At 41.9% G+C, this 288358-nt stretch overlaps 3 protein-coding genes and 1 long non-coding RNA gene across 6 annotated transcripts; 2 read left to right on the top strand and 2 right to left on the bottom strand.

Annotated features, from left to right (window-relative positions):
• Window positions 1–23553: 23553 nt before the first annotated feature.
• On the bottom strand, window positions 23554–27606 carry NKX6-1 (NK6 homeobox 1). Its single transcript, XM_062575106.1, is given in 4 exon segments — window positions 23554–24601; window positions 26101–26273; window positions 26924–27422; window positions 27424–27606. Coding segments are annotated over 4 exon segments (1110 nt in total). The 3' UTR covers window positions 23554–24346.
• A 20283-nt stretch (window positions 27607–47889) lies between these two features.
• On the top strand, window positions 47890–78414 carry CDS1 (CDP-diacylglycerol synthase 1). The gene is made up of 13 exons (XM_062575105.1): window positions 47890–47961; window positions 57190–57317; window positions 60367–60463; window positions 62956–63053; window positions 64422–64561; window positions 66474–66532; window positions 68494–68576; window positions 69976–70063; window positions 71087–71155; window positions 71987–72139; window positions 74574–74693; window positions 76634–76737; window positions 77986–78414. The coding sequence occupies exons 1-13, from the start codon at window positions 47890–47892 to the stop codon at window positions 78113–78115; spliced, it is 1341 nt and encodes a 446-aa protein (XP_062431089.1). The 3' UTR covers window positions 78116–78414.
• An 8215-nt stretch (window positions 78415–86629) lies between these two features.
• On the bottom strand, window positions 86630–104865 carry LOC134140226 (uncharacterized). Of its 2 annotated transcripts, XR_009958363.1 has the most exons (9): window positions 104756–104865; window positions 104414–104647; window positions 100741–100868; window positions 95430–95687; window positions 94253–94353; window positions 93889–94126; window positions 89756–89983; window positions 88023–88406; window positions 86630–87492 (listed from the first exon to the last, which is right to left on the bottom strand). It is a non-coding gene; the product is annotated as an uncharacterized LOC134140226 (long non-coding RNA). The 2 variants fall into 2 exon arrangements; XR_009958364.1 differs by lacking the exon at window positions 94253–94353.
• Window positions 104866–105312: 447 nt separating this feature from the next.
• Window positions 105313–282549, top strand: WDFY3 (WD repeat and FYVE domain containing 3). Of its 2 annotated transcripts, none has more exons than XM_062574355.1 (66): window positions 105313–105391; window positions 137640–137734; window positions 154174–154384; window positions 161512–161635; window positions 171950–172059; window positions 172916–173077; window positions 174793–174985; window positions 177916–178102; window positions 181325–181491; window positions 184378–184845; window positions 186152–186250; window positions 192375–192568; window positions 194885–195342; window positions 202348–202525; window positions 203680–203894; window positions 205415–205527; window positions 207822–208053; window positions 209972–210072; window positions 211094–211312; window positions 215300–215481; window positions 216601–216832; window positions 219811–219971; window positions 220631–220742; window positions 221133–221323; window positions 223382–223534; window positions 225982–226055; window positions 226154–226315; window positions 227744–227838; window positions 229614–229734; window positions 230822–231039; window positions 235706–235896; window positions 237234–237368; window positions 238941–239120; window positions 241172–241405; window positions 243304–243403; window positions 246713–246873; window positions 247530–247759; window positions 248609–248718; window positions 248890–249072; window positions 250381–250538; window positions 251539–251616; window positions 252661–252888; window positions 254332–254385; window positions 256688–256856; window positions 257118–257281; window positions 260125–260273; window positions 260549–260669; window positions 261033–261118; window positions 261524–261604; window positions 262139–262193; window positions 262543–262662; window positions 263477–263594; window positions 264774–264880; window positions 265417–265570; window positions 267444–267535; window positions 267842–268054; window positions 270906–271053; window positions 271730–271884; window positions 272929–273087; window positions 274286–274465; window positions 275508–275690; window positions 276134–276230; window positions 277283–277615; window positions 278220–278331; window positions 278682–278879; window positions 279701–282549. In XM_062574355.1, the coding sequence occupies exons 3-66, from the start codon at window positions 154205–154207 to the stop codon at window positions 279819–279821; spliced, it is 10458 nt and encodes a 3485-aa protein (XP_062430339.1). In that variant the 5' UTR covers window positions 105313–105391; window positions 137640–137734; window positions 154174–154204; the 3' UTR covers window positions 279822–282549. The 2 variants fall into 2 exon arrangements, with proteins under 2 accessions (XP_062430339.1, XP_062430338.1); XM_062574354.1 differs by having other exon boundaries at window positions 235706–235941.
• Window positions 282550–288358: the final 5809 nt, after the last annotated feature.

Genomic DNA, 288358 nt, shown 5'->3' with positions numbered 1-288358 from the left:
GTTCTAGTAAGGATAATTAAAGAAGGAGCAGGTCAGCAAAAATTCAGGCCTAATGGCTTCAACAAGCCGAAGCAGAGAAAAGAACATTCTGGGTGCTTTGTGTTATAAATATCCTATTTTTGACTCGTTTTCCTCATTCTAGTGAGAAGATAAGTTTTTTTTGGGGGGGGGTCATCCGTGTTGTTTAGGCGGTCCTTCTGTGCGTCTTGCATCAAGCAGCTTGCCACCGGGCTGCAGGGCCACCGCCGTGGGGGTCCAGGACCGTGCGTGGACACGCGGCCGGCCCCCGCCGCGGCGCCCGAGTGCCTTCTAGCGCCGATACCTGCCGCAGCTCTCCGTGCTGGCACCGTGGGAAAGCGCGCGAGCGAGGAGGGACGGGGACAGGCGGTGGCAGGCAAGGTCTCAGCGGGGTCCAGCCATCGCGCTGATTAATCGTCTCCGGGCAGCAGCGACTTCAGAGGAGGCATCTCCCTGAGAAAGTCTCCATCTGCGCCGCAGCCTCTCAACACCAACCTACCATTAACAAATATGTTTGGGCTTGTAGGGGCGACCGGGGAGATTGGAAAAGATAACAAATGGGTTCAAAGGCCCAGGCTGAATGGCGTGATTAAAGTACGGCCTTTGGGCGTAACGCGCAAGGTTACCCAGATAAGGTAAATTCGGGCGGCTAAGGCAGCATCGAAACGGGAAGCGATCGTGAATTCCTTGGCGGGAGGAGCAGTCCGCCTTCTCCTACGCGTGCACGCACCTGCGCAGAGGCGTTGGCGTTATTCATTTAAGGTTGCCGACTTTTTGTGAGCTTCTGCCAACATCCCGCAGATTGCTTTTCGTGCCCGACTGAAGAGCAGCAGGGGGAATCGCTCGGTAGTTGATGTCTGTCCTGATTCTATCACTTCTCCTTCTCCAGCTTATATTTTATTATTTATTATTTGTATTAATAACTATATATATTCACTATCATTTACACTTATTGTTTATTTATGGTTATAACACACTCATCATACAATATTAACCAACCTATATCACTGCCATTGATGGCTGTTTTTTTCATTACCCTTCATAAATATTTCAGCGTAGTCTGCCCAATTCTTCTATTTTAGAAAAGCTTTCAAAGTGCTGTGTTGTAAAGTATTATGAATACTAAGGTGAACATCCAAATTCAGTTCATTACATCTCCTCAGGCTTACTTAGATTTGTGTTGCAACAAATATTTTGTATGCAAATGCGTACTGATACCAAGACTCAGCAATATACGTACAATCACGTTGTTATTGAACACGCTATGATTTAATTGCCCCTTGCTTGGGAAATTAGGATTGGAGGGTTCAGGTTTGTCCTTTTCTTATTTTGTGAGAACAGTGGAGGCTTTGGTTTTACAGTCAGGTTTCCTAGGAAGTTCCATATCTTAAATTATCTGATGGTCACTGTTGCTCTTCCTTCATCCTTAGGAGCAGAAGAATTGCTTTACCGAATCAAGCTTACTGGGTGTAGTATCTTGACGATACAAGAAGACAGGGGGAAAAAACCTATGCAGTGGGCAATTTAGAGACATACTAATGCCTTTCTGTTAAAAGTTGGCTTGCCTGAGATAGGAGAGATTATGTCCCATCCACAATTCTTCAACCATTCTCCAGCATAGGGTGAAGAATAATTTTTATTACAGGACGCAGTAATGTAGCTAGATAACTACGATGGTTACAGTTATAATCGCATTGCGAAGCAATCCTAATTTATCAAGCTACAGGCTATCAAAGTATCTCGTTAACCAAAAGGCTGTTAGCCTGGTCAATAATTGCAGAAGGAGGAAAGATTTTAAAAGATCTCATCTCCCTTCCACAAACTGCTGCTGTATCTCCTGGGAAAAGAAAAAAAAAAAAAGAAAAAGAAAAGCTGCTACAGCACAATCCAAATTTCTCCCAGCTAGAAGTCCTTCTCTGTGGAGCTCTCACCCCAGAAGTCCTGGGTTTCTGAGCTGGGACAGTCATTGAGGCCGGTTAAACTCTTTCTTGGGGGGTTTCCAGCTCAAAAACCGGGGTGTCCTCCACTCTTGTGCTGCGTTAGTTACCGTGCGTGGGGATGTCTCACCCCTTGTTCCGGATGGGACCTACGGGGCGCTGTGGCAGCCCTTGTAACGACTTAGCTGCTCGCCTCTTTCTCAGCTAAACCACTGTGCATCCATTATCGCACCACCGTAAGCTAATCATCGGAGAGTGAAGCCCGTGGGGAGCTGGGGTCTGTCCTCCTGCTGTTCCAGTCAATGCTCGGATTGACTTTGCCGGGCGAAGGCTTTGGGCTGCTGCTGAAACGGGGGGGGGGGAGGAGCGCAGCCCCATTTTGGAGGCCCTTTGAAAACACGCCATGGTCAAAGTGTGCCAGCAGGATCGGCAATGTAGACCAGATGTGTGTTTTGCAAATTAATGAAATGCCTTTTGAAATGCTTTTAAGTAAATGAGAGTTAAATTCGCCCTAATTGCATTAGCCTCTGCGGAGAGCGTTGTCTGTTCGAGGTCGTTTTGGCCTGGCTGGCAGATGCATTCAGCACCTTGCAAATCAGGGTCGTGGTGGATCGAAAGGAGGCTCGGCGGCAAGAGGGTTTAAGCAGCGCGCGGATCCCGAAGGGCGAAGAGCACCCCCCGAAGCAGAAGGGAGTTCCTCTTTCGACTGCCACGAGCTCCGAGTCGGGCTGCGCAGGAAAGGAGGGCAAGGCCCGGTCCCGAAGGGTGCTCAGCGCTTTTTGGGGCGTCTCAGACCCCGTTGCTCCCGGGGAAGTCGGTGGGAGCGGAGGGATGAGCGCTGGTTGCCGAGGGGCCATGAGGATCTGCTGGCCTGGAGACCTGGCAGGGACTGAGGGGCAGGAAGGGAGCTGGAGGGAGCAAATGCGAGACATCAGACGGCTTCTCCATCACCAGGGCTACCTGCTTCATCTTCGTCTTGGTCTACTTTCTTTTTTCAGATGGCACTTTGACAGAAGATTAATTCAAGTCAGCTGCTGAAAATAATTATTGCATTATGGGAGCAGTAATCATTATTTAGAACATGATTAAATATGTCTGCGTCTATTGACTCTGCCTATGATTTATGTATTTGTTTAGTCAATAGTCTAATGTAAATGATGTAATTAATTATAGATGGTGGTGTCAGGTCATTGGTAAAAACAATCTGATGAGAACAAGGCCCGTGTTTTTTCCCTGACAGATGCAGGGCGAGGGAGGGAGGGCCGGGCAGAGTTGAGGGAATTCCAGGGGAACTTTTTCATGTGTGAATGGCGGCTCGGATCTCGATTTGCATGTTGTCTTTCTCTTGTTCGGCATTCGTTTAGAAATTGAAATAACTTGTTAAGCAAAGGGGAAGGGAACACATGATTGCAAAGAGGACGCCTGGGAGTAGCGCCGGCGCGCAGCTAAAGAGCCAGCTGCTCCCGAACACGAGAGAGCGTGCCACTATCATTTACCGCTTCATAAAATTAAATGTTTTCCAAATTAAATCAGTAGGCAGCATGCAGGAAGACCTACTATCTCTAATAACAATTTTTCAATCAATATCGGGGGCCCTGCTGATCTGAAATCGGAGCGGAGGAGCCTGGGATTGGCTGGGGAGGGAGAGGGAAAACGGGGAAGGGAGGAGGTGGAGGGGGAGCCGAGCGCTGCAGCTTTCAATCAACCCAAAAGTTAAAAAAAATATATATGCATGGTGGATTCTCCATCACTGTGAGTCTATTCCCCATAGATTTTTCTCTTAACTGATAATTCGGTCAGTCACATTCCTCAGAGGGAGGTCACGGGTCACCCCAGCCCCTGTCAGGCCTCAGAGAAACCATTTCCATTTTAATGCCACAGCTATAATCTATCAAAGATGTGATGTACAAGATACAATGAATTTAAGTGGTCTTCATATATCACCGAGCTTTCATGCCTTCACCTGGGTAATAGTCTGAATTACTCTCCCTACCTCACAATCTGTCACCCCCAGTAAAATAACTGCCACACTGGTGTTAATGGCAGGTTTGTCCAAATTGGGGCCATGCTAGCCGAGGACATTATACATCATAAACTTTAGCATTCAGTGCTTAGCCTGGCGCTGTCAACAATTTACAATTATTCTGTAAATACTTCGACGGAGTTGTTCTGCTCATGTTTTTATTTATGGGAGCTAAAATAAATGTGGTTGGACCACCACCGAGCACATCTGCTCATGCAAATGCACACATCGCCGTACGCCCCTGGGCACGAGCAAAGCTCGAGCAAGGTTTTTCCCAGGGCTGAGCAGTTACTGACCTGGAGACTGCTGGGCATCCGTGAAGCTACAAGTCTCCGTAGCAGCTAGAGAATATTAACAGTTCTACTAATTGCAAGACCAGGTCAGTCCCACTTATCAGTGCCTGGTGACAGAGTTGCTGTCTATGTCTGTATCAGCGAATGCCTGTATGTTAAGTGGGATATCTTTGGTTCCCCTTCTGTAAGGAAATATTTAGAAGGTACCATCGAAGTTCTTTGATGAGCCCAAGCTTCCCCGTAACTTGTGCCCAAAGCTGTGCAGCCCAAATCCCTTCTTTTATTCCTAGATCTTGGAGAGCTCTCAGTGGTCGGAATTGCTATAGCAATTAACACTGCAGGTATGATTACGTCTGTGGGAACAGGGACTTCTTGTTTTGTCTTAAATGAGACAAATGGGTGGTTCAAGCCTAGCAAGACAGAAAAATTTCAGCATCCCACAGAGCATATGGACTGTTGGGTTGAAAGCTGGGAGAGCTCTGCTCCAAAATATATCCTACTGTGATGGGGAGGTACCAGTCAACAGCGACAAATGGGTCTGGCTTAGGTAAAAATTGGTAGAGGTGAATCAGAGACTTTGATGCTGCCACGGGGATGCTGAAAAGATTCTCGGGATGTTTGAGTATCTTTTTAAGCTGTTGAAACTGCTATAAACTGGTCATTTCCGATCTTTTTTTTTCTTTATCTGTTCACCTTCATTCTTTGACCATATCCTTCCGGAAAACATTAGCCCAAAGTTAAGAGTCTTGCATGTCAAGGGAAGGCCACCTGCAACGTGTTTAGTTTTGCTGAAATCCAGCGCAGAAATGATGTTCTTCGTACAGGGCTCGGACAGTATGCGGGGCCAGAAGAATTATTCCCTGCTTTAGCTATCTCCCCACTGTAAATTAGAATAATGTCACTGTTTGCTGATAAGCTACTCTGCGGTCCCCGTCCCAATGCAGGTGTCTCTAGTCCAGCTTGTGGTTAAGGTGGCTGTGGCTGGTCTGATACGCTCAGTAAGCAGTAGACTCTTTTGAAATTACGGCTGCTGTCCGTGGGTTTATCGTTATATTTGTTTACAGATAATAGGTTGGAAGTTACTGAATGTTCTCAGCGTCTGTAATCTTTAGCTGGAGACTTTAATCGGAGTCTTCTGCGCCTTTAATCCCGTGGCATCGCACAGCAACGAGAAGCAGCTGAGATCGCGCGAGGCACCCTCGGCAAAGGCGGCGCTGACGGCGAGCGTCGCATCCTAACGTCGCCGTGGTGCAGAACCGGTGCGGGCAGAGAGCGGGGCTTTCGCAGCGGGAGGCCGTTAAGCCTCGTCCTGCCCTCGCGGCCGTCGCCGCCCGCTCTGTCCTCGGCGACGCCTTCCTTCGGGAGGATCGCCGGCGAAGCGTGCAGGCGCGCGGTCCGGGGCGGTTCGCTCCAAGGCGGTCGGCGGCCGGCGCCGAGAACCCGCAGCGCGATCTGGAGAGGAACGGAAAGCGAGGGAGTTTAAGGGAGTTTTTTTTTTTTTTTTTTTTTTAATAAGCTTGCATCTCGTTTTCCAGCTTTCCGGTTTTTTAATTTCAATTTAAGGTTTTAAGGCGTAGGATTTAAGGTGGAGGTAAAGTTTAGTAGCAAAAGCCCCTCAGGAGGCGAGAAGCTGGTTTCTGCTTTCCTCAGTAAATGCGCAGGTTGGCAAAGGCAACACACGTGCTGATAAAGCGTGGAGCTGCGGGCAGAGTTTTTCCTGTGGGAAAAAACAACTTACCTTGTAAAAAATGACACAATGACTGTGGTTCCTCCGTGACCCCGGTGTTTGCTCACTCCAGAAGCCACAAAGCTTTTCTCAGTCTTTCAGGGTCAAATCAGCCAACAAAAATCAAGCTGGGATATGCTGTGGTTTCAGCCCCGTGTCTTTTGTATAATGCAACCTCACAACCTGTCTCCTAGTATCCGGGTGTTAATGCGTCAGAGAAAATATTTGCTAAGTTACGTTTTGTCCTAGACATATCCAGAATATTTTCCGTAGGGAATATAATGCCGCACTGTCTCTGTTAACTTAATGTGCATAGTGATAGCTGCAACACCAAAGAAATGTGCAAATAAAAGATTATTTGTAATCTTTTTAATGGAAGAAAGCACTTAATTACATCCTTTAGCTTCTATAGGACTGGAGTATATCCTTAATTTTCTGCACACTTTTGAGTACTTTCCTAAATCAGGATCTCAGTTTCCAGCATTCTGCTCTTTTATAACTTGGATGTCATTTACAATAAATTTAAGTCTTTTCTTTTTTGACTTATTATGCTGATCTATGACTTCGCTTCCGTTTCGTCCTATTAACTGGAACTCCACTGCATCATGAAATACGTTCCTCATACTTTCTCCTACACAGTGAGAGAAAAGCATAGATAAACATCATAAATTGCAAGCCGTTGCTCAAAATCTTCCTACAGATCTCAGAAAAGGAGAAGGAAACCAAATACTAAGCAACGGCTACTTGTTAAATTGTGTGGTGGCTGCATGGAAGAGGAAATGGGACTGGGCATTAAGTGGTGCGTTTGATGGCACCGAATCCTGCCTCTAGTATTCGTACATCCAGAAGGTAGGAGGCTGTGGAAGAAAATCGCCTGACCTCAGATCAGGTAGAGATAGTATAAAGTGCTGATGTCTGTCGCATCTAACCGTATTACGTTCTTTAACGCGTGGGCCTCCAGATGAAATGCTGCAAGCGGTGGTGACCTTTTCCCAGCACTCCTACTCAGTGTAACCAATGGACTTGTTAGAGTAAATAGTCCATCTTTCCACTTGCGCTGACCTCAAAGTTTCCCACAGAACATCAGGTGAATCTTGCTTCCCTTGAAGATTTTAGAAAATAGAGTTGAGCCAGATTCAGTCCAGCTGTAAGGCAGCAGCTGCTAATGTGGACTAAGAGCCTTAAAAATACGGTAAAATCAGATCTCCCTCTGTGTTTGTGTAACCTCTGAATCTTTTGCAGTTCACCCGTGACTAATTCTTGCGCATCCAAAAAAACTGCTCATTTCAGAGCAGCGCTCTTCGTAGCTGGAAGCTGCATTCGGGGGCCTGGTTGCCCCTTCCAGCCCAAAGTCCGTACGCAGTGGCAGCCCGTTTTACTCGGTCCTGCAGACGAAGAGCAAAGCGCTTTGTGCCCGGTCCCGAGGGGGATTCTCGCAAGAAAGCTGCAGGAAACGCAGCTTAAGTAGCGGCAGTTACGCAGCTTAATGCACGCTACCTGTAGAAGAGTTCGCCATTGCCTTTCTCCCAGCCTGGCTCTGCCAAGATCCACATTCCCGCCGCGGAGGAAGCCGGGGAGAGATCATAAACGATGAGGCAGCAAAAATACGAGGACGGAAAAATTGCACGGAGCCACTGATAAAGAAACAAATTCAGTTTTTCCCAAGTCAGAGACATTTTTATTAGGAGTTTAATACTTCAGTACGGTGCAGATATACAGCATGCATATTCTTTCCCAGAATTTCACCCTTAGTTCAGATTAGAATTTGCCAATAAAGCTCCAGTAATGTTTTTCTTTTAGTAGTGACACTTAACAAAATAATTAGGCAATTAATTGCCTAACTCCACAAGGAGCAGCAATTATTTCTTTTACTTAAAACATGTAAAAAGCTGTGTCATTTATTGATGGAGAGTCGCATAATATTCCGCGGCGGAACAGCCCTCTGGAGACATTACCCTATATGCTGTGAATGCATTTTGAGAATAATAAACAAAACTCAGCTAAATCTTAAACGGGCTCGTTCCTGTATTTAAAAAATACTGCCATTCATTACAATTATTTATTGTTTATCAGTGCGCAGGCGACCGCAGCCAGGCGAGAGTGACCTGGCCGGGACCCCCAGGAGTTTCGCGGTCGCAAACTCGGTTCTCAGGCAAACGCCTGAGCAGCAGTTTTCGCGCTACGATGCAGCGGAGGACGCGAGCACGGCGGCACTCGCGGGAGCCAAGGCCTTTAGGTTGCGCTTCCACGGCGCGTTCTTGTGCCTTTTGCTGCCTAATTTGGCCTATATTTTATTTTTTATTATTTTTTTTTTTTTTGGCAGCCTAGAGCCGAGCGGGGCGCTTTACGCCCGCGGAGCGTCTGTGTTTCCGAACCCAAGCGCCAGGAGGGCTCGGGCTGATGCCTCTCCCAGCGCCCGCGGCGGATTATTAATGCGCTCCGGTAGCTGTTAATTTCAGTTTGCCGGGATGATTTATGGGGAGGGAAAGGAGAGAGACATAATCTAATTGAGATCAGAATCGCCGCTCCGCTAGAGGAGCCCCGGCACGGACCCTGGCCGCGGCAGGATGATTAATATCTAATAAGCAAATAATCCGTTAAATTATTACAAACGTTCCTTTTGGCAGCTCTTTTGTTGCCGCCGGGGAGAGCGAAACAAGCAAACAATATTAACAGAAGCCCCCGTTCCATCCCCTGGCAGCGCGGAGTATTAAAACTGTGTTTTGCACAAGGGTACTTTTGTTTTTCAGCAAAAAAAAGGAAAAGATCCACCAGAATCCTTGCGGGATCGAACAAGACGTTTTGCTTGACCAAGAACGAAATGTTTCTTTCATTTTCGGGCTTTTTTTTGTAATCAGACGAAATTGGTTTTCCAGAAATGTTTGTTTTCAATGGACAACGTAAGCGTGCTCAGAAATATTAACTAAATGTTAACCAAAATTTTCCTGCGGGGTTGACGGGAATAAAAAATATTTGGGTACACAGAATAATTTCTCCTGGAAGGCATCTTCGCCCAGCCCTCCGACTTCAAACTTGGGCCAAGTTGCTCGGGGCCTCGTCCGGTCCGGTCCCGAATCCCCCCGCGGACGGAGGTGCCGCAGCCTCTCCAGGCCCCCGATCCGGCGTTCGGCTACGTACGCCGTGAAGTTTCCTCCTTCTACCTACTGGAGACTTCGCTGGCTGCTGCTTGCGGCTGTTGCCTCTCGTCCTTTCACGGTGGTTCCCCCCAGTCTGCTCCGGTTTGGCGATGGGGATTTCTCTTCGGTGGATGCGTCGAACCGCCGTCCGGGGTTTGCCTCGTCTCTCCCGCTCCCCGGGCTTCGGGTCCCGCTCCCAAACCAGGTTGTTCTCCACCGGCGTGAGTGGGCAAACCTCGCTTCGCTCGCCGGCGCAGATCCACGGGGCTCTTCCGTTTCCTCTGATCCCCGATTTCCATTGACTTCCGTAGGATTTGGCTCTGCCTTTGCGTTCTCTGCTTTGGCTCGTCCTGCTTCTCCATGGTCTGGTAAAGAACGAGGGCTGGAGAGCGCTGGAGTGGAGATGCCGGCTTCTCGTGCGGGCTGCTCGTACTGCTCTCAGAGGCAGGAGGCAAACTTTGGGGGGGAAAGGAGGAGAATACAGCAATCAGAGAGCGGAAACGCGTGTTTTCCTCGGCAGCAGGTCGCGGGGCTGTTTTGCAGAAGCAAGTCTCCAGCTCCGTCGAGCAGTTTCCGCCGAATCCTTCCGCGCGGGTCTGTTGGCCTCCTCCAGGTAAAGTCGCGCGGGGCTCCGCTTAAGAGCAGTTCGTCTGCGGAGAGCACGGCCCGCGTACCGCTGCCAAGACCTGGCAGCGCTGGGCGGTGTCACGCCACCGCCGCAGCGGTCGTCACGGAAATTAAAACTGGCGCGATTAATCCACTGGTGTTGAATAACCAGCAGCGGAGGAGAGCCCAGCGCTTCCTCGGCATGGATAAGGAGGTAGCGAGAGCTTTTCTGCCTGTGCCCGAATGTTGTGCACCTGGTGGATTTTCAGCGGTGAACCTCCTCTTCCTGTAAATTATCACTGCTTCCCAGCTTATACCCTCTCGGGACTTCTCCAGCGTCCTACCCTAGGAGGGCCAGCACGGGCTTTTGCGAGGGAGCTGTCTTAGATCGCGCGATCTTTTAAATCGTGCAGAAGCCCCCAAAAGCGCGGGAGCAACATCAGTCAAGAACCTAAAACCATCGGCCAAAGAGAAAGTAACACGACTCCAGCTACAAAAGAATCCTAATCCCCGAATAAAGGATAACAAGATAAGCAGCAAAACTTTGGCTTTTGGTTCATGCTTTTCTAAACAAAGGCCTGCTTTACATTAACTGGATGAATACATCCAAAGAATGAGCCATCGGCTTTGAACCGGAATGCAGGAACCCTTATTCTGAGCTGACGTTATTAACCTCACTTGCAAGGAACTTCTTTTCCATTACCAATCCCCTTATTTTTGTTTTTGACTAGTTATATGTACGTATATATAAAACACATGCAAAGTCTTCCTGCCTGTTTGGAGAGAAAAATACGACATTTCTTTCTTTTTCTTTTTTTTTCCTATTCAAAGACTTGCCTCTTTCAGATGAATCCACAAACAGAACTTGGTTCAGCACCCATCAGACACACTGAAAATCTGCTGTTGACCCAGCCACATCTGCTGTCTCTTCTCTATGCCCTAGGCCAAACACCTCTGGGGAGAGGGAGAAAAAGATTGAAAAGGATCTTCCTAGACCTGTGTTCTTGTGTCCACCTTCCTCTTGTGTTGCCATTTTTGCAGCTTTGCTGTAATTAAACCAAATGCGGGCACCTTACCAGAAACCTTCAGGGATAAGAGATGACTTCATCTCTTGGTCTTCCTCCCATCTGATAGGCAGAAGTAGGCCTGTGATTTTAGGCTCCAGATTGAAGGAGAAGGTTGAGGAGCAGCTGCGTCCTCCCCCTTCGCCCACAAGACCCCCCCAGGCCACCAAGCAAGCCTGGAGCAGTGCTTTTTCTGCGGGTTGGCTCCGAAAGCGAGGGAGTTACTGAACAAGCAGCACCTTTTGACATCAAATTGGGCAAAGCTTACCAAAGCCAATGGAAAGAGTGGTCATATAGGATTAGGCTCTCGCCATTGCCTCAAAATTTGAACTAGAGTCCACTGAAACCTAAGTTTACACTTTCCTGTAGGAAAATGTCTCCTGAGAGTGAAGCCTTTCCCTCTGTTCCTCGCCCTGGAATTGCCCGGGGAGATCTCTTCTCATTTTCTGCTGAATTTAGGTTCCTGGCATCCCTGCTACCCTTAGATGTGGAGACCGATCACTCCCTGAAGTCAAGGAGAAAAATAATTGAGGTTTAAACTCTTTAACGAGCAACACTGTTAAACATGCAAAAATAATGACATAAATGGCAATAACATATGTACTTTCCTGTGACTAGCGGGGGCATTCGGCTGTAGTCAGGCACGGGAGAAGTTGTTTAAAATCATATCCCGTCCTCCGTGGGTTAACTCAGGCTGTGACCCTGTGTGCAGCTCATCCTAATATTAACTCGGAGAAACTTTTCTTGTAATCATGCGGAATTTCTGTTTGTTATTCCGAGTGCTGCGTTTGGCTCGGCTTGCTGCAGCGCGCCGTCACGGGATCCCGGCGGTCTGCGGTGGAAAGCCCCCATTTAGACACGCAGCCAAACGGGTTTTGCAGGGGTCGTTCTCTTTCACCTCCCGTCTGGGACGAACGGCGGGCTGAAGACGCTGGGGGCCTTCCTCAGTCTGTGGGGGAAATACAAAATGTGTTTGCAGGAGGGATCTGGTCGTCCCCCCAGTGCTTTCTCTGTGTTGTAGGACACCGACGCCAACCCAGTTCAAGCTGCTACGGAAACTTCGCGCTGTCAGATGTTTGGCCCTATGGGTTCAGTTAAAAATGAATGTTAGCACCACCTGCAGTGATGCCCATATATATGACATTAAGCTGGAACTTTTTCCTTAATGAGATCCTAATTCTCATGTGCGAACCGCTGATGCTAATCACTACCCACTTCACATCGCCGTGTCTCTAGCCAGAGCCAGAATCATCTGAACCGACGGAAAACTCTGCTGCCGGGTCCAGCGGGAAGCTGCAACGCAACCAGCCCGCGGCCACGCTCGCCGCGTCCGCCGAGTCCGGACCCAGCAAGGACAAGTAGCAAGGGGCAGGCATTAATGCAAAGCGGCTGCAAATTTTCCAGTGCTTTTGAGCCTACCACATAAGGCTATAAATCTCCAGCTCGAAGGTGTTCCTCAGTATTCTTTGGCAGAACTTCATCTTCGTTCTAACCAAAGGCCAGAAATAGTAGCGCAGAAGAACTTGTTTAAATAACTAAATATTTCAGAGAACTCTGAAGTTTGGTCTTGATTCGCTGCTGTAAATGGCAGTTCCTTCCAAAGGAGGCAGGAAAGGGAAGAACGTTTCATCTTTTGCATTAAAAGTCCTGGAAGGAGAAGTTCCAGAGGCACCACCTTGCATTTTAGGTGACTTGGGATCATCAGGTTTCCTTGGCCGGGTTTCTGCAGCCCGTGAGCTTAGGCAGGGCTTTGTTTTCTAGCACGGCGGCCAAAAACAGGGTTCTGGCCTCCCGTTCCACGAAGGAGCGTTTTTCTCTTCCCTTCCTTTGAATATTTCCTGCAGCGTACGTGACAGCAGAAGGAAAAGAGCGTGTGGAGCAACGACAGCCTCTAGGTTAGCAGAGCTGCGAACGGAGGCCGGTTTATTTGCAGTGGGTAGCGTTTAAATTTCTAATGCTTATATTTAGAGGAAACTAAGAAAAGCATGTCCCAAATGTACAGGAAATATTAACGCAATACCCTCTAGGTTTAATTCCTGGTAAGACAACACATGGAAATAATGCTCAATCTTCAAGTGCATCAGAAAAAATGCTTAAAAAATGCTTTCAAATTTGACTCTTGAGGAAGGATCTGAGAAGAAACTCATTCCTCTGTTGCAAAACAGAGCCACGTTACAAGGACTTATGTCAGCACAAACACGCAAGCAACACGTAAACAAAAGCAGTGCAAAGTGTGCACGGTGTTAGCTTGGTAGCCCAGAAAAAAAGGGATTCAGCACGGCTTGGTTTAATAACAGAGAAATGCGTATTTGCTCATGTTGTGCGGGCAGCAGAACTTTTTAAAGCAAATTCTGCACAGGAGGCAGGTTCAGGCGTCGTCTCGCCAGGGTTTGCACGCTGTGAACCGGCAGGGCCCGGCGCGGGCAGGGCAAGGATGCCCTTCGCTTGCTTGGGACGCGAGGCTGAAGTCTTGAGACCTGGGTGCCCGCTGCTCAGTACCAAAAATCCATGTATGTATACTTCCACCAGTGCCTGGTATTCAAAGATTTTCAGTGTTTTACTTTTTGGGGAGGGGAATTTATTGAAAACCTGTTATTTCCTGGAAGAGCTCAAACTCATATTCAGCTGTAAACAGGGTTTGAAGAGCATACCTTTGCCTGGACACCTTTGAAAATGTTGTGTGTAATTTCATTTCATCTAAACACATCTATCCAGAACAATATAATAGTAGTCACCTATCTTAGTTGGTGTTTTGACGGCTAATAGTTGACATTTGCAAAGCGTTTTGAAATTCGAGCGTCCACTGAAATGTAGATCCGTTATACTGAATCCATCCTGTGTCCGCTTGGATCAGCTAAAAGACTCTTTTTTTTTTTTTTTTTTTTTTGTAATCGGCTTGAGACACTGAAACATGACATTATTCTGTGTTCAGCTAGGCATTTCTGCTGCGTTTGCTAGTGATTTTCTGACATTGCTCCCTCTGCGTTTGTGCATTGTATGTATGCAGATATGCCTGAGTGTGTCCAGATGTCCATACAAGCAAACGTGCACATACATGTGCCCACTCATACACCTTCCTCTATACATAAGATACATTTCACTGTTCTTTTCCAGGTATGGGAAAACGTAGGAACGTCGCCGTTCTTCCAACATGCTCCTGAGCATGCAGGAGAGCAGGAGCCACTGAGCACGTGCTGAGCTCCCGTAGGATTTAGGCATAGGCCTCTGCGTTTTTCCAGAGGGAAACTCCATTGAATCGGCGCTACAGGAATTCCGAGTTGTTTCGGGAGCGAAAGCAGGGAGAGATCCACAGATTTAACGATACCGTTTGTGATTCGGGCTGGGAAAAATACGTGTCCCCGCGCTAAGAATCCCCCCGTTCCTTAGAAGTCCTCCGTGCAGCAGCACGTGAAGCTCAAGCTGCATACATCAGCAAATAACATCATTTTCAATCAATTAGGGTCTCTAACAACCTTAATGGAAGTTGGATTTGACCTTTAAAATGCAGAAATACAGTTTCTACAAGTATAATTCTTCTTATTCTTAAACTGCTCCCATTGTAAATTATGGGGCTAACAGCTGGCTTCCGATGAAGTCAACTATTAATTGTATGTTCACTACCCTGCCTCATGTAAATCAATATGAGAAATGAGCAGTCACCTACCATACAGCACAGATACAGACACTCTACCCTGGGAAGTAATTTAAGGGTGGATGTCAGACTGCTTGGAAAGGCTTCTTCGCTGTGGAGAAAACAGGACAAGGAAGAAAACCACACTCTAGAGAAAGCTCCTTGCGGGCTGCGTAGAAAAAATCTCGGGGCTCCGGCGGAGAAACAAAGCTGGTGCCGTCGTTCTTGCACAAATATCATTACCAGGATAAATTATTTTCTAAATCAGCTGACTTTGTTGCTGGGGTTGACCCTATAGGTGATGTGCTGTATAACCAGGTTATACCCTTAAATCAAGGGTGTAAATTCTCCAGAATTTTATATTCCGGGTTTTTTTTTTTTTTCCCCTCGTTCAGACTAAATTCATTATTCGCGTTATGCTCGGGAAGTTAAGTGAGTTTGCTTCAGGTTTCATCCTGCCTGCCTGAAATCATGACACAACCCGCTTTGTCCGTGCTTGGGCGTGCTTTACAAAACTGATGAACCTGGCTCGTGTGTGTGTGTGTATATATATATGTATATGTGTATATATATATATGTATGTATGTATGTATATGTGTGTGTGTGTGTGTGTGTGTGTGTGTGTATATATATGTATATGTATATGTATATATGTATATAATCTTTTTTCAGGCTTTTTTCCCTGATTGAGCAAAACCCAGGTATTCGAATTTAGTTAGATTAGGGTTCCCCCCTGCTCCTGACCACAGCCGCGTCCTGGCCACAGGGATGTACTGCAAGCTCATGAGCTGACCTTCTTTTTTATCTTTTCCCCCTAAATTTAATTCACTGCCCTCAGGCTAAACTTCACAGAATTGATGCTATGGAGTCAACAGTGATTTCTGCTAGCCAAGATCTGCCCAGTTGACTTTGTCAAACCAAGGAGAAGCAAAATATGAGAAAACTATCAAGTTTTAAGTGAACCATTACTACGTAACTGCACAAACCATGTTTTCAGCAGTAGATTGAATTATCTGTATATTGTGCTATAAATGGGTTAGGAATACAAGCAGGAGATGCCCAGATCTTTTTTTTTTTTTTTTTTTCTTTTTTTTTGGTACAATTCATATGTCGGGAACTCTTTGACAAACATTATTTCCATACTTAAATTGAGCAATGAATTGAAAGTGGCAAAGGGAAAGGGGAAAGAGAATACGTTCTGTAAGCTGGGTCTTTTAAATTGCTTTATCTATTGATAGTTTTGTCCCATGCTAAATGCAATTTCAGCAATGCGGCGAGCCCGGCCTGAAAAACTGAGCCCTAATTAAATCAGCAGCGTTTCGTTATTTGATGTGAACAATGCGAGTCTAAAACGATCTCTCCGCTGAAAAATTAAATCAAGCTTCATGCGAAGGTCTGCCGCTGCACATCGCGAGGGCTTGGGCCCGCTGCCGGCAGCAGTGCCGCCGTTTCCAGCGGAGAGGGAGCCGAGTGACGGAGGGCGACCAGCCTGGCGGGGACAGCGGGGCAAGGAGCGGCGCCCCCGACCCCGCTTCGCCCACCTTCCCTCTTCCCGGGCAGAGGAAAAAGTCGCGGCGGCGAAGGGAGAGGGGCGTGAGCAGACGCCGCGGGTCGGGACCCAAAGCCGGCCGAGCGCGCTTGCTTCGCTCATCCGCGGTTTGCAATTCCGAAGGAAAAGGGGGCGACGGCGACGACGACGAAGGGGGAGTTCACAATTCGCAAACCAATTTGTGTTGTTTCTGCAACACTGCAAAAGTGCGACTCATGCATATGCTGATGAAATTGCAATGAGAGTTTTGGCACCGTTTCATCACCTCGACTAGATTAGGGAGTAATAACACTATGGGTTTACATGTCTTCAGGAACCGCTGCAGTCGGGGGGGGAGGAGGGAAAATATAGACCTGCAATATTTATAATTCGACAAAAATTGTGCTGGCTCTACCATAAAATAACAATAATTACCGGATTCCTAAGAAATTGTTCACGGGCCGGGCAAAGGGCTTGCCCTTAGGCCCGCATTGCCTGTGGATAAATCAGTACGAAGGACCGAGTTCCTCCTCGGACCGCAGGCTGACCGTGCCGAGCAGCAGTTTAGGTCCACGTGCACGAAAGCAAGCAGTGCTGTACTCATCTCTTCGGGGTATTTTTTTTTTTTCTGTTTCATCTGCTTGTATTTACCTCCCCGGATCGAGCGACCGCGCGTCCGCCCTCGTCTCCGCTGGGCCCCTGCCACGTCCTGCGTGATGCGTCCACGCAGGCGGCTGCCTGGGCGAAGATTGGGCTCAAGTGATCGGTATTTGGGTTCCACAGCTCAAACCAGAAGCAAGACGTTGTAAGATGCTGCAGATGTTTTAATTCAGCTGGGGCACGTTGCACCCACGTATGACGCCCGTTCAGCAGCGGAGGCGGTGATGCTCGTGCCTTTCGGGCCGACGGCGGAGCCCTCGGTGGCCATCGGCAGGAGAGAGAACGAGCCTTTAAGGGAAGCCCAGGTTCGGATCAAATCCTGCCCGTTCGCTCCCGTGCCGAAACCTTTCCTGTTGCGATTTCAGGTGAAGCGGGAAATGCAAAAGTCACATTTCCCACAACAACATTCTGGAATTTTTTCGCTAGCCCCCACTCAGCCTCTCTTCTTGCTCTTTTATTGGCGGTCGTAAACTCGCAGCGGAGTTTATCCTGTAATTAGTTTAACTCTTTTATTTCCGTGGCGTGCGTGAGCCAGGGATGTAAGGCTTGCAACGTGGGCCACGTTTTTAAATCTTAGTGACTGTATCTGTCTCGGCGATTTGAAGAGCTGCAGATTGGAAAGGCGTTGATTTATATATGTGTGTGTGCGTGTGTATAAATGTATATATGTTTTTTCTATAAATTATGTATTTATACGTAAAATATTTGTCGCAGAAAATTCTGCACTGTCATTTTCAAAAGCAGTTGCTCTTTTAAAAGAAACTTCAGAAATGGAGGGGCCCAAAATCAGTGGCCACCCTTGAAAATTTCCATCTAGGTTCTCCATCTGCTGATCCGTTCCAAGTTACGCACGTACACGTGCATGTTTAGCACTATAGAGACGAATGGCATCGTACCAAACACGTGCAGGAGGAGGGGGAAGAAATCATTCCAAAGTGGTACGAGCGAAGATGTAAACGGGCGTGAAGGGGTGTAAGACGGTGAAATCCACTCGGAGAATTATTTACCTGTTTGATACCTGCGAGGTATCTGGGACATCTAATAGTATCGCTCTTGCTGGTTTATTTACTAACCGTCATAGTTATTCTTTTCATTACCTCCACAGCGTAATGGTTATTTTATGAAGGCTCATTAAATTTAATGAGACACCACCAGATTTTATTGCTTTCTAATAAAATGGGTAGGGGGAGCTGTTTTCTTTCTGATTCATGCAGCTCCAGAGTACCTTAAATAGTCAGGTATTCGGCTGGGCTGTGAGCTGGGCCCCTGGCGCTCTTGCTGGTGGCCTCGGTGGAGAAGAAAGTGGGCAATTAACAGCTATTCAAATGAAGATGTGTGCAGGGATGTACTCATATATATATGAGTATCTCTACCCGTATCTCTGTCTATCTGCCCGTATACCTTGTCCTCGGCACAAGGCCCGCTCCTGCCCGTGTTGGGTGTTGTAGGAGTGCTTGGCCGGGGGCTCACCAACCCCGGGGAGAAGGCACCTGCCAGGGTCCCTTCGGGGGGAAACGCGGAAAACCGAGCGAGGGAACAAGCGACGTCGTTGCCTCTCGTAAATGCCTTTTCCGTACCTAAGCGAGAAGACGGTCCTTTTGCCTGGAAACATTATTTCTCCAAGATAACAGCAGGATGAAATAAGAAATCAGTGAAGCTTCAGGCTAAGCTGGCGGGTGCAACAGGAGAAGGAGCTTCGTTGCAATCTTCGGCTCGCGTTTGAACCAAGCGTGCTGCGGAGAAAGGGCAAAGCGGGCTGAGCGCCTGCTCGACTTAAATCCTAATAAAAACGCTAGGGCAGAAACGCAGCCGGCCCCGGCAGGGCAGAGCGAGGCCTGGAGTAACACCGTTTTGAGGAAAGGTCCCTCTGAAGAAGGGGCTGTTTCCAAACTGTTCCTTGTGTCATCGTCCCGCCGCGTATCGCCGCGGCGTTCACGCTGCCGGGTGAAAAGTAAGAAAAGGTTTGAAGCTAGAGGGACTCCCGTAACGTGAGTTATGTCACCGACAGCGAGGTTTCCTGCCTGATATATATCCTATATCCTTATCATAAAGAGAGCAGTTAAGAGGTATATAAAAAAACCTGTCTGCCCTCATTAGAGTAAAGTTGAGTATAGTCTATTCCTGCTTTAATGCAGTGATCTAATTAACCTTTAGCCAGAATTAAAATGACCTTGAATTGGCCTCGTGACCTCCGGTGCTTAACGCTGTTAACTTTAAACAAGCTTTTTGGGGTGGCCAGAAGCAGCATCTGTTAAAACGGGCAAGAGGTCGAAGCCGTTCGCTTAAATATACCTGCTGGCTGCGCTGCCTACGGCTTTCGAGGGGACGCAAGACGCGGGTTAGCTTCGAAGGGCGGCCGTGCTCGCCACTCCGCTCGAGAAGGGTGAAAAATTGCCCCCGGAGGGGCGTTTCGCGCCGCGAGCCCCTCGCTCGAAATCCCAGCGGGCGCAGGACGTGGCTGCGCGCGCGAAGGCCGCGGTGGGCGCGACACCTCCTGCTGCGGCTCGTGTTTTTCAGGCCGGGTCCCGGGCGCTGGCGCGGTGGCCAAAGGTGCCCCCGGCGGGAGCAGCGTTAGGTTTGGCGCTCGCGCTGTGCCCCGCTCAAGCCGACGAAGCACAGGCACGCGCGGGAAAATGAGGAGATGCTTAGCTGAGTTCCTGGTGGGAACTGTGTGAAGAAATCCGCTATCAAGGCGTTGGAAAGAAAATGTAAAAGTATTTAAATGAAAACAATATCCGCCTGCGTAGATCTCTTCTCTGTCTGATGCTAAGGTGCTTAGGCTCTATGTGCAAAAGTGATTTTTGCTGATCTCTTTGAAGCAGTAACGCAACACTTAACTTGCTTTTCTTTGGGGATATTGCCATGTGTAGCGTTTGCACATTTACAGCCTCCAGCACTGCTTCTGCAGCGGCTGCTTTTTTTTTTTTTTTTTTTTTCCCCAGCCCGTAAAAACGCCGAGGTTTTTGTTGGCGCAGGAGGGCGTTGTTGTTATTATTATTATTATTATTAACCGCGTTACTACTGTTTTCTCGGTTCCCAAGTCATTTCCCAAGACCAGAGCCCTGCTTCTTTCTTCTTCTGCCCAAAGTCAGACCTTAAATGCTGGCTGTTTGTAGTACATTAACATAGTGCATTAACATTTGTAATGCAGCGATTATTTTACATAATCAATAGCATCAAGTTCCTTTTCTTGGGGACCCTCGTGTTTATTTACATTTATTCCGCACACGTCAGGTTCCATCAGGAGCAAAACCGATTTTCTCGTCCTACATCTGCTCTCAGGATAACCTTAATTCACCATAAATCTATTTGCATTCCCTCCATAGTTAGCCCGTAGGTTTGATTACCCTGTTGTGAGGTGGGAGCACCCTGGCTCCGTAGCTGTAAAACAAGTCTTTAGCGCACCGGAGTGTGAAAGAAGAGAGTGGTTATGATATTAATTGTTATTATTATTATTATTTATTGTTATTTATTTTTTGCAGCAGTTTCTGTTTATGGTGTGATGCATTTGAGCCCAAACACATTAGGTGCATTATTCATTGGGTACATTTGTCAGAACATGCATGTGTATAAAGAACTAATGATCCATATTAAATTAATGACGCTATAAAAAAGAAAAATACCCCATACATGCAGTTTATGACGGCAACTCCAGACTTTGATAAACCATAGAAAAGACCTAATCAGATGAAGCATTGGACTGTTCCGTCTCCAAAATTACATTTCTTGAAATGTGCTTGTACACAATGTTGGTTTTATTAAAACAAATTAATTCAGTCATTAAGGAATCATACGGCAAGTGTCTCATAAGTCAGGACCTCCAGTGTAACAAATTGATTAAATGACTGTGTAATAGTCTCTTTAAACAAATCTAGTGTAACAAGTTAATAGATCTGCTCAATTACCATGCTGGGGCGACGCGGATGCGGGCGACGCGCTCATTAAGCGGGGAGGGCGGCGGCGGCGGCGCTGCGCGGCTCCTGCGCGGCTCCTGCGCGCCGGGGCGCGGCTCCCCCCCGGCCCCCCAGGACCGCCGGCCCCCGAGGAAAATCTATTACCCCGCTGCCATTTTGTTAAGTGTTTGCTCCCTGTGGTGACCCTGCCACTTTATCCGTTGGGTTTTATTTTCTGAGTGCCTGTTGCCCATATGTTACTCTAATAGTCGCTATAATTCTTGGGCAATAGGGCTCGTATTTTACCGGGCTGAATTAAAAAGAATGCACTTTAATAATAATAAAAAAAAAAAAAAAAAAAAAAAGAAAGAAAGAAAGAAAAAGAAAAATAAGAGCAATACGCTAATGGCTTGACAGTGATGTATTTGCATAAAGATGAATTATACGCGCTTGCTTGACGCGACTTTTAATGAATGATTGAGGACGTGCTGCTAGGAATGAGCTTTGGGGCGCGCTGGCAGGTTGCTCCGGCGCAGCCCCCGCGGGGAGCGGGGCGCCCGCGGGAGCCCCCGGCAGCGCGGCCGGCTGGGAACCGAGGCGGTGGGTGGTGGGTGGTGGGTGGTGGGTGGTGGAGGGGGGGTGGGTCAGCGGTTCGTTAAAAGGCGGAGGTGCGGGTGGGAGGTCAGCGCTCACTGAGATCGTCCTGCTGTCCCGACTTGGCTGTCGGTCCGGGCGCAGCGCGAAACGCCGGGGCCCTTCCTACGTGCATCACCTTGCGCTACCCCACATGATAAAGGTGCTCGGGCAGCGCCGCAATTAGGGAAAACGGGAAAAAGGAAAAAAAATAAAGGAAAAAAAAAGAGAGAGTCTGCCGGCCTTGTCCGTCGCGTTGCGGCAGCGCTGGTTTGGGGCTCCGCGGCGGCGCCCGGCCCCGGAAAATAAAGTTTCCATTGCGGCGTCCCTCGCCGCTTTGCAAAGTAACTTCGTTTCGCAAGCGCTGCTCCAAAATCCTCGGGTTAAGCAGCGAGAAGTTCATCTTGGCAGCAGCTTCCTCCTCCGCGCTCAGAAGAATGCGAATGTCAAAGAACGAGGCGGGGTAAATACCGAAGTAACAGGCTTCATTTCCCCCTTCACCAGGAAAAAAAAAGAAAAAATAAATAAACGGGTGCACACAGAGAGAAAGAGATCTGGAAATCCAAAGTGCCTAGTAAAAAAAAAAGAAAATAAAACATAATAATAATTTTTTTAAAAAAGCAAGTTGTTCGTAGACAAAGCTGCCGAAATAAGCCTGAAGCGGAGAACACGGATGAAGCCTGCTGAGGCTGGAGAGGGGGGAGTCGCGTTATACCGCTTAGCAAAAAGCGCTCCCGCCCCCTCCAGCGGCCGCGCAGCCGGGCCCCGCGGCTCCCTGCGCGGGTGCGGCCGCGGCCGTGCGCGGGGTCCGGCTGCCGAGCTCCGCGGGGTTGGTGCGGATTGCACGCGTTGCATATGTTGCGTGTGTTGCGTGATGCTATATATTGCTATGTGCTATCGTTCATATTAGAGATACATTCTGAATTATATCATTTGGAATTAGTCGGTGAGCGTATGTAGCAAAGCTCTGATTTATTTTAAGGCCTTAAGCGCAGCCCCGCGTGCCCGGAGCTGAACTTTACACCTAACGCAGCCCGCTGACATTTTTGCCTCCCGTTTGCTCGCCGCCGTCCCGAGGTTGGGGGTTCTCTCTCTCTCTCCTTTTTTTTTATTTTATATATATATATATATGTATATATGTGTGTGTGTGTGTGTGTGTGTGTGTGTATAACTGAATTTCGAGGAAGGCTTCGGCTCTCCCCTGAGCCGGGTTTTGTTTCCGAAACCTCCACCGAGAAAGGGGAAGGGAAGAAAAAAGTGAGATCATACGAATAAACTGTTCTTTTCTCAAACAGCCGGGACAAAACCAGCCTAACCAAGCGATGAGAGTTGGGTTTTTTTTTTCTTTTATTCTTCCTTTTTTCTTTTTTTTCCTCCCCCGTATAATTCTGGTTTGGTAGTGCCAACTTCAACTGGTGGCCAGCTGGGTCTCTGTGTGGAAGTAAATTAACTGGAAAGCCCAAGTCAGTGCCGCAGTCAGCTGGAAAAGGGGAGTGAAAGGCTTTGTCTTTGCAAACGTGCGGAAAAATATTTTTTTTTTTTTGGAGGGGGGGAAGTTGGTAGTAGAGGGGAAGCGCAGAGAGGCTGGAGGCTCCCGGCGCGGTGGGCGCGCAGCCCCGCGCAGGCGGGCGCGCAGAGCCGGGCCCGCAGCGCCCGGCGGCAGCGCCGTGTTTTGTGCAGAAAACTACGTCCGAATTGAGGGAAGAATCTTTTTTTCTTTCTTTCTTTCTTTCTTTTCTCTAATGTCAGTGCTTCTGTTTGCTCCGCTGCCGCAGAAAAAAAAAAAAAAAGAGAGAGAGAGAAAAGAAAGAAAAAGAAAAAAAAGAAAAAAGAAAGAAAAAGAAAAAAAAAGATGATTGTTTCTGGTATGTTTAGATATGGAAATGATCAGCGCTAGATAATGAGTTTCAATTTAAAGCAGTTGTTTGGGTCCTGGGTCCAACTATTTACTCTAGACCCTTAGCTGGGCTCTTATTTTATTCATCGTTTGCTTCTTGGAAAACAGCTCCTTTGCCATAATAACGGCAACACTTTGCCCTTGACAACAGCCCGCCTTGCTCTGCTGCTTAAAAAGTTAATACAGCCTATATTCGCCTGAGGTGAACCTATCTGGGATCTATATGGAAATGATGACTTCCTCAGCCCCCCAGGGACGGCCCCGCGGGGGGCGAGGGGGGGGAAGCGCTATCAGAAAAAACGATACACTGGCAAGAGCAACTCTCCTTTTCCCCAAAGCAGAGACCGCTGATTTTATTTGTGTGGTTCTTGAACCTTCGCGGTAAAGTGGCGTTGGATAATTTCCATCATAAAAAAAAAAAGAAAAAGAAAAAAGTAAAGGAAAAAAAAACTATTGAGAATGAACAAAAGATCGTGAAATTTTTCTCCGTTTTTTTGTACCGTCGGTTTTATTATTCGATCTCTGATGAGATCAGATTATCTGTACCCTTTAGTGAAGGCAGCAGACGTCTTTAAACTGGTTTAATTGATTTATCGTTTTTTAAACAGAAAGTGCATTACATTTAACTGGTCTTGCAAAGGGCTTTTCTTCTCTTTACAAACCGAATTATTTTTAATATAAATTAATAAATGTTAAGACGCTATATCACGATATATCATCGCTATTAGCTTAAAAAAAAGAAAACAATTTACATTCTCTAGTATTCTTTATGATACAAAAGAAAACACACTTTAAAGTCAATTACAGCAACTAAATGAATTTTATATTCTGACTGAAAGTGGTTGTGACAATTCCCACCATCTACTTTTCAACACGCACTTTTATTGGAAAACGGGTTAAGTTAAAGCAAACTATGTCAACTTGCCCTCTCCCCCCTCCCTCTTCACGACAACAACCGAAAGAAAGGAAAAAAAGAAAGAAAAAAAGAAAAAGAGAAGAAGAAGTATTTCAAAAATACTAATAAATAGCATGAAGGGCGTGTGCAATTCGAGGTGGGGGAGCCGGGGCTTCCTGTCGCGGGGGAGGAGGGCCGCGGCCCGGGAGGGGAAAAGGGGGGGGGGGACACCGACGGAAGCGGCTCTTTCTATACAAAAAAAGGGGGAGAAAAAAAGGTATTTTACATTTTAAATATTCACAGTCGAGGAACGTCTCTAAGTCACCGGTCAGCGTGACTCGCGGTTTATTTACAAAAGCCGCCGGGGGCAGGCTCGGGGACGGATCCGGCCGCCCGTCGGGGGGCTCAGGCGGAGGCCTCCCCCTCGGCGGCGGGCAGCAGCAGCCCGCCGCCGCCCGGCTTGTGTTTCTTGAGCAGCTGCGCGATCTTCTCGTCGTCCGAGTTGGGGTCGAGCGGCTTGTTGTAGTCGTCGTCCTCCTCCTCCTCGTTGTCCGAGGCGCCTTTGAGCCGCTCCGTCTCCGAGTCCTGCTTCTTCTTGGCCGTGGCCATCTCCGCCGCGTGCTTCTTCCGCCACTTGGTCCGTCGGTTCTGGAACCACACCTGACCGCCGCACGCCGTCACCGGCACCGGTACCGGCACCGGCACCCGCACCGGTACCCGCACCCGCCCGCCCGCCCGTGCCAAGAAACCCCCCGTCTTTTAGCGCCTCGCGACTCTTCTTTTTTTTCTTTTTTTCTTTTTCTTCCTTTTTTTTTTTTTTTTTTTTTTTTTTTTTTTTTTTTGGGAAACTACGTTTAGAAACACCTTTTCCAACGCCAACTTCCGTCTCTCCCCGCCTCAAAAAAAAAAAAAAAAAAAAAATCGCGAGTCGTGCGATGCAAAAACGCTGACTCTTCCTTCCCCCCTCTCCCCTGCCACCGCGCCCCGACCCGACACGCGTGGCCACAGCGAGCGTGAACGCAGCCGTCCCCCAAACCGACCAAAAAAAAAAAAAAAAAAAAAACTCCTAAACCCCAGCAGCAGCCCCCCAGGCCGGAGCGAGGCTCCAAGCCCTCCAGCCCTGCCCGTGCGTGCAAACAAGCGCTTCACACTGAATCCTGCTCTGCCGGCCCCTGCCCGGTTTTATACACGTTTATCCTTCGAAAGGGCACTGCAAAGCGGGAAGGGAGGAGGCGGGGAGCGGCTATTTCCGCGCTAGCGGCTGCAGTAATTTATCCCCCGCCGTTCGGACACGTTCGCGGTGACAAACCGGGGTGCCCGCAGGAGCCCGAAAGGACGAGGCGGCGGGCGGAGGCCCCGCGCGGAGCGGACTGCTGACCTCTCCCGCGGCCCGCCGCGCTTTGGGGCTTGTAACGCAGCGAGACCCTCCACCACCCCACCACCCCACCACCCCACCCGCCGCAGAAGCATCTCGGCCCTGAACTCAAAGCGGCTCTTTCCGCGGGGGGGGGTGGGGGACACGGCGGCGGCGCTGCCTTCCCTGCCGAAAGGTAATAATGATAATAATAATTTTTTTTGCTCGGTGATGCAAAACGAGTGTGGTTTTTTTTTTTTTTTTTTTTTTTTTTTTTTTTTTTTGCCTGGGACACCCGGAAATGTTGCAGCTTGAGCACCTCGTTTTCGGAGGCAAACCCCACCGGTGTCACCGCTCCTAAGCACGCCGCGTTTGCAAGTGCCGCCTTTAAAGGCAGACGCGGTTTGAAACATCCTTTCCTCTCCTTTTCTTCCCCCCCACCCCTCACCCCCCGCTTCACGAGCGCGTTGCTGACAGTTGCCAACCAGGCCCGTTTGTACGGCCGAAAAGACGCTAGTGGGGAAGTTGGGGGGGGGGGCACCTCTCGGCGGCACCTCCCGTTTGCAACAACGTTTCGCGGCGGCTTTGTCCGTGCGCAAACGGCGAGCGCCGCCGCCCCGGCCGGGCCCGACGGCGCAGACGCCCGCCCCGTCCCTCTCGCTGCCCGATAACCGAGCTATGAGAGCGTATGTGGGTTTTGTTTTTGTTTGTTTTTTTTTTCTTTTTTCCTTTCCCCACACTCCTCCCAGTCCCAGCAACGTGTGGGCTGCAATCCCTTATCTAGCGCTTGACATGATCATCTCACCTTGACTTGACTCTCTGTCATCCCCAGCGAATAGGCTAGCCTGGCCCTCTCCGGTCCCGCTAAATATTTCGTCTGCTCAAAAGTCTTTTCCAGGGCGAAAATCTGCTGGCCAGAAAAAGTGGGTCGTGTATGTTTTCTCTTTCCGTCTTTATCCAGCAAAATTGAGCCTTGATCTGGGGTGGGGAGAGAAACGGAAGGCATGGACAGATATGTTAATCTATTTATTTAGGAAAGTGCTTAACTATCAAGCTGGCTCTCAGGGGAAAGGGGATTTTCTACCCACGGGGGAACGGATCAGTAACAAAACCGTTGCCAGAAAAACGTGGCGTTGCGAGTCTCCCGGCTCCCTCCTTTTTTTTTCTTTTCTTTTTTTCCCCCCTTTCTTTCTTTTTTTTTCTTTTCATTTAACGATCTAACACTTGAGCGGGCAAACAATTTTTTCCTCTCGAAAAGCTTAAACCAACGCCAGCTTATAAAAAAAATGGAGGAAAAAATCCTTTCTTGCGGAAAGTTTGCGCGCACATCTACACTAAGGAAATCGCCAGCTCCAGCGCTTCCCGACAATAAATAAAGAAATAAATAAAGGGAGGAAAAGTACATGGCAAGGAGGAGTTGGGGTTTTCTTTTCCCCGGGAGAAAAAGGAGTGGGGAAGTAATGATATTAAAAAAAAAAAAAAAAAAAAAAGAGAGAGAGAGAAAAAAATCCACTTTTTGTCAGAAAGAACGGACATTTCACGCGGGTTTGCGCCGACCGACGGGGAGAGGGAGCGGGAGAAACTTTGGAAGTAAATAACGGGGCGGGCGGGCGGGCGGCGGTACTCACGGGGGGCGCAGGCGAGGCGCGCGTCCCTCCACGGCGGGCTCTGCATCACCCCCGGCCAGAAGATGGGCGTCCGGCCGGGCAGCTCGGCCAGCGGCTTCGGGTAGCGCCCCGCGGCCACGGCGGCGGCGGCGGCGGCGGCGGCGGCAGCGGCGGCGGCGCCGGGGCTGAAGTAGAGGCCGGGCGGCGGCGGGGGCGGCGGCGGCGGCGGGGGCGGCGGCGGCGGCGGCGGCGGCGGCGGGGGGCTGAGGGTGCCGAAGCGGGGCAGCCCGGCCAGCAGCGCCGCGGGCGCCGCCGAGGAGGCGGAGGGCGAGGCGGAGGCGAGCGCGGCGCCGGCCAGGGGCATGGAGGGCCGGCTGAGGATGTCGTTGATGCCGTGCGGGGTGGCGGCCGAGAGCTGCGGCGGCGCCGAGCCCAGCGCCGAGAGGCCGCCCGCAGCGGCGGCGGCGGCGGCGGCGGGGGGCGGCTTGAGGCCGGCGGCGCCCGGGGAGCCGAGCGGGCGAGGGCGAGGCGGAGGCGGGCGAGGCGGAGGCGGAGGAGGAGGACGCGGGCCCGGCGGGCAGCGGGTACGCGGGGTACAGCGGCGCCTTCATCTCGGCCATGCTGTGCAGGGCGGCCAGCGGCGGGCTGCCCAGCAGGAAGGCGCTCTGCCGGGGCGCGCCGTCCATCTGCCCCAGCGCCAGCATCCCCCCGCCGCCGCCGCCGCCGCCGCCGCCGCCGCTGCCGCCGCTACCGCCGCCGCCGGGCCCCGAGCGGCGCCCCGGGCGGCCCCTAGCGCCGCGGGGGCCCTGCGGTGCCGCCGCCGCCGCGCATCCGTCCGTCCGTCCGTCCGCCCGCCGCCTCTAGCGCGGAGCTGCGCGCCCAAGCGGCGGCCCCGCCGCCCCGCCGGGCATCAGGGCTGCGCCGCCGCCGGCCCGGCGCCGCGGGAGAGGAGCAACCCCCTCGCTATGCGAGATATATATATATATATATATATATATATATATATATATGAGTGTGTGTGTGTGTGTATATACACAGCGCGAGCGTGTGTATATATATATATATATATATATATATATGCGTATAGGGAAGTTTGGGGGGCTCACAGCGGCGCGGGGGCCGTGCTCGCCGCTCCGTCCTCCCGGGCGCCCGGCATCCCTGCGCGGCGCGGTGCTCTCCGGTGCCTGGCGGGCGGCTGCGGGGCTGGCGCGGCGCGGGCGAGGCTGCGGGCGGCTCTGCCGCGCCGCCCGCTCCGGCCTCCTTTACGGGCCCGGGCGGCGGCGGGCGCGGCGGCGGCGGCGGAGGGCGCGGGCGGGGCGGGGCGGTGGCGGGCCCTGCCCACCCGCGCCGCGCCGCGCCGAGCCGCGCCGAGCCGAGCCGAGCCGAGCCACGCCGCGCCGCGCCGCGCCGCGCCCGCTCCGCCCGCCAGCCCCGCCGCCGCGCACCGCCCCGGGCCAACTTCTGCTCGCCTCGGGCTCCCTCCTCTTCTCTTCTCTTCTCTTCTCTTCTCTTCTCTTCTCTTCTCTTCTCTTCTCTTCTCTCTCTTCTCTTCTCTTCTCTTCTCTTCTCTTCTCTTCTCTTCTCTTCTCTTCTCTTCTCTTCTCTCTTTCTTACTTTTTTCTCATCTGCTCTCCTTCTTTCCTTCCCTCCTTCTTTCCCTCCATCCTTCCTTCCTCTCAGGTTTTCTATTTCTCTCATTCTTTCATTCTTTTTTTTCTCTTTCATTTTCTGTCTTCTGCTTCCCCTCTCCTCTCTTCTGCTCTTTCCTCTTTCCTTTCTGTCTACCTTTATCTTCTTCCCCTCTGTCTTTCCTTTCGTCTCTTTTTCCTTTCCTTTCCTTTCCTTTCCTTCCTTTCCTTTCCTTTCCTTTCCTTTCCTTTCCTTTCCTTTCCTTTCCTTTCCTTTCCTTTCCTTTCCTTTCCTTTCCTTTTTCCTTTCCTTTCCTTTCCTTTCCTTTCCTTTCCTTTCCTTTCCTTTCCTTTCCTTTCCATCACTTTTCTATTTCTTTTCTTTTTCTCTATCTCTCTCTCTTTCTTTCTCCCCCCCCCCCTTTCTTTCTCCTCCTCCCTCTCTCAGGAGGTCACTGGCTCGCTCGCTCTCTCCCCCCTTGTGCTCTCCCCTTCCCCGTCTCTTCCCCTCTGCCTCCCCCGCGGTGAGGGCGGTGAGCCCGAGCGGCCACGGCCGCCCTCGCAGCACCCGCGGCACCGGCGGAGCCGCACCGGGCCGGGCCGGGCTGGGCCGCGCCGCGCCGCGCCGGGCGGCCGCGGAGGGAGCCGCAGCCGCAGCCGCCGCCGAGTGGGCCGCTGCCGGCCCTGCGCTCCGCAGCCCCTGCCCAGCGCTTGCTGCTCTCCCCATCGCCTGCGGCTGGAAGGAGAAAATCCTCCAGGGCCTCCGAAGAGGGTCCCGCGTAGGGATGAAGGGGGCATAACCACACTACACAACTAAGAAAAGAAAAAGGGGGTGATGGAGGGGGGGAAGGATGCTGCAAGGCCTGTAGCCTGCGGGCAGCGTATTTCCCCGAGCGTGGAAAGGGGGATTATTCGGGGGGGGGGGGGGGGGTTCGTCTCGTCTCGGTAACTACGTATCTTAGATACGGCGGAAACGTGTTGATCCTCGGAGCGCGACTGGGTTTCTTTCTGTTCACGAATATCCCCTGTTGCTCCGAGCTGGTTTAGTTTTACTTTGCAAAGTCGCGGCAAAAGTACGCGCCTCGGGAAGCAGCGTGCGTGGCGCAGGCTCCCGCACCGCCGAAACTTTTCAGCGGCCGCGCAGCTTCGCGTCTGAGAAGCTCCCCCGCAGGTCTTGGCTTTCCGTCCTCGAGCCACTTCTCGAATAAGAAAAGGAACGGAAAAGGGGGAAAAATGGGAAAAAGGAAAGGAAAGGAGAAAGGAAAAAAAAAAAAATCTGTCCTTCTCTCAGGCTCTCGGCGGAGCGCGGGAGCGGCGGCCGCCGGGGAGGCGCCGCGGGCGCGGGGCAGCGGCAGCCCCGCAGCCCGGGCCCCGGCCCCGCGGGGCTCCGCACGGTCCCGCGTGGCGAGGAGCAGCCGCTCTGCTGCCTGGCGGCTCGCAGCGGCGAGGAGAGCGGCTGCCTTGCCCCGCCGGGGCGCGGCGGCCCGGCCTCTCAAACCGGTACCCGGACATACCAGAGAAGATTAATTTCTTTTTATTACTAATATTACTATTATATACATATTTCTGGCTCTTTCCGAGCATGGTCACGGGCAGGCACAGCGGCTCGCAGCCGGTGCGCTCCGCTTCCCAAGCTGGTGCTGGCAGAAGTCAACTGACCCGGGCTAACGGGGGTGGGGTGGGGAGCAAAGCGCGGTCTCAAAACTCGACGGCCAAACTCTCCCTTGAGTACATATGGGTAATAAATGGATGCAGTGCGATCGGGGGCGGTTCATTAATACCTGGCTACATTTCAGCGCTCCCACCACCACCACCCCCACCCCCATCGCAGATAATGCAATTACCGCGTTAAATAATAAATTAGAGGGGAACGGGCGGGCGGCCGCGCGGGGAGGGGAACTTAGGAGGAAAAGCTGCCTTTTTATTATTATTATTATTATTATTATTATTATTATTATTATTATTTGTTTGTTTTCAGCCGAGGTGCGAAAGGAAAGGAGGAGTGAGGGAGGAGAGGAGGAGCGAGCGCGCAGCGCCGCGGCGCCGCGGCCGGGACGAGCCGCCGCGGGGCCGCGCTGCGCTGCGGAGCGCTGCGGAATTTAGACACTTTTGTTGTTGTTGTGGTTGTTTTTGCAGCAGAACGGGAAAACTCGAGAATCGCCTGTTGTCTGCCCTACAGGCGGGAAAAGGATCAGGAAATCGGGACGTTTTTCCTCGGGCTTACTCCGACTCCTAATCAAGATCCGATTGCCAAGAAGCAAGACAGAGCCTAGAAATGTTATGAAGATTTGAAAATTTTCACTCTTGCCTGTAATTCACACTGCAAATGTGTCCTCTACGACGTTCCCAGTAGCAGGAAAATTGTGATGTTGTGCAAGATTCTCTACAGCAGAGCTTCTGCCAGTGATGATGAACAACCTAGGTCCATACGCTAGCTCTGTAATACTAGGGCGCTCTTTCTGCTTCCTCAAAAACACGGAGTACCCGAAGAACAGTAAAAGCTAATTGAAATAGTTAATAGGTTAATCACACTCGGTCTTATATTTATCTAATGCAGAACACTGATTCTTTAGTGATGTAGCTTGGAGGCATTATCACGAGCCAAGAAAATGAATCAGACATTTAATGGAGATGTGGAACGGAAATTTCTTGTAAGACTACAAAATTGTAAGCCAATAATATACTGAAATATAATGAAGTTATATTTCAGAAGTTATCATTAAAATTCCACGCATGAAATGTTATCCTCTATATCCTTTCACTAAATGGATAAACTGAGGCTAAGCTAGCCAGAATATTTTTTTCACAATTAAGTAAAGAAAAAAGAGGGAGAGTGAGCCAGAATTGCTGATACATTTCACCTGCTTTTTTGTCTGACTGCAAGCCCTGGGGACAGCCCAGCCAAGGGGCATCCCGGCCCCAACCAGGGCCACCTTCTCTGTGCAGGAGCATGGGGGTGGCTGAGGGGAGGCGGTGGGTGGCAGGAGGGGGACAAGCACCCCCGGGGTGTGATGGAGCCCCTGCTGCGCAAGGACAAGGAGCCGCTGAGCTTTCACACCCCGTCATGGTGTGACCCAAGAGCGTAAGGTGCAAACGCCGGGGTTCAAAGTCCACACAGAATGACAGAAGGGTTGAGGTTGGAGGGACCTCTGGAGATCATCTAGTCCAAGCCCTCTGCTCAAGCTGCATTATCTAGAGCATGTTAGACAGGATCGCATCCAAGTTGGTTTTGAGTATCTCCAGAGAAGGAGACTCCACAATCTCTCTGGGCAACCTGCTCCAGTGCTCTGTCCATACCGCGTGGGCATCCCAAGGCCCAGGAGGTCTCGACAGCATCGTGTGGATGGGTCTCCTCGGAGACACGCTGCTGAGCATGGAGGAGCTAGCAGAGGAGTGGAGGTGGGGCTAGCTCCCCATGCCGGTCTAGGGGCAGGGGTGGCCATCCTAGAGGTGCCCTCGCCTGCAGGAGCGAGCCTGAGGGGGCTGCAGCACACGCTGCTGTCGCAGCATGGGCAGCAGACACTGTGCCTCTTCAGCAAAGAGCTGCTGCACGTGGCAATCCTCTTCGCCTTTCGCGTGCGCTGAGGACGATGAAGTATTGCTGGCTGCAGGGTTGCTGCAGACGTCAGCCTGGGAGTGATACTGCTTTATGTTACTTATTTAGTCTGACCAGGCAGGAATGATTGTTGTAGGTAACAACTTCACATTTCCAGCCGGTGACGGATCCTGCGAGCTCCGCACTCCCCCGGGGCACCACGTCACTTCTGAGCACGCATCTGCGGCACTTTTTGCTGTTGCAATTCCGCAGTCTCCACATTCTGCCCTAAATGGTGTTTCCAGTTACACCGAAGTGTATCCAAAATAGCTGTGAAAGAAATCAGTGAAGAAGGCTGAGATTTCAGTTGGACTGAGTAGAAATAGCGCATGGTCAATGTTTCTTTAAAACAGCAACAGCAAAAAGAAGCGTGTTCCAGCACATTACTTGTATTTGTGTGTGTTACTGTTTCAATTTTTTTTTCTTTTTTGCTTTTCCTGAACTGGGATGTACAAGTGCTTTTTTCTTTTTCTTTTCTTTTTTTTTTTTTTTTTTTTTTTTTTCAGTAAGGCAAAATATTCTCTCCTTTCTGGGGCACTGTGAACCATTGATATTCAAACAGTCACTTTACTTTTTATTTTTTATCACTAGTCCTGACTGACCCCTGCTGGGAAAGCCAGGAAGAGAGAAGTGAAAGAGAAGACCCCCCCCCCCATCCTGCGCCGGCCTACTTTCTGGGCAGCAAGCCCTCCCCGGCATCCCCCGGGAAAAGGGCGCACTGCTCCTTCTGCACTGGACACAGGCTCCACTGGCCCCTTGGGATCTACCCGATCACTGGAGACCGCTCACAGCACCGTGCCGCTCCTTCCCCGGCTCCGGGCACGGTGATCCGCGGCCTGCTCCCAGCAGAGCAATTCTGCCCGGTTATTAGAGCAAAGGGTTTGTGCGCTGGTAAACCTTTCCATAATAAAACTCTTAAACTTGGTAAAACTTGGTGCGACTCAGGAAGCTTAACCCAGGTCTCTGAGAAGAACAAGCTTTACCGGCAAAAGACTTTTTTTTGATTGTATGGCCAGGCTTATGGGAAGGTTCCCCACACATAGCTATGCCAAATACAACTTTCAAATCCAACCACGTTTAGGTGACTTTTACTGCAGAAAACTGACTCAGAAAACTGAGTTTTTCACTCTCCATCGTTCACTGGCTTCCAGCAAGCAGGCAAGTATTTCAGGTGTAGAGCTGCTCTGGGCGTAGATTAGGATGTTGTCTCTTATCTCCATACAGCCCTATGCTTCCAAGAAGCTGGGGAGGGGAAAAGAAAGGGAAGACCGTCTTTCAGTTCTCTTTAATCCAAATAATCACACATTCCTCAGCTGAAATCCTGGCTCCTTTCCCAATGCAACACAGTTAGCTCATTAAAACCATTGTTAATCTTTGGGAGACTTCAGCCACTTAGGCCTTGCTCACACTGTTGTTGAAACTGTGCTAGCAATAACCATGTGGCATTACTGATTACCAAGCCTCTGTTTATCCAAAGTAATTAGCGCATGAAAGATTTCTCAGCGTCCTCATGTTTATTTATTCCTGCGTGGTGCTACTGAGAGCTGCAGCTGACACAAACACAAAGTTATCTTTAATGTTCTGTGGCATACAGAAAAAATATTTCTCTCTAGACCTACACTTACTAGAGAGAGAATTTGCTGCCATAAGGATGGCCCTTCCTTTCGCTGAGCAGGAGGAAAAGAAGCCCTGGGCACTGCTGTTGACCATGCGCATGTCACTCCGCAGTGCAACGACCTGCTCCGTTCCCACGTTGAAGGCAACGTTATTGGCATCGGCAGCCAGAGTCGTAGTGATATTGAGGAAAATCAGGAAAGTGGGAAGAAGAGACCGCGGGGGAGACACAGCACCCACACATCACTGTTGCTCAACCACAATTTCAAGCTCATCCACAACAAACCGGTTCAAACTATGTCTTGCCCAGGGGAGGACAGCATGCAGAGCCTGTAGGTAGGACAGAGGAAAGCCAAGAGGTCCCTGCCTGCTGCGAAGCATGTCAGCAATTGTGTCATTCATGCCAAGACTCAAAACGTTTGATCGTTTTATTGCCACATGGGATCCTGGAGTTACCTGTGCGTGCACGAGCTCTAGCTTTCCTTCCCCCTGCTTGATTTTGCAGCTTGTAGCATAGGAGTGGGAATTCTGACTACTCAAAAACTGGGTGACAAATAGAAAGATCCTGCATTTATTACAGAAAATCTTACAATTTGAATGGAGTTTGATTTGTTATTTCTAACCTCAAACAAGTTCTTGGTCTGAACTCCTCCAAACTCCAGAGATCTGTAAAGAAGAAGGGACATTTCAGTCGGTGTTAGAGGAGGAAGGTAGACTTGATGGACTCAGTGAGGACCAGATGCTTATGACTGATTAGACACGGACAACAGGGCTCACAAGGAAGAGGCTTCAAAATTCATAATCTTGCCTGATTCTCATTTATCGTAAGGCCCCTTAAGCAGCAAGTCATACTGGGACTGAAGCCTGTTTCTTAACAAAGGTCTGTTGGAGTTTTCATAAACTTTCAAAGAAGCAAATGTTTCAGACACACAAAACACTGGAAAAAAAAAAAGGAAAAAAAAAGAAAAAAGAAGAAAAAAACATGTTCCTAACACTATCGTGGCAAAGTCATAAAAATATTTTTTATCACTAGTGACTAAGGCAAGCACTTAAGAAACCTGTTAGTAACAGTCATGCTGAAAAACATGTTTTAAGTCTGACTGTCGCAGCGGGGACAAGCAATAGACGTACTTGTCCTCTTCCGTTGACCTTCGCATAGGGAGTGTGCCACCTTTCCAAAGGTAACCTCACTTCCTTTGCCAAGGAGACTCCTTCAGAGGTGTCTCCAGCTGTATTACCAGGTGTAACGGTATTGATTTAAACCCAGCAGAAGTTCACTAGTTATCCCCCTGGCTCCGGCCAGCAAGTACATCTACCCAAGCATGTTCACTTTAGCACGTCCCCATGTGGCTGTAGTCACCGGATATGTGTCCAGGTGCCACCCTGGAGTTCATGTGTGCGCTTTCGCCATACGGTATCCTACCAGATACGCTTTTAAGGCTAAAACTAATGTCTAGCTTTTCTTTGATTTCACATTAATGGCAAAAATGTATGGAAATTTAACTGACATAGCTGGAGCTTTTATATAGTTTCTTTCACTATATGAGAAAAATATATGTACAGTAGGCCATCTCTGGCCATCGATCTTTAAGTAGCCCCCTGTGGAAATCAGTGGAGAGCTTTGCTTAGAAATTGTTGGCACAGTGTGGTCCAATGTCAGGGAACTGGAAATCATTAAATTGATGCTCTAAATGGGGGTGGAGGGGAGAAAGCAGCAGCAGCTATCATTATGTGCATATTTTTATGATTTTTAGAAAGCCATATTTCAGCATTTTTCATCACATCAAAGGCTGACAGGGTTGCATTGATTAGAACATTCAAACTAAATCATAAAGAATATTACTCAGAGCAGTATACTTCGTAACATGACTTAAAAAAAACCCTGCTTTCTTCATTTCTCATTAAGCATAACGTATTGAGGAATCTCAGCTGGTTTTAGTACTGGCGATCAGTCAGAGAGCAGAGCTGGGACATGATGCATTTTAGAAAGTTTTAACTGGCTCTCAAGGAGCCACTGAATGCTTAGGATATCTGGACAGAAGCCCGTCACATTTTTTACTGTACTTCAAATACAGGTGGTTATTGGGCTGATACTTTTCCCCAAGTGATGTGGGGTAAAGCTGAGGCAGGAACTGTGGGCCAAGGCATGATCCAGGAGCCCCACAGACTGTTGCATGCAGGGTGCAAGACCCAACAGTGGATGCTACACGGTGCAACGTAGGCTTTCAAGCATGGGTGGGATGGCTAGAAGGAAGAGGGCTGCGTTTGCCCTGACAGCGCTCTCGTGGCCGGGGCCCTTATGGGCCTTACCCAGCCCATAAGCACAGCAAAAGGGGCAGGGGAAGCTCTGAGCTTGCTCCTTGGTGTCAAGGGTACCTGACACCCATGCAGAAATTCCCGCTTCCACCACCTAAGGTTCAAACTCTTGCATCCTCTGTGATAGAAGCAAATCTCATTCTCAACAAAGACCACAGGCTACATACACGATTTTTATGACAACGTCGTAAATGCACGGGCTTTGTCATAGAAAATTAAGGTCTCAGAAGTATACTTTTTTGGGCTTGCAATTTGTGGGAACCACTGGCGAGTATTTCAGTTGATTCTCCAACTTCTCATTTCTAGCTGGTGAAACAAACTGCGCCCTGTCCCAGTCCAAGCGCCCGCGGTGCCAAAGCCCAGCCGGGCCTGCAGGGCTTGGCCCCAGCCCCAGCATCGTGCTGGGGCCCAGAGCAGCGCTCGGCCACTGGCAGCAGCCGCAGCTGGGTGCGCGGGGAGCAAAACAGCCCATTAGTTGTTGTAGCAGCTCCATCTAGCGAGTCAGTTTAGTCTCACTTGGGGTAAAGATCTTGTCTGCGGGTTCGTTTGCAAATCCCCGGCTGTTCACGTTTGGCGTGTTGGGTTTTAATAGCCTTCAGTGTGCATTGCACATTAACTGGTCTGGTAAGGCTTTTACTTCCGTGTTACTCTTCAGCATTATAAATCCTTCCTGGTTTGGAGCTGAGTTGTAGAAGTCAGGTCCTGACTGCCTGTGGTCATTGGAGTTCCCACGGTGCTCTCTGAAACAGTAACGTAGCTAATTCGAGCGCCTGGCCAAATTCCAGCTCTTGCTGTGCTTAGCCTTCCTCTCTGCTTCATCCCGTTCTTACCAGGCCAGATTTTCACTGGAGCACAGCAATTTTAGCCCAGAAAGACTAGTACAAATAGGATATAAAACATCACGGCCTGACGGTCTATATATTGGCCATCACATCAATATCTAATAATACCTGTATATCCCATCTGCAAGGCAAGTGTCTGGCTATGCTTCCTCAAAGTGCTGCCCTTTGCTCTGAACGCCGGACAGGCCCTTCCCGGGGTGTGCTGCCCGGTCCTGGCCGACCACCCCGCCGGGGGGGTCCGGCCCAGCACGGGTCTCCTCCAGGCCCCACAGCAGGGTGCCCAGCAGGGCACAAAGCTCTCCTGGTAGGGCCTGCTGAGGGGCCAGGCTTGGAGAGAGAACTTCCCAGGGACAGGCAGGAGGAACAAGGTGGAGGCTTTACATTTCAGTCTCTCTCACTTCAGGCTCTCTCCTACCCCCATCTGCCTTCTCAAACTACCTCAGTGGGTTCATTGGATTTTTAGCTCAACGGATAACATTTGTTCGAACTACTACTCCTAACCTTTTTGTAGGCCCCTGTAACACATGGAGGTGAGGCAGAGCTTCCTTTACTACAAGCCCTTTTCTTCACAGCCTTCTCCAAACCAGCAAAGCTCTGCTGCCTTGGCCATGCTAGTCCTGGCCTCAGACAGACCCATGGCAAGAGGACAAGGTGGCCTGTTAGTCTCAGGGTGCCGGCAAAAAGCCAGCAGCAGTAACGACACTCAGCGTAGGCAAGTCCACCTGCCCCTGCAGAGGGATCCAGGGCTCCAGAGCTCCACACTACCCCTGCAAAGCGTACGTATGTCATATCCTGCACAGAGGCATGATGTTTGCTTTTTAAGTTCTTTAGCATTACAAGAGAAGGCATAAACATATCAATATAATCCTGAATAACTTGATTCTCTTACCAGGTCTGCCCTATGCCACCAGGGGCTGCTGCAGCATAAGGGAAGGGGCAAAAATTTTTTTGGGGGAGCGGGGGGGGGGGGGGAGGAAGCAACTGCTGCCTGTTTGTGGCACTGTTTTCCTTGAGGTTTTTCTGGAGAATAAACAGCCTGAAGGTGTGAGCTGTGAGAAGCTCTTTTCTTGAGTGACTTCCCTCCCTCCCGTCCAAGTGAGGTACAATCCAGCCACCCAAAGCCAAGGTCGCGCTGCTGGATTTTGTGCGGATTTTCGCTACAGAGGCTCTGTGCTGGGCTGCCCACCGTGGCGCCTGAGAAGCAAGGGGCACTGTCCAAGGGCTCAGGAGCCTCGCGATGCCTGCGAGGCCCGGCCCCGCTCCGCGGCAGAGGGCACAACCTGCCTCGCGTGCCTGAGGAAGGAGCTGCTGTGGCAGCAGGCCCACGGCCCCTCTGGGATCTCCGAGCTGTGTCTGTAGGTGCAGAAAGCGCAGGTGGCCAGACTCGCTCTCCGGAGGGGCTGGAGGGAAGGCAAGGGGAGGATTGTGGAGAGCAGGAGCTGCTTAGGGAAGCTGGGTCACCAGGAGAAAAGCCCAACCGAGACGCTGCGCTGTGTCGGTGGATGGTGGGTCATAAGATATTTGATGCTCTGATTTTTCTGTAATAAGGCAGATGCTTAGGAGAAAAGGGTAGTTCAGCATTTAATTTGGGGTTTTCTCTGCACTTCTCTTTTCCTAGGGAAGGATAGGAGATGAAGACAACTGAAAAGCCTGTAGCCAGAAGGGTCAAACTTTTGCTCTGAGAGCTCGAGTCCAACCTTATATTTCCCAGCTCAGTTTGGAGTGGCATTGCCATCATTTACTAGGCACTTATAACACGACACATACAAACCAGCTGTTCCCAGATCAGTGATGGAAGCTCAGCTGGGAGTCATAATCCTGGAAGTGCGAACAGAAACTTTGAGAGTGCTGCTGTAATGGCAGGACTAAATGCTGGATATTGCACTCTGTTGGCCCTCTCTCTTTGTGTGCGCGATGAACATTCATCCTCCTGCTTCTGGCTTCTCCCTTCACTGGCTCGAAACTATATCACTTCAGCCATGCTCTGAGAAGGAGCAGGTTGATTGTGGTAGCAGGGAAAAATCAGTGTGTGTGTGGGGGGAAACCTGCAGATTACATGAACTTTCAGGAGTACTCTGGAGAGGGCAGAAGGGAATACCATGGCTAGCATAAGATAACCCAGTTTTTTTTGTCTCTTATATCTCCAGACATGTTATTTATGTTCTCCTATTTTGAAATAATTTCTTCCACTAAGCTTTGGTTAGCCACTGTGGTGGTATGAAGGATGTCACTCAGAAAGCAACCTTGGAGTCTGTGGCTGAAAGAGAGTCTTCTTGCATTGACTGCAAGAAGGTGAATTACTCTAGTGCTACCTTTAATTCGCAATTGCACAGAGAAGCCTGGTGAAGGTGTGGATCCGAATTTCTTTTTTCATGTTATAGCTTTGTACTGCAGGCTTCCTTTAAGCAGGCAGTTGTCTGGCACAACAGCAGAAGCAGTAGAAAGCAATTTGCTGGGGTTGTTCTCCCATCCCATTTATGCCTTTGCTGTTCCAGCAGTACCTGACTGAGCACCAGCTGGTTTGGTCAGAGCCCCAGAGTGAGCTAACAACATCAAGTGGAACTGGTGTCTCTTTTGGACAAGCTGTATAAACAGTACTTGATCCTTCTGACTTAGCAGCTTCCTTCTTCACCATGATCTCAGCATTAGGCAGGCAGCCAGCTGCCAGGTTTGGGGGACAGGTAATAAGCTGGTTGACCCCAGCTTCCCTGACCCTTTTGCACACAGAGCACGTCTATAGGAGAAGCTGTCTGTTCAGGATGAACTGCTTTCCCCACGAATATGTCACATCCAGGTAAGAAAAAGAGGCAAATAGGCAACTTGCCAGCTGCTCCTGCATGTGCTGGTAACTTGTGGAGGACAGAAGTGAGGTCACGAGTGGGAATGCCATGGCATACAGTCTGAAAGCCATTAGTCAAGATTTGCTGAGGTTCTTTTGACTGCAGTCCTGAAAATTAAAATAAATAAATAAATAAAAACATAGAAGAGATCTTGGGTGTCTATCATTAGGTAGCTCACATTTTCATAGTTCTTCTTAAATGAGGTGCAAGACCCTTCTCTTAGCCTGTATCCCCCTAGTAAGCAGCTGAGGGGCCCATCTAACACAGTTCCAGTTCACAGGGTTTTGAGAAAGATGGTGAGGACACCAAAGGTATATAACTGGTCAATAATTGCTGGTGTAATTTCATGACTATACCACCTGAAGCTAACTCCCAGAAAATTCACAGAAGCGAATACGTGGGAGCACCTTTGTGAAGCACTGTAAATGTACTTAAATCTGAACACTACCACAATAAAATGGCAGCAGACCAGCACTTTACAGAGAAACCTTTCCAGATCAGGACTGTAATATTTGGCTTAATTACATCCTGCTGACTGCTCTCTATTTATAAAATGTACACTGAGCATGCTGCAATGCTCTGCCTGTCCCTTGAGATAAGACAGTAAGATGGTATTGCTGGCAAAACAGAGCAGTATTTCATAAACCGTTTAAAATCAATGGTAGTATATCTGCTTATACCTTAGATGAACTTTTCTTGTGAACTGAAAGGTAATAGGATGGATAATAAATAGATACACTACAATTCTATTAAATGAATTGATGTATAACTTCTTGAAAGCAGCATAAAAAGGAAGGGGAAAGATCAAGTGAAAGCAAGCCCACAAAAGTCCAAGCCGTGCTCCATGCATCAGAAAGCAAGTAAACAGCAAATATTTTCTGTGGGAATGATATTCTGGCCTGGGAAATGGAGAATGTGGTGCTGAAACTGCCAGCCTTAGTGTAAGAAACTGGTAAAATACCCACTAACTGAACTGGAACGTAAAGCCTGGGCCTGTTACCTGATACGCGAGCGAGCGTGTTTCTGTTGCAGTAGGATGCAGTGCTGACAGCTCCTAGTGTGGTACGAAAGCCTCTTCCCTGAGAGTCCAGCCTTCGGGGAGGACTGTGGCATGACACTTTGTTAAACAAAAAGAAAACAAATGATGTGAAACTGAGAAGATAACATAAGGTATAGGTGCAAATATAGTCGCCCTGAGGTCGTGCTGAAGTGATTCTCTCTTGCAGATCATGACAGGTAGTTGTTAGATTCAGGAGCTTAGGATTTTAACACTGGTTCAGACCATACATGTTAACAAACTGTCTCCACCTCCAGTAAAACCAGTGAGAAGTGGTTTGGGGCTCAACGAATTTGCTTGGCAAAGGCTTTTCTGTCAGGGTAGTTTTGAGAAACAGAGTAGTGGGGGATCTGTGGGAAGCAATAGGTCTCCACCTCGTCCATCCCGACCTGCCCTCTTTAGGCTGCAGGCAGTCATAGAAAACAAGGCTTACTGAACCTGTCCTTGGGACCAGTACTCCTGAATCCGTACTGGTGTTTGTACTGCTTGGAAGCTACATGGAAGCAACTGCTTGGGAAGCCCAACTGTGTAATGACCTCAAGAACTATTACGTATCTACAGGGGGCTTTTAAAAAACATATTATAAAACTTCTAACAGAGAGTTGTTTGCTCTTTGGTCCTATAACAGACACCAAAACAGTAAACTTCTTTCTATAAGTCTTTAGCTTGAATTGGAAATAGCTCATTCCATCTGTGTTGCATTTTAGGAGGGGGTTTCTAGAACTGTCCCAGCTATTCTCTCTCTGATAGAAAATACCATATTGACAGAGCTATACCATAAGTCCCCTTCAAATGACCCAGCGATTGCCCCCTTCAGCCTGAACCATCCCAGAGCTGGAAAGCTATTAGCCTCTACCCCTGGCATCAGCCAGGCTGTTTCTCCACCAAGATCGTCCCCACCTTGTTGCCTGCTCCTGCACTCCTTGCAAGAGTTGCCTTTGCCAACAGGAGGAGGGACGTGCCAAGGCCTTCCTCCGTATGCGAGGAGGTTGGGACGCAAGAGGGCCGTAAGCTTTTGAACCACTGCTGCCTGAGACACATTACGGCTACCTCAAATCGTTCAACTTTCCAAGCAGCTGCTACTTTCCTGGAAATGGTGCAAGTTAATTTTGATGTCCTTTATTTAAATTGAAATAAAAAACATATAACAGCACAATAAACACAGTGAGGAGTTAGAGGCTGATGCATTATCATACTCCAAACAGATGTGTTTATTAAAATAAAGGATCTGCATGGATAATACAACGTACAGTGCATGTGAAATTACACAGGAAGGGTGTGTTGCAAATTCATGGCATGTTCAGGCAGCCGCAACAAGCAAGTTCAAGAATTAATTTCACATCTTATACGAAAACAGCAGCAGCTTGCCAAACACCCACCATGTATGGACCATATTTTGGGAAAAAAGAAATAGCATCTCAGGGATTATGATAGGGAGGAAAAATCAAGAACAACTATGCAGTTGTGCAATGCTTAGCCACTTTGACCAGCCAGAGGGTGACAACTGCAGCCAGATCTTTCACAGTGGTCATTAGATGATGTGCCTCAGACTTCGGTATTTAATTTGGAAATACTGAGGCCAGTTTGTTTTGTTATTTTGTGGCATTTTTTGTCTGGTGCATAACTGGCCTACTTCATAAAGTACTGAGCAAATAATTCTCAACCACAAATACCATGGACTGTGATATTTTTATGCCAGACTAGCAAATGTAAACAGATTACGTGACATGTTAACCAAACACAAAAGAACTTTCAACGCTATCAGTGGATTTAAATTACTAAAATACAGATACAAATTTTACTCAGGATACCCTGGAAAATTGTCATCTTTTGGCCTATGTTAAACCTAGAAATACAACATTAGAGCTCATACTACATTCATTTAGAAGGGAAAACAGCCTCTCATCTGACTTCCACACTCCTATATTTCAGTGAGACTTTTCTTTTTTCAGGATCTGGCTCTGATGATTAGAGGAGGAGGAGTAGGAGGAGGAGGACTCATCTCACGGTGCGTTAGGTTACGTAATAACAAGCTCCTGACCTGGAATTTCAGCTTCAAGCTTACCCCAAGCAATCGAGCTCGAACGCGCTGCTCCCACACGTGGTCTCAAGGCAGCGCAGGAGGCAGCTCTCGGTTCTCAGTTTTGTCAGGAGACCACACGGGTATTAATAGCTTGCATTATGGTTTTGAGAACGAACATTCAGCATGATCTATCAGAGGCTGTTACATAACTATTCTGCTTTTTTTTTTCTAGTTTGGGGTTACCTTCCTTATAATAATCTAGAAATACCGGAAGGTTATAAATTGATCCAATAAAGCATGTTATGATACTGTTCATAATTAATATTATCAGAGGGATACAATGCTGCGTGACATTGCTGCGCATGAGATATTGACAGCATTTTTCACTTGTCTCTCACAGTCTATGGATAAATAGGAATCAATTTAAAAAACAAAAGATGCAAACAACTTCAGACTGCCAGTAATAAGGCTCCTGTGTTTAAGTACGAAGCCGTATAATTCTTTTCAGCATGTATGTGGAGCCAGATAGCTGCTGTCCTGCAGCCTCTGAGGGAACCAGTGACCAGTTTCTTCAGTCTGCTTCTGTTATACCAGAAATGAAGCAGAGATGCTCTGCAGCTTTCTGTTGGTCAGCAGAGACAACAGCAGCCCCTGGCTGACTTTCTTTATATGAGTATTACATCAGTATTTTGTACAGGGCTTATGTAACTTTTAACACAGAGCTTATATAACTATTTTAACATAGGGATGTCAGGTTTATTCCCTCTTCTGTATGTATGTTGAGATGCACAGCAGGGAGGTAGCACCTTATTAAATGGGCAACGCAAATCTGCTTGTTCTGGATAACTGGAGTGCAGGGTAAGGAGGCCAGTGGTTAATCAGATAATGCATCTTATCCTTAGGTACCTGGGCAAATCCTTTGCTTGTTATGCGCTTTCCCGTGTTACGGAAAGTGTTGAGCCAAATCATTTAGGTTTGGTTTGTTTGCTGTCAGCTTTTCGCTACTCAACTCACGTGAGAATTCAAGGAGAAGGCAAAGGCAAGTACAGCAACAAAAGCCTCTGAGGCCTCATAGATCAAGATCCTGAACTTTTATATAAGGTACTTGATAATATTTACATATTGGAAAAGTTGATTGCTGGCATGCTAATGCCATTGTATGTAGAGAACATGAAAGTGTCTGCCACATGTCATGCAACCACAAAAGGTCAAAACACTTGGAGAACTGATGTTGCATTCCAGCTAATGTATGTTAATGAGCCCAAAGGAACCCGAGTAACAGGGTGTCAGCTTGTAAAATTCCCATCCAACCAGTTTAACCAGCTGTAGCTCCAGAAATACACGGGGCTCCTGCAGATTCATGGGGCTCTGACTGAGAAACAACTGAGATTTGGCACAACCATGCTCCCACACTCAACTTACTCTCTAACATCTGCAGCCCACAATTCTGCTGCAAAATCCATTCCTTTTTTCTTCTAGGTTTGAGTGGTTTGAAACAATTTGCTGTAATATAGCCTGACTGCGTATTGTTTTGGTTGCTGTTGCATTCCTGAGCACACCACAGGTGAAAATGTGTGTGGCAGCAGCATAACTGCATGGCTCTGGGACAAAAAAGCAAGTGAAATTAGAGTTGGCTGCAGGCTGACCACACTGGAGTCTGGTCCTTATTTCTAATTCTCTCCCTCCCCTTGGCCCTACCTACAGGATTGCTCACGCAGTCACCCCACTGTCACCAGTTGTTCAGTCGCTTGCTGTCTTCCTTGTTGCCCAAATGCAGTGACTCATCTTCTTGCATTCACTTTGCTCCATTCATTCGAACATTTTGAGCCCTTCACCTTTCCCCCTTTGCTATTATTATTACTTTCACCCATTAAAGCCACAAACAAATATTTTCTTTTTGGAGGTTTCCTGGGAGAATTCTTTTGCCCTGTACAGTTTAGGTTAAGGAAGGAACAAAAGATGTAGGAGAAATCCCCTCTTGTGGATGAGACTTAAAGATCTGCTCTTTAGGCAGGTATTAAAGCATCGTCTTCATCTTGGTGATGACAGAAAGGCCAGAGGGTGGCATCGAGTCATTCGCATACCTCTCTGCATTTGTTAGGCCAAGTTTACCAGAGATGTTTACAACAAGGCGTACACTTCTTCAACTAGACTCGACTACATCTCCCCATGTATTGACCTCTGCGTGGGTTATGAGCACCAGGGGAAACGACCTGAACTTCTGCGTAATGCTCTTGAGAGACCATCGATAGCAGAAGCTGCGGAGAGCAAGCAGACCTCCTGGGGAATATTCCTGGCCTCGAGGCCATTGCAAGGGCTGCTGCTTGCTGTAACGGCAAGGCAGAAGGGGATGATACTTGGAAGGTAGTTCCTGAGAAGCAGTGCTCTATAGTAGAAAAAAAGGACATTTTAAATATTTCGTGAAGTTTTCGGCAGTGTGCTGTACTACTATTTATTTTCTTTCTGCAGTACTATTTTTGATTTGTAAGGCAGCCAGTCCCACTGAAGGAACCAACCAAGTAGATGGAAGTCTTGCTCTTGAAGTAAGTGAAACTGCGATCTCTTCTGAAACCTTCGCTGGAAAAAAGACTCGCAAAGGAAATTCCATAGTAAGAACATACTGGAAGAGGAGAAAATAGAAAGCATGTGTCATTAACCATCTGGATCCATTCTGAGCCTACATCACTCTGTATGGTTTCTGTTTTCTATGTTGGATGACCATTTTCACTATCAGATTCCGGGGAAGGATACCTGAGTTTTGGACTCCAATTTTTCTTGTAATATTTCGTTTATGGAGAAATAGATTTAGAAGTATATTCAGCAGTAGTGAAGTGTTAGAGGATCCGAGCCACATTTCTTTATTCCTGGTCCATGCTGCACTGCCACCATAACCTTTCTCTGCAAAGGACCTGGCTGTAAGAGCTGTGCCTCTTTGGCCTATCTGGTCTGGCACTCTCTGTGTATCATTTCATCTAGTTTTGCCTTCTGTCTGAGTAGCACTTTTCTTAGCATGTGAGATTTTTACAAATGCTTGAGTATGCTCAAGACATACTAACTTCTGACATTGTTAGTGGTGCTTTGGGTAGAATATTTCATAAAAAAAAGAACATTCTTCCTAAGCAATGGATGGTTCACATTAGCTGGCAGTGAGATTGGAGTTGGTGTATCAACAAAACAATGTGTGCAGCAGCTTGGTGTAACTTCCCGAATGGTGGAGCTGTCATTAAAAACAAGCCAAGCGTACCTTTACGCAGACAAGAGGTACGTTGTGTATATAATAAAACTAAATCATGAAATAAATAAAAAAACCACCCAAACTTGGTGTAACCAGTTAGAACAGGAATAAAGTAAATTCCAGCATAAGAGGTGACACATTGCTGTCTTGCATTCGCTGCTGGCTCCGAATTTGCAAATACAGACACGTAAGTGACATCTAGATTCAGCTCCTTTATGAAAATGTTTCTTAGGAAGCTCGCTGCTGCCTTGGACAAACTGCTGATAGCTACACAAACACCGTGGAGTGAGAAAGGGGTTGGAAGCTGGTTGGCCGAAGGAATTCAGTAGGTTTTAGGAAAGAGAAAGTAATATTTGCTCTTCTGATCACCTGACTGCAGTATACTAGAGCTAAGAGAAGGCCTGAAATGTTAGGTCACGTAAAACTTAACCAGGAGGCCGGGATTACAGCAAATTATAACAAATCTCAGCAAACAGCAGTGATTTCCAAAACAGCTCTTCTGGTCACTGTTTTCCCTGTCTGAAGTTCACCTTCCCTCTTGTTTGACTCCAGACGTGACATACGCTTTCTTACCCACCTAAACCTGCTCCTCCTTTTATTCTGTCCCACATATGTGCAGCTCAGGCAAAGGTGCCGGTTTGGCTATTTTCCTTTTGAACCCGTCCAATTTACAGCTTCTGGAGTACCTTGTCTAATAGGAAAATAGCACTGCCGCCGGACTAGCTATCTCTCAAAAAGCACTCGTAACCTGCCGTGTTGAACGTTTTTTTTATCTTGACTGTGAACTGTTTAATCAGATTAATTATGTCTTTGTATAGGCTGGCACAGTGCTTCATACAGTGCTTAGCACAGCGGGGCAAGTGTTTAACCTAGCTTTTTTAAGACGGAAAATCTAGAATGTGTCTAGGAAAATAAATAAATAAATAAATAAACAGACCAAACCAAGAATTAGCAATGCCTGTAGTGACTGTAGTAGAAACACCCACAAGTGTCAACTCAGAGGCTTGCGCCAGAGCCAGGAGACAGGTTTGCAGCACTGTACATAGGTATCTGTCCCTCTTTTTTTTTACTGATTTAAATGACGGAGTTCCATTCTAAATATAGGGGGAAATTTTGCTTGCAAGTCCAAATGGGTATTTAAGGAATTTGCTGAGAGGCATTAAAGAAGGCACGGGGAAGGGCTGTCATGTAGACGTGTAGCGTTTTAGGACGATGTGTTACGAGCAGCCCAGTCAACAGCTGAAATCAAAGTCCCTCTCCCGAACCGCCCGTGCTCCCGCGGCAGGAACTGCGCCTCGGGAGACGCGGGGCAGACACGCCGCCACGGCGAAGCAACGCGCGGGCAGCAGCCCCCCGCCCGCCGGGCTTTGCCCTCGCCAACGGCCGCCTCAACGGTCGCCCGGCGCGCGCCGGTTGGGGGGGGGGGGGGGCAGGGCCGCGCGCTACGGCCGGCCCCGCCCCCTGCGCCGGGCGCGGGCGGCAGGCTGGGGCGGGGGGGGGAAGGGGGGAGGAGCGCCGAGGCGCACCTGGGCGACGCCGCGCCCCTCGGCCCCAGCCGCCGCCAGCGCCGCCGCCGCCTCTCGCTGCTGCGGGGCCGCGCGCGCTCCCGCCCCGTCCCGTCTCCGAGGCAGCGCCGGCGGCAGCGGGGGGTTGGGGGCAGGCAGACAGAGCGCGCCCCCCGCCCAGAGGGCAGGCGAGGCGAGGCGGGGCGGGGCGGGGCGGGGCGGGGGGGGAGGCTGGGCTCCGCTGCGCGGCCTCCCCCGCCCGGCCCGGCTCGGCTCGGCTCGGCTCGGCCCGGCTCGGCCCGGCCCCGATCCACTCGGGCTGCCGGGGCGCGATGTCGGCGCGGCGGCGGTCGCGGCGGGAGGCCGCCGAGGAGGAGCCCGAGGCGGACGACGGCAGCGACAAGGTAGAGCGCGCGCGGCGGCGGCGGCGGCCGTTGGGGGCGCGCGGGGCGGGGCGGGGCGGGCGCGCGGGGCCGCCCCCTCCCCTCCCCCCCCCCCCGCACCTTTCCCTCCCTCGTGAGGGGAGGGGGGGGTGGGGAAGAGGAGCCTGTTCGCGACATGTCGGCCGCCTCCTGTGTCGCCTGGGGGCGAATGTTTGGGCGGGGGAAGGTCTGATTTCTTCAAAAAAATCTGCTTACTTATTTGTTTTATTTATTTATTTATATGAGCCTCGGCGCCCCCGCCGCCTCTCCCTGCAAAAACCGCTGATGGTGGCCGGCGCCGTCCCCTCCCTAGAGCCGCCTGCGGCCGCCGCGGCAGCGCCTGCTCCCTGCCCGCCCGCCCCTGGGAGCTGCCTGCTCTCTCCGGCAGCCGGGAGCAGCCTTTTGGGTGTTGTCGTCGCCGTGCGGCGGGCAGGAAGCGAGCGCAGGTGACCTGCTGGCGTTAGAGGCTGTAGCAGCCGTTTATGGCTGTTTTGAGTGACAGGCGTTCACCTCCGGCCTGGGAAGGATCTACAGTATGGCATTTCTGCTAAGGCAAGAGGTTTTTTCGAAACACTGAGTCCGTGCATCGGGTTCATTATAGTGGCAAAACAGCCAGAGTGTTATTCTTTTGTTTGCCACGGAGTTGAGGCTTATCTGTACAAAAACAGAGTGCATCACGGTTGATGGTTGTCTGAATAAAACTAATGGGACGTTTTCATTTTGTTAGCTAGAATTAAAAAAAAACCACTCTTTCTGGTTGCTAAAATGAGTTTGTAATACCTAGTGGAGAGCTCTTGAATTGGTGACTATTTAAATCTGCTTGGACTGCCCAGTTGTGGAGTCTGCGTTCTGCCTTAGGTGTTGTGGCAGGGAATCAGAAAGTGAAACTCGCTGGTCGGGTTTTATTCTGCACTTTGATTGCATGAACACAAGGCAAGTGAATTTATAATCTGCATTGAGGGCCACGATCAAACAAGGTAGCATTTAGACCATGCTTATCTACAGATGAAAGCCACGTTTAAAACAAGATTTCCTGTAGCAGTCTGCTCAAAAACCCATTTTGCTGTGGAGCTGCTCAGTTCTGCTTTATTCTGTAGGCAAAATTTATTTCTGAGCATGCTTGATTATGTGTGTTGATTTACCATCAGTGAATTCTGCCCAGTCAAAGCCTGTACTCCTCTGAACACAAAAGGATGGACCTACAAATCACTAATATTATTTTTGGCTTTCCTAGATGATCTCCAGGGAGAACAGGTCCTTTCTTGTAGGCTGCACTGTTGTTGTAGCAGTTTGACAGCCCAGGCAAAAAGAGTGTTTAGTCCAATGATGCTGATGTTGAACAAACATGATGATGTTGATGTAGATGATGATGAACAAAAAGGCCTGAAGGAGTGCTTAGTCCAATTTCAGGTGATGTTCAACAAAAAGGACTTTGTTGCTGTGTAAGTGCAGGCAATGTTTGTGAAAATATAAATAAAATTAATTTAAATCTGTACGCCTTTGCAGTTATTGCTTGATCTATTAAAGGGGGAAAGCATTTTCTATAGCACGGAATACCTTTTTTTTCCCCCTTTTTTGGATAGATTATTTTGGGGACCCTATTTGTTCCTGGTACAGTTGTTTCATTTATCTGTGACGTACACAGCACTGAAGACATTGGTGACACTCGATACCTGTAACAAGTGGCATCAAGGAAATACCTTACATATTAAGCTGTCTTTAATGCAGGTAGGCAACTGGAAAGACACACGAGCACTTTGTGATGAGTTTGCTTTCTGTGGGTCATAGTTTAGATCTCTATTTTGAACACAAGTACAGGGTAACATGCTGTAGGTGATTTGGTGGGAAGTAGTGGTTCAGGTCATCTGTTTAGTATTCACAGATGCCACATTATACATATTCTTAGATGGTTAACTTTCTGCTCTAGCTATTGTGTATGCTTTACAGCACCTAGCTCACGTTATCCCTTTGCTCTTTTGAGATTACTTATTTTGCATGGAACTACATATTTGGACCTGAAACTCTCACTTTTGTCCACGGTTTCTTTTCAGTGTGGCCATGATGCAACGGGTTGCCGCAACTTTCAATATGTAGCTCAGAAGCTTCTCCCTCCTCTTCATTCATAATGAAGCAGAAAACTGAGATGTCACCTTTCTTGTGGAAACTGATTTATTCTTCTTCTACAGATGTTGACCCAATTCATTCAGTTTTCCAGGTGCATAATGGTGATGTACTTCAAAGCACCTTGTTTACCAAAGCAGAGAAATGTTCTTTGTTTGCCAAAGAACTCCAAGAATGATAAATATATCTGGTGGGGTTTATTTTTTGGGCTTCTAGTGCTGTTCTTAGTAAGCATACAATGAAAAATATCAGATTACATATTATGTCCATGCTTCATTTTCTAGTGAATTTGAGTAGAACATTTTTTCCCTCATCTATGCAATTTCCTACTACTAACTCAAAATATACTTGTTAGCAATTTCTGTTTACTTATTTTCAAATAAAAGTTAACTTACTTTTTTTGTACAAGTACGATACACAACACTTTGTGAAGTTTGCTCCTGAAAGTCCCAAGCTTTGTAAGTCACCATGTTTGCAGCTTCTCACTAGCTTGTAGAGCTGATGAGTTTTTCCCAAAATTCCCGTGAAGCTACCTCTTGCCCTGCAGAGCTTTGCAATTTCACAAGTTTGTTATTGCTTCGTGTTGCTGCATGACATGCAGGAGTGATCTTTAGATTCTCCCCCCCCTTTTTTTTGTCTGTTGCTGCTTGCCCTGCATGCCCTTTTCTTAAGAGCGTCTGTCCAAAACGTCTGCCTGAAGGCTCTGCTGCCCTTCTGAACATGAAGAATAATTAGATATTAAAATACCTAATATGTATAAGCTAGTTTCCGTTTTACAAATTGGTCTGTGTATGTTTTCATACTTATCTTAAAATTCCAGGTGTTTGTACTCTTCTACTGAAAAAGAAGTGACACTGGTTTCAAATGCTTCAAAAATCTAGCATATCTTGAAAGTAATCGGAGAGTTATTTCTATTGTGCAGAGTTGTCAGAGAGCAGAACGCAGAGGGTAGAGTGCAATCTTGTTGTATTGCTAGCCGTGGGGATGAGTGACTGTTTGTCTAGGGTAAATGTTAATTATTTGCAACTAAGATAAACCCAGAATAACTGACCAGTGTTTCTCCTACAATATGGAAAAGCTGTTTTCATTCTATGAAACAGTGCTTCCTGGGAATCAATTACTAGATAAATTACTCAGACTTGTGGAGCTGGGTTTGGGACTTTGGTCTTTGTTCTCTAAAACATCATAAACCCACTTGGAGCTAAATAAAAATCCTGATGATGCTAATGGTTGTAGTGGGACATTAAAGTCTGTATCCGTTGGGTCATTTACTTTTTTTCATTTCATATATTTATTTTGGAATAACTTGAAAATGAGTCCATCTAATCTTCACAGAAGACTCTCGCACTGTCTGGTACAAGCATAGTAGTTATCAAAGGGCTAGCTTTTTTAAATTACGATTTTTTGGAAGTGGCGGTGAACTAGGACTAGTGCAGGTAGAAAAGGACCTGTAGATTTCAGCCTTTGGTTCCATGCGTGAAGTTGTTTTCTCAAACTTCGTGTTTTTGCATATGTCGGGCTTTAATTGCTGGAAAAAGAGGACAGGTTTCATTATTCAGGATCTTTTGATGCTCTGATATCTTGACCTCAGAGGAAGATATCAAGGTACATCTAATTAAATATGCTACAGTGTAGTCTAACTGAACTACTGACTACAGTGTAAAACTTGTAGCAGAGCAGAAAAGTGGGTGATGGAGAAGAAAACTAAAGCAATGCTTATACAAGTAAAATGATAAAAATTGAATTCTTTTGCTTGCTAAATTTTTCACATAGATTGTTGGAAAATGTCTGTCTTAATTTTCTCAGTTGCTCCTAATGTAGTTGGTTCTGCATTCCCTGGAAAAAAAAAAAAAACATGTATTTGCCACCTATTCCTTGTTATGTTCTGGACAAATTCCAGTACCAGCAGGTCATTGCAAAAACAGGAGTAACTTGAATGATTCTGGGGCATTGTTCACTCAGCACATATTAATTGTAGTGGAGAGTGTCTGTGGTATTAGTAGCTGTAAAACAAGAATTAAGATGTGTATTTCCTTCCGGAGGAAGAAAGGTTGAAATGGCTAGGTTTTTCGGCGTGACACATGGCTGTATTCTGGTAGCTGTTGTGAGGTAGCTAACAGCAAGAGGTTTATATGGGAGCTTCATTTTTGGCAAGATATTAGGGAGGCAAAGCATCTTGACTGTTTCATTTCCTCCTTTATGTGGCCAAATGTTTGTGATTTTGTTTAGAAGATTTAGGTTAAAAATGGAAATCCTATCTGTTTTAAAAATGCCTCCCAAAAATGTACTTTTACTGGAAAACAATGACCTTGAGGATTCTGTAGTGTGTTTGTCCTTTGTAGTGTGTTGGATATGCATGTTTATGTGCTGATCTTGTAGCAGCATGTGAGCAGCTGTCAAGTTTACAGTCTTCCGCATGCTTGTTAGGCCTGTGTCATCTTAGCCTTGTTTGACTTGCTCTTAGTGAGCTGATCAGATACGTTCTCTTGAAGGATTATATGCCACCAAATGAACAAGTTACAGTGAAGTTCTTGCCTTGCTTCTCTGCCTGTTATAGAGGCCTGGGGTTAAATCAAGAAAAGGAGAGTGGAGTGTATTATTCATGTAACTGGTTCCGTCACTTAAATTTTGAGAATAGTAGAGAAAAATAAAAATACCTTGGATCAAACATTTATTTGGAATTGGGGTTGAAAGGCTACTTGTTTTTTTACAATACAACAACTTTTTTGGTTTCCATTTAACCCTTTAAAACCTTGCAAGTGTCCATCCATGATTTGAAAGCCATCGTATTTCAATTCCAGCCGCTATCGATTCCTTGTTGTTTGTGTGTTCAATGTGGCCTGAACTTGGAAAGCCAGAGAAGGAAGGGCTGCTAGGTTTTATGCTAAACTCCGAAACTACATGCACAAGACCAGCTGAAGTAACATGACTCTTTATTTTAAGAGAGCTTTTGTAGCAGTTAAGTCAGCATTTCCTTCCATAATGATTGCTGTGCTTCATGGCTATAAACAGGAATACTTACATAATGTAAAATAATTAAAAACCACAATTCTTATTTACAAGACAAAAACTTGTCCCCCAGTGATTGGGCTCTTGAATCACTTCATGGTGTAAAAGACAATTAACCAGTTTGTCAACAACTTCCTCTTTGGCTTCTGACTTTGCAAATTAACTTCCTTATTCATGAAATGTTTGTGGCCACTATAGCAATGAAATGGAAAATTAAGCATTCAAGGTCATTCTTGAGAGAAGTTACAAAGGGGAGTTAAAGGTAGTTGGTGGCTAGTTCCCCACTGGTTAATGTAGGAAATGTAAAGCTTAAAAATGGCAAAACCTACTAAGTTTTGTTTGTTCAGCTTCAGCAGTGTGAAAGAAGAACAAGGTTTATGTAGTACAGCCGCTGAGGTAGTTGTATTCCTCACTTAGTAAATGTTGACCCTTGAGATTCCCAAGTAACCTTTCAAAATACCGTTGAGCAATTTTTGCAGTAGGATGCCATTGGTTAGGAAAGAAATCTGAAAATAATAATAAATCTAGTGAAATTATTTTCACTTTGTATTTAGATGAGGTATAGAAAAAAAAACCTCTTTTTCAACTTTATTGAGGAATAGAGCTGGCCTTGATTATAAGCTACCTTACTTACCAGACAATTTTATTTGTGAGGTACTTAGTTATGCAACACCTCATCTGCTGTAAAAATTTTAGAGTTTTTCTTAATTAGTGTAAATTATTTAATAGATGGCCAGAATTTCAAAGGTATATTTTTAATAGGAGTGTAAAATAAATAATTTAAATACATGTAATTAAAATCATACACTGTATTGTCTTGTATAAGACACTGCTTTGATGTGATAACTCGTAGGGGGACGGAAACTTAACAAATATTAATGGGATAAACATTTGACTTCCTTGTGCAGTGGGGGTATGTTGCCTGTATTCTGTAGGATCTTTTAAGAAGATCTGGAAAGTAAGAATTTAGCCTATGATAGAAAACACTGAAATCCTATTTGTAGCCTTTGTTTGTAAAAAAAAAAGTGCGTACTTGGCTTTGGAAGACATAAATCCAGATTTGACTGGGGCAATTGCAACTGAACGGTGGGTGAGGATGCTCTCTGAAAACGTTATATGCCAAAGTTTCTGCAAGCTTTCATGTTGTGCTTCTCAAGCTGCGTTTTGAGACTTGGTCCACGCAGAGACAGTTACTGACTTGCTTTAGAGCTCTTTGTGGTAGGCAAAAGGCTTCCTGGACTTGCTGGTTGCACCAACAAGACTCACATTACCAGCAGCGTGAAGCACAAGCTACTGAAAAACACATCAGGTAAACACACAGACTCCTTCAAGGTGTTTGGATGCTCTGAGAAGTCTTACAACTGTCACTTCAGATACTGTAAATCTCAAATCTAAAATATGTCTAGTGAGGTACACAAGTGAAAATTCATATAAAATGTGTAGCTAATCTCTTAAATATCAACATGATAAAACTATACATGAATGTATTCTATTGCTTGATGGAATATGGTAGTATTTTCTGCAATACTAAGAGCCCAGAAATGGAATAAAAAAGTTTTGCATATTCCTTCTTGGTTCTGAGTGCTTAAAAGTGAGCACATCCGTCACATTCAAGCAAGGATTAATATGAAAGAGTCTACCTTGTGCCTTTAGAGCCAGGATTATTGCTTGCCATCTGTGCAGCAAGTAGTGTCTTATAGCACTGTGCAAGTTGTTCGCTGTGTTCACGTGCTGATCGAGCTAGCTGGAATGTGGCTTTGGGAAAGGTCTGATTTTTTTTTTTCTTTTTGATCATAATGTCTATGACTGATATGCTAATGTGTAGTACAATTCTCTGGAAAAGCTGTGAGTAACAGGGTTGTAAGCACATTGATTTATATATATAATATACATATCTGGGGTTTTGGGTTTTTTTACACACTTTTTCTTAAGTCTTGTCCACATTTGCAATAATTGGTATTTTTGCCTTTATTAACTGTAGAGAAGACTTAATAGCTGCATAAGGCATTAACCTTGTTTACTAAATTACTTTACTAAAGTAATTGAAGTAAAATTCATTCAAGAGTGATATCTTTGTTGGACAGGAGAGAATAAAGAGAGCAAAGAAAAACGATTTTTGTTTTTTAAAAGCAGTGGTATTTGCCCGCTGTGTGAGGTTAATATAGCTGGAGAGGATGCCATGGGCAGCGAAGTGCCAGGGCTTGTCCTTAATTAGCCTCTTTGGAGGTGGGGGAGCTGGGGAGGTCTGGAGCATGATCCATGCCAGACCCTGGGGACTGCGGGGGGGGGGGCTCGGACGCCCAGAGTGGCCGGCGGGCCGAGGCAGGCCTCGCTCAGGCCCTGCAGCACCCTGGCCAGCTCCCAGCCCTCTGCTGCCTCCAGGCACCCACCATCAAGCCTTACCCCGCTCCCCCAAATCCTAAGCGTCTGCCCCAACATCGGCCCGTTCTGTGCACGCAGTTTCCTAAATATGGATTTAGTCACTGACTTTGGACGGTCAGATTTCTAGAGTTTGCTTACAGAGGTTTCGGTTATCGAGGCTATGGTTACCTTAAAGTGTAACTGGTCAAAAAAGGCAAGCAGGTTAAGAGGAAAAGGTTATAGCTTATAAATAAAGTCACTATGTGATGGCTGAGATCGTATGACTTCTTAGTTCTGTGATGTCTTGAGGATGGGGCATGGGGGGAGAAGGGAGAGAGAAACCTCTGCCCTATTCCAAAATGCAAAAGAAACCCTTCTGGGCAGGGGAAGAAAATCACAGAATCGCGGAATGGTTGAGGCTGGAGGGACCTTTGGAGATCATCTAGTCTAACCCCCCTGCTCAAGCAGCATCACCTAAAGCACATTGCTCAGGATTGTGGCAAAAGTAAGAAACAAGCGGTCATGTTCTTCGACATAGATTAGAAGAAACAAATCCTAATTTTATTTCTCCTGACAAAGGAGAAACAAAAAAAAACCAACCTGGGATGAGGGGGTGGGAAACAGAAAGAGGCTTGGAAACGTCAGTATAGTGATGATGAACGAAGTTTTAAAGCACAGTTGCATCAGAGTCCCGCAGAGCCATTTGGAACGGATGAAACTGAAGCTGCAGGGCGGGCTCAAAGCTGTCTGGGCTTGTACGGAGGTGAATGAGTCAAGGAGGTCAGGAAAAAGTTTGTTTTGAGCAGAGCAAGAAGCTGAGCTTGAAAGTAGCATTCTTCGTTCTGCTGTAGTAGGGTCAAGTGTATCATTTTGACTCCTCAGAGCTGCATTTTTTGAAATGTTAGAACAAGTACTGTAGTAAGCACCTTTACTGTTAGAATTTTCTGAGGGAAAAAATACTGTCCTTGCCACTGGAGACTGTTTATAATTAGACTGCAGATTTTGCATGTGGGTTAGAAAAAAAGCCTGTCTAACAAGTGTGTTCTTGAGTGGTTCTTAGTGAATGCAGAGGAAGCAACTGAAGTTTTGGAGTCACATGAAGAGATTATTTTGAATCATGTTGTGTCCATAGCACTCTTCCATTTCACAATTTGCTCTTTTCAGAATTGCGTTTTCCCAAAGTTGAACAGTACAAGTCCCAATTTAGGTATGTATGGGACTGTGTCGGCAACCTCTTCTCGTTGTGTGGAGTTTTCCCATACGTTGTTTCCTGTTATTTTAATGTGACGTTAATCCACGAGAAGACCCTTCTCTTCGTCCTGTAGATGATTAGCTTAAAAGAAGTAGATGAGAGGAATTTGTTAGAGGCTTGGAGATTTGGGGGGAAATTTATATATTCTATGGCAGTTATATTGTTTCTGGAAACGCATAGCCTCATCTGTGTGTATGTGGATAGAAAACAAGTTTGGAATGTGAAGTTACTTGAGTACAGCAAGTAGCATAACAGCATCTAAGTACTGGCCTTCCGATGAATATTTATAAAAATACTCTCCATCTCCTACAACATCTAGTTTCACTAGTGCACAGTTGTCTTGTCTTAGATGGTAATGTGGAAATCATCATTATTATTATTGCCTGAAGAAATGTTTGTGATTCTAAATACTGTTTTTATGGTGTTCTGACTAATCATAACTAATATTTTTTTTTCTTTGGTCACAGGAAGTGGATTTGGATGAAAGATTTGGAGAGTTGGATCTCAGAAATGATTCAGATATTCCTGATGTTCCCCCATCAACAGACAGCACGCCAGAAATCCTCAAAAGGGCATTGTCTGGCTTGTCTGCCAGGTATAGTAAAACAAACAAGCTCTCAAATTTGATAGCTGCTGACTAAAATTGTTACAGATCATATTACGATTTTGATTTTCATCTGATATGCATGAAATTGAAATTTATTTTGTATTTAATATCACAATTGATTTATTTATGTTTGGATAGCCCATTTTATTTAATTAATACTTTATGCGTAGTACCTGAAGATTGCCCACTGCATGCATTTCTAAATAGATTGCTGCAGTGTACTTCCACATTTGTGGTTGTTTTCTCCAAGCATTGCTATAAAATGGGCTAAAGAATAATGATTGGCTTTGACCTCCGGAATATGTATTTCTGGGTAGTTGTAATAAACTGATTTCATCCATCCAATGTTAGAGGTCATTTGCAAAAGGAAAAGTAGTACAAATTGTCTGGAGGAGCTTTGGGGTTTTTTTACCAGCTTTTACTTGTGACTCTTCTTTAAAGTTAAATACAACATGGCATTTACCTATAAGCCATGTTTTTTTTTTCTTTCTTCCTCCTTTGTTTTTTCAAACCCTGTTTTCTAACCCTCATTCTTGTTCACAGGGACCTAACGGGTAGAAAAATCATGTGCATGTGTGGTTATACAGCTAGATGTATAGATAGCCGTGGCAATCTCCCTATTCATAGAGACTAATGAATAAAATTCCTGTTATGTTTCTTTATGTAGTTTCTTTACACAAAAAAACATTTCCTTGATCTAATACTTTTGGAGGTGGCTATTAGCATTTCCTGTCTTTCAGTATTCTAGTGAAGGCATGAAGATGTGGGAGAGATTGTATACTGAAGAACTAGCTAGGAAAACAAATACGTGTATCCTGTATACTTTTTGCTTAACATATGAAATCAATATATGGCTTATATTTTATATGCAAATCTTGCAGAAGTCAGAAGAGACCTTCAAACCAGTATGATATGTATATATGGTAAAACTTTCCAGCCCTTGTTCAAAAAACTGACCTCTAGTAGGTGTCTCTAATGGTAATGGGAAACTAGAAGTTTTTTCACTTGCTCATTGTCTAATACATTCTCTCTTTTTGTCTTGATACCTAGTAGCTACAAAAAAAAAAAAAAAAAAAAAAAAAAAAAAGTGGCCAGGTTTCAAAAAGCGTGTTTTCAAACTGCACCATTTCAGAGCAGAATGTGAAGCTGTGTCTAGTGCTATCGCACGTCCAAGTATTCAATTACTATCATTTTCAAATTTCCTCTTACTATGTTGTATATTGTGGAAGTCTTAGGTCTCCAAATCAGACTTCCTCCAGAACAGAAGACACTTACGTTGCTACCTCAAGAATTAGACTACGAAGCGTGGATGAAATCTTTCCTAATTTACATTCTTGAAATTCTTTATTAGAGTGTTTGCACAAAGATATTTTAATTGCAAAATTAAATTCTTGGTGCCTTGGAGTACTAGATTCAAAACTAGAATAGCTAGATTCAAAAAGTTTTCAATATAAAAAACTTGTCATAGTTTTAAGTGGCTTCATAGATTCTGGTGCTTTTTATCTTATTTACCAAAGATTGCTTTCCAATACTGTGCTTGTCAAAAACTTCAGGTTTTCCTGTGGCATTTTGACATTTTTCTTTAGAGAATTTGAGTTCTTTTACTGGAGTCTTTTTTCATCATGGATATGTCACTAAGCAAGTTGCTACTCTACAGCTAATGAAGCAAAGGAGTTTAAAGCTTCTATTGCAATACAGTCAGTTCTGCCTTTATTCTGTTACCTATGCAATTCGAATTAGTGGCTTTAGTTACTGGTAGTCTGCCAGTGAATGAAGTGCTTTAAAAGTAAATGAATGTAATTCAAGTTTACGTTAAGATAAGGTTATGAATCTAAACTAATAGTGTCTCTTTAAACAAATGTCTCTATTGAGGCAGCAAGGAAATATAAAAGACTTTTATAAAAGCAAAACAATAGAAAGGATTGTTTTAACCTGTAGTTCGTTTTTTTTTGTGTGTGTGTGTGTGTGTGTGATTAGGAATAATTTGTGATTAGGTGGTTTCAGTATCCTCATGTGGATAAGGTTCTTGAAGGGAAAAACACAGGAACAGGAGGAGAGAAACTTACAGAAAACAGACTTTTAATACCTAGAAACAATTCTATGTCAGGGTGAAGCGTGTGCAAAGTTTATTTCCAGAAATGTGTGTATTTGTGGTGTTTGTTGGTTTGTTTTTTAAATGAACTGACTTTGATTTTGGTTTTGATTTTGGTTTTTTTCTTTCCTCCTAACCCCAGTTAAGGAGGAGGGGAGAGGATATCGCATTTTGTTTAGTCTAGTAATTGCAGAAGAGGAAACCTGGGTTTACTTGTTCAGCAAACGCTTTTCAGTCCTTGTTTTAAAAATGCTTTATTCTTTAAAAGAAGGCATTAACAAAAACAGGAATTTCTATTCTTTGTTCCTTAGGTAGTGGCAAGCAGTTGCAGAGGTATGCAAGGGTAAAAGAGTACAACTGGTTTACACCATCATCCCTCATTTCCGCATGTTGCCCTGTCCTGGTTCTGATGCTCACGTGAGCTCAGGGCTGCTTTCGATAGATGGCACTCTGCCTGGAGAGATAGCTGCTTTGCTAATAAGTAGACTGTAATGACCTCTCCTTTCTTTGTCACTCCTCCAAAACTGATATGCCTTTTTTTTGCCCCCCCTGCTCTCCCCAACACCAGCAGACTTTCTTTAAAATATAAGCCTTTACATGGCTGAGAGCCTATATATCTTGCAGATTATATAATGCTTGGTGAGAGTCCTTCTGTATTTTCACAGCACCTTCAGTGATACTTTGATTCATATAATTAAAAATGAGTTTTTATTTGGGTATGGGAAAAGAAGAAAGATTACTGACTTGTTTTTTTTTTCACTGAATATTTTATTTACTTGGCTATGTGGTTAATTCTGGGTCTTTTGCTGTGCATTGTACTAAATAAGCAAGAAATCTTGTGAAACCAAAAACTAGTTTCTGATATACTTTATTATCCAATTAGTAAAGAAAGTAGCCTTTATTTTTATTTATAACGGGTTGCTTTTTATTCTCTTACTTTTATAGATGGAAAAACTGGTGGATTCGTGGAATTCTAACTCTAGCTATGATTTCGATGTTTTTTCTGATCATATATCTGGGATCATTTATGCTGATGCTTCTGGTAAGTTTGTTTAAATGCATTCTTCAGTGCCAGTCTAAGTTAACCTCTTCATTCGTCATGCATAAAACATAGCTGGAAGCAACTGCACAGCCATTTCAGAAAGCAGTTTGCCTTGTGTATATGTAAATAGGAATATTTGTGAAAAACACTGAACAGAATCAGAATGAGACTTTGTGGATAAATGGCATCTTCTGTATTTTAATTTCTTATTTTAAATAGGATTTCAGTTAAGTCTAGGAGCTTTAACGGTTTTTACCTTGAAGCTTATAAAATTACTTTCGTCTATTCGCTTTCCCAGTTTCCACCATTTTCTATTTAAATTTTTTGAAGATAGTTTTTTAAAAATATATTTTTCATTTTTTCAGGCTGAGGAAAGCAGGCAGCTCTTGTCTGTTAGCTGCAACTTGTCCTGAAAGGCTTTCCTCGGTCAAGCTCCATTAATTACCTGCTTCTCTGCAGGACTGCCTTGTAGCTTTGGCTTTTCTGTAAAATAGAGCTAGATCTGCCCCAGAGGTACAGAGGTAAAATGCATTTTTAGGTTGTGAAGTGAACAAATACCACAATGATAGCATTCATATAGCCTCCTTGCCTCTTTTTTCTTTTAACGAATAATGGTTTAAGTATCTTTCTCAGCTGTGTCAAGGGATGCAGACAGGGATGTGGTTTCCAAAACACTGAAATGAGTCCTTCTGATTAACTACTACTTTTTTCTTTTTTTTTCTTTTTTTTTTAAACTCTGAATTTGTCTAGCTATCAGAATGTGTCTTTTTTTTCCCAGTGACCCACCTTGAAACTCGTCTTAGAGTGTAATGGTTTTAGATATTTGAATGTTATTTCACTAGTTTTATGGTCTGTGTGAGTCTCTTACATCCTAATGGTACTAGTGTGTGTGTGTGTCTGTGTTGTGTGTGTTTGTATATATATGTGTGTGTATACACACATATATGTATATATAATACACACACATACGTATATATGTATATATAAAACACATATAGTTGTCTTCTGAAAAGTGAAATAATAAACTTGTAATACATTTTTTCAAAGTTAGACAATTTTCTTTTTTTTTTTGAATGTGAGAGAAAATGAAAAAAAAAGGAAGCAGCTCCTTGGAAGTATAGACTATCATCAGAGTGCTCCCTCCACCCCCAGTTCTTCCTTTAGTACTCTGTAACGGTTCCAGGCCAATGACAACTGGAAGAAAAAGGAAGCAGTCAGTTTGTGTTGTGATTCTGTATATTAATGATATATTTCAAGATTCTTTATAGCTTTGCCTATGACTGCAGCTGAGCCAAAAAGTAATTAAAAATCGTATACAATTATTTATCTCTTGCACCATAAAACAAAAACTCAGTCATCTAATATAATCTTTAGAATTTTGACATTTGCTTGGAGACTATTTAAAAAAGAAAAAAATGGAGCAAAAAGGCTGTTTTGTTCATGAATGATTTCACTTCACTAGAATCAAATAGTTTAAATTTTGGCAAAATTCTTGACAAGGTTGTGCCTTTAAATACGAATATCCTTTTCCACTGCAAGGCACAATCCTTTAATGTTGCTTTTGCGAATAATCAAGTTTATAATGCAGGTAAAGCGTAAGAGGGAACATGAGATAGGTGGACTTCTAAAATAACTCACTGAGGTGATGTAATACTGTTTGAAATGTGTTTACGTGTTGAGCAAGATGAAATTTAGTAGTGAATGCAAGTGCTAAGAAAGTATTGCAAAGCCTAGCATGCCTACGTGCACAGGCAGCGTAGGCAGATTTTTACTCCTACGTCTGCACAGGATTACCTCTGTCTGATATTTGGAAATGCTTTAAATCTAGATTTGGTGATCTGCTTGGGAAATACGGATTAGACAAAACTGGCAGATAGGCCTTTGGAGCCCAAGACTGGCGGGACGTACTTCCAGACTTGTACAGGCCAGCACAGAAGCAGTCAGATCATCAAAATAAAATGAAGGCAGTGGAGGGTGTGACATTCAGACCCGACTTAGACAAGCTTTGCTTCTAATCATCAATGCTAATTAGCAGTATAGACTTACTGTTAATGAGATGCTTGTAAGTAGAAGACCTGGATGTCCAAATCGTGTTGGACACCTTCCTTTGCCTTTGGATGTAGCAAATATCTCTTAAACTAAATTTAAAAGTTGCCAAAAGAACTAAAAAGCCTTTTTTTACAGGAAATGGTTCTGACTTTCCACTACCAAATTGTTTTAATGAAGAAAAATTGAGAGCTTTCTCTTGTTTAATGATTGAAATACTGCAGCTAGCCCAGCGTTCTTTCTCTCAGCATGTATAATATTTTTCTAGGTTTGGTTTAGTTTTAGCTAACATTTTAGTTTTCCATGAACTCTGAAGTTTTCTGAGGTCTGTGTGGAATTTCAATTCAAAATAATTTCTTCCCTTAATGCAGGTTGCAGAACCCTTTACTGCATTTAAGGAACAACTGCAGTACGTCTATGTAATTCTTTCTTTCTCTCAATTATAGGTCTTAAGCATCCAAGTGAAGTGTTTCCATGAAATCATTACTATAGGTTACAGAGTCTATCACTCATATGACTTACCGTGGTTTAGATCTCTAAGCTGGTGAGTAGCAAGAAAATAAGAGATTTGAAATAAAACCCTTCATATTCTTTATATCCATTATGGTGGAAGGACTGCTTTGTAGAAAATGTACAGAACTAAAACCTGACATCCTTCTCTTAATTCAATGTTCTATAGTTGTCTTCCACTTCTGAACTTGGACAAGTCAGTAGGCCTTGTGCTACTTTATTTAAAACAGGAAAAGAATACATATATATGTATGCATACGTATATACTTCAGTAAGAATTGAGCACGTGTAAGTTATCTAAAAATGTGCGTAGCCAAATAATCATCCAATCTGTTATCTACACTGCTTTGATTCTTTGGCAGTTAATCCTATATAAGAAATAAATAGAATAGATACCTAAACATTAAGGGCTCCTCTTCACACAAAAAGAATGTATATCTTTTAAATTCTTTTCAATTTTGTACTTAATCATAGGACTGCATAAATACAGAAGTGTTGTGGGAGCTTCTGAAAGTGGCAAGGCTAGATTAATTTTTCTGGCAAATTCCAGGTATTTGTCACTATGTGCTGTTTATATACAGCTGAAAAAAAAATGGGGAAATTAACTGTTCTTCTGAGTTCTGGGAGGAGAATAAAGGCTTTTGATTAGAGTGAGCGTTATAGGAGGGTACCGGGCACATATAGTCGCTAAGTCTCCCTTCAATTTTTAAAAGTTTTAGTAATAGCCTGCCTTTAGTAGTTTGCTGGTTGATTTAACCTGGTAAGATTATCGCTCAGTGAAGAAAGCTGAAAGACGAATGAAGGGTATGGTGGGCTGGAGCAGAAGATGCAGCAATCATTCTTTTGGGCAGGAACCATTAGGCCAAACTGCAAAAGTGAAGTTATGTTCAGGTCTTCAAGCCTCCTGGCAGATCCAAACTGTCTTATAATCTCGAAGAATTAATTATGCAAGTACTTTTTGTTTGTCCGTAGGGCAGAAACCACTAACTATCCTTTTTATGCAGTATACAGAAAAAAATATGCAGAATTGCTTTTCTGTGTATAGCTAATGCTTAATACTTGCTGTGTAGTTTTTGATCATGCAATATCTTAAAGGACTTGAATAGGAATGGAGTATTCGTTACTATAATTCAGTATGAAGTTGTTTTTCAAATTGTATCTATCATTGTATCCCTCAAAATTTGTCTTTTTTTTTTTTTAACGCAAATTGGTTTGGAAGAACTAAATTGCAAGAGCTGATTTGTCAGAGGAAGGAGTGACTCAGAAGTAAAAGATGTGATTTATACTTGCATAGGTTTTTATCACAAATATTTCCCAGTTTTCTGTTTTTCCCTTTATTTTTGAAGAACGACACTAAAAGATTTATCATCTTGTTAAAATGACTAATGTTTGCATGTGACAGGTATTTCTTGCTGTGTGTGAACTACTTTTTTTATGGAGAGACTGTGGCTGATTACTTTGCGACATTTGTTCAGCGAAGAGAGCAGCTTCAGTTCCTAATTCGTTACCACAGGTTTATATCTTTTGCACTCTATTTGGCAGGTAAGTGTAAGAAATCACAGAAAAGAAAGAACATTGTGCTGCATTTGTTTCTGTAGTTTGGATTTGGAAGAACTTTCTTCATACTCTGTAGCTGTATCTGCATTCAGTTCTTCTTTCTACTGTGTTGGTCACGTTTCCATTTTATATTGTGAAAAGATTAATTCAAATTTCAGGTTCACTGAGAAGAGAATAGCCTAAAAATGTCCTAAAAATGTAGATGATTCCAAGAAAGTTGAGCTAATACTGCTCACAAGGAATCAGCATAAGTTCTGATAGCTTAAGGATTGGGCTCAATACTCGAATATATGAATAGTATTTAATATGAATGGTATCCATGGAGATGACTTATGTGTTTAATTGCTCTGCTGGATTGATGCTTTATTGTGCAAGTGTTCTGTGAGATCTACAGGAATAAAATTTACTGCTAGATTTTAAATTTGCTATGCAAAGTACCTGAAGCTTTATTTGGTCTGCAAGGTATTTAAATACTGTATCATTGATAGATTTTGCTCACTTTACAGAGACACAGTATTGTAAAAACTTTTCCTCGAGGAAGAAGAAACAAAGCTGTCTGTCTGATGGCATATTACTTTCTGAACAAATAATTATAGCCCACAGTGTTTTCAGAAATGCAATTAAAATGACTTTTCATTTTTTTTAATGAATTAGCTGAAGATGAAGGCGAGCCTAATGGACAGGACACTGGGGCCTATGCTCAAGACCGAGTTTTATTTCTGTCTCTGCAGCTGGTCTTACTGAAGGGTGTTGGCCAAGTTGCTTCACATTTTCCATCAGTAAAATAGGGAATAACAATTCTAACTTTCTTAAGTACCTTTTAAATACCTCATCAGGTGCAATGTTGCCCGAAAGAGGCATACTAGAGGAAATTGGAACAATTGTTTGTTATTGCTTCTAAGCTGGTACATTTCTCAACTTTTAACTATTGGTGTGTGCCAGTTCGCCAAGCTTACATTCCTCGGAAACTCCTTTTTTCTACCCTCCCTCTTGATTAAGTTAATCTTCTGCAAATTATCCCACTATTCTGCAGTGTTACAAATATTGGTGAAATGTGTCAAACAACCTGATTGTAGTATAGAACTTTTAGTCCTATCTATCTTTATTTTTTTTTCTTAACTGAGATTAAAAATTCTACTCTGTGCTTAGACCACAAACTAGAAACCAATTTTCAAAGCCTTTGCTTTGAAAATTAACCTTTTTCAGCTGGCTGCATCTTGAGGAAAAATAACTTCATCTAGTGTTGCTACTGCTGGAGGGTGAGGAGGGAAGAGACAAGACAGCCCAGTCAGGAGCACAGCGAGAGGCAGAGTACCTCTCGGTGACTGTGAGTTGTTAGATAGACCCGATATTCCGGACCTGGGGATTGCTGAGGGATTCCCAAAGAGTTAAGGGCCCTCTCAAGCCTGATGTTGCCCTAGGTGGAGGAACGTTGGTATGGTGGAATCAAGGGGCGCTATGTTTCTTTCCATCAGTTGAATTCCCCAACATCTGCACTTCTCACTTCTGTTGCATGCAATCCTTTTTTCTTTTTCTTTTCTTTTTTTTTTTTTTGGGGGGGGTGGTGGGGAGCAACTGGTATGGTTTTCATAAGTTGCTTCTGTTAACTATTTAAAAACAAGCTTGTTGACCTTTGCTTTTGAATAGCTTTTAAAGGTGGTAGTTTCCTACCCTAAAAATTGTTGAAGTAATGAAATGGACATCTTTACTAATGTTAATTAAAACTTGCCTTCTAATGAGAACGAGTCATTTTGTATATACACTGACTGACTAGAAGTAAATGATCCTAAAGGTCAAGGGATTAAAAACTGCTTTAGAGGAAAAGAATTACTGTTATGTCATGGTTCGTTGTAATTCAATATAGTACTGTACAAATTACACCTGCTTTATTTTACAGGTTTCTGCATGTTTGTTTTGAGTTTAGTGAAGAAACATTATCGTCTACAGTTTTACATGGTGTGTATTAACCACTTTCCTGTGGTCACTCATGTTATGGAAATCATTAGAAGCTATTATGTCTTTATCTTCATAAAATAGCTTGGAAGACAGGGAAAAAGATGCTTAAACTCAGCAATGCAAATTCAGGTATCGTTGGTCCATTCAGGATCTCTTCACCTTGTGGCTTATTACCATATCACAGTATATGGTCTCTCAGTGGAGAGAAGCTATAACTTCTGCTGTCCCATGTATAGAAAATGAGATATATCTCCTTTCAGTGATAGGCTGCTGAGAAAGAGGTTCCTGGTGGAAGTGGTGTGTGCTTATCTTACAGGTCAGAAGCCAAATCTATTCACAACATCATGGGCAGTGGTTCTCGTGACTGAAGTGCTCTTTTGTAGAGGCCCTGCTATAGTACTGTGAAGGGAACGTATCTTAAGCCCTTCATGGATGATTTAGTCTGTGACACTTAACGGCATTTCTAGTAGTGGATTCTGCTGTGCCTGAATAGATTATTAGTCTGTTAAACTGTTCTTGCCTACAGTGATTGGCCAACTGATAAAAAGCATAGTAGGTAATCAGGAGCATGGACCTCTCTCCATTAGGTATCTGGTAGGATAAAGGTTAAAAGTAATAGTGTACACTGAGCAATCAGTCATTGCATTAAAAATAATCTTTAGCCTTTTATATAATAGTGATTAGAAGCAACAGTAATACAGTACAGCTCCTCTTTAAAGAACTTAGGTAGCTGGCAGATAACATAGAATCACAGAATGGTTGAGGTTGGAAGGGACCTCTGGAGCTCATCTAGTCCAACCCCCTGTTCAAGCAGGGGCACCTCGAGCACGTTGCACAGGATCACGTCCAGGTGGGTTTTAAGTATTTCTAGAGAAGGAGCCTTTGCAACCTTTCCGGGCAACCTGTTTCAGTGCTCTGTCACCCTCACAGTAAAGTAGTTTTTCCTCGTATTCAGGAGGAACTTCCTGTGTTGCAGTTTGTGCCCATTGCCTCTTGTCCTGTCGCTGGGCACCAGTGAAAATAGTCTGGCCCCATCCTCTTGACACCTTCCCTTCAGGTATTTGTAGACATGGATAAGATCCCGTCTCAGCCTTCTCTTCTCCAGGCTAAACAGACCCAGCTCTCAGCCTTTCCTCGTAGCTCCAGTCCCCTAATCCTCTTTGTAGCCCTACACTGGACTCTCTCCAGTAGCTCCATGTCTCTCTTGTACTGGGGAGCCCAGAAGTGGATGCAGGACTGCAGATGTGGCCTCACCAGGGCTGCGCAGAGGGGCAGGATCACCTCCCTCAGCCTGCCGGCAACGCAGTGTTTACTGGAAAAACAACCAGTTCTTGATTTAACAGTTCCTGGAAAATAAAGTCTAGTGTAGAAGCTTTTCCAGTAAATTGGAAATTGCTTTATTGTATACTGCTACTTCAGAATAAACACCAAGTACATACAGTAGTATAGATTAAACAGACGGTTTAAATGACCACGCACACAGAAATTAACGTTTTCCTTTCTGCTAGTCCAGACCTTAGAAATTTCATGCTTCATAAAAGGGCCGGTATTCTGTCATGAGATTTCCATATTGTAACTCTTTCATGAGTTCTTCACTGCCATTTTAATGTTATAGTTCTAATTTGTCTGTTATATGTATATACAGAATATCATGTTGCCTACCATTTCTTTCGTTTCTTTCATGTCGAATGTATGTCTTACTAAATCAGATTTTAAGCTGCATGTTGAAAAAATACTAGGTGAAGGTAAATTATGGGGGAAAACTTTTAAAGTTTGCCAGTATTTTGTTTCGGAAAGTCAGCTAACTGGTGATACACTGTATGCACGCATCTTTTGCGTTATCACTGGAACTGGTCTTGCCTGCGAGCTCCTAAGCAGCTCCTTTATCTGACATACCAGTGTTTTTCGAGGGGTACTGATCTGTGTTTTCACTAACTGTTGTGTTGTTGCATTGTTAACAGTTCGCATGGACTCATGTCACTTTGCTGATCACTGTAACTCAATCTCATCTTGTCATCCAAAATCTGTTTGAAGGCATGATCTGGTAAGGGGACAGTAATGAACTGATTTATAATTCTGTTGCGTTGGTAGGTTGTTGCTTTTACACAGCAGATCGATCATGAAAGCAGCTAGGCACAAACCAGAGGAGCGGTCATGTCAAGGGGAGTAGGAGGAACTGGGAGCAAGGAGGTGAAGGGTACGGGGCAGGATGCAGAAACCTCTTAAACCCAGTTGGCAGCCAGAAGCATGGTAGTACGGAACAACGATTTAATTCGCATGCAAGGAATAGGATTACTTGCATACTCCGTGAAATATTTTCCATAGTGTTTTGCCAAACTGAAGTATAAATTAAGGTATTTCCTGAGTTTCAAAATGGCTGGATATCCAGCAGCTCTTTGTGAATTATTTGGGAGCTTCAGGTTGCTCAGTGCTCTGTCACTTGGACTATTTCATTTGGATTCCCAAGTGTGGCTGTAGGAGTCCGGCTTGAAGCCTTCCTTCTGGAAGACTTGAAGCAAATCGGATCCTCACAGAGGGAGAAATTTTAAAAAACAAAAACCCTGAGTTTTGGCCTGATATTTTTGAAATTATTCTCACCTAATTCAGCAAGCCAACAGGATAATTTTAGCAAGGGAAGTGTCATATATTACTAGTTATACCGCTTGTCTTGTTTGTATGGAGGTCAGCTAAAACAACAGCAGACTATCCTTTCTTGCTGCATAGTGGTAGTCTCTTGACTTGTATTATAGAAGTGTTCTTGTTGTAGGGGTTCCCTTAATTTGATTTTAATGTCAGCTACTATTGCACTAGGCAGTTTTACAGACTGTTACAAAATTTGACTTGGCTTGTTAATACATCTCAGCCTTGAAAGGGAAAAAAGAACTTGGCAGGCTTGGGTAACAAATTCAGATGCTGTCCACATACAGATAATATCAAGTTGCACTTGGAAAGCTAACACAGGCTGCCTCTAACTACTAACTTAATGTAAAAGGAAAGGAAAAAAAACTCTCCTTTCTTGTTTAGGCTTCATTAAACTTTATAATAAGGAATTTGCTTGCTTCGATGTTTACCAATAACATTAACATGTATTTCTTTCTGTTGATTTCTTCATGATGATTGTACCAGTGTTCAGGTCTGATAGAAGGAGTCGGCTTGTTTTTGCTTAAGTTCATTTGCCAAAATCGGATATTTTAACCTGAATTAAAGCGGATCTCTACCCGTCTTGACTGGCTGAATGTTAAAATCAGTAGAGCTAAATACATTGTGTATGTGGAAACAACTAGTTGAACATAGCATGAAACTTTTCTTAATAATAAATATTTCCTGAACAAAAATGCTGTTGTTTAAATTGTAATTTATTCTGTCCTACATTTAAACTTCAGGCAGCTTTTTTCCTGAAACTCTCTCTCTATTTATTTTATTTTTTTATTTTTTTTTTGTAGGTTTCTGGTTCCAATTTCAAGTGTTATCTGCAATGATATTACTGCTTACATTTTTGGATTCTTCTTTGGCAGAACGCCATTAATTAAGGTATTTACTTGGTACTTCCTCACTGTAAGTTTTTACAGTTTACAGTATTTGCTTTATTTGTGTAGCAGTATATTTATGGAATAAATACTTTCAGGTGTATTACATGTTATGCATTGTTGTTAAAAACCAAATAATTCCTTCTCCTTCTAAAGATCCATAAATGGAAACTGAGGTTAATGTGATTGTATTATTAACATCACAGTATTAACAAAGTTGCAGGATATTTCATCTAGCAAGTCACTTCTTTTGAATTTCTTATGCATGTGAAACTGCACACTTACTTTTTTTTACATAAAGTGTTATTTTAGATAAGCTGTTCTGTCGTACATATGTATTCTGCATATAGTCTTAGTAAGGTAGCACTGAGAAGGGCTCAAGTATAATTGTTCTAATTATGATAGTTACTATTTTTGTGACGCAGTGCTAGCTTTTCGGAAATAGGTTGATTCTGGTTTTATGCTGCTCAAAAAAAAAAAAAAAAAAAAAGGAAAATTTGCCTACTACTTTGAGTTCTGTCAGCCTACAGTTGTTCGTTGCATTTGTGTGTTTGCTTATCTGCATTTAGGAAGTCAGCCTCTCCCGAGGAGCATCCTCAGCAGTAGTTCTCTAACACATGACTTCTGTCGCTACCTAAGCACACCCCAGCTAACAGAGGTCTCTAACAGAGCCGTAGTCGTGCCATGCAGTTTCGCAAGTCGGGGTCAGCCGTGGCCAGAGGCCGACAGCAGCTGCCTGCAGCAGCAGCCTGCAGCAGCGCAGTGAGAATGGGCCTCTCCTCCCTCTACCTGCCCCGGCACCGACTGAACTGCGGAGCTTTCCTGCCTCACCAAGGATGCGTCCTAGCGTTCTTCTCTATTTATGGTTATGGTCAGTGGCTTCAGCTGGTGACATTCAGTATTTCACAGATACCTTTGAAAACCCAAGTAGATGAATTTTGGCAAATGACATCCAGGAAAAAACAAGCCTCCCCCCCCCAAAAAAAAAAAGTTATTGATGCAGTTAATGTTGTCTGTTTTTGCTTAGTTGTCTCCCAAAAAGACCTGGGAAGGATTCATTGGAGGCTTCTTTTCTACAGTTCTATTTGGATTTATTGTAAGTAACCATAGGATTTTCCTTACACAGTCTCAGTTTTAAACTTCTGGTTTTTAAATTCAGATAAAACTACTTGCAAGTTTGCACATCTCAGACTTCTGAAAGTGTAAGAATTAGCTTTATTAGCTAGAAAATTCCACTGATTCATAACCAGCTGCAAAAGCTAAGCCAGACTTACACCTCACCAGAGCATGTCACATTGACCATTACTGCTAGAGTCTATATCTAGAATTATTTTATGTAACAACTGTTTTCCCATTTTTCAGTTGCATCTGTTATTCCCCTTATTCATACTTTGTAAGATAGCGTTTCTGTGTTATGTACTTCATAATGCAAAATTTTCTGATAGAATATCTGTAGGTTTAGACAGATAGTTTAAACTGATGATATGCATACAAAAAAAAAAACATAACTGTCCTTGCATGTAATTTATCACCAAGATCAATAGAATTTGCAGGTTCCAGAGTCTGTAGAAGCGATGGTTCAAGTTTTAATTGAAAAGTAAACAATAAACAAATAACAGGTTATTAATGGTTACTAAGGTTTTGGACTTTTTTTCTTAATTATAATGCAGAAACAAGAAGTAGATACAAACATGAGAGAAGAAAAAGAAGTTAAGAATTCGCTACTAAGTGTATTCAATATTCACACTTGCCTGATTTATTGAGACGTTCTCTAACTTTGAGGGCTGTTTTTTATCCATTGTGGGGGTCTCTGTTACAAAAGAGACTTTAATTATCCTTGGCATGATGTGACAAAGCCATCCATTACAGCATGATTCTGACTTTATCAATAAATGCGTATTTCAGGAGTTCTTCTTTTGCTTTTCAGTTTTCCTATTTTTTGGCTCAACATCAGTACTTCGTTTGCCCAGTGGAATATAATAGTGAAACAAACAGATTCGTGACAGAGTGTGAACCTTCAGAGCTCTTCCAAATGAAGAAGTACTCCTTACCACCGCTACTTCAGGCTGTGTTGGGATGGGTAAGGAAAAAAATAAGGGTTTAGTTAAAATTGAAACTGTATTTCCCAGCATAAACATTTTTCTAAACCTTTTTTAGAAAGGTGCACGAACACTGGTAAGTCTCGAAGGGTGAGGACTGAATCAGTTCTGTGAATCTGTCCATGGCACGCACTGGCAGGTTGGTCGCCTGAGCAGAATTGATATGGTTTGCTGAAGCTGTCGGAGGAAACCTTTTCTTGGAAATGCATGATTTTGCTAATAGTACCACGTATCATTTAATCATTTTAAAAGCAAAAGTATTTCTGCAGAACGGCCAATATAGCTTGTGGTAGATTCAACAAAGCTTTGATCAGGACCTCGTTAGTAAGCCGTCAGAACTTCACTCCATTTGCAGCTGGTGTGCAACTACTGTTAAGACTGGGCTTATTTCTTTGTCAAACAGCATCTTGTGTGTTAACGCTACTACTTCTGTGCTGATTGAAAAAGATGACTTGGTAATAATTCCACGTAATTTAGTCATCTGCCTTCTTCTTGCACCCAGCCTGCAAATTCTTTTAGGTGAATTCCTGTCAGGAAGTAGGTCTAGAAAAAAAGCAGGAACTTGGATGGGAAGAGGATGCCTAATAGAAATAAAATGTATTTCTCATAGCCTTTCCTGTAAGGCAAAGAGGAGATGACAGTGATGAACACAGAACCCACTTGGTAACAGTTCCTATTCAGTGTCACTCTCCTGTCACATTCATTGGTTCGGCACAGAGAACGAGTAGACAACACCAATCAAGGCGGTGGGCGTTACCCGTGTTTAGACTTGTATAATATTTAATGGGAAAAGTCCCTATGGTTGCAATAAGAAGCCACAAGTTATTTCAGATGAGAGTTGTAGTAATCACTTACAAAAACTGAAGACTAAAAGGAATGAATGGCTACAGCTGCTTGTTTTAAAAAGCAAGGTTACATCTAAAAGGCACTCTTATTTTTGTACCGAATGAGTGTATCATTATTAAATGAGGACTGAGGTTGTGGGACTGCTGATTTAGTTGCAAACTTAATAGAAGAATTTCATGCACAAAATCATAATGTGAACTGAGCAAAGAGGAACATCATATTTTGTCCAGCTATACTTTTCAGTATACGTTTCGGTAAAGGACAAGGGGAAGGGAACGTAACCCAGCTCTGGGACAATCTAATAGAAAGATGTCAGTTAACCCTAAAAAAGATGATAGTTTCACACGTGCTGCTGACTCCTTTTTGCTGACTTTTGACAAGCCCTTTGAGGACAGTAGTAGTTTTACCACTCAAAAAAAGTCAAGTTCAATTTACTTATTTCTGCAACGGTCTCTTTTTTTGTTATTCAGCTGCTGATGTTTTCTATTAGAAGTATCGCCAGATATCATACCTGGGAGACCTTTTTGCTTGATGTAAGAAAGGGATGTCAAGCCTTGTGTTTTCTCAACAAAATAACTTTAATATTCTGAGTCAAAAAGTCTTCTGTTTGACTGAGTGACTAGTTAGCCCCAAACAAACTTGACTCGAAATAACTGCACATAGAGTTTTCACAAAGATAACTGGTGTTGGCTGTGATGAAAACTGGGAATGCAAGACTTGGGAATTTTCAGCTACAGCCCAGGGACGAGGCCAGCACAGTATTCCCTCAAGAGCAGAATTCTGTGCCCTTGACTTAGAAGTGCTCAAAGGTAAATTGCAAAAAATATTATCTCCCTTGTTTCTAACCTCCTGTCGGGAAGGAAGACAGGTGCCTGTTGCCAGCAAGATTTCCTGTCTTTCCTATCTGTAAGTACTTGCACAGATCAGAACAAACTTGAAGTCTGTGAACAGGATGAGGGGAACAGTAGAACAGTATGTGTTTAAATGCAAAGGCAAAAGTATTAACGGAGGCGAGCCTTTTATCTCCTGCTATTGCAGTATTTACTTACAGGGACAGTATGGCAGACTCATGCTAAATCCGTATCTGCCTCTTGAGAGCACTTGAAAAGAGCAGCAGTGATAGTGAATTGAATGAAGGTGAACTTAATCTTTGCAAATATCTAGGAAATTGTGGAAAGTTCTTTACAGGAACGAAAGAAGCTAGGAAGGAAACTGGAAAAGCAGAGCTGGAGAAGACTTAAGAGTCCCGTTGTATGTTATGAAATTAATGATGATATATTTTTTTGATTAACTAATGGATTCTCTTCAAAATACAACACATTTCTGTAATGTTTAACTGTTCTAGCAAGCCTGAACGCCTCATCTTGTTCATGTAAATGGAAGCTTTTCGCAGTATTCTCCAATGTACCTGTACTTTTCCTTTCCTTAAAGTATTACTTTGTATCAGGAAAGTATCAGATGTTTTACAGCCATCCTTGCTCTGTAACAGCACAGTTTTGAAGTATTTAAGCTAAAAATGTCTACGATCACTGAACCTATTAAATACATTGCTCGTTATTTTCCTTGTAGGAATCGGTGAATATGTACCCATTTCAGATGCACAGCATTGCGTTGGCAACATTTGCCTCGTTAATTGGGCCATTCGGAGGATTCTTTGCGAGTGGATTTAAAAGAGCCTTCAAAATCAAGGTGTGTAATCGCTCCTATAAGCTGGATTTGTTTTGGTTGTTCTCTTTGAGTTATTTAGGGGGTTGAGATGATTGATTGTAGTGATACTGCCTTGTCTTTCTAGTACAATGGGACAATATTTGAGCTGCTTTTTAGCTTGAGTAGCAGTGCTTTGTTTTATCCGATATATGTACGTGTTATTCTTAAAACTCTGTAATCAACATGCAACTTCAGTGCTGGCAACTTTTAATATTACTTTTTTCATTTTTTTGGTTGATACTTGCTTTTCCAAATCATGTCGCCAAGGTGGTTTAGACAAACGAGAGGTGAATGTTACACAAATTTTAACACGAACGGTGATCTTTGGATACCTGGCAGTCACTTACCGCAGTTTACCCTTCACATTTTGGCTGCCTGAGCGTCCGTTATCAACGGTGTTTGTGTCGCATGCAGCTGTTTGCCGTAGCAGGTTCACCAAGGCGTGAGATGTTTGGTTGCCTTTGCCAATACAGCGCGTCCTCGTAGCAAGAGCGCGTATTGGCGAAGGATGTGACGTGCTAACCTCTGTTTGTTGCAAGGTGTGTGCTGTCGCTTGCGTGGTGGCGGTCTTGTCCCTGGCTGGCATTAAGTAGCAGCAGGAGTATGGGAAGAGAGCAGCCCCAATTTTTCTCCCGACCTCCTTTATTTCTTGGTAGGATTGCTGTAATTTTTATCCTGTTGCTTACTGTTGTTGTTCCCTGTGTCCACCAGTTTTGGCATGTGCTTCGCAGGGAAGCGTATAAACGTCATTTTGTGCTGCGCTTCCTTATGTGTGCTTATACTTTATCCCTTATACACATATGTACTCTATACTTCTGCTGCTTCACGCGGCTGGCCCGACACTTTGCTAGCTGCAGCCTCGTGCACTGCTGTGCCTGCGCGCCACAGCAGCAAGGAACTCTTTGTGTAAGGAAGGGCTTTTGGAGGGAGAAAAGCGCTGCTATTTGCTTTATTCTTAAAATAAAATGTACACAAGTTGATTTTAACACCTCTGGGCCCCAAGCCGACGATCAAAGTACCGAGTTAGGAGGGCAGGAATGTGGTGGAATTGTTCCTAAAGGCAGCTCACGAGCGCAGAGGGCCCACAGCTGCGCGGATGCTGGCGGGCTGGAACGGGTGTCGCGAGCGCAGCGCTCGTTGTCAGCAAGTTAAACAATCTCCTCGTGTGACTAAAGTCAGGGTTTTGCTGAGAGAGTCCGCAGCTGAGCAGGGATGAATGGAAGGATAGGTAATGCTAGTTTTATTGATAGAGCTGGGTAATGCAAATGTGATCTTTTGAGCCTTGTTTGTGCCAGAATTTGAAGTGATAAATATTTTTTTTTCACTGCATAATTTTGATTCAGTTAAATATACTTATGTTGCACGCGTGTATCGTGGTTTTTTAATTATGTTTGCCGAGAGGTCAGTGAAAAGACTGGCAGGTGAATTGGCAATACAATTTGCAAAGACAGTGTTAAACAATAGAAAGAATTTGCAGGTTACCATTGCTCTTGCAGGTGTATGTTCCCTGGAATAACGCTGCTGCAGCAGCCATCGTTAGAGCAAGGAAAGTATTAAAGAGGAACGTTTGATCCTGCATAGGCAAGAAACTAGAGCAACCACTTGAAGAGGTTTGCTGCAAAACAGGATGATTTATTTACAGACACGCATGTACCCGTTAGGTACTGGCAAGTCTGCGCGCAGATCTGCTGCAGCCTCCATCTCTTTACTCTTTTCTTCTCACCCTGTAGCTTCGTCCTTGCAGCTCAAAACTCTTTTCAGCAAAGAGGCTCTCGCTAACGTTCGGCTCAGCGCAGTGAAGCCATAGCTTAACAGAGGCCTTAATGTGCTGCTGTTGCGACGCGTCGTTAGCACGGTTCGTTTCAATCACTTACGACTTCTGCTTTGTTTCTCCCTCCCCCCCTGTCCCTCACCCACCAAAGGATTTTGCAGACACGATCCCTGGGCACGGCGGGATAATGGATCGCTTTGACTGTCAGTACCTGATGGCCACGTTTGTTCACGTGTACATCACCAGTTTCATACGGTACGGGCTTTTTATAATCTGGACTGCTTAAACCTTTGTGGGAGCTGTATCAAACTTCCTGTACACGTCCTGTTTTGTACCGTTGGTGTAGCAGAGGCTGTTCCTAAAATTTGATTTACATTAGGGAAACATATGTTACTTCTAAGGATTTATATGAGGTTAAAACGATGCCTTAATGTTTCTGCAACTGATGTTAAGAGTAATCTGCTCCCCATGAACATTAAGATATATGTAGCAGCCTTTTAGAAGCTTTACTGGGATTTATTGGGGTTTTTTTGGGGGGGTGGTGGCAGTAATGAGGATATAGGACTTCGTGGAGGAGGGTTGTTGTAGCATCTGCTTCCCTGCAGGCCATACCTGTGCGGGTCCTGGAGCTGCTGTAGGTGTTGGGGCTGACTGCAGTTCTTCCCATAGGTTTCAGTATTTTTTTAGAGCCTTGACTTGCAACTTTGTGCTTAATATTAAACTGCAACGGTTAAAAAGAGGAGACAACTTGTTAAAAATATTGCCTGTCTTCCCTGAACCATACCAACTTCTTAGAAGAAACCATTGGAATGATGGTTGTATTACAGCTGGTCATTTTAGTTCCTTGAGGCGGGGGGAATTCAGGGTAAAGTGTTGTAGGTATTAGAGTTCATAAATGCCCTTAGTTTTCACAGATGCGTACGGGTAAATAATTATTAGCTACTGAATTGGCTACAGATTCTTTGCCTCATATTCTGCCTGACTTAAAAGTATGTACACACACACACAGGTATGTATGTATGTAAATATATAACGACTAACTGAAAATGAGGCTGATAAATTTGTTATTTAGAAAACCTTGGTTAAATTGTTGGGTTTCTTATCTAACCTGGCCAACTTTCCATTTATTTTGGCAATACACAGCTTATCTTGCAACAGATATTTAAGAAATCTTTTTATGAATACTATGCGATTTCAGTGACAAGGAATGAATCAATGAATCTTCTGTTTGTCGTAAGCATTCTAACATTTCTGCAAGATAGCAAATGTGAGAAATGCTTTTCTGTTTTTGCTCAGATTCAGCTAAGGAGAGTATTTTCCTAGGGCTGCCCGCTAAATAGCTCGTGCATCTTGAGGAGATCATTAGACTGGGAAAATCTCTATTCTTGGGATCCTCCCAAAAGGGAAGACAGTGTTTAGGCAGCAAGGGAAAAATTAAAAGCTGTCTAGAAGTTTCTCTAGAGCTGTTACTGATCAAAAAAACCCATTTTTTTTAATTGATAGGGGTCCAAATCCCAGCAAATTATTGAAGCAGCTACTGATACTTCAGCCAGAGCAACAATTAGATGTATATAAAACTCTGAAATCTCATCTAGTTGAAAAAGGGATCCTGCAGCCATCTCTGAGAGGATAGTTGGTCAAAAAGGAGGACTGTAAGAAAACGACGATTAAGAGAAGTCTGTGGAAAAGCCTGACAAGTGTGCACAGAGATGATAACTGAAGGAAGAGAAGTCTGTGGTCTGGAAGAGGTGAATGTTTCGTTCCTGAAATTAATGTGAATGCTGTGACTTTGTATAAGGGCACACACGATCTGTTATTCCTAAAATAATCAAAATGCTTGCAGAATAACAGTACTTTTTCGGTGTATTTTATTTCCTGAGATTGCTGGCATCAGGCTTCCTATTTAAAATAATAATAATAATCTATTTTAAATTGTCCTGGATTAGAACTACTAACATATGAGGAAACGGACCGTACTGACACTGAGCTACTTATAGAGCAAATTTTAATGAAATTTCTGTAATTCAGCATTTGTTTTTAATGAGTTCTTTACTGCGTTTTTGGTCTAAAATGGCTACTGCAGTATAATCAGATGAGGCGGGCAATTGCTGTTTTATCTAGCCTGATGCTGAAGTTATAATTTGCCAGAAAATAATTGCTTGCCTGGTCAATGCAGTACTTACAGCTAGGCAAAGCCTGACTTCTAATATATACTGATTTACTAGGAAGGTTAAACTTAACTCAGTTTTTAATTAGTTTCCCTATGAAACTATTTCATGCTTTCAGGAGAGAAGTGTCTTTACAGTTGAGCTACTTTGGCTGTGGGGCTGCTATTCTGTGGTTGATGTTCTGGACTATAAACCAAGTGTGTATGCATCCAGGAGTGGAGATTTGTGACAAAATGGGATTCTCCAACACAATAAATATATTTGGGAGAGCTTAGTTTAGACTCTTGGTTTCCCTGAGACAGTCAGTATCTGAAGGCCTTAATTCAAGCCTTATTCCTTGTGCCTCTTCCCTAACGTGTAGAAATGGGGTATTTTAAAAGCACTTTGAAGTCCTGGGTAAAAAGTGAAGTGCTATTATATTAATGTATTGTTCAGAAGGCAGAAACTTTTACGGGCTTAATGTGCGTTGTACGAGACAGGACGCATGATTCTTTGGTGTGTTACCGTTTATTAAGAAATTAAGGATCCTTGAGCAAGCCTGGGCAACAGTGTGGGAGCCGGAATGAAGAGTTCCTGTGGAAAGCAGCTATTCTGTAGCTTAGCGGAGCGTACGAGAGGAAAGTTGATGTTCTTTAGTCCTCAACCTTGGCCGTTTTCCAGCTTTTTTCATCATGTGACATATCTTAATGTAAATTAAAATATAAACCTTTTTTTTTTCTGAGATGATGGAAACTATTCCTTTATGAACAAAAAGCACAAATGCCAAAATCTTATTTTGGTATGTGGTAACTGCTGTAAGATTCTCTTGCAATGAACGTGTGCATGGGGGGGGGAAGGGGTGTGTGAGATATAGATATGTATCTATACACACATAAAATTAATGGTTGCTTATATATGTTGAAGGTGAAAATCTTAAATGCTTGGTGCTATGTGAAGGAGGAGAAAACACGGAGGCAAGGGCTAGGGCAGGTGGTGATAAGTTGTGTCTGTCGAATTTGGACCGGTTTGGCTTACACGTGATCAGGCTCGGAGCCCGCTGTCCGCTCCGTTTTGCGCCGCGGCCTTGGTGCTGCGCGTACGGCTTGTGTGTGGCGATGCGGTCCGGCACCTTGCTGCGAAACGGAAATCCAGTTGTAAGTACCTCCTGCTGCTGTCAGCTGCCCGGCAGAATGAATTTGGTGCTTCCGACGGTCTCCTTGGAGACTGCAGTACTGTATCGAAGGAAGACTTTGAAAAATGCCACCTTTAAACTATGTCATTAGCCACTTGTCTGTCTGGGGCCGTTTGACTTGCTCGTCGGAGGGGGGGGGGGGCTGCAAGGTGCCCATGCAGAGGGAGCAGAGCCGGGAGCGCAGCCTGCGGAGGGATGCTTTAAAAAGGAGGGGAGGGGAAGCGGCAGTGCGGGCATCGGAGTGGAGAGCAAACTAGCATGCGCAGATGATAAACGTTTAAGTAAGGTTTTGGTTACGTGTGGGATTTTGGGAGGTGCTTATTTTAAAAAAAAAAATCAAAACAAAATTTAGCGGAGCTGGGTGCATCTTTATCCTGTGTGTAAAAAATTATATATAATATACATAGAAAGGTAATTGTTATTTCTAAAACTTGAACTTTCTAGTGTAATTTTATAGCATGTATAATAGAAGTTAAAATATATTTTAGCGTTTAATACACCAGAGCATTTGAAATTAATTGCTCTCTATTTGCACAGTAAAAGGTACAAAAGAAAAAGTTCTGCTGGTCAAAATTAAAAATTAAGAAAGGATCACTTTTGAAGCCATTAATCTTTTTCTTTTTTTCTTGAAAGAGTAGCGGCTTTCTGCTGGGTTAGGCTTTGGTGTAAATAGAGCTCAGCAGGGTTCACTCGCTGCGCAGTGATGGTTACTCCTGTGCTTCCTATGAAATGAATTTACCCCACTCATTACTTCTGTTAGTTTGAGCGTACAACATGATCAAAGGGAAAGTTGAACTTCTACAACCGGTGATTCTTCTCACTTGCACTTTTGTTCCAAGTTGCTGTAAATTGCCTGTTGAGCAAAATTATGTATATTATGTAAATATTGTAAATGATATTAGTATCTGATGTCTGTTTTGGTTTGATCGTTTCAATCTTTCATTGAAGCAGGCATTGTGAAAATAAAGCTGGGAGAGAAAATCCTCTTGGTTTATTTGTATTTATTTTCCCTAGTATGTACCACGGGTGGAGATTCCTTAACAGAAATCTCTATTACTGTTACTCCTTCAGGTTGGATTCTTTATACTTAAAGCAGTTTATTAATTTCCTATCTTTTTCCCAGTATTGTTATTGTCATGTAAGCTGTCCCAAACTGTTGCTACTAGTAACTTGTATGATGTCTCATCTCCAAAGACGCACAGGTTTGTCATCTTCTCAATAACAACATGACCACTTGAACGTCATAAAACGTCACGTGGGAAAGCCGCAGGCACTGGGCCATGTCCTCGGAGGTGCAGGCAGAGCTCCTCTGATTCCTCTGCTGCCAGGTTTTGCTCCTGCTGCTTTTCCAGCTATCTGCGGAGAGGGGAGAGTGCAGCAAAACTAAGATTAAAGCCCCCATTCAGGGAGGACTTGGTGACTGCTTTTTTCCCTGCCCTGCATGAAGTTCTGCTTCTGGAAACTCCCGTAACCTCTCGGTTTTCTTGGTGGCAGGAGTTGCAAAACTGCCTTGTTCTGAATCCAGCTTCCCATTCGTTATTCCTTGCACTGCTGGCCCATGCCTGTAAGTTTTTGCTGCGTGCAGGCATGATGGGGCGACAGTGCCCAACTGTCTCACTCCTGTTTTCCTGGTCCTTCGCTCTTCGGTCTTGGATCCAAGGTACTTCAACCCCCTGCAACCTCACCGTAAGTCCATGAACGGCTTCTCGTGTGTGCGTGTGTGCGTGTGTGTGTACATGCACATGTGTACGTAGGGGTGGCAACTGGGGCTTCAGTTTGGAGGTGCGCCCGGTCAGGTTGTACTCTATTAGATGTTCCCAGCCCCTCTGCTTCTCATCTAGGGTCTGTCCCTGCTTGTTCTTTCCTCTAGCTTGTTTTGGGGGGGGGGGAGGCAGGAGGAGCCTGCAGATGGGTCACCAGGCAGTATCCCTTCCACTGGATTTCCCGTTTCTTCCTGGAAGCTGAAACATGCCTTCTGGAGTTCATCCCTTGTTGGCTCCTGACCCACCTGCTTTTAACTGGAAGCTGCATGTTTGACGTGCAGTTCCTCGTTTTCTTGGCATCTGGACTGGCCTGCTCTTCCTCTGGGAAGTAGCCTTACGAAGTTGGCGTAACAAAATAAGCTAACAGTGCGTGTAGTTCCTCAGATACAATGAGGATGATGATTGACTGACTGATTGGCATCTGCTGAGTGCTGCCCCTGCCCTTCCCCAGGGATATTTCCCTGGCAGCGTGGAAGATGCTGCGCATCTCTTCTGGCTTTAGGAAGCTGTGCCCCTCCATTAAAGGGAGCTTTCCTGTGGCCTGCAGCCCCTTCCTCATGCTTTTCTGGGAGAAAGAGGGAAATTTGGTGGTGAATTTTCTCCTGCTGCACAGCTAATGCTTTAGACTTGCACAGAAACAAGTTTTTTTTTTGTTCTTCAACAGACCAAAAGCTTTCGAGCAAGTTGCTTGCACACATGGCAAAACTGACTGAGCTTGTAACTGTCAAGCTGGTCAGCCCAGTTTTCAGTGAAGAGGAACCGAAATAATTATTTCCCTTGCTGGAGTAAGGAGGTGCCTGATTCTCCCCAAAGCAGCGGCACAGGGTTGTTCTGCTCGTCCTGGGCCTGACTCGCCAAGCAGCCACTGGGAGCCGCGCTGCTCGGAAGCGGATCCCTCCCTCGGCCCCACGAGCCGCGAGGGTAGCGACACACTGGCCTGGCGGCGGACGTAACCTTTCCTTGTGTGTTTGTCGGAGACGCAGGCAGCGAATCTCTTTTCACTTCTTTCCTCCCTCCTCCTCCCCCCTTTTTTTAAGTTGCTCTCAGTTATCCTACATAGCATTTAAGCCTTACAGTGCGGAGTCCCTTTGCCCCGTTTTTTACTAGAACTAGCACATAGTTAAGGTGTATATGTTTTTCCTTTTCGCAGATAATTTCTCTGTTACAAAATGGAAATTCAAATCTATGGTTTAGCGATTTCAAATCGTACTGCTTTCCCTCCGAGGCAGCTGCAGCAGTCTGTCTGGCAGTAACTTCAGAAACAGGCACAAAGTGACACCCACAAACACGTACTGCTGAATACTGCAGCTGATTGATTGACATTATGATTTGTTCGTTGCATGTATCACAGCCTGAATTCTGAATATCAATGCACGTCTGTTACGGAAACGACAGTGACACATTCTGATCTCCAAAGGACCAGGTGAGACAGACTGGTGTTTATTAGAGTTTAGTTTGGATTCTCACAGGCACCGGCTTACTTACCTTTCAGCAATGAGTATGAAAAGTCAGCATATCCTCATCGTGAGGTAAAGCTGTAAAACATTAGCCCCATTTAATTGCTACCAATTCTCTTGCACATAGTATGGATGTGCTGAAAATCAGCTGAAATTAAATGCTAAGCAGGACTGGGTTTTAGCATTTCTTTTCGCAGCTGTTAGCACCAAAGTCCCAGCCCAAGCCGTGGCAAAGCAGCTGCAAGTCGCTGCCCTGCTCTGGTGCCGCTCAGGTCAGGGTCTTAAACGTGCCACTGGGACCTTCGCGGAGGTGCTGGGCTAACAGCAAACCAGTCTGCCAGCTGCTCGTGCCTCCCAGCTGCCTTGAGCTTCAGGCGAAGTCCGGGCGCAGCCCGTCGACCAGGAGGGGATGGTTTCACTTCGCGCTGACCCTGCTCGTTGATCACAGGAAACCAAGCGCTCGGGCTAGCTGGCAGGAGTTGCACACGCCTCTAAAGGAAACACAGCGCCAGCTCCAGCTGCCTAACGCTGGCCTGCGTTAACTACCTACGCACGGTTAATCATTGGGTTTTGCGCGTGTGTGTGCGTGCTTCAAGAGTGTGTGTAGCTTTGCATACCTGAACCTTGTTTCTGGTTTGAGAAACTGTCAGACCAAAAAAATCTATTAAAAAAAAATATTTACGTTGAATCACTTTTTGCTTAATGGGAGTATCCTTTTCTTGAGGCAGCCTCTTTGAGTCAATCTCAACGCCCCCCCACACACACTCGCTTGCACTAAAGTTGCTTTGCTACCACGTTGCGCCCTGACTTACTTGCACCGGAGCCAAGCAGGTGTCGCTGCCCCAGGGAACCGGAGGGTGAGGAACCACACGCCGCTCTGCCCGCGTTACGGAAGCCCTGCGCCAACGGCTGCCCATCTCTGCTGGCTCATTCCTCCAGTGCAAGCCTTCCTTGACTCTTCAACTCAGTAAGTAAGCTTGGAATCTAAACCTGTCTCAATCTTTTAGTTGAGATGAGTATTAAAAAAAAAAAGTTACTTTTTCTTTTTTTCCCCCAGTAACTGTTGTACCTGGGGAGCAGTTAGCATGCAGAGAATAAATTGATAATAGTGTACTAGAGGGAGGAAAACTAGACAGAAGTACTTTAAGGGACAATAAATAAATAAGAAGGGCAGAAATGGGAGGAGGAGCATGCTCTTCCAGAGCAAGTCCTTGCTGGGACACTGATGACGGCCTGAATGCCGAGTTCATGCAGCCCACGGGTGGCAACGCAAAGTAAAGAGCAAGCAGCCTCATCTGCGTGGCCCCCTCTCTATTGAAGGCGATTTGCTGCAGCCCCTCGGGGAGCGGAGCGGGCAGCGCGGGCAGCTCTTTGCTGGCTGGCGGCACAAGAGCAAGCAGGCAGGAGGAGGCAGGTTCACGGCGCTGCTGGAGACATCCAGTGGACCACAAACTTACAGGGCTCCTTGCCAAAGGAGTCTTATGGATGCGCGATATTTACCTGGTTCTGAGGGAAAGCTGGACGACACCGAGGTTGATTGAGTGGACAAAGGCCACGTGTGGCTGAGGACGAGCAGAAAAATCAGTGGAGGTGAATACTCGGAGTACGTATTTGCTCTGGCTTACGCTTTTGCAGGCATCAGCTTATGGTCAGTGTTGGACATGTGGCGCATGGGTAAATCCAGGTTCTGATGGAGTGCAGCCATTTTTATGCTTGAGCTTCCTTTTCTGCCTATCCATTGCTCTCCCTTTCTAAGTTCAGCTTCTAAGGGTCCAACTTCCACAGTTTAAATAACAAGTGGGCGTCACTTAAAAGCAGCTCTCCGCGTCGAACCGAACCGCAAAGTCTGCGGCCAGTGCGCTCGCTGCAATGCATGTGCACATTCCTCTCTGAATCATTTTTTAACCAAAGCAGCCCAGGCAATCCAAAGAAACAGCTTTTTGCTTTTCCTGCAAACGTATTCCGAAGCACCTGCATGGATGCAGCAGGTCCCAGGTTCCCTTCCAGGCTCTGTCCATGCTCCCGAGCAGGGCTGCGGTGCCACTAGAGGTCCCCCGCTGTTCGCGGCAGGCGCCAGCTCCAAACCTCACCAGCATCCGCAGCAGCGCCACCAGCTCTGCAGCTCTTGCTGCCTTTAGCCTCTCCCTTTTTAAGGCAAGAAGCTTAAATCAGGAAAATGCTCGCAGCCGCGTGCGTTTGCCAGGGGCTCGCAGGGGTCAGCGGTGTTTGTTCAGTGCGTTTCTTTGCAGACTGGATGGTGAACAACAGCCTGATTATTCAATGTGCAAATGGTGTAAGGACATGGGGGGGGGGGGGCGAAAAAAAATGACAAAATGAGGACGTTATTTGGGACAGCGCAGCAAGGACAAGGAGCCACGCTAAAGCAGGTAGTGGCTGCAGGGGAATCACTAGTTACATAGTTAACTGCACCTCCTGCCCTCTTTATGAGGGATAGTGGGAACACAAGCTAACCACAGGTAGTCTGTGTCATGGTATGGTTCTTTGTTTTGTTTTTGTTTTTAATTATTGCAGGCACCCAGAGCAGGATGGCAGATTTGTGGGTGCAGGAGTGGAACGTGCAGGATGTACAAAATAATAATCCTCCTCAGCGCAAGGGTTCATCCGGAGCAGCCCGTCCGCCTTCAAGCATGGTGCCGCAAGAAAAGCGCAGCCCACACTGACAGCTGCCTCAGCGAAGCGGCGTGATCGGAGGGGGCTTTAAATAGGCAGCCTAGGAGGCATGCTGGGACACCCCAACAAGTTATTGAGGAAAGAGAAGACTGAAAGGGAAGACACGAGACAGTTGTAAAGGGCCATTACAAAGAGGAAGGTGGGCCTCCGTAGCTGAGAAGGAACATGATTAGGTAGGACAAGACTGCCATCTCGGTCAAAATAGTAACCAGTCACAATTTGGAAAAAGAACTGGTGAAACCAGAACCTGAAAGTAGCTTCAGCGAGAGAAGGCTCGAGCTGTGCGGGGGAACTTTGCTCAGTAAAGCAAAACCAGTGCTTTAGCCTCTTGTGCACCTGGGCTTCTGAGGGCATCTTGTCACATAACCACTCTTGCTCCCCCAGGGGGATATTCACCTCTATTAACTGCCTAAGCCTACATTCTTCGGTTCTTAAAAGGGCCTGTTTGACCCTTTAAATGGGATTAAACACAGAGGTTGCTAATGTAAATTTGAAGACTTCAAGGAAGAAGTCCCTTCTAGTAATATCCCTAATAGTTTTACAAGCCAAAAAGTATTACTTCTGCAAGTAACTCCTGCAGCGTCTCTGCTGCCTGACACCTCTCCGCTTTCCTTCTCCCGCAGATGCCTCCGCACCCCTTCAGCCTGCACTGGCAGCCTCCTCGCAGCGGGAGGCACCGGGAAGGACTGCCCTGCTCCAGAGCAGCGGGGCCTTGCGGGGAGCACCCCGCCATCCAGCTCGCAGCCTTCCTACCACGGGCACTGCAAAATCCACAGTTCCAGGTGAAGCAGTGGTGGTACAGTAAAACAAAAGATGATCTGTTGAACAAAAGCCACCTGAAGTTTCGTTAATCAAAAAACAAGCAGCTGGTCAATGTTAGAGAACACCAGGGGGAAATATGTTGTATTTTTACTAACTCCACAGAGAGCTTCAGCTTCCAGGCAGGCACAAGGCCCACCCTTGCCGGGGACGTGGAAGTGCTGAGGACTGGGGCTGCAGGAGCAATGGTGGCCGTGGGAGCTGCAGCATCCTGCTGCTCAGTGCTGACGGAGCTTATGACAGCCTTGATGGAAAAAAAAAACTAGTAGAACCAGCTTAAAAATAGAGAAGCTGTAAGAGTCTGAAGTGTTCTGGCATGTGTCACCCAAGCTAGCTGCCTATTAATACCAACAGGAGCAAAAACCACAAGTTCAGCTAATAACAGCCACATCGCAGAGTACTCAAGCACGTATTACAGCTCACTCTTGGTACTGGCCATTGCAAACGAGGCACCTGTCGTCTTCTTACCTTAAGTTGCTATTTAATTGTAATCAACATATTCTTATTGATTTATTCCTATGATTAAAGAATTAAAATTTAATTGGTTTGCAAAAGAACTCCGGTTCCAATCTTCTTTTGGGTGTGGGCTCCAACTTGCCTTAGGGCTTCAGGAACAGTGCAAGAAAATAAGGTCTGCCATTAAAACATAGTGTTCTAGAAATCCCAATTCAGTAGTGCAAAGTAATCCACTGAAAACTATTCAGCAATTTTTAGTATTAGTCATCTCTGAAAAGAGGTGACACTGCCAATTAGTGCATTAGCAGATATAATGACTGACATGTCTGTCTACCTCATTCTCCGATCCTCGCGCCCTTCTTCCACACAATGTGCTTGCAACACTGACTGCCAGCACTGAGAACCTAAACCAATTTTTGGTGTTAGTAGCGTGTGTTGACCTTGAATGTCTTGCTCCTTGTGCAGCTTTCTTTCTCTCCACAGACCTGGAGAGGAAAAAAAAAAAAAAAAAAAAAAAAAGGTTAAAAAGGTTTCAGACGGATTTTGCCATTAATTTTTGTATTTGCCCATGAGTTTGCTGCCCTGTTTAAGCAAAGAAAAAAGTGGGTAAGGAATGGTGAAAGGGGATGCACTGACAGGAATTGCCTATTTAACTATCCACTCTCTCCTGGGTACACACGTAAGCATGCAATGCAGGCCTCACTCTAAATCACACAGAGCCCGCAGAGCACTTCTCAACTCAGTTTTTCTGGTGCTCAGACATTTATGGTAATGTTTCCTTTTTTCCCCTTCTGTTTCACATCCTCACACAACCGTAGCCCCAGGAGCAATCTCCAAAACTCTTGGGCCACCTGAAAGACTCTGCTTTTATGGCCTGGGAAGCTTTGACCACAGCCATGTTGCCCTGGGGGAACAAGGGGCGACAACTCCTACCTTTGGTTTTGACAAATACTTTAAGAAGGAAAATACTTCTAAGTCCCTCTAAAAAAGCTGTACAGAATGTCCCATGTAGTACCTGGATTAAATCCGGGAGGTGCTCTGCCCCGTGCGCAGTCTGCTATGCCTCCAGCGTGTTTGAAGCGACTCGCTCGCAATCCCTGTAGCAGCAAAAAGCTTCACTGAGCAGTTGTTTACAGTGATTTCACCTTTGCGAGACATTTTTCCAAATCTGATTTGAAGAAACGGTTGTTCCGTGGTCAGAAGACAGGCGCATTCAGAGCCGAGTAAGCACCCGGGGCTGAGAGGTCTTTTACAAAGATAAAACTTCCGGCTTCGGATACTCTCCACTGAGGTCTCTTTGCAGCTCGCCAGGTGACCACTCACTGGCACCAACAGGAAAAAGCAGTAGATCTCTTATTACCTGTGTTAGATTCAGAGGGGAGATGCTAAAGCAGCAGGCCTGTGGGGATAAGAAGAGTTAATTTCAGGAGCTCTGAACCACTAGGTATTCAAAACATTGAGTATGGCATTTGAAGCTAGTTGAAACTCAGCTTTAAGTTTTTTTTTTCTTTTTCATTATTGCATTTCCAAGAGTGTGTTTAACCTCCTCTCTTCAGAGGAAGTTTTTTTTTATATAAAAACTTGACACTAGCTCAATTACATACTATAAATTTTAATCCCAGAGCTGATCTGAAACAGCTGCACACACTAACAAAGTTAGCCGCTTGTAATTTTTTTCAACACATAAATTCTTGAAGCCAGATGGGGAAATACACTTGATTTCCTGGCCCAGAGTAGAAGATTCCACATTGCTGGATGTTCTCCACCTCTTTGAGGTACCCATGGTACAGTTTCCTCAAGTGCTTTCTTCAAAACAAACCTGAGCACCTGGGAGCTGAGGCCTCGCTGTCACATGCAGTAAATCAGGATGGATAAATAGGGCTGCCTCATAAGGCTGCCTGCAGCAGAGCTGCAAGCCACCTGGGCTGCAGGGCCCACACGCAAGCATGTGAGTCTTGTAGAGCTTTACAGCTTCCATCCTAGCTGTCTCACAACCCCTGCTCCTCCAGGCTCTCCAGGACTTGCTCTGCAGGAGACCAGCTTTCCTGGAGAGAGGATGTGGACCTGCAGTGGGCTCTCCTTGGAAAGCATGCTACGGGACAGACAGCAGCGGCAGGTAGAATGGGTGCATCTGGCTGGTCAAAGCTGTATGGCTGCAGTGATTCCTCCCATTTTACCTATGGGCTGGATACCCAGAGGTATTCAGGGATTTCACGATAATCTGGCCATCAAGTAATTTTTGAACTGCATAGAAGAACTAGGTGCTTCAGAAAGGGGAGCTTCCTAAGCCAGCTGCTGAAGACTTTGATGCTCGTCTTTAAATCCTAGAAACCTCTCAGATTTAGACCCCTTATTCAAGGGCAGAAGAGGGCTCCTCTCTACTCTGATTTGTAGTACTGCACCTGCTGCTGAAGAGAAATACCAAATTCCTCTTTCAAGAGGCAAACAAGGATCATCCTCCCTTTCTTTCCAGAGGGGGGCAGCAGTGCAGCCATCACTCCTCCATTTTTCTTCCAGTGTGCAGTAGTTAGAACAGTAATTGTGCAATACATGGGTTCCATTTCCTTGTTATTTGCTAAAATTTTGACCCAATTCTGCTTTTCAGAGTGCTGCTGTACTACACCAAGGATGAGACCTTTCCCATCTCCAGCAGTATCTGTTTCTAATGGAAGCCTTTTGTGCAGTGATTCACTGAGAAGGAAACAACTTGCCAAAAGAAAGTGTTAGCCAGAAGGGCAAGGCACTCACCTCCACAGATGCAGGTCCCAGCGCCATTTCTGCAGCGTATCAGAAGACCTTTCCACAGCAGATGTATCTTCCTGCTGCCTTCCAGAAACGGTGTGTGTCGGCAGAGCAGGAGCTGTGCACTGAGCACCTCTGGAGAAGAGGACATGGAAGGCCGCATTTGCAGACGTGGCATGTTCAGGATGACTGTAGTGCTGCAGGCAACTCCTCAGCTTGAGCCAGACCAGTGTTCTGAGTATAAGCAGAAGTTGGTGACCCTAGAAAGCTTTAGCATTAAAGTGTATAGGTACTTACAATTTCAAAAATCTTCAGGGTTAGTTAGCAGCCAAGCGGGAACACTGAAGAGCACAAATCTGGACTTGGGTATTTAAATCTTTCTGAACCTTTTTGTTCATTTCAACAAAAGCAAATTTCAAGCACACTTTGAGAATACGGCTTTCCAGATTGACAGTAAAACTTGCTAAGTCTATGAGCACCTTTGATGCAAAACAATGAGCTTTCACACTAACTAGAATAGGCTTAATCAAAAAAAACATTGTGTAGATCTGCAAGCCTTCAGCTTATTGCAGTAGATTTTCTTCTAGGGGCATCTATACTCTATTGAGCAATGTGAATAAACTGCCATCATGCAATCAATAGGACTTCAATGCATGGAGCTAATGATGACTGAATACATTTAGCAGATAGAAAGGAGAAATCTAGTTTTTCTGCTTGGGCTCACAGTGATCTAATGACTGATTATTACAAAACTCTTTCCAAGCATGAAGAAAACTACTACCTTCCTTCCTCCCAGAATAACTACATTTCTGAAATATTTCCAAACTCCTTAATTTCAGCTTCGAACCAAAGAATATAACTTAATGAAGTAAACGGAGATGAGGATTTTCTTTTTTCTGAACTTGCATCCATCCTAATGTCCTCTAACACCAAATATATTTTCAAAAGTGGAATGTAAATTTGACCTTCCTCTGCTCTGTTATAAACTAACTATAGTCATCACACAACCAATGTGAATTCAGACCGCGTGTTTACAAACACTTGCTAACCCAGGAGAAACAGAACTCATCTCTCTAACAGAAGCTAGGAGACTGGCATTCATAGGAGCTCTTAAGTCCAATATTAGAGCAGTGACAGTGGGATACAACCCTCTGCTACTCCAAAAATCAACAAGAAGATCTTTGCTAATCACATAAATCACTGTGAAACTCAGCAGATAACTCTTCTGCTACGGTAGTACCTGAAATGAAGAGAGGCAGCAGATGTCAACATCTGACCTCGCTTCAAAACGAGTATGATGCCGTCCAAACCTTTGGCTGGAAAAGAACAAGGTACTTGTCTCTTTTTGTTCTTCTAAATAATTTATCAGCTTCCAGGTTAATATATTTATCTATCAGATATGAAACTAATGCATCACCCCCTTACAGCTTTTGAACAGAGGCTGTAAGATAGAGAAAATACTACTTGCTTATGAACTCTCTTTCTACAAAGATTCATGCATAGCAGGCCCGCCTGTCTACTGCAGATGCAATTGTCTCTAACCACAAGATTAAAAGTAGTAAATCTCTAGGATAAAGCTATAAATGCTTTTTTTATTTACAGTTTGTAGAAAATCACATACCACGAAAGTTGAGAAGAAAGCATTTGTCTAACACAGACAAGGTCCTTTTGTGTCCTCCATAGCTACTTGAATTTGTATAGAGATTTGGCATGTCTTTAACACAAGGATGATTCACAGCAGCACAATAACACCAACTTCAGACAAATTCTTCTGGCTGATAGTTGTTTGGTTTGGTTTTGTGGCATCTGTATGCTCTGGTATGTGAAAAGATGCCAATTGCCTGATTATTTGAACACTCTTAGGCTAAAAACTTAAACTCCTTTGTAAAACAGATTTAATTGAAAGCAATTTTGTCCCTTCTGCTTCTGCCTCCTCCTTTCCTTTTTGAAAGGCTCTTAAAGAAGGGGGGGGGGGAGGCAACTGTGAGAGTGAGCAAGAGAGTGAGTCAAGGAAACACAAGATCTTCTAAACTGCCTCATACAGGAGTTACCTGTTTTTAACTGTTTTAGCCAGAAAATAGTTACAAATCGTGTGCCTACTCCTATGTTTGAACACTGTGCAAGGCAGAAAATTATGCTGCGTTGTAGTCTCAGTGCCCAAGTACCAATGCTCACTGGAGACCCAGCCAGTATTCATTTTCATCAACACAGTAAAGAAAATTAACTGACTCCATTTGCTACTGCCATTAAGCTTGCTGCTGTTACACTAATGCTAACTTGAGTAATCTGTGGCTACAAATCACTCACACTTTTGGTGAAAACTAGTAACACCATTAACGTGTTTTAAAAGTTTGTGAGCTTAAATTTAAAGCAAGCAAAATACTGTAAGAGAATGTAACTGTAAGCAGCAGAAAGCTTTAATTTGCTCTTTTCCCTGCTTTAGAGTATCAGATGATGAACTTTACATCAGTATGTTAAATCAGTTCCTTTGGTATAATTAACCTGAATTAACACTGAAACTCCTGGGAACAAGACGGTATTAATGTAGGGTTTTTTTTACTTGCTCTTTATCAAGGATGTGATATTACTGTTTGAATTAAGTTTAATTAAAACTTAAGTGAAAATACAGTTTGGTTAATACTACTATGTTTGCTTAGATTGTGGTTCTCAAATATATTTTTAGAGTGGAGACTGACTAAACTATTGCTTTACTGAGGATTAATAAAACAGTTTTTATAAACGCTGTACAACTTTTCATTTGTTTAAGCTAGATTCTCATTATCTTTCTAATAATTGTTTTTTAGGAAAATGCATTATAAATATGGTTTGTCAGGATTAAACTTTACTCTCTATCAAAGAATTGGTAAAGGGGTTTATTTTATAACAATAAGTCTTCTCCAGAGAGGCTGTAAAGGTAGTTATCTTCTATTTTCACTAAACTTAAAAAAAAAAAAAAAAAAAAAAAAAAAAAAACACCCTAGCACAAAAATTCCTACAGCAAGACTTCTGAGAGGTAAGTTAATGAGAAACTTAGAAATGAAGTACATTCACCTGGATCCCAGAAGACTAACAAGTGAATGCAATATTTTGAAAGGTAGTATTTTTGCCTGGGGGAGACTTCTCAGACTTAAAAGAGGGGCAGAGCCTCCATGTCTGCAGCCAGTGAAGCTAATAAAAGTCAGAGTGAAAGAGGGGGATCTTCATGCACTTTTTGTGTGACCTTCACCTAGGGCTGTTCCCGAAATACTGCCTCTTTCTGTAGTAAGGCCAAAGAAGGAGATAATGGTTGCTCAAAGAGGAAAACAGCACTCCTGGCATTTATTTACTGCACTCATCAAAAGAACAAACCATGGCTTTCAAGCAAGTGTGTAATGCTGTTATTGTGCATAAGCTCTATGCAGTTCTATCTGCATAAAAATGCTCAACTGTTAGACATTAACACAACAGCGAAGTCCTTCTTAAGAAGCTACTTAAGAATCTATTTAAGAGATTATTGTGTAATGTCAACATTATTTGGTTTGCTGGAAGAAAAAAGAAGCAAACCTGAGGAAAAGACAGTAGCTTCCTGGTAGGAGCTACTAAAACACCAAGTAAGTTCCAAACCTATAACGTGTCTAGCTGCTGCAATAAACCAGAAATGAAGTAGTCTGTTCAGGTCTCACACCTTTCTCACAGTAACAAACAAGCCTCTCAGAAACCGGGGCAGAACTTCTCCCCAGACTGGCCCAGGCTCCTGCTTCTCCTCTGCTCTCTGCTTCTCCAGCCAAAATACAGCCTTTCACTTGTTTCAACCAGGGAGTGAGGGAAGGGGCGAGGGATGGAAGAGATGAAGTCCCTTCTATAGGGACTGAAGCAATCCCAGATGGACACAGCCAGGTACTATAGCCAACATCAGAGACCTGTTCGTTGCTTTGCACTGTTCACATGCACTAGTGAGCCACATCTGGCCCAGGAAGCACACAGCATCTCCAAAACAAAGCATTAGTGACCAAGTCCAGCAGTTTTACCTATTCAAACACACAAATGATCCTCTTTGGGCTACCTCCATCCCTTTTAAACCTATAAAATGCTGTCTTCAGAGCCACATGACCTCCACCACACCAAGCTCTTCCAAGCAGCTCCCCTCCTTTGCAGCCTACCTTGAGATCTTCTTTGCAATCTGTCCAGTGCAATCCCTCTTGCACCAAACTCCTGCTTCTAGGTAGAAAAGGTGTAACTTTAGGCACTGGTAGCAGCAGCAGGGTGATCCCAACCCTACAGCACCTGCAGGAACAGTAGGAGCCAGGGTGCTTTGGAAGGCTGTTAGGAAAACTCTCTCCATGTGTGGTGTGCTGGGTTTCCTGCTGTTGATGGGCCAGGGGGCAGCTCTGAAAATGCCTGGTAGGTTACCAGGAAAGGTAGAGGAAGCAAAGCAGAGAGAGAAAAAGGCAGACAATCAGACTCTCACTGTAAACCAGAAATCAAATAGGTTTGCATAATGAAAGTAAAATGAGGTTGGCTCACATTTAACCTTCTAGCTAGTGAGGAGAAGGTGCTGAGACGTTGCTTGGCATGAACGTGTTTTGGTGGGCTGGAGGATGCAATGCAGCTACGTTGGTGTCACCCTGGAAACAACGAGAAAGCCATGCTCCGAGGGCCGCTTTACAAATGGCTGCTAATGGCAATGGGACATCTGGAAACCATGTGAAAACTGCAGATGGTGGAAATGTGGTACGTGGGAAGAATGTGAATTGCTCAGTAAGCCTTTAGAATGGAGATGAAAACTCCTACATGGTAGAGATCTTCCTTGGGTGGCTCAAAAAGGGGTTTATCGTCACATGCAGGATAGAGCTTAAAGTCATGTAGAAAATATCCACATTATTTTTGGACGGGAAGATTGAGTCACCTTCCAATTTTAGGTAAATCTGATCAGCACTCCATGTAACAGAGACACGGAAAGGAACGACATTCCTAGGTCACATAATCCAATCCCATACAGCAAATATGACTATACCATAAAGCCCTGTTAATAATGTAGTTTCATCCTGGATTTCCAATCTATTTCCCTACCGGAGAACTGTCAAAGAAACGTAATTCCTTGCTCACAGTATAAGGAGGCATGTAAGCCAATGTCAGTTGAGGGGTTTTTTGTTTTGTTTTGCCCCAACCTTTCAAATGTTTTCCATTTATGAAGGAGAAAAAACAAATCCTGTAACTTACAGTTACATCATTTTTTAAAGGTTAATTAATTAAAGAAGGTTCTCAGTTTACAGCTGCATTGTTTATAAAGGTTAAAGTCCCCCAAATTAATCTGCTACAGCTAATTTACTGTGTATATGGCTCATAGTAGGAACTGGGCTATGAGTTCAGGATGTTCTAATCTTCATCTTGATTTTTTTTTAATTTGCTTTATTTTTCCTTTATGTTTCTTCTTTTGGTAGAATCTGGACCAAAGACCACTTAAATGGCAGTCTTACTCTCAATTCTGTAATCAGGTGCATTTGAGAACTTGCTAGGATTCCCAGGTGAGTGGGAATTAGAAGATATGCACTTGTAACTGATTAGTCTATGTAATGAGGCTAAAGTCCAGTATGTTTTCTGCTGCAGTCCTTATCTTAAAGTTGAGTCACTGTGATAATATCTATCATAGAGAACAGAGAGCTACAAATCATAGAGAAGGCTAAATGAAACAACTTCTTACCTAGGATGACTGTGGGTCACCAAACATTTGGCTCCTCTTTAAAATGCTGTAGAATAGAATTACTGCTGCAAGCCTTTCTGTAAGTATTGCTTCTCATCTCTTGCTATGGCTGGAAGAGGTAAGCAGGGCAGTCCTCCGCTCCTAAGGGTGGTTTGTGGCTTTCCTTCAGCAAGAAGAAATGGATCGTTGCATGATCTCTCTTTAGGTGTTAGGGAGAAGGGACAGCTGAAGTATGACCCACACAGCTCAGTCGGTAACCTTTAAAAGGAATCGGATAAAATGTGTATTATTTTTCTTATAGATATCACTCCTTTACCTCAGTTTACTTCCTGTAGTATCTTCCAGAAAACAACATTTTAAACATGTATACTCAACATTCCAATTAACCGACTGAGGAAGATTTCTGAAGCTCTACTGGCCACTTTTTTGCCTGGTTCCTGAACCACCAATCTTGTAGGAATTGCTCTGTCTTTACTCAATTTTGACAGCTGGCATTTTTTCCTACTGATGACTTGCAAGAGTACATCCTGATGTCTAATTGGAGCCTGAAAACAGAAATAAAATTGGTCACAGGGTTTGTGGTCTATCTCTTCAGAGAGGACAAGAGGAAGTGACTGGGGGAGAAAGCTAACTTGTTAAGAAGGAAGACTTGGCCTCCAAATGAGGCAACATCAGCAGTAAGTGAAGAGATCGCTTTTCAGAGACTTCCATTTTATGTTTTAAGAGACAAGGGTGGCTTATGCAGTGACAGTGAATGTGTAGTGTTCAGGACTAGTTTCTGTCAGAGGTTCCTCGAATTCCAAATAGCCTCACACAATGGCTTCTTTTCATTATTAATAATAATAAACAAAATATCTGGTGTTTTGAGAGAGAAAGGACTCAAACGATGGAGAAGAAAGAAGCAGAGGAACAGATGACAGGATTAAAATGAATATGGAAGTCAGTCCACAGGGTTTTTGGTAAGTTGATTAAAAATAACCCCAAAACAACGCATGGAGACTGCTGTCATTCTAGGCAGGTCTTATTTTGAGACATGTTATTAATTTATCAACAAAGAGATCAATGTGTTATCTACAGACACAGTTGGGGTGAATACGCACCTGGCACAGTACAGTAGTACTCAAACTGTGTTCTGGTAGCGTGACCTGCGTGGCTGGGCTTTACATCTTCAAAGTGGGTTACACAGAGCCTCTACCACTTCTTCTGCCTTAGAACTTAACTGCTGTCAGCTTTGGGGGTGAGGTTCACTTCTGTTCTCAAAAGCCTATGCATCCGATAGTTGCAATCAGATGTTTAGAAGAACCCATTCTTTTAGGCAGTATTTTTGTATGCAAAATATAAATAAAGAGTATTTTAAAAAAATCTAAGAACTGAGCTGCAGGTACTTATGCTGTTAAGGGATCTGATATTCTTATGTGTGTTTCCTTCCCCCCCCCCTCCCCTGAAATTCTGGTTAAATATTCATTTTACCTATCAAAAAAAACTTTTCCAAAAACCAGCTGACCAGTTTGCCAAAATGACAAAAGCAAATGAAGACAAAACCAGCAGTTCCACTTTTTCATTTGTAGGCTCACTTCCCTCCTCTCACGGCTGAGGAGAAGTGTCATTTTTACATATTTAAAGCAGCACATATTCCAATGTACAGATAGAAAGTGTTTTTGATACATATTATCAATGTCAGGCTGTATAAATCCATGAAAAGTTAAATCACAGCAGGAAAGTACAACCTGAATTCTTACTCAATCTTGTCCTAAACCTTGTGACAGAGGTTTTTCAGCGCACAAGTTCAGGCAGCAGCAATTGTGGGCTGATAGCTAGCACACTCTGAGAAACTAACGGGGGTTCTACTGAAATAACATGGAATTGTGGAAACTAGACTCAGAGACTAATGCATCTAGCCATGTGAAAAGCACCAAGAAACTACTGATTGCAGATGCTGTGAACTGTTTTGCTATCCTTGAGATTTCGCAAGTATATCTGTAACTCATCTGCATTATAATTTCACCTTTCTAGACACTGGAAATAATGCTTGTTTTAACCTTGTGTCTCCACCTTTCTCAATCTGCAGACTCCTAAAGAACATTCCAGGAGAGAGGTAAACTCTGTATACTGGATTTGAGCCTATTGACAAGCATTGGGGCTCTTTCTAGTTACTTTTCACACAAATTCCTCAGTAGCAGCCCATAGCCGTCTAGCAATCTACTACGTAACTATTACTGTCTATTTTTGGAACAGTCAAAAGTTAAGTAGATAAAAAAATCTTTCAGGATCACTTTTCATCATACAATTGTTCTACTCAGAGATTGAGGACATGTGGAAAATATTTTAACGTTCAAAATAAAATGCCCTTTCAAAACTGCAACTTGAAGGGAGACTGACAATATAATTTGCAGTCAACAAAGCTGCCGCAGGCACCAACAAGATTTTTTTGTTGTTCCTTAGAACTAGTTTTATGTGACACAGCTAATAATATGAGAAAGGCTTTCAGCTGGACGATTTGTTCATAGGCAAAGGGACTGTCAAAGAAATTACTCTTTCTCTACAGTAAGCTAGGTATGCGCTCCAGATTTTCTCTTTGTATCCACAAGCAATTCTAATTACCCTGAAGCGCAAGGGACTCCAAGTTCTTCCAATGCAACATTAGTAATAGGACAATCTAGCTCCATTTTTGGATGACTTAATCTTTTAGGCGTAAATGTGTATAAAGTATCCATAAATAGATTAAGGCTGGGAAGTAGATGAAGTCTCTTACCACAGAAACTGTGAGGTTTTGGAACAGCCTTCTAGCATCAACATCATATTGTCCATATAACTAGCTCAGTAAGTAACCTTTGTTTTTTCTCACAGAATTTCAGTAAAAAGAATAACCTGGCTTTTTGTTTGAAAGAGTGCAATTAATAATAATGGTTTAAATAGCATGTTCCTTGTCAATTATTGGTCAACTCTTTGAAAGCTGCAATAAAAACAATCCCTTAGTACTTTAAAAAATGAGGGCATTGTGAATTTATTCGGTTTCAGAATTTTTTTGCAGACTATTCCGCAAACTCCTGTAAAGATGACAGTATTTTAGATGGCATAGATAGAACAGCGCTATGCCCAATGGCCAGTAAAAAGTGGTCTACTATGATCTTGTTGCAAAACTTGTTAGCTAGTTAAAAAACTTGTTAGCTAGTTGTGCCTAGCTGCATGCTGGGGTAGGGTTTGTACTTGCTCAGCCAATAGGCCATCTCTGTGCAATGACAGACTTTACTTGGTTGCCCACAATTACGCCTAACAAGTGCCTGTGGTGGCAAGTTTTACTGGGTTGCAAGTGAACACTGAATTTGCATCTATCTAAATCAGATGCTTCAGTCAAAGCGGGAATGTTGAGACAATTTACAAAACTATATTCAGCGGGGCTTTCTTCTAAAAACTTTTTCTTAGCTTGCAAACGTGTTTCTTCTCTTTGATGTTACTCACAGTTGTACAATAAATCTTTTGGAAGAATCTTTGGCAGGCTGTTTGGTCCCTACACTATTCAGTGAACTTGAAGGCATTTATAGATTAGAGTATCTTCCTGGGAAATAGATGATGGTGTGGGAGCTTATTTATCTGGAAGAGCGAATTGCATGCCTGTGGTTTTGTGACTGCTTTGTTCCAAAAAGGATGCGCATATAAATAAAGTACGTAACCCATATCCCTCAGTTTTCTTGCAGTGGGAAGCTGACCTGCAGACCCTGATTTTTTTGTATGCTTTGGTCAAGGGAGAAGCAAGCGTAAGTTCACAGAATGAGTTATCTTTACTACTATTATGCCTAAAATTGAGGAATAGATTATGGTGTTTTTTTCCTAATATATGATTTGATCAGTCACTCCAGTCTCTCCAAGCAACCACAATCACCTTCTTTGAAAGCCTCAAAAAGTAAAAATATCTTAGATAAAAATAACATTCCCTCATTCTAACACCATGCAGTTTCTCAGTACATATTTGGCACAACATCTGAGGTTGTATCAACAACCACCAGAAACAAGCTGGTGTAAAACGAGTATCATAAAAATGAACAGTATGTTTAAAGCGTTCTCTTGTCCTGTATCCTCCAAGACCTCTGATATCCGCTCACTGCAGTATATTCTACCATCTGGTAGGACAAAATACTGGGTATTAGAACTTGTCCAGTGATTATCGAGGTCAAAGTTGTTTTTGCAACAAAAAATGTATACATTCTGCTGAGTATTTTGCCAGACCTGATACTAAAAAGCAGCTTATTGGTTCTTTATCAGAAGTAATAAACAGATTCTATAACCTTTCTAATGCACAGTAGGAAAATACATATATAAAACAGCTGCAATATTGAAAAAATATTTTGCAATCTTTTACTGTGAATATGCACATCTACATCAACATAAACAATGCATATGTTATTCTCAAATCTAACGAACTTTGTTTCAAATGATGAGCTTTCCTAAAATTACCCACCTTAAAGAGTATGCTAACACTTAACGATGCTTTCTCTCCCTGGCATACTACCATAAAATGCACTTACTAGCTTGTTTGCTTTAAGATTTGGCATATGCCTTCAGAACATGCCATGTAGAGCGGTAACTCCTTCGCAGAACAAAAAGACAACCTGAGGTCTGTAGACTCAGGTAGATGGTTCAGCTGCACCGCTAGCATTCACACCGCACCGACGATGTACCCAGGACAACCCATTATTTTTCCAGAGGCACCAGATGGCAGCATTTTCCCTCACTCAGAGTGTGATCTCATACTCTCAGGTTTGCTCCCTCCGGGATCATTATCAAGCCTCAAGGCTGTGTAAGCCACAAAGACCTCAGCTCAACTAGACCTTCTCTCTTGCTCTTCTGCTCTTACCACTGTTTTCATTTGTACAGGTAGGGTAATATTCAGATGGCCTCAATACATCATGAAACTAAGGCTTACTTGTTGACAGGGCAGATATTAATCTCAGTATGAATTATTAGCACTTAAGCACTTAGGCCCTGTGAATATACCTGCTAGCTCTAAATTTTCCATATGCTCTAAATGTTAAGTACCATACAGCTTACTTGATTTGTGACTACCTGCTCTTTGCCATACAATTGCATGCACAATGTTTTCTGCACAACCTGTCTTCTCATTTACAATCAAAATTTGCATGTGTTTTAATTTCTATCAACATTTTATTCTTCAAATCTTGTAATAATATATTCATCGTACACCAGTTATGTATACTTAGACTTCTAAACTCTGTAGAGGGAGCTTTGTTCTGCACAAATAATCTGAGATGGGGATGGGAACTACCTTACTGGAAAATACAACTTTGCAACGTACATTAGGTGCGGATGCAGTCTAAAGCTTTATGGGATGGGAATTCTCTAGTCACACAGTCCTCTGTTCTCCTCTTTCCTCTCATCCTCACGTCTTTGTTCATAAATCCGACCTTGCTTTGTCCGTGCTCTCTATCATAGAAAACGAGAGAAGAAAGCATTATGTTCAACTGTAACAAACGCTATTCACAAATCATACTCCTTTGAACTCTGAACCCACAGCACTGTGATGCAAACATGTATTTACTTGAACTATGTGACTAACATCACCAACTGACAGTAGAAGAAAGGCTATTTATCCAAAATGGGGATGGATTGCGGGGCCCCCAAGGGCAAAGGAGGAGTAGCTCTGGCTTTTTCTCTCTTCTACTGTTACTCCATTGGGTTGTTGATGTTCCTATTGTGATTCTAATACTGCCTTAAGAATGCCATGAGCTCAATGGTAGAGTATTTGGAGATTGTTTGTTTATTCTTGACAGGCAGCCAATTATTTTTCTGAACAACATATGTGAAGAGGGATTTTTTTTTTTATTTCAGCCAAATTCAACTGGAGTCTCATAGGACAAGGACTAGACATGTAACTTCCTGCAACCTCACCCTTCCTCCTCTTATTTAATACCAAAAATTGCCTATAAACAACCAGGAGAGAGGGAGGAGCGCTTCTCAAGGGAAGTCTTAAGAATCCTGTATTATGAAAATGTTAGTCTGCCTAAATTTAGGGAACAGGGCTATTTTCTTTTATTATAAATCTTTTAATGAAAAAAGTCTAAAATCCCTTCAAATTTTCTTTTGTTTTCTCATAGTAATTTCTTTTCAGGTTTGGATACGCTGTTCATTGGTGTTAGCTAATATACGTAAACAATATAGGTCTACTTTTGCTGCTCAAGACGTGCAAAATAAATGCAGCAGAAGTATGCTGAAATTTCCCTGAAGCTGAGCAGATTTTCACCAGTTAAAGGCAATTGAATTGATTCTCCTTGCATTTTAATAAAGGAGGCAAAGAATTTTAAATGTATCTTCATAGTTTTTAATGATTAATGCAATCCCTTGAGCACAGTTGCTTTGTGAAGTAGGAAAAAATTAACTGTAAATACTTTCTTTTCTCTAATTATAGCACTGTAATTACTAACTAGCACCTTCTCTGAGAAATACAAGCAGTTATCTGTGATGAGCTTTGTAAGAGGAGAGGAGAGGAGACATTGAGAAGGTAAAAGGAGTCTCTGGTATCACTCAATACGGATCGTTACAGCTTGCCATTATTTATTTTGGAACTGTGACAGTTCACCAAAATATAGGGGCTATAAATAGGAATGCAATGAACATTAACTGCACAAGGAGAATAAAGCAATATAATTTGGCATGCAGCAAAACTTACATCTATATGGTGTAGAGCCGTCAATGCAACTCCCATTGCTATTCTGGAGGAATTTTGCGATTTCCCACTAAATTTACTTCTCCAGACAAAGAGCTGGGAACAGCACCATCTCCGTAAGCTTTCTTACTTGTTATAGATGTCTAGAATAGATTGCTAATCCTTTACATATGAAAGATGCAAGTACTCTCCTACACATAAATTAGAGTGAAGATTTGTTGGTTGGTAATATGTAACTGCTATGTAGTGTATACAGAATATACCTTGCATAGTAAGCAAAATTATTATAGGTACAAGCTGATTAAATTGGCGATTTCCCCCATCCCTGTAGTCCAAGATGAAATTACACCAAAACCAGCCAAATTTTGTCTTGTAGCGGGCACGTCTTTTTTGCTAGTAGGTTGCTATACCATACATAAGGAGAAAGGGAATATAAAGATTCTAGCTGGCAAGGAAACATGTGTGTTAATTTCACATGGACTGAGACACAGTCCTTTCTTGTTTTGTGGCACAAAGTCTCCACCAACTTTGAGCCTGGCCCTCACTTAAAGAGAAAATTGCATCGGTCTGGTATTCGATAGGCTGTAGCTACACAGACACACTTTTTCGTTGAGTTTGCATCTTATTCCATAATGTATACAATGTTATAATGACAGTTTCCTGAAAGGACATCTCTTCCCCCCAAAAAATCCACTGTTTCACATTTTGACGATCCTCATTTTCCCTATTCTGTTATGTTTTCCTACTGCCCTAGCTACAGAAAACCGTGTTTTTTTTCACAGCAGACGGTAACAAGTATCTCTGTTAGCGTACTACATGGGGAGGGGTTGGGCAGAAAGTAAGTGGTTGGGAAAGACTGTTAAAATACTGTCCATGCCCCAAAAGTGGGAAAATGTAGGCATTTAGTAAGGAAGGAGAAAACAGAAGAAATGCATGGCATAAGATTTCTTTTTTTTTTTTTCTTTTTCTTTTTTTTTTTTAAGGTACAGAATACCAAGTGTCTAAGGGTTTTGGCTACTTATTATAGTATAGTTGTTAAGGCAGTACCATGGACACGTTGTGTATAATTTTGCTTTCCGTGCCTTCTGTTCATTGCACAAGAAATAAGCTCTGCAAAGGTCTAGTGGCCTGCACTCCAACCTAAATTATAGGCCAGGCTGTTCTCCTGAGTTGAGCTAAACTTTACTCCCACCGATAAGCTGAATTTGGAGATGTGTGAAGAAGAAGCCTTCAACAAGTAAAGACCAGACTGGACTGTGTAGATGTGGAGGCTATTAACTCCTGCTTGCTTATGTTGCTTTTCAGTAGAGCAGAGGGTGGGTTTGTTTCGGAGTTGGCTCCCCCTCTCCCCGCCCTTGCTTGGAATTTTACCTTTGTTTTTAGTGAGTTCAGGTTTTGCCTCCTTAGTGGCTGAATTAGTTAGCTTCACCCTAGAAATCTATGAGTCTGAGGCCTCCTTCTCCACCTATGCAGAAAGGGGGTGATTTCCAATGCTGACTAAACAGTGGTGCAGCAGTGAATAAAAGTACAGGTATATTTACAGGTTTTATGTTAAAGGCCAGGCAAAGGAGGACAGGGTAAATGTCATTTACGCCATTTGTCCTCAAGTACAGCAAAATACCCATTTAATAAGACTCCGTAGCAGAGGCAAGAGGCAATTGCCCATTACTTGCTTGTGATTATGTGCCCATGAAATTCAAGTCAAAGGGATGCTTTGCATATTGTTTATTGCAGCTTTTACCCCTCCAGTAGGATTCTCCAATGCGTTATTTAGCCTTTCCAATAAAGATTTTCAAAATTTTTGCTATGGGAAAAAGTCAACTGCTAGGAGGCAAGTGCTTGTTAACAGCTCCTATCTGGAAGAAGTGAGTTTGCAAGCTACTTAAGAAGGGCAGTGGGGTAACTGGTCACACATGTGTGCACGCACCTTTGCACCATCTGAACAGCTGAAGCTTGGCCTAGTGTTGCAATAACCCTGCGCTCTGAGCATAGCGGATACCTCAAGTGAGGTTTTTGCCTAGCAGACAAAAAAGGAGTCCTGAGGTTGTCAGGAAACTTAACCGATCTTGCTGCTTTGTTAGCAAATGAGTAACTATCTTTGTTCTTAAAAGAATGGGATTGCACCAGTAAAATATTTTCTCCTGGTTGGTCAGAATCGAGGTACAGTCCTTTTTACGCATATCGCTTGTGATATTTGGCGGATGGCTTGCTTAAAATGTTTTTCTTTTTGGAGGAGGAGGAGGAAAAAACCACGGGGAAACGCTTCAACCCCAAACCAAGCGAAGCTTCTCACACTCCTGTTTACCTGTGTTTCCTCCTCTTCGCGCCAGCTCTTCTATTCGTTCGCTGGAAACGTCTTTCCTCTTTCCTTTTTCGCGGGACAGCGTTTTAAGCTGCTGAACACCGGGGCCTGCACCGAGGATTTTGATTTTCCACCGCAGTGAGGCCTGAGGCGGCATGGCGCGGCCGAGGTGGTGGTGGGGAAGGGGATAAAACCGCTTCCAGGGGGGCCGGGGTCTCTCCCCCCGCTGCGGGCTTTCTGTCAGGGAAGAAGCAGAGACCAACCCCGAGTGATTAAAGAGCAGAATTTCACGCGCACACACGGGCGAAGTTAAAGGGCGGGGGGCGGCCGCGGCCGGCGCGTTACCCGCTCGCCGGCGGCGGCGGCCCTGAGGGGCGGGCGGCCCCCCCCTCAGCCGCCATTTCAGCTGAGGCGGGAGCGCGGCGGCCGCCGCCGCTGGGCGGGAGGAGGAGGAGGAGGAGGAGGAGCGCAGGGAAGCACGGACGGAAGGAAGGAGGGAGGGAGGGAAAGACGGAGGGAGAGGGAGGAGGAGGCAGCGCCGGCAGCCGGGCAGGGAGGGGGCACTCGGCACCGCGGCGGAGGAGGAGGAGGAGGACTAAGATGGCCACCAGCCGCCGCGGGGAGCGGCGCCGCTGCCCGCACCCCGCCTCGCGCGACCCCCTCGGCCCGGCCCGGCCTTGATGGGGCCGCGGCGACCCCGGCGCCCGGACGCTGCAGGAGCAGCGGCGGCGGCGGCGGCGGCGGCTCCCAGCCGAGCCCGCCCGGGCCGCAGCGGGGGAGCCGCCCTCTCGGCCCGGCCCGCACCGCCCCGCCGCGGCCACCCGCTCGCCTAACCCCCGCCCAGCGCCCCGCAGCGGAGACACGAGACGAGGAGGGGCCGCCCCGCAGCCCCCTTCCCCCGCCCCGGCACCCGGGCCGGGCCGGCCGCAGCGGCACCCCCGGAGCCCTCCCCCCCGCCGCCCCCAGCGCCGCTGCCTGCCGGTGAGTGAGCGCCCCGCGCCGGGGCTGGGGCTGGGGCCGCGAGCGGGCGGGGGGGCTGCGGCGCGGGGATGCTGCGCGGGGCGCCGCCGCCGCGGGGCGCCGCCGCCGCGGGGCCCCTGCGCGCCCCGGGCGGGGGGCGGCGCAGGTGGCTCTAGCGACGCGCTCTCCCCCCCACAAATTCATTATATATATATATATATATACACGTGTATATATATATATACACATATATATTTTTTTTAATTTCAGTTATTTATCCTATTTATTTTGTTTATTTATATTGCTTTATTTAATTGTATATATATACACGCATATATGCGTGTATATATATCTATATAACATGTGTGTATGTATATACACACACACACACACACACACAAATATATATATTTATTTATCTGCCGTGCGCCCCCGCGGCGGCGCCCGGCGGCCTTTGTTGCCGCCGGGGCGGCAGGCGGGGAGGGAAGGAGCGGGGGCTCCCCCGGCCCCGCTGCCCCCTCTGCCGCACCAGCAGGCGGGGCCTGGGGGGGGGGGCTCGGTTGGGGCCTATGGGGAGAGAAAGCAGAGGGGGGCTTGAGCCCCATTTGGAGGAGAAAACGCCTTTTTTTTTAATATCATCACTACAATATTTAATTTTATTGAGTTGGGCCTGCCAGCTTCTCCCCAGTGCGGTGGTGTTCGTCCCCTCCCCGGGACGAGGCGGGCAGCAGTCCCATCGCCTGCCCGGGCTCTGGGGGGCTGGCGGGGGCTTGCGAGGGCCTCCCGAACGGGTAAGGACCCGCCGCTCGCCTTGAAACGCCGCGTTCGCCCCGTGGCGTCGTGGTGCGCGTAGACGTGGAGGTAAAGGCCGGACGGTAGCGTGGGGCGCCGAGCCCCCGTGCGTCGTTCACCTTGGCGACGTGCGCCGTGATTTCTGGCTCTGGTTGCATGCACCCGCAGAAAGAGAGAGAGAGAGAGAGAGCGCGCGGCGTTCAGAAGTGGTAGTATGAAGCACTAAATGTGTTTATTTTCACCTGTAGTTTCGTAATTAATCTAATTGAAATTCTTGGTTAACACGAGTAGCTGTCAAGGATTTCGGTGTAGTTGTGTGAGTCACGAGCTTGTGTTACTGATTGAATTTTGGTTGTTCGGCACCGTAGGATCATGGCAAGGTCTGTGCACGTGCACGTACAAATGCTAGTGTGTTGGATTTGCCATGCAAAATGGCGAGTTCTCTGTTAAGAAAAGCAAATTTTCCTTGTTGTAGCAAGCGAAAATGAACGAATGAACTCACAGGATAAGCTATGCCGGAGCTCTGTGCTCATGCACGGCCCCGTGCCAATTGCGGGTGTTTCATGTGGCTCTCTCCACGGATGCTTTGCAAAAGTGTGGTGCTCTGAGAGGATTCATCTGGCCTTATTCAACCTGGCCTTGGAAGCTGTGCTATGCTCCTGAGCTAACAGCCTCTCCTGGATCCAGGCTGGTTCTGCAGAGAGCCGACTCGATTGCATCCTTGGCACGTGTCCGTGACAAGCCAGATAACGTAGGCACAGATACCTGTAGGTTGACTGTGTGAACAGACTATGCGATCTGCTTGAATTGGTATTTGTGTAGTATTTCAGATTTGATGAAATATAAGCACTAGCAAGAACTGTTGGTACACTGTCAGCATTTGCAAATAAGAAATGCTAAAACTGCTACATGAACTGGACAATCACAATCAAACAAACCAAAATTGTCCCTTATGTTTTTAAGTTGTAGGTACGTATGTTTATACAGCAAAATGTTTGGTACTGGAAAGGTGCAGCCGTGTTAATAGGATGTTGTGTCTTTGCTTCATCACCCTGGTGAAGAAATACAGGTAATGAAACCTTTGGGTGCAGCTTTGGGTCTGCTCTGTGATGTGGATCTCTTGAGCTTGATTGGAGCCGGCTCTGGAGTACTGAACAGCTTTGATGGCAACATACTCTGGGTTGGTTGAAGAGTACCTGAGATATCTGTGGTGGCATAGTACAACAGTAAAATACCAGGGAATGACATTCTTCAGTTTTGTATGTGTTTGGTAGGAACAGGACAGGTTTGTCCACTTTCTCGATTTGCCATGTGGTTTCAAGCTGCTAGTCTTCCAAAACTGTTATTTATGTTTTGGATTATATGGTTACAATTAATTATGTTACATTTCTTAGCAAGCTTACTATCTATTCAATTAATGTTGAAGTGAGTTAAGTACAACATTGTTGTGATTTTGAATATCTTCAAAACCCCCCTGTTTCTATCTCTCAGTTTAAATGAGAATTTCTAGTATTTCTAGTAGATTCCTTTTTTCAGTTTGTGTTTCTGTGCAGTTTCTTTATAGCATTGTGCAAAATCAGTACTATAAGGAAGAAACAGTCTCATTTCTCACTTTCAGAACAGTAATGAGAAGATGCTAAGCAAAAATTTATTATCATTCTTTTTTTTTAAGCTGTCAGACAAAGAGAGGCAAAGAGACCTTCAGGACATACTGATATGTGGTGCCATTCAAACCCGTAACGTTTCACATCTCTAAGCCTTACTTTGTTAATTATTTTGTAGTTTTCTTCAAGTGTTTCGTTGGACTTCTTAGCATATGGAGAGGCCCTGGGATGCTCACTGTGCAAAGTGGGTGATGGTTGTGGATAGAAGCCCTTCTTGTGGTTTAAAATGCTCGTAACTGCCATGAAATAACATCAGCTTATAGACTTCACTGCTCATTCATCTCCCAAACATCAATGTCCTACATTTTGTAGGATTAGATCATGGGAGTATACTTGGGTTTCTGAAGACCCACTAAACTGTAGGCTGCTGCAGGCCAAATCTGCCAATGCTGACTAGCAGTTTTGTCGATGTCGGTAAGTGATTTTAAGTTCCTGTTGCACAATAGTGAATGTATGGTTTCAGCTGTGGCCTTTGACTTGTGGGACTTCCTGCTGTGAGCGTGCACTTAGGTTTTGTCTTGTTTTTTCAAAATACACAGATTTTGGAGAGAAGATGTGCAGCTGACTGTGAGAAACAATGTATCTTAGTCATAATTTATCCCTATACGGCTTGCCTAACTAGAGCTGTGGAAGTCGATCCTTAGAATATGTTACTATGATTAAAGTTTTTGAAATTGGCTGTTGAATTTTTTTTGGTCTTTAGTACAATTTTGTGTATGAGCACATAGAGGAAACGAATGATTTTTGTATGGCTTTGTTATTGAGGCCTTTAGTTTCGTTCGTTTCTTTTCTCATTTTGCTTGATGCTTTTAATTGTGATAATTAACCGTTTAAAATGTCCAACTTCCAACAAATATCTATACTATTAGTTTCTTTGAATTGCTGACAATGGTGATTTTTTTAAGTACTTGCTTTATTATTTAAGTTGCAGTTCATTCTGGACATTTGAGTTACACTTGTGAGCCTTCACGTAGTCTTCAGTGATGAGAGGGACTGAGGCACTCTTAAGATCATCACATCTTCTGAAATAGCTCGCTTCTCTTACTATATACGTTGGTATTGAGTTATCATCTTGCAATAAACGGTTTCACTGCTCTGTAGCTGCCGCTGTCTTCTGTGTCTTCTGTGGAGGCTTTGCATCCTGACACCAGGCTGTTCACCACTTGTCCAAGCTGGGTAGAATAAGATAGTCTTAACTGGACGTAATTATACTGCTTATGCACATCTTTGCTTTAACTAGCTGTCTGACAGCTTAAAAAAAAAAAAAAGTTGCAGTTTTCTATATTCCTGTTACCAGTCTCATTGCTAGGGCCTGTGATGTTAGATACTCTGCTCTGGGCTGGGATGATCGCGCTGGGAACATCACCGAAAGCTTTGCAGGGCTGAGTACAGGGTGTTGGTATCGTGCCTTGAGAGCGTCTGGTTTGCAAAGCACCCGGGCTTTGCCCTGCAGAGTGGCTAGCTTGTGCTCGCTGGCCGTATCGCTTGATATTACGGGTAAGTGTGTACAGCTCCTTCCTTTCCTGACAGTTTAAAAATAACACAGTAACTACCGGTTCTTTGTGTTTGGGTCATTTGTCAGATGACGGGGAGGATTGTCTAAGCAAAGTTAGAGGGTCCAGAGTACAGCTGCTTTGTATCTTGCTTGATCTTCATGTTGAATAAGGCTATATCAGAGCTTAACAGTTGAAGAAGGAATAGGGAATGCTGCGTGCAAACTGTTGGGTTAGCACTGTGTGGTGTTTTCTGACTCCAGATAGCTGAAGGGTGTTGGGACGTTGTTGGTTATTTTTCCTCCTGACCAGCTCAACATCTCTCCTGCCTCACGAGGGACACTTCAGTTGGAAGACGCCAGTGATTCCTAGTTTACGCAACTGGAACAGGGTTTCACACTCTTACGGGACTTATAAGTCAATCTTTCTTTTCCCCCACTCCTCTCTTTAAAAGCTGCTAGAAGACCAGGGTTGATGCCTGAGTGCAGTGAGGCCCGGGGATAGCAGCCTAATGAGGAGACTAGAGCTGCAGTTTCAGGTGCTGGTATCTCCAACTTGGGGAACCAGCTTACTCACCAGCTTACTCCTGCTAGGAACCTTCCACTGAAACTTTAAAAAAGATGTGAAGCTCAGCTTTGTCAGGTAGGTGCAAAGAAGGAAGAGCAGGTCTTGTTCCTTTTCTACCTGCCTCGCTTTGAAAGTGATTTTTTTTTTTTTTTTTCCCTTTAAGTCTTTCGTGAGTGTGGATTTCATACAGGTTTTGTCTGTTTGTTTCTTCCTATGAACAGCTCCTGGGCAACATTTTCTGTTCTCCATTCTGAGTGGGGAATGTGCAACTGACACAATTTTTGACACAATTTTTGACAGCTGTGCTGATGTTTTTCGAGTTTTGAATAACAGCAGTGAATCTTTTGGGCTGTTTTCTTTCCCTGGACCTGTAGAGTAATGCAGTGAGTATGGAGGTAGAACTGTCCTTGGTGAGATTTGGGGAAACACATGTCTGATGTGAATTTGAAAGTGGGATTGTTCCAATGACAGCTGGACACTTCTTTTGGTTTTGATTGCTTTGTGGGTTTTGGCATTTTGTTAGCGTCCTCTGAAGGATTTGTGGCTGTTGTAGGCGTCTGACTTTTCCTATCTGACAGAAGCGTTAGAATTATAATAGGGACAATTTTGCCGAACTTAACATGGCAAATGTGAATAGTACCCTCTCAAACATTGAAAGTAAGAGAATACTATTGTGTTAGGAAAGAGTGAAGCACATAGAATAATAAGGGGATGTTGAATGGTATGAAGATACATCACTTTAAATTTGGGGATAAACATTAAGAAATATATGAGAAAGATATGACGTAGAGGTATAAAACCTGAAGTCCTTTTAAAGTGTGCTTGTGCAAATATTAGAAGAAAATCACACATTTTATAACAGTACTGCAAAGAAGAAGAAGCAGGTTGGCTAACAACCTATGGACAACCAGAAATCTGAAAACAAGTTGAAGAAGTGGGTTTTTCAGATCTCTTATTTCTTGTCTTTCTCTCTTGCTCTAGAGATATTACATAAAGCACTAAAAGTACACGAGAGTTAAACTGCTGCTTTCTCTGGTTGAATGGCTGTCGATCCGTTGCATGCCTAACTTAAACTTCTTTTTCCAGTTGCTATACTAAGATATCTCTCTTAGAGAAGTCGGTCCCTTTGTAGTTTGCTTTTGTCTACTTTTTTCCAGCAACTTTGTTAACTTCCTAGATGGTAAAAGAGGTTGTTCCACTTCCTGAATCACCCCCTCACCTTTTTTTTTTTTTCACTTTTTTTTTTCCTTAATGGAAAAATCAGTTTTGGTTTGGGATGTGCATTTGAGGCTTTGCAGTGAACAGTTTCAGAGTGAGGGGAGAGTGACCAAAATCTCCAGTGCTTCGCTCGTAGCAGATGTGATGAGTAAGTAAATACAAAAAGGCAAAACTTTCAATGCTGACGCTTTGGTAGAGTGAGGTAGGCACGTGGCTGGAAATGCAGGATGTGGCTGCCTATGCCCTCAGCATTGTTTAGGGTCCTTTACATTAAAAAAAAAAAAATGATTTCAGCGAGAAGGTGTGTATCAGGAGATCTTGAGCAAAATATCCATCTAGCTGCCTGTCTCGCCGCTGATTTTGACAGAGGCATCGCCATGCAATGCAAGACCAAAGAACTTGTCTCTAGGCGGCTGAATGCCTGAAGGGGAGGGCCAGTGCGGTTGAGAAGCTGAAATCAGATAGAAGCGGGCTTGTAATTCTCAGTTTTGATTTCTATCTGAGGTTTAGCAGGCTGGTGGGGAATACTCTCGCTCGAGTTGTTTGTGCCAGATGGACTGTAAGTGTGGGTGCTCGTCTCTGATCTTGGCTTGGTGACACGGAGCCTTCGGTGGCGGTACTAACCGAAGCAGTTGCAGCTCCCAAACCGCAGAGAGCGGGAGGAAAGCGCTGTGTGGAGTTTCTGCGGCGCACTCGGGAAGAATCATTAATTTTTGAAGAAATGAAACAAAGCAGCTGTATGCAGACAGCCAAGCGAGCGACGGGAACAGAGAGCTGGGAATCCCCAGCTCCTTAGAGCTTAACGCTCTTTAAGGCAAAGTTTCTGCCAAAGTTGTCTTAGCGTTGAACCAGGACTTTACTGGTCTGACAGTAGGAGGCACTTACAGGACTTTCCCTTTTCCTTTTTTTGTTTAAATGCCAGAGGCTTTTGAATCCTATTGAACGGGAGAGGGCGGTCTTAGTGGTCTGACTTTGAAGTAGAAAAGAAGACTGCTTTGACTGCAGGCCGATATTAGCAGGCTCTGTTTGCGCCCGGATTCACCTCCATACTGTTCAGCGTGCTGTTCGCCGTCTCGTGACTCCTTTCCGCAGCCGTAGGCTTGCCAAGACCTAATTTACTCCTAATGGCGTTTTGCGGAGGTCCTTGGGCCCTCGTTTGCGAGCCGGCGATGAGCTCGAGGCCTTGCTTTGCGCTCGCGCGCGGCGTGCAGAGCGTACCGAACGCTCCGGCGACAGGCGGAGCGAGCCGAGGGTGGAGGTCCTTCACGTCGAGGTTGAACCCGTGCGGGTTCTCCGGGCTGCTACCCTAAGAGTTTAAATGTCGCGGCGCAGGCCTTCGATTGTGAGATTCGCTTCGGTTATGGGATTAAAAGCACCAAATTAACTAATGTCCTTTTTTTTTGGTTTTTGAGGCTGGAAAATGCAGTTTGAAGTTTTCCTTGCAGCCGTGAGGACTAAAACGATTTTGGAGTTTTCACGCGGCATGATGATGCTACGAGGACATGGTCAGAGCTGGCAGTAGTGGTGTTATCAGACAGGAAACTAGTGATAAAGTGACTGGTAAGGACTAAAATTAATTTTATTTGGGAGTTTAATTAGTTTTTCGGAAGAAGTGATGCCCCTCTAGACAGAAGTAGACATCCTTTATAAACAGCCATATGAAATTGGCACAAAAATAGTCTTTTGATATTGCATCGCAATTGAAATGCTAATACTTCAGTCAGTAACAGTTTAGCAGTGAGCCACAACAGAAATGTAAAAACAAGGTCTCTGTGGATATGATCTAAGAGGATGCTAATTTGCTTGTTAATTAGGCTTGCAAAAGTTTCCTTTTCACAGCTCTGAGCAATGAAGATAAAGCAGTGAAGAATACTTAATTTAGGTTTTGAGTGGGTCATGAAGTAACCAGAGAGTATTTTTTCAAGCATTTTATTTTTATAGAGTTTAAAGGTAAAACAGCAAAACTTCTTACTTTTCTTTCTACTTTTATTGTGGTAATTTTTGGAGACATAAATATTCTGTTTTCAGTTTCTTATTTGGAACACAACCATTTTTTAGTAAAGTTGGATCAGGAGGGAAAAAAAGTGGATTCCTTGCTGTCTGTTAGAAATCCTTTATAAGTTCACTGGTGGTGTCTGCATGTTTACAAAGATAGGAGTCTGGATATATTGTTTTAGTAGTAGGATCTTTTTTATTTTATTTATTTATTTTTGCCGAGTTACTTGAGCAGTTTCTCAGTTGGTATAAATTGGAATAGCCCAGTGACTAATTAAACCACTCGAAGCTATAACCTGTTTTTTTTTTTTTTTATTTCAGTAATGCATATATGTATATGTGCTTGAAATATACACTGTAATCTACTTTTTTTAATAAATGGAGGCAGAATAAATGTGTGCATTGCAAATAATGCACACGAAAAAAATTTCATTTAGCAATTTCATGTAGCTATATATGTCTTTAAATTGCTGGGGTTTTTTTTTAAGCAGATCTGAAGAGTGTTTCTTAAAATATAGTTGATTTTTCCTCCAAGGTAGCTCAGATTAGCATACCATATAGCAAGATGAAGGTTTAGATTCCCATGGACAGAATAAATTTGAAAGCTGAAAGATCTCCTCACCTTTCCTTCCGATACCATCATCGTTGAGAAAGGGGAGGAAGAGGGAAGTTGGAAGTGCGGTCTGTTCAGAGGACCTGTTCTAACATTGGATTTCTGTAAGGACTAAGATTTCAAATGCAAACAGAAGAGCATGACACACGAAAATCAACTTATGTCAGTTCTTTAAAAGAATTGAGTGATAACATCATCCATCGAGAAGCGCTGTTAATGTTCGATGCAGTTCAGATCTGTCTTGTTGCATTAAGCTGAAGACCGTAGCAGAGAAGCCAGGGAAGCGGATACCTTTAGAGGATTACTTGTTGCCTGCCAGGAGTAATACTGCTCCTCTGAATGCGAAGCAGCAAAGTGGAGAACCTCCTGTGCTTCAAACACTCCAGTCAATTGAAATAGGTTTCTTTTTTTTTCTTTCTTTCTTTTTAAATAGCAATTCATATGAATAGTTGTGTTAAGCTGCACAGATTTCTGCCAGAATTGAGGCTGGTTATGTGTATGTCTGTGTGTATATCTCTCTCTATATATATACCTATATATAAAATATCTATGTATTTAATATATGTATATTTTTTTAAAACTTTCACTGTCTACCTCTGTAACCTTATCCTTCAAAGCGAGCTTAGAGAAGTACTGTGAACTTCCTGGCACTTCCAAAAATGCATTTTATAATAATTTGATGTTATTAACTCATGTTCTAAAGCCTCACTAAAATAGAGGGTTTTCTTTTGTTTTGTTTTTTAAGCAGTCCTATTTTCTCATATTTTTCTGTTGAAGAGTTTATTCTAGGAGAAGTAATGGGACAGGATTTGGCATCAGCAAAACTGCCACTGCTGTCTTTGAATAGTGATCTTTATTATGTGTTGCGAGGAAGAAGTTGTCTTAAATTTTAAATTCACCTATGACAGTTTCATAGCATAAGAGAAATTCTGATTGGGGAGGATATCTAGACCAACTTCCTGCTTGAAGGAGGACACTTACTGTGGTCTTTTGGCTGGGAATTTGGGATCAGCAGGCTTTCCTTTTTACAGCATGTGGTAAGTGATGGTTGCAGGGGGAAGATCTTAATTTGTTTTAAACAACAAATAAGGCGTACAAACGAAGGCTTGCAGATCTTCTGGGTGGACTGTAAAGCACTGGCAGTTAGGCCAGACGATTGTTTTTCATACCACCTTTTTTTCTAATATATGATGATAAAGATAGTGAGATCTGTTATTTGCCAGGACTTGCAAGTACAGGATACTTTAACAGTTTCATTATTGAACTTTATAACTGATTTATTGCTTTGACTTCTGCTACACTGGTGCTTTAGGATGCTCACCTTCAAGTCATGGGAATGAACAGTGGATGACAGTGGCCATCAAGCTCTGGCCATAGCTAACGTAAACCTGCTTGGGAAGATAGCACGACATATGAAAGGCTCCATCTCTGTGGAGGAGTAGGCTACTTTTATGAATTTAAGCAAACTAAATAGAGATTGGAAGTGTCCTTTGACCCTTCTACTTTGCTCAGGGTGTATGTTCAAGGGAATGTGCCTGTAGTTAATCAGTAGAGGGGGAAAAAAAGCTGTAGCTATATCAGAAACAGTTCCAGTGAAATGTAGTGCAAGCTCAGAATAAAACAACAGCCTGACTTGACTGCAGGTTTGGAATCACCTAGAAACAGAGAGGGAAGAATATCGGTCTGAAGTCCTACTTTCCTTTCAAAGCATTCAAGCACATTTGAAAAAAAAAAAATCTCTAAATAGTGCAAGTTTCTGTAAGAACTGAATTGGTCAGGATTAATGATCAAACTTGTTATCAAAAGGGTATATTGTGTAGTAGGCGCACAGTGGTATTTTCACATACCATGCAGATCTTATTAATGTATGAGAACGTCTTACTGAAGCAGTTTCTAATAAGATTGCTTGAGAAAGATAACTTAAAATGTGGGTGAGATAGCAAATATAAATGTTTTTAAGAAAGATGTCTGTGAAATCTAAAATCACGTAGCTTGTCTAAACATTAATATTGCAGTCACCCACAATTCAGTCTCAGAGGCAGAAGATCCATTAGTCTTTGCACAATGGGCTGCTTACATTGAAGTTTAAGCATGACTAGTTATTTTGGAATACGAGGTCCTTCTAGTATCAAAAAGTGTCTCTTTTGGTCTCTGCTATGCTGGCTGATAAGCAGGGCAGGGAGACAGCAGAAGTGGCCAAAGACGTCGGGAGCAAGTAGGGGCAAAGCAGTGCTATTTGTGCTTTAGCAGTCCTTGGAAGACCACTTTTGTCTTGAACCTTCAAGAAAATTTGAACTAATGGAGTTGCCAGCTTGTGCAAACTGTGTTGCTGTCCTCCTGCACGGGTCCTGCAGTGCTTTTCCTTGCTCCCCCCCACCTTTCAGTTTAGGAAGGAGTAGCAGTTGGTCATGCTTGCACTTACATGTAGCTTTTCATTCTGTTCTTCTTTCAATGGAGGAAGAAGTTTTGGGTTTAGAGGAGGGAATATTTGCTTTTTTTTTTTTTTTTTTTTTCTCTCTCTCTCTCTCTCTCTCTGATGCATTTTGCTCTTCAGTCACCCTGAGTTTTTATTCCTACTCCTATTTTTTCTTCCTCTCACTGGTTCATGGCGTTGTGCCCTTCTTACCCATCACTTTGGGGCATGTCTTGCCGGATGCTGCAGGAGTTCTTCCTTGGGGTGTCCCCACCAGCTGATAGAGGAGCAGGTGCTCTCCAAACGTACATGCTACTTTATCAGCGTTATTATGAGTTTCCCAGCTGCTTCGAAGTGGCATGCTGACATGTCCGGACAGGCAGATGGAAGGAATGTGTCAGCCTGCCACAAGTAAGAGAATCCAGTTTAGTGACCGATCTGTTCCGCAGTTAGGGTTTGTCTCCTCTCTCTTGCAGGGTCTGTTTCTGCCTGTCTGCCGTTCGTGCTGCTGCGGCTCCTGGGAGTGCCTAAAGGAAACAAATGCGTTATTTTGCCCTCCATTTTGATTTGTTTTGATATTTTGCTCTTCCAAGAAGTTCTGCTCTTGATAGAGAGCAAGCGAGAGCGTGCAGGCGTGTGTGTACTGGTTTACTGTAATCTCAAGTGTGTGCTATATTTCTGATCTGTCTTTTTTTCAAGACTGGTTTGTGGATTTACTGGAGATCCATTGCTGATGCTGTCTGCTGAGCTTCAGTCTTAAGTGCGTTGGGTTTATGCAAAAATATTGCTTGGAAAAAGATTGCTATTGAGCATTCCTTCAACATCCTCCCCCAAATAAGTTGGAGCAGGGAAGAAAACCACATATAGCAGCATGTGGGGTGATGTAGTCAAACCTTGCTCATGCTTTTGCAGTTTTTTTTTTTCACTTGTTTTGTTTTAAAAATATGGACATCTTCTTAATTATCACTAAAAACCAAAGGGAAAGCACACTGAGCACTAAATAGATATTTCCAGAATTGCTTGTGAAACTTTCAGTTGATCTAGCCCTGTTGGGATTACACTGAGAGTCCAAACAGTACTGGTTTTCTAAGCTTAAAATCTTTTGCTGTGATTTTTCTTTCACCATGGACAGGTAACTTGGCATCAACATGGTGGTTTCCTATTGAGAGAATCTGGTTTGACTCCCTTTTGTCTGTAGGACTGGTGATCAGTAAGTTAAAGCAATTTGGTTTTATACAAAACACCTTAATCTTAATTTCGACTTCTTTGTGTTTGTTCCTTAAATTATCTTGACCAGAGTGATGTAAGGATAAAAGTTTTTTTTTTTTTTTCTTTTGCTGAATAGAGAGGTGACTGTTGAGACTTTGCAAGTTTAAAAATTTGTATGTTCATGTTCCTATCTGTGTTCTTTTAAGGCCAAATACGATAAATTTGGAGTTTCCCAGAGTATACTACTGCTAAAGCAGTAAACAGCCTCTTAATGATTTAAAGAAGAGAAACTACTACTTCCTGTTGCTTTATGATTTTTTTTTGTTCGTTTTTGATTTTTTTGTCCTCTTACTAAACTGGTAAGTTTTCCTTATCACATACGTGATTCCAGTTATCTTAGATCTTGGCTTCAAGATAATACTTTCAGAGAACTCTTTAGCCTGAGTTTATCAGCTATAGAGCAATCTTAGATACCTAAAAAAAATGAGTTGTCTAGTATCTTCTAGATGTGTGCCCTTACTGACTTGTATATTCTTATGTAAACATTTTTCCATAGGTTAGGAAGTGGGTAGTACGTTTGGTAGCTTTGGAAACTTAGCTGTGAGCTTTCTGTCGTCTTTAGTTTTTAGCATAAAAAAAGTTTTAGCATAAAAAAGTTTTTCTCATAAGAAACATTCAAAAACTGGCACCGTTCCTGAATTTATATTCCTGAAGCACTTTGTGGATATATATATATATATATATATCCACATATATATATATATATATTTTTTTCCCCTTCTTCTTCCTTAGCTCACCTCGACAAAAGGGAACTGTCAGATTTTCGTGTCTTCTCCACCGAGGTATCGTGCTGTTGATAGTAGCAGGATCTTAAAATTGGGCTAGAGTTGCTTTGCTCCTCAGCTGATAAAATGGCTCGCCGGGTCCTGCCTGCTGTTGAGTGCTGGAAGTGAGAAGCGCTCTCCACGTTTGCCAGCGAGTCTACAGGGGTGCGAGGAGACTGCTGATGAAGTTGGTGTAAGGGGCATTCAGCGCACAGCGGGCCGTTAATCCAAACTCGGAGTTGTTGCGGAAGCATTTACGAAAGATAAGTGGCTTATTTAATTCAGAGCAGAGACGTTAAGGATAAGCTCTCCTCCTTTATAGTGTGTTCACAAAAAGAGGTTTTAAGGATTGGATTATTGCTGTCTGCAGCAATCCCTAATATGGAGGAAAAAAAAAAAAGTTTTAGGTGAGCTATTCCCTTTTACCGTGACTGCAAGTGAAATGCCACTGCAACACGGCCTCTGCTTCTGAAACAGCAACCGGTCAAGACAGTGTGCCACAGGTGTAGTAACAGCAAGAGGCTGGCGTGGCAGAGAGAGGAGACATGTTTTTTGCTACTAAATCCACAGCATGTAGTTAGGAGTTGCTTTGGGAGGGAAGATGATTTAAAGGCGGCTAGCAGTTCTTGGTGAAATAATTTGGATGCACGCGCTTGGCTTGCAATTGCAAGGTGCTGAGATAGAGAATGAGCTACTGGACCAATCCATGTGGATGATGGTCCCAGTCTTCTCCAGTTCCTGTGCTGTGGTTCGAGGTCAGGTGTGAAGCACAACAACATTGTGGAGAGCTCCCATGACCGGGAACGAACCCCTTTTTTTATTATAAGTAGTATAGCGAGCAATTACTGAGAACAGGGTGGAGAGAGAGAGAAGAAAGCATTTCTCTGAGGACTAGTTGAAGCAAAATAAGGGCAGATCAGCCAAACATATTTTCATAATACGCCACTGTGGTTTGCCTTGAGCAAACAGTTTTCAGTTGACACATGTTTTGGAACAGCTGGTAAGGAAAGATGTACAGTCATTGCTTTATAGTTTGACAGCCTTGAATTTAAAGAGACCATAGCTTAGCTTCTATTTATACTTGCTCAAAGATCAAGTTGAAGGAGTGGGAAGATGGAGTTGGTTCGACTGGGAGCTGAGTGTTCTCTGTAGTCAACGTGGTCTTTGTGCTGGGGGTATTATATATTCTGTCTGCTTGCTCAGAAGCTGACAGTCTGGAAAGGCTGATGGGGGAATACAGTTTTTCTTTTTTTTTCTCTCTCTCTTTTCCTTAAATTCACCTGTGCTTGTACTGGAATAAAATCCTGGTATTTCTGCTCCTCTTCAGGGAGAGCTGCTGACTGCTAGGGTTGCTGCTGGTAATAGCCTTTGCTGAGCACGTGATGATGTTTGGAGTTGTAAGGAGGAGCAAATCAGCAAAGCATGGTGTTTTCTTTGCACAATCAATGTGCTTTGCAGTATCTGGACGCTCACTACAAAATAGCGACGGGACGTACGATGGCCAAGATGGCCAACTAGGTGTCGTTGTCGTGGGTTTTTCTTTTTCGGAAGTGCCATGGAGGTCTTTGCGTTTTGTCTGGATAGCTTCCATGGCAGTGGTGACATCTGCTTTCACGAGCAAAGAAATTCAGGAATATTGCTGCATCATGTCTTTGCTGACTCTGCAATGCAGCAGCAGTGGGCTCTGAGCCCAAATCACAGCGAGAAGACATAAAGCTTCCGACCCAGAGGTAAGAACCACCAAACGGACCAGGCTTACAGCAGAAAAGAGCTAATCACGGAGAAATGCAGATTTTTAGATGAGCAGACAAAAGTTGTGCTTGTTTGGTCCAAGCCCTTAATGAGAGGACTATAATTAGACTAGAATTATCTTTATTGATTCAGTGCTGGCAAGCTGAAAGCCGACTGCCTTTTAATCAGCATGCTGTATATTCGCGGTCGAGTCAAACCTCACTTTCACTCTTTGTGCAATGCCACAGCGTACAGCTCTGTACGATACAAAACCATTCAGGAAAACCTCTTTCCTGCTCACTCTTCATTGATGTGTGATTCCTCTTACCCTAATTTATCTTCATTTCTCTCTTACGAATATTTTGCCAGCTCCGCTGTAAGTATCTGCAAAATTTGCAATTACAAAATTACGATCGTGTTAGGGTTTGGGTGTTCTGGTAGTTTACGGTTCCAGTCCAAATGTCTTGATAGCCACAGAATTTGCTACCCTCTGCTGCAACAGGAGAAGTAATTTTTCATGTTCCTGTGGCTTGGCACATGCTTCTTCCTAGGGGAAACGAGGTGTTTTCGGTAAGGGTTAATATTTTGGATCAGAATTTAATGTCTATAGGTTCCAGCAGAAAGGTAATGTCTGAAACTACAGAGGGCCCTGCCTTCATTAGGGTTTAACGTGGTAATTCATGCTTTAGCTGCCGTGTACCAGAAGGACTTTGTTGTTGTTGTTGCTTATTTGTTTTTCTAATGAGGAGCAGGGCGGACATTGTATAATTTCTCAGGCAGCGGAGATTATGCAATGGATCCTGTTGTTGTGGAGCCAAAGTCCGTCGTGGTCCCTGGGCACCAGCTGCTTGCATTTGGGCTGCTGCCCTTTTTTTTTTCTTTCTTTCTTTCTTTCTTTCTTTCTTTCTTTTTGCAAATAAATTCTCTTCTTCCCTGCATTGCTGTTTTTTTCCCTCTCCGACCAATGTCACTTCAGCGAGGCAATCTGCCCTCCCCCCCCATGTTGTTATTGCTTGCAGGTTAGTTCACTATGCCATGTGCAGCCCAATAGATTAGAAGCTGGTCTGATACCACATTATTTGTTGTATTTCCAATATTTCCACGTAAAAATATGATTTATGGTAATTGTAATTAGGCCATACTGCATAGTGTCCTGTATCAGGAAATAATTTAAGGATTAGGGTTTACAGCTAGCATCATGGAGTTTGTAAGTCTTACATCAAATAAATTACAGGGAACACAGGCATTTCCTTGCTTACAAGAAAATCGTGTGAATCAGGTATTTGTGTAGATGGCAAATTGTCTTAGGATATGTAAAAATGGTGTCATTTTAAAGAAATTATGGGCCTTTTGGCATGAGCCTTTTTGGAACTCTTTGGGTGTTTTTTCTTTCTTTCTTTCTTTTTCAGATAAAGTAGCTGTGCTGCACACTGTGCTTTAGAGATGCTATGCATGCAAAAACACTTTCTCCTCCTCTTTTAGACCTGGAAGGCTGAGTGCGTAACATATGTACGCTTCACTGCTGTCTTGTACTACTAACCCTCAAATTTCTCATGGCAAGAACATTCCTTTCTGATTTCCATATCTGGTTTCTCACGTATAGCCTCCCTCAGCTCCATTTGTTCTATCCATTTTTGATGGCCATCTCTATCGGTGAGTTGATGTCCACACTTACACTTCTCGCACTACAAATGCAGTCGTATTTCATCCAACCTCTTGATATTAGGAAAAAACAAAGGAAATAATTGATGAGGAGGGAAAGGTTGCAAAGATTTTTTTGTTTGTTTGTTTGTTTTGTTTGTTTTTTATTTTAAGAACAGCTAGACATCATTTTCCTTACCATTCATTTCTTATTCGTGGCTAACTTGGCAATGCCTGCATCTAGTATGAAGTTCCCAAAATAAATGCTTGTATTAGGCTCGTAATTTCACTGAGAATTTTGAATTCACTCTTTAAATCTTTGGGGCCCAGGTGTTCTGTGGTCCTAATTCCAAAGTTTTTCTCATGACCTCAAAACTTTGCAGAGCTAAATTTCTGTGGCTCGTGGGATTTCTTTCTGGAGGTCAAGGGAGGAACCTGTAGGAAGTGTCATCTTTGGCTAGGAAAATGGGCTGCTGTTTATCACTGTAGCTGGAGGAGTTTGGAGAAGGAGTCGGTAACCCGTAGCTAGCTAATGTAGATCAGAGAAGACCTGTGGAACACTTTGGATGGGAAACGTTGTGTTTTGATGCTGTGCAAAGCATGTTTGTGGCAGATTTCTTCGCATGCTGTTGCCGGGTACCGTAATGAACACCTGACGGAGAACGAACTATCGGTCAGTGCGGGTGCTTTAATTTGGTCTTGAGAAGGATAATAGATGCTTGTTTAAATAAGAATCTGTTTACTTCAGGAATTTGCCCAAGAACTTAATTGAATTCCAAAATAATAGTTATTCTATAAAAACTTAGCATGATTCGTAGGGAATCTTTCTCTTCTACTATGGGAAAAAGAAGATTATTTGAATCAGCACGCTCCTGGAGCATTTATTGTTTGCCTCCGCATCTCTGCTTTGTGCATGTGATGCTCAGAATTTGTTGGCGGAGCATTAAGGGATGGGATCCCCTAGAAGGATTTAACAGCTTTTTAGCAGTTTGGATGTGTGCAGCTAAGCATGCATAACTATGGGAGCACGGGTCCCTGGAGGTCGTGTATTGCTGGAAGTCCGCTATGAATCAATAACCTACAGGCGCTCTTTCTTTTACTGGGTTTCAAAATAGTCAGCAGTTGAGCCATAAATCTTAGGACTTGAGCAATTTGGAAGGAAGTTGTTTCTTGGCTGCTTCGGAGAATGTGCCTTAAAAAAAAAAAAAGAGAGAGAGAGAGAGAGAAATCTGGTGGTTTCTTTACCAAAGTGCCGTTGTCTAAATCTCCTCTTTACTTTTTGGCTGTGAGCTTCATCAATTTCTTGAAAAAACCTTTTGGTAGTAAGCTCTGTTTTGAAAATAAATTAAAACTGAGAGTCGAAGAAACCGGCAGCGGGGGGGAAACATAGCTGGCGTGAGAACTGTTGTCGTAAGAGACGTCAGCCTGGGAGGAGGTCGGAATTAACCTAAGCGTTGTCTGTGCCCTTTTGAATTTTATTATTGGAGATATTTTCTGTTGAAGGCAGTGGAAAATGATAATTTTACATGTGCTTCTCGTGAGTGACAAGCAGCTAAGGGTTAGTACCGCTCTGTAGTGGCATTCAGAACACACTGGAAACCAGCAAGCAACTTATTCCAAGTTTGATAACGTGCTTTAAGAATTTATTGATCAGTTTGTAATTTATCTATTACCTGCTCTTTGAATTTAATACATAACTAACTTTACTAAGGACATGTCAATGAGAAGCCCTTCTTGTTAGAAGGGAGTTCAAACTGATGTGCCCATCGTACTTTGACTCTTGTAAGAGTAAATCTAATTTGTATTTGCCAGGTAAGGAGAGAGATGAGTAGAATTTAAATCAAAATGGTAGTTTATCACACTGTTTAAGGGCTGTTTACATTTCAACTTTGGATCAGAAACAAAACCCAAGATGTTTTGGCCGAGATTGCAAAATATTATCGCTTGAATTGACCTCTTCAGAGAAACCAATATAAACCCAAGATCTTCTGACAAATTTGGGCTGCGATACAAAATTCTGTGTGTTTTTCAGCTTCTGAACACGCGGGTCTAATACCTTGGTAAAGGTTTCCAAAAACCCTGAAGCTGGACTGCCTATAAACTAAGAAGGTGGTGACATAAATAAGCTTAAGAACTTTTCTTGTATAGCATTCCCTGATTCCTTAATGGCTTTCCTGAGCTCTGCTTAAATAAATCCCAGTTTGTAAATGTGCTTATTCTGGTATCCGGCACTTCCCGTAGCATTCAGCAGTGCTCATTGCTTCTTCTTAGTGAGCCTGAGGACTTCAGATTGGGCTCTGAAAAGTCCAATTGCTTTAAAATAACATCACCCAAAGTTGATTCGTTTCAGCTCCGATTAATGACGTGGGCAGTGAGTCAAATGTGAGGTTTCTTTTGTAGAATTGGTGGGAATCTGCAGTCACCAAATCATGATTAGCTGGTGTCTGAAGTGGTGCTAATAACTCTCAGTCAAGTCAGACACGCAGCTCTTAATGTGCTGGAGTTATTGTCGGGACTGCCTTATTGCAAAAATAAATAAAAAGAGAAATAAATGAAAGTTTGATTAGTTAACAGTATTTGTTTATACCTGGCCAATTTTAAACTTTATTTTTACTTTACCTTGACTTTTATTTCTAGGCAGTAGAATGGTTATGAAATTTTAAGATATTAGATTTTTTTTTTCTGGTTGTGGATTTCTTTTTCCTTGTGCTTTGATCTTGGCACGAGCCATTTTAATCAGGATCATGGACTTTGCAATTTACTGTGTGATGTTTCTACTGCAGAACTTTTGAGCAGATTTTCCTTTGCAATAGCCAAAAATAATTGTGATTGACATGGCTTCCATTTGTTAGAAGAGTTGCTATAGGATTTTTTTTTTTTTTTGATTTGGTAACTACTTCAGATGAAGTATAGACAGAAAATATGGAAAAAGAATGTTGAGGGCTCAGAGGCAAAGCTAAAAGAGATTCTTCAAAATACATGCAGAGGAAGTTGAGTAAGACTACGTTAAGGGGAAGGAAGAGTGAAGCTGTATCATCAAGTAGCTGCTATGTCACACTTCTAAAGGTTTGTCCCCTCTCCCTCCATCAGAAAAAAAACAAAAAGAAAAACCCCAAACCGCCTACATCCTTCCTGTCTGCTGCTCTCCCTCTCTACACCAAAAGAAAGAAAAAAAAATAAATAAAAAAAGGAAGAAGGAAGAAGGGAAGGGGAGGAAGATAAAGCAAAAGTCCAGTCCAGGACTTCAAATTCACGCATATACAAACTCAATAACTACAGATTTGCTCAAAGTGTTTAGTGATTAAGATATGATTCTGTTTCTGAGTAAGAGGGAGACCTGGCTGATTGTGGAAACAGAGTTAAAACCATGATCTGCTGATATCCTTCTTTTAACATGTCTCTATTTGATTAACCATGTGGACCATCACTATTTAAATAGTGATGCTACTTGATGACTGCAGAGGGGTAGCAATTTCATGTTGGAAACTGGCACTTCCTTAACTTAAATCTTTCAATGCTTTTAATGTTTTTTTTTCCTGCGTCAAAAATCACATAGTTGCGGTGGTTTAGATCCAAAACTTGCTTCCCACTGCGTCTTTTTATAGAGCTTGTGTTTTGAAATGAAGACTTTATATCACACAACAAAACATGAGTGAATTATGTTTGAAATCTTGGCAGAACAAGTTTCCTTTGTATGGAGTACACACTGTGATGGAAATAAAACATTGAGAAGTAAATCTGTTGTCCGAGTCCTTTCACTTTGCACTTCTGAGGTTTGCTAGGCCATGCCTCGAGTTACACTGTGAAGTGGAGGATAAAAATGGATATTACTCACTGATCTTAGTCTGATCCAAGTTAACAATGATCAGAAATCTGTTTTATGAGGTATCTCTGGCCTAGGACATCCCTCATGTCTTAACATTTCAGAAGAAAGGAAAGGGAAAAAGCCGTGAATGGATTGGGAAAAGGAGGAGCTGTCTATGGAAACCCAAGGAAGGTTGGTTTGAATTTTGAATGCAAATTGAACAGCGTGAGCTCTCCTACGTGGAGACGCTTTTATAGAGGTGCACAGTTAAAACTTTAGTTACAGCATCTTGACGAATTAAAGCCCATCAGCTGAGCATTCTTTTGGGCTATCCCAACTGCACAGTTAACTCTTTGAGCAACTTAGAGCATCATGTTGAAAGAATTGACTACCAGTTTGTGGAGGAGGAGAAGGAAGCACACAATCACAATATTTGTCCATTGGTAACTTTGAGTGGCTCCATTTGGACACTTCTTTTATTTCTTTTGGGAACTTGTTCTGTAGTACCTTAGTTTTCTTCTGTTTCAGGGGAAGAAGAGTAAAAGAGCTCAGTATATTAAATGCCAGTGATGTGCAGCTTGGGTAAATGTGACCCTCCCAAAGGGGTGTGAAGGTTGTTTGTCTCTTGTTCAATTTTGAGGTTGCTAAATGAAAAGATGACCTCTTCTTCTGCAAGTTCCTCTGTGATTTCCCGCTGTAGACTGAAACAGTTATTAGGATATGGGATATTTAATGCCCTTTTAGTTTTGTTGGTGGTTGTTGAATGTTTTGGGTTGTTCTGTTTTTCTTAGAAGCGCCTATTAAGCCCGTCAAGACAGGAAAAGCTAGACTTGGAACGAGATCTTCGACAGCTGCCAAGAGGCAGTACCCGAAGGTGTGAGGAGTTTGCAAACTGTCTGCAGAACTAGCTCTTTCGGGGAACTCTAATCCCTCAAGAGCAAAGTAAATAAACTGTGAGAATATGCAGAAAGTCTCTGTCCTGTCAGGCTGATGGTAGCAGGTCAGCGGACTCGTTTGCTTCCAGGTAGCTGTTGGAATAAAGCCTGATCTCAGTTATCATCAGAAGGTGGTGAACTGTGTGGCAAGAAAAGCGCTGTTATCTTACCGTTCCTTTTGTAAAATGCCTCGTTACGCGTTACTACTCGTTAAGATAGATATCACCTGAATTTGTGAGAACTCTACAAATTTGTGGAGCACAAGCAACTAGTTAGAGATTTGAGTTCAGGTAAAATAATCCTGTTCTGAGAGGTGAAGACCTGAATTCTGCAGCACAGTTCTGCGAGCGGCGTGCGTGGCCCTCGGCGGGAGGGTTGGTGGGAACGTCCTGCCATCCGGCTGGCCAGCTGTCCGGGGAAACTGCTTCCTCGTAGCCCTGCTGCCCTCATTTCCCGCTCCCTCAATGCAGGCTGAACAAACTGCTTTGCGGTGGGCATGTTGTCAAGCCTCGGTCTAGGTATTTAAGTGATGTCCTCCAGGAAGGAGATGCAGAAACAGAGAGCAGATGAGACGTCCATTAGGAGGACGGTGGGGAGGGCCCGGGTTAGGAGATGCCTGTTGATTTGTGCTGCTGGCCTGGAAGCACTGGGCTCCCTGTTATCCCACGCCAAAATTACCCCCACGCTGGCTTCGTGCGCTCTACTGTGCTGAAGAGAAACCTACCGAGGGCTTGGTGCCCCACGCATGGAGCACGGCAGCTGGGGCAGCTCTCCAGGAGCCTACCTGGGTCTCGCAGGGCTGGCTTTGGGGCAGATTTAAAAGGTCTGTACGCTTGGAGTCCCTGTCCTCTGCCCATCGTGCCCGATGCTGTTGGTTTGCTTTCTGTTCTCCGCTTCCTCTTTTTCAGGGAATAGAGGCTTCGTGGCTGTCGTTCTTGCCCCTAAGCAGCTGGCTGGGGAGAAAAATATGTCACTGTTGGAAAGATCACCCAACTTGTTACAGACCAACTGAATGGGGGGGAAACCGAAGGCTGTTGATCAGAAAGAGTTAAAAGGAGAATCCATACACTTTACCTTTTTATTTTTATTTTTTTGAAAGCAGAGTAGCTAGTCAAATGAACATGCACCGTAAAGTTTAGTCTAGGACTCCGGAATTAAGATACAGTCTGTAGCTGACAGTGAAAAAGCATCAAAAGATAAATCACATTGGAAGCACCTCAGGAGGTCTGTAGTCCAACCTCTGGCTCCCAGCAGGGCTGGCTGTGAGATCAGACCAGTTTGCTCTGGGCTTTGTCCAGTCGGCTCTCCAAAACCTCCGAGGACAGAGACTGCAGAGCCTCTCTGGGCCCCTTCCAATGCCTGGCCATCCTCACAGGGAAGAAGTTTCTCTTTATAGTCAGTCTGAATCTCCCTTGTTTTGGTTTATGCCTCTTATCTCCAGTCCTTCTGCCATGCACTGCTGTGAAAAGCCTGGCTTCGTCTCAATTTGCCAATAGCCTGTGGCACCTTAATATAGGTCAGCCTTCAGTCCTTGTTAAGGACTGTAACTCTGTGATTAATTAAAGTAAATAAAAACTCGTTTGAGCTTGGTACTGATGGCTAGGATACCATAGTGATGTATTGATTATATTATGTAATATAACAGCAATGAGTTTAGCTATATTGAGCAAACTAGTATGTAGACACTAATTAAGAGGGACAAATATTTATTTTTGTGTGTAATGTTGGCAGCAGCTTATACACTTACGTTAAAACAAGCAAACAGAAAACTCAAAGACATTCAAAGTACATGAAATTGTATTGCAGCTCTTCAAGTGTCATCGAGGTAGCTGATCTGCCTTTAGGAGAACAAGAGCATCTGTCCTCCACAGAAGGTATCTGACCTTTGGATTTCAGAAATTTAGGTAACAGGGATTCAGATAATCAGGGTTTGCCTCTGTGTCCAAGGGGTTTGTATTCATTTTTGTGGAAAGCTAGAGGATTAGCATGGCATTAGCTTTCTGAAATAAGCAGAGAATGCCTCTCTGTTTTGCTGATTTGTTTTGTTTCTGAATTGATAAAACGCTATATTTCAGGCAGTTTTTTAATTCTTTTTTAAATAAAAGTTTGTATTAATAATGTAGATTGACTCTTTGAGTGCATGTTGGAATATTCTAATGAAGGCTCTGTGTTTTGGTATTTGATTAACTGAAAAGTACATACCTTGTCACTAATGTGCATTTCAGAGTAGATGGCCGCTGTAGAAAGCTTGACCATCCTTGTCCTCTTTGAGGTGCGCAGGGATAAGACGAGAGGCGATGGACCCAAGCTGCAACAAGGTACATTCCAGCTAGATATTAGGACAAAAACTTGCACCATGAGGCTAATCATGCCCAGAGAGGTTGTTGGATTTCCATCCTTGAGTACCTTGGAGGTACTCAAACTGAACTGGACAAGGCTCTGAGCAACCTGGTATAAGTTAACCCTGAACTGAGCGGGGCGTTAGGCCAGGTGACCTACATAAGTGCCTTCCAACATATATTATTCTATGTTAATGATATCCAGTGTTTAGCTGAAAGGAAAAACAAAGTGCTGTGACATTAAGACCTAACTATTTGGTTTGAAAACTTCTGCTTAAAAGGATTGTGCTTCTTGTCAAGCAACATTTAGTGTTACAGGTTGCCTGCAATTCAGTTGAATATGTCTATATAAAAAGCATTTTGAGATTTTATTTGTTTGTTTCCACAGGAAACACTTCTTCCCTAGTCAGCGCAGAAGACTTTATGGATACATGTAGATTAATGGATCCTAGACAAAGATTTCTGTAAACTAAGGACTGAACACAATAGAGTAGAATATTCCAAAGACAGCCTGAACTAAATTTTACTAATCTACTTAAATGCACATTTTTTTTGATGGTTCATTTGTAGGGGAGAATTAGCATTTATTTCCATTTGAAGTATCAACTTATAAATGTAGGTATTATCAAAGCATGCAAATTTAATTAGAAAGTATTTAAAGAGCAAAGTAATATCAAATTCTACTAAAATATCCATGTTCTTTTTTTTCCAGGATGATTTTTGGCTTTGGTTTAACGTAAACACTCCGATGACTACTTTCTAGTGGAACAGAGGTCAGGGCGTTGTGAGAAGTCATTCTGACTCTTGCAAGCACCTAATAACACTAAAACAAGACTTTGATCACTTCAGCAGAACCTGCCTACCTTAAATGGTATTAAGTTTGTTTCTTTGAATTGTATTTCTTGATGTATAAAGGTTTGAACAGTTGGTGTTTAACTTTCGTTGTTTTTAAAGACTACCCAGTGCCAAGCCTGAAAGGCTTAGGAGAGCATGGTGCCTCTCTGGGCTAAAAAAAAAGTATCATCTGTCTGTACAGTCCATCATTTTATGTTGAAGAGCTTTGTAGTTTGATTGCTTGTAGCTCTTGGATGACCTGAGTGGCAATAAGCAATTTTTAAAAGTTGAATCTAGTAAAGTAACTGTAGTGATCTGTCGTTATCACCCTGCTTTGTGGCGGTCCTTCCCTTTGCTGTCGAGGTTGAACATGTCTGCATTTTGCAGGTTGTCCCAGAATCTGATGTGTTTTCTTACAGAGTGGAATATATTTTTAGAGGTAAAAAAATGCAAGAGAGTTGGTTGTTGAGAATATAAGATAAGTTATTCACATTATTTTAGCCGAATTATAATTCAGATTACCTGCTTAGACAGTTTCTATTGCTGTATGTGAGGTGAAGGTGTATTCTGGTAGTAGTGCTTACCTGTTCTTGCATGCGTTTCTGGAGCCTGAAGACAGGACATTTTCAGTGCAGGACTGTGTACCCTGAAACATAGGGCTACAAAGATGATCAGAGGGCTGGAGCACCTGCCCTCTGAGGAACGGCTGCGAGAGCTGGGCCTGTTCAGCCTGGGGAAGAGAAGACTGAGGGGGGATCTGATCAACGTGTACAAGTACCTGAAGGGAGGGTGTCAAGGGGACGAGGGCAAACTCTTTTCGGTTGTCCCGTGTGTCAGGACAAGAGGCAATGGGCAGAAATTGAACCACAGGAAGTTCCGCCTGAACGTGAGGGGGAATTTCTTCCCTGGGAGATTGATGGAGCACTGGCACAGGTTGCCTAGAAGGTGAGCTGTGTGCCTGAATCCATTTCCTCCTTTAACTTTCTTCAGCACGGGGAGGTTAAGTGGAGTTTTCATTTGGAAGTACGTTTGTGGCAAGAATGCCAATAGTAGGATTAAAAAAACAAACAAAACACCCTAGTAGTACTTGCAAGGGGAAGGAAGTACCTGGGTCGCTGGAGCTGTGACCCTGGTTGAAGGAGGCGGAAAGGGAGCTGCGTTTGTCACTGTGTTCGGGTTTGCAGTGATAGAGCTCGGTTCAGCGGGAGCGGGCAATAAGAAACAGTGAAGAAAGACGGCTTTGAAGGAAGCCAGAACTTGAAGGGCTCTGTATAATTCTGCAGTTGCAGCTGACCCTTCTGCTGGCTCTCAAGGTCTGCTCTTTGTCAGAGAGAAACATCTGATGTTTTCAACCTGATCCTAGTATTAAAATAGGAATAGCTGGAGGTATATAGAGGAAGTGTTGCCCATATGTCATAATCCTTCTCTCAAGTTCTATATCCAGCGGAAGGATATCGTTACATGTTTCAGTGAGAATTCAGATACCAACTCCTGCTGGAGGTATGTGTTTCCGAACTCTCGCCTTGTCTGGCCGAGGATGTGCTTTTCGTCGAGGCCCCTTGTAGAGCGTCTGGAAGCATTACCAGTGATCTAGAAAATGAGTGCTAACCACGTATTTCTCTACTAGAATAAGCAGAAGTTGGGGCCGTGTCACACGTATTTGTGATTGCTTCTAGTTAGAAACAGGATTTTACCCCTATCAGACACCAATGGAGTCCTGGCCCTCCATTGCTGTATTTAATTCCTAAGTGACTGATTCAGCCTTTACCGTGCGTGTCTTGCTCGGTTCTTACGGATTTGTGTTTTGCCTTATGTAATGTCCTCCTCTACATCTCTCTGACATAACATGGAAGTGAATTTTCTAACTTCGTAGAACGTGCAAATAGAGGAGGTGGCAAAAGGAATAGGTTTCTGCAGAAGGCTCGTGACATATAGCATGGGCGAAGTGTGATACTTCTCTAGGGCATTCATTTTGTGTATTCTAATGGCACCGTTGTGGTGTGTGTAAGCTTAAATATAGATTATCCTTAGAGAAATACTTGAAAAATATCTTAACGGAAATGCTGGCAGCTGGTAATTGGCATAGTACTTGTGTTTCTGATCTCAGATATGAGAAGGAAAAAAAATCAGATATCATAGTGTTATTTTCTCAGTTTGCTTCCTTCCAGGAACCAAGGGTTTCATGATTGTTGCAATTTCTTATCTAGTACTTGTAGGGTATCTTGTGAGGGAAGTAAGCAAAATGTATTTGATTTGTGAAACCCCAGCAATTGTGCCTAGATGAACTGCAATATTTAGTCTAAATAAAAATAGAGGCGTAAGTAAAAGTATTGGTGGAATATCTAGTGGGCTACCGGAGCGCAAACATAACGTTCTGTGTTACAACATGCAGCTGAAATGAACCAAGAGAAATAAGTAATGACAACTAAGCGAAGTCGTCCAAATCAGAAGTCACTTCCGTACCTTTAGAAATTGGTTAAAACTTATCGCCATCAGCCGTGAGGAAGAACATTTGACAAGCAGTAGCCTAAGCTCCATTGACTGTAGCTTTTACCTTGTAACAAAAAAATGTGTGTTTATTTTAAAATACATATTGATGCCATGTATTGTGTAATTAAAGAAAATGTGCTTTTATTCATCTGCTGGAAAAGTACTTTCAGTGGGGGAAAAATTCTAAAGTAACTAGAAAAATTGCCAAAATTAATTCTTTGGGGACCTCTTGCAGATTGGGGCTCTTCTGGAAAAGAAAAAGTCTGTTAAACGTTTGTGCAACTTCTGTGAAGTGTCAGTTAGGTTTTTATCAGTTACGCTCAAGCTGGCCAACCTAATACTATGTTTTGAGAAGATAGTTGAAAATGGCGCTTTCTAACTCTTTGAATCGGGAGAAGCCTTCCTGTGCAGCAGGACACTTTGTAAAAGGCTTTTATTGGGGAGGCGGGGAGTTCACTGTTCAGAAACTTATTTCAGAATGAGACTTGACTTCTGGAAAATAATAGATGTGGAGGTCCCTGAAGTTTAGTGGTGGGCCGTGAAAATGATTGTAACACGCTTTTAAAGTTGTGCTGACATCTGCTGAACCACACACTGCCTGTACAGAGGTGCAGATGTAGTCTGGTGAATGAAAAATCATTAAGGTGCTTGGTTTGCACAGCAAGTGGGAATATGGCAACATTTTAAAATATTTGTTACTTGTCATTTACTTTCTTTCTTTTTTTTCCATGAGGTAATGGCTGCTTTATATGCTTTTGAAGTGATTATGAGAAGGCAGGTAATGCTGAGTGGGTGGTTAGGTCCTTCCTGTTCCTCCTCTTCCGTGCTGGATGGTCCTGGGACTGTGAATGACAAGGCCCTTAGCCAGAAAGCGTAGGTGCCATACGTACTCTCACCTTATGTCTGGAAAGGTGCTGTGTGGTTCCACATGGGTTTATATTCCCTTTCTGCTCCCTTTCAGTGGGCAGTGGGGAAGTCTACAGGCAGAGCAGACATGGAGCCACTCATGTAGCTGCTTGCAATCTGTTTGAGCAGAAAGAGTTTTCATTTCCTCAGAATCTGCAATGTGTTTTTAGTGTCGGTAGTTCAGCTGGAAGACATACACGAGCTGCTCTTTCTCCTTTCTGTATTGGGGACGCTTCTGACCCTGGCACATCCACGCGTTTGACTAGGGCGTAGGGAGAGATTGACGTGGCTTGACTTGTGTTAAGTGTGTTCAAACTTCTCTAGTTGGTTACTAGTGGGATCAAAAATGAGCTATTGTATTACTTTAGTTAGTTAAATTTTTGGAGGGGGACTTCAAGTTTTTTTGGATACTTCAGGTTGAAAACTGTCTGAGCTGCCTTGTTTGTTTTTGTTTTCTTGTGGTTGTAATATAAATGGGGTGCACCACTGGCTTGGCAGCCACTCACGGGAATTCTGCTGATGACAACAGAGAGAATTCGTGCTTGGGCAATACTGTAAATTGGTTCATGTAATTAAAGTAGAAGCGTTTTATTTTTGGCACGATGGAAGCCATTTAAGTCTTGCTACTGTATTTAATGCTCCCCCCCCCCCCCCAAAAAAAAAAAAAAAAAAAAAAAAAAAAAAAAAAAAAAAGCCTGACATGTTAGTCTGTTGGATTGGAAAGGTCCTGGAACATCTTCAGGATGTTTTGAGAGTGCAAGTTGGGGTAACTCATGATGGGAAGATACTTTTGATAAAGCATTTCCCAAGGCATTGCGGCCCTAATGAACTTGTAATCTAGAAGTAGGATAAATGTGAAGGAATCAAGATTTAAAGAGACAAGCTGTCCCAAATGTACTGTGGGAAGTGTAGATAAACTGGACAGTTTAGTTCCAAAATAAGGTTGAAGTATATTTCCTTAGTGCTCTTACAAGGTTCTTTCTTCTTGCATCTCCTACTTACGTTATTCTGTTAGACCAAGTAAATAATGAATATGAAAGGGCTTACAGGTTGTTTTGAAGGCTGTACTTTCTAACACTGCATTTTAAAATTTTAGCTGGGAAAAATGCTGATACTGCCCTTTTATATGTGTGCGAGGAAGTTTGTGGGTTTTGAGTGCTTGTGGTATAACTGGTCATTACTGAGCCTTGAAAATATAGCAAGTATTAGTTAATCTTAGCTTAATTGCAGTCTAGTCTAACATTGAGCCCATATATGAGATTTAGCTGTAAATGCAGACAACAGAAGAGATTGATGTTGTAGTGATGAAGTCCATATTAGAGGGAAATCAGATAGTTGCAGACGGCAGAAATGACACTTCAAAATTTGTATTGAGGCTCACTGCCAAGCTAGTCCCAGTAACTGTCGTATGTGTAGCCTCGTAGTTCAAATATTTACTCGCTTCTGGAGCGGTAGCAATAAAAGTGCTCATCCTATGTCTGGCATTTCTCAGTTTGAGTCCAGTTTCCACAACTTCACACTCTGTGCAAGCACATAATATTTGGTACAGGCTGTTGACTCTCTGTTTTTCCCAGAAACAGTGGTAAATGCATTCTGACGGTGTCTTAAATGTGCTGCTTTTGATCATTTGGCATTAGCCTTATTCAGACAGGAACTGGTGAGGTGGGACGCTGATCTTCTGCCGGCTGCTTTTCTTTGATGTGGCCTTACAGCCTTCCTAGTTTTGGTTTTCATGGGAAGGTAAGGTACACAGTGGGGATACAAGTGAGGGAAAAGGAAAAAGAAGGGTTTGAGCAGAGGGGTGCAGAGGCAGCTAAACTGAAAGCTTTGGCATGAAAGGTTAAGAAGAGCTTTGGAAATATAGGGGCTTGATGGGAATTTCTTCAGGGAGGTCCACACCTCTTCTGGAAACTTGGCATAAAAGGAGAGTCCCTTTTATGTCTATGTGTGCATCAGTGCTTGTGAACATGTTTTTGACTCCATTACCATTTCAGATTGCAGCCTTGCCTGTGAAGGAAAGCGTGTGTGGCGGAGGGAATGAGGAAGGGCACCGTGCGCTACCTACGCGCTCACGGCTGAATAATGCACGCTTCAGCTTCTCTGGAATCCATACAGTGACTGCAGATTAATCATCTCCTCTGGAGATTTCTCAGAAAGCGATTGTCTTGTTTCCCTATCAAGTTGGCGATTTCCCTTGCACCCTTGCTCACATTTTATTTCCAGTTCTCTCATCTCGCCACTGTCTTATTTGAGGCTTGTGTCATCTAGTCTATGGTATCTTCCCTTCCTTCTGGGAGGTGAAATTAGGAGTCCAGAGCGAATGTGTTGGAACCAAGGAGAATTACGTTTGTTACTTCCGTCATGTGCAAGTTCTGCACAACCGAAGTGTTTCGTGACAGTCGGTCTAGCAGTTAGGTGGCTCGAGGAGACACCCGTGGTTGTTACACAAGAGGTCGGGTTGGAAACTGGGACTGGCAGCTCCTAGGAGACGCTCTATGTGGTGAACTGGAGGGCTCAAGCCAAGGGTAGTCTCCAGTTTATGGCGTTTCATCGTAGGACCGTGCCCGGGAGCCGGAGAGGACGTGCTTTGCGTAGAGCTCCTTGGAAGTGCAGGGAGGCAGTAACTGCCGGGAAGGGGGGTCATCAGCACCCTCTGGAGAATTGGGAGGGGTCTAACATCTTTTCCATACGTGAATGGTGAAGTGACAGGAGCTGGAAGGAGTTTTGTGACCTCCCTGGGCCGCCTCAAGCAGCGTGAAGTGCCAGCAGCGTGCTAACGTGTGCACCGATGACCTGAGAGCGTGGGGAGGGAAGGCGGTAGAAGCAGCGCTGTGTTGAAGGCCTCAAAAGGCCGTTGTATCCAGCGAGGCAAGGAGGCTTCAGAGCGGTTTTGTGGAAACGGTTCCACTTTGCGACGCTGGCTTGCTCACAAGTAGCGTGGCGTGAGCCCAGATTTTTGCGTTGGCACAGAAGAGGCCGTAGCCACCCACAGAAGCCGCAGACGTGGACACGCTAACGCACCTAAGACTTGAATCCTGGGAGGTCTATTGGTTTTAAGAAAAAGGAAATTACAGCAGGGTTGAAAGGATGGCATCTGCTTCACGTCTTCCCTCCCTGGTGTCTGGGAGGCTTGAGCGTTGCTGGAACGGGTTGTTTGGAAGGCCGCAAGGTTCTCCGTGGGTGAGCTGAATCCTGCGTGAGCAGCAGGGGAGATTCAGTACAGTCACAGCTTACGGTGCAAAATACCCCCATCAAAATACGGGCAGGTCGCTGAAGCTCTTCTCCCGAGAAGATAATCGGAAGTCGATGCCACGTGGCCTGCGGGTAGGAGAGATGAAGCTGAGCTGATGGAGAAAAAAAGCTACTGATAATGTTAGTTGGGTGCACGCACGAGGCGCGTGAAATGGCTCCCTCGGCGACCGAAGCTCATTAGCTCGTTTACTCCTGTATTCCTGCTTACAGGCTGGGTGTCGCTATCTTCTTCTAGTTTGCTCAAACGCCTGATCTGTCAGCTTTTCTCATGTTCCTAGACTAAACTAGGAGTGACCTTTCCAAAAGCAGAGCTTACTCCGAAATAAATACAGTACGCAGTTAAAACTTCCCAGGAGTGAGGCCGGAATGGCACGGTTTCTCAGCTGACTTCCCCTCGCTCGCCGATGAGTAGCAGAGGGTGTTACGGTCACGGAGACCGACGTTAGAAGAGAACGTACTTGTTTAGCTATTAATGCTGAAGTCTTGCGCTTGCCAGCAAGCTGCTTTAGTTTTCAGTGCGTACAGCAAGGTTATAACAAAATGTTTTGTACATACTAACTCCTGCAACATCTCTCTGAGCACGTTGTTATATTAAAGCCGTCTTTCTCACAAAGCCTTTTGAAATAGTGTGGAAATAGCGTGGTTCCTTTTCTTTCTTTCTTTCTTTTTCTTTTTTTTCCCCTTCTGGATTCATGTGGATTTTTTACCTGATCTCTTCCCTGCTCCTTTTACTGCATAAGATAATAATAAAACAAACGTGAACTCTAGTATAAGATATTCCCAGTTGGCTGAGGATGTGTCGGTACTGCATAACGCACGATGCTGTAGGAACACCTGAACTAGCGCAGAGCGAGACAGATGGGGGGCGGGGGGGGGGGAGGGAAAACAGCGGCGTGCCGTTGCGTGGCTAACGAAGCAAGGCGCAGCGTTTCGCTCCGGTACCTCGCCCGTTGCCAGGTGCGGCAGCACGCAGCGCCGCGGCCGCTGCCCGGGGCTGCCGGCTGCCTCGGGGTTAGCTGGAGATGGCCGCCGCGGTCACGGCGCTGAACTTCTTGGCTCGCGCGCGTTCGCATGTAAAACCGAAGGAGACCTGATACGGCCTTGCGTAGCTCAGGAAAACGGGGTGGGGAAATTAGGTGCTTTCAGGAGTGTCGTAGTGGCTCGGGTGAGATTGGATCACCCCGGCTTGGTTCCTGTTCCCCTCCCGCAACGGTGAGAAATCGCTTGCCCTCTCGGAGGGATGCTCTGGCTGATCGCACGCTCTCGGTGCATTAGTTACGGGGCTTGCACTGCGTAGCGACTCTTTCAGCAGTTTGTTTGCTTCCAGTGAGTCCCATCGAACTGCTGAGATGGTGTTTGTTGAAGCTTAATGACTTGTATCTCTCTTGTTTGTTACAGCTCTTTTTCCAGGAGCTATTTCCAAGATCTTTTAGGTTTGTGAAAACCCAGTTGGCCTAAGAATAACTGCTTTTCTATTACAAAAGAGCAAAGCTCTATGATTTTATTGTCACTTCTATATTCTAACTCTTTTCATTTTATGTTATCTAGTGAGAGAACAGCTTTGGTCGTGAAGAGAATCCTCGGAAAGGAATGGGCCCTGCTCTCCAGAAGCTGTTTGTCCTGATCCCAGGAATGCTGTAGAGGTTAGTGCCTGGCATGCTAAAGAGCTTTTGCAAAAATTGCCTTTTAATTTGTAATTGCCACACTGTTCAATTGATTCTGTGTGAAGCAGTTCATATGCCTGTCATGGAAACAAGGTTAATACAGGCGTAGTTTGGACACCGTCAGTTTAAAATTGCTCTACCCAAGTAACGTTAAGGTTTTGGTTTATTTGTGCAGATGCTGTAGAAGTGCCTAGCTGGGTGATCACAGAAATTTGAGTGCAGTGTGATACGTGCTCCAAGTTAAACTGAGTTAGACTTGGAAGTATTAATTAATAGAGTTTATTTTTTTTTAAGTAAGAATGAGTTTTTAAGTAAGAATAAGTTGTTTATTTTTTTAACTTTTTAAGCTTCCTATTTTTGCTTTGAGAGGGAACTGCTCCTGCTTTTCAGTGGACAGTCCATTCTGTATTAACTTGAAGACTGTTATCTCTATCTTTGTCCTGAGTGACTTGTGTTTCGGTGTTGTATTCTTGTTTTTTGGTGTTAAGTGATGTACGAGTAGGCTACTTGCTGTAAGCATGTTTCCTGTTACCTATATAGTCCTGCTACAAATATGAGGGCCTCCATAATGGCTTCCTTTTGAAAGCTGAATATTCTAGCTAGTTTAATTTTACACTTTTTGTAATACTGAAGAGGATTAAATGGATTTATGACCCAATGGATTTCTTCTTAACTAGTCAAAAAAGCCCGTGCAAATATCAAATTCAGTAATACTTTATTTTGCTTAGGCAAACTGAATATGCCAAGTAATATTTAATGAATGTGGGGAGGGGGGGAGAAAGGGAGTAGAGAGAGGAAAAACATAAAGAAAAGAGATAGGCAGATTTAAGTGCTCTTAGACAAAGAAGTGAACTTCCACAAGAACAGCAGAGTTGGTCAATTAAACCCTTCTAGTTACCTCGGAGGATTTGTAATGTTTATTAGCTTACTCTGCGTGCACGGATATTACTGTATGGTATGGCTACTTTACAGTAATATCCAAGCTTCACTAGCGCACTATTTAATGTATAGAGCCTTCTGGAGCCAAAAACGAACACAAAAAACCTGTTTCCTTGGTTTTGTACTACCATATGTGAGGGACACATAGTGAAAAGGTGACCTAGTGGAAAAAGACTCATTAGTCCCAGGAAATGCCGGTTGGCATAGCTCCTTCAGGCATGCAGAACTTAACAGCTGTTCTTGTAAGATGTTCCCTTTCTTACAGGGGATCTCTAATTTTTCATGTATTATAACCGTCTTTATCTTGTTTGGTATAAAAATAAAAGCTTCAAAATTTGAAGATGTGCATCACTTGTTATTTATAAAAAAAATAAATAATTCCATATGAAATCTTGCAAAAATAAGATAGGTCCTTTTTTTCTAGCTCTTTTTTACTTCTTTAGTGACTTGGTCTATAATATCTTATTCGTTTAGGAAAGGGAGAAAAAAAATCCGTACAAGTGGAGGTGAAAGCAATATGCTTTTTTCCCTTATATCAGAAAAATACCCTGCTCTCTGCAACCTTTTATGTTTAGATTAATTTCTATATACTCTACTTTATGGAGAACAAAAAAGCAGTTGAAGGCTGATGTCCTCTCTTCTCAGTCTCTTCCCTGACTTGGTACAAGAGTAAGTTTCAAGCACGTGCAGGTTGTTTTGTGGGTCTGTGCCGGCTGCCTGGTTAGCATCGTGATCTGCTGCTCTGATACTCGTGTAGCAAAATACTCCATCGGCGCTGTGTGCATCCTGTTCTTCCAGTTCCGAGGACATGTAAGAACTGGCAAAGCTTATTAGCTTCGGTTCAGCGTTGCTGTGGATGCGACTGTGCCCTTTTCTGACCTGAGCCTGCTCCGTTTGACTCACTCCAGCCTTGCTCTGGCTCAGGTTGGGCTTCTTTCTACTTGTGGCATGAGTTAGCTGGGGCTACGCAGTTAATGGTAAAAATCACGATACAGTTCATAAACACACAGAAACTAACGGAAAACAGCCAACCAACATGAATTTGTCAGGGAGAAATTGTGTCAAGCTGATTTAGCTTGTTTCCTTGACAGATCAAGTGGATTACTGAATAAGGGAGGGAAGGGATAGAAATGACACAGCTTGAAGTTTGTGAGGTTTCAAAGGATGTTCTTTTAGATGTAATACATGCAGTGATTGTGTGTGTGAGTGTGTGCTCTTTCTTAAATCACCATACAGCAGGAGTAAAGTTGAATGACAATACTAGTATTTAAGTGGATGTATGTGATTGTTACCTACACATTGGTATGTATTGTTCTGAGGCCTCAGGAAATCGCTGTGATGTATGTGATGAGGATTAGCAACTTAGAGCTTGACAGCCTCTTGAAGCCCCAGGATTTCTCTCTTGTGCCGGAGGGGAAGGACAAGGGCAGGCTCTTCACAGTGCCACCTCCCTGTCTTTCCTTGGATGCCACAGAAGCAGTTAGACAGCTCGCACCGGGACTGCCTGCCTCCGTTGCTCTCTGTGAACAGCTAAAGCAGTTTGTCTTTTCTCCTGTAGTAGGAGAGGGCAGGTTGTTCCTGCAGCCCCTCTCCTCTTGCGTTTCTGTGTGCAGGGTCCAAAACATGCACCGCTTCCAAAGAGGCTGTTGGTGTTCAGGAAACAGGGAAGGGGAAAAAAATAGCGCTCAAGGTATTTGTGATGTGATCCATTCTTCATTGTGTTGAAGGTGTACATGAGGGAAAAAAAATTTTGCTTGCTTGCTAGCTATGGAAGTTATCAGGGCTCCCCTTGGCACCTCAGGCCTTTTATCTTGCAGGAATTTGCCCTAATGTTCTTTTATTCATAGTAGTTCTGTTAGTCTGTCACAGGGAGAAAAGAGGAGTAACAATACTCTCGAAGAGCTTTTGTAGAATAAGATGTGAAATGTGAAAATAATAGGCATTTGGGATGGTGTTTTAAGAAGTCTGATGTGTTGCCTTGTCTTAGCCTGCTTGTGATTGAAAGGGATGTTTGCACGCGTTGCTTTTGCATACGCAATGCACCTTCCAAAGCAGTTGTCAAGTTATGACAGAAGATGAATTTCTTGACTCCCTTAGAGATGAGCACCAATATTTCACACAGGATCTAGTTTCCAAAACAGCGATCATGAGGGTTCTTGATTTTCGTGCCTCTATATTCAGCATGCAATAGCAACCAGAAAGTTACTGATAGATAGCAAATGGCAGGGCAGATAATTAGGGACAATTCTTTCAACTTTCAATTCCATAGAAGATCTCATCTCAAAAAGCTTTCCTTAAAACTATGAGATGGAAACTTTTGCCTTAATATGCCAGGAACAGATGTCACGAAGCTCCTTCCTTTCACCTGGAAAGACAGCAAAAGCAATTTAGGAAGGAGCTCTGAAAGAATAATACAAGTTGTCTTGCCTTAAGGAAAACAGAAGCTAGGAAACTCTCTTTTGAGCATTCCTGAGTGGAGAATGGGTAATGTGTGTGTGGACTGAATAAGAGGACGACCTTTTGGTTTTGTGTGGACCGGATAATGTCATAGTTATTGGAGAGAATGGGAACATTATATAAAATTAAGTAATACATTGATCAGAAATGTCTGCTCATATTAAGACGGGGTTTGGAGAAAACCCAAAACACACCGTTTTAAAAGCAGACAGAACCATTCCCATAATTTTCCTATTGCCTAGGAGACCGCCTAATAAACCCGACACGTGCTTTTTGGGATGCAAAGAAGCGTCATTGCCCACTTTTCTGATAGTAATAAAGGGTACAGACATGCTGACTGCAAATGAGAAGTGTTTTTAAAAGCTCTGACTGACAATTGTGTTTTGTGACAGATGAGCAGGACAGTTACTGCTACGAGAAGCGCAGCTGTGAACGTGCAAGGTGACAGATAATTTACATAGCTGCTGCACGACTGGTCCACGTAACAGATACTGGCCTTAGAAAGTGCAGGTGGTGACTGACTCTTGAAGAGGAGTTCATCAAGAGCATGCTTTATAGGTAGGCTGTACTGGAGCTGCTGTAGCCCGTTGTTGATGGATGAAGTCTTTGCCTGCACTACTTCTAGTTAAATTTTACATTAGTCACGCCTGAGACTGAGCCCCGGCAGATCTGTGCTGGCTTTGCCATTTACCATGACTTTCAGCCACATTTGTAGTGAAGCTTTTCCAGAGAAATCGCAACAGAGAAATGTTGCATTACATTGCTCTGATCTCCTTGGCGGGAGTTTTTGCTGGTGATAGATTAATACCTGAAACTCCCTTTGCTCTGTTACTTGTCTATTAGTGATGCTATAATCTCTTTTGCTCTGCTTTACGGATGGGAAACCCAGTGAGGGAGGGGAAAAAAATAATCTATCTCCGTTGAAGCTGATTCTGAAGATGTAGCGCTGTGATTCTGTAATCCCTGCTGCTGTCTGAGCATGGAGGCTTGTTGGAGCGTGGCTCTGAGCCTTTGGTATCCTAGCAAACTTTTTTTTTAGCGAATGAAGTTGGTAACAGCAGCAGAGAGCTTGCACGCAGGTTGTGTAGTTGTGATAGCAAGGATCCTGCGGACGTGTCACGCCACATCTCGTGTCCCACGCAGAGGGTTTTGGAAGAGCTTGTGCTAGCAAACGATGGCCTGTATAAGGCAAACTTCATGCAGTCATTTTGGAAAGACTCTAGGTCCCAGTGATTAAAACAGACTGGAAGTGCAGTGAACCTAGTTTTAGAGCTTTCTCTTGCTTCATTATAACTTTTCAAAAAACCACCTGGGAGAAATCTCAAAGGCGTATTGCTGTGGATGCAGGAATAACTCTTCAAAGTGCTGGAAGATCAAACTCCGATACGCAGCAATTTTTAAAAGCGAGGAAATAACAATAGAAGCTTTAGAAACCTGGGCTGCCATCTGGCTGAACTGTTTGCTCTCCAGTGTTGCTAAAGGGTCGCTTTTTTTCCCAAGGTCTGTAATACCTGTGTGACAGAAACACTGCTCTTAGTGTTGAGTCGTCGGCCTCCCTTTACGGGCCGGGAGGACGAAACCGTCTCCTGGGGCAGAGTTGGTACTTGCTGATCCCTGTGCTACATCTTCTGTTTAGTCCTCTAAGCTGGAAGCATTGCACAAATACTTCCCCGATAACATATAGGTGCCGTGAAAGGCCCCATACCTTAGTCTGAAAGGGAGCTTTCCTAGTCAAGTTGTATTTTTTGGCTCTATATAACTTGTCAGAGCTGTACATTTACTTTTTTGAATTCTGCAACTCCTCAAGCTTGGTGACAGGTGTGACGTTGGCACCGTGACTGTACAGTTACTTTCAAACATGCAGGATGTGCTCTTGTACCAAGGGCTGCTAATATCCAGATGGGCTGCAGGAATGCATGTGTACATGTGTGCGCGTGTATTTTACATAAGACCGGAAAACTCTTTTAGAGGCACAGGAGGATGCTCAAAGGGCTACGGTGACCCCTGCTTTTTTACTGGGCTTGTCAAAGATAATAGTCTGAAATAGTAAAAGGGAGTTGTACTTCAGTCCTGATTTATTTTTTTGCACCTTTAAATATTAGTGGAGAAGTGAATTGCTGTAGGGAGAGGTGTAAGCTAGGGAGTAGCTGTAGCATTGTCGGGAAATCCTACCGCTTCTGAGTAATATTTAATTATTATTACTTAATCTGGCAGCGTGTGCAAATTGATTTGAGCCAGGCATTTTACGCTGTATAGTGCTTTTCCCTGCAGCACCGAGGGCACCTCTCGCTTTGGAGCCGCGTGGCGTAAGGAGCCCTGTGCCGGCGCGGCCGGCTCAGCTGTGCCCCTACAATCAAACCAGCCTGCGCGCTGGTACAGCCGGCGGCGCAGAGCTCGCCGCTTCGCCTGGCTGCCGCAAGCATGTTTACTTAAAGATGCGCTGGCGATGGCTCGGAGGCAGAAGAGCTGCCAGTCTGCTGTCGTTGATACCTTACAAAGAGAGGATCTGAAATCCAAGATGCTCGCGCTGAATTTGAAGAATCCTAGGTAGGGTAAGACCTAAATAAATAGAATGACTTCTATTTCTCTGCGTGATGCTTCTTCCCCACCCCCAGGCTAACGCTTGATTTATGAATAGCTTTTGTTAGTTGTGCTTGTTGCCAGCCTGGAGTTGTCCTTGCTGTTACACAAAAACAGAACTGAGCAAGCTGAGATTTAGAGAAAATATAATGATACATATTTAAGTAATACATAGCTAGCTGTGCATAATGTTTAGTTGTTTAGGCTGTTGACTAGACAGAAATAAGTGAAAAATAGGTTTTGATTTTTATATTACTAGATTTTGAAGTACTAGATTTTGTACTTCACCTAAGGAAGAAAAGAATTTTTTTTAGCTTGTCATGTGCATAGTTTCGAAAATATAGCTAAGATGAGCCTATTCTCAAGTGCTAGAGTTCTCATATCAAAATACTTGGTACTGAGTTGTAGTAGACGTTATTCTTTGAAAACAAAACAAAGTTGGAGGAAAAAAATCATAGGCAAATTATTATTTTAATGCCTCTAGGTGCTATAGGCTTAAATTTTTCTGTTGGAAAAGAAAAATCTCATTATTCTGATTTATTTTTTTTAGCTGTCCTATTTAATACTTTGTAAACTTTTGTTGAGAAAGAGTCCTTCACTCTGCAATATAACTTTCATTTTGACATTATCGTCAAGCAGGAGAAGAACATGAGTAATGGAGAAGAAAACATAAATCACATTTTGAAAATAGCTATTGTAAATACATATATCAACCATATTGCTAACAATACAAATAAGTTTTTAATGAACTTAAAGCATGGATTTTTGAAAATGGTCTAGCTTTCTCTTTGCATAGGAAATACCGGTTTAAATGTCCAAGAATGTCATCACCCCCTCTGGTTGCTTAATAACCGTGCTAGAGGATACTGGAAAAAATTGTTCAGCAGTGTTAATTACTTTGACTAAAAGTAATTTGACTAAAAGAATTTGAATGCACTTGCTTGGGCAATTAATGCTGCTTTAAAAGTCTGCACTTTAGTCTGCTTTCAAGTTTTTCTGTTTTTTGTTTGTTTTTTTTTAAAGTGTGCAATCAGTTAACGTGACGCTTTCGGTTCGGGGGGGGACTGCAGTCTCGTGGCTCTGGCTGAGCGACCGCCAGAAGATAAATAAGAAGAGCCACGTGCCGCTTTGCCCCCGTCGCAGTGTCCCCCTGCAAGCCGGGCAGCCGCCTAGCAGGCTCGACTAGTAGCGCCTCTTCCGAGTTCGCGGGGAGCTAGCGCCGTTTCCGATACGGAAAGGTGAAGTCAGTCATCCTATCCTTACTCTTCACCCTTTGCTAAGCCTCCTGAGAAGTGGCTGACGGTGCAGCGTGGGGAGGCTGTTTCCGGAGCCCAGGCTGGGAACCCAAGTGCAGGTCTGGTTCTTGAAGTCCTTGGGCACAAGGGCCAAGCTGCTTTGATCTGCAGTCTATGACCCCCTTCCCTGGGGGATCATCTGTTGACTCCTCCACCCGATGAAGAGGGGAGGAGGAAAGAGAGGGAAGGAAGAGACGGTTCCTTTATCCCTCTTCGTTGCATTACTTGCCTACGAATCGCAGAGCTGAGCATCTTGGCTGGTTTTCCCCATGGCAGTGGATCGGTTTGACGGTACGTGGCACTTCTTCCTGGCAGAACTGAGTGGACACCTTTGGTCAATCCTATTTCCAGTGCGTGGCAACCCAGTCTTTAATACAAGGCATTTGAAAAATAGCCCGTTAAACACCAGCAACCACAATGCCAGGACTCCTTACCCTGTTTATAAAGGAACCTTTGGTGAGGGAACATGTAGGAGGTAATAAAGTTCAGCAAGTTCTTGTTGGGTGCAAACAAGCAGTGATAGTAATAATAAGGCAGTAATTAGAATAGAGCAGTGTCTTTTGTAGCATTTCTTCTGCTCTACCATCCATCTCTGGTCTGTGCTGCTAATTGCAAGGGCTTAGCTTAGGGATTCTTTTTTTCCCCCCTCTACTTATGAGTAATATGAATTGTAAAGCAATTTAGGAGGCTGTGATCATTCACGCTAATTTAGGCCCTGTTATTTCAGAAATAAACACTTGTGACTGGGAATTTAATGCTGGCTTGGAGGGAAGGGCTGATCCTCTCCCTCCCTGATACACTGCTCTTTCGGATACGCTCTTTCGGACTCAATTGTGGCAGCGAGTGGAATTTTATTACATCGGGCAAGCACATGCCAGTAGGGTGTTATGTTGTTTTTCTCATTTAGATTATTAGAAACAAGGGCAGCTCTGAAGATGAGATTTACAGGTTTCCTGTAATTTACAGGTTTCCTGGCTTCCACTTAGTGCTCTTTCATATGTAAATGTACGAAAGGCAGAAGAAGCTGCTGCTCTTTTGGGGATAAAACTGTTGTTTCACAGTAATAGGGGAAGTTTGTGCCTTAGATGGCTGTTGGGGGGAAAAATGAACCCACTTTTTGTAATACCGTGTTCTGTTTAAAAAAAATCTGGTGGCCTTTTTTAGTTAAATATATTAGTAGTGTGTTTGAGATCACTATCATAGTTACTGAACGCATGGTTTGGGATTACCATGTTCTAGTATATAGCTTTATCTCTTAGAAATAAGCAGCCTGTTTTGTGTTCAGATTTCACGGGTTTCTCTTCGTCCCCCCCCCACCATTGCTTGCCTTTATAGACCAGACCTTTTATTCCCCCCTGTTCCTAATAACAGCTCCTTGTTAATTCTAGTAGAATAACTTTGCTGGAAAGGCTTTTTTATTTCACTTGTTTACTGCTAATGCAAGAGCTTCTCTCTGGAACGGTTCATTTCTATGGCTTTGTTCGTGTCTGCATGCTAACCAAGCATATGCTCCTATCTTCAGATCCCAGATTTTTTTTTTTTTTTTTTTTTTTTGACTTTTCTATGTAAAATATTTGCTGGGCTTTTTAGCAGCTTTCCTGTCCTGAATGACATGACTTAGTCATTGCAATGCAGTTCAGGTTGGCAAAAACAAAATTTCAGTTCGGCTCTATCCCCAGCAGGCTCTAACTGGCATTTTGTTTGTCCAATTAATGCAAATCAGTTTATTCAGGCCTTTTGAGAACAAAACAAAAACAAAAACACCCCCAGAAGAGCAGTGTTCAAAGACACTCAAGATAATTTACCAAAGAACGTGGTGAGAGCTTGTTAATTAGAACTTACTCAACATAAATATTGAGAAAATAAATTGCCTGTGTTTTGTTTGTTTGTTTGTTTTAAGACTTATTACCTATTTTTACAAAATTATGTAAACTACTTCTGACATGTTATAGCTTTGACTTTTTCATAATTGGATATCTTTTTAATGGGAACACTAATTAGAATGCACTAGTAGTATAGACTATAGTATAGATTAGTATAGATTTATTGAGTTTATAGTTCAAATGATAGAATATTTAACCTAATGCATATAAAACAAAAACTAATAATGAATAATACATGTATTATCTATGATTCTTCCATTTTAAGTTATTTTCGCTGAGATGCAACTCTGAGATGTTTCAATTGTTTAAGCATATATTCAAAAACAGAATGATTCAGTAGGTAGTGCTTTCCTTTAATATGTTTCTAAGCTTTAGGTGTGGGTAGCAGTAATGATACTTGTATCATTTGAAAAATTTGAGATTGTTCTTATTGTATCTTGCCAGCCAGCTCTTGTGGATGAGGATGATGAATTGCAGGGGTGTCCAGCTACAAAGTTGCAGATTAGCGCTATTCCGGTAAACTTCCCCAAAGTAACCTGATGTATCGGTAACCTAGCTAACCAATATGGTTGAAAGCTAAAACTTTTACCCTTTAAGGTTGAAACTTTAACATATTAGCAACAATTTTCATAGTAAAGAAAGAATTCCAAAAAATCAATGTCGGTAGAGCAATCCCTTCTATTTTCGTCGTCATCTTTTTCGTCTGTGCTCCTGCTCACTTGCATGTTCCTTCTGCCTGTTAGGATTTTTGAGCTCCACACCTTTGTGTCTCTTCTGCTACCAGGTTCCTCTCTTAAATGGTCTGCTTTGCTCTCCTGGAAGGACTGGAGGCATTTGGCGCAGCGAAAGCTCACGTATTATTTTTGTTGAAGTCAGTGCTGGGTTTCCATGTTGAGACGGGCTTGTAAAGGGGTCCAAGAAATGAGAAGGTGCCGTAGCAGTGTGACTCTGCGAGCACAGGCAAATAGCCTCTTGCAGCCTGAATGTCTATGATTGAACCAACTGAACATGCTAACAGAAGTGTCTCCTCTGTAGGATGAAATCTCTAAAGAGCCTATACCTTGATCCTACATCAGTAGGATCAATAATGCCTGTCAAAATTTGTTTTGAAATGAACATTTCTCACCTCCTAAGGCAGAAAGGCTTCTTATGTAAGTGAAGAATTTTATTTGGCCTTCAGCCCTATAATAGCAATATATTTTTCTTGTCACAAACTGCTTAAAAGCTTTTTCTGGAAAAAAAATATATATTTTTTCCCCTTTAAGAAGGTGCTGTGGAGGGAACACTTGGAGGTATGTAATCCCAGCTTTGCTTCATGGATAGCAAACAAGCTGGTTTTTGGAAATCAAATCTGTGTTTATATGGAGATGAGCCCATTAAAGGCTTTATTTAAACTTCACAAGTGAAGTTTGGTAGAACTCAGCAATTGTATGTGGATTTCAGGCAGTGTTAGAGATGAACTGGTTTTGGGGGGGGCTTGTTTGATGAGGAGATGAAGGGCTATCTAAGATAGCGCCAAAATCTACTTTGTCAGACTGATGCAATACTTGCTGTAACCTATTTGGCTTCCGTAACGTGGAAATTACTTGTAAAATTTCCATGACCTGGTTCAAAAACCAGTTTTCTATTTAAGTGTTTACAAAAGCAGAATTATCTTTTGTTTCTGTTGGGAGTAGTGTGTGGTAGCTCAAGAGGAAATGCGGATCTGTATTTCTTTTTGATTTAAAAAGATGGAAGGCAAGCAAAAGAAGAAGCCCTAAGTGAGCATGTGTGGTCATCCTAAATGGCTTGACTGCAAGCTTTGTGGCAGTTTAGTTTGCTTTTGCTGATGTTTGTGGACATTTGTAATCTCTAGCTTGATTATCAATTTATTACTGAGGTGAGAAATGTGAGTCATAACAAGACTTATTGTACCCTGCATGGGTTTTGCTTTAGGGAAAAGCAGTAGAATTGTGTATATGCTGGTGACAGATCTAATGGCACATCTATGCTAAATAAAAATTGAGGAAGTCAACTGTAGTCTTATCAGCATGCAGCCAAAATCATATGCTAGATATTATGTAAACAGTTTTGCTCCTGTTAGGAACAGAAGGCACCCATGCGCGCTTGCTTATGCTTTCTGCCTACTTTGCTTTCTGTAAAGCTGGCTTGTGGCTCTTCCCTGTTTTAGAAAGCTCAATTCACTTTCTTCAATTGCACTAAAACCAAGATTAAAGGCAAGATTAAAATGTGTTCTTCAGTGACACGATGGATGGTGGGTGCGTACTTCAGGGCTTAAAATTACTGTGCTTTCTGTGTACAGAACTGAAGGAAAATTGATGCGACTGACTGTGGTTTGGAGTCAGTATTATGTTGTCAGCTGTATTGAGTAGTTTGGTTTAGGAGTCTCAGTATTTGGGGGTTGCCAAAGATATAGCTTGGAAATACTTTAGTATTAATTTACAGGAAGTAATTTTTGAAAATAAGGTTTGGATATTAATGATTAAAGAACTGGAAAATGCAGTGGTGGGGTTGTCTGCCTTGATGTAAGCTATATACCGTTACGGCAGAACAAAGGTATGCTAGGTGCAGAAGTAAAAAGCAGTACATAATTTTCCTGTTTGAACTCAAGGAAATGCAAAAAAAAATCTCATAGAAAAGGAAATCGAGTATAAAACATTAACCTTCAAGACAGTGTGAGCCACGGGAGAACTGTTCTATCAGCACTTGCTGTTATGTATCATCACCATTACTAATTTGTGGGAAAGGGACCTAGAAATAAGACTGCTAGTCCGTATTTTGTAGCTGTATCTTTCTAATTAACCCGTTTCCTTTAAGAACTAAAGGTATTTGTCAAACAAAAAAGCGCTGCGTTGAATTCTGCAGTTCCGGTGTTACCTGTGATGTGAAGGGGGGATGCGCTGTAAACATCTCTCCCACCTGTACAGCAAATGGTATTTCGTTAGTTTGTTCTGTGCACTTAAAAGAAGGAACAGGAAAAAAAGCTTAAGATAAACGTGAGCTTTTAGCTGATAACGTAAGGTGCTGTGAAATAGGTTTTAAAATACTTGAGTGCAAAGGAAAAGAAAACAGTAACCTGAAATAGTAGCCTGACCTCAGAAATCCTTGTCTGCATGTCCCCATAATTTATAACACTCTGGAGTACAAAAAGCTGGAGGAGTAAGGATGGGGGTATCTTCCCTTTTGGGAGGATTGCTCAATAAAATAGTTCGCTCTTTAAGCGGATGGCTAGATGTTTAACAAGAGGGAAAAAATAGTATGGGAATAAGCATTTTTACTACTGAATCAGCATGCTGACCTTGATTCGTACTGATGTGATTTGTAGTAGCAGCAAGACTTACCTTAAAGGCTAGTTTTCCTGAAATGGTTGGTTAGTATGAATGAACGCTGGTGTCCCATTATAATATGCAAGGAAATAAATTGATTGCTGTTTCCTTTTTAAACTACTGATGAAATACCAGCAGAATGGCTGGAGAAACACTTGTGCCTGTAATTGCAAAGCAGATAATTACCTAGTTGCTTATTTAAATAACACCCTCTTGGAAGGAGCTGCAGAGCTTGGACGTATAATGACTATTGTGAAAATAGTGCGCCTCATGCAGCTTCTGTCTGCTTTTGTTTCTTCACAAATGTTTTGATAGTTCTAATAATATTACCCTTGCATTATCACATGCTAACTTGTGCTCACAGTTGTATGCCTGCACCGTTATGTTTTTCTTACTGTCAGTCTTCACACTTTTTAAGTTGTTGATTTTTTTTTTATTATTATTTTTTTTTATTTAGCTTACTATGTGATCGTTAAATGCACCTTAAATATTCTTTTAAAGGCGAGAAGGTATCTCGTGCCCTAATTCCGGTGAAACTTGTCGAGAAGCACCTGAGCCCATCTTGTGGGTCTCCCAGCAAAGTCTAGAGGAGGAAAGCGAAGATCATCACGAAAGCGCTTGTGTCAGGGTGGCTGCGTGACAGAGCTTCTGCTTTCTTCATCTGCTCTTGCGAAATAACTTCGAATTGACGTTCAGGTTAAAAATAAAGTCAAAGATTGGACAGCCCGACCGTCAAATTTGGAGGCTGGCGGGAGGATTGGGCGGGGAGGGAGCGCTGGTCTCTCGCAGATACAGCGCGAGCTGGCAGGAGGGGGGTTGCTCGTTGTCAAGTGCCACGTAGCATTAACTGCTCTCCAAGTTTCTTAAGCTGGGTGCCCCGATTGCTGGGTAGCGCTGATCTTGGTGCGCGTCGCTCGTTCGTAAGTCGAGGCTGCTGACGCTCCCGTTCGAAGTCTGTGCTGCGATTGCATGCACGCAGCGGGGCCAAATTAGAGCTCAAGAAGCAGATTTTGCTCTCCTCTTGAGTGTGTGTTGCTCTTAAGGTTCTTTTTCTGTAGTTTTTCTCTGTGTAGCACATCTTTTTTTTTAATTTTATTTTTTTCCTGCATTATAGGTAAGCAGTAGGAAACAGGTGAGGTCGGCTGTTACTAAAAATCTTGAATAAGCTATTTTTGACCTTAAGGAGATGACGTTGAATTCGAGTCATACCTGGTGTGGTGCCTGAAGAATGAACAGATCCTTTCACTTAGTAGAATAGGAAGCGCCTTTGCCTTAGCTACTTTTTGTTTGTAGCAAAAGCTTTAGGTGTACTATTTTCTTTATCGCAGGCCTAAGCTTAAACAAACAAAACCCAAATTCAAAACAAACAGAACGCAAATTCAAACTATCGAGCGGCATACAGCAGCAACATCTTTGCACTCGGTGATTATCTTGTAGTGTAGTGTTTCTAACCTATCTTTTTTTTTCCAAGGATTTTAGGATTTTAATTTTATGTGAGCTTCAACCTTACAATATTTGCTTAGGATGAGTAAGCTGTGTTTCACAAATAAGGCAGCTTTCCCCGCTTTAGAGAGTGAATAAGCCTCCTCACATTTTTAAGATTTGGGCTTAATGATGGAGCTCAGGAGCTGGCTGCTAACTTCCTTGCTTTTCCGTGGATATTCTGCACTGCAGTAATAACTAAAAGAACCATTGTATTTGAATGAGAGAAAATAAAATCCGAGAGAATTCCTTGGCATTATACCCAGAACATTTTGGGTGATGCTGTTGCGTGAAGCCTGTGCTGGCTCCAGGACAGAAAGGAGGACGTATCTGTGGAGTAATTTCATGAGCAGGACCTCATCGGCTTGAAATTCATACGCTGCCTAAACTTCAACTCGCTTGCCTGTTGAAGGTGGACTTTACACAGCTTTGAAGACTGAGAATATGGGAAGAATATTAGTGGAAGTTTGGTTGAAGTCGTGGAGTGTTGTTGCTTTAAAAGAAAAAGCGGCTGCTGTAGCAAAAGTCTACATGCTGTAGCAAAAGTCTACAGCAGTGGTGACTCAATGACAGCACTTGCTTACCATGTTATCTTTAGAGTTATCAACATTTTGTGATATGTTTAAAAAGAATTAAAAAAAAAACCTATTCTTAAAAGATTTTATTAAAATGAAAAATAGCCTTTCCCCCTGCTGCTTAAGCAGTGAAATTTTGGCTCTTTGAGCTCAGATGAAATGTTCTATTTTGAATTTTGATTAATTTACTTATTATAGTAAACACAGTAAGAGCATTAAGTCAAATGAAGAGTTCAGGAAGAGCTTTGGCTTTTCTTTAGGAATTGTGCTGTTTCATTTTTAACTGTGTGATCATCCTGGTTTAAAGTCTGTTACCTGTGTTATCCCTTAGGGATGATACACTTAAGAGAAACTAGTTTTACCTCCTTTCTCTTCAAGTGTGAAAGACTAATGAGAATTTCCAGCATGGGCTGACATGCTGGTTTGTACATAAGAAAAGCTCAACTTTTTTAATGGCATTTAATAAATTGGTTTTCATATTATACCAAAATCTGTGTTAGCATCAAGCTTTATCAGGTCCTGATTTTTTTTTTCCTTGCATATTAACAAGATGCTGTGGTAGAAACATTAATGAAGATGAGTTAGCGCTTGATGCGTATTCCAAAGGAGTACTTCATCGTGGTTCAGAAAAGGGATATCTCTTCAGTTAATACTTCTCACTGATGATTAGTCGTCCTCACTATTAAAATGCACTCCTTGTTTGCAGCTGGTGGGTGTTTTTTTTTCCCCCCTCTGGCTTTAATTCTCAACTGCTGTCTTTTCTTATGACTTTTTTCCCCTAGGTTTAATAGTTCTTTAGTATTTGGTATTTTTTCTCCATTACTCTAATCACAGCACCTCTGGAATCATCACTTCTCCTTTTCGTAATTGACCCATCATGGTAACCTCTCTTTTTGATAATTTAAATAGATTAAGTTAAGTCTCTTGCTGTGAGGCATTTGCTAGCCCTTGAATAATTTTTATAGCTCTGACTGATCTTCAGTTTTTCAAGAGCCTTTCAACATTGAAGGGTGGACATGATAATTCCAATGAGTATTACATTATTAATCGCTGAAATTGTTTGCCTGTTTTTCCCCTTACTCCTTCCTTTGCACATAAGTGTGAGAATAGTCCCTTTTGCCGCAGTGTCCGACTGAATGCATCGCTTGAGTGTTTTACCTGCTCTGACCCTTTCAATTCTTTCCTGAGACACTTCTTTACAGACTTTGGTCACGAATTTAGAGGATTTGTCCTGTGTTTTTTAAAAAACAGTATGGGACTAAATATAGATACTATGTCATGCTAACAAAGTGTTTTAAAAGAGGGGTTTTTTTTTGTGCTTCAGGAAGGAGAAGACCAAGGGGTTTTCCTGCAGCCCAGACAGCTGAGATGTGAAAAACACCAAGCATTTCTTTGCATGGCAAAGCAAATGTCTGAGAGAGTTTGAGTGTCTGTTTGATTTCACTTTACGTTGTTTTGATTTGATTTTGAAGTATTTAATTGGTAGAATTTTCTAATTATATTCTAGAATTGTTTTTACAATACTTTGTGATATGTAGATTGCATTTCGGTGTGCTGTCAAGTGCTAGGGAATGTACACTGGAAAAATCTCAAAAATAATCTAAAACAAAGTGCTAAAGCGTTTTGTGCTGTTATAAGGCCAGTTATACTCTGTAAGCGTGTAAGTTATGCTCCGTGCTGAAGGATATTGGATGCTTTTCTGTTTCAGCTTATCAGCTTGAAATCTTCCAGGCACAAACTGATAATTCTTATTCTATAAAATTATCTAACGCTCTTAATTTCAGTGTGGTATTTATTATGGAGTGGGATGCAGGTCTGTATTAAACTATCTTGGAGCTTGAATCTGTTGCACCCAGTAAATTTATTTTCTTTTCCGAACAGGGTGGAAGGAAGCTTTCAGAAGTCGGTCAAGATGAATATGGTGAAGAGGATCATGGGCCGGCCCCGGCAGGAGGAGTGCAGCCCCCAGGATAACGCGCTGGGGCTGATGCATCTGCGTCGCCTCTTCACAGAGCTTTGCCATCCTCCGCGGCACATGACCCAGAAGGAACAAGAGGAAAAACTGTACATGATGCTGCCGGTGTTCAACAGGGTAAGCTAGAGCATACGGAAGAAATGTTTGCTTTACTGGAATTGCCTGGGTTTTCTTTGTATTCCCAAGACCTTCAGTTCTCACACCACAAATGTTATTCTTTCTTTGTCTTCCTTTCATTTTTCCCTTTTCTCATGCAGCATTGTGTAGTGCATAAACTCACCACTGGAGATTTCCTTCTATTATCACTTTTTCTGAAGTGCAATCTACAGTGGCATGCAGACTGCAACAGAGCTTTTTTGCAGATCTTGCTGTTATTATAGAGTCATACCCAGAATGTGGAAAGTCCATGAGACTCTTTCCAGGGTGAAGACCCCTGCTGCTGTAGTCTTTAATCTCATCTTTCAGAGCTGATTTCCAGCTTAAATTTATTCATAGCAAGATTATATCCATTTGTTTGTGTGCCAGCACTGTCCTTGAGCGTAAATAACTTCTTCCTCCTTGGCATTTACTCCACAGATACGTATTTATAGACAGCAGTCATAATATCTCCGATCAGACTGTGTTTTGCTAGACTACACAAGCTGAGCTATTTTAATTTCTTCTTGTGATAAATTCTTTATTCAGATTGTCCTTGTAGCCCTTTTGCTGCATTTGTTGAGTGCTAGTCCCTCCTGGACAAGGGGGATCTTGAAAAAGGAATCTGTAGAGAAGATCTAACCACTTCCTTGTACAGCTCGTTTCACTATACCCTGTTTGGAGCTAAGAGTGTGACCGCTGTCACTGGCATTAATAGGCACTAAATCCCCTTGAAGTCTTACGTTGCTTGGTTACTCTGCCTCTGCATCACGACTAATGTCTTTAACGGTGGTTTTAGGGTAGTGGAAGAGCAGAAGCTATAGGCTTTAAGACCCCAGTGCCTTCTCTTGAAGCTCTTGAGTTTTCTGGAGCTTGTATGTACTGCTATGGAAGACTGGAATCGTTAATAAACTAAACTGTGGAAACGTGACAGGAAAACAAATTCAACTTTCTCTTTAGACCAATGTTTTCTTCAATGTGTTGCTTTTTCTTCAATGTGTTGCTTTTGATGACATTGCACTAGTGACATGTTGCATGGAAAAAATTTAATTCTAGTCAATGCATAGTATTAATAGGATTTTCAGTCCACTGGATAGCGTGCTTTAGTGGATAAATCCCATAAATCTCATTCTGTTGCCCTACGTCTTATTCCTAGTTCCACTGGTAGCCTGTTGTGTAAGTTTGGAAGGAGTAAATTCAGTTCTTCTGCTTCCTCTTTAATTTATCTGCTTGAATTGAATGCCCTTTAGTCATGGACTTTTTAGATTTGTTTTTACAAGTTAGCCCAATGGAATCTTAGTCTTGGCCTGAGCCAGTGAATGTTATTTTGATGCAATTACGCTTGGAATTCTCCCTCTGGTGGTTACATGTAGCTGATGCTTCAGAAAGGAAATACACCCACTGCACTTGCTTAGGCACCCAATTGTAAACTGCAGGTAGAGAAGAAATTCTTACCTGGCCCTTGCAATGATCAGATTCGATTCCTGTGGCACTGTATCTATGCAAATTGCAATTGGTAATATAACTGGGTTTGAGAGATATTACTGCAGCACTGCACGTGCTGTTTATGTACAGCACCCTTTCTTTAGGCTCTAATTAGGACTTTGAAGGTGAAAAAGATCAGTTACTTATTCATTTTTCCAGTGTTATCCCCTCTTTTTCTCCTCTCTTTTTCACTACAATGTATTTTTTTCCTCTTTATACCAGTGTTGTGCTTAGTCCTAGTTCTTTGTCCCTCCATTGACTCTATTTAAGCCTAATTATAGTTGTCACATGTCTTTGCACTGTTTATTCTTTCTCACTGTCTTTCAGTTTTTATTTTTCAAGCTTTCTGGGGGGAGGAAAAAAAGAGCAATTCCAAGTTTTCTTCCTACTGCCTGAAAATCAGCACTTTGAGTACCATTTGAATTCCTTGAAGGGATGCATGGTATCTACCTTTTCTACCTTTTGGAACACATCTTGACTACTTAGCTGAGTACTTTTTTCTCCTAAATCCACCTTTTCTCTTTGTTTTCATGTTTTTTTCCTTCCAAAGATTCTCCTCGTCTCTCTTTCAGAGTTCGGCTATCATCTCTTTTGTGGAGGAGTTCTTTCTCTAAATCCTAGAGAATCATTTGTTTCCTTCTTTTCCTCTGGCAAACTCTGTGCTGAAGATGTGTTCTTCTGTTCTTGCCTAGTATTTGTCTTTTGGATCTTATCTTGCCTAGTATTTGTCTTTTGGATCTTATCTGTGCCTTTCTGTCTCCCTCTCTCCTCTTGTTTTCTGATTTTGATTTTTACCATCACCATTCTCAAGCTCTGACTATTTTTAATCTGTGACCTTCTTGGAACTGTCCTCTTTGCAACAAACATAGGCTGTTGCCAGATGTTGTCTTTTCAGTTTCCAACCTCTGTAAGTCTGAATCTTACTCTGGCACAGTGATGAAAGCACATATTATCTCTGCTCTTTCACTTCCTTTCTCTGCAGTCACTGATAACCATTATCAGTTCTCACCGAATTGAGTAGTTTACAGCACACGAAATGGATTCCTCTTGATCAACCAAATCTGATCCCTTCCTATTTTAGGGGGATTTTTTTTTTCCCCCTTGCCTTTCATACAAATGCATTTTTGTCTTCCTGCATTCAGGCGACTGAGCAGTTGCAGTTTCATCTATTTACTGCCTCTCTTACTGCATACTGTTTGCTACTTCCACAGTTTCCCTGTGTTCCTGGTTTATGCCACCTTCTTCTTTTGAGATTTGCGTGTAAAATCCTATATGGCTTCCTTGGTTCATCTAGTCTTAGTTTTCTAGAATGCGAACTATATGTGCAACAGATAGTTTTGGAACAATCCTGCTAGTTTTGTAACTCTGTAGGGCAACTCTGCAAAGACCTGCTCAGAAAATGATTGGAATAAAAAGTGGAAAAGGGAAGATATTTCACTTTCTAAGGCGTTTTATGTAAAATATTCAGTGGGAGAGTTGATAAACCTTGATTCACTCTGAATTCTGAGCTAGCTTTTCTCTCTGAGACCTACTTTCATTTAGAGGAAACTCTAAACTTTGTCAGGCCTTCCTTTTTTGAAATTTTCTCATTTTTCAACAGTACTCCTTTTCTGCCATCATTTCAAGCTATTAGTTAATAACTTGATTCAAATTAAGACTCCGAATCCCTCGTTTTCTTTGTAGTTATCCATTCTGCTTAGTAGGTTTAAATGAGATTGAGTACTTTCTGGGTTGCTGTCTCCACTGGAGTCCATAGTGGTGTACCATAAAAGTGTTATCTGTTACAGGTTCAGGGTGTCTGTGTTATGAGGAGAAAACCCCAAGTGAGCAATCAAGCTCAGGCCAAGACTTCTGTTTCGCACCTTGACGTAGACATTGAAGTATCTCGTGTGTGGAGTCAGGAGGTGTTGAAAGAGAGAGCTTGTAGGTGTTTGACAGGAAGCTTGAGACTTTATTTTTTTTAATACGGTACAAAGGTCTAATTCTCAGGCCTGTGGGGACCTGACTCAGTGATATCTATATTCAATACTTTTTTTTTGTATCCAGAAATTACTAGCTTGTAGGAGCCTTGCTTATAGTGGTTCCTGTTGGGGCGTGGAAAGGATGTGAAAACCAGGAAGAAGTCTTGAAAGAAGCATCAGTTTTATTGAATGCAGAGATCTAGGGCAATGAAAGTTATCTGGCTCGTCGCAGACATCCAAGTGGCTCGTGGCAGCTAATTAAATAACCGGTGCACCCAAGAGCTATTCCACTCTTTAGCTACCAAGCACAGCTATCTCTGCATCTACCTCTATCAAAAGCTTTGTCTTTTAGAGGAGTTGCATGGTTCAATCTGTTTGTTTGGATTTTCAGTTGTAATAGGGGAAAACATAACATTTTTTCAATGGAAAGCTGTTGGATACTTTTTTTTTTTTTTTTTTTTTTTTTTTTTTGTAGTGCTTATATGAACCAACATGTACACAAAGGGAACTGAAAGTAAACTCATGAAGGTAGTTTCATAGCCTGTCTCCTCAAGCAGCAGGATTTAAACACACTTTTGATGGAGGTTTCTGGGGAATGTTTTCACAAAAGAAACCCAAATCTCACATTTTGAGCTGTCCTACAAACCAGATATGTTTTGATATGTTACTAATGGTAATAGTGAAGTTGAGATAGGATATAGCACTAATAAAAGCCTCCTGGAATGACAGATGAGGATATTTTTTCCCTGGTCTTAGCAAGAGTATTTCCTAGCAGAGATAAACTGCCCGTCCAAAGTTGTGCGTGGAGCTGATCTTGGTGTGGGCAAGTCCTGAGGTAGTGGAGGTATATAGTGAATAATACGATTTAAGAAAAGAACAGCTGAGACTGCTATGACAAGTTAATCATTGAGGTGTTCTAAAATGTGTGCATCAACATTTGTCTTTTTTCTTGAAAAAGGAGCAAAATGTGCGTGTTATTTTCTTAGTGCAATGTGACGTGCAATTTTGACAGTCGCTTGCTGTGCAGACAGCAATTTTATAAACTTGAGCAAAAAGGCAAGTATGAGAAACCTGCGATTTGGAGCCATGCAGTGGGATTTGTTCTCTGGAAAGCTACAGAGGAGTACTTTTGTTTAAAACATTTAATGATGATTATGAAATATATATTTTTTTAAAACAAAAAAAATCCTTCATATCCCAGATAACCAGGAGCATACTATGAGTGTACTTGGCAGATGAGTAAGATAAACACGTGCTATGTCAAATAACTCTTAAGAGTAGTTTCATTCATATGCCACTGTCAATATGACAGATTTTCCTTGCTCTGCTGACTTTGCATGACTTTTTTTTTTTTTTTTTTTTTTTTTGTCTGAAAGGTACCTAAAATTTTATGTGAGCAGCAGTTCCAGGTTTATTTCTGATATTTTTAGAATTATCTATTGGTAAACCCAGAGCAGCTGAAATACCCTCTAACTTACTTCTGTTTATAGATATAACATGTCTCAAGTATGCTATAGTTCAAACCATCTTGTCGGTTACATTAATGAATGAGTTTACAGACCGTTTCTGTCTCCTCTTTGTTCAGAAAGGCTTAAGAAGGGATGAACCACATATTAATAAAAAGCTAAATCAGCACATCATTCACAAAAGATTTGCCCTCTGGAAAAGAAGAGTATTCAGAAGACTCCTTTAGATCTCTGCAAGCCGTGTGAACGCCATTCCTGGCAGCAGCATGGCAGTGTGCTGCACTGTATTACTCTGGCTGTAGTAAAACTTTTACAGTACCAAAACGTAGATGAGCTGATGAAGAGGCTATTTTTGAGTTAAGCGCTCTCCAAGTAAATTGTTTAAATTTTCTTGCAAGAACTATGCTTTTCCTTGTTAAAAAGATGATTTATTCTTAAATTCATACTGGTTTTATTTATTTATTTATTTATTTAGTGCTTTTAATCAAAGTGTATACCAAAATACTAAGTCAGAAACTTGTTTTAGATGTTGCAAACTTTGCTTATGGGGAAAAGAACAACAACAACAACAACAAAAAAAAAACCCAAAAGACCAATTCACCCCAGTCAGCCGTTACCATAACTCTGAACTGTCCATGCTTCCTGCAGCCTAGTAGCCCCTCAAGGCAACCGTAGGACAGGAAATACTATTAGTTTTTCTGTTTTCTTGGCTTCCTGATTTGGAAACTGGCAGGTCTGCGTGCAAGAGCTTTGAATGGTAAATGGTGGCAAGATATTCTGCTTATTCACGTGCTAGGTTTGTTAGCCTTGGTTAGGTTATGCTGGTGCATGGGCATGTTTCGAGGACCTCTTCACCTCGCGTGGTATTGTGGAAGTTAGAGGCTCTCAGAGGAACCAGGAGTTAATGCAGGAAGTTGTAAGAAACTCTTTAAGTTCTTGGTGAAAGATACTTTCATAGGGAGCAAACTGAATGTTTAACTACAGGTTTGTCGTTCTGGCTCCATTTACTCATGGTTTTGAAATGTAAAGAAGTTGGAAAAATTCTTCTGGCTATTCTATAATTCACCAGAGGAATTGATACTAAGAGAAAGAAGTCAAATTAAAATCATATTACTCTAATATACTTCCAGCTTTTCAGTTCTCTTTGATAATTTTGGAGTTCCAAGGTAACTCAATACTCCAAACATCTTGTATCTGTTTGCTATAATACAATGATTTTCCCTGGTGGTCCTTAATTAAGAGCGACCTCAGCCAACTGTACTGGTAGCTCAGCTACAATATTAAGCCCTGAGTGATGCAGGGGAAGCAAAGGAGGATAAAACAGCTGGTGAATCCAAATGATTTATACTGCTGTACGTTGCATCCTCATCCTGAGATGCAAATATAACACGTTGAAATGAAGTTTTCCTAGAAAAATACTGTAAGCTATTACACATCCTGGCTTGTCCTGCATAAGCTGCAGGTTATGCAATTAGCCGTGGTGAAGGGGAAATCAGATAGAGAAGTGTTGAGATCGTTCAGCCTGACTTTTGGTTTGTTCAGCACTGGCACATGTGATGATACTAGAATTTGAGGAACAACTTCTGAAAGTTGAGATTTTGGATTACATGCTTCATTTGTTAATTAGCATCTAGTGCTATGGTTTTATCAGGACCATTTTAGTAAAAAGGAGCATGTTGAGCATATGGATGGACACTGCTTTTCGAATGGAGTCTTACATGGAAGGTAAATTTTTTTAAAAAACAATCATCTAATCAGAAAAATTCTGGAAACCAATGAAGATTTTAAACCCGATGTTCTGTACATTCAGTTCTCTCCTGATTTTCAGATTTTTTGGTCAGATTAAAAACAGGACTCCTTTGAAGCACTTGCTGTGGTCTTTACTCCATTATGTGGAATTTCAATCTTTTGGGGTCCTGTGGGACTTTCGTCTTGCTAGAAAAGTCTTTTGTTTTCCCCTTTCTCCCCTCTCTCCATTGGATCTTTCTTCCATGTATGATGGCAGTTCCAACTGTGAATGTATCTTGGAGCATGCACCGTGAAAAACAGTGCGGAGGAGGAGTAATACAGCACGAAAAGAAAAAAACGAAAAACTTTAGTAGAAATAACTCCTTCCTCGCAGAGGGAGGTCGTAGGTCTTTCCGCTCCTTCTCAGCTGTTTTTTTTTTTTAATGCATATATTTTTTCTTATTCCTAGGTGTTTGGAAATGCTCCTCCAAGTACAATGACAGAAAAATTTTCTGACCTCCTGCAGTTTACTACTCAAGTGTCACGATTGATGGTGACGGAGATTCGACGGAGAGCATCAAATAAGTCCACAGGTATTGCACGGGGTATGAGCGTGGGCCTTGGGAGAAGTGCATCACGAATTTGAGGTCAGTCAGTAGAATATCATGAGTCGCCACAACAGCAGTTGTGTAGGCACTAAAATTGAAGTGCTCACACTAAAGATATGTTATGTGCCACTGCTTCAGAGTAAGAGGAAGATGAGTGGTTTCCTCCCCAGGTTATATACACAGTGAAGCTGCAGAAACCTCACCACTGGTCAGAGGAGGAGTAGTAAGCTAGGTTGTATCACCTGCTAGTAGAAGGTGGCAAAGAGCACATGTGTGGACAGCTGCTGTCGCGTGGCTGAGGTGCCTGCTGAAGTAACACACTTCAGTGTAGTGCTTTGTTGCTCAGGTATGTATGTTTTTGGACCATGAACATTTTACATTACTATAGGCGCAGAAACTAGCAAGAAGATGCAGAAGTGCAAAAGGTCTTAAATTAGGACCAAACCTCCAAACCTAGAAAAAAGATACTGGATTCCTCTTTTGCTCTGTTTATTAAGTGTAGGGAGGAGTTTGGTTCTTTTTTTTTTTTGAACCCTGAGTGTGGAAAAACCTGCCCACTTAACTGGGAGTTGCATGGCAGAGGACAATTCTCTGAGAAAGCATTTTTCATTAGCTTTCTTCTTTGGCATTCTTCTGACAGTATTGTTATAGGGAAGGAATAGCACTTTCAAATAGTATCAAATTTCTCTCTCTCAAATATTTTTAAGATCTTAGCTACATTCCCAGTTTGGATCTGATGGTAAATAAGGAAATACTGAGCTGGAAAAGACTGCAAATTATTGCATGTTAAATCAGGAGTCACAAACTGTGCCAATTACAATTTCTTTCCATTTCAAGTAGAGTGAATAACAGTAAAGCATTCCAGATGGTTAATCAGATACAGTAGACAAAGCCTGTTTTCTGTGGGTAAATAAGACCAAAATATCTTTTCTCTAAGTTTTTTGGGGAAATGAATGTCCGACGGCAGTGATGGCTGTAGGAGGTGTTAGGAGGTGTTCATTTGAACTTTTTTTTTTCTCAAGGAAAATCTCTGATGCCTGGTAGCCCAGTGGGATCTGCTGAGAATGGCCTTTTTTACATGTTTATTACTTAAGCTGTATTTCTGCTTAGCTGTTTATCCCACCAACATCAGAGGTAGATTTTTGTTGTTTATTTTTTCTTTCCTCCCTGGGAAATGTACCAGAGTGACTTAAAAAAAACAGTTTGATGCTTTCAAGAGCTTTAATGTAATGAATACCATTATTTTTATTAGGAAGAAAGTGGTAGTGTTTTCTCTGTTATCAAGATGGCTAAGGCTTGTGACAATAAAACCTATTTTAGACTTTTTATAAGAAGCTCTAATAGCTCATACACTGCAACTGCTTAGTGATTCTTGGCCAGACCAGACTGTTGTGTTTTGCTCTCAGTAAATGACTATTTAATAAGCTGTTAAATCTCATTCCTTGCAGTCCTATGTGTTAAAACTCTTCTGAGACTGATACATACTTCTTGATACACTGATTAAATAAAAATTCTTGGGGTTTTCTTGAGTACCTTGAGAGGTGCATCGTGCCAGAAATACTGTACGTGGAAACATTTGTACTTTGTAAACATTGCTTAAACTGAAAACAGTATGAAAGAAGATACATGACAATCTATGCAAAATGATTTTGAAGTTTTTCTTACTAATGTGAAGCTAAGTGAGGTTTTTTTGATTAGCTTCTGCTCATCAGAAGCCCTATTGTAAAGATTCAGACACTCTTAAAAGTGCAGACATTGAAGAATTCCATTTCTTTTATTTTTTTTCCTTGGACTTAAAACTAAAAAATAATAAAAAAAAAAACTTGCAAAGTTTAGATTTATTTAAAATTTTAATTCTGCCTTCTAGTTCAGTGAAATTACTAGGTTTTATGGTGATTGAATTCCAGCATTTACAGAATTCTGTTACTAAAGAAAGGAAATCACTCCTTCAAATGGAGATGTAATATAGCTTTTCTGTTCTGGGAAGCTGTTATAGAACAGCCCTCTATATCCAGATGCAGCCTCAGGAAAATTTAAGGATGATTTAAGACTTTGTCCAATTTATTTTTGCTACTGGCACGCTTTAGATTTTTTGACTCTTGGCCCAAAATGAGGGATTTGTTTCAGAAGTTTAATTGCTTTCCTCTTAAACTTTATCATATGCTTTTCATATGCTTCTACACATACTATTTGGTTTCCATTTTTATGCCAGAGTATGGAACTGACTGTTTTCAGCTAAAAAGCCTTAACCAAACTTTGAAAAGTAGATCAGGATTTAATATATAGTTTGGTGAGCAGTGATCACATTCTGTAGAATCTGAGGCAGAGCAGGGGATGGATGAGGAAACTTTTCCTCTCCAAATTCTTTATGTCCCATCACAACATGAGTTATGTCTTATGTCAGCTTCTGTACATATATCAGTGAACTGTTAGTCTTTGCCTGTCACTAGTGTCATGTAACTTTTGCTTAACAACTTTATTTTTTAACTTCAAAATACTGTGATTTTTGAGAGCTTGAGTCCAGCATTATTGAAAGTACATAATAGATTTTCATGGTTTTATCTTATTAGATAATTACCCTCCTCAGTGGTACAGTCTTTACTGCTATCGGTTTGTTACAGAAAGTACTTTCCTATGACAGAGAAATCAGATAATTATTTATATTGAGTGTGTTCTGCTCCATACTCTGGAGGGATGGAGACATACTATTAATGAGAAGCATGCCTACAAGAAGAGAACTAAAAGTTTATCAGCTATTCAACTTAGTGTGTTTTGTCTTTTTTTCCTTAAATAGCCTGAGAAATACCTTTTTCAAAGGTATTAGTTTTCAAAGGTTTTAAATTCATTACATTTTTTAACTTGAAACTGTGAAATGTGAGGTAAGCCGATGCACAAAGAACATCTTAGAGGACCAAATAAAGAAAGAATAGAACTGATTCCACCTAAATGCACATTGGCAATCTCCATGTGCGCGTGAAACTCTGCAATTTTTCCTCCTTCCTGATAAATGTTAATAGCAGCCTCCTCTGAGACCATGCTGGCTTAAAATACCACTTTGAAAATACTAAGAAAACGTAAATGGTAGTTTACCTTGCAGATTTCACAGCTATATGTGAATTAATATTGTTCTTGTTTTTCTTTGCGTTCACAATACATGTGAAGACCTGAATTAACCACAGAGCCGCTGGATGAACCTCTGGAGTTCATTCAAACTAGAGAATGGGTTCCTGCTACAGCTAATCCAAATTTATGCCCTTTGCCTAATTACATTAACCACATGCGAATTCTGTTGTATATTAATTGTTAGACCTTTTGTTTTTTTAGGTGCCTTTAGGGCATATAAGTGTCCATCCCAAACAGGCAGGAGGCTACGGTAGCTACTTCTGCAGGCAAACTAGTATACCTGGCTATACTTCAAGGGTTTTAAGTACACAGTTTCCTCAGGTAATTCAACCTCTGAAGCATCATTTCATACTCGAAACATGATCGTTCGGATTAACTGATTTGAGTAGGAATCCGTAATTTAAGTTTATTCCTAATAAATTTAAAAACCTGTGTTGCTTATGTGACTCACTTCCACGCCCTGTGATAATCGGTGGAAGAACAGGCAGTTTTTGAATGGTTAATAATCATTTCAGTAGAGTCAAGGGGAAGGGGGGGAAAGAAAAGAAAAAAAAAAAGACTGGACCCACACAAACTAAAAAACACTATTTCTTATTCAGATATCCACAGGAAGGTTAGAGTCTGTACGCTTTTAGAGACGTAATACTGTGTTTGTGGACTGAACTGCCTTGTTTTTCTTAAACTTGCAATCCTTTTGTGTGCCATGACAAAAGATACTGCCTATGCTCATAGCCTATTAACAGGCAATTACGTCTCTTAGTATGTTTTTAAAACTGAATAAGCTCATTAGGATCTGAATGCTGGATATTGTCTCTGATAACATCCACACGCAAATCCTTGAGGATGTGAAGCAATCAAACTGTTGAGCTTCCTTTTAGAGATGAGCTTTTCTTACAAATGTTATCAACAATTAACTTTAAATAGTTAACAAGAGGGGGGAAAAATCTTATAAGCATTTACATTCTATCTGTAAAGAGTTAAACTCCTTGGTAGTATTTTACACTTGGGAATGTGGTATGATAGGTGTTACCTGAAGGATTTTTTTTTCCCTGTCTTTTAATGGAGCACAGCGTGACTTTTTTCAATCGGGCTTTTGAATATTTATGCTGGTAGCTATGACATATCTCGGTGGTTCTTGGCAAACTGTAGTAGTTTTCTCAGAACAGTATTTCATGATTCAGTAGTAATTGTGCCAGCCTTCTATCATCAGTAGTCGCTTAATACTGCACTTGTAGCTCTGCGTTCAACTACTGCTTCAGTGGTATTCTTTCTTTTGTACAAACGTACCTCGGAGTAATAAAAATGAAGAAGTTGAAACTGAATTAGGTTACCTTGTATTTTTAGGCTTTTCCCGCGATACTTTGCAGACCACAGCAGTAGCCGTATCTGTGCGGGTTTGCACGTGGGTTTCCCTTGTCTCGGAGAGTACCCAGTCTGTTTTGGAAGTTGGTGGGGCTGCAGTTAAGTCTCTGCATTCTCAGGTGTTTTGCCACTGAATACTTAGCAAAGAAATCCGATTTTGTGTCCGAAGTGGTCGAAAGAACCTGGTAGTACCATGCTAAAATGTGTTCAAGCTCGTCGGTTCCCAGCATAGTCTGAGTCTGGAAACGAACCTGTCTTTTGTAAGTGCTTTTGGCTGAGGGCTGAAAAGAATAAACTGCTGCAAAAATGTGCAGGGACCGCTGGATAAATTTGACTATTAATGGCTGAGGGGGAAGCGACACTTCTGTTTTATGACCCTTACAAGCTGCGAGGACCCTCGCAAGCCTTACAAGGATGCGGCCGGTTCCTCTGTGGTTGTCACGGCTGCAGATCAAAGTAGGTGCGCCGGGAATCTTTGAATGGCGTGTTTTAGCGCCTCTGGCACGTCGTCGTCGTGATTCGGACCCACCGCAGAAATAAGCCGCCCGCGAGCGGTGGCGAGTTCCGAGGGTCCGTGCAGGCCGGACGGCAGGGCCGGCGTGCCGGGCCCTAGGCGCTCTAGGTGTGCCGGGGCAGGCGGCGGGGTCCTGCAAGTCCCGGCTGCTGGCGTGGCCGATACTCGGGCGGATGCGAGGGAGTGTGTCCGTGGCGTGGGTGCCGTGAGCTGAACAAGCTCGGGGCCCCTCTCGGCTTGTCCTTTCCGTGAGGATGCATACCTTGTATGTGAGCATCCAAGCTACTGAATAGTTTTGCGTTGGAAACTTGGAAAATAAGTGCTCAAGGTGTCCTCCGTGGAGCAAACCGGGAATCATGTAGCCCAGTGCTGTATTCGGGCTGTGGCCAATAGCAGATGCTGGCAAAACAGAAAGAAGAAGCGGGGCAAGCTTATATATTTCTCCTTTGCACTGATAACTGCTCACATTTCAGCAGATGAGAGTATGCAATCTGCAATTTGGTACCTTGCAGTAGTTATTCCACCTTTATTAATACTAGTTTTTCAGTTCTGTATTACCTGTATCTCAAGCACACCGAATGATACTGTGACAGCTCCCATAATTTAACGTATCAGGATACAGGAAGCACTTCCTTAGAGCAGGGGGGTTCAGAATGGTGTCCTTAATGAGGGCCAAGTCCAAGGATTTGAAGTACTTCCCCTGACAGCATATGGATTAGTAGTTGCGGGGACAATCTGTAAAACCTGTGCAAAGGGCAGAAAATTGAAGAATGAGAGGGTTCATAGAAGGGCTGAGCCATTTTTACTCCCTTTTAAAACCAAATTCAGAAGTTGGATTTTTTTTTCGTTTTAATACACTTTAAAAACAAAGCACTCTGAAATTTAATTATACATATGGTGGAACGTGCGACTCTGTTTATATCAATGTTTTACGTACCTTTTAAACTCGATTCTGTCTTGTTTCACAGCATTGATTTCATTCAACGTTTCATTCCATATTTGTGATGCTCTCTGAATGAATTTGTCATAGTATTTACTACTTCATGCTGGATTTATTTATTTCACTGTACCTCTAGACTGAAGCTAATCCCTCTTTTCCTCCAGAAATAACTTTTCCCGTTGCTTCTGCCTCGTGATTTTTTTTTTTCTTAATTTAACTAGATGCATTTAACGTCCTTAGGCGTATCTTGAACTGATAACCTTATCTCAGTTTAAAACCACTTTGGGAGACTAAACTGGTAACCATTTATCTTCATAATGTCTAACCATTGCAGGAAACTGCATCAGTGCTTTTGATTTGTATTCTGCATCTGACACTGTCTGTATTTATTTTGTTCATTTTAAAATTCCATTGATCTTCATACTGTTTTTATTTTTCATTTTCACTGTGGTTAAGCTCTGTCATGCATCAGCAGAACTAATTTTATGCTGCTTTTAGATACACAAGTGTTAAAGTGGGTTTTTTTGTTTGCTTTTCTGTTCAAGTATAACTTGCGCTTTGGATAATTGTGGATAGTAGTTCAAGAAATGTTCTTAACCTCTCCAGTTCTCAGGCCATTCCCATAATGAAGTCTCAAGTTTTTTGATAATATATCTAGCATCCGTTTCTCCTTGAAAGACTGGGAATAAAAAACAAGTGGACTTAGGGGATGGTTTCTGTCTCTTTTGGCATGTTAGGTAACTTGTCCTCTTTCAGAGGAGAGAAGAGATCAAAAATGATTTAACATGCTCTAACTAGGTGTCTGATTTTTTCATTATAACTTTTTTCCTGTCCTGTGGAAGTGATTCCGTGTTGAATGTTCGTTTATTGAAATTGCTTCAAAGGTAAAGCAGTATCCTGTTGGATAGTGAGCAGGAGTCAATCCTGATCAACCACTGCTACATTTTGTTACTTTGTTGTTGTTGTTGTTGTTATCCTTAAAGTAATCTTTGATGCCATTAACGAGACCTTATCCAAGGCAAGTGTAGTGCAATATTGTGGCTCAGCGCTGTTCTTGCCAAGAGATCCTAGAAAGCAATTTCTTTTATCAGCTGTGTTAGTGAGGCTAAATGCAGGCCCAGTTGAGTTGTTCATCGTTTGATGAGCAGCCCGCTGTTTTTGCCACGTTGGATGCTGCAGAGGCATCAGCTACTTCATATCTCCCGTCTGTAGTGACAGCGTTGCACTGTCCAGGATTCGAGTTCAAGGAAGACTTCATCATCTCAGTTTAGGTTGATATTTCTCTCTTACTGGCAAGGCAATTGAAACTATTCGTATCTTCTAACTCTTTCTGGGCGCCTGACTTTTTCTGCAAGCATTCCCCATGTGAAGTAGGAGAGGCTCCTTGGAGGAATATTCAGAGAAGGTGTTCATTAATTTGACTGTCTTTTCCCCCCTTTCATTACCCTACTGTGATAGCTTTTTGGTGTGCATTCATGTTTTTCTCCTACTTACCTTACACAGTTCTTCCGCTTAGTGTAACAATACCCCTGTACAAAAGTACAATGAGAATATGTTTTGTTTTCCATGCTAGCAAAAAGCTGCATGTCCTGAATTTGTCCTTACTGCTGTTGCTATAGGCGGTAGCTTTGCCTTGTAATGCTGTGCTGCTGGTTGCTAGTAATCTGAATGGGTCTTACCCGTTGCTTTCATCTGCTGCATTTGTGAAGTCCGGGACACAAAGCATCTGTTTTATCTCTCATCTATGAAATTTCTTCCATTGTTCGGATATATTGAGCTTCTAAGCCTCCTGTTTGAAAAATCTAGCTACTCTATTAACTGTGTAACTGCATAATTGTGGTCGTATTTATGCGTACATTTGCATAACTATCGAGATGTGTACATACATATTTTAGAGATTTTTCTTTTTGCTCCTTTGCCGTCTCTACTAGTTGTCTTGTCCAAAATCTAGATTATGTGATTTCTTCTGCGGAGGTTAAGGGGGTAAGGATGTCTCAGTGGGGTGCCACAGATATGTTACACCTGAAAGATTACTTGAACACAAGGGAAATAGTACGAGAAATTAAAATAAGGCTGGTACTGATGATAGAAATGAATTTTGATCTATGGTGCTATTAAATTTGCTCAGAGCAGATGACAAGAGAATTTCTTCCTGCACTTAAAATTCTGTCTGTGTTTTAGATAATGTTTAATCAAGACTGACAGTTTTGAGACTGCTATTTATAGTGTTCAACTGCTATGTCATCTATGATGCCAGCAGCCTGATAACGTTTGCAGAAGCACATACTTAACCTCTGAGTCTCACTTAAAAAAAAAAAAAAGAAAAAAAGAAAAAAAAAAGAAAAGAAAAATCACTGAAAGAACACATGTTCCAAGTGCTTTTTGAAAATGTGCTCTAGGGAGGCTCTGCATACCCTATTTAGCACCGTTCTGCATGCTCACAGTCAGGCACTAATTTCCTGGCTCTGCATACGTTCAGTGGAAAAAGAAGGGGGCTACTAAATTGCACCTAATTTGGGCTGGCAGGGCATTGTCCCTGGAGGAGCAGCATGTGCTTTCGACATGTTTGATTCTGAGAATTTAGAAAAATGGCTTTTAGCATGAATTCTGGCATTTTACATATAGTTGAAATACAAGAACCTTGGCTTTGACACGTCCGTCGTGATTTCTAAGCTAGGCTCTCGTTAGCTGCTTGTCCCCACTTAATATTTTTGGATCGATTGTTTTGAAAAACCAGAGAGCCTACCAGGTGCTTCAGGTTGGTGCAGTGGAAAGCTGCTGTATGTCTGCGTTTTTGTGAGGGAGTTAAAAATTGCCATACCCTTCAACTTGTATTTCAGGCTTTGGTTTATCTCAGCCAGTCTCGTGCTGGAGTTTGGTATCACCACAGGAATAAGCCCATAACATGGAAAAAATAGCCATTGCACAAATGGAACAAATATGGATTTTATTACATAAATATCTCTGTCTTTTTGTGTATTTCAGCTTGGAACATGAATTTAGGAGGGCTTTGATTTTTTGAAATCCCTTGATTTTTCTGGCTATGCTTCTATTAATAAAAATATTTCATCACACCCTAGTCTTCTGTTATGTTGATTCACCAGTACATGCAATGGTTGACAGGTTTGGCTCATCATGACGACTGTCTCTTTTGTGAAAACTTTGTTCTGAACGTAAGTCAATCAATTGCAGAAGTGTTTTAGGATCATCTACTCTATAAGCTTTCAAATTTGGTTCTCCAGAGAATTCTCCTGTAACTGCAGTTAATGTTAGAAGTTTAATAAATATGTTGGCATATATACTGTATTACCTTAGAGCAAACTCATTCACAAGTATTTACTGGGGCAGCTGACAGCAGGCGGGACAGACAAAGCAAGATTAAAATTGGATTCTCCTTGCAATAAGTTGTTGACTTACTCCCCCTCTTTTAAATTCCACTGTAATTCTCTTTTAGCAATATCGTGCACTCTCCTTTTCTGTCCTAGCTCAACCTAAATGTATTGAACATGACTGATTTGCAGTTATTAATGAAAGATGGTTTTAAGCTGATGTGCAGCTGTCATGACTGGCATTACAGAATTCTGAAGACACGTGTGTTTTTAGATTTCAATCAATTAGGATTTTACATTGTTATTGGGGCTGGTAACTTGTTTTCTCAGTTAAATGTTTGTTTGGCTCTGACTGGTAAGTAGTAGTATCTGATTCCAGAAGCAGTCACTTGATTATAATATTTAGCCATGATTTGCTTGATTTTTTTTTCATCTTAACAAAAAAAAATTATAATGAGGATGTGGTAATTGTTGGTCTTCCTCTTAATTTTACTTTCTGTTTCTGCTTTTTTTATTAGTTTTGTCTTTCTGCACCTCTCCTTCCATTCAGTGCATTGTTGGTTTTTTGTTTTGTTTAGTTTTTTCCCCCAGAAATTAAGTATTAGATTTTTCCCACTGAAACCAGTATGTACTGGTGACGACTTCCTGCATTTGAAAAATGGTGCCTCATGTTTCATAAAGCTGAAATATATATATATATATATATATATATATATATATATATATATATATATATATAAAAGGTTGTTGTATGTTATTGAAATATACCTGCTGCTTTAAAATACGATACATGATGTGAAAGTGTATTTTTGGTGACCTCATTAGTGTTGACGCCAAGTACATGTGGAAGGGTATTGAAGAGTGCTTCTGGAAATTGTAGGCCTGAACTTAGATCTATTCTCAGGCAGTGAGACAGAGTTGAATTACTGCACAGCGTTTGGACTGTGGAGATGATGTGTGTTCCGCACTAGCTTTTCAAACTTAATTTTTATTGCTTTTTTTTTTTTCTTTATTTTTTTTCCCCCCTACAGAGGCTGCTAGTCGTGCCATAGTCCAGTTTCTGGAGGTCAATCAAAGTGAAGAAGCAAGTAGAGGTTGGATGCTGCTCACCACAATTAATTTACTAGCTTCATCAGGACAGGTTAGTTTTCATTGAGAGCTTAAAAAAAAGTTGCGAGGAGAGACAAGCACCAGAATGAACTGTGTGAACATGGACTAAAAGATGTTGTAACTCTTTTTTCATCTCTGTTAAGACCCTTTTTTTATTATACTGCCTCAGAATTTCTGCTATAACTCCCTTCCTCCATCTTTTCCCTGGCTCTCCTCATTCATGGAGAGCATGTTGCTCTGAAGCCAAAAGCAACGGTGAGCTGTGTCGTGAAGCTGTACTGCCTCTGCTTTTGTTACCCCCCGTCAGATAGCTGATACATAGCAATGTCCTGGACAACTGCATGGTTTGTTCTATCTACTCTAATCTGCCTTTATATCTCAACACGTCATCTGTATTTAAGTCCACTTCAACTTGTCTTTTCTTCCCGCTGATGTTTCCATATATTCTTCTACTTTTCCTCCTTATGCATCCTTATATCTTTCTGCCAAGCTCGTGCACAAATTGACAAATTCTCCTCCCACTCCCATTTCTACCATTACAAAGAATGGATAGCTAATGAGGGCTTGGCTGAAGGTCTTGTAATTAATTAACTTGTAAGCTTCTGTTGGCAGAGACTGTCAGTTTTTGTTTCTATGCTGTTCAGTGCAGTGACTGCTCCCAACTATGGCTGTTTGAGGCTGTTGTGATGTAAATAAATTCTAATGCTACTTCTGTGCTTACAGTTCAGGTAGGTATGCAAGAATAGGTGATGGCTCTATACTGTCATGTGGACACCTCATAAAAATGTGAGAAAGGAAAGCTAGCATTTGAGCAAATTATATATGAGTGTGACTTTCTCAATGTAGTAATACACTGAAAGGATTTTTTCCTCCTTCTTTTCTTCCAGAAAACTGTGGACTGCATGACTACGATGTCAGTGCCTTCCACGCTTGTAAAATGTCTATATCTGTTTTTTGACCTTCCACATGTGCCTGAGGTAGTTGGAGGAGCACAGAATGAGCTACCTCTCGCAGAGCGCCGAGCGCTACTACAGAAAGTCTTTGTACAGGTAAGAAAGGTAAAATAGATTATAAAATTTGAAAAGAATGAAAAGGCTTCATGAGAGAAATCTCCAGAAACTTTTTCTCTGGACTGTATTTTACTTTTTCTTGATTCTTCACAAATCGCTGTCTTCTAGCGAGATGGGTCTTTCTGCAAGCATACTTCAGGTTAAATTCCCTTCTCCGTTGTTTTTTTTTCTTCTTCTTCTTTAAGTATTGAAATCCACCAGCTTAGCTTGCTGGTACTGTTACAGTACCTCCTCCCCCCCCCCCCCCAAGCAATTTACTTCAGGTATGGAGGAATTGAAGGTGTTTCTGTGTATGCAGATTTGACAGGGAGACCAGGAACTCTATCTGACTGGCTTCTGCTTTCTGAAGTTTCAAATGGAGATCTTGTTGTAAAGAAATTCCCATACGTGTTCATGATCAGAGTTGTTGGAAGGAGCTTGAAAGCTATTGTCAGGATGGGGTAAATGTTCACATTGCCAGTTTTAAAGTACAAATTGAATACACCTTTAGGGTTATTGTACCCAGGTATGCAAAAAAATAGGGATCTGTCAGCAATCATATCCTTCAAGCATCTAAATGCAGTGCTGAGGTTTGTATAAATAACACTTGTGAGGCATTTTGGTACCAGCTCTATTAAAAATGAAGATAAGAGTTTTATTCCCCAAATTACTAGCTAGAATACCTGCCCAGAAGCTGTCACTATATGAAAATGTACCCCTTTGCCTGTTGTGTGGCTTGATTCTTCTTTAAATCTTAGCACAACAGGCTGTCTTCCAAAGCAGAAATTATGATGTGTTTTGAGCTGTCTTTCTGAAATAGCTTTGCAGTGTTTCTGTCAGCGGTAATCAGAGGTAGCGAATGATAAGCGTTAATGATAAACGTTCAGTACCTTGTCAATACACTGCTTCTCTACTCTTTTTCTGTCGCTCTTCAAGGGCCATAAAATGGTGCTGTCACATGAGTTAGCTGGAATGGATGAGGTTTGGGATAGCTTCCAAGTTCTGCTTTGACTTAGTTTCCAGCCCTCCTCCTAAATATGCAGGCGGCTTTGCAATGTCTTCCTGCAGTTTTCTGGGAAGGAGTCTCAGGGCAAAATCACAAACCGGACGATAGATGGCCTTGAAACGTATAAAAGGAAGTGCAGCATAGGGTCTTTGGCTGTGTGGCTGCATTTTTTTCTGGTTTAAAGTAACTTGGAAATTCAGATCCAGGTGGGTCTATAGCGTTGTTTTAGAAAACTTTCCTGCCCCCACTGTTTTGCCTGTTTTCCTTTGGCAAAGAAGATATGGATGTTGCTCTGTCAACAGCTCATCATCACCCTTCCTGCATTAGGATGGGATGCGAGGATTTGCTTTTCAGTGCCTCTGCCCCACTGCAGGATTTCTACCTGTAAATTAGGTAACAAGTGGCCTGTACATGAATGCATTAAGCTGAGTATCCAAACAAATATTGTTATGCCAGCATAAGAGATTTAAATACCTCTACTAATCTTGTGCTACTGATTTTTAACTGAATTGAGATGTGAAATAACCATGTGTTGAATAGCCTTGTCTTTAGTTTGAGTTAAAGAAACAATGGACCAAGGAAAAAGGAGAGCATTCATTTTCTGATGTTTATGCTAAGTGGAAGACTGTTTTCAGCTTTTGTTATCTTTAGAAATAAGTACCAATGACGGGAGTGTTAATGTTAGATGTTTAATGACTTTTTCTTTCAGATCTTAGTAAAATTGTGCAGTTTTGTGTCCCCGGCGGAAGAACTGGCTCAAAAGGATGATCTCCAGCTTTTATTCAGTGCAATAACCTCATGGTGCCCTCCCTATAATCTGCCTTGGAGGAAGAGTGCAGGGGAAGTACTAATGACCATATCGCGCCATGGCCTTAGTGTCAATGTAGTAAAATACATTCATGGTATGTTTCTCTCACATACTGTTTGTTGTTTTATCTGCTTTTTTTTTCCCTTCATGGTTTTCTTATTTATAAAATAGGCATGAGAATACATCTAGGAAGGCTTACATGCTCTCTGTTTAGACATGTAGGTATTTCCATCTTGGTAAAGTTTCAGGGTAATTGTGTAATGAAGGCTGTCTGCGGGTGAGCCAGCTTCTTCAGTATTTCAATTTAACACTACAGAACGCAGTTTCCCCTAACGTTTTGGTGTACAGCTTTTGCTAATCAAAAGGAAGGGCTTTCTACCTACTCCTTTCTATTTATTGGTGACTTTAGTAATTGCCTATATTGAAAAATAGTCATTAGGAAGGTGCATAAGTTTGTAACTTTTGCTGGTTAAGGGGAATTTCTTATTTCCTGTCCTGCATTTGAATTAGCAGCAGCAGCCCCTTGCAGAGGCAAGGCAAGCTCGCTGCGTCTCACTTCCAGCTGCTTGTTTAGTTGGCAAGGAAAGTGTGGGGACATCTGTGGAAGCCACAGGAAGAGGAACCAGCACCGTGTGTTCTGCTGACTCACTTTGAGCTATTAGAAGCTCATAAAAGCTACTGCCCTGTAGTAAATACTGGTGCATTAAGCAAACCAGAGAGCTAATTCTGGTATGCTCAGAGAACATTCTTTTCCCAAACATTTTTCATTTTAGAGGGAGAGACCAGGTCAGACTGATACAACCGCCAGTGATTTGCAATCTACTTTCCGTTATCCAGGACATCAGGGGCTGGCATACCCTGATAACAGCAAACATGGGTAGTACAGGCGCTAGCGATGCTCTAGGGAGCATGGTGTGTGGGTCACAGGAACATTTGAGTCTGAACACCTACGTGCTTACTGCTTGCATCCTGGAAGCATCTGCCTACCTCTTCTTCCATGGTCTAGCCCAGCTGCCCTGCAAGGTCCCCAACCCAAGGATGTTGCACCTAGAGCGTGGCTCAGGCCAAAAGAAACAGTAAATTTTTCTCTCAGGAATGAAATCGCAAGAATATACAGATATGCAGGGTTAAGCAGCCAGAATCATTCAATTTTGTCTCCTGCTCTTATTTGAGACCAAGTGTCCTGTTTTACACACGGAAGCTGTAGGCGTACAGGGATATTTCTGTAACTGGTTAGAGGATTTCATAGCTAACGTAACAAATGCTTTATTCATGCTCTATCTTTACAAGGAACTTTTCATGGTTTGCTTAGCAAGGACTGCTGCTCAGCAGGTTTGTGACAAATAATTTGCTCTACCGAAGCAAGATGACAACCAGTGTCACAGAGTGTATGCATAGGGGCTGCTTTGAATACAGTTACGATAATGAAAATATGGGAGTTGCATTGGTTTAAAATCACATGGATATTTGGGTTTTGAGATACAAAATTTGGTGGAATCTATTTCTAATGTTACATTTAGGGCTTTCAAATTGTAGACTGGTCTAAAAGCATGTATAGTTTAAAGATGGAGCAACTGTTTAAATGAGCTAACGTCAGTATCACAAATTTTAGCAGTCTACAATAACTGAAAAAGGAAAACAAGCAATTACTTATATACCCTGAAAAGCAGGTTATCTTAAGGTTGAACACAATAGTTTTGATATTTCATGGAATATGTCACTATGTTCCCACACCCTTCAGAGGTTTTCAGTTTGTTTCTTCTTGCACTGGTGGAGTGCTTCCAGCTCCAATGAGAGAGATATGATTGTCCAATATTCCTTTAAAAGTGCTGAAGAGTCATCAGTTAAATATTTTCAAACATCACTTAAGAAGGTGATAGTTATTTGGCATACATCTGCAAAAACTTTTTGCTAGGTTTTTGCTGAATGTAGAAGGTGTATGTTTATGTGTGAAAACTTTATGTACTAATGAAATAACCAAGTCCTGATTGTGTCATTTAGGGTATGGCAGCTACTGCTGTTATCACTTCCCTATTGGCTTGATCCACAGAAGAGTGAAGTTGGCATTTCAGAAGATAGTCTGAGTTCCTTATGACTTCAACAAGTGAAAAACAATGTTAAAACCAGTTTGCGTTCCCTCTCACTTATTGATTTAAAAATGAACCTGACTTGAGATAACCTCTGTCAAGAGAGTCATCTCATATTAGAGAAGGAAGTTAGGACTTTTTATCGTAAGCAAAATAATAATATCACATTTTTAATATCACATATTTTGATCTGCTCTTCTGGGAAAATCTGTGATCAGTCTAGCTAGAAAGATTTGCACTTGTCTCCTGAATGCTGGAAAGTTAAAATAGCAGGGAATTGAAGTGCCTATCTTTTAAAACAGTAGTACAACCTGTAATCTGACTATGGAGTTGTGAAAACGCTTTGGGATTTATCTATGAACTGAGTGTTGATTATAATATACCAGGATGAGAGGTATGCAGAATGAGACAAGCTGTCTCCTTTTATTCAAGATTTCTTGAGCAAGCAAATATTCTAGCCAAAGAATAGTTAACCAGCAGCAATAAGATGTGGTATTAAGGGTTATGTGTAGGGTCTTACCTGACATCAGTAACACAGCTTTTTAAGTTAATGATTCATATAATTTTGTTTTATAAATGGAAAAGGGGGTTAGAATTACATCAGCTTTCCAGATTTGCCTTTTTATTCTGCTGAGTTGCCAGGTTGAAACTTTTCAGGTAGTACCAGGAAGAAGATAGGTTAAAACATACATTTGTTTTCTCAGTTAAAAAGGAAGAGATTATAAGAGGAGGAGGTTTGGCAAAAGGAGGTTAGAGTTCAGGTCTGAAGCCACTTGAGAACCCTAGTCATCTCCAGGCTCTCTGTCACTTTACATGTTATGTGATAAAAGATAGTTACTTTTACTTAACTGTTACTTTATTGCTATGTTTATTTTACTAATTTTGCTTCTTACCATGTCAGTAAAATCTTAAATTTCTTCATCACAATTCTTTTCAGAAAAAGAATGTTTGTCCACGTGTGTTCAGAACATGCAGCAGTCTGATGACCTTTCTCCCCTAGAAATAGTTGAAATGTTTGCTGGGCTTTCGTGTTTTCTCAAAGATTCCAGCGACGTATCACAAACACTCCTGGATGATTTTAGGATATGGCAAGGATACAACTTCCTTTGTGACCTCCTGCTCAGGTATGCAAAAGTGCTTCGAAGAATGCCGACAGATCACTGTGAGCTTTTCCTGAACAGTCCTCTTTAAAAGGAAGAGGTTAACAGATTCGAACAAAGAAATGATTATAGGTTGCTGTGAGTTGAAAAGGGGATCAAAAAGTAAAATTGTATCCTCTTCTTCATTTATGAAACTTTGTTTCTTTTCTTCAGTGGTACTGGTGTATCACTACCTGCTTCTGCTAAGTGAGCAAGTGCTTAAAAGTACTTGCGATTAAAAATTCAGTAAGAATTCAGAAAAATGTATTTTAGATGCAACCGGTGGTAGGTGGGGTTATTTTTGCATTAATTTTGATACTAGTGAAAAATAGTGTGTGTAAATGTGGTGTGTGCTGCTTAGCACTGAAGAGTTTTTTTTCAATGTGAGTTCTGGTACAGGCATACAGAGAAAACTTAACAGTACTAGGATATCTGTGTGTGTGTGCATGCACACATATATATACAGAAAAATTTCTACATTTTTAGGAAGGACACTACTAACCCACTAACACGTCATAAAATGTTGTTATGAAAATGTCCACCCAAACAAAACTTTGAAGCATAATTCATGAATTTTTTTTTAATGTTCTTGGACAGAAAATTAGAACATGTCTACCGCTTTAAATCTATGCTCCATCTGTTTTGATTCTTTGGATTTGAAATTCTGAAGAAGCATATATTGCTGTTTAAATATATATATATATATATATATATATATATATATATATATATATATATATATATAAAATGTTTTCAAATCTAAGACCAAAACGTGGAAGTAAACTCTATAATTGTATAGCTTATCCAGTGCCTTGTGGCCAAAGATGCTTGGAAACAGTGCCGTAATGGCCATTAATGAGAAGCGGTATTGTTACGGTAGCGTAAGGTCCTGGGATTTGGCACCCAAATATTTGGGCTAAGTTTTCCATTACATAATTTGTTTCTCAATATCCAAGAGTTTTTTGTATCTTTGTTTGAACTGGAGATCAAGCATAGTCGTTGCATTTGAAATACTGAATTTATGAATAATCTTACCTGAGATTATCTTCTGTGCCAAAATTGCTGAAACATACATTAAGGAATCCTGATACTTATTTTTTTTATTTAGTGTGAACGGTGGTTTCGGGTATGGATTACCTTGTTTTGAATGAATGTATATTGGTAAATATGACATTATGCTTTTTTTTCCCCCCAAATCCTCAGTCAGAGTTGAGGCAGAATTTTAGAGGAACGCGCTGCTGTTAGTTGTTTCGTTCTCAGGTACGAAACCGATCCTCTGTAGATCAAGTGCTTTAAACAAATTTTCTGCTGCCCTTGCCCGTTCTCTTGGTGAAAGACCGGGGAATCCCTGCCAGGGTCACTCGAGTCGTGGAGGCCTGAAAAGGAAAGCGCGATTAGAGAGCAGCCGAGTTATTTGTTTGACAAGATTAAAGGATAAACATGTTACCTCATTTCCTCCCAGGGTTACTTCAGGAAAGAGTGACACAACGCTGGCAAAATTATCGAAGGGAGGGGAGCAGTCCACGCTGCTGGTTTTGATTTACTGGCAATTTGGGTATTGCGGAGGAGACGGAAGGTGGTTCAAAGTGTGCTTGCTGTTTCAACAGCTGTATCTCTTGCTGTTTAAATGAAGTTTTATTTTTGACGTTCAAATCAACATGTGGTTTCTTTCTGAAAAGCGAGCTTTTGGACAAACCCATGTATTGATCAGTGACTGTCAACAGCGATGTCTTCTCTCTGCATGTGTTTTGGGTCAAAACGCTGGACGGAGACTGTTTTTTCTCAGATACCTGGTGCTGTTTTAATGATTACTGTCCTATATGGATATGAAATGTGGACACTGGGAGTAATGTCAGAGAGGCGCTTTGGGGCTGGTAACGCAGAACAGCACGTGGAGAAGGTGATTTATACGAAAAAGCAGGAGATCTGTGAAGAGCAAAGCAGAGCGTATATAATTTCAACTCGATGTGAAAGAGCAGGGCGCATGGAGCATTGGTGGAATGGTTGCAGAGACGCTAAGAGCCTCTCTAATAGCTGTTGAATGACGTTTAACCATATGTCTGGGTAAGATGATAATGGAGGATGCAGAATGAAATGTTCCTGAGGGCTCTTACTGCGAATGATGAGCAAGAAGAAAAATACTGCTTGCGCTGAATAAGAGAGTAGGAAATGGAGATCCCTGGCTCGCTTCCTGAGATGTATGGAGAGGGCGAGTTAGTCAGGAATAAAACACATCTTAATTTTTGGATGAAATTAAGGCACGTTCACGCTTAGAAAACAATTGTATAAAAATTCAGCAGTGCTTTCAGTTGGTTTCTGTGAGCTCTGTGCTGAGGATACAGATGTGCTCCTGCAGCTATACTTGCACGGTATGCGTTACTATCGCCAGCTACTTCTTGCTGCTCTCCTCTCCTGTCCCCTCAGTTTTGGGTTACCAGCCGTCACCACGAAGCGGTAATTCAGCTTGTGAGCACTTTGCTCAGCAGTGAAGCGAAACTGGTTTGCTCGTGCCGTCTTCCCTAGCTCGGTGTTCTGAAGCAGTGGTGAAAGTGGATGAAAAGCTATGAACTTGTAAGCGAGTGATTTGAATTGAGAAGAATAATCTTATGGTTTTGGTTTTTGAGTTTTCTCTCCCCCCTTTTCTTCTGGAAGGTCCATCAAAAGAGAAACGAGGACTGTTCTATGTTTGCGTAGTCAGTCTTACGATTCATTCCGATTTCATTTTGCTGGCCGTTCCCAGCGTCAGAACTGCGCGCCTCTAGGTGTTAGTTGAAAAGGTGCTACGATACCTTTTGATTAACACAGAAAAATGCCTGAAGAGTCTGTCACAAAATAAATCCATAATTAACTTGCCAGGTGACATCTGCCGGTTCGAGAATTAATACTCTATCAGCTTCGTGTCTTTAAGAGGATTTTTGAAGTGATTTTTAGTGCACGTGCTGATTTTTGGCAAGCCATTGTGTTTGTGGCAAGATTTATTAGGTGAATTTTTTTATGACATAAAAAACCATGTGCTGTCATAAATGAAATAATGTTTAACTGATTTAGTGTTATGAATGTGAATGGAGAACATCTAAAGTACAGTTCAGCGTGCTCTGGCTCTCTTAATACGTATTCTCTGTATTAGCAGAGCAAAGTAAATGTCTGATTAAAGCGATCTGAGTTGAAATGCCCTCGTGCTAATATGACCTACTGTATTTTCTTTAGATTAGAACAGGCAAAAGAGGCTGAATCCAAGGATGCTTTGAAGGACCTAGTTAATTTGATAACTTCCTTGACAACATATGGCGTCAATGAATTAAAACCAGCTGGGGTTACCACTGGGGTACCTTTTCTACTACCTGGATTTGCAGTCCCACAGCCTGCAGGCAAAGGTGAGCGTACTTTCTCCTTGTCCCCTTTGCACACACACACGTGCACACACACGGCCTTTTTCTCAATCAGAAAAACCAGTGGAATTGAAAGAAGCTCTATACTACGCAACACACTTGTAATGGCGTGTGGAAATACCTTCTTTCACTAAGATTGCGTATCGAATGTTTAGCTATATGGATCCCAAAGTTCATTTTTCTTTGTAGTTGGTTCCAAAAGAAGTATGTGTACAGCTTGCATCTTTAAGGGCTTGGGGCTGAGTGAAATATCTCTCACTGCATTACTGGTAGTTTCTACATGGATGTCTTAAGGCCAGGTATATCGGTATATACACACTGCTTTATTGACAGTGTCTGAATCTGACCTTACTAAACTAGTGCAGACGTCTGATGTGCTTTTCTTCTTCTTTTTCTTTTTTTAGTCCAAATTTATTTTCTGTGAATTTTTGTCAGCTTAAGTGACTGTCTTCTGAGCTGAAACTTGTTCTTTCATGAACTGTCAGTGTTCAGAGCACTGGATTTTGTGTGTGCTGCAAATAGTGCAAGTTACGATACAGAGTTGCGATACAGAAGTCTGAGGCTTTTACAAATAGTTGTACTTTTCACATCTTTTATATACTCTTACAACACAATTGATTTTTATTTACAAAATTTAATTATGTTTTATATGTAAGCTGGGACTTTGCAATTTGACTGTGACTGTGGAGCTAGTTTGCTCTCTTGGCTTTTCTTGGGTTTTAGTAACACTGAGGATATTTATCAACTTTTTGTGATGGTGAGAGTTACGTTCTTAGTTTCATAGGCTACTGGATTTACTTTCATGCTGTTTCTCTTACATGTCTCGGTTCCTTGAACAATAGCTTCCTCTATTCAGAGAGTTCAGCATTCATAGGAATTGTTTTCCCTTTGCCCTAAATAAGGAAAGAGAGTGATGGTCATACCCAGAGTGTATTTTCTTCATGCTCTGGTGATAACATATTACATTCTTTTTCTTAAGCTGGTTAGCTTTGCTGATACAACTGCCTGAGAAAACCTGGCTGTTGAAATATCTCAAAGATTTCTTTTATTTAATTTTCTGGTATTGGCCATGGCATCTCTGAGTTCCTTATACCTACTTTTTCACTCGGTTGACAAGTTGTCCTCTTACAGAGAACATATTAGCATGTTTTCTTAATTAATTCTGCTGAAATCTTCACTTTTGGACTCTAAAGAGCTGGTTAAACTTTGGTTTCTCCAGGGGTCCTTAAAATAATCAAAGATAATTTATTAATCTGCTTGATTGCCTGAAACAACTGTTTATACTTAATTAGAATATAAATAGTTGTCTCCGTCACTGCCTCTGTTCCCTGCCATGTTTAATGAGCTCTAAATCCGCTTCTCAACATTCTTCATTTTAATACAAGCATAAAAAATGCCTGCTCTTAGAAACAAATTAATGTGACTTGTAAGGTAACACTGATATCCTAAGTATGTGAAATCATTGCATGTTATTTTTGAATAAGTTTCTTGTAGAAAAATGCTGGAGTGGAAAGGAATGATGCTTGATGCTGAGATAATTGTAATTTTCCTTTAAATTGGTCATCTTAGTTTGTAGAAATTGAAGAAAGTATCATTCCACAGAGCCCATGTCATGAATTAGAATTCTTTGTTTATGAAACATTTTAAAATCTAGTTAATTGCTTGCTTTTGGCTTGTTTGAAAATAAGACTTCACTGTTCGAGCATCCTAGGTATTTTGTTTATAATGTTTTATAAATGTTCACTGTTTAAAAAATTTTTGATTTTTTTCCCCCACTCTGTCTGTCTTTTTAATGCTGAGCTCTGCAATAATTGCCATGCTGCTGAAGCTGAAAACCAAGAATCCAAGCTATTCTTACTGTACGATACTTCCAAGCCTTGCGTGTGATGTAGTGGCTGAACCGTGCATTTTTTTCTTTTTTCCCCTCGGCTTCTTGAAGAATTGCTGTGTATCTAGCAGAAGTGCACAGACCTTTCATGTAGCCCCAAATACCTTAATGTATTTTATGTATTTTTAATGTATTTAACTCCTCCCCACGCTGTCATTTGATACCGATATGCTTATTTACATAGATACTTTATCTCCAGAATCGAGGAAGAGTAACTCCTCTGTGTAGGGAAGGCTACTGCTGGCCTTCCGCAGCTCTGTAGAGTTTCTCTACACTTAACATTCTCCCTTCCATAGGTGATTTCCAAAGAGTGGAAGGGACAGGATAGTTCGGAGCCTAAGCATGTTGTTTAGCTTTGATCTCAGCTGATGAGGCTTTTTCATTGCTTAGTGCTCTGTTAGACGAGGGGAACCGGATGCATGTTAGTCTAAACTTAGCCTGCCTTCTGTATGATGGAATACAGAGTGCTCTGCTGTTGCTGCAGTGTGTTTTATTATGGACTAGATAGATGACGTAGTCTCGGTTTTTGTTTTCCGCTAGAACCGTAGCTTGTTGCATGTTAAAAAAAAAAAATATATATATATATATATATATATATATATATATATATATATATATATATATATATATATATATATATATATGGATCAGCTTAGTTCTGGTATCACGTCTTAACCTTCACCAACCCTTAGGCTGCTTTAAGGAAAGTATCATTTGTTTAGCGGCACGTACACACGCTTGTTTTCAAAGATGAAAATGTCATATTAACAACATTAGATTGTAAAACTTGCAGTATAATTGAGTATACAAAGGCTTCTTAGAGAAATCAATTTTAATATAATATATGTTATTAAAGGTAACAGGTACTGTTATTTTATTGATATTTATGAAAATGCATGAATCATTAGTAATGAGTGTGCTCACTGTTTATGATTATTAAAAAATTTCTGTTTTATTCCTCCCATCTGTGTTTCCTGATTTAGGTCACAATGTGAGGAATATTCAAGCATTCTCTGTCCTCCAGAACGCATTTTTGAAAGCAAAAACTAACTATCTAGCACAAATCATCCTTGATGCCATCACAAATATTTATATGGCGGACAACGCTAACTACTTCATTTTGGAATCACAGCACACTTTGTCTCAGTTTGCAGAGAAAATTTCTAAACTTCCAGAAGTGCAGACCAAATACTTCGAGATGCTGGAATTTGTCGTCTTCAGCTTAAATTACATACCCTGTAAAGAACTGATCAGCGTAAGCATCCTTCTAAAATCCAGCACCTCTTACCAGTGTAGCATCATTGCAATGAAGACGCTTCTTAAATTCACTCGTCATGACTACATCTTCAAGGATGTCTTCAGAGAGGTGGGGCTTTTGGAGGTGATGGTAAATCTTCTTCATAAATATGCAGCCCTTTTGAAAGATCCCACTCAGGCTCTGAACGATCAAGGTACAGTGCCCTCTTCGTTTTACTACTATGTGTCGTCTTTGGCTGGGAGTGGTGGAGGCCGGTGCTTACGAGGAGGAACGAGCGAGTTTGCATGCCTGACTAAAGGGCTCAGTTCTGCCAGGGACTGCTGTTTGATCTTAGATTTCCTGGGAATTCCTCCTCCTTTATGCTGTGGAAGAAACTTGAGGCGGTCTTTAATGAAAGATGCTGTGCGAATGCGAAATAGGAGTTCGTATTTTCCTTTTTAAATGATTTTTGATGTAACTGTTTTAATATTTAAGTTATATAACAAAAGAGAAAGTGAAGGAGTGATGAATAGTATTTATATTGCTGTAGATAGACAATATATTTCTCTTTATCACTGAAGGTACTTAGGTGTTTCAGTATGCTTAACCCCAGCTGTGAAAAGAGGCTTGAGTGCATACTTGTACTCTTAATAGGAGCATCTGTACACATACACATACACCTACCCCTACCTGTTTTTATATTCTTTATTCAAAATGCAGTATTATTAGTGTATATCAGTGGCATTTGCTTTTTAGTTATAATCTTTGACTGTTTCACCTGGATTTATCATCTGAAGTTTTGTTTATGAGTGGTAGCAGTTGACTAGAGGTAGAAAGCTTCATTGCCAGCAGCTCTACTGAAAGGTGTATCAGTTATCAAGGGCTTCTTCAGAAATGCACCCATCTGTCAGCTGGTTAGAGTGCTACCTGGATACACATGCCCTTGTGTTTTGGCTTCCTTCTGTAAGTTTTTCTTTTAAAAAAAAAAAAAAAATTTTTTTTCCGTTATGCTATGGTGTTTGAAATACCACACACAATATTGGTTCATCTTCTATACCTGTTGAATTATCAATGCATTTAATATAATCATGTGAATGTAGTTATGTGCTTTTGTTTGGAATTTCTCTTTCAAGTACTGAATACTTAACAAGACAGATCCTCTTAGGCTTTAAAGATGGTAAGCAACCGTGACTTCAGGAAATAAGAATTGAAGTTATGACATGATGCATGCAGCTGCTGTGTCAACTGCCTAAGCTTCCAGTACTCAAAAGCCTCTGTGTTTAAATCTTGTTTTTGTAGTTAAGTTTTAGTGTTAAGCTGGTTAAGTTAGTAAAGTTTTAGTTAAACTTTCCTGGGTGTGCATTTGTAGACAAAATCCTAATTTGCTTTGAAATTTGGGTATGCTGCATATTTTCTGGAGAAACCAAAGGGGAATAAAAAGTGCTGGTGGAAAATATGAAGCGTCATTTTGCAGAAGAGTGATTTTTACTATGTCTTGGCCTTCTGAAATTATTTTTTAGGGGATTCAAGAAACAGTTCATTTGAGGACCAAAAGCAGCTGGCTTTATTGGTTATGGAGACCTTGACAGTACTACTACAAGGATCAAACACAAATGCAGGTAAGTAAGGAGGCCGCTGGCAAAGTAGTTGTGAAAATGTAACTCTGAAGCACACGCCTGAAGGCAGAGTGATCTTGATTAATTGCCTGAAAAGAAAGGTAAAATTATCAAACACAGTGAAGTGCTCTTTTTCTCCTCTTAATTTTTTTCAGAAGAAAATGTGGATGGTTTAGGCTACAGTGTATAAAATAGGAGTATAGTATAGGGGGAAGAACTCCTTTGTGAGGGTTTGTTTAAAAAAAAAAAACCCCTATCACCACTTGCCGACAACACTATAATAATTTGTAATAGGGCTTTCAATGTTGGTTTTATTTTGAAAGATTTAAGCGCAGTTAGGTATGTAATCTGTTGACACTGGCGTGTCTATTTAAATCTGATAAAAATCCAGGTGATGCGTAGTGAAAGACAACTTTCTGTTTTTAAAGGCAACTTCCCAGAGAGTGTGTACAAACTGGGCTCAGTTACGAGCGTTGGTTTTTAAAATCAGGCGGATCCCTGTTATGCTGTATGCTATTTTATTATCCAACACATCTTGACAATAAAATGAACAATATGTATACCTAATAGAAGTAAAAGCTATCTTTGAGAACTTTAAATAACAGATGGAGGGTGAGTGATACAACAGAAGCAATCCTTGAGGAACCGGAAGGCTTCTGGTCTTGAAGGCCATGGAACATCTTTATTCCAGCACTTCCTTCCCTCGATTCTGACTCTTTTTTTTCCCTCCATTTTTTTTGTTTTTGTTTTCATTTTACTAGGAGAAATAAGAATCTGTGACAAACGCTGAAGAACGCAATCCTGAAAATTGGCCAACTCAGTTGGCAGCTCACTGTTTAAACACGGTTTCTGTTCTGACTGAGTAAAGCTTGTAACTCTTTTTATTATTATTATCATTTTCTTAGCTCCCCTTTTCTGGGCAAATTGTTTCTTGAAATCTATCCTTACTATTTAATAGCTGCTGGACAAATCAGAGTACTTTACTAAACAGACTTTTGTCATGCCCTAGGTTTTGTTGTTGTTCTTAAACTGTTCTCCCATGATGTTCTTGCTTATCTAGGTAAGCTCATTTATACCCTACATAGGTATAACAAATGCAAGCAGATTTTAAAGCAGTATAGTTGCTAATAAAAAGAACTGACCAGCTGATGAATACTTCTTGGGGCAAGGTGGTGTTTATAAAAGGTGTTGTTGTAAAGCAGAAGGTATGGAAAAAGTAAGAGGGAATCAGCAGTGAGTCAGGCTGAAAATTTGGGTCCGTCTTTAAGTTTCGATTCGTGCCTTCATATTTTGGGAGATTATCCCTGCCGTTCTGAGCTTTCTGAAATGATTTAATCTTCCTGCCTTTGGCAATTTATGTTTTTAGTGTTTGTAGCACTGCTGTATTTCTTAACTCCAGCTCTTTCGGACAAGATTATCCTCGGTATCGTAGTGGCTCTGTAAAAATCCCGTTAAGTTGGTGCTTTTCTCTTTATTAGTTCAAGTGGGAGTTGGAACAAAGTGGTGTTTGTGGGTGCACCACCGCTGATGCAAAGGAAGTACTTTCCATCTATAATCCTCAGCTTGGATTAGTGTTACGGGACTTGCAAAAGCGAGAAAGCAAGGTGATGGACTACTGTTGCTGACAGATTCTGCAGCTCTGTTAGAAAGTGTAGGGATTTGCAAATTTAGCCTATGTGAAAATCATTGCTCCAGGGTTAGATGAGAGCAGTGGCCAGCAGTGATCTCATTTAAGAACAAGCAAATGGGAAATAAGTCATAGGGACCTATTTCCTTGCTTTTCCTAGGGAAGAGTAGGAAGGGCAGTTGTTTTCATCTGAAACCTATGGACCTTTTCCAGCAGTAAAACACAGAAGCAAGTTAACACATCTGGGCTTATAAACACGTAGCATACAAACACATATTGAAACTTACTACTTACAATGCCAAGATTTTAAAAAATTATATTGCTTTCGAGCTAAATCTGAGGCTAAATCAAAATTACAAACTGTTTCTTATGACTTACAAGAGAAAAGAAGATCCAGTGTTTTTTTTTTTTAATCTCTCTTTTTTTAATACTATTCCATTTTGTGGGAGTGCATGCAGCTGTTTAAAAACTTGTTTCTCTAGCTTTCAGTTAATCTAATTGCAGCCAATGCTCTCTCTTTGTCCTATGGGTAGAAAGTAGTAACAATTTTTTTATTTGCTTTTACAGTGGAGAACCCGTCACACCTGCACCAAATGCAAAGTGACAGAATTCTATTTGGTGCCCAGATGTTGTTGACAGTTGCCTGAAAATTACTTTTTCTGACTGAAAGAGGGTTTTTTTTTTTGGGGGGGGGGGGGGGAGTGCGGCGCAGAACAGGAACTGCGTGACTGATTAAAGATTGATTTTTTTTCTATTAGAACTAGTGTCAGGTGAATTGTCAGAAAATTTGTTTGCAGTTGAAAAGAAAGATTCAAAGCATGGTGTATCTGTGGCAAATTATATTTTTCTCTGTACACTTGTTTTTGTTTTCCTGATCCTGGAAAAATGTATTTGTGTTCTTTGGGAGTGAGAAGGCCTGTTGGCATACTTCAGCGTGAGCTGGATCTTGCCTCTAAGATAGTGTATTTACCTGCGTAGGCCCAGAATAAGAATCGCTTTATAGTTTTTCCTTTATCTGAGTTTAACACAAGGATAGTGTCAGCTGGGATGGTCAGGAACTGTCAAGATTTTGCCTTTTTTTTAACGGTGCGTTTTCTTTTAAATCCTTTGAAGGAGTTGATGAACACCTTGCACAGGACAGACGCGGTCCGGATGGGACAGGAGCAAGAAGGGGGGGGATCCGTGTCTCCCCCGCTCCTTCCGCGGCAGTGCCAGGCTGAGTGTGAGTTGGTCTCTCCGGTGGGCAGAGCTGGCAGCCCCGGCTCAGTGCTTCAGCCCCCGCCCAAAGGACAGCTGCTAGCAGGGCCCCAGCGCGGCCCTGCTAAAATCTGCAGCGCAGAGCTGGATTCGGTGCAGGTAGAGGAGGGAGTCTTAGCCCTGCCATCAGCTCCCATTCGTTTCCCCTGAGCATGGCACTGGAGTCACTCGTGTTCTTATTTCAATGTCTCAAGTGGTACTAATGATGCAATCAAAAAGCAAGAGATGAGATTTTAATGGGAGCACTAAAGCCTCCCTACCATTTTCCTCCATCTGCTGTCCCACTTGTCTGTTATTTTCTATTTACAGAAACAGCATACGATGTTGCAGCAAAGTGGCAAGGATGCAGTTTCCATAACTGTTCTAGCTCTTATTTTCAGATTAGTAGGTCACTGAAGAGGAGGATGCTTTCAAAAGAATGCGGTCAAAAGCGAGGTAGAAAGTATAAGCAAGATTTTCAAGACCATGAAATGTAATAAAGGGTGTTCATTGTTGGTGTGAAAAGGGGTTAGTAGAAGAAAATTCCTGTGTCCATTGGAGACATCCAGAACTGAGTGGAATATGTGCTGCCAACACCTTTGCCTTGGTTGGTGGTAAGGGATTACAGCATTACTAATTCTGAAGGACTCTATCAAAAATTACGTTTGGGAATGGGGGTTGGAATTCAGAGTAGGCCCATGACTGCATCTTAGTGTACTCTAGAGGAAAGAAAATATTGTCTAGCTAAGTTTATAAGTTCAGAATTAGTTACCACTGTTGAGGAATGTTGGTAGCACTGTTTTAGAAAGGGTACGATGCCGTCGAGTCTGGTTCCACGTGCTGAGGCTGGATTACCTATGCGTAGGCCATCCTGAGCAGGTGTTTGAAGCTATTAAACTTTCCAGGAAGGATTTTACATAGTGTTCTTCTCTTGATAGTTCTAATGTTTTATCATTTATCAGAGCTTTTGCTCATATACAAACGTGTATTCTTTGCTATGAGTTAAGCTTACATCATCTTGATATTTATTCCGTTCTCAGTGGTTTTGGAGAACAACGCAGATCACTGTTATCTTTAAAGCAGCCATGTCTATGTTAGATGACTTTTATCCTCCTCTCCTCTGTGTTAATATGCTGGGGTGCTACATTGGGTTGTTTGTTTTTTTTTTTTTTTTTTTTTTTTCCAATCCATCGTGTGCAGTATTTAGACTGAGCATTTGCCTCCTGCTCAGGTTCTGATCCATTAAAACTTCCAGAGTTGTCTATGCCATTTTACCACTCCATGCATTTTCAAGTGGTTGGCCCCCAGTTCTGTTGAATTCCAACTTGTGGCTTCAGACCACTTTTCAAGATCACTTTCAAGCTCCATCCGCTGAGCGTTTCCAACATCTGCCAGCTTGGGGTTGTCTGCACGCTTGATAAATACGTTCCTTGTTCCATCAGCAAAGGCAATATTCACTGCGCTCAAGATAAACCCCAGTGGCGCGTCCTTTGTCAAATCAGAAAGGCATTTCAGTGACCCAGGTGTTACTCTGCGTTGATGTTTCAGTTTGTTACGCATTTAGTCTGTCGTGGTTGCATTTATGCTGTTTTGTGGGTTGCTTATGAGAATGCTATGTTTAATGCTGCTGGAAGATTTACTGAAGCTGAGATACTTTTCAGATGCTACTTCCCCTGTATCTACCAAGCTAGTTATGCTGTAAAGGAGAGGAGGGAAAAATGATATTGTTGATTTAGTAGATGAATTTTTTTCAATGACAAATGAAGAAGCAAGTAAATTATTCTGAAATGAGGAAGTTTAGAGAGGAATTAGCATAGATTGCAGGTGAATTACATGAATCAATTATGCACTTCCATATTTATTGCTCTGCTTTGGTTTTCCTGTGTAAGAAAAGGCAGAATTAGCAAAGATTTGGAAAAGAGTGGCAAAAAGGTTAGCTGGGGAAGAGTTGCAAAGAGTTTTTTTTTTTTTTTTTTTTTTTTTTTTTTTTTTTTTTTTTTTTTTTTTTTTTTTTTAAGACCAATTGTTTCATTTCTAAGGCTGAATGAGAGGAGGTGGTGTAAGGATGTGATAACGTCTCTAGGAGACGGAAACGACTTTATGTTTTAGAAGCGGTTGGATGTTGGCTGGGTCTCTGCCCGTAGGGCTAAGTTACACATGCACCTTTTTGGCAGAGTGTCTAAGGTACCTAAGCCTTGCTCCTGTGAGATACCAACTGTGGTACTCGAAGGCTTCACCAGCTCAACCTTCAGGGGTTTGATAGAGCCGTGCAGGATGATTTTGAAACCTTTTCTCAAAGCAGTTGTGGCTGCTGTTTGGGTGGCACGGTTGGGATGGGAGCCCAGTGGCACTGTACCCAGAAGCCAGCAGGGGTTTTAGGTCATTACGGATGGGCACAAATAGGCATTATGTTGCCTCGAAATGCTTCATCACGCGCTCAAAGCTTTGTTTCTCATCTTAAAATGGTATGTCTGATAAGGTTTTCTGAACTTTGTGATACGGTTTTCTGAACTTCGTGCATAATTGGTAAGAGAATTTCAGGCAGGGAATGCAGGTGTCCAGACCTAGACAGGTTCACAGGATAGTCAAGAATCTAGACTGAAAGTGGAAGAATTGTAAAATATTACTTCGTGGTCAGTGAAGTCTAGGGAGCTGACCGTTGAGACATCCCACCTCCCCTGAAAAAGACAAATGGATGACAAACCTAACGTTTCAAGGTTCATGGCCTCTCCTTTTGCCATGTCTGTATCTTATGCAGGGAACATAATTCCAATACATTGTAAATAGATTCAAGCGCTTCTCAATCAATGCTTCTAGTTTGCTATTTTTATCTAGAAGCATAGTTATATTTTGGCAATGAACAAAATTGAATGCAAGCACAGTCCTTACCCAAAACAGCTTGTAGTTTCCACTAAAGATACAGTTTCTGCTATGTTTTATTTGTTTCATTCCGTGACTCCTAGAATTCCGCATGAAGTTAATAACTACTGAATATGAAGACATTCTTAGAACTTATCTATATCCCTGTACTCAACACCCTCAATGAAAAAAGTTGTAAAAGTATCGTTTAAGTTCTGCTCTGTTTTGCAGTGAGAGAGCGGGGGAGAAATTCTTTTAATAGCTGTACGACAAAAACTGTCTTTCAATCTGTAGAAGTGAAAACAGAAACATTTTGTGTTGTATTTGTTATTATTTGTTACTGATTGTATTATTCAAATTCCTTATGTTCTTGTCCTGTTCTCCCACTTCCCCTCTTCTGCACAGGTATTTTCAGGGAGTTTGGCGGCGCAAGATGCGTGCACAACATAGTGAAGTATCCGCAATGCCGGCAGCATGCGCTGATGATCATCCAGCAGCTGGTGTTATCACCTAGTGGGGAAGATGATATGGGCACTTTGTTAGGACTGATGCACTCAGCTCCACCTACGGAACTGCAGCTGAAGACAGACATCTTAAGGGTAAATGAAGTACTGCTTAGGACTCTGGCTCTTACGATGCAGTGTAAATAGGGTTTGACTGGATGTATAGCTGCTGAGTATAGAGATTGCCCATAGAGCCGAAATGAGTAAATTAGATGTTCCTTTCTTGCTTTCCTACACGAGAAGTTTCAGAATCACAGATGTGACCACCAGTGAACAAGATGGTTGCTTTTAGCATCATCGTTTGTAATCATCGTTAGTGGGTGAGAAATGAGGGCCTACAGTTAGGGTAGTCTTCCCTGGCAGGGTATTAGTCAGTTAAAAATGCTGAAAAATACATAGAAAAACGAGCACTTAACACACAAGTGTATTTTCAGTGCCTAGCTTGAATTTTCCTCTGGCAGACATCCATTCTTATCATAGAATCATAGAATTGGTAAGGTTGGAAGGTACGTCTGGAGATCATCTAGTTCAACCGTCGAGTGAGTGGCCCATACAGGGATCGAACCCGCGACCTTGGTATTATTAGCGCCACACTCTAACCAACAGAGCTAAATGTAACCCCTAGTATTTAATTTGCCAACATAAATGTAAATAATTGTGACCATAAAAGATCAGTCTAAAATTGAAGAGGACTGTGAGTAGAGGAGGAAAAGAGAAGAATGTCAACTGTGTTCTGTATTACTAGTTATATTTGGTCACTAATCTAGGATCACAGTTTCTTCTCGGAAGAGCTGATGTTATTTTTTAAATGTATATAATACTGTTTTTTTAAGATAGAAAAGAAGCCGAGGCAAGTCATAATAGGTAAAAATGAATCTTGCTGGAAAGAACTCAGATACAGCAAGGTTCATCTCTGTTAGAAGGAACTGTTGTATTTCTCTTGTAGGTGAGCAGTCTTATGTCATTCAAAAAGACGAAGAGGAAAGCTAGTAATAAAACGATTCATTCTACGTACCTCGTCTGTCAACGTTTTTAGTAATTTTTAAAGCATGACACTTAGGGGAAAGAAGGATATTGCAATTTCCCCATGGATTTAAGATATTAAGCCAGAGTTTCTGTCCTTTTCATCTGACCTGTTGTAGTTGTCTTCTATGTGTGCTGCTTTAGGAAGTTTTGGGGATGGAACTGACAGCCTAGAGCACTGTAGGCGGTACGTCCCTTGTTTTTTCTCCAGGTTTGCCAGCAGACGAGATAACTGTCCTCAGAGGAAGGAATCAGTCTGGCCATTTTATTACCTGTCTGCTAACTGCGTACTTAATGCACGATTCCAAAGAAGTGAAATTTCTGTTAGGAAAACTTTTTTTTTTTTCTGTTTTTAAGCCTATTCTTTTTTTGTATCAAGAATGTTTTTCTGTTGTTTGTGGTATTTCACACTGAAAAAAAATTTCTTCTGTATTCTGTGTTCATACTTGGGTCAAAGTTCTGAAGACAGCTTTTTTATTTTTGGTTGGCTGGAGGTTGATATGTCCCTCCCCATGCCAAGAAATTAAGAAAAATATGACTATTATTCTCTACTACCTAGATATTTGTTATTTCCACTGTCTACTCTATGACTTTATGTTTATAACACAAGTAACATTTTCTCAAGATTTGTTTTGCTATGTCAGATTTATTTTTAAACAACAGAGGTTTTAAAATCTTGTTTCATTTGGTTTTTTGTTTTTATTTCAAAGTAGAGATTTATTAATTTCGTTATAGAGAAAGGCAAAACTAAGCTTTGGGGGGTTAATGGAGGGCTAAGTTTTTAGGGGGTTGTTTGTTTTGCCGTATTACGTTTGAGAAATGCTGTGGCTTCTTGACTGGTACGTAGCAGCTTGTCAGCTTCTAATGCGTGCTAGATTAGTGAGACCCCTATGTCAGGATGCTCCAAGGCTTTTAAGTGTTTAGATTTCTCATTGCTACAGGCAGGCATCTGCCCAGTTTGAATTTGTATTGTTTATGAAGTAGGATGGCAGAGCAGATTTCTCTTGAATCCCTGTATTCTGTGCCTTATTAAGAGAATCACTTGGGGGTGTTGAGTTCCCTTGTAGACTTTGTCAAGGTTTTTTGTTGGCAGCTCATTTACCAATTAATTTTGTCATCTCTTAATTACAGATATTGCTTCTTCCCCACCACTCTATCTTTTCATTTTGTTAGCTCTTGAGGATGTGGACTCTTACAGTCCCTGATATGCTGATCTTCAGAGACTTCAGGCATTACCAAATTCTGACAAATGTCAATAATAGTTTTAGTAGCATACCAAACAAAGTTCATATCTTTTTCAAGGTATTAGTAATGCTGCTGGGTTTTTCTTTTCTTCTTTCTTTTTTTTTTTTTTTTTGTCTTTTTTGTTTTGTTTTGTTTTGTCCATAGGCCCTTCTCTCAGTGCTAAGAGAAAGTCACCGCACAAGAACGGTTTTTAGAAAAGTTGGTGGATTTGTGTATGTCACATCTTTACTCGTTGCTATGGAAAGATCCTTGTGCTCACCACCTAAGAATGGCTGGGAGAAAGTAAACCAGAATCAAGTGTTTGAACTGCTTCACACTGTGTTCTGCACATTGACTGCAGCAATGCGCTATGAGCCAGCCAACTCTCATTTCTTCAAAACAGAGATCCAGTATGAAAAGCTGGCAGATGCTGTTCGATTGCTTGGCTGCTTCTCAGACTCAAGAAAAATAAGTCCCTTGAATGTCTTCCCTTCAAATACACAGCTATTTCAAAGACTATTGGAGGATGACCTAATATCCCTGGATTCAGTGTCACCCACGCTACGACACTGCAGCAAACTTTTTATTTACCTCTACAGAGTAGCAACAGATTCTTTTGACAGGTATGGGTCGTCTTTTTTTCTTTTCTTTTTCCTTAGAATTCCCCAAATAGTTTCCTTGAAATACATTCATTAAAACCTTTAGTATTTCCATCTTAATCTGTTGCTTTGTTCCTTCACTTCACCAAGAGGAATAAGGTGTCTACATCTGACCAAATACTGATTAGTATGTGGTGGTTTCAAGGCTATGCAGTATTCCCTCTCTTGAATGTTTTCATTGTGACAACAGTTAAGATAGAGATGACCGTTTTTGATGATATTTGATATATTTAAACAAGCTGTTGGTCTGCCTGTCTGCTTGCTTTATCCTACAAAACTGCAAGACCTTTGTTCATCTTCTAAGTCAAATGAAAAAATGGTTGTTGAGCATCACACCGTAATTTCTGGTTTTCTTCAATATGGAATTTTAAGATGAGTTATTATCTAATTCACAGCAATTGATCCTTTTTTTTAGATGGATAGGCATGTTCTTCAAAGTTCCAATTAGCTTGTAAATTAAAAAAAAACTTTTGTGAAGAATTGCAGCAGAACATATTGAAGTACTTGCTTAAATTTTACTTCAGGGTCGTTCTCAGCTATATTTTCATGTACAAGGAAAAAATACAAAGACTTAAGTAGCATATCTTGGGTCTTACAGCTTTTGTACCCCAACTATTTAATGCATGTGGTTTTATTTTCAAAGATGGGACACTTAGAACCTAACAAAGGATCTGATTTTCAAAATATTGAAGGGGTGGTAGCAGTCTTGAGCTATTAATTGAGCTGCAAGTTGGTCAGACTTCCATAAATTAGATGACAAGAAAAATAACTGATTTTTTTTTATGGAAATTTTGCCTGCTAAGCATGCCAGAAATTGATGTACTTAGTCTCAGTTAAAGATATCGTTGGCATTCAGATTGAGGGAGGAAAAAATGTATTAAGAATGCGTTGCACATACTATAAAAGTTAAAACCATAATAGCAGCTAACGGTAGAGTTTGAGGAAGCAAGAATGGGGTAAGTAAATGTCCTAGCTTTTTCGCGTAAGCTATTTCATTCAGTGCTTTTCTTGCTGTCATCTTAAGTGCCTGTGTTTTCCTTTCTTTCTTAAATCTTCTGTTCATCGGTCTTTGTGAAGTTTACATTGTTTTTATTTCTAATCCATGTTGGTCAAACTGATTTTCTCAGACTTTAATTTCTCCTCTTGGTTTCTGCTGTTTAACATCGGAAGAGTGATTCCGCTTCGCTGGCGCGATCGTTAGCGCTGAACCTCGGCCGGGTAACGAGCAAGCGCCGCGGAGCCGTGCCGTAGAGCGGACGGGCGCTTTGCACGTCTCTGGGCTCGCCCGGTGCGTGCTGCTCGCTTGTGCTCTCCGTCGTCGGTGGTGTTTCTGGAGGATGGATCCTATCGAAGATGTGCTGGTGGTCGTTTCTGTAAAACTAACGAGCTTCTGCCTCTGGTTTCTTCTCTAACCTCTCTGTCCCACCCCTGTCTGTTTTGTCTGTAGTCGTGCAGAACAGATCCCTCCCTGCCTGACAAATGAGACTTCTCTCCCCTCTCCTTGGGGGACACCAGCTCTGTCCAGGAAAAGGTACCGACCCTTTTAAGAGAAGCTCATCTTGCTTCTGGTTTTTCTCTCTCGCTCTTGTGTTTCGTTGTTCTTGTTTTTTCTGTGAAATTTTTTTTCCTTGAGGTGTGCATGTTGACTTGTATGTTTATTGCATAGAATAAATGTGAAGGGGTGTTTCGTAGTGAATCCTAGGTCACGACGCTAATGTATTAAGAACACAATTTAGTGTCTACAGAGCCTTGAATCACTTTCTGCTAAGCTGCTTTTGATTCAAAAACAAGTCAGATCTACTGTCAGATCTAAGGAAGGTGTGAATGCCGTTCTCGGGAGCAGTTGCGAGAAGTTCAGACTGAGCCGGTGGATGAATTAATGAAGATGAGTTTCTTTTTTCCTGACTGATTTTCAGGAAGAGGTATTTTCTTTTAGCCCGAAGGTTGATGGCTTGTTGAACTTCTCATTTGTTAGTAATTACACAGAAAATAAGAAGAATAAAAATAAGAAAGTAAGGTAAGGATGAACCTGTCCGTTCTTGACTGCCGTAGAGCGCAGAGGCATGCTAAATTAGAAGCTTTGGAAAGCAAGCACAATTGACACAGTTCAGAAATCGCAACGCACGTGCACACACACGCATTTTCCCAATCTACTGTCTCATCTCTGTATCTCAGTGTCTGGTAGATTATTTACATGTCGTTTCCCTCCCCCAGCTCCAAATCAACTGCTTCAGCAGCACTGTGGCTTACACACTTTTCATCTTCAAAAGCAAATCTCCGTATCACCTGCGTAGATTCATAGATGGATTGATAGTTTTCTGAGGTGCAGGTGCCGTTTGTGGAAAATATGGTCTTTCTCCCTTGGTGTTCAGATTAAAACATTTCATCAAGGCTCATGCATGGAACGCAGTATGTTTTGCAAAGGGGAAGCCACCAAAGCTGCGCCGGGAACCTGCTCTGAAAGGAAATGCTTGGACTAAAGCAGATTCCCAAAGAAACGTCTGTGTTGCCAATTGACGTTACGCAGGTCACGCGTTGCTGTTCTACGTGAATTGGCTTAGAAAAAGCCACTTTTCTAATAATCCGGAACCTCTCAGGCTGTTATTTCATTCCTAATGCTGAGGTATTTGAGACCAGACTTCACTTACCCTTCAAATAGAAAAACTGTAGCTGCCAAGCACCTCTTCTCTCTCTCTCACTGAGGAAACTTGAATGAAACCAGCCCTTTCCATGAAGGCTTTCTGCAGTTTTGACCAAAATATTAGCCACTAGCGTTGTGGATTACCCTGCTCAGATTCCCTGCGTTCTTCAAATGCAAAAATGTGCAAAAATTTACTTGCAGCAGAATACACGTAATGCCTGCCAAACATAAGCTGATTCCAGGGCATAACGAATTGGTAGTTGACAGTCTGTTAATTTAATATACACACATATGTACAAACACACACATGCATATACATATATATATATATATATATGCATTAGGCATCTTTTTTGGTCTTTCTAATAATAAAAATGCAACATTTGTTTAAAAACTGTGTACTATGAGGCTACGTAAGTATTGTACATTCTAAAAAAATCAGTATGCAGATAGGGTGCTTTAGGTAATTTAAGTAAGCAGTGATACAGGTCCTTGATGAGGTGAATGACTGCATTTGATAATTGACCTTTGCAAAGAAAAATGGCTTTTGGGTGATGCAAGTTGTATAGGACTTCAGGTGAAGATGCAGAAAGGGCATGTGCATGTTAGCCTGGGAGAATTTTCAGATCCGTGAGACAAAAAACATGTTTTCCAGTAAACAAACACAGACAGACAGGCTTTTCGAAAAGTCTGTTGAAGCAGCTGTCTGGTTTCTCACAGTTGTTCAGCACTACGTTTGTCATTCCTACTGAATGCGGGGCTAGTAGTTGGGATCTTTCTCCTTTCAAAAATAAGCAGCTTGGTTTTCCCCACCCAAATTTAGGTTTGGGGCTTTTCTTTTTTTTTTTTTCCTTCTGTTTTTTTTTTAACCTTATGAAAATGTCTCTTCTGACAGCAGCACTCCCTCTTTTCTTGTTCTATTTATTTATGTATTTATTTATTTATCATTACCTCCTTTCCTTTTCTGTCCCCACATCTCCCCAGCTGCTGTGGCCTCTTCAGTTTTCTAGTTCAGATGACAGATCTCTAAGGGGGAGCCCTGAGTTATTTGCCTAAAATTGCAAGCAAACACATGTGCACCCACATCATTTTTATAAACAAAAATAGTTTGGTTCTGTTTTTTATACACACACTTTAGAACAGCTCTGGATAAATAGAGATGCTAAGATTTTCTTACAGATTATGTACCACTATCTGAAGTTGTATTTTCCCAAGGAATGTTGCACACGAAATATTACCTTTAACATAGAGTAAGTATGAATTCTTTAGCACATGTGGTGTTACACCACATAGTTTTATTTCCCAGTGTTACACAAGATACAGTGTTCTTTCACCTCCCTATATAATTTGAATTAAGAACTATAGCTGTGCCACTACTTTGACTGCTGTTAATTCTAGCAGAAGCAAGTCTGACTTGACAGGGCAGGTCTCATCTTTTTTCTCAAGAGGAGGCTTTCGGCATGACAGGCTAAAAGGGAGAAGAGAACATAACTGTCACTTTGTAAAAGTAATGGCTAAAAATGTTTTATAATTTGGATGATAACCACTCTTGGAGAATGATATATATTGAGAGGGATTATCTGCAACAGATCCAGTTTACTTTTTCCAGATAAAACTAGTGTCGTTTTTCATGTTAACAGTTGGACTTAATTATACAATTTGAGTTTGAAATGTTTTCACTTTTTTTCTCCTTTGAATTAGAATGATATATGAATTGTCTCCGATATTTGCCTTTTTCCATCATCTGCTTCTTCCTTTACTCTCTTCTAGAGAATACGAAAATAGAATATAAAAATATGTAAGCTTGAGGAAATGAAATTTATGCAAGTTCTGCACTGAAATACAAACGTATAACATGTGACTTTGGTAGGATTTTATAAGATCTAGTTTCTTTTCCCAGTCTAGCAAATATTTTTTGAACTGGTGGTTTTTCTGGCTTTGGCACAAGTACTCCCGACATGAAGAACTGAATAGGGAAGTTGGGATATCTTAAAGGGATGTGAAAATCATCTAACTAATGATGTGTGCTGGTGGGGTATAATATTTTTCGTAATGATAGCAAAAAAGCGAATTGCCTAATCTTGATTGGATCCCTTGCCCCGTTCTTTGCGTGTGATGCTGAAGTGCAGCCAGGATCATGTGCTTGCCTGTGACTCATACTGAGTAATGGCTCAAGGTTTTATTAGGTGCTGTAGTATGACTTCAAAGTTTGCTTAATGAAGTGAATTTGATACCCCAGATGAGGGCACTTAAAAGTATAATTTGTGTTTTAAAAATTGGTGGCAGTTTGTTCTTTAACAATTTCTTAGGAAGTAGAATTTTGTTAGACTGAAGAGCATTCGTAAATACAAATGGATGTTTAGTTTTTAGGTCATATACCTTAAACTTGCATTGAGACTTTGAAGGTGATGTTAGGAAGTAGGAGTTTTCTTGAAGTATGGAGGAAAAAAAAGTATGAAGAAAAAAAATACTTAAGAGAGTATTATTGCTATGATGCATCAAAAAAATTGCCTGTATTTCAGTCTATGGGTTAGGATAAGTTCTACTGCAGTATTATCAGTTGTTCCACCAGACTTGGTGCGTGAGGTATCTCCTAAGTTGAGGAAAGCTCAGTTTTGTTTTTTAAGATTAAATAAAATGAAGTCTGCTAGAAAAGATTGTTTGAAAAATCAATATTTTAGAGAACTTGTGAAAATACTTTCAAAACTGATGAGGACAGTTTCTCTCTTTTTTTTTTTTTTTTTTTTTTTTTTCTTTTTTCGTAAGTCAATATAAAGTTGCTCTCCTGCTTCAGGTCTGGTGTAAGTACCTGCTGAATGACTAGAGCGTCAATAATTTTTTAAAAAATCTCTTTTTAAAAAGTAGACTTGGATCATTCCACATGCCAGTCTTTTACTGAACTATCCTGAGGCCTCTTGACTGGAAAGCTGTTGTGGATGTATAACACAGTTATGTAGTTGAAATGCTCCTTATTCAGCCCATTTTCTGGTGCTATATTTTGTAACATCTCCTCCTACTCTAAATCTCCCGGTGCCTTGGGCTGCCCCTACAAAGGACGTTTCTTGCCGATTCCAACATGTTTATTTGAGATGAAGCTGTCAATGTTTTTAGGACAGAATCCTACTTCCGACCTTGCTTATCTCCCCTCTATGTCCTGTTTTTCTCAAGAAAAAAAAAAAAAAAAAAAAAGATTTCCTGATCAGAAGTGCTTAATGGGTAAGGCACAGAGACTCCTTGAATGTTAGTGCTCTTGAAGGTGGATTGCGATGGCTGAGAGTGGGAGAGAGGAGAGGAAAGGAAAAGCCTCTTTGGACTGGTCTGATATGAAGAAACCTCTTTTTAAAAGCATTCACTTGTTATAAAATAGCACTGAATATTTGGCCTTCGGGGCAACTTGTTCCATGCAAGTTCCGTATCCCTTCTCAAAACCAGGCATAAATGGGAAATAATAGAGAAATAATACCTGTTACATTTTGTTGTGGTGAGCATGAACTTTTCAAGAAGCAGGTCCACGCGAGGTATCCTTGCTTCTAAACTATGGCTCTGAAAGCATCCGTTTGCTTAGCTGCTCTCACTAGCGACATGTTGAATCCGTAGCCGAAAAGTTCTTCGTTGAGCCGACGCTGTGGGGAGTTTCGCTGAAATGAGAAGTGCTTCAAAGGCCGTTGGTGCGAGCAGTAGCTTCGAAGTCAGTGTGTCAAAGCCTCTTTTCCTCGGCTCACACTATAAAAAAAAAAAAGAAAAAAAGCGTAATGTAAATCTAAATTACTGGAGCAGCCGTTGAAAGACTGAGCGCATGTGCACTGCTGGCATGAGTATACCCTGAAATGAACTTTCTGTTCTTGGAGATTAATTACAGATTGCCCACGGATTCGTAATAGCGTGTTTTCATAAACAATTGATAACGAAGACCAAATGGGGAGAAACATGGTAGAAGTTGAGTATGTCCCATGTAGCAGGAACAGTGGTAGATTGTGTACTCCTATCACTACGTGCGTTGCCACCTTAATTAGAAGAAGAAGAGGAAGGTGATGAAGTTTTAAACTTTTTAGACTATGCAGCATCTGAGGAAAAGCTCTGCTGAGTTAGAGCACAGTCCAGAGATGGAGATCCTTTCAGGTTGTCTTAGGGGAGCATATGCAAGAACAGATTTGAGAAGAGGAATGCATTTGGTGTATCTAATCGAAGGAAGGGAAAGGAGAGGGGAACAATGTCTACGTACAGGTTCAACTTTGCAGCAGCAGTTTGAGAAGTGCAAAGCTAAGAATGGATGAGTTTTATAACTTTGATTTTTTTTGTTTTGTTTTGTTATTCTTTTTTTCTTGCAGGCATGCATATCACTCTGTTTCAACACCTCCTGTTTACCCTCAGAAAAACATTGCTGATGCAAAAGTCCAGACAGGATCTACATCCATACAGAGTTCTGATGCGGTTATTATCCACCCTGGTGCTATGCTTGCAATGTTGGATCTTCTCGCCTCTGTTGGATCAACTACACAGCCAGAAGTAGGCAAAAAATCTGCTATCTTAAGCTTTAAGAGTGACTGGGGAAAAAGGATGGCTGGAAAAGACATGTTGCACTTTCATTTCATAATGATCAGCTAATACATCTCACAAAACAGAGTGATCAAGTTTGAATAATTGGTTGCATAGAAAAAGATCTGATATAAATCACTTTATTTCACAGACTTCCGGGTTTTTTTTTGGACCTTCTGGCAGCAATGTATAAATTCAAGAAAATGTCTTAAGTGGCTATCAGATGTGTTTCTCAAGCGTTGTGATGGATTCTTATGTTCCCTAATGTATCAGATACTACATGTGGTACAAGGAGGACGTTAGGTTGGGTAGTATAGCTCATTGTATATGTACTGTTTGAAATAACTGTAAAACATTCTAGTTCTCAAACTGTACTACTCGCTTAATACAATTCTGGAGCAAAAACACTACTGGTTGTTTTTATTTAGAAGATTTGTTGGACATTTTTGCACATTGTTTAAGTAGCTTTCATTTGAGATGGCTTTCCTGAAGAACACTATTTATCAAAATAAAGTCCAAAAGCTAGCAAGCGTTGCTAGTCTTGATTGCTTTTTGTTGCTCTCTATTGGTGGTGAGCGTGGAGATCTTTTGTTTCATGACAGAGCACTGGCACAGGTTGCCCAGAGAGGTTGTGGAGCCTCCTTCTCTGGAGATATTCAAGGCCTGCCTGGATGCAATGCTGTCTAACGTGCTCTAGGTGACCTGCTGAGCAGGGAGGTTGGACTAGGTGATCTCCGGAGGTCCCTGCCAACCTTACTGATTCTATGATTCCTTGTCTTCGGGGTATTAACGTGGCGGCTACGTTGCATATATTTTTATGTTTTCTAGAAGTAATGATGATGATTGGTTATCTAGGAATAGCATAGCTATCATAAAGATAAAAGTTCTTAGTACTCTCTAAGCAGATAGAGTCTCATTTCCGTTTGCGAAAAGGTTATTTTAATCGTCTATAACTGAATTATTATTTTTTTAAAAAAACTTTGTGTTAACCTTTCATATAACTTTTTTGTTCGAAAAAGAAGATGGCAGTGTCTTCACGCACACACACATACTTAAATGTGCATGCACATGTGTGTACAGGACGTTATGTGTATTTATTGCTAATTCTTTAATTTTTTTCCTAGCATGCACTAGATCTCCAGCTTGCAGTGGCCAACATATTGCAATCTCTAGTGCATACAGAAAGAAACCAGCAAGTCATGTGTGAAGCTGGACTCCATGCACGACTCCTCCAAAGGTGCAGCGCTGCTCTGGCCGACGAGGACCATTCGTTGCATCCCCCGCTCCAGAGGATGTTTGAAAGGCTGGCGTCTCAGGCGCTGCAGCCGATGGTGCTGAGGTCAGAAATGCGTACCGAAATCCGGTCAAGCTGGGCCCTTGTGCCTGCGCTGTTGCTGGCTGGCTGTAAATAGCTTTGATTGTTAGACAGCATAAATGACCTTGTGTGATAGTGATTGCCCAGAATCCCATTTTATTTCTCCTTAAATAGGCTGTCTCGCTTTTGTTAATTGGCACGTAACCTTGGAGATGTTAGGAATTTGGGGAGACGGAAAGCGTCTGTTTTCTTTGTTTTGCAGAGATTTATGGAAGCTGAATGCTTCCTTCCTTCTTCCTGCAAGTCTTCAGAGGTTATCAGAAGTGCAGTTCCTGGCTAGGTTGTCAGGAAGAGCAAATGTGATGGCTTTAAAAGCTACCATTGCCATAGAAGACAATAGATTCCTAGATGTTTCTATGCAACATTAAATAGCTCAGATCAGAAAAAGTTCAACCCAGCTGTTTTATTTAGCACTGTAGTTATGTGAAGGAAACAGGAATATGATTTAAATAAAGTCTAAAAATTGAAACCTTTAGGGGAGATAATGGGATTTACTGCCCTCTTGTACTTTGATAATAGTGGCTGGTCCTGTTAAAGGCAAGCTTTCTTGTAAAATCAAGCTTCTGAGAATAGATAGAAAAAAATAAATAAAGGAAATAGCATCGTGTTTATAACTTACAGTATTTGTTGAGATGCATAGTCATCAGTATAGTTCCAAGAAGTTAATCTTTCTGCGTGTTAATGCGAGTATGTTTATATATCTATGCAAGTACTTAAAAAAACAAATTTGAGAAGTTTGTCAAGAGCGTTTTTTGAGCCATTGGAGAAGTACCCACACAAGTGTGCGATGCTTTGAACTGATCTGTAAATCTCAACTGGAATAGAGAACTTTTAAAATCGACTGCGGAGTGTTGACCGGCTGACTTGCAGCCTTAGCGTCAGAGAAGACGGTTTGCCAGTTCGCTTCAGTGATATGCACCAGTACCAGCAACCATTCTGCAGCTAGCACCTTGCTGATGGTCTCAACATGGGGACTTAAGCTTCCCTGAATGTAGATGTTGATGGTGCAGGTGTCTGTAGGTATAGGTATCGACAGCCATGAAACTATCCCTCTGCTTAAGATGGACACTCTAATAAAGTAATGCCAATGTCACATTCTCTCTTCAGCCTGTGACCTGCCTTTCCCAGTGAGTTCAACTTGCTGGATACGAATGAGCATGCGTTCTTATAGTCTCCTGCAGATAGTAACAGTCTCACTGCAGGGCGTTTTAGCCAGGATAACTCACACTAGAAATGGTGCGCTTTGTTAAAATTGTTTAATCAGTTGAAAAGTCAGGTTTGTATAAAACTGAAATAATTTTGAATGAGTCAAATATTTCTTGTAATTATTCCTCATTTTATATTTTATTTATACCTATTTAGTTTTAAAGTTACGTAGAATTAAAGTAATTATTGTCACTTTTAAAAAATTGCTATTAGACTTGATGTCATTCTGGGAATACAAATAGATAATTTGATGTGTAATTTTTTTTTTATTCTCATAGGGAATTTTTACGCCTGGGAAATCCTTTGAATTGCGGAGCTTGGGACAAAAAACTACTGAAACAATATCGAGTGCACAAACCCAGCTCACTGAGTTTTGAACCAGAAATGAGAAGTAAGTGCTCAAGTTCTAGAAATCTGATTTGAAAAGTTTCAGAGCCCCCAGTTGTGCACTTCATAAAAGTTTGTAGATAAACATCCAGAAAGACCTATATTCCACCCCCAGCTTTGTATACATGTGAAACAGTCAAAACAAATTGGGCTTGAAAAAGTTCTAAATGGAGAGAGAACATAGTATGTTCTAGGTGACCCTGCTGAGCAGGGAGATTGGACTAGATGATCTCCAGAGGTCCCTCCAACCTTACTGATTCTATGATTCTGTACTTCTATTTCGCAGTACACATCCAGTGAGATAATTTGTATTTTCGATTTTAGGAAGAGCTATCATTAAATAGGATGATAACTTGCTTTTGAGGGTTTTTTTTAGTAGAATATATGACTGTAGTTATTTAAAGTAAAAGGAAGACTATTACTTTCAGATACTTTTGTGTGCACATCACATGTCACTACATCCATTTAGGTTCAATTCATAGGTTCTTTCATAGATTTGATAGTGGCAGATAAAATAACTCAAACTCCTACACTTTAGCCTAATTCCATTTATTTTAGCTAGACTAAGAATCCATGTCATTGTTAGCATCACTAGTAACGAAAAGGAAATAGAATTAAAAAAATAGGATGAGGAAAACTTAAAATCTGGGAAAATATCTCAACCTAATAATTCTCTTACTCAGAAAGAGGCCAAATTTAAAGTTGGAAACTCCACTCTTAATTGTTTAAAGTTCAGGAATTTCTGTTTCATTCATCAATTTTTCATGATAAATATTTACAGTATTTTCTTCATTGCTCCCTTTCAGTATGTTTATGTTCTTGATATACTTCAAATTTAAACCTTTAATAGAAGGTACTAAGCATGGATTTAATTATGAACACACAGTAATCTAAACCTTTTGAAGAAAAAGGACAGGGTTGCACACCCTTAAAAAAAAAAAAAAAAAAACACCTTTCTGATTGCTGTATGTAAGCTTTAGTCTTAATTGTGTAATTAACACTGACAGAAGGTATTCACAATTTATTTTGACCGGACATTCACTATCTAAATGAGATACCCTAAATCATACCCTGTGAAAATTTTTGTTGTGTCTTTGCGTGGTATCCTGTCGTGCAAGTTCATCCACGTATGAGTACTTCATCTATGTATGAGTAGCTCATACAGCAATTGCGCATCAGCTATAATTATCACACTAGAACAGTTGTCTGTTTTCCAGATATTTAATAAATCAGTCTGATAAATTGAACTAAACATCTGTAATAGGGGTGGGTTTGAGTTTAGTATAGGTAGGTTTCTCCAGCCAATCCGATCCTCTTTTCCACACTTACTCTTTTTTCTATTATTATTATCATCATCCCTAAGTTGTAGAGCTTGGACATAGCTGTTAGTGTAGTATAGGGAAGTTTCCAAAGCATTTGGTATTTGTTGGTGTAAACTCATTGGCGTTTGTCCAGCTGTAGAACACCATTAAAAATATCTTAATTGAAATGTCTGAATTATTTGAAAGGATTTAGAAAGCATCTTGGATGGTGTTAAATTACAAACTTTAAACCCCTTCCCTCTACCCCCAGTCTACACAGCTCTCATACACGATCTTGTATCTCTGAAGTAGAAATAACTGAACTTGTGTTATGTCACTAGATGCAGTACTGCTGAACTGCTGAATAGAGGGGGGAGTTAGGTTTTTCTGTTGGCCAGTGTAGACTTTTTTTCTTTTTTTTTTTTTTTTTTTTTTTTAATAGATGTGTTCTGGGGGTGAGGAGGGCATTACTTTGTGAACATGTCGATCTGAAAAGTTTTTAACACAGGAAAGAGAATGGGCAAAGCTAGCTTCCTGGGTATCTTGCAAGTTAGCATACTGAATCTACTAAGCTAAGCTTACTGAGCTTACTTTCAGCTTGCTCTGAGAATTTTAGTTCAGAGTTGCTGCAAATGAAAAACATGAATCAGAGTTTTTTCCTGTCTAATAGGTCATGTAACAGGAATGCACCCGAAACAAAGGTTATGCAAAAGGGGCATTTTCCCTATGTTAGGCAATGGGATATGGGTTATTGACTCAGTTTTTGGCTTTACCACAGGCTTTCTGTAAAATCTTGCACAAGACATTAATCTCTTTTGCTTAGTTGAACATTTTTATAATGAGAGTAATACTTCCCAACGTGTATCCTTCTCGCTGAGAGGCTGAACTTGTTAATGACCATTGAACTCTGCCCTGCGGTACTGAAAAGCCCAAATACGTGGCCTGAAAGCGTCTCCTTTTTGGCAATGCTTTTGTTTTCTCTTGGCTTCTACCGTAGATAGCATGGTTACCTCGATGGAAGGTCTGGGTTCTGACAATGTGTTCAGCCTGCATGAAGACAACCGCTACCGGATAAGCAAGAGCCTGCTAAAACCAGCAGAAGGGAGCACAGTACCCCTGACGAGAGTGAAGTGTTTGGTGTCCATGACTACCCCACACGATATCAGGCTTCACGGATCATCGGTCACTCCTGCATTTATTGAATTTGACACGTCTCTTGAAGGGTTCGGGTAAGGTCCTACGGTGCTCTGGGAGAGCGTAGTACACGGTGTAATGTGTACTTTCTTCTTTCAAGTGTATGCTTGTCATTTTTAACAAAAAACTTGCAAACTGAAAATAGGTGATTAGATTTAAAGAAAAGAGTAGAATATTTCACGCCACGTGAACTTCAATTCAGTGTAATTATTGAAGTCACTGATGGCTTGTTATAATGAAAGTGTAAGTGCTTATGTGTGCAAGGGTAGTACCCACTCAGATCTGGTTTTCCTGTGTGTAATTAAGGCTGTTTTAAAATAAATGAACACTAACATACTCTTGCAGAAAGGTATGAGCTGCTAGGATTCGTGTGCAGCATTTGAACGGCTTATATGCACTGAGGTCTGCTTAAAACTTCTGGAGAAAATGGTAATGAGGAAGTGGACAAAGCAGAAATATACTTAAAGCAGAAATGAAAACTATGTTGAGTTCAAATAACTGTGGAAAAACTTGATTTACTGGAGGCGTTGCTCAAGTACAACACTTAACTCCTCCTGTCTTTTACCACCTCATCTCTTCTCTTAATGTTTTTTCTCTTTCACATTGAAGTGAGAGACTTTGTGAGGATCATCTGTGACGTAGCTTATCTGTATAGAAAATTAAAATATGATGTCATTCTCAGCTTTTGTTTATGCAAAATGTTTTGCCTTTTTATCTGATATAGAAATGGAGCAGTGGAAGAATCTCAGAATACTAATTTTTGTCCAGTGCTGAGGGCCAAATATCTCTAAAACTGTTATTAAAAATGTGAGTTAATAGTAAAGGAAATAGGTCTCCTTTAACTATGTGTAGACTGATCCGTAGACTGGGGCTGGCAAATAGACTGAAGGCAGGTATCTTGATGGCATGTTGTGACATATGCTCAAGTCAGAACGAAACCTTGAATGGTGAGTAATTGTTTAGAATATCCCAGAAACTTGGTTAAAAGCTTTAAAAACTTGACTAGAAGCTTTGCTAAAAAGTTTCTAGTGATAAGAATAAGTAAAAATGGCAAGAAGCCCAGAAGAAAGTTACGAATTCTCGTATGAGATGAGTAGCTCCGCAACACCTTTATTTTAGTCTCCCTTTAAAAGAATTTTAAAAAGAGGTAGAAATGGTCTATCATCTAGGACAATACCACAATTTCATAAAACTAGAAAGCAGCCTCACCTGACAGAATTCCTTCAGTCTACCTTCTCTTTGACCCTCTAGTATTAACATTACCGAGTGTCCTCTGTTAAGTCTACTTGTGTTCTGGCATGGGCTTAGAAAACAGAGCCAGTTGCATCATGGTGTTCAAGTTCACATTTGTTCAGGCAACGTCTGAGAGCGTAATCCAGTCTGGGTATTTATGAGCTCCACTGCTACGGCAAAGCAAGCATGCAGGGCCCGTCCAGCATGTAGCCTTTACATCCAATATTGCCGGGGACTCTGTCTTTGAAAAGAAATGGCGCTCAAAGCTCTCTGCTACATCCTTTATAAGAGGAAAAAACTTCTTAGATAAAAGAACAAATTGAAATATGTTAACAAAGTAAATTATTGCTGTGGTTACTCCAGGAGATCTATAGGCGCTGGTAACTTACCCGGAATTAACCCACATAATGCAACTGTGACTTCTTGTAATCTCACTGGTTGCCTATGAAGGCTGCCGTAATCAATTAAGAAATGTTGCATGGGCATAAGCCTTTGCTCCTTGGCACCGTAGAGATATACTGCCAAAGCTCTTTGCGCTGGAGACAGTTTACCTCCACCAGGAAAACTCTTGAGAGTTCATTTCCACTTTTCATTAACCCATGCAGTCAAGGAGAGTGGTGGTATGCTTATGGTGTATTTTTCTAGGCTATATTTTCTTTGTATCAAACCCTGGCTATATTGACTTTCACTAACTCTAGTGCATTCCTGGTGTTATAACAGCTGCCTGTTCTTGCCAAGTTTGGCTCCCCATAACGCACCTACAAATAACGCTGTCACAACAGGACTTATCGATGGTGCAGTTGTCAGTGGAATTGGAACTGGTAAGTACTCAAGTATTACTGTTACCAGTATTCTGTATTTGATGATGTTCATTTCTCTTACGTTTCTTTGTTAACCACGAAGTGATAGTATGGCATTGGATGTTGTACACTCTAAACTGCGAACTCCTTTTTGAATCCTTTCTTGTATGTTACTGTCACTTTTTCCCCCAAGTCAATGAAAAGCAGTATGAAATGTAAATATAAAATATAAGGCTTTCAGCAAAAGGTTGAACAGACTTTTTTTCTTTTCTTGGTACGTTTTCTTGCTCTTGTATATAGTATAAAGAGCCTGGTATACGCATTAAGGAAAGGTTGCGTTAGCAGTGTTAGGTACACAGAGCACAGGAAACGTGGACTTCGTTGTAATGCTATATCAGAAAAATGCTACAACAATTCTTTCACATCCCTGAAATCTGTTCACTGTATGCTGCTCTGCCTGTGGAAGCCTGGTAGGCAGTGGACCTAATCGAGCATGATCACATAGTTAAAAATGGTCTGAAGTACAAAAGCAAAGTTGAAGTTTTGTTGCAGTGAAATAGAATTATTATTAGAGGGAGAGCACCCTGGGCTATCAGATAGATTTAAGTGTACGTGGGAGAGAGACCTGCTTCAGCGAAGACTAGATAGCGTTCTCATTGCTTGCTGCTGTTATGAAATAGTTCAGTGGTCCTCGTGTGTGTGAATTGGGTTACACTTCAGCTTGTCGGGATGTTAACTGTTTCTAATGCATTTCCAATTTTTTTTGTTCAAAGAACTGAAACTGAGGTGCTCCAAGAAAGTATATCTTTAGGGTTAATTTTTGTTTCTAAAAAGGGGATACCGTGCAATTTTTGCTTTACTTGATTTTGAAAGAAACCACTCTGAGCTAGCTTTATGTGGTTATTTTTTAAATCCAGGCTTCAGTCACAGATGAAAGAAGTGAAGTTTGAGTCCAAGCTGATAGGAGAACAAGGACAGGAGCACATAGCTATCCACAGTGACAGCCACTTCAGCCATAATGGGTTTTAATTTTTGTTTTTAGGTGAAAGATTTTTCCCACCACCATCTGGCTTAAGCTACTCGACTTGGTTTTGCATTGAACATTTTAGTACGCCTCCCAATAACCACCCTGTCAGACTGCTTACTGTAGTGCGACGTGCAAACTCCTCTGAGCAGCACTATGTATGCCTTGCCGTTGTCCTCTCAGCAAAAGATCGGTCACTAATTGTATCAACTAAAGAAGAGTTACTTCAAAACTACGGTAAGAGATGAGCAGTGTCATCAGCTGTTCCTGGCAGTATTATTGAGGCATGACAGCAAGTTTATTTTAAACATAGTATTTAGAAGTTTTGTTTAATGGAATTCTTATTGCAGCTGCACCAGCTCTGAACGTTTCTTGACGATGTAAGGATGCAAAATGTATAGATATTCCTACAGAAATAAAGAAGCATTTGTAGTTTCTGAAGAACAGCTGGTATATGCATATGAATAGTCTACCAAAACACCTGAGCACTAGAGATTTGAAAGAGGGAATATTTCACCTTTTTTGCAAGCTTTTGCCTCTATTTGACTTGAATGGTTCATTTTAGGCATCACCTTTTAGGGGAACAAATGCTAACTATCCTGGCAGTGAAGAAGATCGAAAATAGTAAACTGAAAGACTGAACACTTTTTGGATCTGGATACTCCAGTGCTTGCTGGTTATTTGAAAGTGATTAATCATTTGCAGGATGAACTTGCTTTATTATTATTATTTGGAAGTTTAGTGGAACAATACATGATAAAAGAAATTGTTGTGTTTTGAGGGTGCCAACAGTGAACGTCATAAAAGGGCAACGCTGTTTTCCGTGGGGTAGCTAGAGTAGTCTGTACTGCTAGTTTGGTAGACTTTGCATTGTAAGATACGGAAGTTGCTATTAGGTTTTTTTTGGTTTTTTGTTTTTTTTTTCCCCTCCAATTTTTGTCAACTTCCAGCCTGCAGAGAAAACCAAATTTAAAAGATTAGGGATGAGAATGAGATGCTTTAGGTGGTGAATCAAGAATGGTTGTAAATATCCTGGTTTTCTAAAAGAGAAATATCTTTTTCTTGTAATATTCTGTAAAGCTTGAGTACCGCTTAATGGTTCAGAAATTGAATTAAAGGCATTCTGGCATTTCTGAACTTGCAGCTTATGAAAAAATTGATTATATTTAGGTATGCCTAATGTTTGATTGTGTTTGATGCTGTATGGATTTTTTTGTGTGGTATTTCATACCTTGGATGCTGAGGAAACTCATACTGTATAAAAAAAGTCATGCTCTTTCCTGCTGAGTAATAGGTACTAATAAAAAATTTTTACAACAGTAACTATTTACAAAAAGCTAAGCAGATTATTATTGAATGCTCCATATTTTCATGCTAAATCAACATTCACATTATTAACTACAGTAGTTTGTTAGTAAAAGTCAAGTTCAAAGCCAAAAACTTGGTCTGAAGACCGTTAATACAGGGCAAGAACTAAAATTCTTTAATTACAAAGATATTGTCAATTTTTTTATTTCTTAAAAGACCGAATTCTTCTAGGAGAGAATCAAATAAGTCCATCTTCATTAATTATTTTTGCCTGCATTAGAGCTATAAATTGTGTGGGTTTAGTTTGTAAGCCCGTATATCTGACTCTTTTAAAAAGATTGGATTTGAAGAGGCTTTGTCAGAAAAGAGCTCAAGGTCTCTTAACTGGCTGCAAAGACAGGTTTTAATCACATACTGCAGTGGAGTGCCACCCTATCACAGCTAAGTAGTAGCTGGTGGTGTCTTAGGGAACACTGAGCAGATAAGTACCTGAAGAACTGAGATAGAAGGCCCACCGGCGTTCGGGGTTGAAAGGGCTCGCAGCCTCTTGTAACACTAAACGGGGAGTTTAAGGATTCTTTTTGTGATTGGGAATTGTACTTCAAGGTGGTTGGCTGAGTGAGGGAAAACTGGAGAAAAGATTGTTTCTGTACCTGAAAGTTTGTTCCAAGTACTCTGGTTTTATCATTTGTTTTTTGCTGCCTCTAAAGAGAAGAGTTCAGTTTTCTCTGTACACGCTGCCACTGAGGTAAGAGGATTAGTGAATTCTACTCCCTGAATATGAAAGAATGAGAAGAGATCTGAAAAAGCTCTATTTGCTGTTGAAGTGCTCCTTAGTGGAGAATTTTTGACATTTGTTGTTGTCCCCTCTCTAGCTTTCAAGTGCGGTGTGGGTGACTCTACTTGGTGGCAGGGAAACAGTGCGCCCAAGTACTGCAAATTGATCATGCTTTCTGGTATGAAATCAAAGAAAGTCTTTTAGAGAAATTAAAAAATCTTGTATCGAGAGGCGAAGTGTGTTTAAGCCTTCAAAAGAAGGGAATTGAGCACCTGTTATTGAAGAAAGACCTGAGAAGTATTGAGGAATATAGATGGGTGAATGGGGACTGGTGGTCGGGAACTTCTGGTTTGCAACCCTTACGGAGGCGTTGGGAGCAGGTTCATCTGGCCACACGTGTCTAAGATAGAAGCATTTTTTAATGAGTGCAAAAGTAGCCAATATAGCTGAGGGAGCGTGCAGTGCGGTTCCCCTTACCCTACAGCAGAAGATGCTCACATCTGGTCAGGTGAACTATGGCCCAAACATCACTGATATTTCAAATGTCAGTGATATTTCTAAGGAAAGCCTATGGGGACTAACTGAGGTAAAGATACTAAAAACTAGAACACATGAGACACCTTAATTCTTACTTTTGACTTGGGCAAATGTTTTAATTGACAAAAGTCATTCCTTCAGTAGCAGCATAGTTCAGAAGACTGAACTAGTTCTGAAACTAAAATTTTCTTAGGAATTTCAAGAAGGGAAGAAGGAACGCTAGTATGCCAAAGTCTGAATTCTAAATACCAGCTAGCCCGTACCTGATGTGTTTCTCTCTAGTCAACTATCTTTTTTGCAGCTTTTATTAAGGAACAAAATCTAAGGCTTTTAATCCAACTTTAATTCACTTAATGCTGCTATGCAATTTAGCGTGATGATTCTTGCACAAATGCTTTGAAAAAACTTTCCATTTATTTACGTGTTTTGGTATGTGTCACCTAATTGCTTAAGCAAGACAATTGCAAGCTACCTGTGAAAACAGTGTTTAGCAAGTATTTGATAAACATGGCTTACAGCATTCCAGATCTTCTGAAAATTTGCAGGTTAGGACAAAGACTATTGAGCTATTCTGCAAAATACCCTCATTTCACTCTATCTTTTTTCTTCTTCTTCTTTTGGGGTTTATTAACTTAAATTAACATGGTGGCTTCCTTTCTCTGCTCATAAAAGTCTGAGAGGGCCGGTATTACAGTAAGTTTCTTACGAACTCTCACTGTTTCTTGACTTGGTAATTAGCCCATCTTCTGTTTATAATGATGGTCGTTTCATGGGGGGAAAAAAAATCAATCAAGATGGATTTTCTGATCTGTTGAACCAACTGTTTTTCCAAATACTAGTGAGTCAATACTGAAGTTGTTGACTGGAGTACAAATAGAGCTGGACCAAGTGTCCAGGTGTTAATTTATTTTGTAATCATCTGATTTAATGCAGGTACAAAAAAGTGTTAGTCTGCAGCGTAGAATTTCCTGCTGTTGACTGCATACTTCTACAGTATGAGAAAGATGAAAAATAGCTTTGCAGTTCTAGAGAGACATCTGTTATCTCTTGCTGACTACTTCTGTAGAGTTTCTTTTAAAAACGACAATATTTTTCGACTTACGTAGTGGCATTAGAAAGATGTAAGAAACTTCACTCAGCTAATTATTGCAGTTTTAAAAAGTTCAGTTAAAATTTCAATAAGAAGATCGGAGGAGAGAAGGAAAATGCAATCATCAAAACTTTAAAAGTATCCTGGGAATTTTATTAGAGAAGAATTAAGGCAAAACAAGACCAGGCTTTAATGTTAATAAAACTACATTTGCTTGAGTTATGTAAGGAAGTTCGATCTGTCAAACTGTGATACTATAATCTGAATACACTTTTAAAAAAAACCTCTAATTTCATTCTTTCGGTTTTTGTATTTGAAAGTTTTAAACAAAATATTTAAAACTATTTATATCACATTACTACTTTTTTTTTGTCACATTATTACATACGCTTCTAAAATTTTGGCCCTAATGTATCCCTTTAGAGTATGTTTCATGTCAAGTCTAATGATATAAGAATCTCATACTCATAACATCTTTACTTGCACCCACTGAGTGTTCCTTTCCTTTTAGTTGATGACTTCAGTGAAGAATCATCATTTTATGAAATTCTCCCTTGTTGTGCTCGTTTCCGCTGTGGTGACCTTATAGTGGAAGGCCAGTGGCATCACCTAGTTCTGGTCATGAGTAAAGGCATGCTAAAGAACAGTACAGCTGCACTCTACCTGGATGGACAGCTTGTTAACACTGTCAAGGTAAAATAAACCTTTAAATCCTCGCTTTTACTGTGGGAGTAATCGCTCTCTCTCTCTCTGTGCACATGCTCACACACTTTTTAATAAATATATATATGTATGTATATATATACACACACACACACATACATGTGTATATGTTTATATATTTATAAATGTATTTATATACACAAAACAAATATGCGTAAAGAAATATATATAAAATAAAAATACATTTATAGAAGGTGTATACAATAATTTATTTAGAAATGCATGAATATAATATAAATATAACAAGAGTATAAAGGTACTGTGTGTGTGAATATACATGCGTGCAAACACACATTGTGTGTGTGTATATATATATATATACACACACACACGCTTTTGTGTTTGTATGTTATATATATATGTATATAAAGTATATATATACATGCATATATGGCAAATATATATAAAAAAAATAAGAAAGAATGTTTCCTTTACATGCCAGCTGTGGTCTTGACTTGTGCTTGGGTGGCATCCTACATAAAGGTGCGGTACTACCTGCTTTAAGATATAAAACTTATCTGAATTCTTGTGAATTCAGTGCTTCATTCATTGTCCAGCTTCCAACATTTCTTACGAACAAGAGAAGACCCTTAAAAAGATGAGTCTTTTCTCGGTGCACAGCTCTGACCCAGCACTAGTTGAAAGAAGTCAACAAATACCATCTCATGCATGAGCAGTAGAAACAATGAAGGAGAGAGGGTATGAATGGTGCACTGAATGCTAAGCAGGTGTGGCATAGCTACACTGCTAAATAGATTATAATATTAACAAAAAGCTTTTTAAACAAAGGTGTTCCAAGATACAATATCACCTCATTCTTCAGAGTTTTTGAGCGCAGAGGTCATGTGTTCTCATCCTGTGTTATCATATGCAGCTTGATCCTTTGAAAGCCAATTAACTTGTGATTATACATTTCCTTCTGGATAATATTCCTCACTTTTGCTATATGGTGTTACAATACAATGTGTTACGTATCATTCAGAGCACCCCCTTGTTTGCAAACCACTTTCCTGAATTTTTAATATGTCTGCGCTCTCTTCACGATACTCGTGCTCTCTCAGTAACTTTACAGTATTTTCTTCCTTACAGCTTCACTACATTCACAGTAGTCCTAGTGGGTCTGGTTCTGCCAACCCACCTGTGGTCAGCACCGTTTATTCCTATATTGGCACGCCACCAGCCCAGCGCCAGCTCTCCTCCTTGGTGTGGCGTTTGGGGCCTACGCACTTCTTGGAGGAAGTTTTGCCTGCTGCAAGCGTTAGCACTATTTATGACCTGGGACCAAATTACGTTGGAAGTTTTCAAGCCGTGTACTTACCATGTAAGTAGTTGCAGCAAGCAACTTGGCACAGGTGTAGCTGAACCTTTTGTGTATCTATTTGCAAAAGAACTGAGAAATATGAAGATACCATAGAGGAGAGGAAAAGCTGATAATGTAAATAGCTCTATAGCAGCTATTGAAAATGGTGATATAAATCAGAATTATCATTTTAACATATTTTTGCTAGTTCTTGTCTTGAGGTGTGATAGAAGTGCTCGTATTCCTCATTTTGTTTTTAGTTTATTAAGAAACCCTTAAAATTTGTCTTTATTTGTACTCTATGTAATATCTACTGTAGAAAGGAAAATCGGAAAGTCTATTTAAGTTGCAGTTCCTAAATGTTATAGCAATCATACTTATTTACAGTTCTTGCAATTTATTCTGTACTTTAAACAGAGTTACCTTGAAATGCAATTGATTATAGTGCCTAAATAGGTCGCCTGAGAATAAAATTGAATAGGAGGGATTGCAGTGCAGCAAATACTCTTAAGCATTTGTTGCAAATAAACATGGGTAATGGTTCGATTACATTTTTTTCTTTTTAAACCTTCTTGTTTGAAATAGAAGAAGATGCATCTTGAAAGGATTGGAATGATCTTTGTTAGAGATGTGTTGCCGCAGCTCTGTCTTTGAACTGTTCAAACAATGGATTCTTCGTTAGCTCGGATAAGATGAGCTGTCATTAGGCAGGATACTTCTCTTCTGCAGCACCCTCCCTGTCTTTCTGTACAGTTAGATTCCATCCTCATTAATGTCAGCATACTGCCAGATGATGTTCATTACTTTATCTGGGTGTCAGAGAGCTGGCAAGTGAAAAATAATTCCTTTTTTAAAAAAGGTGGAAGATATCAAGTCTGCTTGTCCTTGTGGGTTTTGGGTTTTTTCCTTTTTTTTTTTTTTTTTTTTGGTCTTTTTTTTCTTATGAGGACTATAATACTTTCCAGTTTTTCCTGAGAGAAACCATTACCTCCTCAGGACAGGGGGCAGTGAGCGAAGAGTGAAACAAATGTACATGTAGGGAGCACGCAGAATCATGCCTTTCATACTAGATGTTTTTCTTAGAGCTGAGGCAGAAAAAAACACAAATGTAAATGATCAAGGCTGTGAAAGACTAAAGTATCATGAAAAACGGGTTAGTTCTCCTTGGATGTCTCGAGCCAGAAGCTTTAGGCCATTGAATTTTTTTCATGCACAGCTCTCCGTGACATACTTGCTCTTTTGACAGCTAGTCAAACTTAGCAAGCAACTCTAGGTTTGGGTATCTGCTAGTTAGCGGTAATTTCCCCTGGAAAGGACTTTGCCTCCTCCTGTCTCTATGTTATATCCTAAAGAAACTGTCTCTGCACAAAGATTTATTACAAAATTAGCCAAGTCAAATTCCATGAATGGATTTGTTAATTCACTTCTGAGAAGAAAAAATCCTCCTGCCTTTATGCTAAGACCATGCTCACCAGAAAGCCCGTGATAACTTATAGTAAGAATTCTTCATTTCCTAACATGTTGCGCTTTCCGAGTGTGGCAACGTATTAAACCTGTACAAGCTTTTTCCTTTCATTGTATTTCAGGAGTAGTGCACAACTAAAACAGAGGATGTGTTTCTAGTTGAGGCTGGGCTTCTGTTCATATAACGTGCACCATACCAAACCTTAAGGGATTTGACAGAGGTAGCCTCCCTACCCAAAAGGTTTGCTTTCCCTTAACATAATGATAGCTTGGGGGGATATTGGAGAGGAGAAGAGCCCTGCCATCCTCCACTGTTGCCCTTTCAGAGGGAACTGTAGCTGACTTGAATCATTTGCCAATGCAGTACTTCTTCCAAAAAGTTTATCTCTTTTTTTTTTTCAGTAAGCAAGGTGGCACTCTTCTGGTATTTTTTTTCTACATTTAAACCACAAAATGAAAAACTTGATATATTTTAGGTCTTCGAATACCCCTCAAAGACCAGTTAGTTCAGGGAAATGAGTTCCTTTATCCACTTGCTGGAATAGAAGAGTGTTCTTGGGGCATTCATGTGAGCAGGTGATTGAATGAGGATTTCATTTTTTGAAGAAATGTTGAGACATCAGAAATTCTCTGTCAAGTGAGACTTAAGCCCTCATTCAACACGTTAGTTAGACACCTAGTTTCTCATTTCAGTGTGAGGAACCTTGACACTTTTCTGCTTTCTAAATTCTTTGAATGTATTTCACCAGAGTTGCAGATAACCATTGACCTGGAAAGATGATGTGGAAGCAAATCTCCTTCCTAAGCTTTCAGGTGCTGAGCTTTGCACGCTTCCTCTGAGCATTGTAGGCGACTGTCTATCATGGCATTCACAGTGCTTCTTAAGAAGCACTTCGGGAGCAGTCGATGGAAAAAGTTATATTTGACTATGTGTCCTCTTCACTGAATGAGGACCAGAAGGCCCTGACATTCTTGCATCTCTTGTGCCATTTTTAAAGGTGGTTTTATTAGCAAGCCATTATGTAAAGCCTAGTGTATGTGTTACCACAGACCAAGATGCAAATGGACAATTACTTTTCTATTTATTGGCTATTCTGTTTGCCCTCCTTCAGATGAAAGGAGGGCAAGGGAACATCCTTCAGATGAAGGGAGGGAAGGGAACAGCCTCTTGCCTAAACACAAATTGAGAAATTTTTCTTGCAAAAATTCAGATGAGGAAGAACCACATCTTGTACTGCATGGCCAAGCCACAGGCTACTAGCTACTATTGAGGGTAAATAGAGTAGATCTTTTAAAAAGAGTGTGTCAAATGCTGCCTTGTAATTTTAATTAGTACTTTCATTGCGTAAGTTGTTTGCCATCAAGTTGTGCACGGGTAAGGTGAGCAAATACACAAAGGCAATATCAAATCTCAGCCATCTGTGAAAAGTCTCTTCCACTATTATTCTGCAGAATAATTTACTTAATATGTTACTCTTAAAACTGACCACTAAAACAGTACTACTTTTGAAATGAGCTTTTTTCGTTTCCTTAAGGCAAAGATTCTAAGTCGGAAGGAGTCAACTCGTCTCCAGTATCTTTGGTACCAGAAGAGAAGGTCTCTTTTGGTCTCTATGCACTCTCAGTTTCTTCGTTCACCGTGGCAAAAATAAGGAAAGTTTACAACAAGTTGGATAGTAAAGCCATTGCAAAACAGGTATGTTTGAAAATAAGTTTGTTAGTGTGTAATACTTGTTAGTGTGAAATTAGCCATTTAACATTCAAGAATTTCTTTCTTTTGTTCCTTTACCTATATTCAAGTGATTTTGCTCAAAGGAATGTTATGTTATAATAAGAATAAAGTGCTTAGTAGAAGTATTACCCATGATTATTTTCCTATTTTTTAAGTATTTGAGGGAGACTGTGCTCCTAGATTTTATTCCTATTTTTAAAATTAGTGAAAGGTGTATATTTTATCCCCTTTTGGAAGTATCTTGGCTGTTTAATGTAGATAACAGTTGTTAATTCTATAGAATAAGTTCAGATAATGTTGTTGAACAAAGCTGATCACTTAATCCTCTTTTCAGATTGAAAACCTGAATATTAATTTTACATTTTTTCTTCGAATTAATTATTTGTACAAAGGACTATCAGTTGTCTTTTTTTTCTTTAAGTTAGTTTGATTAATCAGTTTTAAACTTTGGAGACTGAAGATTCCTCTTTCTTCTAGAGGATGTTCTAATGACTTCTGGCATAATTTGTTTTTTTCTTATGTTTCTCATCCTTTATCATAGGAGAAAAATATGTAGGTTGTTATAGATATCTATATACCTTCCTGTCAGCCTCCCTTTTCCTTGTTTTCGTTGTTTTTTTCAGCTGGCAATTTCTTCTCATGAAAATGCCACACCTGTGAAATTGCTACATAACTCAGCAGGGCATCTGAATGGACCAGCACGCACTATTGGTGCAGCTTTGATAGGATATTTGGGTGAGTGTTGGATAATTAGTATCTGTGAGCATTGTTAATCAACCATATATAAGAACTGAGATCTAGAAGATAGGTTTGACAATGTACCACACACATAATAATCATGTACATAATCTATTTTGTGTTTATTGACGTACGATCTCTTTTTATTGATACAAGATAACTTGCTTTGGTTTAATGAGGACCAGTATAAAAATATACTTAACTGTTTCTCTTAACTCAGGAACTATTTTGCAATGCAGTATTTCCTTCTCCTGAGGTGATCATAATTCATCTAGTGATATTCTCTTAATAAACAAAACAATACCGGAATGCGGGTTACTTAGATTAAATGATTTTGAATAAGAAAGTATTGGTTTTCATTAGTTTATTTTCACTACCCATGCACAGGAGTCAGAACGTTTGTCCCCAAGCCTGTTGCCACTACACTGCAGTACATAGGTGGAGCTGCTGCTATTTTGGGGCTTGTAGCCATGGCATCAGATGTAGAAGGATTGTATGCAGCTGTGAAGGCGTTGGTCTGTGTGGTAAAGAGCAATCCACTAGCCAGTAAAGAAATGGAAAGAATCAGAGGTTATCAGGTAAGGCGGTGGGGGGGAAGATTGTCTTAAAACAGACCTAGTAGATTGAATTTCACTGTCTGTCCTTTTAACTCCCACGAGAATTGCTTTTCGTGTCATGGTAACCGAAATATCTGTTTTAAGTTTACTGTGCTCTTGGCTAAACGGCGTAAACACAGTGTTTAGGATGGCCTTTAAAAGAGAGAATGGAAAGTTTTTCTAATCAGTTGCACTCATTTAGTTGCGCTGCTGAAACTATCACTTCATTAATAGCAAGAAAGAGTGCTAACACAGTGCACAGATTCTTTTTCCATTAATGTTACTCCTGCAAGTGCAGGAGCTTCTGTCTCAGTTGTCTGCCAGCAATAGAAGAGGATATGGACATCTGAAGGGAAACAAGCAAGTAGGCTGCTGTAACCATTATTTTGAGGAGTCTGGTCTTTATAGTCAGTGATGCTGTTCACTTTCAGGTTTAAGTCCTTGCTTTCCTTGTGCCCAAAGAAGAATTACATAATAAGTTATACAAAATGATCAGCTGACTGAACTGTGAAAAGATCCTTCTGTGACCAGTGAATTTTATATTCCCATTAAGACAGCTTTACTGAAACTTAAAAATTCAGTCTGTGGTTTGGGCAGCATATTTACAGGCCATTTTATGCTGCCTGCTAGTATATTTTTGCAAAAAACTTTTATCCTATGCAACCTGTACCAGATATTGGCATTTGTTGACCAGCAGATCTAGACAGCATCTTCCTTGCTCTATAAGCATCATCTTTTCTACCTCAGCAAACAACATGGTTTAGGAGAGAGTCCCCAAATCTGCCTTTCTTTATTAAAGTTTCAGAGAAAATGGTGAAGTTCAGAGCTTGGAAGAGTTTCTGGCAGAAGACAAGAGATAGCCATTGTAAATCTGCCAATTTGTTCTTTCCCGACCCAGGTTACAACAACTTAGAGCAGAAATGAGGACACACAGAATGGCATCCACGGTCATGCCTAGGGTAATACAGAGTAGTGAGGATCTGAATTTTGTTCTGTTTTGCTTTTCTAGAGGATAAGTCAATGGGACAGAAGTAAAAGGGAATGTGAGGGGTAGAAGAGTATGTGCAGGGATGCCATAATGGTTTGGAGGGTATCTTGGGGTTCCCAAGAGTTGGGAATTAATTGGGCTTGGGTTATCAAGAACAGACAGACTGGAAGGGATGTAGATTAGGTAGTGAGGACTATTAGCAACGAAAGCCTCAGATACCATCTTTATTGTTGTGTGGTGTAAAATAGTTACAGCAGTTCCAGAGTTAAAGTTCCTAAAAACTGGCTGTTGTGAAAGATGGAATTTTTTGCCTGCAGTGAGTTTATTTTGACTGTGATGGACAAGAACGATCGTCTTCACAAACCATGAACAAACCACGTTTAATCACTTAAGACACCTTACTGCCATGTCCTAAAAGACTAGCCAGAGATCTGTGGCAGTCGAGCCTTTTCAGATTTATGTAGTGATGGATACTTCTCTTCACTTGCATGCGCAGCCCTAAAGGGGCACAGACAAGTCTATTTAAGTCTGCCGTATCCACACTTGTTGTCCGGGAGCAGAGCTGTGTGGGAAGGGGTTGTATGCTGTCTTAAACTGTGAGTAACTGCAAGGGGGCTGAGAATCTTAGGTGTGTGTACCTAGGGCTGGATGACAGGGGACAGGTGATAGTAATGCAGATGAACAGCTTCAGTCTCTTCAAGCCTTTGGTAACCTTTGGTGTATTCATCTTGAGTGTTGTTTTTTAATCTGAAAGCAGGTTTGTGTATGAATAGTCAAGGGCTGGATGCTGCCTGCAATGTAGAACGGAAGGTCTTTTATGAGCTGGAGGGTATCCTTCCAGCCCTGTGTGTAGCCTTTTTCTAATCAGTCTTAATGCCATTTTCAAGCTTTTTCATCAAAAGTATCAAGTTTCAGAGGCACTTTATGGGTCTTCTCAAAAATTAGCTGGTGTTTTAAGGAACATAGACATTTCATCCATGCTTTATTTTGCTTAGATAACGTTGGCTGCGTTTTCATAGGCTACTAATTTCTTATTTGTTTACTTGTTCAAGTTACTGGCAATGCTGTTAAAGAAGAAACGTTCCCTTCTGAACAGTCACATCCTCCATCTGACCTTTTCCTTGGTGGGAACTGTCGATAGTGGGCACGAGACCTCCATTATCCCAAATTCTACTGCCTTCCAGGATCTACTCTGTGATTTTGAAGTATGTAAAGCTGCGCAAAAAGCTGCTGATATTGAGCAGTGAATGATTCAGTTCCTAATGACCTACCCTAAATATTGAATGACAAGAAATTATGTTGTTATCCTGAGAACATAGTATTTTTTATATATGATACAGTAAAGTAGCTTGGCACAAAGGTTGTTGATATCTTTTCCTGCTGCAATGACTTTTATAACTGTAGAAATAATTAATAGATACCAAAGATGTACCTGCTTCTTGTTTAGAAGATAGGTTTTGTAGTTTTCTCTTCCACCCAAGTGTTCTATTGCAATAAATATATTGGGGCACAAAAGATGGGCTGAAAATGGCAGTAGGAGAAGAACTTTCAATGCAGCGAGTTGGAATAATTTAACCATGCATCGCCTGCAAAGTTAGTAGTAAGGCAGTTAAAATTCTGCTTGCATAACCTATGAAAAATGGAATAGGGATAGATATGAAATAGGAAAGAAGGTTGTCATTGAAGGAAAGTAGAGAAAATCGGAATTGCATGCTTTTATAATAGAGCCTGAAAAGCAGTGTTATATAATGTGTAGAACTGATTGTGTCCTGTTTGTCCCTTTTGTATTATCCGTGTCTAACACGGACTGAATAAAACTATTCTGGTTCTCATGTGATTTTTATAAAAAAAATCCAGCTACCACATACTGACTTAACAGCGTATGTTCATCTGTTTCAAATTACTTTAAGACAGGGAATTACCCATTTTCTGGTTTTAGATGTCCATTTGGGTAGTTAAAATAATTCCTGGACACTGTATTTAATGGTCCTGTATACAAAAAGACTGCTGGCACTTAATATAGCCGTTCTTTTAACAAAAGCACATGGCCTTGTTAACTTCTTTCTTTGAGAGCTTAAAGGTAATTAAAACACCTACCCCCACCCCTCAAAAATTGACAAGCTAAATAATACACTGCAATTACGGCACAAAGAAACTGAAAGTGAAAAGAGGTGGCTCTGTCTAGTAAAGAAGGAATTTGTTACCCAACTCAATTTGCTCTTTTTGATATATAATACTGAAACTAGGAATAAAATATTGAAATAGTCTGTGCTATGTCTAAATGTTAATTTCTCAGTATAATAAAGCTAGTTGTTGTTTCTTTAACAAAAATTTTTTATTTTAATAATACTGACTTTGTGTTCACAAAATTAAGCATAGACCTGATGGAAGTTACCACCTCTATATGAGGTAATATTTGTGGTGTAGCGGTCTTAAGCTAGATGAACTGTGGAGCAAAGAGAAGGGTGTTAATCACAGCCACAACTCCTCTCACAGACAGCAAGATCTTCACCAAGTCATGAATACTTTGTTGAAGATTCCTCTTTTCCCCATAAAGGAACCAGCTGAGAAATTTCATCAAGCTTATGTATTCAGTCAGACAGCTATTAGCATATGAAAGATCCAACTTTATGTTGTTTAGTTCAGGTCTTTTTTTTTTCCTGAAGGTAGAGAACAACTGGAGAATGAATAAGCTTAAGGTACTAAAAATAAATGAAACTAATGGGTTTGTGCGTCATTAAGAAGAAAGTTTCAAAAAGCCTTAGAAAGTCATTCTTTCTGGATTGTTTTTTAGAAGTATCTCTTCAGAAATCAGTGACCCAAACATTTCTTTTACATTAGATAACTTAGATGTTCTTATTCTTATGCTGAACAGGGAAAATGAAAGATTTGTTCTGATCATTTCAGATTAGAAGATTAGAAGAGAAGCAAAAGCAAAAAAATTTTTGTTTAAGCCTTTTTTATGCCCCAGAGCTCAAATATTCAGTATGCTTTGTTCAATAGCAAGTCAGTTTTAATATTTTCAGCTAGAACTTTGAACTTTCTGGCTTTTGTATGTCTTATTGCTTCTATTGATTGAACAGTTGATTTACTGTAGGGGATCTAAATCATTTAAAACTCTGTACAGGAAATGCTGCGTAAAGATAAAAACAATTATCTTTGAAGACCTTGAGTTCAATCTTGGCAGAAAGTATTCAGTTAATTTACAAATAGAAAATCTTCACTTCAGCCAAATAAGCTTGATTCAGCATCTCATTTCAACACTTTAAACCCCAGTAACTCCTTTGAAATCAGTGGTATTTAAACACTTATCTTTATATTAAAAAAAAAAAAAGTCTAGATAGTGCAGAACTTGTTTTTCAATTACTCTTAAGTTATCTGCTTGATATGCTTACAGAGAATCTTTGGTACCACTATGTGTTTCTTGAGTCTCTACATGCATATTTACTGTTTATCTGAAACCGAAGAACAAACAACTGAGAACCTTTAAAACGAGCTTTGAGCGCAGCAGACAGGCGAATAGTTAGTAATGTAGATGAACTGTTTCAACCTCTTCAAGCCTTTGGTTACCTCTGGCATATTAATCTTGAGTGTCGTCTTTTAGTCTGAAAGTGGATTTGTGTGTAGAACACACCATTGTTCTGTGTTTCAGGTCTGGCTTCATGCGCCCTATGAGCTTCATCTGTCGCTATTTGAGCACTTCATTGAACTTCTCACAGAGTCCAGGTACGCGTTGATGCTGACTTAGTAATGAAACCTAGAGAATAAGGTAATATGTAGAGGATGCTCCACATTTAAGTTGCCTCGTCTGTTTATTCTTTCAGTGAAGCAGCGAAGAACGCCAAATTAATGAGAGAATTCCAGCTCATCCCAAGACTACTCTTGACTCTTCGAGATATGTCTCTGTCCCAACCCACTATTGCTGCAATTAGTAATGTGCTGAGCTTTTTGCTTCAAGGCTTCCCTAGCAGCTATGACTTGCTCAGGTAGCCCACATTTCTGTTAATGCTGGCTTTTGTATTTTTAGTTACGTTGATGATATTGCATAAGAATACTTAGGATAATCCTCTTGTGGAATGATTAACATGAAAGACCCATGTATTGAATTTCTTTCTGTAATAAATAACTGAGCTAGACACAGTCAATAATCGTATTAATGCCTAGATTTGCATATTAAATTCAGTTTACATCTAAACAGGTATGACTGGTTAGTCATACCATGGTTGGTAAACTGGCTTAGTGCTTTCCAGGCAAGTAGCAATGGGGCTGTATTCCAGCCTCACTGCTTATGTGAAACACTGAGCACTTCTCTGAAATACCATTGAACATTCTGCTTAAAATTGAGTGTAATGATACATCCTGTTAAAATGCAGCTTTGATTTCTCTTGCCCAAAAGATTTATTTCAAGAACTCTTCTAAATAAATGCTATGTAGAAAAATATTTAAGGCTGTCAAATATAGTACTGTTAATTATGACTGATGTGAGTTGCAGTTGTTAATATAACTTCCATAAGCAGGAATATTTGAAATGCTTTTAAATGAGTTAACTTCCTTGATAATTGAATCTTTTCTTCTCCTACTTCATTATAATGGAAATGGGTAGAGTTTTTCATTGCTTAGGTGTTATTTTTGTATGAGCAGGCATGTGTTTAGCTTCTCACTTTCAGTACAATTAAAGGTATCAGAAGCATCAAACCAAACTTCTTACCTGTCTTTGTTTTAATTATACAGGACAAAAATTATTCAAGAAAAAATAGTATAGATTTTATGCTTAATTTATTGTGGGGAGAAAGAAGCGTAGCATGCTTATCCGAGTGTTGCGAGGTACCTTTGTTTTCTCCTTCCTGGAAAAAAAAAGTAAAAATAGTGGATAACTTTGGAAAAGATAGATTAGCTGGGGACCTTTCAGGTTAGTTCCAGAAGGAATGGGCAATGTATTTCCTCTCTTTTCTTTGTGCAGCACATCATTGTCCTGTTTTTGAAGACCATGGCCTTGTAGTAGTAGCATCTCAAACTATAGGCATAAATTTTATATCAGATTACAGTAATGTTGTCAATATTTTTGATGTTGTGTTTGTTCAGGTGTGATGCGTTTGGGAATAATATTTTTTCTTCCTTTAACTTCTGGTGTTCCTTTTACTAGGACTTGGAGGTATCTCCCAGTTCCCTTCTTGAATCTTAGCATGTTAAGGATCCCTTACTTGCAGACTTGTGTGCTAACAGTCCAGTTCATACGTTAATTTGTTTTTTGTCTAGTAACTTTACTTGGAGGCCATTTCCCTTGGTCTTCAGCCGTGAGAAAGCTGACATTTTAGGTACCTGCCTCTCCTTAGTCATATATTAAAAGTGAATTATTGATAGGTGAGAGTGCATCTGTCACATCAATGCATGATGTTTTTTCTGTATCTGTCAAGGTTTGGACAGTTCATCTCTTCCACTTTACCTACATTTGCAGTCTGTGAGAAGTTTGTAGTCATGGAAATAAACAATGAAGAAAAACTTGACAGTGGTAAGTGACTGCATGACTTTGGAGCAGGAGAAGTGAAGTAATTTGTGATACCTCCTGTGCTTAAGCGCTTGAAGTGAATAAGCAGTATTGCTAGCAATATTCTAGTTTTGTTATAACCTTGCTCTGGGTTGGGTATGGTACTTCAGTTTTCAATATTGCATGCTAAGCAGTGCAAAAGTAACCTTCTCTTGTTTGTTTTCCTTTATTTAACACTGCGTGTTTTGTTCCACTTCTTCCACTCTCTCCTTGAACTCAGATTGTGTGTCTCTGCTTTATGGAGGGGAAAAAAAGAAAAAAGATGGATGGTGAGGCACATCTGCCCTCCAGGTGTGGAGGAATTGAAGGAATTAACTAGTCTAGCCTGTTTGTTTTTTTCTTTTTTTTTTCTTTTTTTTTTTTTTGTCTGAAAAGTTGTTTCTTAGCTGTCCTTCAAGAATACTTAAATTTAAGTATTTAGAGAACATTTTTACCCTCGTTTTCTGAAGAAAAAAGTTTATGCAATTTTGTTCTTTATTCTTCAGTCTTACCTAATGATAGATTTTTAGCCCACTAGTGGATTTCAACCAAATAACTAGGATTGGGTGCCAAAAGGCACTGTGTTTCTACATGTCTTGTGAATATACTGGTAGCCTGGGACAGGAGTGAAAAGGAAAAAAAATGTGAATGAGCTTCAGTTAGCACTTTTACTCCAGTCTTCTAAAGATCAAGGTTTAGGCAGTCTGTTCATTCATCATTATCCCTATTGCTTTCTGAACACTTAGCTAATTATAGTCTCAAAGATGATTAAATTCCAGCTCTCTTAGTGCAAAACAGTGAGTAGGTGTTGGGGAGAGATCCAGATTGGTGTTCCCAGTAAGGACAAGGCGAAACTCGGTCACCGCATGCTCTTTGGGCAGCAGCTGCAAGCCGGCCGTGTGTTCCTCCAGACTAACCACAACCTGTTCTGCTTTTTTGGCTCCCTGAGCCATTGGAGGAACACGGGAAGAAATTCAGGTTGTGGTAGGAATGGAGAGGGAAGTTTGGGGCAAAGGACCCAAGATTTTTAGTTTACTGAGCTTCCGGAGTTTTGCTGTATTTTTGCCATAGAAGATGCCTTGTTTTTCTGTCTGTGACTTCAGTCCAGGACTCTGGGCCAGAATGCATCTATTTAGCTTTTGCAAATCTCCTCTCAAGTCAATAAGAATTCACAGAACAACTGTAAAGTGACCCTTGCAACACATGTGTTAGCCTGTTACTTTCTTTGCAGTTTTCTAGTAAATGTGCTTTTCAGCTGATGTTGAGATTGGAGAATCTGTGTGAAACGTGGAAGAAAATTTATTTCCTTTTCTTTCTTACATGGGAATGGGATTGGGAGATGTTGGTTTTGTTTCTTGGGTTTTGTCTCCAGATTGCATAATATAGAATGTTTCTCCAAGTACAGTGTATTTTGTTTTTATGGCTCTGCCTTCCAGAAGTGACTGGCTTAGACTGCCTTCCTTTTAGATTGTTGTCTGAGAAGCTGTGATTTTCTTCTGCCCGTGCTTCAAACTGACCAAATGCTGTGTGATGAATTGGGGCACCGAGCCTAAGCTAGCAGTGCGTTCTTCAGCACAGTATACAACATCAAGCGTAGCCGCATGCCTATACCTTAGTATGGTTTTCTGCTGACTCGATTGGGAGCCTACTGTGTTTTCTTATGTATAGAATTTATGAATAGCCTTTGAAACATCCAAGTCCTAAAAGCCTAATTTTACTTTTTTTTTTTTTTTTTTTTTTTTAACTTATGCTTTATTTAGGAACAGAGGATGATTTTGGAGGGCTTGTGTCTGCTAATCTTATTCTACTGCGGAACAGGCTATTGGATATCCTTCTGAAACTTTTGTATACATCTAAAGAAAAGACAACTGTTAATTTGCAGTAAGTTAAAAAAATGAAAAACAAAAACAAAACCTTCAGATATGATTTTTAATTTGAAGGGGGAGAATTATACTGGCCCAGCTTTATTTGCTAGCTATATTATGTAACTGCATAGGAACTCTTGAACCTATTTACACAGGTATTGCTGAAATAGCTTTGGGTATGCCAAGAGAAATCAAGTGCATGATACCTCAGCTTTATACTCCCAGCTGTGGTAGCAAATAGTATGGAGGAGATACAGGTATAAGTAATACATATTTTTGATCTATTGCATTAATTGTTTTTGTTTCAAATCTTTCCGAAACAGCTAGACAAGTTTAACAGCATAGTAGCAGAATTAGTGGTAACTTATGTTTCAAGTTAGGAACAACATAAGTAAATAACAGCATATGCTTTACAAGAGAGGAACATATATTTTAGATTTGGGAGATTTATTTCTGTCAGTTTTCAAAACTTCGAGGGACAGAGAGAGGACCATGAGTGAGAAGGAGGCAATGAGAAGTTTAGATGTCTGGCTACTTTGATTTTTATTTTTTTTTTCATTTTGAGAGCTGGATTTGGAATGTTCTACTTTTCTCCCATACTTCTTTGTAATCTTTTATCATAATTTCATACGTAGAGAAAATACTATGTGTCAGAAAGTAAGCTTTTGCTTTTAGAGAAGTGAGATAGTCAAGTGATATCATTGCAGTTAAGATCTAATAGTACTATGGAAGCTCTATACCTGTGTATAGCTCAACCGAAAGTATTTGGAAATTACAATTTATTGACAAACAATTCTAGTTCAGCATTTCAGATTTCCTATCAAAAGCAGTAACTGGAGTAATCTCATGCCAGTTCAAACCGTCCCAGTAGCTCGTCCCTTTCCATTGAACAAATACTGACATCAGTGTATGGTTTCTGTTTAGAAAGACTTGCTGAGCAGCATTTCCTGTTATAAGGTAGGCTTGGCTAAGAATTCGGTTTATTCTTGGATTGACCTGAAATTTCTGTGATCTTCTTTAAGTTTACTCTGTAGTGGAGGACATGAGTAAGAGAAAAAAAAATGCTATAACATGTGACTTTTTTTTTTTTTTTTTTCAATTAGGGCATGTGAAGAACTAGTCAAGACACTGGGTTTTGATTGGATTATGATGTTTATGGAAGAACACCTCCATTCCACCACTGTCACAGCAGCCATGAGAATTCTTGTGGTCCTGTTGAGTAATCCATCTATCTTGATCAAATTTAAGGAAGGTCTCAGCGGTGGAGGCTGGCTTGATCAGACGGATTCTGTCTTGACCAATAAGATTGGTACTGTGCTAGGTATGACATCTCGGCACTCATGATTGAAGGGTGTATGTGGGATTGGGGGGGGGAGTTATTTTAAGAAAACTGTGTGGCTCATGCATCCTTTCTGTGATAGTGTTGTCTCTGCTGCGATCAGATGCCTCTGCATTTTGGTTTTCTTAGAATAAAGAATTGGTTTCTGTAAGCAAAAGGGAGCAGTTTTACAAAACTGCCCTTCAGCTGACGTTATACAGATTTCGTTATATTTCAGTCTTACCTCTTCATCTGCACGAAGCCTGTGCAGCAAAGCTATAATCAGTTGTCATCTTCATGGCAAAGTTAAGTATGTCTCATGGGCAAGTATATCTGAGCTAAATGAAAAGGCAGCATAGCTGTACACATGAGGTGGTGCTACACTTAAGCTAATAAATATTCAGTAAAATTTATTAGATTATTTGCTGGTATTGGTTACAGCATCATGCAATACTGGACCTGAGCTGCTTCATCTAGTCAGGTCTGGGGCAATTTGATTTACCAGTTTGGATTTGAGCTGCGTTGGGAATTTATTTGTCTGTAGTATCGCCAGCCTTTCTTTTCTCTTGCTCTTTCGCATAAAAGATTTTTTTTGAGTTCGTAAAGACTGATTCATCAAGATTATCAGCCCTTTCCATTACCCTGCATAATCTAGAACTGATTGTGCTGGAGTTTAGTGCTACAGGACCGATTTTGAACATCTCCAAGCTGTCCGAAATAGTGGATATCAATTCTGTGCAGACTGGGGTAATGTAGAATAGTGGATGATTTTTATCTTGCCCTTCCAATTCTCTGAGTGTTAACGTGTAGTTTGTAACCTGTAGCTCATAGTTGGCACTACAAGCAAAAATCTGGAGATAAGCTGTGCTCAGTGTATGTATGACACCAAAGATGGCTTCTGGGGCATAGGTAAAAGCAAACACGGGACTGGCTTAAATTAGGGTGTTGTGTTGGCCAAAATGTCAGCCTGAAAGGGAGCACCTGGTGCCTTTGCTCACGCAGATTTAAGAAAGAGTGGGAGCTGTGAGAGGTAGGAGATGCATGACGAGATGTGGCAGGAGAAACATAGGGAGATGCTCAAGGAGACAGACGGAGGCAGAGGCTGCCAATGGATGTAGCCGGAGATGTCCTCCTGGAAAGCGGTGCCCGCGTGCCAGAGGGTTGCATCTCTGAGGAGACCATGACCCATACCTCTGAAAGACCACAATGCCCTGGTAGCAGGAACACTGAGCGACCGCAAGGAGTAGCGCAAACCCAGGAAGACGCAGGGACTGGCGGCAGAAACCATCATGCACGTAACCCCAATCTCCTGTGCTGCCCGTCGCCATCACTGAGGAATTGAGATGAGCTGAGGGCAACCCACAGCAAAAACAAGGAAAGTTGAAAGGAGCAAGAGGGAAGGAGAGATGTTTGCTTAAGCGTTTGTTCGCTTTCTTTACCTCAATACCTGAATCAATGGTTAGGAGTTTGTGTTAATCGACAATAAATTAAATTAAATTAAGTACAGATTCCCCCAGTCGAGACTGTTTTGCCCAGGCCTAGCGTAGCTTGGGATGGGAATACTTGGCGTGACTTTGAAACTCCAGAAGCGGCCTAGATGCTGGTGCTGGGGAGTTGTGCTGTTGTGTTGTCATGTAAGTGGTACACCCATTGCTCGTGGGGAGGTAGGTGTGAACACTGGGCTAAGAGGTGGGAAATTGAGAGTCAGGGGGACCAGGAAGGCCATTGCCAGGTAGGAAGGTAAGTGGAAGAGGTGGGCTGCCACCTGCTGCAAGCCGCTGGCCCCGTGACCCGGAGCTGGGGCCGTCCCTACCTGCAGGACCGGAAGACCCAACCCTTGGGAGTGCATGGTGCCATGGGGTGCCCCGGGGCTTGCCAGGAGGACATCTCCAGCCACATCCATGTGTGTTCCTGATGAGGCTCCTGCAGGACCTGTGCCTCGTGTCATGGCTGCAGAGGAGGCCCGTGGGGCCAGCTGCTGGAGGGATGTGCTGAACAAGGAGTGCTAGATCCTGCAAATGAGACCCCTGGGGAAGCACTGGGGAAAAGATGGTAACAGGCCACGGTTGCTTGGGCTGCTGAAGTGTGTTTACAGGCAGAGGGGGTCACGTTCGCAGCACGGCTCCGTAGCACTGCTTTAGTAATTTCCAACTAACAATGCGTCAGAGACCAGATGATTGCTCAAGGTTGAAAAGACTTCCCCGTAGGATTTGGCCTGAAAGTGGCTACAAGCAGGAGAGAGAAGGTGTGATCCGAAATCTGGTGGAAAAGAGATGTTTTTAAACTTACTAGAACAACAGGGGACTTCGAATCTCTTTTCTGCACAGAGAACAGAGATGTTCAGAGACACTGGTGTCTCTGAAAATGTCCATCTTTGGTGTTCTCCGAGGACAGAAACTATTTGCTGAAGGGCTTTTGTTATATCTACTGTGAAGTTTCACAATTTTATTAAAGAGATTCCAATTTAAATCTCTCAAGGAGATGTGATTTGTTTGAAATGCCCACTAACCATAGGAGTACAGAGGAGCTAAGAAAACAAGCACTTTGCTGTTGTTGTATTTAGGTATCCGCTTTCTCCTTCAGTTGCTCTTTCAGCCTTTTAGCTAGTGAATCTTAACTAGCTATGCATTCATTGTAAAGTTTCCCAGAACAAACAGGACATAAAAATTAGTTTTATTTGAGATTAGCAAATCCTTAAGGACCTATTAAACTCATTTAAAAGAAGCAAGAACCTCTCCCTCCTCTTGTTCGCACCATTACGCCGGCCCTCGTCAGAAGGAAGGAATGCATTCACATTATGTGTGTTCCTAAAGTTTTATACTTTGTTTCCTCTGTTACCTTGATTATATTCAGGCATCTAATTTAGTAACCTGTTGAGGATATATTCTATTTTCTATGACCCTTATTTTTTTCATCCTGCTGAAGATGCTGCTCTCCAGACTATTTCCCAGTTAAAACCATTGAAGGTAGATGGGAGTCTTTCCACGAGCTTGAATAGGACAGTTGCATGCTGATCTCTTCCTGACTTTTCCAAACTGGTTTATTTTAAGGAAATAGTTGTAAAGGTTTTTTGAAACAATCTTGTTTTGTAGGAGGGCTTTTCCTGGAATGCTAGCCTCTAGACGCTTTGGCAAAACATTAAACCCAGCCTTTGGGTTTTCTCTCTCTGAACTCTCTCACAACATCTAGGAAGTCTATCTACAGTTGTTTCCCATCTTATATCCCTCAGGATAGCAAGCTAGAAACATATGGTAGTTTTTTGAATTATTACTGAGTTATGAAAGTTATGGAAAACAGAATTTATCTGAAATCATATTGTATGTGCAAACATTTATTTTTAACATTCATACTATAGCATCTGTTGTTTGGATTTTTCTGAATTATGTCTTGTGTTCTATTTAAGAAATAATTTTTTGACAGTTTGCATTCACATGTCTTAAAATTTGAAAACCGTTGACATTTTAGAGCATTAACAGTATTCAGTCTAAATGTCTAGTAAATACAAGTTTTCTTCAGTCACAAAATCTTTCTCGATTAGATTTTGATTTACAATGATGTTTGGAGAGAATTTGGAAAGCGCTTTTTTTCATATTATAGTATCACTTTAATGCCAAGTTAGACTGTGACCACAGAGATATTTTTAAAATTGTCTTTTGTCAAATGATAATCACCTATCCAATTAACTTCTCTAATTTTCATGCTTTTTTTTAATATAAACTAAAAAACTGGCTCAGAGTTTCCTAGTGAAACTAGATAGGAGCTTTTTTTGTCCAAGATTATTGGTGGGTTTCATGCAACTCTGTAACAAGGATTTCATTAGTCTGATTCCTGGCAGATACTTGCTGTCTGAAAAGTCAGTTTCTGGTGGAAATAATGTCTATATTTAAACCTCAGAAAAACAGCATGACTGACCTGACTTCTGGCAGGGTCAGAAAAATGGCTCAGTATCTGTGTTGACAGAGAGATTAAGTTACCTTTCTGCCTCTGTCCTCACTCAAAAATTAGTCCTTCTGCAGTCCCAGTGTGTTATTTTTTTAACAGGAAGATGAAATAATTTGGTGGAATAGGGGTCACAAAAGATGAGTTTTGGCCTCCAGCAGCACTTGGAAAGAAAAAGGAGACATTTTTCAATTATCTGCAATTAAGAAATAAAGTAAGAGCACGTAATACTTCATACCAGCTTATTCATCAGTAACATAACAGTTAAAATAAGATCCCTGTGAAAGATCTTTGAAACCCATTTAGGAGCCCGTCATCTTAAATGGGCAAATGGGATTGCTGCTTGGTAATATAAATCAGCTATTTAGTAGCTGAGATTAAGGCAAGACTTCCCTCTCAGTGCTGGAATGTTATTTTTCAGGTGGTCATCTTTAGAGTTTTAAAACTTTGGATTACTGGTCACTGTCAGAAGATAAGAGCAGAGTATGGAGCAGTGTCATCTTTGATGCTGGAAGGCAATCTTTTTCTTTTCTCCTTTTTTTTTTCCCCAGTGACTTAAAAATTCAGGTATCTGAAATAATTTGCATACTACGAGCCGTGATAATCTGTATGTGCACATTTGTTTTTTTGCAATGCTAATTTCTCCAGGTCAGTATATGAGTAAGAAAGAGCTTTACACTCATTTCCCTATTAACACCTGTTGGCTTTTTGGATTTCCCTTTTCTCTTAGGGTTCAACGTTGGCAGGAGTGCTGGAGGCAGATCAACGGTCAGGGAGATTAACCGGGACGCTTGCCATTTTCCCGGCTTCCCCGTTCTTCAGTCCCTTCTCCCTAAGCACACTAATGTACCTGCACTCTATTTCCTCCTCATGGCCCTTTTCCTGCAGCAGCCAGTCACTGAACTGCCCGAAAACCTGCAGGTCAGTGCGCCTGTCAGCAGCAGCCGATGTAATCGGGGTTGCCAGGTAGGGATTACCTAGTAAGATATAAATGTCATTCTGTCTGTCTTCAAAGAGCCTAGTGGATTAACCACCCTCTTCCCTGCAGCTGACTCTCGAGTCAGGATGATGTTGTGTTTGGTGCTGAGCTCGGGGCGGGGAGGGATGAGATGCGGCGGGGACGGGAGGAAGCCAAGCCTGGTGGTGTCGTGGGTAGCTGGAGCTGGCTTCTTGCTGGGCAGTTTGGGGGTCGAATGAAAAACATAACCGTGGTTCAAGCCAGCATGGTAAGGGCGTTGAATTAATCTAGTTTTGTGCCTCTGTGTGTGTTAAGATGTGTTCATGGGGTTACAGACAAAACAAGGCAATTTTTATTTCAGGAAGTCTTTTTGGATATTTTACAAGGGCATCCGAGTTCGTGGCGGAAAAAGTGGATTGTTGTTATACTCACCGGGTTGATTTTGGAATTGTTTAATTGTGTGTAAATGAATAGAAATCATACAGCCTACAGCAAAGACCTGGAAGCTTTAGTATAGTATTTTATAGAGAAAAACACACTCCGGTTTGACAAGATGCCTGTTTAAAAGGGGTTTGCTGCTAACATCCATTGATCAGTAGGAAAAGGAAGGTACAAATTGGAGACTGGAAGGCATGAATCGGTTTATTCTGCCTGCCTGGTTTCTCAAGAATACTTGACAGCATGCTCAGAAAGCCTTGTATCCCTGTGCTGCAGGGAAGTAGAGCCCTTAAGACCTTGCTCTGCTTACAGAGTTGAAGTACAGCACTGTAGAAACTCAATGCAATTACTTAAAATATTTAATAATGACAGTCTTTCAGCTGGAGGTGGGGTGGTCTCTAGAACTATCCTTGCAGTTTGTGATTTGTTTTTATTTTATTTAGTTTCACTTACTGAAAATATGTTTTGGTTTGTTCTTTTTTTTTAATTTTATTTATTTATTTGTTTATTTTCCTATGGGGTACCTTCTGCAGTTAGTTACTAGACATGATAAAGTAACTGATCATGCAGCATTTGTGCTGACAGGTCTGTTGTTGTTTTGGAGCAGATATTTAACTTCAAATGGTGAGAACTGTAGTTATAGTAGTCCACAGTTAGAAGGCGTTTTCTTAAATGCCTCAAATGTCTCATGACACATGATCTCCCCATGAAGTATTTTAGGGATAGAGTTTGGAGGACATGTGAAACAGTTCAATATTTATATACTGCCAAATGAGTGAATCATGAGTATAATATTTAAAAAAAATCAAATTGCACAGGAGAAAAGACTTATTTTTTTTTTCTTCTCTCTCACCTCTAATAGTTTGATTTAGACTCTATTTGGACATTCATATTTGGAGTTCCTGCCTCCTGTGGCACTGTTACCTCTTCAGTACACAATGTTTGCACAGAAGCTGCCTTCTTGTTATTGGGAATGCTGAGGAGCATGCTGAATTCTGTAAGTATAACATTTTTCGGGTGTTTGAATATACAGAATTGCTCGAGTCTGCCTTGTTGTCAAAAGACAAATGAGAAAAACTGGGGTTTTGTTAGTGGGTTATGACAACCCTAACTGAGAACTAGGCTCATAATACTTGCATAATAACCGCCGTTGTCATTGGTTTATTTTATTTTTTGTATCTGTAGAAATATTAGCAGCCACAAAATTATCACTGCTTTTTCACAAAAAGGCTAAGCTTTGCATTTTGTTGCAATTAAAAGAAAACAAAAAAGCAGAATGATTAAGTACCCTTGGCAGAGATGACTGAATTTCTTTCCTGATTAACATCATGGGGGAATGTTTTAGACTACATATCCCATCTGCTCGGAGCTATGTGCGTTATAAATTTTGTACTTGAGAAAATTCCGCATGCAGAGAAGTCCACTGACTATTAATAGCTTCATGCTGGAGGAAATCCACTGACTGCTAGAAAAGTGTGTTCTTCTGTTCTTTGAATCTTAACTCATCAAGAGTAGGCAAAATTTGACTTTCATGGAGGCAGAGGGTTTATCTACTGAAAATGATCTCAGGAAATGTTTGAAAGGAAGCATGAATTTGGCCATCCTGCATTTGGTCACCACGCATTCAGTTGAGAGTGTCTCTCACGTGTTGGTGACGTTTTCGGACATTTCTTCCAGACACATGTACTGGTCGCGTGTTTGTGCCGTGCTTGGGTACGTGTTCTGTCATCTTGCTCGGTTGTATGTTCATGACATGCTTGGACATATGTGCTGTTTCTTGCCGTGCCACCTTGCGGTATACTGTCAGATGTGTTCAGATTTGTTGTCACGCGTCAGGTCACGTTTACCGACCCATTTTGGGTCTTCATGTGTTGGGTCACGTGTTTGTGCTTGGAGGTCTGCTCAGGCACATGTTACCTTGTCTCATGTTGTGACATGCTCCTGTTGTGCTATGTTTGTCATATACTCCGTCATATTCGGTTATGCGACTTGTTCCAACCCACTTGCTGTCTTCATGTCCTTTTGTCACGTTTGTCATGTTCAGTTACGTGCTTCCTTTGCCTTTATGGCAGGGACCTGTTATCAAGTGTTCGGTTGCATGATTTGGACACGTTTTAAGTGTTTGTCACAAGTTAACGGTGTCTTCGGTCATCATGTGTTCCAGAGATGTGCGTGGCCATGTGTTTGGTCTCGTTTGTCACTTGACTACGTGCTGGTGATGTGCTCAGACATGCGTTCCATCACATGTTCCATCACATGTGACATCCTGAGTTGGGGCATTGCATTTTCTGTTACGTTTTTGCCTGGACATGTCATGTGTTCAAACGTCACGTGTTCCAGACACTCCCCCCCCCCCCAAGTTTTGTCACGTGTTTGGTCATATATTTGGGGATGTGTCACGATACGTTCAACAATGCTGTTGACCACATGTTGTACCACATTTGACGATGTGTTTGATCACATTCCATCTTGAAGCTACACCTCCCACGGCTGCTCCTTTCTGAAACGAGCTCTGTTCAATTAGTGCCATCTGTATTAACGTCGTGTTTGTCACCGTTTTTCCTCCCAGCCTTGGCAGTCTGAGGAAGAAGGCTCTTGGCTTCGTGAATACCCAGTCACCTTGATGCAATTCTTCCGGTATTTGTATCACAACGTGCCGGACCTGGTTTCTTTGTGGATGAGCCCAGAGTTCCTGTGTGCGCTGGCAGCAACTGTGTTTCCTTTCAACATACGACCTTACTCTGAGATGGTAGGCAATTCAAAAAGCTTGATTTTTGGTTTTCCTTTGAATGCTATTTTTTTGAGGGTGTATTAATTGGCAGCAGATAAAACCTGACTTGCCCTGCAGAAATAGATGATTGTGAAGGCTGGGCTGGAGATCTTGTGCTTGGGCTCTGAAACAGAGAGGAATGAGTATTCAGCTGAAGGCCAGTTGCTGTGCAATGACATTTGAAACTTCATTTTTAGGGGGGAATGTAGACATTGTATTTGTTCTCTTTTGGGTCAGTTCATTCAACTCGCAAAAGAATAATGTTAGCCCAGATTTACAGAGGGAAAGCAACTGAATCTGCTTTTTGCCAATTGTTCTGAAGGACTGTGGTAAAACCTAAAGCTGCTGTCTTCTCCCACTTCCCATTTGCTCTTCTGTGACTTAACCACAAAACTGTTGTCTTGTCCCAGTCAGAACAGCTGAATTTAAGCTAGGATGGAGGGTGTAGATTCAGCTTTGCTTGTATTACTGCCTTAACCCGACTTACTGCGGGATATTAGTTCCTTGCCTGTTCCTTGCCTAGGTGTCATTTACAGATCGCATTATTTCTAGAGCATGAAAGGAAGGGAAGCAAACAGTTACTGTTGGCTGATATCTAAAAGTCATTTTATTGAGAGGATGGAAGCATGGTTAGGCTGTGGGTTAGCAAGTGCTAGAACTAGGGAGGGATATGATAAAATATTTGAGAAAATACTGCTCACTGATGCAATGTCTTTTTGCCATGAGTAGAAATGGAAGATGAAATTTTAAAGATATGTGCTGATGAGTCTTCGATAAAGATTTTTTTTTTGTGGGGGGGGGGGGGGGTTCTACATTTAACTTGCTCTTGAAGTAGACACAAATGGGCTCTCCAGAGAACCGTGCCACTTATAAACTGATAACGCTGACATGGCATTCACCTAGAGAGACTTTACAGGAGCCTTGGTTCTTTGAGCAACTTGTGTAGCTGCCTGATAGCTTGAGTTCCTCACTGTTTAAGAGGTCTCTTGACTCCGTATCTGTTTGTTCCATTTCTGTTTGTTCCTCCAGCCTTTCCGTCTGCCTAAATGTTTTCCACTGATCAGTTCCATTTGAAATAGATGAACAACAGCTGTGTTGTTCTTGCAACAAAACACTATAACCCAAATTCTACCTAGAGAGAAAATTCTTCAGCGAGTCTTTAACCCACCTGAGATTGCCATTAGAGGCAGAAGGCCTATGCATTGCCGCTTCTTTTTGGTTTTTTTGGAAATACTCTCCTACTGGAGAGAACAAATGTTCAAAACCTTGGTTACTTCATTTTTAAGTTAACAATGCGATAAGCCTCTTTAGAGAAGTGATGTTGCCTTGTCTTGTGGTTGGAGGAGATTTATATAAGAACTCGTAGTTTATTTGTTCTTCTTCTGACTCCTTTCATTGCTGTTTGCAGTATTCTTACAGTCCTTGAGAGCTACCCGCTCCAAGGGTCTTATTCTCCAGGATTAAGAACCCTGTAAAGATAGTATTTTTAGAGAATTTGGAAGACTGACTTATCTGTAACTGTTCTCCTGTGAGCCTCTCAATATTTCCAAAAAACCCCTCAAAACTCCCAAACAAAACGGTTCCCTTTGTATCCAGTTGCAGTAGGTTTGATAGCCTTTTTTAATTGCCCTTTATCTTGATTTTTTTTTGAACTGCTTTAGTTAATGACTCTTCAAAACTTTTCTTTTTTTGTAATAAAAATACTTACTCTTGCAAAGTATCTAGAAATTGCCCAAGATGTTCTTGTTGGTAAGTGACTTCCATATGAAATGTGGAAGTCACTGAAATGATTCATGTCAAATTTACAGATTTTTTTTTTCCCTTGGAAAGCAGAAACTAGAATTTGGGTGTTTCTCCTGTTTTGTATTAGGAAGCCGAAGCCTGACCATAATAATCTTGCAAAAAGACTGTTTTGGACACAAGATATTAAGTGGATAGCCTTAGAAAGAACGAAATTAAAGGACAGAGTAGAGAGAGATTTTTGTTAATTTGCTAATCTCTAGAATTTGAACATACTGATTTTTTCACAGGTCACTGATCTTGATGATGAAGTGGGGTCCCCAGCTGAAGAGTTCAAAGCCTTTGCAGCTGACTCTGGCATGAACAGGAGCCAGTCAGAATACTGCAATGTGGGCACCAAGACATATCTAACCAACCATCCTGCCAAGAAGTTTGTGTTCGACTTCATGCGTGTGCTGATAATTGATAACTTATGTCTGACACCAGCCAGCAAGCAGACTCCACTAGTAGATCTTCTGCTAGAGGTAGAGTTTACTTCTTTTAATTAAAACTTAATATGACACTTTCTTGCTTAAATATCTTTCTCCAGTTGCTTTTTGAATTCAGAGGATTGATTGCCTGGAATCTGGTGGAATCTTTGAGATTGTGATTAAGTATGAGATCAAAAATGACTACCAACATCTCGTAACTAATTTTTTGCACGCTGTTGTTTAAAAACTAGGAAAGCAAACAAAGGGAGAGGACTTAACTCTTCCTTCCTTTCAGAATGCCTTCTGGTTATTTTTGAGGGAATTTTGTTTGTTTTAGCCTGAGCTAAACAATTTTTTTTCTGCTGTGCTGTGTTCTCCCCTTCTCCCTTGGGTTCTTTGACTTTCTTTGCTTTCTTTTAGCCAGTTAGGTTGCTCTGTTAGTTGCTAATCATGTACTGTTGTACACTCTGTCGATGTTTTATTTCATTTTTGTGCTCGCTTTTTGGAGTGGTCTTAATTTTGTTCTTAGCATCATAGTCAATAGCTCCTTTCATCTGGAAGTTCAGGTAGTGGGTTGCAACAGTAGGTATTCAGCAGTGCAGTGTAAGAATTTGTAGCTTTCCCAAAGTTTTATTCTTGCAGAATACAGTTCATCTGTTACTCATCCATTAGGCAGTGGCAGTTGTACTTAGTTTTGTACATGATATAGTATCTCTGCAAATCCTTGAGGAAATACGAAGGTCTCCATTTTATTTGTATTGGATAAAAAGAAGTAGCAGGACATCTGGTGCCATATGCTAGAGAAATTGATAAAGTCACTATGTTGTCTTTCTGTAAATTCTCTTTTAAAGTCCATGACTCCTGCAGAAAACAGCCTTCTGTTAATGGATAGGAACAGAGCAGTTGAACCACTGTTGAACTGCCTTACTGCATCCTCGCCTGCTTCAGACAGGGTGTTCTGAAATGTTCTGTCTGCGTCGAATCATCCTCCCTTGCCCTGTCCGATTGTCACTTCCCCCACACGTCGCTTTGATCTCCTTCCGATTCTTTGATAAAACTGCAGGAATTTTGGACTGTGCTTGGGCATTGCCTCACAGGTCTCCTGGAGTAGCTGGGCATTTTGCTGTCACGAGGCAAAAGACTAATTGTAAAGGGATGCAGTTTTACACAAACGTCAGGAAGCGTATTTGAGGGTACGGCCCGTCAGTCAGCTACAATTACCGTACTGCATTTTAATAAGCTACTGCTGTTTGCTGCTAATTCCTGCCTCCTCAGCATAAAGAGAGGAATGGATGTGTATGTGCTGCTGATTTGTTAAGGTACAAGGTAAAGCAGGGTCGCTCAAACAACCCTAGGAAGTAATATACCATTAAGGGGAACATTCAGCTAGGTATGATTATGTATGCATTAAACAACGCAAGGTGATAAAATGTTTTTCCTCTTCAATTGCCAAGGGCATCGGAAAGGTTTAGTGCATCCCTCTGTGTTATATGACTATCCCAAAGCTGGTGTAGTAATACACAAAAACGTAGGTAAGCACTAATGCGTTGATACGTTCATTCAAGCTGTCTCGTTTACTTTCTATTTAGTCGAGGGTGTGATTATGTGAGCTGAGGAGGTAACAGTTTTAAGTGTACGTCTCATTTACACATCTGTGTCTTTTTTCCAGCTCCTGTTATGGAGGGAATACAATGGCAGGAGATAAATTTGCTGGATTTAAAGGGGAGTAACACCCACCCTTGCGGCCAGTACACAAGGCCTGCCTTGCGCATTTTTAAGGTTATACATAAAGCCTAGACTGTCGTCTTAGGATAACTTATTAAGGAAAAAAACATACTTCAGGAGACTCAAGAGAAGGAGGGGGGGACTAGGTGAGCTTCTCTTCTTGCTTATTCAGCGTACTCATTATGTCTTCCTTGTGGTGTTTTTTTTGTTTGTTTGTTTTAAATCAGGCTTCCCCCGAGAGATCAACACGAACACAGCAGAAGGAGTTTCAGACATACGTTTTGGATAGCGTGATGGACCACTTACTTGCAGCTGATGTTTTATTGGGTAATACAGCAATGTTAAATTATCAACCTGTTGATTTGAGGGAAGGATTTTATTTATTTACTTACTTGTTTCACACTATCATTTTCTATCTCAGAGTCGTTGTTCTTTCTTTTATCTCTTCTTTCTACTGTCTTCTTTCCTTTTGATGTGTAAATGGTATTGCCATGCTTGCACATTCCCTTGTGACTTTCCTTGTGCCAAAGCAGTGAAGTAGAAGTGTTCAGAAAGATTATATGGGAGAAAGCTCTCAGATATGTAAGCCAGACACATTGAAATAGGAGCAAAAAGGGGGAAAAAAAAAAGAAAGAAAAAAAAAAGATGATCTTGTTCCCCCTGCACCATCAATCCTGTCCTCCTTGCCACAGCAGAGGATCTGGAACTCTTGTCAATTTATCGTGGATGGGACTTTGGTTCTAAAAATTGGCTTTGTTTCCTTTTTCTCCTGCTAGAGTTTTATTATTAATGCAGCACCCCAGCGAAAGCAGTTGGGATAGCATGCCATTATACCAGTTACTAAATAAACGCGCAGGAAGAGACTGAAAAGCTTGTAATCTGGATGCCAGTAGGATGTGCTGATGTGGGTATCTACTCCATCAGAGCATGGGTGTAGATACTTGTGAGGTGACTGGCAGGGAATATCATGCTCAGGTGCCCAGTTTGATTTCACAAGGACTTCGCAGGAGTTTTCAGTCTGCTCTATCTCAGTCCTCCCTCCGTAGCCAGAATGGGCTCTCTGGGACCAACAAGGATTTTCCCCCTAACTAGCTAACACTTGGAAGAGGATTGCACTTTTCTTGGCCTGGTGCTAGTCTGCATGCTAAAGAGAACTTGTTGATCAGTTTTTACTGCTCATTAGTTAAATTTAATGAGGCAACATGTGTATCTGATGAACTGTACATGTAAGGCTCTCCTGTTCTTGCCACAGCAAATATTTTTTTCTTCTCTGGGTGCAATGCATTAATAAAATAATTTCAGGTTCATATGACATGAAGCTTTGAATCATATTTTCTCCCAAGAGTTGCTTGCCCTTATAACTACTTTAGCGTAGCTGATGGGCAGAACTTGGCTTTCCCTGCAGATTCCATCTTCAAGATTATCCCAGCTTTCTTCATGTGTGATGTTGTTTGCTTTACATGCAGATGGAGCATTAAGAGTATAAATGCAAGTGAACTTCCAGCAAAATGAGTACCCACTAATGAATTTGTTTATGGAAACATTGGCACTTTTCAGGCCGAAGTACAAACGGAGACACAGGTGTGCACATACAGACACGTAGCTGGCTTAAAATTTGCAGTGGCTCTCAATTTTATTGAGTGAAGCACAGTGAGGGAGACGTGGAAAGATGCCAGCGGATATCACTTATTACTTGGAACTGTTAAAATTCTTTACTTTTCGAAAAAGCAAATGCAGAATTCTAAAGAAGTATAGATGGTTCTGCCCACATGCAGCCCAACTAAAAGGGAGGACCATGCAAAAACACAAAGGCTAAGGAGCACCATTTCTTCTGGACTCATGGCTACTTTTAGAGCGGAGTAATTTACTACATCTGTTTGAAGCATAAAATTACTGTTTCCCTCCCTATCTGCTGTTTAGCTCTGGTGACAGCCACCTCAGTTCAGGTTTCAGAGCAATGGCTCTAAATTCTCTTTCCAAATCTTCTTGGAGAAACGCAGTGCTCTGGCTGGAGCCCTTGTCCCTCCTGCACTGCTGCTTGGCTGCACAGTTGGTCCAAAGGAAATTGGGAATACGGTCTTGTCATAAACACTGTTATGCTGGTACATAGGTAGAAGCTGTAATCAACAGAAGTTATAATCAACTTTTAAGTGCATGTGACACACAGATTTGGGGCATTTATTTAGACTTAGACCTGTTTATATATCAGAATGTGATTTTGTTTAACCTCTAAAGAGGATCTTATCTTTTAAACACAATCTATATTTTACAGAGCTGTTTCTAGTGAGTAACATATTCTTACCAAAAATCTCTAGCCTCTTGGATGTATTTATAATTCATCTCTGAATTACATTCCTGGTCAGAAACTGTGTCAGCAGATTGTGGATATGTGTCCTGCTGAGATCATTAATTCACCTTAGACTGTTGGTGGTAGCAAGCTATGACAAGGAACTTCTATTCCTGTCCCAGAAAAGAAACCTACATAAGCATTTATTTTTGACATTTAGACACTCTGGAAGTTCTTTAGTAAGGGCAGTAGTCTTGGTATAAAAGGAGCTTGGCAGCAGAATTCACATCCCTTAGAAAATCAGCTGTAGATTAAGCTCTGCCTTTTTTTTTTTTTTTTTTGTTACAAAGTAGTATCTGAGATTAGTTTGTTTGCTGAAATTAGGGGTGTCAAGAGGATTGGGTGTAAAAAGGATGGTGACACACTCTTTTCAGTGGTGCCCAGAAACAAGACAAGAGGCAACGGGCACAAACCAAACCACAGGAAGCTCCAGCTGAATATGAGGAAGAACTTGTGTGCTGTGAGGGTAATAGCACTGGAGCAGCTTGCCCGGAGAGGCGGTGGAGTCTCCTTCTCTGGAGATATGCAAAACTCACCTGGATGCGAGCCTGTCTAACGTTCTTGAGATGATGCTGCTGGAGCAGGGCCTTGGACTAGGTGGTCTCCAGGGGTGCCTCCGACCTCAACCCTTCTGTGATTCTGTGAAATACAGCAAGAAGCTTGGGGTCCTTTGGATCATTTACTCCGTGAGGAAAATGTTGGAATACACCGACGTGGAGTTTATTGCCGTCCTTTGTGAAAGCGTAACCCAAGTGGTTATCCTCAAATGAGGGACTGAGGATACCTACGCTTCTGTCTTTGACAGAACTTCAGGCCATCTCTTAGTCTAGTGCTGGACATTAGTCTGGAAGGTTAACATACCATTCCCAAAGGTAGGCAAGGGCCACTAACAGTATCTGCACTGATTTTCATATTTTAGCCTGACTTTTCTCATGACATCATCAGTTACAGTAAGCATGTCAGGCCATAATTCTATGGCAGTTTCCTTTTAAATAGTAGCAGAAGTATGGGAAAGTGTGTTAAGCCACTCAAAATATTTTCCAGTGGTGTTGTGGGTATTTAGTTCTTTTTCTGGTGTTGGGCTTTTCACTATCCATTTCAGATCTCACTTGCCATCAGAGTTCAGTGTAGGTAAACCATAAGGTTTTAGCTTTCTGTTTGACTGTTTCGTTTAGATGAGTGTTTGCTTCTCTTTAACAGAAGTCTAGAAAGCATAGGCTAATATGGATGTACTTATTTGCATGTGATTTTTCGATAAATGAAGCAAAACTCATTTTAATCTTTTCTAGGTGAAGATGCGTCTCTACCTATAACAAGCGGAGGAAGCTATCAAGTGCTGGTGAACAATGTGTTTTATTTTACGCAGCGTGTGGTAGATAAGCTTTGGCAGGGCATGTTCAACAAAGAATCCAAACTTCTTGTAGACTTCATAATCCAGCTCATTGCACAGGTAACAACATTCTCCTATTAACCTGATTGCAAAAATGTTGTCACGGGTTATGTTAAAACCCATTGAGTAATGTCATTAAAGAAGCTGCATAATATCTGGGTGAGCCATTGCGGTTTCTTTTTGCGTGGTAATTGTACACACTGGGGATCAGTTAAACATTTTAACTTTTAAAATGCTAGAGGCCCATCTTAGGTCACCGTAGGACACTCCCCAGGCTTTTCCTCTTGCTTTTCTACTGAACTTCCCTAGCATGTCTTGTCAGCATAGTTGATCTATGCTTTAATGTAGGACAGATGAGTTAAAACTGCTTTCAGATTAAATTATTTTTTTAAGAAAACTCCAGAAATAAACAACCAAATTTGCCTCAAATGATTTTTTTTTAGGATGCTTACTCATCCTCTTCTGTTGGAGATTGTTGACGACTTTTGCTGTGAGAAATAAAGAAAATGTTAATAGACTGACGTTTCTAGAAGTTACAATTTTAAGTGTATTGTACCATGTATTAATGTCATTTCTACCCTCAAAATTGGTAGAATATACACAATTTTGGTAAAACAAAGTTTTTGAAAATCAGTATGAGTCAGTTAATGGGGACCTTATCTGCCATTAAAATGATTTTCTGCTTTTATCTGATCATGCTTTGTACTTTCCATCAGTCAAAAAGAAGATCTCAGGGATTATCGCTGGATGCCATTTATCACTGCCTGAATAGGACCATCTTGTATCAGTTCTCAAGGGCGCATAAAACTGTTCCTCAGCAAGTTGCTCTCCTTGATTCCCTAAGGGTCCTTACTGTGAACAGAAACTTAATTTTGGGGCCTGGGAATCACGACCAAGAGTTCATCAGCTGCCTAGCTCACTGCTTGATTAATCTGCATGTGGGAAGGTAAATATCTCAGTTGTTCAATTCAGAAAAAGTCACCTGTTCCCTCTCAACTCCAACTGTCACCTTGCAAATCAGTCAGCAAATTCTGGATAATCGTGTATAACTTTCAAGCTGGTGAAGTACAAGCAAGCTCAAGTAGTTCATTTTGAAACAAAAATAGATTTGAAAAGTGTAGGCTTAGAGAACATGGTCTTATTTACGTTTATAGTGGTATTAAAATACTGGCATACGAGTACTTATCAGTTCTGTTATTAAGCTTTAATAGTGTAAAACATTCTCCAAGTAGAGAACAGCATCAGTACTAAGTAATTAATAATCAAAGGGACCTGTCTGTTACAAGGCAAGGAGACTAGATTTACTGTCTATTGAATCATTTATTATATAATTGCAGTAGTAGGATCTGAATGTGTAAAACTGAATTAGAGCAATTGGGCATTAAATCAGAAGACTATGGCAAACGCTGTAAACATCTACCTGTCTGCAGCGCTACAAATGCCTGCCTGGCACTTTGATTTTTTTCAGAAAAGATGTACCTCTTGGGTTTTATCTAAAGACACTTGAGTAGCATAATCAGCAGATATCTTGAATGTTCTCCACTTACGGCCTCAGCCATTTTGTGTTTCTTCAAATATTACTGTCTTCCTCCAGCAATACCAGTGTCCACGGTATATCATTTTTCCTACATCTTCAGCTCAGTTTGTGACTGTAGATCATCAAAACTCAAGCGGACAAAAATGAAGATACATTGCTGTAGCAGCATGCATTAGTCTTCGTAACACTATCACAGAGAATGGAATGATTTAGTTTATATTTGTTTCTGGTTATTGTTAAAGCATTGTGTGTTTGTAGCAACGTAGATGGGTTTGGATTGGAAGCAGAAGCCAGGATGACAACATGGCACATAATGATCCCCTCTGATATAGAACCAGATGGAGTTTACAATCAAGACGTCAGTGAAGGTAGTGTAATCTGAGAGTGGCGGAGCCACAGATGTCTGCTAATGCCACTTATTTATTGTCACTACTGCTCTTTTACCCCAATTATTGTTTGGGCTGGGCTGGAGCAGGATAGAAGAAAAGCTACTATGTGTGTGTTTATATATGTATATAAAAATCTTGTTACCTTTGCAGGTCGCCAGCTTCTTTTAAAAGCCATAAACAGAGTGTGGACAGAGCTGATTCATAGTAAAAAACAGGTTTTGGAAGAGGTTTTCAAAGTGACGCTACCTGTCAATGATCGTGGCCAGGTGGATATAACTGTTGCAAGACCTTTTATTGAAGAAGCAAGTTTAAAATGTTGGCAAAATCATTTAGGTAAGTGTAACTGAAGATTTATCTACTCTGAATGGTAGGTTTCCTTGAATTGAATCCCATGCATTGGATGTTTTAGTGTGAGCTTAGCTTTTGTGTTGTTCCTGCTGTATTATAAAATGCTTTCAGCTGTCACCTCGCCTTGAATTGGATAAAATTGCACTCTGTTATGCACAGGAGCTTTGTTCAACTCTTTCAGTAGTCTCAATTTTGTGCGGATGTGTGTGTGTGAGCATGCACCAAATACTGTATTGTGAATGACAGCAGTGGAGGACCAGTTCACTTAGCATCTTCTCATTAACAGCTGGGCTAAGGAGACCTGTGTTACCTTTCTCAGGACTGAATTTACCAGGGAGAGGTGAGCCTGTCCAGCTACAGCCTACAAACGCTGGGTGGGGTAATACAACTGGAGATGTGTGACTGTGCAGCCTTTTTTTAACAGCAGTAATATTGTGACTACTTCTTGGCTGGAAAATCTATTCGACGTAAGAGGCAGCTTTGCAGAAAAGGTCCTGGTGGTTAACAATTTACACAAGAATTAGCAGGATGCTCTTACAACAGAGGCCACCAAATGCTGTTGGGCTGAGTTAAAAAGAACTTAGATAGCAGGTCCTAAAAATTCATCTAAGAAGCCATGGCCATGATTCTTTAGACAGTTGAGTGAGTCTGAAGTAGTTGAGGTTAATCTGGATGCATAGAAAACGCTTCTGGAAACTTGGAGTCCTTTTTTTTCTGGTTTTAGTATTTCTAGATGTGATTTTTCTCACGTATCTTTGAATAAATGTGTTCAGTGAAGTGAAGGATCTTTGGAGAATTTATTGCAATAAGAAGTAGTGGTTTTAAAAGAAGAGAAGGTTCAGAGAAGGAGCAAATTAAAAATGGTGAGGAGCATGAGCAGGGTGGGCTAGTTAGTAGGGCCGAGATTTGGGAAGAAGGAAAGAGTAGAGAGCACGTATAGTAGAATAAAATATCAGACACTGTTTCCCTTCTTTGAAATACTTGCTTTTTCTTTGAGAGATGATTCAGCAAAATTAAATATTATTGTATTTCCAGTGTATCTGTTTATCATCTGTTCAGATGAGGAAATAATTCACAGCTCATGGATCCTGTTCTTGATAGCAAATCTGTTTCTCTTGCTTAATCTCAAAATGGGTGAAATTTCCAGATTTCATCTGTGAATCCTTCCTCACACAAGAGGCATGAATGTTGATTTGAATGTGAATGCTCTTAAAAATTTTAGAGGTATGGAGATTACTTAAAAAACAGTAACAACAATGACAAATCCCACAACGCTTACTCTTTGGTTTTCAGCCCATGAGAAGAAATGCATCAGCAGAGGAGAGGCTTTGGTTCCAACCACGCAGTCCAAACTTTCTCGAGTTAGCAGTGGGTTTGGCCTCTCTAAACTAACTGGTTCCAGGAGAAACCGAAAGGAGAGTGGGCTCAACAAGCACAATCTATCTACACAGGTAATTTCTATCAATTAAGGAAACACAATCTAAGCTTCAGCAATGTATGTTCAGAGTTTATAGTAAGTGTCCCAGTGTAGAGAATACTAAAGGGTAGAGTTCAGCAAAAGACTACCTGTGGAACAGTAGAGCTGGACAAAGAAGAGATGAGAAGATAGACCAGGGCAGCACAGCAGCGGGAGAGCAATGTGCTCTCCCTGGGAAAGAACCTGGCGAGGCATCACAAGGAGCATAAAGTATCTGAGATGTTGAAAACGAGGGAGGGATCTGAAAGTTTTGGAGGGGTGAGTTCTTGTAGTAGTTAGCACACGTAACGGTTAAGAGCCTTTGGGTTGTGGGGAGCAGGCTGTGTTCCTGCTGCCACGAAACATCTTGCTTCGGTTGGCTTAATTGGGAGTTACTTGTGGCCTATGTAAGTGGAAAAACGAGTTGTCAGTTCACTTAGCAATCTAAAAATTATTCAGTGACTTTGAATTGGTTATCTCAGTCCTTTTCATGGAGAGCAGGCGTACACCTCAAAAAGAAAACAAAGAAACCCACCGAGCAAGTTTACAGGAACCTTTGCTGACTACGCCAGCAGAGGGGACAAGAGCGAAAAGATACAGAATACCATGCAGGATGAGGAGTGCTGTGTGTTTTGAGGGTTTTCATCAAACTGGCAGCACAAACTATTATTTAAAAGGAAACAGGGAAAAGTAGTAGTATTTGCTGTTTGGCACCAATCTGTTGGGATTTTCAGAACTATTAGTAATGTACTTGGAGAATTTTCCAAATATTTGACATAAAAAAAATAAATAAAGCGTATCTCTATACATGGATTTACTGCAATTTTTTTCTTTAAATCTTAGAATAATACTATTGCATGGAATAGTTTGAAATAATTTGCTGTTTCCTTGTTTTTTAAGAAACTGTTCTGTGTAAGCAAGTCAGTGAGGTGATTTCTGCACAAACTGTGCAGTTATAAAGTAGTGTTCTGTTTGTCCTCTTATCTTTGTATTAGGAAATTTCCCAGTGGATGTTTACTCACATTGCAGTGGTTCGGGACCTGGTAGACATGCAGTATAAGGAATATCAGGAGGTAAGCTTTGGAGAATTATCTGAAACTAATATCATGAAACTGGTATTTTGACCTGTCAGGTTGTATATATCTTTCTTTCTCAATACGTAAAATACTAGGAAGTGACTGGTGAAATGATTGCACATTTAGATACACTTGTTATTTTTAAGGGTTTCTTAATGCAATCAAACAAACGAGAAAAACTAATTTTGACATGGTTGCAGGTGAAAGCCTATGTAACAGTATTATGTAAGTTGAACTTCTTTTCTTTTTCGTTTTTTTTTCTTTTTCTTTTCCCCCCAAGAAGCTTAAGAAGCCCATGGATTAAACGAAAGCCAGGGGGAAGATAAGCTGGAATACACTATCCGTCTAAAATACTGCAGAAAAACATAAAGGAATGCTAGGAGAAGCATTGTTTGTGAACACGACTTTAAGTAACACACACAAGACTTTACAGTACCTTTCTTTAATCATGTAGTGATACAAAGGAGTGGCTATGTGCCATCTAGAAAGAAATCACTGCACCTTTCATTTTCTTCCAAGCATCCAAGAAATCGTTTGGTTCAGAATTAGTTGTTGAGTTTTTATACTCTAAATCTGAGAAATTAGCTGCCTAGAGGAACAAGTGTTTGAAAGCGACTAGCAAAACAAAACAAAACAAAAATTTCGCTTCATTTAATATCTCTCTTCTATCTAAATACAGGCAGGGAAAGCATCCAAAAACAATTGTAATTTTTTCTTTCATAAAAACCTTTTCCAAAATTAATCTGTTATATTTCTTGCATATTTGCAGCTTACAGATAACTTTAATTAAAAAAAAAAAAAGCAAAAGCATAGCTGCAGGGTTTTTATTTTTAATATTCATTTATTTATAGAAAATTGCAGTTTGAACCCTGCTTTTATTGTAGCTGAGACTGGAAATCTAATTGAAGGACGCTAGAAAATGCTACTAGATTTTCAAATTATTACAGAGTTTTCTGCAATGTAGTAAAAATTGCTCTGTTCATGTCAAGTGCAGGCTTAAAATGTCATTCTTAACACACATACAAATGTCTTCTTACTTAGCGGCAGCAGAATGCGTTAAAATACGTGACAGAAGAGTGGTCTCAGATTGAATATGAGTTACTGCGGGAGCGAGGTCTGTGGGGTCCTCCCATCGGCTCCCATCTCGACAAGTGGATGTTGGAGATGACCGAGGGTCCCTGCAGAATGAGGAAGAAGATGGTGCGAAATGATATGTTTTATATTCAGTATCCATACATGCCTGAAGCTGAGCAAGAGACAAATTTGTTGGTAAGTATTCACAATTTTGTGATGAGTCATTTTATGGCCTGTTCTAAAATTTGTACTGCTTTTTAGTTTCTTTTAAGAAATATATTTTATTCTGTAGGTATTATTTGTCTGCAAGCCTTACATAATGATTAAGTTCCAGTTGTTCTTCAGTATATATTTACAGGAGGGCTGAACCGTGACAGCTCACAGCTAAGTGAACTTAGGAACTTTAGCAAACTTGACAAATAACTGTAAGCTAAAAAGTGCCATAATTACAGGAAGTTTCAGTCTGAGTTCTTCGCCTTAGGCTAGATAACACTTTAAATAGTGATCTGAAAGAAAGCTAAAAACAAACATCATGTTTGTAGTCAACATAAACTCGTAAATAACGAGCAGTTCAGTTTTATGTAGCAACATGAATAGTTTAAAAATCTGGTTCCACTCCAAAAAAAAGAAAAAATTGTTATGACAGAATATTGACTCATCCAAGATTCAAACATGTAGCCCATATTTAGACAATAAGAGACTTTATCCTGGAAGAAAAACAGCATACTTCAATTCTGGAAAAGACTTAATTGAAAAATTGCTCAAATCAACGTTAGCTGAGTGCACACTGGCATCGTGCTGTGTCAAGAGGTTCGGTGGGTTTTGGGGATGGACGTGCAGGGAACTCTCAACCAGCGGTGCTAGTACAGCTGCTAGCATTCTGGATGCAGTTCAAAAGAAATGTTCCTAGATTGGTATGAACACAGAGAAGTCAAAAATAACTAGAAGACTGGGAAACAAGCTTAAAAATGAGGCTCAAGAATGTAAGTATTTTTAGCTTATCGGAGAAATAATGTAATCACAGACTTATTTGTACAGGGCTCTTTAGCAGCACATGTGCAGGTATGTAAGACCTTGCGGCTGACTTATTAAGTGGCCAAAGTCCACTTTGTTAAGAGTTACTCCTAAAGAAATATGGTGCTAATTGATCCTTGAAGCAAGCTACCGGGGCCTCTGGTACATTCTTCATTGGCAGGATTTTCAAACCTAGGGTTGATCGTCTCCCAGCAGAGGTAATACGTAATGCCATCACAGCTTTTGAACGCCACGTTGCTTGCCTCTAGCTCGGTTTTAAAGCTGGCTGTGTGTCGCCCCAGCCCTGACTTCGTACAGCACTGTATTTTTGAAGCAGCATGTGACGATGTAGCCAGTATCGTTGCCATTAGCACTGAATTGCTGAAAGATTTGGGGCAGAGTAATTTACCTTACAAACGTGAAAACGAAGCATAATAGATATCGCGTTCTTTTAATGTCAAAACCGTGCAACTCGATTTAGACCATTAGGCATATTGTCGTGCTTGTAATCTGGTACATGTTAGTTCTAATGACGGTTAAGTTCACACAAAGTGGAGGACAGACCATCATACGTTCTCAAAAATGTTCTTTTTCTGATGCTTGTACTTAATGCCCTGTTTTCAGTCTGACTTCCCAAGTAAACTTCCTGAGACACCCGATGATACCATTCCTCAAAAGGTAAAGAAACAAATATGCTGACTGAAAGAATGTAAAATGAATAAACTTTTTTTTTTTCCTCTTCCCCCTCCTGCATGTTAGGCGATCTTAACAAGGCTTCTACGATTGGCTTTCAACTTGCTCTTTCAGTAAATATTTCCAGGACTAAAGGTTTTTCAGTATTCACATTAGAAGATGTCACTGTGCCCTCTTCAGCCTTCACCTAATAAAACTTTCTGTAGCTCTTAGCTTCTTTGCTGCACACTAACAGGCTGTGTTGGGCTGTGCTGTCACTGTTCTCACTGTAAAAAGTGTGTTGGCTTGGGATCTGAACTAATGATCTATGAAACATGTTTAGTAATGGGCAACATGATCATTGGAAGCACTGATTAGGAAAATAAGCGTTTATTTCTAACAGACAATCTGGAGAACAAGTTTGGTGTTTTTTTTTTCCTTTTATGTGAGTTATACTAGACTGCAAAAGGCCTGTTCTTACTAGACACGAGATTAATTTTATCTCTCCTAAGTCCTCTCCTTGTTTTCTTTATTAAGAAACAATGGGGCTGAATGTAGAAAACGTGTTTCAAAATATGAATCCTACCTTGAAAATAACAAAACCTTGTTCCCAGCTTGCTACTCCACAGGCCCTTGAGTATTATTCTATTTCTGTATTAAATTGCAGTCTTGCCCATCACTAAGTACAGTGTGCAACGTGTGTTCACTCATTTTGTATTATATATGATGGTAAAATAATACATTTAAATGAAAGCGGCTTTTATGTGAAATATCCAGTGTAATTGTTGCAGATTTCCTTTATTCGTGTTTAGCAGTTTAGCAGTGCTAGTTTGGGTTTTTCTTTGTAGGCTATTCATCAGTTGTTTCTACAAATGTGTTAAATGTCATTTAAGTAGCATTTGCGTGGTGCTAAGGGATGAAGGCACAGAGTCAAGCATAAGTCAGAAAGATATGTCAGCTCTTGGGGCAACTAATTTGATCTGAAATAATAAATCTCCATGTCACTAATATTAACCTCTTAATCTTCTGGTGCATCCATTCGTAACTAAGCTAATACGCTTTTATGGGTCATTTAGTTTCCCAGCTTATAAAGATTAACTGAAAAAATGACGTTTTTGTATATTTTGAGTAATCACCGCAGAAGCGCACAAGGGAATATCTTAATTAAAATGGCAGGTGATAGTCTACAGTTCAGCATATTGTACAATATTGAACTAGATTTATAATATTTCAGAACTATCCCAATCCAATTACAAATTTCCTGGGGAATAATGCTACAGAATAAAGAAATTTTCTGGGAAGGAGGACAGCTAAACACATTTACAGCCTGAGGTTTGCCAGAGTGTTGGAGGTGGAGTTAAGGAGAAAGCAGAGAAGAAAACCTTCAACTTAAGTGCAAGATCTTTTTTTCTTTTTTCTTTTTTTCTTTTTTCTTTTTTTTTTTTTTTTTCTTCTCTCTCTCTATATCCATATGAATCAGTTTGTTTGAATTTAGGACAGAGTCTTCTTAGCTCATTTCTTCATAACTTCTTTTATCTCCACCTTTGTCTTCAGTGATTATTCTGAGGTATTTGTTGCCCTCTTTTAGTTGTTTCTTCTTTTTCTGATGTTGCCTCCATAATCAAGTAAAGAAGATAAGAATTAACATGCCAAAAACATAATGAAATGTATCATAGTCCATTGCTCTTACTCAAAGGTGCAAACGATGCTCAGGGAATTACATTGGTCTAATGGATCCACTTGTGCCATTCTGCTGCCAGCAAAAGTCTTCAGAGCTTTTGTTAAACAAAATACTGAACTAAGAATTTCTGAGGCTTAAAGCCAGGTCCCGGGCTCCCATTTGATTTCAGTTCGTATCAACTTCCGTATATTTTTATCTCTCCTTGAGGCAAAATTGTATTTAAACTATTGCCCAGCAAAAGAATTCGGCTGGCTAATGAATATGCTGCAGGGAGTGATCAAAGTTTTTAAAATGGCCATCAGATCTATCAATCTTAAGCACTTTTCTAACCCTTTTGTGACAATTCGTAACGTGCTGACCACGTTTTCCATCTTGTAGGTTCATCTGCAGGCGTTTCCCCAACCCAGTCATTACTTCAGTGGCTTTGTAGTTCCCTTGCAAATTAGATTATATATTGGGTCTTCTATTGAAGAGTGGCTGTTTCTGTCTGTCTTTTGGTGTATGACTGAGCACACGCAAAATGCGGGGCGGGCATGCACTGTGCTGCACACAGTAGTCTTGAAACGCTTTGGTTGAAGGCAATCAGGAGAGCTGACTGACTATGCGCTGTGTTCAATTATTTCCAAGAAACCTGCTCGTTACCGAAGGGCCGTAAGTTACGACAGCAAGGAGTACTACATGCGCCTCGCTTCTGGAAACCCTGCGGTCTTCCAGGACGCTATAGAAGAGAATACAGTGGGTGAAACTGCTCAGCAGGAGCCTGAGCATGGGGAGGACACCATTGCGAGAGTCAAAGGTTAGATCGTTGTCCTATCTCGAGCTGTTTTGTTTAAGTTTCTGTGCAACGACATCTTCTCACACGTTTGCCATTAGCGTTAAGGTGAACGTAAGGATCCTGTTGAAAGAAAGAGTCCTGTGTTAGCAATGGATCAGTAATTTTGAGGTTCAAAAGGTTGTGCAAGTTGCATTTTTATTTGTCAGGTTTTTTATTTAACTCTGACAAATGTCTTTTTCTTTAAATTTTTGTTTACTTTATATCTCTATTCTTCTTTTGCAGGCCTAGTAAAGCCTCCTCTGAAAAGATCGCGCTCTGCTCCTGATGGAGGAGATGAGGAGAATCAGGAACAATTGCAGGATCAAATTGTTGAGGGGAGTTCAATCGATGAAGAAGAGAAAACCGACAATACAACTTTGCTTCGGCTCCTCGAAGAAGGAGAGAAGGTACTGTGTACTTCACGCACACTGAACACTTGCTGTATTGGAATTTCTATATTAAATATAGCAAACACAAATAAATGTCCTGGAGACTTTCCCTCTTCTACAGCTGAATCTGCTTAATATTCTGTCAACTTCTTCCTGCAGCATCTTCAAAACCAAATATGTACTCTGGTTCCTAGAAGTCTCGTGCTGAAATGCCTGTACTGAAAGCATTCTTTTTTTGTTCCTTCTGCCTGCTTAGAGAAAGGAAAAATCTGTCCTCGAATCAAAGCTACAAACTCTCTCATGCTTGGATTATTATACTGTCAACAGAAAATATAGGTACTGAATTTGACAGTGTACCGGAAAATTCACATGTAATCAAAGTTGAGTGGACTGAATATGCTCAAGGGGCATGAGCACTTTTCACTTTAGCAAAGATACATCCGTTAAAAAAAAAAAAAAAGTTTGCTGTGAGAGGAAGTATTTTTAGATGACATTATGTGGTCCCACATATCTGCAGTTAGTTCATATAATATGAGAATTAAAAAATTGATAGCGATTGCAAAGCAGAAGATGGGGATATTTGGAATTTTCTGACTTTGTTATGAAATAGCTTGTTAGCAAGTTTATTTTATAAGTTGAGTGAGTTTTTGCAGCTGACAAATTTGTTTTAATAAGAGGGAAAAAAATACATTCAGACGGACCTGTCTAATATTAGATTTTCACCCACTTGGATTATATTCTCTTGTGCTTGAGCCCAGCTTCCAGGAGAAACATAAATTAAGGGGTTGTGCTTGCGGTATCTGACTGTCATTAGTTCTAACCAATTTGGACATAAGGCCTAGAGGTCTCAAATTGCGTCCGTGTAAATTTTGTGGAAATCAGCGTCTGGAGGGCGATGTTAACTGCTGTCCCACTGAAAGAAAGCATGAACTCCGCTGTTGTCAGACCTGTACAACATTTACTTGGCCAGGCAGCTCATACTCTCTGGACAGTCACTTTGGAGCCAGATACAGGTGCAGACAACTGAGTGCCAAAATCCTCAACCCAGGCGTACAGAAGGGTTTTTGCCTTCCCTTCTGCCAGCCCTCAGCAGCTCAGCCTGCTTGCTCTGGCGTGTGAAATGTAATGCAGATGTCTGTAAGCTTTGCACAAGGAATGAACCTTCAGTCACCAAGATGCTTGCTGAGTCTTCTAGTCACCGATTTATAACGACCTATTTATACCCAGCTGCGTTCACCTGCATACGTTTGAACTCTGGTTCAGCAATAACTCTTATTTCCTCTTAATTCCTAAACTGCCAAATGAAATGCTGAACACATGCATTAAGTATACAAAAGACCTAAAATTAAGACTCGAGCAGGGACTTTGCTGAATTAGGGCTGTGCTGTATGTGCTACGTCAGAATTGACAATATCACATCCCACTGGACTTCTCCGTCTTCTGCTCCATTCTTTCTTAAGAATTTCCTTAAGAATTAACTCTTTAAAAAATTCTTTAAGAATTTTGAAGAAACAAAAGATCCTTTCCTTAAGAAAGGATCAGTGAGGTAGATCAATGGAGCTGCAGTGGCGTTCTGCACTGCAGATAAATTTTGCCTGGATCCCGCTGTGTATAGTAGCTTTTGCATCTGCAAGGCATCCTCTGTGACTCTTCTCCTGAACTCTCAACAGCGGCAGAAGCATCCTTGTAGCTTAATGCTGGCACACGGGCTGAATGGCCACAAGAAAAAATAATGGACATCAGTAATGGGTATCACTATATCAGTATGTCTGTTACTGGGTTAAGGCAAGGTATTTTAAATAATGCTTTGCAAAGATAGGTCAACTATTAAACCTACTTCCGACACTTACTAAAATGTCTTATGTGCAAAAATATTGGAATTCCCTGTTGCTACTAGAGTGTTACTGCATAGCATACCACATTATCACAGTGAGTCTTCATTTTCTAATTTAGAGTTGATCGACCACCTGGAAGGCAGAGGCTTACTAGACAATTGAACGTTTTCTGTAATGTAAAAATAACTTTATTGAAGATATGCAGCATAAGTTAGCGTAGAGCTCTCTATACGATTTCAGCGTATCTCCCGCTTACTGTTCAGCTCTAAAGTGGGAAGGACACACCAAAAAAAAAAAAACCTTAGTAACTTATTTATAACATACTGTTGTTTCGTTAGAATAACTTTCAGCTGAGGACCACGGCACAGTGTCACTGGATTTCTTGAGTGGAATTGAAATCTGTCATCTACATAGTTAGACTGGGGACATGCCTTTGCTTTTCATAGAAATATTTAGATTCTTCGGTTAAGGATCAAAGGCGTGTTGCAGCCACTTGGTGCTTTGCTGTCTGCTGCTAACGGTTTAAGTATCTTCTCTTCTTAAATGCTGTGCCCTCTGATGCCTCTGTCAGAGGGGGGCTGCAGCTGGCTTAAGTGTGTTAGGAAAGCTGAGGTAAAAAGTAGTCCATTTTTCCGAGATGTTTTCTTGATTACTTTAAAAAGACAGAGAGTGAGAGCCATCGTTTAGGCTAATACTAATGAGAGGCTCCCTGCTGTCCTAGTTTGTGGACTTCCCCATTAAGTAGCTAGATGTGTTCTGCCTTTGGAAAGGAAAATAGAGGAAAGAGGAGTCAAGGTGCAAATGGATAAATTGGTAAATATATAAATCTATATTATACAGAGGAGGCTTTATTTAACTCTCTTCTCAGTCACTAGTCCTATGTATTATGTATGTCTCTGATTAGGGGGAAAATAGCGCAGAAATGCTGTATCTCCAAGAAATAAAACACTGTTGAGGAGTCCTTCCAATGAAACAACAGTCTGTGCTCATTAAGCTGCTTTTACTAAGTGCCTGCTTTTATTTCAGATTCAGCATATGTACCGCTGTGCTCGAGTTCAGGGCCTTGACACCAGCGAAGGGCTGCTTCTCTTTGGGAAAGAGCATTTCTACGTGATTGATGGATTTACAATGACAGCCACCAGGGAAATACGGGATATTGAGACGTTGCCTCCAAAGTGAGTGGATTTCTAAAGAGCTTCAGCAGTCTTTTAACAGCTAGACAAGAAGTATTTAATGAGAAGTTTGAAGGATAAACTTCAAAAAAATGTCAGATTCAGAAAAATCTCAGGAGCAGTTTCCTCTGTAGTCTCGATTTGCTAAGTGTGGTATGGTATACTGTGAAAATAAGCTGTTTCTGTAACTGTAGTCTCATCCTGATTAAAAAGATGAGTGTTTTTTGGTGTGTCCTTTTGCAATCACTTTTCTCTTTCCTGCTTATGCTCATCTGCAGGATGCATGAGCCAATCATTCCCAGGGGAGCAAGGCAAGGTCCAAGTCAACTCAAAAGAACATGCAGCATTTTTGCATACGAGGATATCAAGGAAGTACATAAAAGGAGATACCTGTTGCAGGTAACTGGTCACTATACTTGGACTGAGGGGGCACCTTTGGGATTTGTCGATAATTTCATCATTTCTAAAAAGTAAATAAATTGGTGTCTGATTAGTATTTGGAAAGTGAAGCTGCTTATTGTGGTACTTCAGTCAGGTATCTGTGTTTGAACATTTGGCTTACCATGGTTTAGTTTATTGAGTGAATTAGTGAATTTTCTTGTTCTGAAGGTAAAACAGCTGGCAGCACTAAGTAGAGGCTGCTTCACAGTAATTTGGTGTCATGCGTCGCAAAGTACGACTAAACTGGTCTAATTCTGGCCTTCAGAAGTGACGAGCAAAAATGCATTAGCGTTGACATTCGTTTGTCTTCTTCATTTTCAGCCAATCGCAATTGAAGTTTTCTCAGGAGATGGACGGAACTATCTTCTAGCTTTCCAAAAAGGGGTTAGAAATAAAGTTTATCAAAGGTATTGTAGAATAAGTCAAGTTAGAACAACTTAATCTGAATGTTTGTTGATATTGATGTTGAGCCATGTTAAAGCCCATAGTATTCTGACAGCAACAAACAGATTGAGAGAGTGATTGGTGCTGGACAGTGGGATAACCAAATAGCAAACTTATTGCTGCATCAGAGAACCACTTGCATGCATATAAAGCCTGCTGCATGCACTCAGTATGAGATAAAGCAATCTAGCAATCTGAGTGTGGTTTAGTGAGAAAGGGCCGTTGCTATTTTGTTGCGGATTTTACATACCTGCTCAAAAAAAAAAAAAAAGTCTTTAATTGCACTAAAAGTGATATATTTTTTCCAAGCAGAAGACATGCCTAGGAGACCAACATTAATTCTACTCTCCTTTTAACTGCTGATACAGGTTTTTGGCTGTAGTACCATCTTTAACTGACAGTTCAGAGTCAGTGTCTGGACAGAGACCAAACACCAGTGTAGAACAAGGGTAAGTGGGTCAGTTCTTCACAATCTCTATAGCTTTTTGGTTTCAACTAGAGATACTTGCATTAAGTTCCTGATTCACTGGAAAGTGTTGCATCACCGTTTCAAGTTGGGTACTGGCAAAATAAATAAATACAATTTTATGCTCCAGGTATTTTAAATATACTGATGTAATCATCAACATCACTGTATCTTCCTACAAATTAATATATGCTATCAAGATTAACCCTATCAGTATACAAATATATTCTAAAAGGAATTTGAGTGCAAAAGCATTTGACTTGTAAAATTCTTAAAGATACTTCCCTGATCTGTAGCCCATTAAGTATATTTGTACTTGCACTAAACTGTACATTTAATATGTGTAATATTAATGGCCTGTGTTCAGATGTAAAGTATATACTGCTAAAGGAACAAACCTGTGGTATTCTAATTGTTACAATTTACAAGTTTTAGTCTAAAATTTTGAATTGTGTTGAAAAGATGTAACCCAGATCTTACTGGTAAATCAAGAACTGCTCTCCCTTCTTTCCACTAGGTCTGGCTTGCTTAGCACTTTAGTTGGAGAGAAATCTGTTACTCAGAGATGGGAAGTAAGTATGAAGATTCTGGTTTTTGTATTAAATTCTACATCTTATAATGATACATAAATAATGCATGAGAGTTGCATCCTCTTAGTCAAAAAGGTAGAATATACTACTGTAGAAAAATCTATCTCAGCTTTATAGCTTGTAATATTTCATGTTACCATAATTTAATGAGGAAATAGAAAAGTGTTCCACCATTAAAAATGCAAGAGGTGAGATTGCAGAAGGAAAGGAAAAAGAGAGAGCATTGTAAGTGAGTGTTTTATGTTTGGGGAGGGCTGAAGGCCTTGGAAGTCTAGCAGTTTAAACGCTTGCTGTACAGTGAACACAAATGCTCTTATCTGTCTTCCTTAAGAGAGGAGAAATCAGTAATTTCCAGTACCTGATGCACTTGAACACTCTGGCGGGTAGATCCTATAATGATCTCATGCAGTATCCTGTCTTTCCCTGGATCCTTGCGGATTATGATTCGGAGGTAAATAAAATATCTTGTCACCCTAATAGAAACCTTTTATATGTCCAGGATCTGCTAACGTTATACCTGGTTCGTGCTGCTGTGGTAGAACCAGGATATATTTTTTTGCCAGTTGTTTGATTTCATCTGTTTTCCAATGTCCAGTCCACCCTCTCGCTGGGTAGGATATTAGAGGGTCTTGACAGTCTCCATGCAAGCAGGTCCTTGTCTGTGCTGATTTTACCGGCGTTGTTTGACTCTGCACAGAGAAGGGCTCGCGTACACAGTGCGTTCTTCTCCTTTATATAGCAACGTGAAAGGCTGCAGCACTTTCTGTAAGTATTTGCATTAGCTTTCTGCAGTAGATCCCGAAGGACGTTGTGCCACAGAGAAAGCACACTTGTCTCTGCAAGCAAGACTGTGCAAGGGGCTACTATGGAATCTGGCCCCAAGGATGAATTCTGTTTTAAGAAAGGTGGAACATCCTATTAATGTTTTCGTAGACAGCTATTGCTACCAGCCATACCATAAAATAAAGTATTGTTAGGCTACCCATAGAGTATTCCAGATCAGAATTAGGAAGGTAGGAAACAAGATGAAAAGAGCAGGGCAAAAATTATCCAGAGCTCAGATATGATCTAAAATAAAAACAGTGACTCTTTTAGATCAGATGGAAAGTTTTTTGTTTTTAAGCATATCCAAATGAGCTGAATGATTTCACATGCTGAGAATGTGGAAACCAAAGATGAGAACAGCCTTAGGAGGTACATGGTGTTTAATAGTGGTGAGCAATATTGAAGGCTTTTTAAAATTGGTGTCTGTTTTATTTTAAAAGGAATTGGATCTTACAAATCCCAAGACATTCAGAAACCTGGCCAAGCCCATGGGTGCTCAAACAGAAGACAGGCTAGCCCAGTACAAGAAACGATACAAAGATTGGGAAGATCCCAATGGTAAGTAGTGACATACCGTGCAGGAAAAGGAGACAGCAGTGCGTGTGCCCATCACACAAGGGAGGGAATCGCAGATTTTTATAATAAGGATCAAAAGATTTGAATTCTCAATGATTCTCCAGCAAATATTAAATTAAAGCAGAGGGATCGGTTGTTACAGGTTGTTATAGGTTTATTTGTTTTTTTTTTAATCCAAACAACAGCATTTGTTTATATTTAAAAACAAAGATAAGACTGTTCAATATTCATAAGAGTTTAATGTTGAACTGAATGTTTAATGTAGAACTGGCAGGCATGTGAAATATATGACTGGGTGTCTCGTTGACTAACACCATTTGAGAGCGGCTTGAAAGAAAATAAGTGGTAGAGAGGAATGTGAACCCTTCTGCGTTAGCAGTACTCCAACTTTTTCGATTCTTAGCAAAAAAACGTGCACTAAGATAAGTAATCAGCATGTCTGATACCAAAAAAAGCCTTAATAGGTACTTCTAAAGGATGTAACACCTCAAAATGAGATCCAGTCAAATTATTCTTCGTTTTAGAGTTTCATTAAATAATGAAAACAAAATGTGTGTTTGTCAAAGCAGCTCTCATGAAGGAAACCTTTTTTGTATGCTTTTATAGAAGACACAAGCCTAAATAACTACCGCAGTGCTGTTCTGTATTGAACACCAACAGACAGGAAAGACTTTCACTTTTTAAAAGCACTATATTCTACATGTATTTATGCATGCTTTTTGCCAGGAAATTAAGAAAGTAAAACCGGTACAAAATCCATAGCCAACAATTCTGAGACGCGTTTGTGCTGAAGTTAAGTCCACAATGCCAAAGACTAAAAGTAAAAATACCCCTTCAGCAGAAATCATCAAAGCAGTATTGGAACATTTCAATTATTTAAAATATAAAATGACTAACCATACAGTATTGCTGGGCAGAAGCCTGTTGAATTACAGCTGCTGGACTGCAGCCAAAACATAAGTGTTGGCTCTGATAAAACAAAGTTTGCGATCATTCACTTCCCCGAGAATGAAGACTACAAATTCCAATTTTAAATATATTCAGGGTCACAAAGTTATTACAATGCAGCACTACTTAAATTTATTAATTTTTTCATTTGGTGCTGAACTGTCATTGAACTGCTTTATTTCCTCTCTGTTTATGATTTTTAATCTTCTGCAGGAGAAACTCCAGCTTATCACTATGGGACCCACTATTCATCTGCCATGATAGTGGCTTCCTATCTTGTCCGGATGGAACCTTTTACTCAGATATTCTTGCGGCTGCAGGTAAAAAATGCAAAATTTCACTCTGTTTCCTTCCTGCTGTGTGTATGAAACCTGTTTTTAAAAAAATGTGATTGGTCTACTTTGTCCTCATCAGATAGGATGAGCTGAGCAATTGTTGCCCTAGGGTGTCTGGTGTTTCTTTGAAAAATCGAATACATCCCTCCAAAGAGCCGGTGTAGTATTGAGTGTTAAATCCAGCAAGCATTTGTACAGCCCATAGTCTTCAGGCAGCTTGAAAATCAGTTGGATTTGTAACATTATGTTTTAAGTATTTTCCTAAATGGAAGCCATCGGACAAAAATACTTGTTTTGTTTGGAACAATGTTTCTGCTGAAGAGACCAAAATTTGAAATAGGACTAGATGTATCTGCCTTTAAATTCCTGTAGGTTTGCATCTTGATGCTTTGTTTACCATCTTTGCACATCCAAAAAAAAAAAAAAGCAATAGCTTAAATACTGTTTGGTAGAAGAATGTGGCCAGGTCTTGCTATGCTGAGAGATACTCTGGTGCTGATGCTTTTTGCTTCGTCTCGCAGGGCGGGCACTTCGACTTGGCCGACCGAATGTTTCACAGCGTGCGGGAGGCTTGGTATTCGGCGTCGAAGCACAACATGGCAGACGTCAAGGAGCTCATCCCGGAGTTCTTCTACCTCCCCGAGTTCCTGCTCAATTCCAACAACTTTGACCTAGGTGGGCAGAAACGGCCGATAGCGTTTCGTATACCTATTGACCATATGAGATAGATATGCATTAGTACGTGCATCACTATTTTCAGTGTTTCCTGAGCTCTGTGCTGTAAATCTAATTTTAATAATAAGGATTAATCGAGTGATAAGTTTTAAAGCCTAAGATCCTTTATTTGAAATATATTATAAGAGGTTAGAAGCATGATCTTACCAAAAAAAAAAAAAAAAAAAAGTGGGGGGGAAAGTCACTTACCACACCTCTTCCAAGTATATTTCACACAGAAGTGTGAGACTGTTACCATAAAAATATTGAGGTCTTGTCCATTTAGTTCCATATCAGATAATTTTGGACTGTGAACATCAGACAAAGTACTAGAAATAGAAATCCTTTACTGACCATTTGGAACAGCAGTAGGAAGAATTTCTTCTGAACTCCGGGTAGAAACTGGGTGATATTTTATTTATGTTTCTTCACAGTTATTCTCTCACCCCCTGTCCCCTCCTCAGGAAAATATTCACAGTCTGCTTATGCAAAAAATGTTTCTCTTGGAGCAATGTACTGCTGCTACGCTCCTGCGAACTTGGAGATTTGGTGAGGTTCAGAATTAATAAGAGGTGTGGAAGTGGCTCTCAGCAACGAAAAACAATGCAGGAATGTAACTGAGGAGTCTTAAATAAAACGTATTTTTAGTAGGTGGAACATGCTCCCATCTAATGGTCAGAGGGAAGAGGGGAGCTATCCTGGACCCAGGTGAATGGATGTGGCCTGGCCACCTCCGAGGGAAACCACTGCTGTCCTGGGGTGTGAAGCTTGCGAAGGGGTACTTGTTAGTTCTTGGATGTCTAAAGAATTACTTAGCCTGCACTCCATTGAAATTTAGCCATTTTCTTGGGTAAAACAATAATTCCATTCCTTGAGATGGAATGTTTGGATTGCGAGGAAAATAAATCCTGGGATGAAATGCTGTTCGACCAAGGCTTCTCAGTGCTGTTTGGTGGTGCACTGTTTCATACCAGGATTTATTTTCCTTCAGAATGCGCCCAGTTGACATGTCCATTGCTATATACACACTAAAGAGACTCCCAATACAGCAATAGTGTTCTCTCAAGTTAGAGCTCTCACATTTATTCAAGTTTGCCGCATTGAAAAACTGCTAAAATGGAAGCCCAAAGGAGATGGGGGAATGAACCTCTCGGCAGCGGTTCCTCTGACTGCAAAATGGGCAGCTTCTCTGGACGCAGCTCTTGTTAGCAGGGCTGGCTGCTTCACTGCAAGCTAAATAGATAAAATGAGAGCCCAGTCTTGCAATAGCTGCAAAAGGCTGTTTTGCTGCCTGCTTTCATTATCCTTCATGCACTGCAGAGGGTCTTCCCTGTGATAAAGAGAGAAAAGTGTAAATGTATCTAAACAGAAATACTAAGACACGAGTCCGTCTTCCAAAGAGCTCTTTATTAGGGAAGCTAAGAGTCTGGAGTTCAGACTATATGGTGTGAAGCTCCTAATGTTTTCTTTTTTTAAAAAAAAAAGAAAAGAAAAAGGTTACATTAATCAACTCCTCTAGCTAGAAAAAGTGTTTGTTTTGGAGAGCATACTTTGAAACATTATCATCATCTTCCAAAGTCTTAACAAAGAATATTTTAATTCTTTCCTATTTCACTATTGCAAGCAGTGCTACATAAACAGCTGTGTGTGAGGCAGAATTGTTCAGGCTTTATCACCTGACATTTAAAAATTACTCTAGGTTTTAAAGGAAAGACGGAAATTTCTTGCTTTATAAAGGAAAGCCATTGTGATTTGATTTTGTTGTTTTTTTGTTTTTTTGCACTGTTGTGGTTACAATACGGTTTCAGTTCTTATTTGTTTGTTTATTTTGTAGGTTGCAAACAAAATGGCACTAAACTTGGGGATGTAATACTCCCGCCATGGGCAAAAGGAGACCCTCGTGAATTTATCAGGGTTCATCGGGAGGTAATTTGCATTTTGATAATGACAATATAAAGTGTCAATTGTGAGGTTCCACTGCATAGGAAGCTAAGGACGAGTCACGCAGTCGCTGCTACTAGCCAGTCCACGAGTTCTGGGTTGACAGCTGATTATTGCAAAAGTTTGCACAGCTCATGTGTCTTCCACTCCAAAAAGCTTTGTAAAAATATATTAAGAATATTCTTTATCAAGAGTACATCAAATTGTATTCTGCATTTTTATTTATAGTGGGCATAATAGACTCGGCTAATGAAATGTGGTCAGTTTTAAAGCATACTCTTTGAATTTCAGGCTCTGGAATGTGACTTTGTGAGTGCACATCTGCATGAGTGGATTGACTTGATCTTTGGCTACAAACAGCAAGGTCCTGCTGCAGTAGAAGCTGTAAATGTCTTTCACCATCTCTTCTATGAGGGGCAGGTGGACATATATAACATCAACGATCCATTAAAAGAGACGGCTACCATAGGATTCATTAATAACTTTGGGCAGATACCAAAGCAGGTACAATGTTCTTAAAATCCCTTTTTGCCAAATGACATTATGATTGAACGGTATAATGCATTAATAAAGAAGAGGAAAGTACTTGAGGAATGATATTTCCTGGGAGTGAGAGTTTGTTCATAAATATATTTCCAGTGATGTGAAATCAATCATTTATATTTCAGCCATAAATGTGATGAAGAGAAACTTGAAGTTTTGCTCATAAGATTTGAAATGTCTTTTTTTTTTCCTTCATGCTCTTAAAATAAAGCTTAAAGAGATCTAGAGAAAATTTGAAAAACAAAATTACAATAATGAATATGTTGGGTTCCCAGCACTTGCTGGGGACTCCAGATTGCAACAGCACATGGCATTCTAGCACAGCCATAGCATATTTCAAAATGTAGCAAAAACGAACAGAGAGGTAGTCGTGAGAGTGACAGGGCAAATGTTAGAGTTTTTAATGAGCACCAGATCTTTAAAAGTTTATTTGAAATAAACGGAGAGCGCCCGCTTCTAACTGTCTGTCTCATTGCTTGGGAGGAGGCCTAAAATCACTGCCTACCCTTTGTGTCTGCTTTTCTCCTTTTTCTTCCTTGTTCTCTCTTGATAATCTAAACTGTGGGGCAGCAGGGTTTTCTCCTCTCAAGTAATCTCTGGGAGTGACTGCACAGTGATGCTGATCGTAGCTGGCCCAGCAGAAGCAAGAGGAACAGATGAAGGTTGAGGTCTGAGAGCAGGGCAGTATAAGGACATTACAGATGAGTCTGAGTGAGTGCCTGAATTTTAAGATGTCTGTTAAGGACAAACATATGAGGAGACTTGCCAGAGAGCAGGTGATGCTTTGCTAGAGGAAACAGCAGACTGCAGTAAACACAGGGGCGCTGGGTTTTGTTGTATCACTGGAGCTATTTTGGACTGTTATCCCTTAGAAATCTGAGAGTTTGAAAAAACATGTATCCCATGGTATGTTCTTGGGTCCAAGAATGGTGTCCTGAACGTTCGTGATTCAGATATTCCCCTTCTTGCGGGGTGATATCCCAGCTCCTGTTTCTGCTCCCTGTTACAATGTCATATCCCAGGAAAGCCCCGTCCCTCTGCAAGAGCTCTGCTTCCTAAATTCGCGGTGACAGGCAGGAGTCGTGGCGCTGGCAGCCAAGCAAGGTGTCACGCAAAGGCGGTGTGACCTCCAGTGCCACTGCAGATGAACGATTTCTCTCGGGGCCAACTTCTGTTCATCTCCCAGTGGGTGACACCAATAACTACAGAGAAATTTGGCACCCAGAGAGAATGCTGCAGAAGACGGTGAGGATTTGCAGGGGTAAGGACAAAACGCCCTTGGGATGCGAGGCACCAGAGCAGTGGCAATGCTGAGTAGGTGCTCAGCACTGATAAAAGCAGCATCACTGATGGGATTAGCAGGAGCCTGAGTGTCTTGAGAAATGCCCTTGCTCTTTCAGTCTTTTTTGATGGTGAGGGCTGTTGAAGCACATTTTCCTGCGACCTTAGAGTTTTGTTATTGCTCTCTGTGATTTTTCCATGGGGACTCCAGTGTGAGATAGCTCAGTGACTTGCCTGCTAGGCACTTTCACTCCTTGCCCATGGTAGTTCAGTTTCCTATTTGAAGGCCAGGATGCAAAACCTTTGAGAGCTGTATTTGGAAGTGGGGTCTCACAGGCTCTGCCAGTGTCCTGAGATCCCACTTCCTAAACAGTCTGCTGAGGATGAGGGGAGTAACCAAGAGGAACAGTAACTCAAAGGAGAAAGGAGATATTTTTCTTGCTGGAACTGGAGTTCTTTGAGATCAGTTGTCCATGTGAACGTGATGCCATGTGCCCTCTCTCCCCTTCTCTTAGGCCAGCCAGATGGGATGATGTAGTTGAGGGGGAGCTGAGGCATATATGAAAGGAAACAAGCAGTAAAAAAGTGTGTGTATGCCAAGTAGGTGCTCAGGCTAGAGAGACTCACAGCTCAGCCGCCTGAGGCTTATGCATGTTTCTACCACCCTGGATAACCAAATAGATGACACATCTCGAAGGACTTTGAAGGAAATAGCCTTCCTTTCTCTCAGCCGTGGAATTTCACTTCTCCTTTCAGTGCCATACTGGTGTTTTTGTTGAAGGATAGTTGAGATCTACAAAATGTCGCTGAATGTTATATTTGTTATTTGCATAATATACTGCATAGCCTCTAGCATCAAAATGTTTATAATGAATTTATGATCTGGTAAAGTTTAGTGTGCGTCATGGCTTCTGATAAGCAACGATCATTGATGATCTGCTTGTTTAACGCTGCTCAAGTTGTCAGGAATTGGCGCTGAAGCAGCAAAATGGAAATTCTCTGACTCCCGATTGCAAGATAGTCGGAAAACAATTACGGATTAAAATGTTTCTCATCCGTAACTGCTGTATGTGGTCCAATGCCTTGCCCACACGTGCTGTTCTTTAGTAGTCTCGCTGCCCCCAAGTGTGTGGGCTGCTGTTTGTGGGACACAGTTTGCTTCAGAGCCAAAAAAGAGTTTTTGCTTTGCATAGATTGGAATTTTACACCATGCTATGTATCACTTTGGGGATTTTTGCTTGCTTTACTTCAACTGTTTTTGCAACTGGCTGTAGTTATTTTTAAAGATGTTTTGCTCATTATATCCTAGTTGGATTTTATATTACTCATGGAAGTGTTATTAAAATGGCTAAGTGTCATAAATAATTAGTGAATGCTCAATAGTGAAGCCATGAACGCTGAAAACATTTAAGTAGCTTCTGCTGAGCTGTGTATTTTTAGAAGCTAAATCGGACGCTGTTGATGCTTTTTAAGGTTATGGCCTAGGAAAGCTGTGATATTTTAAAATAAGCAATTTCTTGATGAATTTCAGCTCTTTAAAAAACCGCATCCACCAAAACGGGTTAGAAGCCGAGTGAACGGAGAGGTGATGGGAACCTCTCTGCCGCCTGGTTCTACAAGTGACAAGATTTTTTTCCATCATTTAGACAACCTGCGGCCATCCCTTGCACCAGTAAAAGGTAAAACTTAAAACTGACATCTTAAACACCTAAGACACTTAAAACACCCCAGTACTGTAACATTGTGTTATCTTACGGTATGCTTTGGATACACAAAATGTGTACTTATTCAATAAAACGTTTTTAAAGACAGGGATAAAATTGGGTCCAAGCACCTCTTTAAAGTTTCAATTTGGGCAGATTGTGTCTGAAGCCAGTTCCAGAAGTGTCTAGACAGTATTTTGCTTCTGGGCCTTGAATGGGCTCAGTTTTTGTGTTTTGCTGTAGCAGAAGGATTCTTTTTCAACGGTGCCAAGAAGTGCTTAGGCAACTGTGCTTGGTAGTTGCACTGAGACCTTAAAAAAAAAAAAAAAATAGTAGTTTTTCAATTCATGTGTGACGCTAGACTGAAAAAAAGTTAATTCTCTGTGAGGTAGGTAGATCATATATAGTCATTTCTTTCCTAGTTGATAAAAATGAATCTGTACTTAGTGTAAAGAAAAAAGAAACTCAAAACGTGGTGTACTGTTAGAGAGAATGCAACAGGCCTGCTGCCGTCTGAGATGGGAATATGTTCCTGTTTCTGTTGAGCGCAGGGACTTTCGAATGGGATGTGAAGGGACCGCTGCAAATCCGCGCAGCCTGCTGAGGTTTGTCCGTGTCTGCGGTCAAGGGTAACTGTTTCCTCTCTTTTTAGAGCTGAAGGAGCCCGTAGGGCAGATCGTGTGTACCGATAAAGGCATTCTGGCAGTAGAGCAAAATAAAGTTCTCATCCCGCCTACATGGAACAAAACTTTTGCTTGGGGCTACGCAGATCTCAGCTGTAGACTGGGTACCTACGAGTCGGACAAGGTTTGTGATCTGAAACTTGCTTCAGTGCTGAAGGTAACAAAAGAAATTGTTCTTCTACAGGGAAAAATTCTGGCACTGAAAGCTTATTCCACCTGTGAATGAAACAGTCTTTGCTTGTTGCGCGTTTGTTTTGTTGCTCCCTATCCAGTGGCCTCCATCAGAATGCTAGAAGAATGACATTAACCAGTGAATAACAGTATTTTTTTAAAATGTATGAAGCATGAATGAATTAAGTCCACACAGTAAAATCTCATCTCTGGTGTTCTCTTAGGAACCATCTTGTGGCAGAGATTGGAATTGGTTTTGTTCGAGTAAAACCTGTATCTGGGGTAGCCACAGTGTCTTAGTTATGTAGTGGACCTGCTTGCAGGCTGGCACTCAGGCTTTTATTTTTATCCCACATAGATAAATTATCAATCACTTTAGCATGCTGTGGTATGGATGGAAAACTGATTGGACTGTAATCAGGGAGCTGGCAAGATCAGCTGACTTTTTTCTTTTTTTTTCTTTTTTTTTTTAGTTCCCTAAAATAGACAGTCATTTGTTTTTTTTCCATTTGCTCTCTTTTTCTGCGTGCTTGATTAATTTGTTTGTAGCATGTGACCGTATTCGGGAGCACGGGCTCAATGTCCTGTATATTAGGAAGGGCCTAACACATGAACATCCAAACTACTTGCAGGTACCAGTAAAACATCAGAAGAGCAATGATAGTGACTGCAATTGGCAGAGCAGGTGGAGAGCAAGTGTGAAACGTCCTCACTGTGCTCTGTGTACGGAGGAATGTTTTCCTCTGGGCTCTGGTATCTTTTACGATGCGACTGTTTGGTAAACATTTGGTACGGATTAATACCATTTCCTAGCAGTTCTGAACTGCGTAAGTGTTCAAGTGAAGCCCTTCTCCTCTCTTCGGAACTATTTTTAATCAGAAAATCGGTTGATTAATCGATAGTGACTGCACGAAGTGGCTTTCAGAAAAACCAGCCATTTTGAAAGGACAAAACACTAATTTTGCAAGTAATCTGTCTTCATTTTCTTTACTTTTAGGCAGTGATTGTTTATGAGTGTTTGTCAGAGTGGGGTCAGATACTGTGCGCTATTTGTCCAAACCCCAAACTAGTTATCACTGGAGGAACAAGCACGGTGGTGTGTGTGTGGGAAATGGGCATCTCCAAAGAAAAGGCTAAAGCCCTCACGCTGAAACAGGTAAAACACAACCACGATGCGTTTTATATGTGAGTTAGGTTCAGGTGTGAAAGGAGATATGGAAGGGGCATTGCGAACATGGAAACGTGAGGCCGGGAGGAGACCGCTAGAGAAATAAGCAGTCGAAGTACTGACCTGCTTTAAAAGCAGCAAAGTGTGTCTTTAAAGTTGCATCGCCTTTAAGGATAGCTGATCACCAGGAACTGCCCGGGGAGATGGGGAACTGGGTGGCAGTGTTCACAAAAATATACAGTCCTGTTTTGTGCAAAATAATCTGTTCTATTGTAGCGTTGCACATAAAATATACCTGTAAACTCTGTATCAGGGAAGACAATAACTTTCTTGTCACAGTTTCCAAACATAGTGTCTGTCCAAAGCCATGGTTCCCAAGTATGGTACTTAAGAACAGTGCAGGACACAAGCTGGAATTTCAGGGCAGTGTATTTAAGTTGCTCTGCTTTTGTCTGCTTGCAAAAGTGAGGTCAGAGACTCTGTGCTCTGGAGCTCAGCTGGTGAGCTGTAACCCGTTAAGCTGGAATAATTCATCTGTTTTCTAGACTCCTGTTCCAATTGTTAGGTTAAGCCTAAAATGTGAAAGCAGAATCTCCTCAAAGTGGATGCTTCTAGTTTTCTTCTCCCTTAAATTAACCATGCCCTTTCAGTTACAATTTTCTTTTTCTTTCTCTCTCTTAAACATCAGCAGAGGTTTAAATAGGGGCCATTTCATAATTGTATTATCGGAATCTAAATTAGAGGTGGTGCCTGAGCATATGTTGCTCCTAAAGATGGGCTAGTAATGTAGCTGGAGAAAGCAGGAGGGGTCAGATTTTCTGTTTTGGGTTATAAAACCCCACTCATCTATTGTAACACATCCTTTTTTTTTTCTTGTATACTTGAGGGGTTTGGAGGGGGGAGGGTGCAAGGGGAAGGCATAGGGGCTTGACAGGAGGCTGTATATCATCTGACCCTTGAAATTTGGACTTTTAAGTTCACTTTCTAAATGGAAAAAATAATGACTCCTATCAAAACTTTGATAATTCTTGTTATCCGAATGTTTTCATTATCAGTCCATTTAAATCTTTTGATCAGATCATTCATGTTTACATTATCTGCATCTCTTTAGGTAACTGAATTTAATGTAATAGTCTTTTTGCTCTCTCCTGATTGCCGTGTATTGTTCTTGCTTTTTGTTTTGCAGGCGTTACTCGGTCATACTGACACTGTCACATGTTTAACAGCATCACTAGCTTATCACATAATTGTGAGTGGGTCCCGGGATCGCACCTGCATCATCTGGGACTTGAATAAACTTTCGTTTCTAACACAGCTTCGAGGTCACAGGGCTCCAGTTTCAGCCCTCTGTATAAATGAATTAACGGTAAGAACCACATGCCGTTCACAAAGAGCCTGAGATTGCTAAACCAAAGGAAAACCGACTAGGCTCTTCTGTAGTTTTGGGGAAACTTGTGTAACTCGCCTTAAAACTTTAGTACTTGCTTTAGGGAATAAATTGTGTTTTTTGTCCAGAGATGCGCATGGGCCTGTTCCATGCAGAGCAGCTTGAGGCCAGCAGGGCCTATCAGCAGGGCCAGCGGCAGCATTCAGAGCGAGCTGTAAAACCTGCCACAGCGGCTAGGAAAAGCTTTTGATATGTAACCTTGTTTTCTTATGCTTAATTTCAAGCAGAAGGTATGTTAAATAGAGCTGCAGTTGCAACAGTAGTGGAAACGGGCGTATCATAAAGCTTGTCTCCCTGGTGGTGCTATAAATTCATCCAGCTCCCGTGTGCTTCAAAGTGTTTACGTGATCTGAGGTTTTATTTAGCTGGGTCCAGCAGGGCTGTAGTTTGCAGCTAAAGTGGTGCCAGTGGCTGAACTCAGGGTAAAGTGTGGCCATAGCGCGATGAGAGAGCAGCACGAGGCGCAGTTTGTTAGCTGCCGGTCCTGTTGCTCTAGTGTCAGTGTTTTATAGTGCAGTTCGTATTTCCCCTCTGGGTTTATTGGACTATGGGCCATCCTTTGGCCTTTCCCAGGTAAGGAAACCAAAGAAATTTAAGGCAGTAGATGCTTGTGAAAAAGAGCGGAGGCAACGTGAGCTGGATTAGTTTAAAACTGTGGGGGAAGAAAGCAGTGGGGGGATGTGTGGGGATTTGTCCCTCTGTGAAAGGTGGTGGAGTGAGTTTACTCTCTATATGCTGTAAAAACAGCAGATAAGTTGTTACTAAGTCTGGTTTTCTATGGGCAATTTTGAAAATGCATAACATCCTAAAGCTTTATTTAGAAAGTTAAACTCAGCTTGTATACAACTTCTGAAAAGTTCCTGTTTGGACGCTGAATTATACAGATAGATTTAGCCTACGTTTTTGCAGCAAAAAAAAAGATGACTCCCATTGAAATACAGATACGTTACTTTCTTTTCAGGGGGACATTGTGTCCTGTGCTGGCACTTACATCCACGTGTGGAGTATTAACGGCAACCCTACTGCAAGCGTGAACACGTTCACCGGCCGAAGCCAGCAGATCTTGTGCTGCTTTGTGTCAGAGATGAATGAGTGGGATACGCAGAACGTCATCGTGACGGGACACTCGGATGGAGTTGTCCGGGTAAGCACCAGCAACTGCTGCTTGGAGAAGTAAATATACTCTTTAGTAGTAGGTAGGAAGTTCATGTCTGTGCAACACAGCGTCAAAAGCAAAAGGCCGGTCCCAAAAGCAGTCCTGCTACGCCGGTGTCCTCCACCCAAACAAATGAGCCCTGCAGTCCTGGGTGTGCCTTAACCGGAGTCTACTGGTCAAACTGCAGTATGGGTGGATTTTTGATTTGAACAGCTAAGATCTTTAAAAAAAATAGCCCAAGCCTTGTTCATTTGTGATTCAGGCATGAATGTAGATTCCAGCTTATAGCCTCTTCTGACTAAAAATAGGTCTCAAATGGAGATGCACGTGCTATCAGTACAGATTCACAGTTGTAATAAGCCATCTTACCACTAGAAACAGCTAAGAAGAAAGCTAAGAATTCAGAATGTGCTTTTCCCCTGTCCCTCCAGTTCTGGCGGATGGAGTTTTTGCAAGTGCCAGAAACACCAGCTCCAGAGCCCGTGGAGATACTAGAAATGCAAGAGGATTGTCAGGAAGCACAAATAGGTATGTTTACTGACAGGTGTTTTGTGTTTGCCTTGTATGTTACCTTCTCTATACATAAGTAAAATTGTGTGGTTATACAGTGCAGAATGCATGTTACAGATTTTGTCTTGACGTAGAGCAGACATCCCACATCCATTAAAAAAAAAAAAAGTAAGTTTTCATTCGCTGCCTTCCTTATGCTAGTTTTATACTGCTGTGAATAGAATGAAATCGTACCCGTCCTACCTTTTTTGTGTTTAGAATAAACCTTTCTTGTGTGGCTGTTTCTGTTACCAATGAACCCAACGCATGCTACCATTGTCAAAAAGCTAAATATTTATTTAAATAAAATTATAGCCTGATAGCAGAGCTAAAACCTAGTGATGGAACAATGTGTTTTTAGACAAGCAATGCTGGCTGTATCATTTTCCCTTTTAGAAAGAATTTGGTCCATAATTAATGGTCATTTGTTTACCCAATTTATCTTTCCCTCTTCATGTTGTAGATAAGATCTGAATTTGGATCTGAATCTTATGGTACTAATATATGAATACATCTCTTTTTTCACTAGGAATGTGAGCATATTTGGAGGTTGCAATCTTTTATGTTAATAAAACCTTTTACTAACAAATCTGCATCAGGTTTCTCAGTCAGCCTGGTTCTCACTGTAGTTCAGTGTGTTTGGTTGTATAAGCTTTGCAGAAAGGCAGCGGGAGGGGATTTTTTAGTTTTTTCTTGCTAACTTGGGCGTTTTTTGAGAAACATGTTCGTTGTGTCTACCACAGCCTACCCCAGAAGGACTAAGTAGTACTTGTAGGAAATACCTGCAGCTAAGGCGTGCTGTTTTGTGACAGACTGATGCAAAAAGATGAGCAACTTGATACCTGCTGGTATTTACAGCGGCAAGAGCCGTGCAGCTGAACGTCCGCAAAGGCGTTGGGAGGCCGGCCTGCAGGGAGTGCTGTGGTGGCACTTGTCGGGTCGCAGATAGCGCAATTGCTGGGAAGGAAGAAGGCTCAGAGGCAGTAGATCAGTCTGGCTAACATCACCTGCTCTCCTTTTGCACCATTCAGGGCAGGAAGCCCAGGAAGAGGAGAGCAGTGACTCCGAGGCGGATGATCCGTGCATCAGCCAGGACACAAAACCGCAGGAGAGTCAGAGTCAACCAAGCAGCACCAGCCACCGGCCGAGGTCCTCGTCGAACAGAGCGGCAGCAGCGGCGTGGTCCGCCGATAGCGGCTCCGATGACTCGAGGCGTTGGTCGGACCAGCTCAGCCTGGACGAGAAAGACGGCTTTATCTTTGTGAATTATTCTGAGGGACAAGCAAAAGTGCATTCCCATGCTCAGGTTAACCACCCACACCCCAGCTATGCTGAAGCACGGCACTACAGCAAGCTTAAACCAGGTAAACAGAAATGGGAACGCTGCCTCTGTCAGATAAATGGACTGTTAGCGCTGACCCCTATGGTTTCCCTCTCTGCCCTTGCTGCATGGAGCAGTGTTGTGTTTTATAGTATAACAGATGTCTTAAAATGGTGTTTTTCCCCAGTCATTTGGGCTTCATGTGTGGCTAATAAATCCCAAAACAGGAAAAGAAAAAAGTTTGTATGCAACGGTTGCACATTGTTTGGGCTTTTCCTAAGAAGCTGTTATTTCCCCTCAGTTTGAAATCAGAGCCTGACTTCTAAGAAATGAAGCAATCCTACCTTAGGACTTGGTCCTACCTTGGTACAGGTTCACCTATGTTTGTTACTGTCCTCTGCAACTCAGCTAGATTTTGGGCAACTAAAAGGCTCTTTGCCTTATATTCTGTGCCCCCTCCTTTTTTAGGTGCATTGGGGAACAGCTGAAAATGTATTATCATTGAGCAAAGCTTGAGCTGTAGAGAGTTGTCTGCCTCTGGGAAATGATGATTCTTCCCTTTTATAAAACTCTGCATGCGTGTGTACGTGAAATAACAAAAACGAGACCAAGTAAGCTTGCTTTTCCCCCTCCTCCTTCATTTCTAGGATACAGATGGGAGCGTCAGCTAGTGTTCAGGAGCAAATTAACTATGCACACCGCATTTGATCGCAAGGACAACGCACATCCAGCAGAAATCACGGCACTTGGCATCTCTAAGTGAGTAGCTCGCAACTGGTTGCCTGAAACGTTTTTCCTGCATTGACAGTGGAAGCAAAACGAACCAGCCGTCATCCTTAGCGTAACGCTGTTTAGTGGTGCTTCTCTATAGAACAGCTTTGTTCAAGGACAGAGATGATAAAATAATTGGATTTATTTCAGCTACCATATATTATAGAGTGTTAACGTAATTCTGTTCCTCTGTCCCATTAGGCTAACTCAAATGTTAGTTACCACTGCCATAATTTAACATTATTAAATATTCTGACATGTGAAATCTGTGGCCTGTGCACGTCACTGTGCCAGAAGGGTTGTGGCAATGATTTTTTTTTTCCTTCCCTCCCTTGCAGGGATCACAGCAGAATTCTGGTTGGGGATGTCCGGGGCAGAGTGTTCAGCTGGTCTGTAAGCGATCAGCCTGGCCGATCTGCGGCGGATCACTGGGTGAAGGACGAGGGGGGAGACAGCTGTTCGGGCTGCACGGTCCGTTTTTCCCTCACGGAGAGGCGTCACCATTGCAGGAACTGTGGGCAACTCTTCTGCCAGAAGTAAGTCAGCTAACAGTTTCCTTTGGACTCTCTTCCATACAGAGTTTTTGGCTAGGTAAAGCTCTGTTGCATGTCATTGAACTCTGCTAACAGGCTGAGGTTTTCTACTTCTTTACCAAAGCAGAACTTTGGTAGAGGAAACATCAGCACTGTCAAAACTTTCAGGGGAAAGCTAGAAGAGACCTGTATAAAAACAGTTAATGCAACAGCTATCAACAGAGAATTAAATCTGCTTGCAGTTTTGAAACCCTCCGGTTGCCCATTTGAGAGAGCAAAGTCTCTGGCCAAGTCTGGACAACTCCAGACAACGTAACTTTGTGAAGAAAAAAGAAACTACTTGTTCTTCAGCAAATTGTTGTTCTTGTCACTCCACAAGCAACATGGTCATAATCTAAACTGTGTGCAATGCTAATGGTGCTGATTTAGGAGCCAGGAGCATGCAACCTCAGATAGAGAAATACATGATGGAGAGGATGAACGTGAGCTCCCCTTAGGAGCTGAAGCAGGAGATTGGTCTCTGGACCATTGGGTTGGAGATGGGATCTTTAACTTCAGCTCTGTAGCTGTAATTTCTGAGTCTAAATGGTAACTTCTGTTTTTAGGCTACCTCACTCACAGAACTGTGTCACTGATATGGTGAACACAGGTGCTAAAATCTACTTGCACCGCACTGCACTGTATTTATCCATCAAGATACATTTGAACAGATTTCTGGTGTTTAAGTTGTCACGATAGTTTCAACACGTATTTCCGCACCAGGATAAAGAAACCGGCCAGGTTGGCAGAGGACCTATGCTCACAGTGTCGTTCTCCCCTTACAGGTGCAGTCGGTTTCAATCCGAAATCAAGCGCCTGAAGATTTCATCGCCGGTCAGGGTCTGTCAGAACTGTTACTACAACCTGCAGCACGAGCGGGGTTTGGAGGAAGGGCCCAGGAATTGACGGGGTAACGAGCGGAGAGCGGAGCCGCGGGGGGACCCCGTCCAGCGCCGCCGCTCCGAGGACGAACCGTCGGGTCGTGCAGTGATCAGAAGGGATTAGGATATCGCCTGTTTACACTTAAGTTTATACTGCGTTTTAAGCACTGAAAGTAAAAGGGATCATTGAATTGGTTTGTGGTGATTGAAGGTGTATGAGGCTAACAGAATATTTAAATGAAGAACAAGGCCCAGGAAGACATGAGTGATGACTGCAAATACAATAAAACTGTCAACCTCTAAATCTCTCTGTTGACGTGGCTATCAAGAAAATCCTCACTTATCCTAACCACCCGTTCTTGTCTTGTTTTTGTAGAGCTAGTCATCTTTACTGGGGGGAGGAGGGGAAGGGGAAGGCTTTTTAGAAGATAGTTGTAAATCTGCCTTCTTCGCAAGCAACTGTGTATATTGTAAATAGGTATAATGGCCTTTTTATCTAATTATGAACTTAACTGCCTGTTACATGGGACTTCAGATTAACCACTATACTTTGTGTGTCATCTTTATCTCATCTATCAACTTAAATATGAATGTTCAGAAAAGAAAAAAAAAACTCAAAGGCATTATGTGTATTTCTGTTAAAAATCCAGTCTGTGCATGTTTGTTCTTTCAGTTGCCCACAGTATCTTAATTTAAATAAGGCTATTCATAGAACTACATGGATTTTTCAAAAGAGAACTTTTTTTGAGAATAGGACTTGGAGTATTTTATTCTAATTGTAAGATAACCAGGAACTAAATTGTACACTTTTGTTGCATTTTATACCAAACTATTTACCACCTCAGTGTTGCTCATATTTAATGAGGCCTCTTTTATACATATGTCAGAGCTGCAGTTTTGTTAATTACTGAATGTTCGTTCGCAGCTGATTCATGCAGTGCAAGAACCAGCTTTTACCTTCTTTAGTCAATAGCAGTTGGCTTGCGTATAGCTACGGAATTAATTTCCTGTGCATAAAATTAACCACTGTTGTCCCGTACTGTAGCTCGGTTTCAAAAAATGTATGGAACAACGTAGTCGTTGCTCAGTAACTGCGTAGTATTAATAACGTCAGAAATGCTTCCTAAAGCCTGTCTTTACGTTCCAGTACGTGGCATCAGCCTGAGGACAGCAGTTGATTTTCCTTTACCGTTTTTAAGTTTTAATACAAATTTAATAGCAGTATGTTTTTTCTTTTTGTTGTTTTTTTTTTTGTTTTTTTTAACTACTTGGTCATTTGTTTTGCACTACCTGTGGGATGAAGTAGAGACACTGACATCCACTGAGATTGGAACACATGCATCAGGCCCATGGACTTATTTTCTGAATGAGGTCTTGACGGTGTTTTTTTTTTTTTTTTAAAAAAAAAAAAAAGAAGAAGAAGAAGAAAAAAATGTGCGTGTATATATTTTGTAAATGGGTGACAAACTGGTATAGATTTAGGTTATATTCACAGTGGATCCTTTTAAATAACAGTAAGGACACGACCCAAACCAACAGAAGGCCAGTGGCGGCTCAGCTCCCGCTCCGGGGACGTCTCTGCGAGGTTTCTTCGCACCGAGCAGTGGCATCGGCCTTCGCCGGTGTGATCGGAGCAGAGCCCATCCCCGGGGCGGCGAGGGCCTCGAACGGACCCTGTCCTTCGAATTGCACCGCCCGAAGCGGCGGGCGCCCGGAGACGGCGCGAGCTCCTTCCGGAGGGTCCTCGGCGCTGCCTGGGCACATCTGTCTTCTCTTGATTTGAGCTTCTAGCGGTGAATAATTTGTTAATCCTGACCACTTGCTATTTACCCTGATGTCACATGTTTATGCACTGAAGGTTAAATATGTATTTTGATACATGTTTGTTTATTATGTACGTGCTGGTCTGTAAAATTAGATAAATTCCTGTTTTGGTATGTATACTGGGTCCCCAAATGAACAGAGATGCTTCTTCAGAGCCCTTGCACACTGTTGAGTAAATGCAGGTTTATTTAGATTAGCCGACCCAAATAGACCCCTTTTGAATCCAAGCTGTGACGATCGCGTAGCCGCTCTCCGTGGCTACCTTGACAAGTTCGTCCTTAAAAGTGAACCAACCCAACATCCTCAGTAGGAGCGTGTGGAGCCCCTGAATTCCTGTACCCCGATGCTCTCGGTGATGTTGCCTTGACCCTTCCCAAAAGGATGCCAAAACAGCATAGTTTGGAAGCCAGGCTAGTGGCCTGGACCTTTGCAGGTCAAAGAAATGCGGCTATTTTAACATCTGGTAAATGCCGTCGAGTCCGCAGAGTTTTCTCCCTTTGCCTCCACTTTTCAGATCAAAACCACATTACCAAATAATAATAATAAGTTTTCTATGGACCGAAACTTAATTGACTCTTACAGCCGCATGATTAAACCCTGAGGAAAACGGGGCTTCTGACAGTAACGCTAATATAACCAAAACACTAAAACGAAACGTTGGCGTTTAGTGCTCGCGCGGGGCCGTAAACGTCGGGGGCCGGGAGCGAAGGCGCAGTCAGCCGCGTTTAACTACCCAGGCACGTCGTACCCGTGTTATTCTACGCCTTTGACATCTGGCAGCGTACTTCAAAATCCACGGTCGCTTATTCGTCCCAAATTCTGTAGCGTAGAGGTTGAGTTAGTACTTCACCCGAACTTGCGCTTTGCAAACCGGTAACTGCAGCCCTCTGGCTCGATTTCTCCCAAAAGAGAAGTCCCAAAACATGGCCTTGCTTTTTTTTTTTTTTTTTTTTTGCTTTTTTTTTTTGGGGGGGGGGGGGGGGGGGGGGGGAAGCAACCCAACCCAACCCAACCCACCTGCTCGCATTTCCTCCGGCAGCTGGTGCTGTGGGCAACTGTTTTGTTCACTTGGGAGTGATTTGGGGGTTTGGGGGGTTCTGTTTTGTTTTGTTTTTTTTCTTTTGAGCTTCTAATGCAAAGACTTGCTTGGTTTTCCATGTAAAACTTTGTTGGGCAAAAATATACCCATGTACACTAACATTAGTAGACTGTATTCTCTGCAAGTACCTCACATGTCTTCTCCTGCCTTGTTCTTTGTAGGATACTTACTCACGTACTCTGACATTTGTATGTAGTGTGCAACTGTAATGTCATGCTTATGAGAGAGGGCTGGCTGCCTCTGGCCCGCCGTCATCAGTTCAACAGCAAAACACTTTAGATAAGTTATTTTGCACTTTCTTATGTATAAAATTGGTAGAAACTTATATTTGCTTTGTATCATTTAAAGACTCCTTTTGTTTCAGTCAATGAACTGTGTACAAAATATTTATGCAGTTAAAACTGTTTTTAGAAAGTATTTTTAATTTCAGCAAGTTTGGTTACTTGTTGCATGACTATTAACACAGCTGACTTTTTGTGTCAGTGCAATGTATATTTTTTTTGTCCTGTTATTAACTCGTAAGCCCTAGTTAAATGGCCATTTATTTGTACAGCATCAGGAGTAAATTGAAGATAACTGGCTAAGACTGGAGTGTGGAATTTTGTACTATATTGCAGAATCCAATATCTGTTTTTTGGTGGTTATGTAAAAGGCCTGAAGATTTACTATCTAGTGTGCAATCTGTGATATCTGAATGTTCATTGTATATTTGTCTCCAATGCAAAAAGGTAGAGTAACACAATTACAATACATGATTAAATGCAATAGTTCAGGTACTTAAGTATTTTTTTCATTTCAAATAAATACCTGCTATTTACCACCAAAAAGCTGTTTTGCATTTGTTGAAAGACGTTGAATAAGAAGCAATATTTGCAGTTGAATAAACATTTTTAAAATAGGAACGGTAACAGATGAGTAGCTTGTTTCTATATCACGACAAGGACTGAATTTTTATCGCTCGTTACGGTTTTGCGTTCTGAGTGCGCTGCAAGGTGAAACCTCCGTATAGCTTCTAAACGACTTCTGAAGCTAAAGACCTCCCAAAGGTCCTCTTGACCTTACCTGGTGAGATGTGACTTAAGAGCCAGAAATGCTGAAACGTTTTATTGTGAGTCTTTTTTTTAGAGTAGACTTATGTTCTCGGGCAGTAGTTAGGAATAAAAATGGTTTTCTTGCTCGTGGAGCATTTTAGCCTGTTTAGAGGCTCTAGTGCAACCTCTTCACTGGTTTGGATGTTTCTCAACTGGAGGTTTCCTCGCTTTAAGTCTTTTCCCACACTGACCGACTGTTTTCTCTTTAGCAGCTCGAGGAGAAACCCGGTGCGTGTGGACGCTTGGCAGCCGCCGCTTCGGCGCCAGGGAGCGATCGCAAACCAACTTCTTCCAGCGCAGCGAGAGCCAGGAAACCGCGCGGGCGGCGAGGGGCAGGGGCTGGCACCGCCGTCCTCGCCCGGCGGGTAGGGTGGCCTCCGAGGAGCAGCTCCGAGCTAGTCGTGCAGCTCTTGCGCTGCCTCGTTCGCCCCGTTCCCCTGCTGCATCGATCTGTGCCGTGTGAGCTTGCCAGCCTTATGCTCAGCATTTTGAGCAAGGGGGAAAAGAAAACTTGTAACTAGAGCGGCACGATTGCGCTCAGCTGCTTTTCTTCTGTCCTCCAAGGAACCTGTTCCTGCAGTCTTGATAGCAAGCCTACCACGGGGTGCTTGTTTCAATTTGGTGGCTTTTTTTTTTTTTAACGATGTGTTCTTCCGAGCGTCTGCTGGTTGCCGTTGGATAATTTGGTCAAACCCTGCTGGTGGACGAAGGTTTGTCGCGCCGAAAGCGTTGAGCCGTGACCCAGCCTGCTGCCTTTTTCCACCTGCTTCTCTCGATGATGCAGCAGAGCTGACACTAGCTGATGGCGGAGGTGACAGCCGAGCGCAGCCCCACGAAGCCAGCTGAGTTGTGGTCTGCTTTGCACAAATATCTCCATTTGAGCTCCATCTTAGGTAAAGAATCTGATGCCAAAGCACATTAAAAAAAAAAAAGAAAAAAGAAACAAGTTTTGTAAGATGTTCAGTACCAAGGATATTTCATGCATATTGCTCTAGCTGCGTGAAGGAAGTACCGTATGAAATCTTTTGAAAACTTCTGCATTTAAACCAATAAGATGCATCGGCCTTTTTGAAAAGTTAGTGAAGAAACCAATTCCGAATAGCTAGTTCTGCGGTTTCTTGCCTAAGAGACGGGCATTTGTGATAGCCGAAGCCTCGGCAGTCGGGCTGAGGGACACACAAGCAAAGGTGAGCTAATGCCTGTGCAGGAAGGTCCTCGTAGGTGGAAGGAAATGGAGCCTTCTGCTCTGGCTGCTGTCATTAATGCTCCCCTGGTACTCTTCAGAAGTGAGCTGAACATGTTCCTCGGAGTTGCTTTCTTTTAATTGCACTTCTTTTTTTTTCTTCAGTACTCTATGATGAATTTTTTTTAACCTAAAATTGGTGTTTTTCCAGGGGGATGCACATTGGCTTTATTGCCAGGGCGAAGTCGTCTTGCAGGTTAGCGACTCGGGGTACTGCTGGGAGAGCCTGAGCAGCCCATAAATCCTCACAAAAAGTGCTGTTAACCCCCCGATCCATCAGAAGCAGACTCCTTCATAGCCCTGCTGGCTCACGCAGGACATCATTAATCCAAAGGTGAGTTTAAGTACCGTATCTTGATGTCTTTTTTTTTTTCAAGCCATAAAGCTGAGTTTGGTGGCTACAGCATGAGATCGTTTCCTGTAAGTATTGCGCCTTTCACAAAACATGCAAAATACATTTGTAACTTAATTGCAAGTTTGTTTTTTTTTTTCTTTTTCCTTCAAAGTGACAACGGCTGCGTAGTTGGTTAGTTTTACCCGAGCGATACACCAAGCGTTCGGTGCTAGAGGTGTTATGCACCAGCGGTGCCACTGAAGTCCCCCAGCTCAGCTTAGAGGCGACAGCGGAGGCAGGTTCCTTTAGAGGAAGGGAGTGCGTAAACTCTGCAGAACAGACTCGTTAACCTTTTTCAAGGAAGAAGGATGCGTAAATAAAGGGAATGGAGGTTTGCAGTGGCCAATGCCCGCCGTCTTCTCCGGTTTTAGGCCAGCCTCCTGTTGCCAGGGTCGCGGTGTCTCCTTCCATCTCCAGCGGGTTCCAGGTTGTGCGCAGCACCGCAGGTGACTCAGCGGGCCGGTAGGACTTCGGCCAGGACAGCTCCTGGAACGTGAAGCCTACCTCAAAGTTGTCTCCAGGGTCTGTAAACTTTCAGTATGTTGTTGCTTTATCCAGAGCGCACTGAGATTTCTTGAGAGTTGCTCCTTTCAGCTGCGGCAACGGGCCGGGAGCGGGCAAAGGGACTTGTCCTGGCCCCAGGTGGTGGCTTCTGGACAAGGTGCCAGCCAGGCATTCTTGATGACACATGGTCCAACAACTGTCCTATGCCAGAGCAAGGTATTCACCTTCGTGCCCTATCATAAATGTTTCTTTCATGCTTCTTCCTCTTCTCTCTCCCGCATTTTAATCGGCTTTGCTCATTTTTCCTGCCCTGGGCTGCAAACTGCTGTTGCGCCAGTAAATGTGGATTTCTTACGGTCCCTCCGCCTGTCTGCTCTACTCCACTGTCACAGCTGGAGACGTTGGGTACCATTACGGTGACACTCCTATCGAGATGGATCGCCTTTTCTGTCACCTGCCTCGTACAGCTATGAACTCGTGATTTCCCCGATGCAGCATAGGCATAAAAATCATTTTATCCCGTATCCTAGCTGGGACTTCCACATACTTCTTCCCTGTTGCTTCTGCCTTCCGTGCTGGAATGGCTGCAGCCACCTCTTCTTGCTTTGCCCACGCATTGCTCCAGGAGTGGAAAATCTGGAGGGCTGAAAACCTTTTTGAATGAATCTTTATGTTTGGGAAAGAGGTTATTGTGCTGCAGATGCAGGAGTAATCGATTTCCCATCGCATAAGTGGCCTTTCCGCAGGCCTTTCCGTTGCCAGATGAAATTAAATACTGTCGTTCACCTTGGGGCGTAAATTTGCTAATAAGAGGCATTTTGCTTTGCTGTCTCTTGGTTTCTCTAACATAGTAAAACTGGAGATGTTCTCGATTAACATTATTAATGTTCTTGTTTAATCGCCATGCGCTGGCTGTAAAGTTGAAGGACGTCCTTCCTTCTCCCAGGCTGCAGCACAACCTGCTCCCAGATGCAGCTCGTGGTTAGACGTGTCGCTCCCCGCAGGGCTTCGTCACGCTGTTAAGTTTATCGGCGCGTGCCACTAGGAAACCCAAAAGGAGCACAGCATTAAAAGCACTTTTAAACAAACCAGACTTCAAACGAATACTTCAGCTCTAGTCACAATAAATAACGTAAACTACTAAATTGTTTTTGTTTTTTTTTTAAAAAAAAAAAGAAGGACCACACAAAAACCCACCAACTTCAAGATATTTCTCCTAGCAAGCTCATGGTTTGTCTTGGCCTTTTCCTCTTCTGCTTTTGTGCTCTTCTGATGATTACCTGGCCATAAGTTGAACTTTGCAGGGAGAGGGATGTCTTACCAAAAGGGAAGTAGGTCTGACTGACTGCTCTAAGATGTCCTTTCCTTTTTTCCAGCAAAGCGCGACCCTTCGGCACTCCTGAGATGACCAAGAAGATCTTTGTGCCCCGGGGAGACTCGGTTTCGCCCTGAGCCTTGGAGGAGACGCCAGACCAGGAGGCACCTCCGTGCAGACCGTTGGCATAAATGCTATCGCTTAAGTGAAAGTACATGTGAGAAAAAGCTATTTTATGCTCTAATGGTTAACCTCCTGGTTGTGATCGCGGCGCAGATAAAAGCCTCCCGCTGCCCAGCGCCTCGGAAGCGTCAGGTATTTCCTCCTCCGCTGTTTCCTTTCGCCCCCCCCCGAGACGCGGCAGGGTGGAGAGCGGGTTCTCCCCGCGGGGGCGTGCGGAAGCGGCGGCGGCGGCGGCGGGAGGGCTCGCGTTGCGTGCGGGCTCTCCGGAGCGCGGGCCGGCCCGGGAGGCGCTGCCGGGGCGCGTTTTCCTGTGCTGGCGCGCCGCGAAGCGCGGGCAGAGGCGTCGGTGGGGGACCCGCGTGTCCCCACCACGCAGCTGGGAACCCCCCAGCAAGGGGCCGCTGGGATGAGGCTGGTTTTCACAGCCTCCGCCCGCTCCCAGGCCCTTTACGCTGCAGCTTTTGGTGACGTTTATACCCTGCTTGTCAACAGAGTACAGGAATTTGAGTTTCTAAGAAAATTTGTTTGATTAAGAACTAAACAGCGAGGGCTTTTTGCAGAACCTTTGTATCGTGCACTTCTATTCAAGGAGCGGTTGCGTTTCATCTTTCCTAACTGGAATTTGCTTACGCCTGTAAGTGGCACAGGCCTACATTTGCTGTCGTAGCTGCTACTGGGTCTTTGAAATAAACTGAGAAAAGGTCAGACTCGGGGAAGAATCAGCAGCAGCAGGAACCATTTGCTGCTGCTGCTAGTTTTGTTTCGGTTTGGTTTCTGACCGCTGCTCTCTGCATTAGAAGTGCCATTAATCGCCGTTCTTCACCTGGCGAAAGGAGCTAGAGTAGTGCAGAGATGAGCAAAGAACGACTGGAAGTGCTGAAGCGCCCCCGAAACACCTCCCAGGGTCAG

This window comes from Rhea pennata, chromosome 4, assembly GCF_028389875.1.
Source record: "Rhea pennata isolate bPtePen1 chromosome 4, bPtePen1.pri, whole genome shotgun sequence".
In the NCBI taxonomy this organism is placed as follows: domain Eukaryota; kingdom Metazoa; phylum Chordata; class Aves; order Rheiformes; family Rheidae; genus Rhea; species Rhea pennata.
Note: the sequence above shows the minus strand (reverse complement) of the source record. Positions and strands in the feature narration are given on the sequence as shown.

What these genes read in the sequence shown, in the direction of transcription:
- WDFY3 (XM_062574354.1), top strand. Translation starts at nt 154,205, where the DNA reads ATGAATATGGTGAAGAGGATCATGGGCCGGCCCCGGCAGGAGGAGTGC. An exon ending in TACAGAAAGTCTTTGTACAG is followed by an intron (nt 173,078 to 174,792) that starts GTAAGAAAGGTA and finishes TTTTTCTTTCAG; the next exon opens with ATCTTAGTAAAATTGTGCAG. An exon ending in TGTCAGTGGAATTGGAACTG is followed by an intron (nt 210,073 to 211,093) that starts GTAAGTACTCAA and finishes TTTTGTTTTTAG; the next exon opens with GTGAAAGATTTTTCCCACCA.
- CDS1 (XM_062575105.1), top strand. Translation starts at nt 47,890, where the DNA reads ATGTCGGCGCGGCGGCGGTCGCGGCGGGAGGCCGCCGAGGAGGAGCCC. An exon ending in CAGTTCTATTTGGATTTATT is followed by an intron (nt 71,156 to 71,986) that starts GTAAGTAACCAT and finishes TTTGCTTTTCAG; the next exon opens with TTTTCCTATTTTTTGGCTCA. An exon ending in TACATCACCAGTTTCATACG is followed by an intron (nt 76,738 to 77,985) that starts GTACGGGCTTTT and finishes TTTAATTGATAG; the next exon opens with GGGTCCAAATCCCAGCAAAT.